Source organism: Heterodontus francisci, chromosome 32, assembly GCF_036365525.1.
Source record: "Heterodontus francisci isolate sHetFra1 chromosome 32, sHetFra1.hap1, whole genome shotgun sequence".
NCBI classification, from domain to species: Eukaryota; Metazoa; Chordata; class Chondrichthyes; order Heterodontiformes; family Heterodontidae; genus Heterodontus; species Heterodontus francisci.
Window position 1 is genome coordinate 21362899 of NC_090402.1, and position 288358 is coordinate 21651256.

The 288358-nt window shown below is 42.2% G+C and overlaps 1 protein-coding gene and 1 long non-coding RNA gene across 6 annotated transcripts; both read right to left on the reverse strand.

Annotated features, from left to right (window-relative positions):
* Positions 1-21572: 21572 nt before the first annotated feature.
* On the reverse strand, positions 21573-26333 carry LOC137347695 (uncharacterized). The gene is made up of 4 exons (XR_010968998.1): positions 26254-26333; positions 24260-24401; positions 22860-22991; positions 21573-22312 (listed from the first exon to the last, which is right to left on the reverse strand). It is a non-coding gene; the product is annotated as an uncharacterized lncRNA (long non-coding RNA).
* A 1020-nt stretch (positions 26334-27353) lies between these two features.
* LOC137347694 (multivesicular body subunit 12B-like) lies at positions 27354-238473 on the reverse strand. 5 transcript variants are annotated; one of them, XM_068012455.1, is made up of 12 exons: positions 238146-238473; positions 232691-232836; positions 219363-219485; positions 191199-191306; positions 186223-186319; positions 185490-185619; positions 176700-176834; positions 138526-138623; positions 101231-101286; positions 97814-97873; positions 49106-49220; positions 29704-29784 (listed from the first exon to the last, which is right to left on the reverse strand). In XM_068012455.1, exons 3-11 carry the CDS (start codon positions 219474-219476, stop codon positions 49119-49121), a joined length of 900 nt encoding a protein of 299 aa, XP_067868556.1. In that variant the 5' UTR covers positions 219477-219485; positions 232691-232836; positions 238146-238473; the 3' UTR covers positions 29704-29784; positions 49106-49118. The 5 variants fall into 5 exon arrangements, with proteins under 5 accessions (XP_067868554.1, XP_067868556.1, XP_067868555.1 ...); XM_068012454.1 differs by lacking the exon at positions 232691-232836; XM_068012452.1 differs by lacking the exons at positions 232691-232836; positions 238146-238473 and adding an exon at positions 237853-237950.
* Between the last annotated feature and the right edge of the window lie 49885 nt (positions 238474-288358).

A 288358-nucleotide genomic window follows, 5' to 3' on the forward strand; every position in this document is an offset into this window, starting at 1 on the left:
AGGATAAAAACACAAGAATGTCAACTATATTGATGAAATTTGGCAAACCAGTGCAGCGCAATGTTAAAGTCAAGTTCAATTCTGAGAAAACAAATTTTGGCAATGGTGACAATAAAAATCTAATTAAACAGATGTTTAACAACTATTGCAAGTACACCATGAACAAAACATGCTGTGATGCAACAGAATGCTCCTTCCACTTCATTAACCTTAGTCAGAGGACAGTGGCTGCTGAAACTCCCAAACTCAACTACCCTACTCCAGAGTGGCATCAGATTAACATCTGTTTTCATCAGTTTAAGCAACTAGAACAGCAGGTAAGCTTAAAAAATGGAACGAGGACTCACTCAACAACAACGACAGCAAAGAGACAACCACCAAATTATCTCAGCTTCGACCAAAGTGACTCCCTCGCCGCTTAATGTTCTGAATGGCTCATTTATTATGTAAAAACATTCTTAGGAGTTAACTACAAAGGAAAATCAATACTACATTTCAGCACCCACAAAGAGACACACCCTTGAATTTGACAGTCGAGCCCTCAAAGAATATTTGTAGAGGAGAAAGTTGAAAGGCTTCAAAAATGCTGATGGGTATGTAACCAGATTACGATCCCGTACATCATCAGTGTGTGTGAAATAGATGCATGATTGGGCACCTAATTAATTTATCATATAGACTTCATGAACAAATATTATTTATAGCAATTTGGCACATTGGTGTTTTAAATAAGTATAAACATAAAATGTGGTTTTGCAAACTAAATATAAAATCAATATATAAAGGGAGGTTGGTGGATTGATATGACATGATACATAATAATGTCATTACATATGCACCTCCATTTTCAATCAGAAACTCATTTGGGGCATGGGATTGTCAAGGCAATGCTTGCTCTGTAACACAGAAAGTATATAAATGTGTTTAAATTTAGCAATAGCTGTAGGAGTTTGAATCAGTGGTATAATCTTGCATGGGAATATATTGAGGAATGAAAAACCATAGCACACGAGAGAGTGAACATACAGCCAGTGGTGTAATAGTGATAAGATTCATTTTTCAACTAAGAAGGAAGCAGAGTTCAGATCAGGTGAACAATACTTTGGCTACATGTATTTTGCCCTATTATTGGTCATCCTTAGATTAATTAATGTCTACTTCCAGTACAGTAATTAAGAGATACCCACTCAGTCTGTTGGTGATTAATCTCTATAATTAGTGTCGAGTGAATAGATATAGCTGCTTGACCTCAAATCATTAACAAATCTGATAAACAAATATTGTGCTTAATTGCTTGAGCCAAAATATGTTGTAGATAGTTGTTTCTATACAGTTAAACCTTTTTGGATTTGACAAATTAGATTTAAGTGGGGAATGTTGCTGCTGATCTAGTTGATGGATCAGTGCTGGAGTATGGAACACCTCTCTACCTTTTCGAACCAGTGTCAGCATCAGCCACTTCCAGCAGGGATAGAAATTCATCTAGGGCAGTGTCACAGAATGGGTGGTATCATATTGGCCGCTCTTTATATGCAGCATCTGATATTCAATCCAGTCAGTGCATAATGTGCGGCCGATGCAACAGCACCCATTTTACGCCACCGCTTGAGATGAATTTCTACCCCATAGAATCCAATGTATACAGGCTAAAGTTCACTCTAAACTGCTTTGGTTATGTCCTTTCACCCCAATTTCATGATGTTCTCATCAAGATTTCTCCCACAGCCATTGGAATAACTGGTCATTCATCCTGTTGCTGCTTATTGGACCTTGCTGTATGCAAAATAGTGACCATATTTGCTGACACAACACAGTCACTCCACTTCAAAGCATTCAGTTGCATGTGGAACTGTAAGAAGTATCCAAAGAACATGAAAAGATGCTATAAAACTGCAAGAATTTCTATTAACTGCAAGGAGGTCTGGCTGAGCTGGGTTTAAACATTTTACTCCACACTCTGCATCCACTCCCCCCCCCCCCAGACAAAAGACATAGTGTATTCCCTTGCTGCAGAACTCAATCTAATAATTTACCTCATGAGGGATGATGAACTGAACATTACTTCAAATGGGGAGGCAAACATTTTACCTCTTCCTTTTACTCTTGTTTCACAGGCAGTAATTTTCACAGCTGTGCAAACTTTGTAAAGTCACACTTAATTACTAATCAGTCTCACACATACTTGTTAGTAAAACACAAATAGGCTGAAATCATTTGTTGAAAAACAAAATGCTATTTTAGTTCGTGCTGTAGTTAAAATAATTAGTATGTAAAATGTCATTTAGGTCAATTAATAACATCATTTTTAAATTGGGCTTATAGGAGCAGTTGCATAAACAATTCCAACAATTGACTCTGAATGTATTGACTCTAATTGCTGTATCTGCAAATTTAATCTGTAGCTTTGTTCCAATTTTACATTTCTGCTATTAACAGAAAACTTGTTGCTCAGACGAAGTCCACACAAACAGAAACAGGTTTGGTGAAAAACATTTTAAAAAAGAGTTTGGAGAGACAATAGTGGGAGCTTGGATAGATTAAAGAAAGATTTAGCTGTATACAGAGACAATAAAAATAATGATGTGGTTTGTTGAAAGCCAAAGAACTTTCAAATTATGCCAAACCACAGCAGTAAGCTAGCTGTTCAGGATTTAAGTTTTTAAATAGGCCTATCCCTTTTCAAGGTCTAATTTCCCCAACAATTTCAAGTCTGCTTCATAAATTTTTATTTAACGTTAGCAGACTGTTAAGTGGATTTTTGCAACACAGAATATTAGGAAAAAATGGTGAATGAATACACAGATGGGCATTTTTAGAAGGATTTATATTAGTGAAGTCAATGGTTGAAATAAAACGTTAGCCATGGGATTCCTCACGCCTCAGTGAGTAGCTGAGCCATAGGCTGGGAAGATCTGACGTTTGAATCCCCATTCAGTACTGAGTTATTTGATCTCAGCCTGGAACTGTAGTTGGGCTCAACACCCTGAGTTAGAGAGGAGCTAAGAAAACAAATGAGAGTTCCCAGTCCCTATCGCTATCTCGTGATCCTTGCTAATTTGGACATTGAGAAAAAATGGGAATGGACCTGGCTGTAAATCTCCCATGAACAAATAGTTGCCAACATTTGCAGGCAAGGCTTGTACATGCCGAGTGGTGACATGAGAAAGAAACTGGAGAGTGATCGTCACCTGTATAACTGTGTCCTAAGAAGAATCTTATACCTTCCAGACAGAAAGGCAGGGGAGAAACTTTGCAATGGAGAAGCAAATAAAATAGAAAAAAGAAACTGGACACAGATGTAAAGGAAAATATATCAGGAGTAGAAAGAAATACAGTAAGATGTGTTCTAGGCAGCTGCATTTAAAAGTTAATTGAATTGCAAACAGTATAAAAATTGCAATGGGCTATATCAATACATTATCACCGAGTGCCAATGGAGGATAATATATGAAACATACAAAAAGCATCAGACACTGAAATCACTAAAACACTATTAGCTATTACAGACAAACAAGCACTTTCATAGTCTGAAATGGCAATCCTGTTTAAAGCAATCAGGACTTGTAACTTTCACATATAAGCAGTCAGTATGACAGGCTTTGGACAAGTAGAATCTGATTTGCTGAAATTTCTGTCCATTTATTTGACCTAATAGCCTGAAGTGGTTTCATCAAAACATGTTCCCAATACTTATTCAATTCCCTCCTCTAAAAATATAACCACACAAAGTGTTAGATGCTACTGTACCTAAATATAAATATACTCTGTACAGTAAGGAAACCATTTGAAATTTTAGGTTTTAAAGTATTAGAGGAAAAATATCTATGAGTAAGTTTATATTAGTGACATACATTTACTAGTTACTGAGATTTATGTGTGGCACTGCATAGCCCCTCATTCTTTTCTTCAAGGTTTACAGCCACCAAAGGAGCTAATAATGAACTGTAAGATGTGTGTTATCATGCCTTATGCCAAAGCATATCCTGTGGAGATAAAACACACAATTTATTATGTTGACCTTAGTCTTTTAACAGTTTTTCTTTCTTTTTTTTGATGCAATAAATCATCCCGAGGAAGGTAGTTCCAAAACAAAATAGCTTGTCTTTTTCATTCAGGCATTTACTTTAAAAAATCAAACGCACTTTGGTATGTGCAGTGGCACCAATATGTTTAATTCTTCGCAGAGTTGGATTCCTTGTTCATCTAGGTTCATACAAGTCCTTAAAATATTTAGTGTTTTGTGTAATAAGAACATGACAGCAAGGCCATCTTTTCCAACAATTCAACGCTGAGCTCATGTGATACTAAATTCTTTGTGCAATTAAAAACATGTTTTCTTCAATTTTTGTGTGCAAAATCTACTGTTTAGGTTAAAAGAGACTGACTATTATTGGTTTTATTACACAGGTTGGGAGATTCCATATTGCACTGATTGTACCATTTGTAATGAGTCTACAAGAAATTGCTGCTGCAATCCTAAGGAAATGAAAATCTTGCAAAGTATCATGTATGCATAGTAAGTGTTTGCACAGCTACAGTTATTATTAACAATGCAAGATGTAGGGCTTTGATTGAGAAAACATGGCCTGATATAAAAATGTTAATATGAAGTAACAAGGGACGATTCTGGGTTGTAAATGATGATGGCTAACAAGGAAAGCATGTTTGCACATCAAAGTGATCCAGAGAAGACAGTCATACTGTAATTAAAGGAAAAGTGAGTAAGATGTGAAGAAATCACTGCTGAACTGAGCACTTGTTATTTAACATGGTGGAGACAGATGGGGTGAATTAGTTCAGTTTGACGTTGCCTGGTTAATGTCACTGAGAGAAAACCAGAGCCCTGCTATAAACTCTAATGAATGCATTAATAGATGCTTTCTGCCTCTCAAAGGAAAGGAATAATTTAAACAAAGTTATTAACACAGTCCACCTGGGCTTGTTGCTAGGTTTGTAGTAATGGTTCCAGATAAGCAATGTTTTCTTAACTCTTTCTGTGCAATTGTGCTGTCAACTTAGAAAAGAAAAGAAATGGAATCTTGCATGCTTTAGTAAAGCTAAAGCATAATTTGAAGAATAAAAAGAGATTACTCTATACATGCGTGTGTTTGTATCTATATATAATGAAGTCTGTTCTGGTTACTAGACCTTATGAAGATTGAATGCAAAACTTAATGATGGTGAAAAGAGGCCCAAATCAGTGGACTCACATATTTAAAAGCATCTGACCTTGGAATGTCGAGGGTTAATTGAAACCTAGTTTATTTTGGTCAGTGGAGAGGATAGAAAGCGTTTCTGGCACCAAGTCTGTATTCAATATGTTAATTTTTTTTACCCTGGGACCACTTCAACTTTAATAAACATCTTTAAAAATATCCATCCCTTGAGAGGTACCATTAATTTCCCTAAAAAGCCCTCACACATGTAATTTTTTATTGCATGCAGGTGCTTCAAGAAAGGCAAGCACTTGTAATAAATGTCCCATAAACAGTAAGTAGCACCTGAGAGGGTGTATCAGGTCAGTGCACCTGTCTTCAGATGGATCCCATGCACTTGTCCAGGATAACAAGAATCAAGCCGCTTTTGTCCAGCCCACCCTTAACTCCAAAAATGTTTGTGTCTCTTGATTCTGTTCCAACTCTTCAGATCTGTGCACATTTTAGCACAGTAAGAACACAGCATCATTCCAATAGGCAACACCTAATTACCTGATTAAATTACCAGCAAGCAGTTTCACATGCCAGGCAGTTTGCAAACCATTATTTGGAGAGCATGACTAGTGAAAGCTTTGAAACTATTTATTATTCAATTCTTAAATTTCCGACATGGCAGTGTTCCGAACAGTCCTATAGAGTAAAACCAAGGCATGGAACAGAATGTCAAACAGTATGCTTTTGAACAAGATTTTTTTCCTTGTCAAGCCACTCAATCTGTCCCGATCACATACTAACCAAGTAATTCTAGGAAATGCTCTGATATTCCTCAACATACTCTCAAACTTAGTACTGGATTTGCAATTCCACAGTGGTTACCATCAAAAAAGGAATTGAATTATGTTGCATATTATCTGACATATAGTAGCTCATCTGTCCATAATCTCATATGTTAACATGCACTAGTTTGGGCAACGTTAGTGTATTGAGGAAGAAAAAGGACGATGGTTAGAAAGAGCACAGACCCAGCCAGTGGTGAGTGGTAAAATGAGCAGATGTGTGCTGACTCAGACCACTTGTTGTTGCTAGTTTTCAGAATCATTCACAGCAAAATCTTTTCCTTGACTACAATCCTCATAAATGTCAGACAATCTGTTTATATTAAACTGTTCGGACTTATTCTGTTTTCTTGTCCCACTTACCCTGGAATTCACACAGAGATCACCAGTGGGGCCCATGCTCCAGTTTGTAATGTCCAGTGTGCACCACTTCCTGCAGCGTTATATATAGACAGGAGGAAGTGACAGATCTGCAATGTCATAACATCCAATTTTGCGTGGTGTGCTTTACTTGTGGTTAAATGGGCAAGGAAGCAACCAGCAGAAACATGAAAGACAATTTAATTGACATGCAAGTGACATGGTGCTTTCCATTTCATTTTCCTGAAACAATGCTGGGTGGAGGCCTGGGTTAAAGAATATCCCCTAGATACTGGGCAGTAGGCATTATTAGGGTAGCCAGAAACTTTCATTTTGAAGGGCAATAGCTGGTGGGACAGCAGGTAGGCCCAAGTTAAAAACTCTTTGGTACTACAGGACTGCACTCTTTGGTGAAAGTGGTTTTGCTGCTGACAGAAACATTAGCCGACAGAGCAATATTGCCTTTGGGGGCTGCAGCAATGTGCAACTCATTGCCCTTCCATTTCAATATGCACAAAAGCCATGGCATTAGACACGCCTGGACATTTAAATTCGTTAAACCTGGAAATGCAGTCAGTTTTTGGTAGACTCCAAGTTGGGCACATGCAAAACATTTGTCACTCAGCTTACATGAGACTAACTGAGGAAAGAGAAAGAAATCAGCCCCATTGTGTACCAATGATAGGCAATGCACTTGCAGCTCACAAACGCTCAGAGTGTCGGCCCAGATTATGCACTCAGGCACCTGGATGTAGCTTGAATCCACGACGGTCTGACTCAGGGGCAAACATGCTTCACTGAGCCAAGTTTAATTCCAATACTAATAGATCTTGGTGCTGAGGTTCAAGATTTAACCAGCATTGAGGGATCAGTGCTAAAAATGAACCTTTTTCAAACCTCCACACCCTTGAGATTCAAGCAGGAGAGACCAATGGAGAATGAAGAAATAGAGGCACAAATAGAAATGCAGTTTCCTGAACCTTTATGGGCTGGATAACTAAAGTTTTTTGGATTACATATGGTGTGGGAGCTGTAGTCTGGGCAGCTCACAGCCAGAAAAAGCCCTTTGTAATTGTTCAGGCATCAAATAAACATGCTGTCTGGAAGATTTTAAATCAGAAATATTACCTGAAAGAACTGTTTTAAATTTTTTCAAAACTTGATATTTTGAATTATCTGTCTCATCAAAGAATACAAGAAGTTAGGTGTTTAGTTTTTAAACATTACCATGACATTTGGCACCGTGAAAACCACCACATGGGACAGTAGGTAAAGTCTCAACCAGCACTTATCATAATTTTATCATTTACCATGAATTTTTATTTCCTTGGCTGATGCAGAGACCTATCTAGTGCCCTCATAATTCCAAACGTTCCATGTGGTCTCCCCACATGGCAGCTCCAATGCAGTCAGAAGCACTGGAGTCATACCTAGCACAAAGGAAGATGGTTGTGGTTGTAGGAGGTCAATCATCTCAGTCCCAGGTCATCACTGTAGGAGTTCCTCAGGGTAAAGTCCTAGGCCCAACCATCTTCAGCTGCTTCATCAATGACCTTCCCACAATCATAAGAGCAGAAGTTGGGATGGTCACTGATGATTGCACAATGTTCAGCACCATTCGCAACTCCTCAGATACTGAAGCAGTCCGTGTCCATATGCAACAAAACCTGGACAACATCCAGGCTTGGACTGATAAGTGGCAAGTTACATTCTCACCACACAAGTACCAGGCAATGACCATCTCCAACAAGAGAGAATCCAATCATCTCCCCTTCATATTCAATGGCATTATCACCACTGAATTCCCCACTATCAACATCCTGGGGGTCACCAATGACCAGAAACTGAACTGGACCATATAAATACTGTGGCTACAAGAGCGGGTCAGAGGCTGGGAATTCTGCAGCGAGTAACTCACCTCCTAACTCCTCAAATCCTGTCCACCATCTACAAGGCACAAGTCAGGAGTCTGATGGAATACTCTCCACTTGCCTGGATGGGTGCAGCTCCAACAACACTCAAGAAGCTCGACACCATCCAGGACAAATCAGCCTGCTTGGTTGGCACCCCATCCACAAACATTCACTCCCTCCAATACCGACGCACAGTGGCAGCAGTGTGTACCATCTACAAGATGCACTGCAGCAACTCACCAAGGGTCCTTCAACAGCACCTTCCAAATGCACGACCTCTACCACCTAGAAGGGCAGAGCAGCAGGTGCATGGGAACACCACCACCTGCACATTCCCCTCTGAGTCACACACCATCCTGACTTGGAACTATATCACCGTTCCTTCACTGTTACTGGGTCAAAATCCTGGAACTCCCTTCCTAACACACTGTGGGTGTACCTACACCCCGAGGACTGCAGTGGTTCAAGAAGGCAGCTCACCACCACCTTCTGAAGGGCAATTAGGGATGGGCAATAAATACTGGCCTAGCTAGCGATGCCCATGTCCTATGGAAAAGAATAAAAGAAGTAGCAGAGAAGAAGCACAAAGGTGAAGCAGGTAAGAAAGAGGGAAAAGAGCAAGTGAAGGGTGAAAGGGGAGAGAGTAAAATGTGTAAAGGAGGAAAGATAAAAGTGGAAGAGAGGAAGAGATGAAAATGAGGGAGAAAAGAGAAGCAGCGAGGAGAGAGAGAGACAAAAGTGAAGTGGCAAGGCAATAAAGTGGAGAACAGCAAGAGAAGGGAGAGGGGGCAACCGAAATAGAGGAGGAATGTGAGAGATGAACAGAGTGCAGTGGAGGAAAGATTTGTTCTGCAGGTTCACCAGGGTCAACATTCCTACTGCAGAGAAACATGAGAGGCTGAGTTTTTTTGGTTGGGCAGATGGTGGAAAAAATGAGCACCACTGAATCAAATAATTTTATTCAAATTAATTATCAAGAATAACAAGTGACTGAGTGAAGGCATGTAGTGGGTATCCAGTGTCATGCTCATAACATTGTTGCTGGTTGCAGCCCTAACAATTGACCAGGATCACAAATTAAGAAACAATCAACATCAGGAAGGAATGCATGGGCGGGAAGTAAAAATAATTTTAAATCAGAATTAAAATCTTTATAATAATCATCGACCTGAAACTCTAACTTTGTTTCTCTCTCCACAGATAGTGCCTGACTTGCTGAGGGTTTCCAGAATTTTCGGTTTTTATTTCTTTTAATAATCACCATTTTTCTTTAACATAATAGCGTTATCTATTCTAAAAAATCATCAAAGCCATTTTCAACATTTCTATCAATCAGCTCATTTCATATATTTTATTTTAGAATATGGTGAGATTTGTTTTCTTTTCAATAATTAATTTACTATTATGCCTTGTTGCAGGTCCAGGATGGATAATCAATTGTCTACACATAATTTATTTTCTGTTGGTTACAATTCTGAAGAGTTATCACAGGAACATTAAAAACACTGTAGCATTTACCCCTCTGGTTATTCTGCTATAATGTCATAAGTCAAAAAAGCTGCATAATCTGCTTGGTTTGTTACAAGATGATGCTAAAAGCTCATCATTCTAAACTTCATCCAAATCATTAGTACCACCTTTAAAAAAATGCTGGACTGCAGTATTATAAGGAATGCACAACCTCAGCATCAGAGGAAGGGGAAATTATATCATATTCTCTTCTCTGCTTTGTTCTACAACATCATATGACTCATAAGGGAGTTTAGATGCAAAGGACAATATTTTAACTATGCGTGAACTGGGATTAAGAACATTTTACATAATCTTTCATCATTCTTGATATATGCTTTACTGCTATTATACATGTGGAATTAAAAATCTTTATATCCTGAACACAGAAACATTCGGAAAATGTGTAAATGACTGAGAATTATACGAAACAGAATTGGTTTTTATCCTGTCGGCACTTGCATTAGAATATTCCAGAGTTTTATAAATTTGACCTTGCTGATGAAAACCTGCCTCATATACAGGTCTAAAGTCTTCAAAGACTATTGTGAATCCTGATATGTTGATTAAATGTACTGGTGTGGTAATAGTAAGAAACACATTGGGCTGTATCTGGATGTTGCATTTTACCACCTGATCACTAACCCCCAATTGGATATGTTCACATCCTTCATCTAAATGTTGAAGAGTCCAAAGCCAAATATACTGGGAAGCGTAGATGTGAAGGGCATTGTTATTTCACTATTAAGGAACAACTCTTTAAACTAGCAATTGTGCAGGATCTGCAAGAGTCTGCATTGGAATAAGAATGGCCTTTTTGGACATAAACAATACTCTAAAGAGAGATGTGACATTAATGGGAGGTCCAATGAAAGCACCAAGAAATGCCAGACAGCGATGATCGCCATAAGCTGCAATTATTAAAGCATGGCTGCATGACTCACATATCAAGATACAATAAATCAATTGGAAATGGTTAGAAACAAGCATCATTTACCTTGGTTAAATAGGTTCCGTTTTTTTTTATTTCAAGCTATTCACGTAGAGAAACTAGTTTGTTATAAATACATCAATTGGTTTGAGTCCTCGAGTGTCTTGTGAATTACGTTCAACCCACTTGACGATACCAACTCAAATTTATATACTTCTTTTAATGTGCAAAAAGTTCCATGCTACAGAGGAAAACAAAAATGATGGGACACCAAGTCTTGGTGGGAGAGCTACAAAAGGTGTCTGAAAGCTTGGTTGAAGAGATGAGATTCAAGAATCTTCTTAAAGTCAGCAAGAGAAGTAGAGAGGTAAAGAAGTTTCGGAATACAGTTCCAACGTGTATAAGATAACTAAACGCTCCACCACCAATGATGGGGGAATGGGATGAGGGAGAGGATGCAAAGAAGGACATGAGGCTGGAAGAGGTTGGAAATGTAGGATCGGGTGAGATCATAGTGTGATTTGAAGGTGAGGATTTTATATTCAAAGCATTGGGAGACAGTGAAGAGCAAGGATGAGAGTGAAGGGTGAATGGGACTTAGTACAAGACGGCACATGTGTGGTGGAGTTTTGGATGAGTTGGAATTTATGTAAGATGGAGCCAGGAAACTGGCAAGGAGAGTTTTGGAAAAATGTATAGCTAATGAAAGCATGAATGAGAGCTTTAGCAGTGTTAAGTGTGAGGTAGTGAAGAAGGCAGCTAATATTGAGAAGGTAGAAGTAAACATTTACGAATGAGAGCTTGAGCTTGGTGGGTGAGAGGTAATGATAGAGATGAAATTGTAACTGTGTAAGTAAAGAGTCCTGGTGATAGACAACATATGGAGTTTGAAACTCAGCTCTGGGTCGAACACGATGCGGAGGTTCACACAGCTGGATTTACTCTGATAAAATGGCTGGAGTGAGTGATAAAGTCAGCAGTTTATCATGGGGGAATGACTTATTTCCTCTACAAATTAATATCAGACTATCGGCAGCACAAGGGTGATGGTGAAGTTGGAGGAATGTGCTGGAATGGTAGAACTGCGCATCATCAGCATTTAATTTAATACTATGGATGAAGTCACAAGAGACAACATGTAGATGTGCATAATCAAGGACAAATCCTCAGGGATTTCTGAGGGTGACTGTGCAGGGGTGGGAAGAGGAGAATCCTAATGATGTACTGGCTAAACAAAAGAGGAGAAATGTTGCAGAAGGATAACATGGATGGTGATGTGGATGATGTGGAACAGTCAATGAGAACAAGGAAAGATCACGTACTGAGCTTGCATTCATAAAAGATGTAATTTGTGGCTTTTGCCTTAGTGCTCAGTACTGCGAGAAGCCAAATAGAAGGGATTTTAATATCAGAATTGTAGGAGCTGCAGGATTGGATCTGGAAAGCAATGACACAATCAAAGACTTTGGAAAGTGTGGAAAATGGGACAGCAGTTGGAGAGGACAGACAGGTCAAGGATGCACCTTTAGAAGAGGGGGCTTTGGTGCAATTTTGCAAGGAAGAGGGATGGTACTTGAACAGAGTGCCATTAACAATGATTGGCAATGAGGACCAGGAAGGTTAATTGAAAGGCTGGGAGTCGGGTGGGGATTACTTCGAAGAGGCAAGAGCTGGTTCTCAGTTATGTTTGCAGACTCTCTTTCTTCTTCAAGTTTTTGATCTCACTTACATTTTATTTCTGTTGATTTTTCTAACTAATCCTACCATATAATTATGGTCGGTTCCAGTTTCACTCAGTTCTGTGAATGTGGCAGCAATTAAGTAAATGTGCCATTAAACCTCTCTGCCAGCTCATTCAGCTGTGAATGGTGCAGTGCATATCAGAGTTGTTTTATTTGGCACTGTTGCCAGAAGTAATTAACTAGCAGGCGCATAAACCTATCCCTCTGGTTGAACAAAATCTTTTCAAGGAACCTAATTCAAATGAACATTTCCAATGACACATCAGGCATACATCTGCAACCACTGACATGAGAGCTACTGAACCTGGATATCTATATATATTGTTACAGTCAAGTGAGGAGGGGATCACAGTCACCTCTCTTGCCCTGCCTCTTATTTGAATGTAACAGTGTTTATTTCCTTTTAAACAGTGGTTGTGCTTACCGCCTCTGAGTATTTTACCTTCTTCCTTTACTGTGATCATAAAACAACCAATTGAATAGATTTTCTTAAGGTTAAACAAGAAAGAGGTAAATTTATTATACTTAAAAATCTAACCGCGATTTAAAATTTTTAAAAAAGCTACACATTCACGCACATATTCACACGGGAATCACACACATACAAATAGATTACACAGGGGAAAATAGATTTGGTGGTTGGATTAGAGTCCAGAATAAATGGAACTTAAATACACAGTCTGTGAAGTGGATGATCAGGTGGTCTTCCGGCTGAAGGATTATTCTTGAAGTCCTCGGCTGGTCAAAGTGTACTTTGTGGTTGGCCCGCTTGGCTCAAGGCTTTCTTGGAGGCACACTTGTTGTTGGTTCCCTTCTCCTGGTCTCTGTCTGTAGCAATCCGTAGGCTTGGAGGGATCCACAGTCGCAGACGGTTTTCAAACTTGTATTCTCTGGGGAGAAAGAGAGGCACGCAGCCTTTTCCTGCGGCACAGTCTGAGTTACTGCTTGTCTCTTTGTCCAAGGGGGGAAAAAACAGCTTCCCCCGTGATGGACAGACAGTCACATGGCTGCTTCAGGTTTTCTGGAACCTTCTAATGAAATTCAAGGTTAGGAATTGGCTCCTCAGGCCCCAGGATGCCAATTTACACTTGGAGGGGGTTTGTTCTTTCAAAGTCAATGTGTTAGGATTGCCTTGACTGCCCTGCTAATGATGCCATTTTAGGTAATTCAATCACTTAAAGCAAGCCATTGTCCTGGGACCATGCTGCTCAAACCTCTGGCTCGGGTGGATCTTATGAATATGAAAAGGTGTTTCAGATGCAAATTGCTGTGGCCATCTTGGCTGCCAGTTTTTTAAAAAAAGTTAATTGCAGAGGTTTTCCCATTAAATATTTAATGTAAGTTTTCCACCAATGAATTTTTAAAAATCTTCATTTGGCATATCATGTTTTCTTGTCAATACAGTCTACCATGGTTAATATGTCCCACTTCCCCAATTGACTCTTGACAGACATGGGGCCTACAATATTCCTGCCAATCCTCTTGAAAGGATCATTAATAATGGATAGGGTTACAAGGCTGAGATTGGTCACATGTCCTACAAAGTTCAGTGATGATAATACACCAGAAAAGCACTGCTACAATATGTCCTTTTTGTATTTTACCCCCTTGATGTTCTGGAAGAGGGATATCACAGGTAACCTTTAATCATTTTTTTGGGTGCATTTCAACACAATGAGAAGGGATCTAGCCAGGATAGAATGGAACCAAAGGCTGTCAGAAAGAGGTGTATCAGAACAATGGGTTATCTTTATGGAAGAGATGTTTCAGATACAGGCCAGGAACATTCCAACAAGGGCGAAAGAAAGGGGAGTCAGGTTGATGAGGGAGATAGAGATGATGATGAAACAAAAAAAGAGGGTGTATGATGCATGTCAGGTGAACTCATTAAGTGACTTCCAGCTTTAGAGTTTCGAGGGGAGGTGGCAAGGAAAATAAGACTGGCAAAGAGAGCACATGAGAATAGAATGGCAATCAACATAAAAGGGAATCCAAAGATCTTCTCCTGGCATGTAAACAGTAAGTGGTGGAGTGGGGCCTGTTAGGGACAAAGAGGGTAGTATATACTTAGAGGCACAGGGCAAGGCTAATATACTTAATAGTACTCTGTATCGGTGTTCACTAAGGAAATGGAGGCTGACAAAAATATCAGTAGAAGCAGAGAGTAGAGGCAGTGGAAGGATAAAAATTGAGAGGGGGAGGTACTAAAAAGGGTGGCTATGCTTAGGGTAGACAAATTACCTTGTCTGGATGGCTTGCATCCCAGGTTGTGAAAGGAAGTGAGGATGGAGATAGCGGAAGGGCTTGCCATAATCTTCAATCGTCCCTGGATACGGAGGAGGTGCCAGAGGATTGGAGAGTGGCAAATGTGACACCCTTTTTCAAGAAAGGGTGTAAGGGCAGTTCCAGCAACTAGAGGCCAGTTAGTTTAACATCAGTGATGGGTAAGATTTTAGAAACAATTATCAGGGAAAATATCACCAGACATTTAGAGAGGTTTGAGTTAATTAAGAATAGCCAGCATGGATCTGTAAAAGGCAGATCATGCTTGACTAATCTAATTGAAATTTTTGATGAAGCAACAGAGAAGGTTGATGAAGGGAATGCGGTGGATGTTGTTTATTTGGATTTTAAGAAAGCATTTCATAAGGTACCACATAAAAGGCTAGTTAACAAAATTGAGGCTCATGGAATAGGAGGGTCAGTGTCCAATTGGATAAAAATATTTGGCTTAAGGACAGAAAACAGTGAGGCATAGTAAATGGTTGCTTTTCAGACTGGAGGATGGTAGACAGTGGTGTTCCCCAAAGTTTAGTGCAGCTTTTTTTTTCTATATATAAATGACTTCGATCTTGGAATGCAGAGTAGAATGTCAAAATTTGCTTATAACACCAAACTTGGAGGTACAGCAAACAGTGAGGATGATATGAACCGCCTACTACAGGTCATAGATAGGCTAGCAGAAAAGAGGTGGCAGATGGAATTTAATACTGACAAGTGTGAAGTGATGCATTTTAGCAGAAGGAATAGGGAAAGGCAATATATACTTAATGGCATAATTCTAAAGAGTGTGCAGGAACAGAGGGACCTGGGGGTGCATGTGCATAGATCTTTGAAGGTGGTAGGACATATTGAGAGAGTGGTTAGTAAAGCATATGGGATCTTGGGCTTCATAAATAGAGTAATTGAGTACAAAAGCAGAGAAGTTATACTGAACCTTTATAAAGCTCTGGTAAGGCCCCAGCTAGAATATTGCATCCAGGTCTGGGTACCACACTTTAGGAAGGATGTGAGGGTCCTTGAGAGGGTACAGAGGAGATTTACCAGAATGGTTCCAGGGATGGAAGATTTTACTAACAAGGTTAGGTTGGAAAAGCTGGGTTTGCTCTCCTTAGAGCAAAGGATATTGAAGGGAGTTTCAAAGAAGTGTACAAGATTATGACAGGCTTAGATAAGTTAGATAAGGAAAATAAAAGGTATAAGGGCCAGGGGACACAGATTGAAAGTTGTGGGCAAAAGATGGAGGGGGAATATGAGGAAGCACATTTTTACACAGCGGGTGGTAATGACTTGAAACTCGCTGCCCACAAGGGTGGTGGAAGTGGAAATGATCAATGATTTCAAGAGGAAGTTGGATGGCCACCTGAGAGAAATAGACTTGTAGGGATATGGGGATCAAGCCAGGGAGTGGGATTGAATGCATAGCTCCATGGAGAGCCAGCATGAACTTGATGGGCTGAATGGCCTCCTTCTGTACTGTAAATGAGTCTATGTGCATTACTACTATCAATTAAAACTTTTTTAGTTCCTGTCCCTTAACTGGCATTAGTTTATAGTTATGGATTCAGGGCTTGTCCTCATAACTATCCCACATTATTGGTTCTGGCAGTGAGCTCATGAGACCTGGAATGGCCTCAATCTATGTGCCCTCTAACATAAGGCCTGTCCACCAAACCTCTGCCTGTTCACTGTGGTATTGATGACCCAGATTCCCCTGATTGATTGATTGATTGCCTGTTGTTAAATATCACAAGGACACTCCAGTACCCTGGCAAATGATCTTCTTTATGATTTGTCATCAGTGTATCATTTTTAAAAAATTCATTCATGGGATGTGGGCATCGCTGGCGAGGCCAGCATTTATTGCCCATCCCTAATTGCCATTGAGAAGGTGGTGGTGAGCTGCCTTCTTGAACCGTTGCAATCCATGTGGGGTAGGTACACCCACAGAGCTTTTAGGGAGTTCCAGGATTTTGACCCAGCGACAGTGAAGGAACAGCGATATTGTTCCAAGTCAGGATGGTGTGTGACTTGGAGGGGAACTTGCAGGTGGTGGTATTCTCATGCATTTGCTGCCCTTTTCAGGACCTTGGGTTTCATAAATAGAGGCTCTTCAGCCCAAGAGTTGGCCATTGCAGCTAGTGCTGTGGTAGATGAGAGGTATTACAACCTCTTTGGCCTGGCTAAGCTCCACAGTCCTCTTCTGACTTTTAAGTAACCACTCAAATTTTCTTCACCCAAGCCCCCTGCCCACCTGGATTAGAATAGGCAAGATCTACCCATCAGATTGTTTCCCAAACAGAACCTTGAGTTGCCTGAGCAATGACACTTCTATTTCTTTCACCTTTGATCAGGAGGTATTATAATTGTAGTTTGGCCAGTGGTACATCCACTGAACTGCTGTAAACGTGGGCCACCTTAGTTTCCAAATATTGGTCACTGTACACAAACTAGGGTCGTACTGGTGTTAGTTTGCATCCTGTATTTTTGGCAGTGGGCCACCTATTCGCTAAGACTGAAAATAGGATTGCTGTCAGAATTTTTGCACTGGCTGTCCATGCACACTCAGAAGTGGGAGGAATCTGATCATTCATTCGGTCATTGAGTCTCCAACTCCTGTGAAATCACAAAGTGATTAGCTTGGACTCCTAATTGCCTCAGGGTCTTGCACTCTGATCAAGCGACTGTTTCCTTCCATTATCCACCACTTCCAGAAATTGATTCTTTAACATTAATTGGCATAGATGTCTAGCTTCAATTTCCAAATAGCTCCATGACTAAATCTCTAAGTACTTTATTAACCTTTCTACAACTGGTTAACTTTTTGTCTGTATTCGTGACCTGTTAGTTGTGAGAAGTAAGAATAACAAGTTTTACAGTGTCCATTGGATCCACACACAAAAAATATCCAATGAGTACTTAACTACTCAGTGGCAGTACAAGTCTGTCAGCACAAACTTATTTGTTTGTTGAATCAGTAATTCAAAATCTCTTATGAAACCATCTCGGTTATCCCCTTCTTTAAAATTTGGTATCAGATAGGGCTTACGAGCTAGTCCTCACTTACCAGACTTGCTGTCAGCGTGCAGTTGTCTAGCAGTTCAAGAGCATGTTGGTGCTGTTTCTCTGCTCCCTCTGCCTTGAGTCTTCAACAATGTTCCTTCTCATCAGCCTCAAACTTGCAACCAGGTCAAAAGGAAATTCAAATAAGTGTCTCTTAAGTTCAAAAAGAGCTACCAATTAAATATATGTTCAAACAAAAACCCACGCGATACTTGTATTTTAATTGAATTGGATACCTAACCAGATACAACATCTGGGGCAATGGTGTATCAAAGCAAGCTGGTTTATTTTTTTGAGAGTGAATCTGGCTTTAACCCCATATGTACCATGATAGAAAGAAAGAATGGAATCCCATGATAAACTCTAGAAAAAATGCTTGACTCTTGTCCCAATTACATAAACAATAAATGTGAGAATTTTACTATTGAATCCATTCTTATGGTTCATACTGTGAATAGAATCTTCAATAGTATTACTCTTAGTAACACACTTCTCATCTTCTGTCAGGTTCAGATATTTTAGCTATTTGATTCAACAGCTCCACAGACTGAACAACGTTTTACTACAACCGACTATCACAAATCAAAAGAAACACCAGTATATTTTAGTGCCAGTCATTTTCTGTTGAAGATATAAGATGACAAAGCACAGGTAGTATTTCAAGGAAGGCTGGTGCATGAGACGTATTCACCAGGTGAGAGGTATGACAAATGCAAAGAGTTTTGAATATTTCCAGCTCCTCTCACTTCATATGAATTACTCAGGGAATGCTGATGTAATTTGGCACAGACTTAAGTTTTAGGTTTTGAATTTGAGGTGGGGTTAAATTTAAAACAAAACATGAATATTGTCTGGCCATAGCAACAGTTTTCACTGTCAAGTTTGGCATTTTTTTTTTAACCTTTTAGGGTCTTAATGTCATGTTCATAAACATTGAATAGGAGAAGGATTCAGACCAGGGTTGTATGAAAAAACATATGTGTGCTACATTTAATGACAGCCTATGTTTCTACAGAGTTTACAATGCAATACATAGCATAACAGTCAGACTGCAACCCGAGCCATTTAAACCAAGTATGCAAAACACTTAAGAAACATACAAATACTGATAAATCCTTTTCATGCAAGTGGTAAGATATTGGACGAGCTGCTACTCTGAAAGGAAAGGACGTTTAAGTGTTTGTCTGTAAAATTTGTTAGAAATGTGCGAAGACTATCTTTTGGACAGATTGACTCATGAACAACACAACTGCCTCACTGAAGAAAAGAATAATAATGCATAGTCAATATTTCTAGTCTCTGACTATGTAACCTCCTAATATTCATTAAAATTCACAGCCTAGATATTATCTTGCAATCTAAGTAACTTTGGATAAATTGCTTCTGGGAGTCCAAAACATAATCTGAGGATCCTGGTCTTGTAAATAATGTGTAAAAAGAAGAGAAAACGTCACAGCTTAATGGAGCACACTGCTAAAAGCAAGGTGTGTAGTTTTCACATGATGCTAATGGCTCAACATGACCCAGATACACCAAATGTCATTAGCTGGAAAGACGTATGGGAATGGTTGGCTTAATTTCCTGATAATATTTGAACTGTAAATATTTTTCATCCTATCAAAACCATCCTTAGTTTGGTAGTGAATAAACAAGATGGCTTCAAAATAGTTTAATAGAAAATATATTTTTCTTTTCCAATCACAATTAAATGTGTCTAGTCCTGAGCTTAATTTCAAAACAAAACAAAAAAACATAATTTGGTAATCTCTTGAAAAACTTGTAATATAGTGTAATTAAGAAATCTGAGCAGCAGGGCAAGTTCCTGAAGAAAGGCTTTTATGAAACATCTCTCCCAAACTCTGGGAAGTCAAGCTTATACTTGCCCAATACTTTATCTCACAGGTCAACCTTTAAGAAATATTTAATAATCTTATAAATATTATCTTAGCACACGTTACATGCCAGAAAACATGTCTGCGTTTTACAAGCTGCAAAGTACAGCCAGTACCCAAACAACTTACAACAGCTTTAACATGTGGTCAGACATAGATTGGAACAAATCATGCTTGAAGGATGAAATTTCACAATGCAGCAAAAACTACCATAAAAATGTTAGCAGAAGTAATTGACAGAAGTTATTGGAAATTCAAAAAACTTCATTTGTTTAATCTTTTTCATTTGGACACTTGGAGCAACTCTGATGAGTATTTACACCACAGGATTAGATAGATTTCAGACTGATGAATACATTTGTGACATTCTTTCAACCAGGATTATTCTCTAATTGCCTGGCTTTAAATCCATAAATACCATGACAGAAAGGAAGAATCCCATGATATACAAGTACCTCAGATGTGAAGACAATTAATGTATTTTATCATGTCATTCCATGACTCTGTGTACATTTATAGAATAAGTTAAACTCTGTTTAACACCGCTAGCTGTTAGGGTTGCCAACTTTGAATGTATTTGTGGAGGTTTTGTCAGGTGACCTCCTCCCTCCAACCTGCCCAACCAGTCAAATATCCTATTTCCCCATATTCCAATTTTTTTTAACTAATAAAGAAAAGTGTTCAAAGATAAATGGGAAAAAACACAAAATCGTAACCTCCTATGATCTTTCTCCAGGGTTGCTCGCAGCAGTGTCCAGGAGATTAATCTTTAATTCCCGGGGACTCCAGAATAATCCAGGAGGGTTGGCAACTCTGTGAACAGGCCTGACAGGGAAGTTAAATAATTTCAGTCCAGAATGGCAGCACTTTTGTGATGGCAAGTTAGGAAAGTAGAAATTCTGAAATACAAAACAGAAAATACTGGAAATACTCAGCTCTGGCTTTTGTCGAAGTAGAAATTCTGACCAGCTCCATCATTACCTAGTGATGCTTCTTTGCGGCCTGGACTCATTTCTAACAGCAGGACTTGCTCGGGGAAGGAAGAGCTTCTAAGCTGGCAGGCGAACACTTGTGGAAGGAGGTGAAAGCCAAACTGACGATGTGTTAAAGCACATTCCATGCCCATTATAATCTTTATTAAAGTTAATTAAGGCACTTTAATCACCAGACCTTTACCATTCTACACCATCCCTATGGCATGAACAAATACCTCACCATGACTCTAACCATATGATGCACAACTCACTCCAGCTCCAGGTCTCAAGAACTCTAATACAGTAGATGCTGGAAATCTGAAATAAAAACAGAAAATGCTGGGCATACTCAGCAGGTCTGGCAGCATCTTTGGAGAGAGAAACAATATTAATGCTTCAGCTCAGAGCCTTCAAACGTTATTGACTTGAAATGTTAACTGTTTCTCTCTCCAGAGATGCTGCCTGACCTGCTGAGTATTCCCAGTATTTTCTGTTTTTACCTCAAGAACTCCCCTCGCTCAGAACGACTTAGTTTTGTGCCCTCCACCTGTATACTTTTACACTACAGCACTGCCACCGCATTGAGAACAAAAGACAGGTACCATTCCCATCTGCATTGCTTCCCCAGAGTAACTTCGACCCCATCTCACTGTAACCAACAGTCCAGGTTTTACAATAATGATGAAAGGTCACTGACCTGAAACGTTAACTCTGCTTCTCTCTCCACAGAGCTGCCAGACCTGCTGAGTATTTCCAGCACTTTGTTTTTTATTTACAATAACTGGGATTGTCCAGTTCTAACTTTTATCTCACAAGTGGCCTTTGGAAGTTCAAACGGGTGAGAGAATAAGTAACTCTGAAAATGATTGGTTTCCTCGCCCTGGTGTTAAATGAAACCAATAAACGAGCACAGCAGTCGAGGCTTGATGGTGAAATTGTAGGTTTTATAAAAAGGCACATTTTGACCAATTTAGTAGGTTGTGCGTAATATTTGTGAAAGATTACAATTAGTAAAAATAGCTCAAAGTTATTTTGAAAGGGAGTGTTTGCTCGGTTCAGTTGTTGGGCCATTGGAGTCTCGATGCTACAACTGGTGATATTTTAAGAGCTTTACTGTAAACAGCATGTTGTTAAATGTCAATACATACTCTACTTCAGCATTCCTCCAGGTAACCAATCTGGTGACAGCTGGTACATTGCGACAATGAGTGTCCTGATCGTGTAGTTCAGTCGAGATGTTAAGTATAAAAGTTCTAGTCAAAAGTGTTGCCAGTTGCCATTGAAATAACAACAAATCACATGGGTGTTCCAAAATACTCATTCCATGTTCTTATTCAATAAATATACATTCCATGAAACTTGGAAACATAAACTCATCACGGTGGCTGTTTCGCAGTCAAATAAATGTCCTCCTTACAGTGCATTTCTATCAACTGCTTAGAAACTCAAAGTAACTCTAGGCGGACATCTGAATAAATGAAGTTTTCTTAGCAACTGATTTCTTTATTATTAATAAGTCTTGTGTTCGCTGGCAAAAGGTACATTTAAACCAAAGCATATCAACTGGAGAGAAACAGATGGTTCTGTTCAAAAACTATCAGAATTGATGGCCTTCTATATAGCCTTATAAATATTGGAAGCAGATGAGATCATTACCTATTAAATTTAATAAAGAAAACCTGTGTCATTTTAAACATGCATTAAAATACACCGTCAAAAGTTGTAGTTTGGATGTTTAAAAGTTTTAAAAGATTCACTCAGGTAAAAAAAAAGTCAAGACATAACTAACAAGGTTTTATAAACTGCAGGGTGTGGTTCATTTGTTTTGACTGCAGAGACTAAGACAATTTGTTTGACTACGTTTCATAAAACATAACTAATTCTGAAATGAAAGACTCGGCATCATCCATTGTGGCCCAAGGAAAAATTCTATCATAAAATAAAGCATATGATACACGCAGAAAAATGAAAGCATCTGAAAAGACATTTGAAAAGCCCTACCGCAGCTGGGTAATACTTGTGGTTTCTGTATCTGATACAACTTAGTACAAATACAACTGTTAAACACCAACACAGTCATTAACTACCAACTTAAATAATCTTTCTGGATAATTAAAGGATTATTTGGAAACGTGTTTTTTACGATGGGAATATTTGACAGTGGTCTCAAGGGGATATTTATACGTGCATGTTCAACACGTACCTCTACAACATCAAACGATTGTTCCCGAATAACTCTCGTATGTTGGTTAACAAATCTCACTACAGACTGCCAATTGGTGTTTGCAGGAAAAATCCTCAGTGAGTTGTGTCGACAGAAGTGGAATACAAAATGCTGAAATCAGAAGCTTGTCTCAAAATTAATTTATTCTAAAAGTTAAAAAGGAACACTTAACAGCTACAATTAACAGCCTAGACACACGAGTACCTTTCGGGTTAAAATGACCCATAAACTAGCACCAGCTAAAAAGCAACATACAGCAGATGCTGCAAATCTGAAACAAAAGCAGGAGAATGCTGGACACGCTCAGCAGGTCAGTCAGCATCTGTGGAGAGAACATATAAAGTGTTTTACCCGAGGGTCGGCACGGATAAACTACCACAACAAAAACAAGAAATGCTGGGATCACTCCGCAGGTCTGGCAGCATCTGTGGAAAGAGAAGCAGAGTTAACGTTTCGGGTCAGTGACCCTTCTTCGGAACTGACCCGAAACGTTAACTCGGCTTCTCTTTCCACAGATGCTGCCAGACCTGCTGAGTGATTCCAGCATTTCTTGTTTTTGTTTCAGATTTCCAGCATCCGCAGTATTTTGCTTTTATTTTACTAAATTACCCCTGCTCTCTTCGCGAATGCTGGCTGATTGCTGTGTTTTTCCAGCATTTCCTGGTTTTACTTTTCTAAACTAGTAGCGTTTACGTTAAAGTGACCTCTGCGCTTTCAGTGCTGATTCCTTTTCGACCATTTCTGTATCCCTAGTATAATAGTTCACGGTCACTGCCCGCAATAAAATCACAAACTAGCGCGCACTAAACCACGGGATCGAAATGTCAATTTCTTCCAAACGCTTTTGACACGTAATAGAGTCACAGCCCTGTCTCTGGGACAAGTAAAACCCGGAATCTTGTGTGTTTGTGTAGTACCTTTTGGAGCTAAGCTTGAATACTGTCTCGTACAGTTAAATGTTTGAGAAAGGGCTTCTGTAAAAAAAGATACTGGAGCAGTTTAACATTTGGGAGACAAAAAGGAGCAAATTTAATTCTGATTAAGCTGAAGGAGGGGACTTAAAAAAGAATTCCAATATTGTTACAAATAAAACAAGATATAGGTCCTGCGACCACGAGATTATATTGCACAAACACATTGTGGCCAGCTGATTGAATTGACAAATTTAAATTATTCAGAGTTTGGGCCAGACATGTCTGAGTATTGGCTGCTCGGCCGCTTCGGAGCTTAAAGATAGTGCGGCCCGTGTTTCTAAGAAATAAACAGAGGGAAAATAATGATTAATGGAAAGCTTGAGAATGTTTTACAATGTTGGGCTGCAGATGAATCTTCTCCGCCAGATGGGATGTGGCTGCCACAACTTCAGCCAGATAACTCACCACAGCGGCCGTCATCCCTGTCTTCAACATCTTACACCAAGTGGTCTGGTTGTACATCAGTCCTTATATTTGAGAGCATCCAGTTACCTGGAGTCTCCGCTGGAGCTAGGTGTCAGTATAACCCGTGAAAGTTAACTCCGACCTTCAGATTGGACAGAAAAAGGGGAACGAACATCTTTTAAAAGAGAAACGGGTTAAAATATTTACATTAAATTAGATACAAAACAAATCAAACATAAGAGACTGGGAAAGTACAGGCAATATGGCAACCAACAGTGTTCCAATTCCCTTTTACAATTATTGTAAGCGTTTATCTTTATAATTTGGTTAGTATTACAGAAACTTCATTCCCACCATTTGAGTGACTATAAGTAATATATTAATAGTAATATTACTGTCACAACCTGTGAACTAAACATAACTTCAGAAAAAGTCAGTCTGAGAGCCGCTGTCCTGCAGTCAAGGGTTAAAAACAAAAAAGACAGCTGGAATGTACAAACTAAAAGTGAGATTTAGCTTAAGAAATGATTGTGATTGCCAGCACAAGTACATACCGTCATAATCCAATTACCTGCAAATCACTTTGCAAAATAATACACGCTGGCTATTCAGGGTTCGTTTCCTGTATGAAAAACCCGCTATAATTACACATCAGAACCTGCAAATTATCTTAGGCAGGGCGTTCATGCCATGTGACGATTAGCTGGTTGTACCTTCGTAACCAAAGACATGTTCATTCATGGGGTTCAGCCAGCTTGACTGATGTTTCCACAAACTGAGAAAAAAAATCTTGCATTATATAAAATGATGCACGATGAAGGAATGGATTACAGGCGTCCACTTATTTGACCAACACATGTGTAATTACATATAGTTTTTGAATTTTGATAATTTGTGCTCAAATTATTGGCGATTTATTTGCGAACAGTGAACCAGAAAGCAACAGGGCGGCACAGTGGTTAGCACCGCAGCCTCACAGCTCCAGGAACCCGGGTTCGATTCCGGGTACTGCCTGTGTGGAGTTTGCAAGTTCTCCCTGTGTCTGCGTGGGTTTTCTCCGGGTGCTCCGGTTTCCTCCCACAATCCAAAAGACTTGCATGTTGATAGGTAAATTGGCCATTGTAAATTGTCACTAGTATAGGTAGGTGGTGGGGAAATATAGGGACAGGTGGGGATGTTTGGTAGGAATATGAGATTAGTGTAGGATTAGTATAAATGGGTGGTTGATGTTCGGCACAGACTCGGTGGGCCGAAGGGCCTGTTTCAGTGCTGTATCTCTAATCTAAATCTAATCTAAACTATTAAAGTCATGTAACCTATTGTGAGTGAAAATTGTGGGCTTGAGCTCGGTGGGGTCGTGTAGTATCCAATGGGTCCCAGAGTTTCTTTGTGATAGAATACACAGATGATTCCAATTCTGAAGAAGGGTCTCTGACCTGAAACATTAACTCTGCTTCTCTCTGCATAGAGGCTGCCAGACCTGCTATTTCCAGAAGTGTGTTCCAGAAATTAGGGATATATGTAAAATATGCTTAAAACTAAAACATCCAAGGAAAAAGCACTTGCACCCTGAAATGTCCCACAGCCCATAGTGAAGGAAATATAGGATTTATAATGTATGGACAGCCAATGTCTCCTCAAAACACATTAACCAGTATACCAAAAATGAATGAATCCATCAACGCAGCCGTTTCTATAATTATAATCTCAAAGATCAGTGACAGAGTATGAGCGTACTTTGTGCTGACGAAGCCAACCACTTCCCTGAGTACATTCATGAGGCTGGATCACACTTCTGTATTAGTTAAATGCTCAATTATATAAACTTAGAAAGTTATAGACAGCAGAATCGCAAAGGCAGTTTCTGGACATATGCCACCTTTGATGTAAATCTTGGGTGATTTTTAGAAAGCAGTGGAAGCACTCCCCATTCTGATAGCCTTTGAAACCCTTTTCCTCTTTCAAAAGAAAAATAAAACATATATCACACTCACCAAACTGCAATCAAGAAGTCCTAGCGATCATCATGGCCTAGAATTTGCTGTGGCAGGGCATCTAACAGGCAGACTTGACCCTGCACCCTTCAGCTGAAAAAAAATGTTTGCCTACAAGGTTGCTGAAAGTGCAAACTGATAACGGTACAGTAAGGGTAATAGGGTATTTGCAACCTTAGTGAATAGGAAAACTCAGATTTTCTCCTTAACCAGAGATTTAAGGATTGGGAAATTAACACAGGAATGACCGATAAGAAGGGTGAATTAAAGGGAGTGAATTCAATGTCAAATCAGGTATAGAAAGAGAGATAGAGGGAAAGAAAGAAAGATAGGATTGAGAAATGTGACAAAGGAAAAGTAAGAAATATTTAATTTCAAATCTGACATTTTTAAAACCACCCTGAAAACTTCAAAACTTGAAGAAATGAGATTCAACATTTGTAATAGTCAATTTAAGAGCAACAATTTTCCTTTTTTCTGAAGATACAATATGAGGCGAAAGAAACTGAAGTTAGTTGCTTATATAGTACATGACTATGCAAATATGGCAGAGCTCTGGCCCAGCCTCTTGCAAGGCACAGACATGCCTGCAATTTCTCAGGCTGACTAGCCATCTTTTCTGTGATACGTGAAGTATAACAGGTAAAGAAAAATTCTTGAAAAATATCATCCTGATGCTTTAGTCACAGTGTAGTCAGACTACATTCTTACCTCCAAGTCAGGAGGTCGAGAGTTCAAGCCCCACATTAGGACTTGAGAACAAAATAGACTGAGGAGTGCTGCATTGTTGGAGGTGCCATGCTTCAGATGAGACAATTTCTGCCTCTTCAGATGGTTGCAAAAGAGCTGAGAATACTCCTGGTGCCTTGGTCAACATTCTTCAGTCAACTAACACAACCCAATTAGCTGACCATTTCTTGTACTTAGTGGGAAAATGTGTACAAATTGTGTGTAGCATACAAAACCGTAATTCAGAAGGAATTCTTGGCTGTGAAGAGCCTTGGGATGTTGAAGATGCGAAAGGTGCTGCATGAATGCAACTTTTTTCTTTCTAATATGCCATCATGAGAGTGTTCATATAAGCCAGTTAAAAGATATTTTATTTAACAAGTCACATTATTAATACAGACTCAATAAATCAAATTGTAAACCTCCCTTTGTAAATACAGGAAGCAAGTCTACAATAAATACAGAAAGATTTTATTTCTAAATATTTTAAGAGCAGTGATTTAAATCTCTAACAATTAAAAATAAAACTGAACTATTACAACTGTAGGCTGGGGAAAAGATAAACATTTTAAATTTTTTTTAAAAAAGGTAACATTTGGATGGAAGTTCTGCAGCTTGCAGGTACAATGTCACCATGTTTTAATTATTCAGAACAAATTGTAAGTGAATGAGATGGGGATAGTTAGTTATACTGTCAATGCTCTTAGCTCTGTTCTGCATAAAAGGTTCATCATTTAATAGCAGGGTGTCTTTGCATCATATTTAAGTTCACAGAGCTCCACTAGACATTTAAACGCAGCCAATATTAGTACAGAAATGAAAAATGCCTAGTATCCTTTACAGAAATGATGACAGGATGCTTTACATTATTTCTACAGAGCAGACACAGAAAATATAATCAGGCTTTCTTGGACTAAAGGGTTAAGCACACAACTCATGCAAGATTGAAAATCAGATGTTCAAAGACTTTGAAGCACTTTGTTCATTTCAAATAGCACCAACGAGTCAGAACACTTGTTTTACACCACAGGTTATGAGGTACTACGCCAAAAAGACAAATGACAAACGTGCAATTCTAAACACTGGCATTATTAATCTGAACACCCAAGCCCTACTTGACATTAGGCAGCATTTGTTTTGCACAGGAAATGAAGGAACATTTTAAAAGGAAAATTTATATACATAATTGCTATACATGTTGTTGTTTTTGTTGACCAGCTGCCATTCATTAAAACACTAAATTCTTGTATCTGCTGCAAATACAGTACTGAATGTTGATTTCTCCCAGTGTGGATCACAAAGCTTAAAAGGAGGCTGCAGCAGTTGGGTTTATTGAGGTAAGGCTGGTAAATTAATGGCAGTGTTTAAAGAAAAGCATCTACTTAACAAGAACTTACAGTGTTACACAATGAAAAGTGTTTCATAGCATTAATTTAGAATCACAAACACGTTAAAAACAATACAAAAGAGTTCCAGAAAGCAAAAAGGAGTCCACATTAAAAAAGAGTCCAAACATTAAAAATGCAGTGCAAAGCAAATCAGTGCATTTTGACAATCCTACACTTTTACTCAGATTACAACCATAGAATCATACCTTATGCAACTGTAGAAAAACTGCAGGCAAATATTGCATTAGGACAGCACAGATGCCCTTTGTTAATAAAGGAACCAATAAGAAAGGCAAGTTTTAACTTTTGTTCACTCACTGCGATTTAACTAATACAGTTTTCTCATAAACAGCTTTAAATTATAAGCAAGAAAATTTATAGGCTGGAAGGCTTTGCTGTAGAAAATCTGAGAATCCCAACAGAAACCCTTCATGGTTAGATTCAATTAAGCAAAATTGGAAAGAGTAAAAAAAATGGACAGAATACCAAAACCCCCCTGAAGTTTTATCTAATTCAAATTTCTGATACCAAACTTGGTATATTCCAAAAGAAAAACTGATAGCTGTGATTTTACTAGGAGAGAAATAACAAAGCAACCCTGATTAGAAGGCCAATCCAAATAAAACTATGTGAAAGAATGTCTCTGCAGAAATGTAGCTCAGCAAGTCTCAAGATTGACCACGATGGTCGCTAGTTCCCTATCCTCTGATCAGAATAAAAAATGTTATTTTGACTTTGCTAAGTTTTGTCTTAAATATTAATCTCTCCTTGGGACTACAGAGGTTTGACTTATTAGAAGTAGGAAATAAAAATAAATCAGCTATATCATGACATTTCAAAACTTAATTTTATTTCCTTAACTTAAAAATACATCTAATCTCTTAAAATGTCTGAAAACAAATGGCATAATGTTCAGTGAAATGGTGCATAGTTTGTGAAAATAACTATTACCAGTAGCATTTCTGAAGTGTGCAAAACTGTTTTGACGAAAAAGGAGAAACAGAAATAAGCTATGGCTCAAAAAAGCAAAACATCCAGCCTTTGTTTAATAATTGTTAAATGATTAACCGTATTCAAGGCCAGAAGATTTGCAATTAAAGGTCACATTAAACACCGTATTTACAAAACTCCATGTACAAAAGGATTTTACCCTATGTTAAGTTGTAGGTAGACTGCTGGTTATTAGAAATACTGTCCTTCCATTAGTATGAGAATACCATTTCAGGAGAAGATAAAGGAAGCAAAATCTCCAAACACTACTTCTGATGGTGCCTGTTCCAGTAGTTATCTGTCCCTTAATTTACAAGAGCTCCATTAAGATCCATCTTCAGGACAATGGTGATTGTTGACATTTAGTGGGACTTGGTGGAAGACGAGCAGCAGCACTCTGTTCTGTTCTAAAGCTGTAATCATACTAGAAAAAAACAAAACTAATCAAAACTTTTACATCCATAAAATCGAAGGAAAAGATGAGGAAAATCATGAAATATTGATTACAAAATGATAAAAGATAGTAAATTTGGGTTAGCAGGTTAATTATAATTCAAAATATTACAGAATTTCAGATTTGCAGTTACATTGATAAAGGGTTTGTATTATGAGGAAGACTATGGGTACTAGGAATGCTTCCACTGAACTTGGTGCAGCTTTGAGGTGATCTTATTGGTTTATTATAACTCTAAATTGACAAGATAAATGTAGGCAATGTTCAATAGTAACACATGCCGTAGGGCAAGGTGACATGGATTCAAGCTTAAGACAGTAAAAGTTAAAGCTTAACTGTGAAGACATTGTATCTTTTCATGCAGAGGGTGGTGAATAGTATGTATAAAAAACACAGGGAGACAATGCAAGCAGACATAGTAAATTGCAAGACACATATGCTGTTTATATTTTGGCAGACAAGGCTATTGACAGCTAAAATGGAGTAAGAAGTCTGTAACCTTTGGGAAATAGGACTGTGTGGAGCAGAATGGATAACATGCCCAAGGACACCATGAGATCTCGGACATTGGTGAAGGGGAATAGTCAGTGAAATACATCTAGGAGCTTGCTTGACTACCTGAAGGAGTTGGGGAGGAATCTCTTGACTTTAAAGAAACTGGCCAGGTTCCTCCCCTGCACCCCACCTCCTCCATAGAGTTAACATTACCCGAAATAGGGGAGGGGTGGTTCACAATATTTTCAGCAACAAACAGATAGAGTGAGCACTGGTGAGCTTGATGATCTTTTCTTGTTCTTTTTATATGTTAAAGAAAAGCATTGGTTTGAAATGAGGTGAAAAAAATTGTGTAATGGAACGTACAAATACCTAAAGATCTTTAAACAGGCCAAGAATAGTTCAACCCACAGTTGCAACAAACATTTAAGAAAAACCAAAGAGAGACATGTGCAATACAACTTTGCAATCAGTAATTTACAGGTGAGGTGAGAAATGACTACCCTTGACATCAAGGTAGCATTTGACTGAGTGTGGCAACAAGGAGCCCTCTCGGTCGCTGTCTCTGCCTCCTCCCTCGCTCGCTCTCTCTCTCTCTCTCTGCCTCCTCCCTCGCTCGCTCTCTCTCTCTCTCTCTGCCTCCTCCCTCGCTCGCTCTCTCTCTCTCTCTCTGCCTCCTCCCTCGCTCGCTCTCTCTCTCTCTCTCCTCCCTCGCTCGCTCTCTCTCTCTCTCTCTCTCTCTCTCCTCCCTCGCTCGCTCTCTCTCTCTCTCTCTCTCTCCTCCCTCGCTCGCTCTCTCTCTCTCTCTGCCTCCTCCCTCGCTCGCTCTCTCTCTCTCTCTCTCTGCTCCTCCCTCGCTCGCTCTCTCTCTCTCTCTCTGCCTCCTCCCTCGCTCGCTCTCTCTCTCTCTCTCTGCCTCCTCCCTCCTCGCTCGCTCTCTCTCTCTCTCTCTCTCTGCCTCCTCCCTCGCTCGCTCTCTCTCTCTCTCTCTCTCTCTCTCCTCCCTCGCTCGCTCTCTCTCTCTCTCTCTCTCTCTCCTCCCTCGCTCGCTCTCTCTCTCTCTCTCTCTCTCTGCCTCCTCCCTCGCTCGCTCGCTCTCTCTCTCTCTCTCTCGCCTCCTCCCTCGCTCGCTCTCTCTCTCTCTCTCCTCTCCCGCTCGCTCTCTCTCTCTCTCTCTGCCTCCTCCCTCGCTCGCTCTCTCTCTCTCTCTCTGCCTCCTCCCTCCTCGCTCGCTCTCTCTCTCTCTCTCTCTCTGCTCCTCCCTCGCTCGCTCTCTCTCTCTCTCTCTCTCTCTCCTCCCTCGCTCGCTCTCTCTCTCTCTCTCCTCTGCTCTCCTCCCTCGCTCGCTCTCGTCTCTCTCTCTCTCTCTGCCTCCTCCCTCGCTCGCTCGCTCTCTCTCTCTCTCTCTCTGCCTCCTCCCTCCTCGCTCGCTCCTCTCTCTCTCTCTCTCTGCCTCCTCCCTCGCTCGCTCTCTCTCTCTCTCTCTGCCTCCTCCCTCGCTCGCTCTCTCTCTCTCTCTCTGCCTCCTCCCTCCTCGCTCGCTCTCTCTCTCTCTCTGCCTCCTCCCTCGCTCGCTCTCTCTCTCTCTCTGCCTCCTCCCTCGCTCGCTCTCTCTCCTCTCTCTCCTCGCTCGCTCTCTCTCTCTCCCTCCTCCCCTCGCTCTCTCTCTCTCTCTCGCTCCTCCTCCCTCGCTCGCTCTCTCTCTCTCTCTCTCTGCCTCCTCCCTCGCTCGCTCTCTCTCTCTCTCTCTCCTCCTCCCTCCCTCGCTCGCTCTCTCTCTCTCTCTCCGCCTCCTCCCTCCCTCGCTCGCTCTCTCTCTCTCTCTCGCCTCCTCCCTCGCTCGCTCTCTCTCTCTCTCTCTCTCTGCCTCCTCCCTCGCTCGCTCTCTCTCTCTCTCTCCGCCTCCTCCCTCGCTCTCTCTCTCTCTCGCCTCCTCCCGCTCTCTCTCTCTCTCGCCTCCTCCCTCCTCGCTCTCTCTCTCTCTCTCGCCTCCTCCCTCGCCTCGCTCTCTCTCTCTCTCGCTCCTCCCTCGCTCGCTCTCTCTCTCTCTCTCCTCTCGCTCTCTCTCTCTCTCCGCCTCCTCCCTCCCTCCTCTCTCTCTCTCTCGCCTCCTCCCTCCCTCTCTCTCTCTCTCCCGCCTCCTCCCTCCTCTCTCTCTCTCTCCGCCTCCTCCCTCCCTCTCTCTCTCTCTCCGCCTCCTCCCTCGCTCTCTCTCTCTCTCTCCGCCTCCTCCCTCCCTCTCTCTCTCTCTCTCCGCCTCCTCCCTCCCTCTCTCTCTCTCTCCGCCTCCTCCTCCCTCTCTCTCTCTCTCCGCCTCCTCCCTCCGCTCTCTCTCTCTCTCCGCCTCCTCCCTCCCTCTCTCTCTCTCTCCGCCTCCTCCCTCCCTCTCTCTCTCTCTCCGCCTCCTCCCTCCCTCTCTCTCTCTCTCCGCCTCCTCCCTCCACTCTCTCTCTCTCCTCCGCCTCCTCCCTCCCTCTCTCTCTCTCTCTCCGCCTCCTCCCTCCCTCTCTCTCTCTCTCCGCCTCCTCCCTCCCTCTCTCTCTCTCTCCGCCTCCTCCCTCCCTCTCTCTCTCTCTCCGCCTCCTCCCTCGCCTCTCTCTCTCTCTCCGCCTCCTCCCTCGCTCTCTCTCTCTCTCCGCCTCCTCCCTCGCCTCTCTCTCTCTCTCCGCCTCCTCCCTCGCTCTCTCTCTCTCTCCGCCTCCTCCCTCGCTCTCTCTCTCTCTCCGCCTCCTCCCTCGCTCTCTCTCTCTCTCCGCCTCCTCCCTCGCTCTCTCTCTCTCTCCGCCTCCTCCCTCGCTCTCTCTCTCTCTCCGCCTCCTCCTCGCTCTCTCTCTCTCTCCGCCTCCTCCCTCGCTCTCTCTCTCTCTCCCGCTCCTCCCTCGCTCTCTCTCTCTCTCCGCCTCCTCCCTCGCTCTCTCTCTCTCCGCCTCCTCCCTCGCTCTCTCTCTCTCTCCGCCTCCTCCTCGCTCTCTCTCTCTCTCCGCCTCCTCCCTCGCTCTCTCTCTCTCTCCGCCTCCTCCCTCGCTCTCTCTCTCTCTCCGCCTCCTCCCTCGCTCTCTCTCTCTCTCCGCCTCCTCCCTCGCTCTCTCTCTCTCTCCGCCTCCTCCCTCGCTCTCTCTCTCTCTCCGCCTCCTCCCTCGCTCTCTCTCTCTCTCCGCCTCCTCCCTCGCTCTCTCTCTCTCTCCGCCTCCTCCCTCGCTCTCTCTCTCTCTCCGCCTCCTCCCTCGCTCTCTCTCTCTCTCCGCCTCCTCCCTCGCTCTCTCTCTCTCTCTCCGCCTCCTCCCTCCGCTCTCTCTCTCTCTTCCGCCTCCTCCCTCGCTCTCCTCTCTCTCTCCGCCTCCTCCCTCGCTCTCTCTCTCTCTCCGCCTCCTCCCTCGCTCTCTCTCTCTCTCCGCCTCCTCCCTCGCTCTCTCTCTCTCTCTCCGCCTCCTCCCTCGCTCTCTCTCTCTCTCCGCCTCCTCCCTCGCTCTCTCTCTCTCTCTCCCCGCCTCCTCCCTCGCTCTCTCTCTCTCTCTCCGCCTCCTCCCTCGCTCTCTCTCTCTCTCTCCGCCTCCTCCCTCGCTCTCTCTCTCTCTCTCCGCCTCCTCCCTCGCTCTCTCTCTCTCTCTCCGCCTCCTCCCTCGCTCTCTCTCTCTCTCTCCGCCTCCTCCCTCGCTCTCTCTCTCTCTCCGCCTCCTCCCTCGCTCTCTCTCTCTCTCTCCCGCCCTCCTCCTCGCTCTCTCTCTCTCTCTCTCCGCTCTCCTCCCTCGCTCTCTCTCTCTCTCTCCGCCTCCTCCCTCGCTCTCTCTCTCTCTCTCCGCCTCCTCCCTCGCTCTCTCTCTCTCTCTCCGCCTCCTCCCTCGCTCTCTCTCTCTCTCTCCGCCTCCTCCCTCGCTCTCTCTCTCTCTCTCCGCCTCCTCCCTCGCTCTCTCTCTCTCTCTCCGCCTCCTCCTCGCTCTCTCTCTCTCTCTCCGCCTCCTCCCTCGCTCTCTCTCTCTCTCTCCGCCTCCTCCCTCGCTCTCTCTCTCTCTCTCCGCCTCCTCCCTCGCTCTCTCTCTCTCTCTCCGCCTCCTCCCTCGCTCTCTCTCTCTCTCTCCGCCTCCTCCCTCGCTCTCTCTCTCTCTCTCCGCCTCCTCCCTCGCTCTCTCTCTCTCTCTCCGCCTCCTCCCTCGCTCTCTCTCTCTCTCTCCGCCTCCTCCCTCGCTCTCTCTCTCTCTCTCCGCCTCCTCCCTCGCTCTCTCTCTCTCTCTCCGCCTCCTCCCTCGCTCTCTCTCTCTCTCTCCGCCTCCTCCCTCGCTCTCTCTCTCTCTCTCCGCCTCCTCCCTCGCTCTCTCTCTCTCTCTCCGCCTCCTCCCTCGCTCTCTCTCTCTCTCTCCGCCTCCTCCCTCGCTCTCTCTCTCTCTCTCCGCCTCCTCCCTCGCTCTCTCTCTCTCTCTCTCCGCCTCCTCCCTCGCTCTCTCTCTCTCTCTCCGCCTCCTCCCTCGCTCTCTCTCTCTCTCTCCGCCTCCTCCCTCGCTCTCTCTCTCTCTCTCCGCCTCCTCCCTCGCTCTCTCTCTCTCTCTCCGCCTCCTCCCTCGCTCTCTCTCTCTCTCTCCGCCTCCTCCCTCGCTCTCTCTCTCTCTCTCCGCCTCCTCCCTCGCTCTCTCTCTCTCTCTCCGCCTCCTCCCTCGCTCTCTCTCTCTCTCTCCGCCTCCTCCCTCGCTCTCTCTCTCTCTCTCCGCCTCCTCCCTCGCTCTCTCTCTCTCTCTCCGCCTCCTCCCTCGCTCTCTCTCTCTCTCTCCGCCTCCTCCCTCGCTCTCTCTCTCTCTCTCCGCCTCCTCCCTCGCTCTCTCTCTCTCTCTCCGCCTCCTCCCTCGCTCTCTCTCTCTCTCTCCGCCTCCTCCCTCGCTCTCTCTCTCTCTCCTCCGCCTCCTCCCTCGCTCTCTCTCTCTCTCTCCGCCTCCTCCCGCTCTCTCTCTCTCTCTCCGCCTCCTCCCTCGCTCTCTCTCTCTCTCTCCGCCTCCTCCCTCGCTCTCTCTCTCTCTCTCCGCCTCCTCCCTCGCTCTCTCTCTCTCTCTCCGCCTCCTCCCTCGCTCTCTCTCTCTCTCTCCGCCTCCTCCCTCGCTCTCTCTCTCTCTCTCCGCCTCCTCCCTCGCTCTCTCTCTCTCTCTCCGCCTCCTCCCTCGCTCTCTCTCTCTCTCTCCGCCTCCTCCCTCGCTCTCTCTCTCTCTCTCCGCCTCCTCCCTCGCTCTCTCTCTCTCTCTCTCTCCGCCTCCTCCCTCGCTCTCTCTCTCTCTCTCCGCCTCCTCCCTCGCTCTCTCTCTCTCTCTCTCGCCTCCTCCCTCGCTCTCTCTCTCTCTCTCCGCTCCTCCTCGCTCTCTCTCTCTCTCCGCCTCCTCCCTCGCTCTCTCTCTCTCTCTCCGCCTCCTCCCTCGCTCTCTCTCTCTCTCTCCGCCTCCTCCCTCGCTCTCTCTCTCTCTCTCTGCCTCCTCCCTCGCTCTCTCTCTCTCTCTGCCTCCTCCCTCGCTCTCTCTCTCTCTCTCTGCCTCCTCCCTCGCTCTCTCTCTCTCTCTCTCTCCTCCCTCGCTCTCTCTCTCTCTCTGCCTCCTCCCTCGCTCTCTCTCTCTCTCTGCTGCCTCCTCCCCTCGCTCTCTCTCTCTCTCTCTGCCTCCTCCCTCGCTCTCTCTCTCTCTCTGCCTCCTCCCTCGCTCTCTCTCTCTCTCTCTGCCTCCTCCCTCGCTCTCTCTCTCTCTCTGCCTCCTCCCTCGCTCTCTCTCTCTCTCTCTGCCTCCTCCCTCGCTCTCTCTCTCTCTCTCTGCCTCCTCCTCGCTCTCTCTCTCTCTCTGCCTCCTCCCTCGCTCTCTCTCTCTCTCTCTGCCTCCTCCCTCGCTCTCTCTCTCTCTCTCTGCCTCCTCCCTCGCTCTCTCTCTCTCTCTCTGCCTCCTCCCTCGCTCTCTCTCTCTCTCTGCCTCCTCCCTCGCTCTCTCTCTCTCTGCCTCCTCGCTCTCTCTCTCTCTCTGCCTCCTCCCTCGCTCTCTCTCTCTGCCTCCTCGCTCGTCTCTCTCTCTCTGCCTCCTCCTCGCTCTCTCTCTCTCTCTCTCTCTCTCTGCCTCCTCCTCGCTCTCTCTCTCTGCCTCCCTCCCTCGCTCTCTTCTCTGCTCCTCCCTCGCTCTCTCTCTCTCTCTCTGCCTCCTCCCTCGCTCTCTCTCTCTCTGCCTCCTCGCCTCTCTCTCTCTCTGCCTCCTCCTCGCTCTCTCTCTCTGCCTCCTCCTCGCCTCTCTCTCTCTCTGCCTCCTCCCTCCTCTCTCTCTCTCTGCCTCCTCCCTCCTCTCTCTCTCTCTCTGCCTCCTCCCTCGCTCGCTCTCTCTGCCTCCTCCCTCGCTCGCTCTCTCTCTCTGCCTCCTCCCTCGCTCGCTCTCTCTCTGCCTCCTCCCTCGCTCGCTCTCTCTCTCTGCCTCCTCCCTCGCTCGCTCTCTCTCTCTCTCTCTCTCTGCTCCTCCCTCGCTCGCTCTCTCTCTCTCTCTCTCTGCCTCCTCCCTCGCTCGCTCGCTCTCTCTCTCGCTCTGCCTCCTCCCTCGCTCGCTCTCTCTCCTCTCTCTCTCTCACTGCTCCTCCCTCGCTCCTCTCTCTCTCTCTCTCTCTCTCTCTGCCTCTCCTCGCTCGCTCTCCTCTCTCTCTCTCTCTCTCTGCCTCCTCCTCGCTCGCTCTCTCTCTCTCTCTCTCTGCCTCCTCCCTCGCTCGCTCTCTCTCTCTCTCTCTCTCTGCCTCCTCCCTCGCTCGCTCTCTCTCTCTCTCTCTCTCCTGCCTCCTCCCTCGCTCGCTCTCTCTCTCTCTCTCTCTCTGCCTCCTCCCTCGCTCGCTCTCTCTCTCTCTCTCTCTCTCTGCCTCCTCCCTCGCTCGCTCTCTCTCTCTCTCTCTCTGCCTCCTCCCTCGCTCGCTTCCTCTCTCTCTCTGCCTCCTCCCTCGCTCGCTCTCTCTCTCTCTGCCTCCTCCCTCGCTCGCTCTCTCTCTCTCTGCCTCCTCCCTCGCACGCTCTCTCTCTCTCTGCCTCCTCCCTCGCTCGCTCTCTCTCTCTCTGCCTCCTCCCTCGCTCTCTCTCTCTCTCTCTGCCTCCTCCCTCGCCTCGCTCTCTCTCTCTCTGCCTCCTCCCTCGCTCGCTCTCTCTCTCTCTGCTCCTCCCTCGCTCGCTCCTCTCTCTCTCTCTGCCTCCTCCCTCGCTCGCTCTCTCTCTCTGCCTCCCTCCCTCGCTCGCTCTCTCTCTCTCTGCCTCCTCCCTCGCTCTCTCTCTCTCTCTGCCTCCTCCCTCGCTCGCTCTCTCTCTCTCTCTCTGCCTCCTCCCTCGCTCGCTCGCTCTCTCTCTCTCTCTCTGCCTCCTCCCTCGCTCGCTCTCTCTCTCTCTCTCTCTCTCTGCCTCCTCCCTCGCTCTGCTCTCTCTCTCTCTCTCTCTCTCTGCCTCCTCCCTCGCTCGCTCTCTCTCTCTCTCTCTCTGCTCCTCCCTCGCTCTCTCTCTCTCTCTGCCTCCTCCCTCGCTCTCTCTCTCTCTCTCTCTGCCTCCTCGCTCGCTCTCTCTCTCTCTCTCTCTCTGCCTCCTCGCTCGCTCTCTCTCTCTCTCTCTCTGCCTCCTCACTCGCTCTCTCTCTCTCTCTCTCTCTGCCTCCTCCTCGCGCTCTCTCTCTCTCTCTCTGCCTCCTCCTCGCTCTCTCTCTCTCTCTCTGCCTCCTCCCTCGCTCTCTCTCTCCTCTCTCTGCCTCCTCCCTCGCTCTCTCTCTCTCTCTCTCTCTCTGCCTCCTCCCCTCGCTCTCTCTCTCTCTCTCTGCCTCCTCCCTCGCTCGCTCTCTCTCTCTCTCTCTGCCTCCTCCCTCGCTCGCTCTCTCTCTCTCTGCCTCCTCCCTCGCTCGCTCTCTCTCGCTCTCTCTCTGCCTCCTCCCTCGCTCGCTCTCTCTCTCTCTCTCTCTGCCTCCTCCCTCGCTCGCTCTCTCTCTCTCTCTCTGCCTCCTCCCTCGCTCGCTCTCTCTCTCTCTCTCTGCCTCCTCCCTCGCTCTCGCTCTCTCTCTCTGCCTCCTCCCTCGCTCGCTCTCTCTCTCTCTCTCTCTGCCTCCTCCCTCGCTCGCTCTCTCTCTCTCTCTCTGCCTCCTCCCTCGCTCGCTCTCTCTCTCTCTCTCTGCCTCCTCCCTCGCTCGCTCTCTCTCTCTCTCTCTCTGCCTCCTCCCTCGCTCGCTCTCTCTCTCTCTCTCTGCCTCCTCCCTCGCTCGCTCTCTCTCTCTGCTCCTCCCTCGCTCGCTCTCTCTCTCTCTCTCTCTCTCTCTCTGCTCCCCTCGCTCGCTCTCTCTCACTCTCTCTCTGCCTCCTCCCTCGCTCGCTCGCTCTCTCTCTGCCTCCCTCCCTCGCTCGCTCTCTCTCTCTCTCTCTGCCTCCTCCTCGCTCGCTCTCTCTCTCTCTCTGCCTCCTCCCTCGCTCGCTCTCTCTCTCTCTCTGCCTCCTCCCTCGCTCGCTCTCTCTCTCTCTGCCTCCTCCCTCCCTCCCTCGCTCTCTCTCTCTCTCTCTCTCTCTCTCCCTCCTCCCTCGCTCTCTCTCTCTCTGCCTCCTCCCTCGCTCTCTCTCTGCCTCCTCCCTCGCTCGCTCTCCTCTCTGCCACCTCCCTCGCTCGCTCTCTCTCTGCCTCCTCTCTCGCTCGCTCTCTCTCTGCCTCCTCTCTCGCTCTCGCTCTCTCTCTGCCTCCTCTCTCGCTCGCTCTCTCGCTCTCTCTCTGCCTCCTCCTCGCTCGCTCTCTCTCTGCCTCCTCCCTCGCTCGCTCTCTCTCTGCCTCCTCCCTCGCTCGCTCTCTCTCTGCTGCCTCCTCCTCCCTCGCTCTCTCTGCTGCCTCCTCCTCCTCGCTCTCTGCTGCCTCCTCCTCCCTCGCTCTCTGCTGCCTCCTCCTCCCTCGCTCGCACTCTCTCTCTCTCTCTCTCTGCCTCCTCCCTCGCTCGCTCGCTCTCTCTCTCTCTCTCTGCTCCTCCCTCGCTCGCTCTCTCTCTGCCTCCTCCCTCGCTCGCTCTCTCTCTCTGCCTCCTCCCTCGCTCGCTCTCTCTCTGCCTCCTCCCTCGCTCGCTCTCTCTCTGCCTCCTCGCTCGCTCTCTCTCCTCTCTCTCTCTCTCTCTGCCTCTCGCTCGCTCTCTCTCTCTCTCTCTCTGCCTCCCTCGCTCGCTCTCTCTCTCTCTCTCTCTCTGCCTCCTCCCTCGCTCTCTCTCTCTCTCTCTCTCTGCCTCCTCCCTCGCTCTCTCTCTCTCTCTCTCTGCCTCCTCCCTCGCTCTCTCTCTCTCTCTGCTCCTCCCTCGCTCTCTCTCTCTCTCTCTCTCTCTCTCTGCCTCCTCCCTCGCTCTCTCTCTCTCTCTCTCTCTCTGCCTCCTCCCTCGCTCTCTCTCTCTCTCTCTCTGCCTCCTCCCTCGCTCGCTCGCTCTCTCTCTCTCTGCCTCCTCCCTCGCTCGCTCGCTCTCTCTCTCTCTGCCTCCTCCTCGCTCGCTCTCTCTCTCTCTGTGCCTCCTCCCTCGCTCGCTCTCTCTCTCTCTGCCTCCTCCCTCGCCTCGCTCTCTCGCTCTCTCTCTCTCTGTGCCTCCTCCCTCGCTCGCTCTCTCTCTCTCTCTCTGCTGCCTCCTCCTCCTCGCTCGCTCTCTCTCTGCTGCCTCCTCCTCCCTCGCTCGCTCTCTCTCTCTCTCTCTCTGCTGCCTCCTCCTCCCTCGCTCGCTCTCTCTCGCTCTCTCTCTCGCCTCCTCCCTCGCTCGCTCTCTCGCTCTCTCTCTCTCTGCTGCCTCCTCCTCCCTCGCTCGCTCTCTCTCTCTCTCTCTCTGCCTCCTCTCTCGCTCGCTCGCTCTCTCTCTGCTGCCTCCTCCTCCTCGCTCGCTCTCTCTCTCTCTCTCTCTGCTGCCTCCTCCTCCCTCGCTCGCTCTCTCTCGCTCTCTCTCTCTGCCTCCTCCCTCGCTCGCTCTCTCGCTCTCTCTCTCTCTGCTGCCTCCTCCTCCCTCGCTCGCTCTCTCTCTCTCTCTCTGCTGCCTCCTCCTCCCTCGCTCGCTCTCTCTCGCTCTCTCTCTCTGCCTCCTCCCTCGCTCGCTCTCTCGCTCTCTCTCTCTCTGCTGCCTCCTCCTCCCTCGCTCGCTCTCTCTCTCTCTCTCTCTCTGCCTCCTCTCCTCGCTCGCTCGCTCTCTCTCTGCTGCCTCCTCCTCCCTCGCTCGCTCTCTCTCTCTCTCTCTCTGCTGCCTCCTCCTCCCTCGCTCGCTCTCTCTCGCTCTCTCTCTCTGCCCTCCTCCCTCGCTCGCTCTCTCGCTCTCTCTCTCTCTGCTGCCTCCTCCTCCCTCGCTCGCTCTCTCTCTCTCTCTCTCTGCTGCCTCCTCCTCGCTCGCTCTCTCTGCTCTCTCTCTCGCTCTCTCGCTCTCTCTGCTCCTCCCTCGCTCGCTCTCTCGCTCTCTCTCTCTCTGCTGCCTCCTCCTCCCTCGCTCGCTCTCTCTCTCTCACCTCTCTCGCTCGCTCGCTCTCTCTCTGCTGCCTCCTCCTCCCTCGCTCGCTCTCTCTCTCTCTCTCTCTGCTGCCTCCTCCTCCCTCGCTCGCTCTCTCTCGCTCTCTCTCTCTGCCTCCTCCCTCGCTCGCTCTCTCGCTCTCTCTCTCTCTGCTGCCTCCTCCTCCCTCGCTCGCTCTCTCTCTCTCTCTCTCTGCTGCCTCCTCCTCCCTCGCTCGCTCTCTCTCGCTCTCTCTCTCTGCCTCCTCCCTCGCTCGCTCTCTCGCTCTCTCTCTCTCTGCTGCCTCCTCCTCCCTCGCTCGCTCTCTCTCTCTCTCTCTCTGCCTCCTCTCTCGCTCGCTCGCTCTCTCTCTGCTGCCTCCTCCTCCCTCGCTCGCTCTCTCTCTCTCTCTCTCTGCTGCCTCCTCCTCCCTCGCTCGCTCTCTCTCTCTCTCTCTCTGCCTCCTCTCTCGCTCGCTCGCTCTCTCTCTGCCTCCTCGCTCGCTCGCTCGCTCTCTCTCTGCCTCCTCGCTCGCTCTCTCTCTGCCTCCTCTCTCGCTCGCTCGCTCTCTGCCTCCTCTCTCGCTCGCTCGCTCTCTGCCTCCTCTCTCGCTCGCTCGCTCTCTGCCTCCTCTCTCGCTCGCTCTCTCTCTGCCTCCTCTCTCGCTCGCTCTCTCTCTGCCTCCTCTCTCGCTCGCTCTCTCTCTGCCTCCTCTCTCGCTCGCTCTCTCTCTGCCTCCTCTCTCGCTCGCTCTCTCTCTGCCTCCTCTCTCGCTCGCTCTCTCTCTGCCTCCTCTCTCGCTCGCTCTCTCTCTGCCTCCTCTCTCGCTCGCTCTCTCTCTGCCTCCTCTCTCGCTCGCTCTCTCTCTGCCTCCTCTCTCGCTCGCTCGCTCTCTGCCTCCTCTCTCGCTCGCTCGCTCTCTGCCTCCTCTCTCGCTCGCTCGCTCTCTGCCTCCTCTCTCGCTCGCTCGCTCTCTGCCTCCTCTCTCGCTCGCTCGCTCTCTCTCTGCCTCCTCTCTCGCTCGCTCTCTCTCTGCCTCCTCTCTCGCTCGCTCTCTCTCTCTCTGCCTCCTCTCTCGCTCGCTCTCTCTCTCTCTGCCTCCTCTCTCGCTCGCTCTCTCTCTCTCTGCCTCCTCTCTCGCTCGCTCTCTCTCTCTCTGCCTCCTCTCTCGCTCGCTCTCTCTCTCTCTGCCTCCTCTCTCGCTCGCTCTCTCTCTCTCTGCCTCCTCTCTCGCTCGCTCTCTCTCTCTCTGCCTCCTCTCTCGCTCGCTCGCTCTCTCTCTGCCTCCTCTCTCGCTCGCTCGCTCTCTCTCTGCCTCCTCTCTCGCTCGCTCGCTCTCTCTCTGCCTCCTCTCTCGCTCGCTCTCTCTCTGCCTCCTCTCTCGCTCGCTCTCTCTCTGCCTCCTCTCTCGCTCGCTCTCTCTCTGCCTCCTCTCTCGCTCGCTCTCTCTCTGCCTCCTCTCTCGCTCGCTCTCTCTCTGCCTCCTCTCTCGCTCGCTCTCTCTCTGCCTCCTCTCTCGCTCGCTCTCTCTCTGCCTCCTCTCTCGCTCGCTCTCTCTCTGCCTCCTCTCTCGCTCGCTCTCTCTCTGCCTCCTCTCTCGCTCGCTCTCTCTCTGCCTCCTCTCTCGCTCGCTCTCTCTCTGCCTCCTCTCTCGCTCGCTCTCTCTCTGCCTCCTCTCTCGCTCGCTCTCTCTCTGCCTCCTCTCTCGCTCGCTCTCTCTCTGCCTCCTCTCTCGCTCGCTCTCTCTCTGCCTCCTCTCTCGCTCGCTCTCTCTCTGCCTCCTCTCTCGCTCGCTCTCTCTCTGCCTCCTCTCTCGCTCGCTCTCTCTCTGCCTCCTCTCTCGCTCGCTCTCTCTCTGCCTCCTCTCTCGCTCGCTCTCTCTCTGCCTCCTCTCTCGCTCGCTCTCTCTCTGCCTCCTCTCTCGCTCGCTCTCTCTCTGCCTCCTCTCTCGCTCGCTCTCTCTCTGCCTCCTCTCTCGCTCGCTCTCTCTCTGCCTCCTCTCTCGCTCGCTCTCTCTCTGCCTCCTCTCTCGCTCGCTCTCTCTCTGCCTCCTCTCTCGCTCGCTCTCTCTCTGCCTCCTCTCTCGCTCGCTCTCTCTCTGCCTCCTCTCTCGCTCGCTCTCTCTCTGCCTCCTCTCTCGCTCGCTCTCTCTCTGCCTCCTCTCTCGCTCGCTCTCTCTCTGCCTCCTCTCTCGCTCGCTCGCTCTCTCTCTGCCTCCTCTCTCGCTCGCTCGCTCTCTCTCTGCCTCCTCTCTCGCTCGCTCGCTCTCTCTCTGCCTCCTCTCTCGCTCGCTCGCTCTCTCTCTGCCTCCTCTCTCGCTCGCTCGCTCTCTCTCTGCCTCCTCTCTCGCTCGCTCGCTCTCTCTCTGCCTCCTCTCTCGCTCGCTCGCTCTCTCTCTGCCTCCTCTCTCGCTCGCTCGCTCTCTCTCTGCCTCCTCTCTCGCTCGCTCGCTCTCTCTCTGCCTCCTCTCTCGCTCGCTCGCTCTCTCTCTGCCTCCTCTCTCGCTCGCTCGCTCTCTCTCTGCCTCCTCTCTCGCTCGCTCGCTCTCTCTCTGCCTCCTCTCTCGCTCGCTCGCTCTCTCTCTGCCTCCTCTCTCGCTCGCTCGCTCTCTCTCTGCCTCCTCTCTCGCTCGCTCGCTCTCTCTCTGCCTCCTCTCTCGCTCGCTCGCTCTCTCTCTGCCTCCTCTCTCGCTCGCTCTCTCTCTGCCTCCTCTCTCGCTCGCTCTCTCTCTGCCTCCTCTCTCGCTCGCTCTCTCTCTGCCTCCTCTCTCGCTCGCTCTCTCTCTGCCTCCTCTCTCGCTCGCTCTCTCTCTGCCTCCTCTCTCGCTCGCTCTCTCTCTGCCTCCTCTCTCGCTCGCTCTCTCTCTGCCTCCTCTCTCGCTCGCTCTCTCTCTGCCTCCTCTCTCGCTCGCTCTCTCTCTGCCTCCTCTCTCGCTCGCTCTCTCTCTGCCTCCTCTCTCGCTCGCTCTCTCTCTGCCTCCTCTCTCGCTCGCTCTCTCTCTGCCTCCTCTCTCGCTCGCTCTCTCTCTGCCTCCTCTCTCGCTCGCTCTCTGCCTCCTCTCTCGCTCGCTCTCTGCCTCCTCTCTCGCTCGCTCTCTCTCTGCCTCCTCTCTCGCTCGCTCTCTCTCTGCTCTCTCGCCCGCTCTCTCGCTCGCTCTCTCTCTGCCTCCTCTCTCGCTCGCTCTCTCTCTGCCTCCTCTCTCGCTCGCTCTCTCTCTGCCTCCTCTCTCGCTCGCTCTCTCTCTGCCTCCTCTCTCGCTCGCTCTCTCTCTGCCTCCTCTCTCGCTCGCTCTCTCTCTGCCTCCTCTCTCGCTCGCTCTCTCTCTGCCTCCTCTCTCGCTCGCTCTCTCTCTGCCTCCTCTCTCGCTCGCTCTCTCTCTGCCTCCTCTCTCGCTCGCTCTCTCTCTGCCTCCTCTCTCGCTCGCTCTCTCTCTGCCTCCTCTCTCGCTCGCTCTCTCTCTGCCTCCTCTCTCGCTCGCTCTCTCTCTGCCTCCTCTCTCGCTCGCTCTCTCTCTGCCTCCTCTCTCGCTCGCTCTCTCTCTGCCTCCTCTCTCGCTCGCTCTCTCTCTGCCTCCTCTCTCGCTCGCTCTCTCTCTGCCTCCTCTCTCGCTCGCTCTCTCTCTGCCTCCTCTCTCGCTCGCTCTCTCTCTGCCTCCTCTCTCGCTCGCTCTCTCTCTGCCTCCTCTCTCGCTCGCTCTCTCTCTGCCTCCTCTCTCGCTCGCTCTCTCTCTGCCTCCTCTCTCGCTCGCTCTCTCTCTGCCTCCTCTCTCGCTCGCTCTCTCTCTGCCTCCTCTCTCGCTCGCTCTCTCTCTGCCTCCTCTCTCGCTCGCTCTCTCTCTGCCTCCTCTCTCGCTCGCTCTCTCTCTGCCTCCTCTCTCGCTCGCTCTCTCTCTGCCTCCTCTCTCGCTCGCTCTCTCTCTGCCTCCTCTCTCGCTCGCTCTCTCTCTGCCTCCTCTCTCGCTCGCTCTCTCTCTGCCTCCTCTCTCGCTCGCTCTCTCTCTGCCTCCTCTCTCGCTCGCTCTCTCTCTGCCTCCTCTCTCGCTCGCTCTCTCTCTGCCTCCTCTCTCGCTCGCTCTCTCTCTGCCTCCTCTCTCGCTCGCTCTCTCTCTGCCTCCTCTCTCGCTCGCTCTCTCTCTGCCTCCTCTCTCGCTCGCTCTCTCTCTGCCTCCTCTCTCGCTCGCTCTCTCTCTGCCTCCTCTCTCGCTCGCTCTCTCTCTGCCTCCTCTCTCGCTCGCTCTCTCTCTGCCTCCTCTCTCGCTCGCTCTCTCTCTGCCTCCTCTCTCGCTCGCTCTCTCTCTGCCTCCTCTCTCGCTCGCTCTCTCTCTGCCTCCTCTCTCGCTCGCTCTCTCTCTGCCTCCTCTCTCGCTCGCTCTCTCTCTGCCTCCTCTCTCGCTCGCTCTCTCTCTGCCTCCTCTCTCGCTCGCTCTCTCTCTGCCTCCTCCCTCGCTCGCTCTCTCTCTGCCTCCTCTCTCGCTCTCTCTCTGCCTCCTCTCTCGCTCACTGCCTCCTCTTTCTCTCACTGCCTCCTCACACACTCTTTCCTTCTCTCTCCCTCTGCCACCTTGCCCTCTCCCCTGCCAGTTGCAGACAGCAGGAACGTTCACCAGATGGTTGATCAGTTTAAAAAAAATTCTCACGTCAGTTTCGCAGCTGACAGATCGTGACATCGGTAACAGCAGTTTCTGAACTCCAGACAGATTCGGGGTTTTTCAGCAGGCTTTTAAAAAACCCTGAATCTGTTCCAAGGTCAGAAACTGCTGTTGCCGATGTCAAGATATGTCAGTTGTGAAACTGACTTGCGATCTTTTTTAAAAGCCAATCTGACATTGCAGAATATCTCATCTCTAGTCATGGACCCCCGGCGAAGATGAGGAATGGCTGTTTAGAGCCGCAGGCAGATGGAAACCTTTGGCGGGCCGATTGCTGGCACACGGGCCGTATGTTGGACAACCCTGACCTAGAAGGATAAGGGCAGCAGAAGCATGGGAACACCACCACCTGCAAGTTTCCCTACGCGTCACACCCCATCCTGACTTGGAACTATAACTGGTGGTACGGTGCCAGGTTTCATGGCGGACGGCTCCACATAGATTCTCCAAACCACCACCACCCCACCAACACCATCGAGGCCACCTCTGACAAGAGAACAAAATTCAGTCCTATGACTCTCACCAGTGGTGATGGCAGAAGTGGTGGGTGGCGGTGGGAGAAGGGGCACTAGAGAAAACAGAATATGATGTTATATGATAAAGGTTTCAACACAAGTACTTCACACGAGAGCTGAATGTGAATCCGGTTCAGACTAGCAGGAGCAATATATCTCCCCTCAAATCTTGTGGTCGCAGCTGAAATGACTATAGGCAATACACAATTTCTAGTGGGTCTAAGTACACAAAAGAAAACTGGCCAAATTTATTGCCAAAGTGGCAGCCTCAATTGGCTGTTTTGGGAAATGAAAGTGTCACATTGATGCAGTGAGGTGCTTTATTGAGGTTGAGTTAACATACATTTCAAGAACAATGTAGAGAGAACTTGATCTGGTATGCAATCTGCACTGTGTGAGAGATCTCGGACTGCTTTTTGCAACCACTGTGTGTACAAAAAGAGGAAATATTCTAATTCTCAGCCCTTGCACTCTAGATGTTGTGTATAAAATACATAAAACTCCATATATTCAAAAAAAAAGCTAACTGGCCTGTAATCAAAGACTGTATGAGTTATATGGCAGAGTCTATATTTCAATGAAGTTGACAGAAATTAATATACATAACGAAGTTTATACCAATGTGACTGTTACACCCTCCTACCTGTTTCCTCACTATAAAGGTAATGTAAGTGCAGGTTTGAAGGGAGCCATAGGAAGAAACACATGCTTGGGGGTACAGACAACTCATACAAACCAGATGTCATTATCACCTCACAACTGAGTTACTGCACTGCCTTATAACTCCTCGCTGCCTCGACCATTATTTCATATTCACTATTCTGTTGAAGTTCAGTTTTGTACTCTTCCAGTACAAGTTGACTTAGAAAAAGACACAATTCGGTTAGGTTTACCTTAGCGATGGGCAGGGACAGGCATATACAGCAGGGCAAGAATTATAGCTGGGGGAAAGGAAATTATGATGCGATTCGGCAAGATTTGGGATGCGTAGGATGGGGAAGGAAACTGCAGGGGATGGGCATAATCGAAATGTGGAGCTTATTCAAGGAGCAGCTACTGCGTGTCCTTGATAAGTATGTACCTGTCAGGCAGGGAGGAAGTTGTCGAGCGAGGGAGCCGTGGTTTACTAAAGAAGTTGAAGAGCTTGTCAAGAGGAAGAAGAAGGCTTATGTTAGGATGAGACGTGAAGGCTCAGTTAGGGCGCTTGAGAGTTACAAGCTAGCCAGGAAGGATCTAAAGGGAGAGATAAGAAGAGCGAGAGGACACGAGAAGTCATTGGCGGATAGGATCAAAGAAAACCCTAAGGCTTTCTATAGATATATCAGGAATAAAAGAATGACTAGAGATAGGTTAGGGCCAATCAAGGATAGTAGTGGGAAGTTGTGTGTGGAATCGGAGGAGATAGGGGAAGTGTTAAATGAATATTTTTCGTCAGTATTTACAGTGGAGAAAGAAAATGTTGTCGAGGAGAATACTGAGATACAGACTACTAGGCTAGATGGGATTGAGGTTCACAAGGAGGAGGTGTTAGCAATTTTGGAAAGTGTGAAAATAGATAAGTCCCCTGGGCCAGATGGGATTTATCCTAGGATTCTCTGGGAAGCCAGGGAGGAGATTGCAGAGCCTTTGTCCTTGATTTTTATGTCGTCATTGTCGACAGGAATAGTGCCGGAAGACTGGAGGATAGCAAATGTTGTCCCCTTGTTCAAGAAGGGGAGTAGAGACAGCCCTGGTAATTATAGACCTGTGAGCCTTACTTCGGTTGTGGGTAAAATGTTGGAAAAGGTTATGAGAGATAGGATTTATAATCATCTTTAAAAGAATAAGTTCATTAGAGATAGTCAGCACGATTTTGTGAAGGGTAGGTCGTGCCTCACAAACCTTATTGAGTTTTTTGACAAGGTGACCAAACAGGTGGATGAGGGCAAAGCCGTGGATGTGGTCTATATGGATTTCAGTAAGGCGTTTGATAAAGTTCCCCACGGTAGGCTATTGCAGAAAATACAGAAGTATGGGATTGAAGGTGAATTAGTGCTTTGGATCAGAAATTGGCTAGCTGAAGGAAGACAGAGGGTGGTGGTTGATGGTAAATGTTCATCCTGGAGTATAGTTTCTAGTGGTGTACCGCAAGGATCTGTTTTGGGGCCACTGCTGTTTGTCATTTTTATAAATGACCTGGATGAGGGTGTAGAAGGGTGGGTTAGTAAATTTGCGGATGACACGAAGGTCGGTGGAGTTGTGGATAGTGCCGAAGGATGTTGTAGGTTACAGAGGGACATAGATAGGCTGCAGAGCAGAGCTGAGAGATGGCAAATGGAGTTTAATGCGGAAAAGTGTGAGGTGATTCACTTCGGAAGGAGTAACAGGATTGCAGAATACTGGGCTAATGGGAAGATTCTTGGTAGTGTAGATGAGCAGAGAGATCTTGGTGTCCAGGTACATGAATCCCTGAAAGTTGCCACCCAGGTTTATAGAGCTGTTAAGAAGGCATATGGTGTGTTAGCTTTTATTAGTAGGGGGATCGAGTTTTGGAGCCACGAGGTCATGCTGCAGCTGTACAGAACTCTGGTGCGGCCGCACCTGGAGTATTGCGTGCAGTTCTGGTCACCGCATTATAGGAAGGATGTGGAAGCTTTGGAAAAGGTGCAGAGGAGATTTACTAGGATGTTGCCTGGTATGGAGGGAAGGTCTTACGAGGAAAGGCTGAGGGACTTGAGGTTGTTTTCGTTAGAGAGAAATAGAAAAGGTGACTTAATAGAGACATATAAGATAATCAGAGGGTTGGACAGGGTGGATAGTGAGAGCCTTTTTCCTCGGATGGTGATGGCAAACACGAGGGGACATAGCTTTAAGTTGAGGGGTGATAGATATAGGACAGATGTCAGAGGTAGTTTCTTTACACAGAGAGTAGTAGGGGCGTGGAACGCCCTGCCTGCAACAGTAGTAGACTCGCCAACTTTAAGGGCATTTAAGTGGTCATTGGATAGACATATGGATGAAAATGGAATAGTGTAGGTCAGATGGTTTCACAGGTCGGCGCAACATCGAGGGCTGAAGGGCCTGTACTGCGCTGTAATGTTCTATGTTCTATAAGATGAAAGGCCTCCTGTGGCTCGGAAGCAGAAAAATAGATGAGGGGTAAGAACCAAAGAAACTCTTTATATGATTATATTCAATTGTTTTAATCAATTTCCTGTTTTTAAACCTACCTGGCTCATCATCTTAAAGCAACACCACAAACAAAACCAGTTGCTGCAGAACACAATAGGAAATATTCTGTGTTGGAAGTTGAAAATATTTTGGTAGCTGAGTAAAAGGTGCCATCTGGTGGTACAAACATGAAGTGCAAGGCCATTTTCAATTCTGTAATAAATGCTCATTTTCAAGAACTAAATTCAAGCAAAAAGTTGACATTTTCTGTCAGTCACGAAACTACATCATCAACATCATTCTAAAACCATTCTAAGGCTTTATGGGAAACTATTATACATTCATTACACTTTAATGTGTCGACTGAAAACCAGTTTACATAGGAACAGTAGGCCATTCAGCCCATTGAGCCTGTTCCACCATTCAACTCGATCATGGCTGATCATCTACCTCACGCCACTTTCCCCATATCCTTCATGTCATTAGTATCCAGATAGCTATTGATTTCTACCTTGAACATGCTCAACCTTCTGGGGTACAGAATTCCAAAGATTCAGATTCCTCATCTCAGTCTTAAATGGCCTACCCCTTATTCTGAGACTGTGACCCAAGTCTGTAGTTCCCCGCTTTTTCTCTCCCTCCTTTTTTAAATAGTGGAGTTACATTTGCTACTTTCCAGTCTGCAGGAACCTTTCCAGAGTCTACAGAATTTTGAATGATAACCACCAATGTATCCACTATCTCTAAGCCACCTCCTTCAACATTGTGGAATGTAGCTCATCTAATCCAGGGGATTTATCAACCTTCAATCCATTTAATTTTTTGATTACTACCTCTTTATTAATACTAATTTGTTTCAATTCCTCATTTTCACAAGTCCCTTGGTTCCCCAGTCTTTCTGGGAAATTTTCTGTATCTTCCTTTGTGCAGACACAAAGTAATTGTTTAGTTTCTCCACCATTTCCCAATTCGCCATTATAAATTCTCCTGTCTCTGCCTGTAATGAACCCACATTTTTCCTTGCTAATCTTTTCCATGTCACATACCTAAAGAAGATTTTACAGTCCACCTTTATGTTTCTTGCTAGCTTGCATTCGTATTATCTTTTCCGTTTATCAGTTTCTTGGTCATCCTTGCTGGATTCTAAATTGCTCTCAAACTTCAGACTTACCACTTTTTCTGGCAACCTTATAAGCCACTTCCTTTGATCTAATGCAATCTTTAACTTCTTTTGTTAACCACGGTTAATTCATCTTTCCTTTTGGGTTTTTGAGTCTCAGAGGAATGTATATTTGCTCATGCATTTGCTGCCCTTGTCCTTCTAGTTGGTGGAGGTTGCAGGTTTGGAAGGTGCTGTCTAAGGAGCCTTGGTACGTTGCTGCAGTGCATCTTGTAGATGGTACACACTGCTGCCACTGTGTGTCGGTGGTGGAGGGAGTGAATGTTTGTGGATGGGGTGCCAATCAAGCTACTTTGTCCTGGATGGTGTCGAGCTTCTTGAGTGTTGGTGGAGTTGTACCCAACCAGGCAAGTGGACAGTATTCCATCACACTCCGGAATTGTGCCTTGTAGATGGTGGACAGGCTTTGGGGAGTCAAGAGATGCATTACTCGCCGCAGGATACCGAGCCTCTGACCTGCTCTTGTAGCCACGGTATTTATATGGCTACTCCAGTACAGTTTCTGGTTAATGGTAACCCCTAGGATGTCGATAGTGGGGGATTCAGCGATGGCAATGCCATTGAATGACAAGGGAAGATGGTTAAATTCTCTCTTGTTGGAAATAGTCATTGCCTGGCACTTGTGTGCGCGAATGTTACTTGCCACTTATCAGTCCAAGCCTGGATGTTGTCCAGGTCTTGCTGCATTTATACACGGACTGCTTCAGTATCTGAGTCATCGCGAATGGTGCTGAACATTGTGCAATCATCAGTGAACATCCCCACTTCTGACCTAATGATTGAAGGAAGGTCATTGATGAAACAGCTGAAGATGGTTGGGCCTAAGACACTACCCTGAGGAACTCCTGCAGTGATGTCCTGGAGCTCAGAAGATTGACCTCCTACAACTACAACCATCTTCCTTTGTGCTAGGTATGACTCCAACCAGCAGAGAGTCTTCCCCCGGATTCCCATTGACTTCATTTTTGCTCGGGCTCCTTGATGCCATACTCGATCAAATACTGCCTTGATGTCAACAGCAGTCACTCTCACCTCACCTCTCGAGTTCAGCTCTTTTATCCATGTTTGAACAAAGGCTATAATGAGGTCAGCAGCTGAGTGGCCCCGGCAGAACCCAAACTGAGCGTCACTGAGCAGGTTATTGCTAAGCACGTGCCGCTTGATGGCACTGTTGATGACACCTTCCATCACTTTACTGATGATTGAGAGTAGACTGATGGGACAATAATTGGCCGGGTTGGACCTGTCCTGCTTTTTGTGTACAAGACATATCTGGGCAATTTTCCACATTGCTGGGTAGATACCAGTGTTGTAGTTGCACTGGAACAGCTTGGCTAGGGGCGTGGAAAGTTCTGGAGCACAGGTCTTCAGTACTATTGCCGGAATATTGTCAGGGCCCACAGCCTTTGCAGTATCCAGTGTCTTCAGTCGTTTCTTGATATCACGCGGAGTGAATCGAACTGGCTGAGGTCTGGCATCTGTGATGCTGGGGGCTTCAGGAGGCGGCAGAGATGCATCATCAACTCAGCACTTCTGGCTGAAGATTGTTGCAAATGCTTCAGCCTTATCTTTCTCACCTATGTGCTGGGCTCCCCCATCATTGAGGATGGGGATATTTGTGGAACCACCTCCTCCAGTTAGTTGTTTAATTGTCCACCACCATTCATGGCTGGATGAGGCAGGACTACAGAGCTTAGATCTGATCTGTTGGCTATGGGATTGCTTAGCTCTGTCTATCGCATGCTGCTTACGCAGTTTGGCATGCAGGTAGTCCTCTGTTGTAGCTTCACCAGGTCGACACCTCATTTTGAGGTATGCCTGGTGCTGCTCTTGGCATGCCCTCCAGCACTCTTCACTGAACCAGGGTTGGTCTCCTGGCTTGATGGTAATGGTAGAGCGGGGAACATGCCGGGCCATGAGGTCACAGATTGTGGTTGAGTACAATTTTGCTGCTGCTGATGGCCCACAGCGCCTCATGGATGCCCAGTTTTGCATTGCTAGATCTGTTTGAAATCTATCCCATTTAGCATGGTGGTAGTGCCACACAACACGATGGACGGTATCCTCAATGTGAAGGCGGGACATCGGCTCCACAAGGACTGTGCAGTGGTCACTCCTACCAATACTGTCATGGACAGATGCATCTGCGGCAGGCAGATTGGTGAGGACGAGGTCAAGTATGTTTTTCCCTCTTGTTGGTTCCCTCACCACCTGCCGCATACCCAGACTAGCAGCTATGTCCTTCAGGACTCGGCCAGCTCGGTCAGTAGTGGTGCTACCAAGTCATTCTTGGTGGTTCTTGGTACATTCTGCGCCCGTGCCACCCTCAGCGCTTCCTCCAAATCGTGTTCAATATATTATTAGATGTGCATCCATCACCTTTTCAGGTAATGCACTCCGAATTCAAACCACTCGTTCCGTAAAACAGATTCAACTCATGTCACCTCTGGTTCTTTTGCCAATCACTTTAAATCTGTGCCCTCTGGTTAGCAATCCTTTGTCCATTGGAAACAGTTTCTCTTTATTTCCTCCATCTAAACCCTTCATAAACCTCCATCAAATCTTCTCTGCTCTAAGGAAAACAACCTGAGTTTCTCCAGTCTATCCATGTAACTATAATCCCTCATTCCTGTAAATATTCTGTATATCTCTCTGTACCCTCTCCAAAGCCTTCACGCTCTACCTAAATGGAAGTACCCAGTACTGGACATAGTACGCCAGCTTGAGCTGAACTCATGTTTTATATAGGTTTACCATAATTTCCCAGCCTTTGTACTCTACGCCTCTATTTATTAAGCACAGGATCCCATATGTTTTGGAACCAATTTGCTGGCCAGTTCTGCCATCTTCAAAGATTTGTCCATAAACACTCGCAGGTATCTCTGCTCTTGCCACCCCCCCACCCCCCCCACTTTAAATTTGTACCACTTAGCTTGTATTGTCTCTCATTCTTTCTGCCAAAATGTAGGACCTCCCATTTTCCTACACTGAATTTTAATTTGCCACGTGTCTGCCCATGCCAACAGACTATGTACACTTGAAATCCATTACCATCTTTCTCATTGTTTGCTACACTAAAAAGTTTTGCGTCACCTGCACATTTCAAAATTGTGCCCTGTATCCCCAAGTCCAAATCATTAATGCATATCAAAAACAACAGTGGCCCTACTTCTGAACCTTTGGAAACATCACTATAACCCTCCTCCAGTCCAAAAACCATCCATTCACCACAACCGTTTTCTATCCCATAGTTAATTTTGTATCAGTGCTGCTCCTGTCCCTTTTATTTCATGGGCTTTAATTTTACTAACAATTTTATTACATGGTACTTTACCAAACGTATTTTTAAAGTCTATATACACATAACATCAACTGCATTGCCTTCATCCAACCTCTCCTACTTCATCAAAAAACTAAATCAAGTTAATCAAACAGGATTTTCCCTTAACTAATCCATGCTGGCTCTACTTTATTAGTCAGCAGCATTCTCGCCTCCGAGTCACAAGGTTGTGGGTTCAAGTCCCATTCCAGGACTTGAGCACAAAAATGAAGGCTGACACATCAGTGCAGTACTGAGGGAAGGCTAGACTGTCAGAGGTGCTGTCTTTCAGAAAAGATGTTAATCTGCTTGCTTGGATGGATATAAAAGATCCCATGGCATTATTTCGAAAAGAGCAGGGAGGTTATCCCCGGTGTCCTGGCCAACATTTATCCTTCAAATCAACATTACAAAAACAGATTATCTGATCATTATCATATTGCTTTGTGGGAGCTTGCTGTGTGCATACTGGCTGCCGCATTTCCTGAATCACAACAGTGACTACACATCAAAAAAGTACTTTATCGGCTGTAAAGTGCTTTGAGACGTCCAGTGGTCATAAAAGGCGTTCTATAAATGCAAGTTTTTTTTTTAAGTCCATGCTTGTCTAAGTGGCTGTTAATTTTCTCCCCAATTATTGTTTCTAAATGCTTCCCCCATCACTTACATGAAACTGACTGCCAGTTGTATCCTTCTCCCCTTTGTTGATCATTTGCATTCCTTTCCACCAGCCACATATATGAGGATTGGAAAATTGTAGCCAGCGACTCCAGCAGAACCTGGGCAGCACAGTGGCGCAGTGGTTAGCACCGCAGCCTCACAGCTCCAGCGACCCGGGTTCAATTCTGGGTACTGCCTGTGTGGAGTTTGCAAGTTTTCCCTGTGACTGCGTGGGTTTTCTCCGGGTGCTCCGGTTTCCTCCCACAGCCAAGGACTTGCAGGTTGATAGGTAAATTGGCCATTGTAAATTGCCCCTAGTATAGGTAGGTGGTAGGGGAATCGTGGGGATGTGGTAGGAATATGGGATTCATGTAGGATTAGTATAAATGGGTGGTTGATGGTCGGCACAGACTCGGTGGGCCGAAGGGCCTGTTTCAGTGCTGTATCTCTAAATAAAAAATAAAATAAAACTGTGCAATTTCCACCCTTACTTCCCTCACCAACCGAGGATCCATCCCATCCGAACTGAGACACTAATTCACTTTAAGCGCTGCCAACCTTTCTGTCCCTTCTACCTAAAATGTTCCGGATTCTTAAGAGTCTGAAAAATCCTTTTTTTTAAGAAAACCTTCCCTACATTGTTACCGGCACACTATTTATAATTCTATTAAATAACATTCTTCCATTCCATATCTACTGGAATGTATTCATCTTTTAAGAAATGTCATAAAAATCAAGCACATTCTTAACAAAAAAGTCTATAAATCCAATTGTTACCATTTAAAAAAAAAACTAGTTTTTTTGTAACTCATCTCCAAAATAAATGAATCGCAATGTCCTGCAAATATTGATTAATCACTTTGTATTCTAGCATTAAATCAATTTCATCTTTGTTAAAATACTTAAATCTCTCACAAAAATACAGGACCTTTTGAATTTCTTTTAAATAAAAAGAGATTTCAAAGATTAACTAATGAATGGATGGTAGCTCCCTATTGCAGTCATCATTTCTGAAGTTAATGTGTAAACATGAAATGAGCTATCAGGTGCCTAATTTCAACCCCCTAAAGCCCCAACTGGTTTGGATATGAACAACGAATTCTCCAATATAAAAAATTTGGTTAAACAAGCTGGTTTCCTGAAGTTTTTAAACTAATTAAGTAGCACAGCATACTTTTGAATGATCAATTCAGTCATTGTAATGTAACAACGAGCCATTTTAACCTACCACAGAACTTACAGCATAGGAAAATATCATTTGGTACATTGTGCCCTCACAAGCCCTCCTTCAACTGTTGTTTTTCCCCAAAAATGTAGTACGTTGCATTTCTCTGCACTGAACTGCATCAGCAATCCACTTACCCAGTCTGCTAAAAATGCTTTCTGTCTTGAGGCAGTCTCCTGTATTCCTCCTCTCAGTTTTCCCATGCCCCCAATTTGATGAGCAAAATTCATCTTGTACCCATGTCAAAGTCATTTATAGAAATGGAACAAATGCCAGCACAGATCCTTAGGGCGCATCACTACCCATATCCCCAATTCCTGCTGTCTGTCCCACAGGCATATCTCTATCCATGAAGCTACATTTCTTATTTGAATATAAATCAACATAGTAACTGTAGCAAAAGAGTACATATTACACAATAAAAATATTTGTGGTGCTTGAACAAGAAATTTTTTTACATTAGTCTGAAAAATAAAAATAAATTGTTCCTCAATTTAATGAATAAACTCACCAACGGAACAAGAAAGCTAAAACTGTAGATATGCACAGGTTTACAGAGATGCAGGTTATCAGTTTACTGAAGTTACAGTGCTCCATCTAGGTAATTTTCATTAAACATCTCAACAGTGCTGACTGAATAGCATTTATGTTTGCATTAAATTATTGTATACATGAAATAGTTCAGTATTTTAGACCCAACATTTCTACTTTTGTTCCCATTTTCTCCCTTCCCCTGAAGTTGGATTGTGATAAGGAGCAAGAAGCCTTGCTGATTGTGGTCTTGGACTTTACTGGGCTGCATGATTCAGCCATGCACAGGATAAACCCATTGGGCCACTGGGGAATTATTTTCAACATTAGCAACATGAGTCAATAATGATTATTTTGCAAGATTCTACCTATTTAATTTTTCAATGTGTGACACTCTTTCTGGCATATTTTTCAACATTTGATATCAAATTAATTTATTGTGGAATGGTTTGATATATATTTAAAACTAGCAAAGACCGCAAAACATTTCCGGGCAAATTAGTGTACTTAACCAATTCCATCATCCCATCCCTTCCCTCCCCTGCCATTACAACTCTCCCCCCATGTCATCCCCATCCCATGCCATTCTACTCCCCTCCCCTCCATATCCTTCACATGCCACACCCCCTCCATCCCACTCCTCTCATGCCGTCCCTAACCCATTCCATCCTTCTGATGCCACCCCTCCCATGCCATCCACATCACACCCCAAGCCATTCCATCCTTCCCATGCCACCCCTCCAATGCTAGCAGAGACTGATAAAACATTTGCAGTTAAATTAGTATCTTTATTGCAACAGTATTTCTTTACATGCATGGTTTATAGTTATTCTTTCACCAGAGACTTTAACAGAATGAAAACCTCTCTCTGGAAGAAATCGACAAAGCTGTTCATGTGTAAAAAGAGGCCTTGGAACACAAATAGAAATTCTGTCAAAAGTCTGGCTCTGTGACTTGTTTATTGTCATTGAATATGAAAGTCTAATTGGGAACTGTTTCTTCCTGATTGAAAAGGCAGGTTTACCTCTGATGGGCCCAATATTATTCGAGGAATAAACACACTATTTCCTTGAAATCTGCTGTTATAATTTCAGCATCTATCATCGAAGAAAACATCGAAGCTTCTTAACTACTAATCTTGTTCCAATACAAAGTCCATGTTTAGGATTCAAGTTCCATAGCAACATTATAAATGCACCTTCCTCGAGTCCAAGCTTATGCAGTGTCATGTCAATTGGAGTTAGACTGTGTAGAAACTCTGAAGGTGTCTAAAGGCCACAATGATGTTTGCTTTTAATTCACCTGACAGCTTTTATAAAACCTTTTCAATCAAATCAAGTGAATCTTCATTTTTAGTGCAAAGAATAGCTTTGGAATAATCAGTGGTATCAGATACATCAATGCTCTCACCAAATAGGAAATCAGCACAATGTGACTCCTCGGAAAAACAATTCTCCATTATTTCAATCGAATCCCCCAATTTCCCATCCCCTGAAACTTACTGGAAATGTGCCTTCAAAAGTTCATTGTTGTTCCAAAAAACAACTGGCCACCCTGTGGTTCATGAAAAGGATGGCTAAATGTGCACCACCTCCTCCTCCCCAACCCCCACCCCCATTGTAAACAGAAGGCCTTACACCTTACTCCAGGCGCCTTGTATCAGATAAATCAACAAATTGTTATACGCAGTATACTCTACCAGAATGTTACAATGAAGTTTTAAAATATCTAATTAACCAACTGTCATCGCACAGATGTACCAGACACCGCCCACCAACAGATGTACCCCTAAACAGGTCAATCAAAACACTTCAGACAGACAAAAACTGATTATTATTATAGATATTGAAATAGTCACATTGATTTGATTTTTGCACCAACAGAAGGTTATCACTCAGTGAGTACAACAGGTCTGTATGTATAAAGATGCAATAGCTGAATAAGATAATGTAAATAATAATGGCCTGTACTTACATCACAGAATTATTGAAACATAAATGATAGAATTTTTAATTCCAAAATGCATTGATGCACAAAACAACCTGTTTCTCTATAGTGCTCAACTGCATGCAGTAAGGCGCTTTTTCCCACCTTAAAGTGCAATTAGACATGAGTCAACAATACTCTCTCACATTCAACTCCCACCATCCCAGTTCACAAAGGCACTCTACCCTCTCTGGACCCAGTCGACAAGGTAACTAGAGCCTATTCATTCTCATCTTTCACTGCTACCTATGCACTTCCCTCCCCCAATCCATCCCTCACCTCGCTGTGCATTCTTATCCCTCCTCGTCATGCATTTGGCCCCTCTCTTTACCACACATTCTCTCCACTCCATTTAGCATCTATTTTCTCTTGCCTATTCTGACCCTAATCCAGTGATCGATGCACAGGACAGAACCTGCTCCTTTACTTTGTACTTCTGTTGCTAATGGTCCAGATTTCTGCCCCAGAAGATTTAGGAGCTCATGTTTGTCAGGTGTCTTGCTGGTTTACAGAACAATGAGGAGGCCTTCCACAAATTCAAGTAAATTGTGGAAGATGTTCAGGACAAGAATTGATTCATCAACTTTCTTGGCATGAACGTGTGATAAGATATACTCCATGGTCAAAAGTGGCCAACTACGATTGATGCCCAAATTGATGTCAAGCCCATTGATGGATATCTGCTATGTATCTTTGTTGCACGGTCAGCATGAGATACAATAACTAAATTCAAATAATCACTTACACTCAACATCTGCAAGTCTGCACAATCTGCAAGAAGAAAATGGAGATCATGTACTGTGAGTACAAGCCAATGACCTCAGCCAGTCAACAAGCCGATCCAAGATAGTGTTGTTAAGGCCATTTAAAAGGCGTGCCAGTCTATCTTTTCCCTGCAGAACATCTATGCTCAGAGGACAAGATGCTGAAGACACCCAAGTTTAAATTGAGCAAACTGATGGAGCTGCAAGGTCTTGGGGGAAGTGGTTCGAGCAAAGCATCTGATGGAGATTGGTACTGAAGTAGACAGAACTGAAGGGAATGTGCAAAATAAAAACTTGAATAAAACATCACTTCTGAAATACATCCAGATTAGCAAGAGCTATTTGTTTTATAGCTTGAGAGGGAACTTAACTGGACAGAATAAGAGCACTGTGCTTTTAAATACTGCTATTAATGATTATGATTTGGTATGATGACCCAAGATCTTACCTAATTTGCGCAAAACAGCTGGTCAGGCACTGTTTTCCATCAGCCAATGCAAAAATACATTGTGGGCAATCTGTGCATACACTGAAACATAGCTCATGCAGAGAAGAGATAATCCGTAACATTTTGTGCAATGATTAAACTCTCCTAGGAAATGTGGGCTCTAAAAAGGGACAGGTTGCAGTAAATGCAGATGCTTGGCATCTGTACTGATAGCTAAATAATAACTTTCCTGCTTCTCTTTGGGGAGCATTTTCACACCAAATAATTCTGTGGCTTAAACATTTAAGAAGAGATGAAGTTCGCTGGCCTTGTGAGCCAAGGAAAGAGCAATATTAACTTCTAGGGCAGTAATGGAAGGTCTCATCAACCAAAGACCCTTGTGGTATAAAAGTGAAAATATATGAGTTGCTATGCAAAACTTTACATTTTGTTGCTTAGCTCTTCTGTGGAAGTGTCTATTACCTATGAAAGTCAACACATAATTCAGTCTCATCCTCCACAGCCAAGCTGTCAGCCATGTGTTCGTATTGTTTATGTATATGTTACAACAACCATATTCCATTTTGTCTTTGCTGTTTTGAAAAGAAATCCCAGATAACTTACCAGAACAATTATTTAATTTCCATAAAGTATAAAACATTCTAAAGGAAAGCAAGAGAGCCTGCATCAAACCTTTATGGAAGAGGTGACCAAAAGTTTGATTGATGTATTTCAAGACATTTTTGAAAGGTGGGAGATAGAGGGGTTTTGGGAGACAGTACCGAAGAGGAAGGCTAAGGTGGCTGAAGGCTGTACCACTGAAGGTGCAGTGCAGGGAGATAGGACGCAGAGTTAGTATGGAGGATACGGGAGGTAGAGCATAGCTACTCGACCCAAACCCGACAACATATATCGGGTTCGGGTCGGGTCACTCTTCCAGGTCTGGCATTTGGGCTCTGGTCAGGCTGGGTCGGACACAGCGACAGCCAGGACGTCAAGGCAGGAAATACTCCGCACTAGTCTGCAGTGAGCGATTCCATCCAAGGTAGAGCACAACCTCTTCAATAAAGTTGATTATATTCCAGTGGTCGGGTCGGTCGGGCACGGGGAAAAAAATTAAAGGACTTGGGCCGGGTCGTGCTCGGGCCGGATGTGGTTCTGTCAGGCTCGGGTCGGGTTTTATTTGCAGGCCTTTAACGGCAGGGGATGGAGGGATGAAGAATATGGCAGAGGTAGGGTGGGATGGAAGCAATCTGTAAATGAGGACCTTAAATTTGTTTGGGAAGGCCACATTGAATAACATCTCGCCTGACAGGGAGGCTTGGAGGAAGGAGTCACCACAAGAAACCAGGAGCCAGATTTTAACTCGTTCAAAACACATTCAGAGAGTTAAATTGAGCCCCAAGTTTCTGTCAACATCTGACAGTCAACTGATTTATTTATTTAGAGATACAGCACTGAAACAGGCCCTTCGGCCCACCGAGTCTGTGCAGACCAACAACCACCCATTTATACTAATCCTACATTAATCCCATATTCACTACCAATCCCCACCATTCTCCTACCACCTACCTACACTAGGGACAATTTACAGCCAATTTACCTATCAACCTGCAAGTCTTTGGCTGTGGGAGGAAACTGGAGCACCCGTCGGAAACCCACGCGGTCACAGGGAGAGCTTGCAAACTCCGCATAGGCAGTACCCAGAACTGAACCCGGGTCGCTGGAGCTGTGAGGCTGCGGTGCTAACCACTGCGCCGTCCACAACGAGATCGTGGTTAGCAAGGGCCTTGATTACAAGGCAGAAAATGCAATGGACAATGATACAGAGTGGGTCAGTGGTTAATGAGCCATTAAGTGAGACAGAGGCTTTGGGATAAAAGCAAAATACTGCGGATGCTGGAAATCTGAAACAAAAACAAGAAATGCTGGATTCACTCAGCAGGTCTGGCAGCATCTGTGGAAAGAGAAGCAGAGTTAACGTTTCGGGTCAGTGACCCTTCTTCGGAACTGACAAATATTAGGAAAGTCACAGATTATAAACAAGTGAGGTGGGGGTTGGGCAAGAGATAACAAAGGAGAAGGTGCAGATTGGACCAGGCCACATAGCTGACCAAAAGGTCACAGAGCAAAGGCAAACAATATGTTAATGGTGTTTTGAAAGACAAAGCATTAGTACAGATTAGGTGTGAATATACTGAATATAGAACATCAGCAAGTGCAAACCTGAAGAAAAACAACCTGAAAAAAACAGTGGGTAAGCAAACTGAACAAACTAAGATGAAATGAAATAAATGCCAAAAAATGTAAAAAGGAATGCAAAAAAAAAAGGAAGAAAAAATAACTAAAAATGACTAAAAATGAAAGTAAAGTGGGGGGCTGTCATGCTCTGAAATTATTGAACTCAATGTTCAGTCCGGCAGGCTGTAGTGTGCCTAATCGGTAGATGAGATGCTGTTCCTCGAGCTTGCGTTGATGTTCACTGGAACACTGCAGCAATCCCAGGACAGAGATGTGAGCATGAGAGCAGGGGGGAGTGTTGAAATGGCAAGCAACCGGAAGCTCAGGGTCCTGCTTGCGGACTGAGCGGAGATGTTCCGCAAAGCGGTCACCCAGTCTGCGCTTGGTCTCCCCAATGTAGAGGAGACCACACTGTGAGCAGCGAATACAGTATACTACATTGAAAGAAGCACAAGTAAATCGCTGCTTCACCTGAAAGGAGTGTTTGGGGCCTGGGATAGTGAGGAGAGAGGAGGTAAATGGGCAGGTATTACATCTCCTGCGATTGCAAGGGAAGGTGCCCTGGGACGGGGACGAGGTGGTGGGGGTAATGGAGGAGTGGACCAGGGTGTCGCGGAGGGAACGATCCCTTCGGAATGCTGACAGGGGAAGGGAGGGGAAGATGCGACTGGTAGTGGCATCACGCTGGAGGTGGCGAAAATGGCGGAGGATGATCCTTTGGATATGGAGGCTGGTGGGATGAAAAGTGAGGACAAGGGGAACCCTGTCACGGTTCTGGGAGGGAGGGGAAGGGGTGAGGGTAGAGGTGCGGGGAATGGGTCGGACACGGTTGAGGGCCCTGTCAACCACAGTGGGGGGAAATCCTCGGTTGAGGAAAAAGGAGGTCATATCAGAAGCACCGTCATGGAAGGTAGCATCATCAGAGCAGATGCGTCGGAGACGGAGAAACTGGGAGAATGGAATGGAGTCCTTACAGGAGGTAGGGTGTGAAGAAGTGTAGTCGAGGTAGCTGTGGGAGTCAGTGGGCTTATAATGGATATTGGTAGACAACCTATCCCCAGAGATGGAGACAGAGAAGTCGAGGAAGGGAAGGGAAGTGTCAGAGATGGACCATGTAAAGGTGAGAGAAGGGTGGAAATTGGAAGCAAAGTTGATAAAGTTTTCGAGTTCGGTGCGGGAGCAGGAAACGGCACCGATACAGTCATCAATGTACCGGAAAAAGAGTTGGGGGAGGGGGCCTGAGTAGGACTGGAACAAAGAATGCTCGACATATCCCACAAAAAGACAGGCATAACTAGGACCCATGCGGGTACCCATAGCGACACCTTTTACTTGAAGGAAGTGCGTGGAGTTGAAGGAGAAGTTGTTCAATGTGAGAACAAGTTCAGCCAGGCGGAGGAGGGTGGTGGTGGATGGGGACTGGTTGGGCCTCTGTTCCAGGAAGAAGCGGAGAGCCCTCAAACCATCCTGGTGGGGGATGGAGGTGTAGAGCGATTGGACGTCCATAGTGAAGAGGAGGCGGTTGGGACCAGGAAACTGGAAATTGTCAAAATGACGTAGGGCGTCAGAAGAGTCACGGATGTAGGTGGGAAGAGACTGCACCAGCGGAGAAAAGATAGAGTCTAGATAGGAAGAAATAAGTTCAGTTGGGCAGGAGCAGGCTGACACAATGGGTCTGCCGGGACAGTCCCGTTTGTGGATTTTGGGAAGGAGATAGAAGCGGGCTGTCCGGGGTTGCGGGACTATGAGGTTGGAAGCTGTAGAGGGAAGATCTCCAGAGGAGATGAGGTCAGTGACAGTCCTTTGGACGGTGGCTTGATGTTCGGTGGTGGGGTCATGGTCCAGAGGGAGGTAGGAAGAGGTGTCTGTGAGTTGGCGTTGAGCTTCTGCAAGGTAGAGGTCGGTACGCCATACAACAACAGCACCACCCTTGTCTGCAGGTTTGATGACCATGTCGGGGTTAGACCTGAGAGAACGGAGTGCCTCAAGTTCAGAGGGGGACAGGTTAGAGTGAGTGAGGGGGGCAGAGAAATTGAGACGACCAATGTCTCGCCGACAGTTTTCAATGAAGAGATCAAGAGCGGGTAAGAGGCCAGGGTGAGGGGTCCAGGTAGAGGGAGAATGCTGGTGGCGGGTGAATGGGTCTGCTGGTCGGGGGGAGGACTCCTGGTCAAAGAAGTGAGCCCGGAGGCGGAGGCGACGGAAGAAGAGCTCAACGTCATGCCGAGCGCGAAATTCATTGAGGTGGGGGCGTAAGGGGATAAAACTGAGTCCTTTGCTGAGTACAGAACGCTCAGCATCAGAGAGGGGGAGGTCAGAGGGTATAGTGAATACACGGCAAGGGGTCAGATCAGAAGGGGTGGGGTCAGAGGGAAGTGAAGCGGAAGGAGGATCTGGAGGGGCATTAGTCCCCATCAGCTGCTGGAGCTTGCGTTCCTTAACACCTGAAAGGAAGAAAAAAAGTTTTTTGTTAATGCGTCGGATGAGACGTAAGATGAGATGAAACTGCGAAGTAGAACAGATTTGAGATAAGGTGAGACGGTGCTGCTGGAGAGAGAGGTCCAGTGTGTGCATATGGCGGCGCATAGCACTGAGTGTAGATCTCAGGATGCGGCGAGAGTAGCAGTCCGAGGAACGTTGTATTTCTCGGAGATACCTGTGATCCTGGGTGGTTTCAAAGCATGATGGGTGAAACTGCAGTTGGAATCCACGTGGAATCAGTCGGAGCCGGAGACAGTCACTGAGGAAGGAGATGTGGCTGTGAAAACGAGTTTTGGTAGATACCTTATCAAACACCAGGAGGGAAATAGAAAGCAATGAAGGTGAACAAGGTAAAAGAGACAAACGAAAATCCCGTCGGAGAGAAGAGCAGAACTTCTTCAAGGTAGGCATTCCTGGAAGAGAAGTGGCAGTGAATTAAACACTAAAATAAAAGCAAAATACTGCGGATGCTGGAAATCTGAAACAAAAACAAGAAATGCTGGATTCACTCAGCAGGTCTGGCAGCATCTGTGGAAAGAGAAGCAGAGTTAACGTTTCGGGTCAGTGACCCTTCTTCGGAACTGACAAATATTAGAAAAGTCACAGATTATAAACAAGTGAGGTGGGGGTTGGGCAAGAGATAACAAAGGAGAAGGTGCAGATTGGACCAGGCCACATAGCTGACCAAGGCGTTGGGAGGTGAGTTACAGAATGGAGAGGGTGTTAGAGAGGTTGAGACCTGAGAATGAGCTGGGTGAGATGGTTGCCTTCAACAAGGAATGTTGCAGTTGGGTTTGCTGCAGGAAACCAAGGACATTTTGAGAAGAGACTTCAGTCTGGGGCAGTAGCAGGAAAATGGTTGGCTGGCAGATAGAACCCGCAGGGGACTGAAAGGGACATTCTAAAAGAAAGGGATAAAGACAGGTAGAGGAGGAACAGGGCCAGGGTGAAAGAAGGGGCTTGGATCTAGGAGGTACATGCAGGTGAATGCAACGGAAGACCTTTGTAATCTTAGAAGAGGCAGGCGAGTTAAGCCTAGTACTGAATTCAGCAGAGGCACTGCTGGTGAATGAAGGTAACCAGTCAAGGATCAACAAGACAGTAAAAAGTCAAGCGTTCAGGGGACAAGCTGCTTGCAATGGAAGCTGAAGTGAATTGGAGTCTGAGAGAGGCCAGATGTTCAATTCTGTGAAGAGATAGATGAAGCCCAGGGTCTGTGACAAGGGCAGGGATGCCCAGGTGGCCTAGTAGCAAAGCAAAATCTCGGGCAGCACAACAGAGTCACTATGGTAAAGAGCAGCCGATAAGGTCGGAGTGCATTCCTGGTGGCGGAATCATTATCTAGGTGAAAAACAGAGTAGCAGGGTGAGGGAATGGGTAGTGGTTTACAGGAGGTAGCTTTAATATATGCATATAAGTGAGAATATACCACTAATTGGAAGCAATCTCAAAGGCAGCCTACCAGATGACTGTTGAGACAGCAGAAGAATGTTCCGGTAAGGTACTATTCTGAGAATGGTGCCAAAGAAGAGGGAGGAAGTTTTACTCCTTTTTGGTCAATCACAGCCCCAGGACATGGCTGCAAGAGTTCCTCATGGCAGTGTCCTAGGCCCAACCATTTTCAGTTGCTTCATTAATGACCTTCCTTCCATCATAAGGTCAGAAATAGGGATGTTCGTTGATGATTACAGTGTTCAGTTCCTTTTGCAACTACTCAGATAATGAAGCACTCCGTGCCTGCATGCAGCAACATTCAGGATTGGGCTGATAATGGCAACTAACATTTGTGCTACACAAGTGCCAGGCAGTGACCATCTCTAACCCTCCCTCCTTGACATTCATCAACATTACCAGGAGCATAATGGAATACTCTCCACTTGTCTGGATGAGCGCAGGGGCGGCACAGTGGCGCAGTGGTTAGCACCGCAGCCTCACAGCTCCAGCGACCCGGGTTCAATTCTGGGTACTGCCTGTGTGGAGTTTGCAAGTTTTCCGTGTCTGCGTGTGTTTCCTCCGGGTGCTCCGGTTTCCTCCCACATGCCAAAGACCTGCAGGTTGATAGGTTAATTGGCCATTAGAAATTGCCCTTAGTATAGGTAGGTGGTAGGGAAATATAGGGACAGGTGGGGATGTGGTAGGAATATGGGATTAGTGTAGGATTAGTATAAATGGGTGGTTGATGGTCGGCACAGACTCGGTGGGCCGAAGGGCCTGTTTCAGTGCTGTATCTCTGAACTAAAAAACATAAACAAGCCCCAAAAACACTCAAGCAGCTCAATATCATCCAGGACAATGCAGCCTGCTTGTTTGGCACCCCATCCTTAAACAATGACTCCCTCCACTTCAGGCACACCATCGCTTCAGTGTGTATCATCTACAAGATGCACTACAGCAACTCACCAAGGCTTCTTCCAAAGCCACAACCTCTACCCCCGAGAAGAACAAGAGGTGGGAACACCACCACCTCCAATATCTCTCCAAGTTACACACCATCCTGACTTGGAAATATATCGCTGTTCCTTCACTGTTGCTGAGTAAAAATCCTGCAACTCCCTCTAACAGCAGAGCGGGTGTACCTACGCTACAAGGACTGCAGCGGTTCATGAAGGCTGCTCACCACCACCTTCTCAAGGAAAATTAGGGATGGGCAATAAATGCTGGTCTTGCCAGCAATGCTCACATCCCATGAATGAACTTAAAAAATCTGCAAGAGAACTAATAAGCTTTGATATCTGGAGCCAGAATTACAATACTGCCAAGACGCTGCCTTAAGTAGCAATTCATTTATATGGTAGGCAGACTGAAGTCAAGCCAAGCTACTTTGGGTTCATCTGTCTCACCTGTAAGCGCCTCCTGCATTTGATGAAAGCATCAATAACAATAATCCGACAGTTAAGTAGCTGATTAGGTGCACTTACTAATATTGTGCTTGAAAGACCACTGTGCCAGCACATTGAGCTATTATAGACCTCATATATTCAATATTTTCCTTGCACTTGGTGGCAGGGTTTAAAAGGTGGCAATGTTGTACAAATAAACATATCCCTTTGTTATGGCATCTCAGACTCAAATGCTGGTTGCGATCCTATGAATCTAACTGTGCATTGTATTATTCAGGCTCTTCCAATTGTTTAGATAGCGTAAGTGACATGAAATCCCTAATGACCGAGTCATGTAGGTGCTCAAACTGGGAAAGGGCCTTCCCCTGCCACCAATTAGGTGAATGACAGGTATTACAATTGATACTCAAGCAGAAAGAGACACCATGACATCAAAGAATCTAACTATCCCCCAAACTGTAGTATTAAACATTGACCAAAAATAGCAATTTCCTCATTAAATTTTATTCCAAAATATTTTTACATGACATAGCCCTGTGTCAGCATTAGCAGCATACTTTTCAGATGTGGGATGTTAGCCCCGATTTGATTCTTAATCAATCCTCGCTTGAGCTCTCCCAAATTGAAGAGTGCATGGCTTCTGAGAGAGAGGAGATTGGATTTATTATCCCTGATTTTAACCCTGCCCACTGACTAGAGGATTAAAAAGGTGGCTGGGCACTACAAGCTACACTCCCACCATTTTAACCCCTGGGTTTTTGCCGGATAAATGTCTGGGTCCCATGATGCAATTTACATCACGACTCTTTTTAATCGTGAAATAATTGCATTGCGCGCAATCTCAGAGAATGCTGGCAACGAGCAGGATTGGGGTCATAAGAGGCCCAGGCATGTTCATTTTTTTTTTAAAGAAGGTATCCTGCTCAGTCAGGATAACTCATCCTGATCCCTCAAGGATCTTGCGTCTACTCTGCCAGGGGCTTTTCTCCCTCTCACAAAAGTGACAATCAAGATCTTCTTCTCCCTTATTTTTCCAAGAATAATTTCCTTGGTGGCAGCCTGGGGCCAGATGCTTTCCTGCTCTCATTTCATCCTGGCTGGCTTGGAGTAGGAGTCAGCGCAGGGCATTTAATGAGACCCTAGGAGTAAAAAAGTCCCTGGACCTCATGCTGCTACCACTATGGACACTTTTCTCCTGCTCTGGCTGTTGCATGCTGGGGGACTTATGCGTTCAAGTGCCTTTTCGGCTTCCAGAGCTTGTGCTCCTTGCTTTAATACTGTTATACAGAAATCCATTAGAAGGTGAGAGAGGAAAAAAATAGATGCCAAGTCCAAGAGGAGATTAGGAGGGGTGAAAGAGTATGGCTTTAGCAAGTGTCTTAGAAGAGTGGTGGAAAGGCTGATGGGTTTAGGAAGATCTTCTGTGCTGTAACCATTCTATTGAGATTCACTGAAATATTTTGTGGCGGGATAGAAGAAATGTGATTCCCAAAGGTTGCCATATTTTAATAAGTATTGTTTAAAGGCAATAGGTGGCTGGAGATAGTACAGATCCAAGAGAACTCAGCACTGATATCACACTAATGCCTAAATGATGATGTGGTTGGCACTGAGTAACAGGAACTGGTGTTTTGAGGCAGATTAAAGTAGTGCAGCAATAATCTTCTGCAGCTGATTTTGGGTAGCAAATCATTTTTAATATGCTCTGCTCATAGCCCAAATTTGGCATAGTACCAGTGTCAAAATTAGAAAATGAATCCAAGCTCTCCCCATGTTGGGATTGTTTTTCCAACATGACTCCACTGAATAGTGTACCCAGACAAAAATTAAACTGGGGTTGATATTTAAGTGCACTTTTATATTGTGAATAGAATATCTGATGCCAAATTAAAATTTCCAGCTGAGCATTCCAAACCAGCTTTTAATATAATCACTTGCAGTTTATTTAGTTTGGTGATTTTTTTTCCATCATCTGCCTTCCCACATCCTGGATTTTACTTGAAGCTGCTTTACAAGTTGCTGCCAAGGATTTGCATCATCTATTTTGACCTATTTATGGCTTTGTAAAAATAAACAGATAAATAAAAATATTAGGAGATTTTTTTTTCAGTTAGACATAGGTACAGCAAAAATATGCAACTCAGAAGATTAGAGGCAAATTGAGTCTTTCTTGAAGTCTTTGAAGATGGATTGAACATGACCTCCTCAGATACCCTATGCAAGACTTTTCTTTGGTCTATCCGCTTCAGTGCATTTGCTGTCAACATCATTGCTTCGGGATAAACAAGGTTTGCAAAAGATCTGCCTCAGATTTCAAATTATTAAATATTATACCATATTTCACCACCTTTAGAGAATTTATGATATTTTCCACTGTAAAATTCTGGGCAAGGTCCAGCAATTCTTTTTCCAACAACTGAACATCACAAAGTTCATTTGGGAGAATTTTCACTGACCTCCTTCAAGCTACCGTAGGTGGCCATACCTTCAGCCTTACATGCTGCTGAGTCCATGCCGGTTAAAACTTAACCTCTTTTTCAAAGCATTCTTCAAATTATTCTGACTTTGAAGTGTGCTATCCATATCTTTCAATCTTTGGATTGATCACCACTTTCTCTCTCTTGGCTCGAACCCACATCTCCCATCGAGATTGATAGTGACTGAACCTCGCGAACCCGTCTCAGCCACTTGGACATTCACTTTGAAATTATGTTAGAAATGAAACTTGAAGCTCGAGTTGTAAATAAAATGTATAGTGGGAGTCGTTCTTTCAAAGACGAGTATTCTTTATAAAATCAAGGCCAGTTTTGAAAAAAATTAAAAATGAATTGTACATAAAAATAGAACAATCTTCATTATTCAAATTAAAGATCTCCTTCACACAAAAGTAACTACAAATGCAAGGATGTTTGTATTTACCTGTATAAAAATATGAGCTTGAATGTTCCAAGCCAGTATACCATTGAATAGAATCATAGCATCATAGAAAGTCTACGGTACAGAAAGAGGCCACTTGGCCCATCGTGTCGGCACTGGCCGTAAAACGAACCACCCAGCCTAATCCCACCATCCAGCATTTGGTCTGTAGTCCTGCAGGTTACAGCACTTGAGCTGCATATCCAGACATCTTTTAAATGAGTTGAGGGATTCTGCCTCTACTACCCTTTCGGGCAGTGAGTTCCAGACACCCATCATCCTCTGGATGAAAAAAAACTTTTCTTCTCTCCTCTAATCTTTCTACCAATCACTTCAAATCTATGCCCCCTAGTCACTGACCTCTCTGCTAAGGTATATAGGCCCTTCACATCCACTCTATCCAGGCCCCAAACAATTTGGTACATTTCAAGCAAATCTCCCCTCAGCCATCTCTGTTCCAAGGAGAACAATCCCGGCCGATCCAATCTTTCCTCAGAGCTTCATTTTTCCAGTCCTGGCAACATCCTCGTAAATCTCCTCTGTACTCTGGTGCAATTACATCCTTTCTGTAATGAGATGACCAGAACTGCACATAGTACTCAAGTTGTGGCTTAACTAATGATTTATACAGTTACAGCTTAACCTCCCTGCTCTTATATTTTATACCTCAGCTAATAAAGGAAATGATTCCATATGCCTTCTTAACCACTTTATCGACCTGTCCTGCTACCTTCAGGGATCTGTGGACATTCATTCCAAGGTCCCTCACTTCCTCTACACTTCTCAGTATTCTCCCATTAATCGTGTATTCCTTTGCCTTGTTTGACCGCACCAAATTCATCACCTCACACTTCTCTGGGTTGAATTCCATTTGCCACTCTTCTGCCCACCTGATCAGTCCATTGATATCTTCCTGCAGCCTACAGCTACCCTCCTTGCGAGCAACCATACGGCCAATTTTTGTGTCGTCTGCAAACCTGTTGATCATGTCCCTGGCATTTAGATCCAAATTCTTAATATATACCACAAAAAGCAGGGGACCCAGTACTGAGCCCTGCGGAATGCCACTGGAAACAGCCCTCCGGTCACAAAAACATTCAACAATTACCCTTTGTTTCCTACCACTGAGCCAATTTTGCATCCACCTTGCTATATTTCCCTGGATCCCATGGGATTTTATTTATTTATTTTTTAAACCAGTCATGTGGGACCTTGTAAAAAGCCTTGCTAAAATCCATGTAGACCACATCAACTGCACTACCCTCATCTATCTTCCCTGTTACTTCTTCAAAAAATTTGATCGTTAGTCAGACAAGATCTTCCCTGAACAAATCCATATTGACTATCCTTGATTAATCTGTGCCCTTCTTAGTGACAGTTTATCCTGTCTCTCAGAAGTGATTCCAATAATTTGCCCACTACTGAGGTTAGACTGACTGGCCTGTAATTATTCGGTCTACCCCTTGCTCCTTTTTTAAACAGAGGTACAATGTTAGCAGTCCTCCAATCCTCCGGCACCACACCTGTATCCTGTGAGGACTGGAAAATGATGGTCAGACCTTCCACTATTTCCTCTCTTGCTTCTTTTAACAGCCTGGGGTACATTTCATCCGGCCTTGGTGATTTATCAACTTTCAACGATGCTAATCCCATTAATACGTCCTCTCACCCTATGCTGATCACTTCCAATACTTCACACCCCTCTTCCTTTACTACAATATCTGCATCGTCCCCCCTCTTTTGTGAAGACAGACGCAAAGTATTCATTAAGAACAATACCAACATCTTCAGCTCCTACACATAGGTTACCTTTTTAGTCTTTTATGGGCCCTACTCTTTCCTTAGTTATCCTCTTACTCTTAATGTATTGATAAAACATCTTTGGGTTCACCTTGATTTTGCTTGCCAATATTCTTTCAGGCCCTCTCTTTGCTTTCCTAATTTCCTTTTCGATTTCATCCCTCTACTTTCTATACTCCTCCCGGCTTTCTGTAGTCTTGATATCATAATGCATGACTTCCTTTCATGTTGTGTATACAGCTGATTTATGGCAGATTCTCAGAACCTTTTATTAATGCTTAAAACTGAAACCTAAAAACTAAAAACCAGGATTGGTGGGAATGCCTCACAACCAATGTTAAAATTTAGCATGAGATTATAACCTAGCTGATATTCATATCCACACTTTTCAATTTCAGCTGTCAAACAGGCCTGAAAAGTGGGAGAAACAGCGTGGGATATATGTAGACAATCTTCAGAGAATAAGGATGACTCTACTTTCTAAGATCCCTTCACACATCACAGCCACCAATACTAAAGCAGCTCTTAGTCAAGTAATAGAACAGTCCAATCTGGCTTTAAGTGAATATTTAGGAGCAGATGTCAGTAAAGATAGATTGTTCTGCCAAACCATAGGTTTCTGAAAGACAAAGTACTAAATACTTAATAAATGTTCACGTTGTAGCTTTACAGGTGCCTTTGAAGCAAGCCCAAGAGGTATCCATTGCAAAGAAAATTCCATCAAGAAAACTACTGTAACTACTAACAATGAAGAATGGATTCCACAAGCTATCTTGTCAGTTTCCACTTGGCAACAGACTACACAAGAGTATAAATTCTTAAGGAAAAACTATTTGGACCCTCAACACACATCAGTGTAACCACTGCTCCAATCTGACTCACAAGCGACAGCAGAAACTCCAAAGATATGGTGAGGGGATAGGTTTTCCTCTGTGCAATGAAATTATGAACTTATTCTTTATGAATTGCTGAAAACAGAAACATTTTGTTGGAGCATTCCAACTTGCACTCATTAGGTCAATTCGAATGAAGACCGATGTCAGGGGAAACAACAAATTTATACGGTATGAGAAGAGTGCACTAGTTGGTCGGCAAGTGGACTGTGATTGGTAGAGGGGTTGCCATGGAGAATGCACCAGTTTATGGTGACTGACAGTTAACTGCCAAGCTTTGTTTGAAATTTAAACCAGACAGCTTGACTCTGATTGGTAAACGATTGCCCTGAGGAATGAACCAGTGAATGGCTGTCACTTATTTTGTTTAGCTGAAACAGGCGCAATGTGTGTACATGTTCTTTCTGTCTACAAAGAACAGGGCCCTGTGTATTAACATATGTAGCTTCCAGGACACATTAATGCACCACACTGCGAACTCGACTGACAATCTTAAATTGGTTGTCAGCATAATTCATAGCACAATGAGGATTATTTAGCAAATGTTCTCCAATCGCGGAATCACATCTAATGTTGGACACTCTTGTTTTGAGTTTTGCAAGCACAGGCTTGTTGGGTACGGCCTGTACCTTGCGGACAATGGAGGGACATGCTGTTTGATACAAAATGCCAGTCTTTGGAATGTATGGCCTATGTATACCTAGCATCACACTGGCATTGAAATTCATATACCACGTTACTCATTTGTGAGATAGGCAGAACGTCTTTTTGGCTTGACGGCAGCATCCTGTTAGCGGTGAACACCAAACGTGTAGCTACTGCATAGTAGCAGCGTGAAGCAGCTATCTCAAATTTTTGGGATTCATTACCCTTCCAGGGCCCAAGGCCTTTATTTTCAGCTCTGAAAAGTGCCCAGTCTACCTCAGATTACCCTAGAAGGATAATGTATGCATCATGGAACTGTTTTTTCCCCCCCTGCTTAAAAACAGTGTGCCTTTAAGCCTGAGAGTGTTGCTCTCTCCCTTTGAGAACAGTGTGCTAGCAGCAAGCCTGTTTCCTAGGCAACAGCAGGAGAGATGTGCTGTATTGTATCAATTTAACTGTGCAAAGACTGGCTAAAACCAATCTGATCTGGAGACTAGCGAAGTGTGCTGACTGAAAGGAAGGATCCCTCTCAGCAGAAAAATCTACATTTATCTTCAGGCTGTGTATTGCCTAAGGAGAGAAAAATCTTGGAAAAGAGCATTTGCATTGTTGGGATAGTAAATTCCTTTTTACTTCCAAACTCTAAGAAGTCTCTGCTTCAGGAGTGACTCTCTGTCGTCTGTTTGTGTTTGCTGGAATTCTAAGTAGAGTTTCTACTGAAAGACTACCAATTTTAGAATCCAAACAAAGCTTTTGCTCTCATCCTTATTGAAAGAACGGTGTTGCCTGTCTCAACCAAAGTGCTTTGAACACTCAACCCTTAAAGACTGTTCGTCGAATTCACCTGGCATCTTATTGTTCTACTCTGGGACACCTCACCAACCGGGAATGTAAATCACCAGGACTTACAACTCAGCTACTTATTTATTCCTAAGAAACATCCTTTGTTTTTTTAAAACCGGTGAACCGTTGGTTTTTGAATGTATGTGTGTGTGCATTAAGGTCATAAGAAATTATAAGATCTTTAGACATAAATTTATCTCAATAGTTTTAAGATTTGGTTTATTAATAAATAATTAATTGTTGTTTAAAAGATACCTGGTTTGGTATATTCTATTCTGGTGGCTAATAAAGTGTTTAATTTCGCTAATTTCTGGTAGGTGGTGCCAGGGAACTGCAATTATTTTTCTTCTCGCAAACAGTGCACCTTTAAGACAGGGACAGAAGTTTTGGATTTCTGGGGCACAGTGTTACCCTAGGGAACAGCAGGGGAGAGAGGTCTTTTTTATTCGTTCCTGGGATGTGTGCTTCACTGGCTAGGCCAGCATTTATTGCCCATCCCTAGTTGCCCTGGAGGTGGTGGTGAACGTGAACTGCTGCAGTCCATGTGAGGTAGGTACACCCACAGTGCTGTTAGGAAGGGAGTTCCAGGATTTTGACCCAGTGATAGTGTAGGAATGGCAATATTGTTCCAAGTCAGGATGGTGTGTGGCTTGGATGGGAACTTGCAGGTGGTGGTGTTCCCAAGCATCTGTTGCCCTTGTCCTTCTAGTTGGTAGAGGTCGCGGGTTTAGAAGGTGCTGTCGAAGGAGCCGTGGTGCATTGCTGCAGTGCATCTTGTAGATGGTACACACTGCTGCCACTGTGCATCGGTGGTGGAGAGAGTGAATGTTTGTAGATGGGATGCCAGTCAAGCGGGCTGCTTTGCCCTGGATGGTGTCGAGCTTCTTGAGTGTCGCTGGAGCTGCACCCATCCAGGCAAGTGGAGAGTATTGCATCACACTCCTGACTTGTGCCTTGTAGATGGTGGACAGGCTTTGGGGAGTGAGGAGGTGAGTTACTCGCCGCAGGATTCCTAGCCTCTGACTTGCTCTTGTAGCCACGGTATTTATATGGCAACTCCAGTACAGTTTCTGGTCAATGGTAACCACTAGGATGTCGATAGTGGGGGATTCAGTGATTGCAATGCCATTGAATGTCATGGGGAGATGGTCAAATTCTCTCTTGTTGGAGATAGTCATTGCCTGGCACTTGTGTGGCACAAATGTTACTTGCCACTTATCAGCCCAAGCCTGGATATCGTCCCAGTTTTGCTGCATTTCTACACAGACTGCTTCAGTACCTGAGGAGTCACGAATGGTGCTGAACATTGTGCAATCATCAGCGAACATCCCCACTTCTGACCTTATGATTGAAGGAAGGTCATTGATGAAGCAGCTGAAGATGGTTGGACTTAGAACACTACCCTGAGGAACTCCTGCAGTGATGTCCTGGAGCTCAGATGATTGACCTCCAACAACAACAACCATCTTCCTTTGCACTAGGCACGACTCCAACCAATGGAGAGTTTCCCCCGATTCCAGTTCTGCTAAGGCTCCTTGATGCCATACTCGGTCAAATGCTGCCTTGATGTCAAAGGCAGTCACTCACCTTACCACTGGAGTTCAGCCCTTTTGTCCATGTTTGAACCAAAGCTGTAATGAGGTCTGGCACTGAATGGCTCTGGAGGAACCCAAACTGAGTGTCACTAAGCAGGTTATTGCTAAGCACGTGTCGCTTGTGATATTTGTGGAGCCACCTCCTCCAGTTAGTTGTTTAATTGTCTACCACCATTTACAACTGGTCACATAGTATAATGTTTCCACTTAACTGTGTAAAACGGGCAAAAACCAGTCTGAACCAGTTTGTTTGGAGAGACATTCCAGCGAGGCGTGCAACTGAAGAACTGTCCATTTGCCCTCAGAAAAATTTCTACATGGAGCTACAGGCCATGAAGTATTTGCTTCAAGATTGAATCTCTCTTGACTGATTCTATTTTGAGGAATTAGCCAGTGTTTGATGCTTGCTACAGCTGAAGTGTTCTGAATGCCAAATCCACGTGGAGACTTTGAGTAGCCTTTGATTATTTTCACATTAGAATACCTCATCCATCAGGAACGTAACCCACAAAGACTTACTTCTTTATTTATTCTTACGAAACAGCTAATTTTTAAAAACACCACTTTTAAAAACCGGTTAACTACTGTTATTTTTAACTGTATGTGTGTGAACGGGATGTCAGGTTAAAATAAGTTATAAGGTTTATAGACATAGATTTATCTGAATAGTGTTTAAGATTTAGTTTTAATGAACAGTTAATATGTTGTTTGGTCTGTTTTATTCCGGGGGTTACTAGATTGTTTAATTTGGCTGTTTTCTGGTTGGGTGGGAAAACTTTAATAATATGCTGCGACCTGTGGATTGACGGGGCTAAACTGACAGTGCATTGCTCCTGCCTTGGTCGTAACATATCCCAAAAATTTGAGCAACAGGTGGAGCTAGCTGTTTCGCGCTGCTACTATGCAGTAGCAACACGTGTGCCGTCAAGCCAAAAAAGACATTCTACCTATCACACAAATGAGTAACGTGGCATATGAAGTTCAATGCCAGCGTGATGCTAGGTATATAAGCTGTACGTCCCAAAGACTGGCAGAATGTATCAAACAGCATGTCCTTTCCGCTGTTTGCAACGGGCCAGGTACAGGCCGCACCCAACCAGCTCGTGCTTGCAAAACTCAAAACAGAGTGTCCAAAATTAGATGAGATTCCGCAATTGGACCACATTTGCTAAATAATCTTCAGCATGCTAAGAATTATACTGACAACCAATTTTAAGATGGTCAGGCGGGCTCGCAGTGTGTACTGGAAGCTACATCTATTAATACATAGGGCCCTGTTCTTCGTAGACAGAAAGAACATGTACACACATTGTGCCCATTTCAGCTAAACAAAATAAATGACAGCCATTCACTGGTTCATTCCTCAAGGCAATGTCTTGTCAATCAGAGTCAAGCTGCCTGGTTTAAATTTCAAACAAAGCTTGACAGTTAACTGTCAGTCACCATAAACTGGTGCATTCTCCATGGCAACGTCTCTACCAATCACAGTCCATTTGTCAACCAACTAGCACTCACATCTCATACAGTATAAATTTGTTGCTTTCCCTAACATTGGTCTTCTTTTGAATTGTCCTGATGAGCGCAAGACGAAAAGCTCCGACAAAATGTGTCTGTTTTCAGCAATACTCAAGTTCTGTACAGCCAAACGACTATCTTTATGAATTCATTACACAAAGAGAACAGAGGAAACCTTTCCCCACAGCAGCAGTCTCTATTACGTGGAATATTATACAGCCAGGTGATGAGACTTACTTATTTTCTTGCACCATCTAGAGTCCCCATGGTTAGGCAACGCCTTCACCTCTATTTGTTCACAAGACATATTGAATAAAATATAAAAATAAATATTAAATCAAACACATTTACTTTGTTTGAGAATGAGGAGGGAGTTGAAGCAAAACTCCATTATCTCACATAAGGATTGAAATGTTAATAGGTTAAGTAGATTGCTAATTGGAAGACAAAGAATCACAAGCCAACAATAGATCTATGAACAGCACATCTAACAATTCTACTTCGAATTTTTTGAGAATGGATGATGGTAATGTGGTACATATCACATATGTAGATTATCAGAAGACAAATAATAAAGCGTCTCTCAAAATACTTGTGGTTAAAGTGCTCTTAGGACAATGTGCAATGTATATCGGTCAAATAATAGAAAACAAAGGCAAGTGATCAATAATGTTAGCTCCAATTGGACAGGCGTGACCAACTGAATACAAGCGCTCAGTTCTGTTGGTTGTTCATTTGTAAATTACTTTGATGAAAAAATTAAAAATGGAATAGTATCATCTGCAAATTCAGATAATCAATCAGTGTAGGGATGCATGAAATTGAGCAAGTTCTACTAAGACTTAACTGGGAATGAGTACAAAGAATGCTATGTAATAGGTGCGTAATGACACTAAAAATGGGAAAGTCCAAAAAGGAAGATCAAGTTGTTAACTAGAATGAAACAGAAAAACATTTACAAAAGAAAATTACTGCAGATGCGGGAAATACTCAGTAGGTCTGGCAGCATCTGTGGAGAGAGAAACACAGTTAACATTTCACGTCAACGACCATTCATTAGAACAGGAAAAAGTTAGAAAGGTAATAGGTTTTAAGCAGGTGAAATGGGGGAGGGTGGGAAAAGAACAAAAGGGAAGGTCTGTGATAGGGTGGAAGACAAAAGAGTTGGTGGTGCAGGACCAAAGGGAGTGATAATGGGACAAGTGAAGAAACAAAGAAACAAAAGAAGATGTGTCTAGAGGAGCAGTGAACTGCAGAATATTAACAGCTGTCATCCAAAAGTAAAAACAAGAGAAAAACAACAGTAAGTGCAAAATATGCAAAGAAAACAAAATGGGGGCGATTACAGTCTAAAATTGTTAAACACAATGTTGAGCCCGGAAGGAAAGATGAGGTGCTGTCCTCAAGCTTTTTGTTCAGCTTCACTGGAACATTGCAGTCGGCAGAGGACAGAGAGGTCAGCATGAGAGCAGTGTGGAGAATTAAAAGGACAGGTACCAGTAGCTCGGGGTCACGCTTGCAGACTGAGCAAAGGTATTCCCCAATCTGCGTTTGGTCTTCCCAATGTAGAGCAGACTGCGTTGAGCAGCCAGTGCAGTATACTAAATACAAAGCAGTACATGTAAATTGTGCTTCATCGGGAAGGATTGTTTGGGGCCCTGGACAGTCAGAGGAGAGGCAGGTGCTGCATCTCCTGCACTTGCACAGAAAGATGTCGTGGGAAGGGGAGTGGGCATTGGGGGTGATTGAGGTGCGGACCAGCGTACTGCGGAGAAACTGACCCTTTGGAATGCTGATAAACTTTTAGATATATTAGTAGACCTAACTTTGAAAGTAACTATTTCAGTGTACAGCAGCAGTTGCAAAGGTGAATATAATATTCAATACATAAATAGATGCCTTGAACATAAACTCGGAGTCCTAGTGACATTTTATAAAGTACTAGTGACACGGGCAACACCGTGTCCAGTCGTGCTCACCATACCAAAGAAAAGATGTATAAGTAATGGAAAGAATTTGGACAAGCATCAGAGAGATGACTCTAGATTGGAGATCAGTTTTGAAAAGATAAGGATGTAAAACCTCAATCATCAAAAAAAAATACAAGCTTTAAAGAAATCATAAAGCAATTACTAAAGGTGGATGTTGTCATATTTTGTGCAAAGGAGAGCTGAGAAAACCATCAGATAAAATAAAAAAGCATTTGATGGAGTGTTTGTAATCAAGGACTTTCAAAGAGTTACTTCCTAATTCTAGTTCTGAAAATACAAAGTTTCAGAAACAATAATTATTTCTATTCAAAACTTGGAAACAACAATGATTACTTTTAAGGGCAGTTCTGAATCACATTATCAATTGAAAAAGAAATGTCACCAATGGCTCATGGAGCTCACTGGAACGGTTGCTGGTAATGGCAACAACCATTCCCCATTAGGCTGCCTTGCCATCTCCCCCAACCAAGTTATTCAGAGGTATGTGTCCTAGCAGACACTTTTGTGTCCTAGTTGTTCGAACAAGGAATCTTTTAGAAGAATTGGCATTTATATAGAACTGTTCACAATCTCAAGATGCCCCAAATTGTTTCACGGCCAATTAATTATCGTTTTTTGAACTGCAGTCACTATTCGAATGTAAAGATAACTAATTTATAAACAAGATCCTGAAAAAAAGCAATGAGTAAACGGCGGAGGGATAAATGTTGGCCAAGCCACTGGGAGAACTCCCTGCTCATCATCATATAGTACCATGGAATTTTTTATGTCTGCCTGAGAGTGGCCTTGGTTTAATGTTCAATCTGAAAGATAGTACCCGCAATACTGCAACAGAAGGGGCTTGAAGCACCTGTCCCGCAGATAATTTCAAAGTTGCATAGTATCAAAGATGTGCCAGATATTGACGACAGCGTGGACCTAGGTGTGAATTTGCTTCTTCTCAGCCATAAGCGATGCCATGTAGCTCACCAAGACAAATGCTCTACTAATAGTACTGGTCCCTGCAATCAACTGTGACAACTTCCTCTTGTGTTGGATGAATCCTATGATCTGTAGTGCTTAGGTTTCTTTTTATTTTAACCACATCTAATTCCAAAGGTTTGTTCCCAAGATGATGTGCTGAGTGAAGCAATCGTTTTATGGGATCATTTTTTAGTGCTCCAATCTTTCTGAATGTGTCATTCTCAAGAGAAGCGTCAGACTTTTCAAACTTGTGCCTCAATGAAAATACTGTTCGTGACCATCAGTTGTTAGTAAAGCCAAGCCCTTAGTGCTAGATCCACTGAGGGCACACATTGAGCAAGCTTCAGTTCAAACAATGCTTGGAGACAAATGAAGAAAATGCTTTGAAATTAAGAAAAACATTGAAATCTTTTTTGAACAGCTCCACAAAAGGATGTTGCTGGAAAAAAAAATCTCGTGAGGCTCGAATGTAGAACCAACCAATCTGCTGCACAGAATAAGAGCACTCTCAGTTTGGGAGCAACAGTATGACACTGCTGCTGAAAATAGAGAAATAACCAATTCATACTTCTTCTAAGTGGGAGCTGGAAGGACAAGATCACAGAACTGTAGGAAACAAACATTCTTCAATAGGACACCCTTTAAGATTTTCTCCCAGTGGATCTACACCAAGGTATGGGGAGGTGAAAATGGTAAAACAAGGTTCACATTATTGAGTTAAAGGTATCATCCAGCAGTGCTCTTGGCAGCAGAATTATTAACATGCTGCATCTCAACTGCCAAGAGGTACTAACCCAACAGCAAAGTTAGATTTAAAATTGCTCCCTTTATTTGCACGCCCTTTTTGTCACTGTGCCATTTCCACTATTTTGAATCTGCAGCGAGGCAAGATTTTGTAATTAAGGGGGCCTTTATCACCTTTCCCAGTTGGGCAATCAACTGACAAAGCAGGTCGCTTGTCCGCTATAGTCAATGAAATGAAAATCAGGTGGGCTTAATAAATAATTAAATTCCCACTCCACCAGTTTACTACGCAAGTGGTGAAGGTGAGAATGACCCACCCCAAGTGTTTTTGCGCTCCCTGATGACACATATTGTCTCTCTCCGGTTTCAATCTGTAATGGATCTTGGCTACTGTGTTTGTACCTGATATCAATTATCCTTGGTCAAGAAGAATTGAGGGATCATTGGTTTGAAAAGAATAAAAGCAAAATACTGCAGATGTTGGAAATCTGAAATAAAAACAAAGTGCTGTAAATACTCAACAGGTCAGGCAGCATCTGTGGAGAGAGAAGCAGAGTTAACGTTTCAGGTCAGTGACCTTTCATCAGGAGTTCTGAAGGTCACAGACCTGAAATGTTAACTCTGCTTCTCTCTCCAGAGATGCTGCCTGACTTGCTGAGTATTTACAGCACTTTCTGTTTTTATTTTAGTTTAAAAAGAATCCCTGTTTTCACATAAGATAGTTAATTATCTTTTGAGCCTGTCAAGTTACAGTTGCTGTGTACAGTTGCTTGGAGCAATGACTAGGAAAAGAAGGCATCTACTCTTAATTTTAATTTTTTTCCCCTTTTTAATTTAGAGTTTAGTTTCAAGCAGAAAATGAGAAGAATGCATATCGAAACATCTTTTAACAAGTTTTTAAAATCGCTTTTTGTGGAAAAAAAAGTAAGGTTAATGGTGGGTATTATTCTATAATTAATTTTCTTGTTCTAAACTTGATGACTCACTGCAGTATATTATGAATTAATGTCTGCTCTGTACACCAAGTCAGAACAAATTAATGTGTCTACAATATACAGAATATTTTACCAACAATGCTATTACTCTGTTTTTCTCTCATTAGAAAGAACACTTTATGCTTTCAGTGCTGGTGAATGAGTTTTTTTAAATTAGTGAAAGTAAACTGGTTATACGATTCTTAAGTATCTTACTTGCACTGCTGCAGTATGAGAACAAAACACTAGGTGCTGCTGAAAGACCATGCTTCTAAATTATAACATTAAAAACTGTACTTTCTGAACCTGTAAGTTGTAAAGCCTGAACCACCACTTTCTCAAGAGTAAATTAACAGTAACATTAACAGCACATGGCAAACACAGGGCATGCTCATTACTTCAGAAAGCAGATAATTGCTTACAAAAATACAAACAAAAGTATAATTATCATGATGGATTGCACAAAGCAGAGGCCCCATCACAAAACCCATGCATCAATGTCCACTGGTTAAAAAATAATGAAGAAACATTAGCGTATATGCACAGAATGAAAGCAAAGATGATCAAAAATTCTTAATTTCCCTGCTTTTTTATGGTTGACAAGCATGTCTTCATCAATTTACCACCTACTTCATGATGTCACAGCTAACAGCCTCAGCCTCAAGCTACGCAAGAAACAGGACTCATTTTTCAAAATACAAATACATAGAGATGTCAGCTAAAAATGTTTACTAATTAACACTTAAAAAGACACAAATTAGATATGCGTGACTACGAGCAATTATAATCAAGAAGTGCTTCTGTAGTCATTTGGGAATCAAAAGGACATAATTGCTAGAACAAGCATTCAAAATTCTTGCCACTTAGCAAATATGTTTATTAATGTGGACCAGTCATATCAAGCACTGATACCGTGCAATCAGTATCTTGAGAATGTAGTACTATGTATCAGCAATTACCGAAGAGTAAACATTCAACATTTATCCTAAAAATTTATTTGGGAAATTTAGCATTTCCCCCTTTCCTCTACATATAAGCTTTAAACAGCATGGTGAAGTAACATACATTTTGTATTAAAAGAATGCCATTGATGCATTAGACTAGCTTAAACCATCATCTGAGAATTTTTAATTCAAAATGTTGAGTTAATATGACAATGAGAATATGAACAGACACTCACATTTACAGATAGTCAAGGATACTGGCTATAGGGATTTCTATTGCAAAAAGCAGAAAGTAGCAGATGGAAAGGTTTTGGTTTCTGAGAGTACATGCTTTTTTGGAGCTATTAAATTATAAATGTGATGCTATTAGGTATGTTTTTGAAATTAACTAATTGATAATTTTAATAAGTTAAAAACTTTAAATTCCTTAAATATTAAACTCGGTTCTTTGTTTAACAAGGCTTTTTAACAATGCACTATTCACTCTGTTGCTTTATAAATAAGGCAATCTCTGTATAGTAAAGTACGTTTTACCAATTTCATATTTATACTGTCAAATTTTTTTTTTATTTAAAGACGACTTTTTTCCAAATTGTAATCAACATATCCCACATAATCTAAACTACTTCCTTCTTTACTGGAATTTTAAAATATTAATGATCACCCATGGTATTCTGTGCCACTCAAGCAACCATACCATGCCGTCTGTAAATGCAGAGATTAACATTTAACAAACTACTTAGCCGTACAGGAACTGCAATGCTGCAGAGCTGAAACCTGTTCCTAAATTTACAAACAATGCTAACTCCAGGATTAATTTGCTTCCGTTGCATAAAACATTCAACATTTTTACCATGATTTGATTTATGGGGAAAATATCACCTTAACATTCTTTTTCCAGGAAAAATGCACTTGGAAATGGTAATGGTGACAGAGTGGGGAGGAGGAGAAACTATGCTTAATTGTGACAGTTTCCATTGGTATAAAGCATCAAATTCTGAGATAATCTGAACTGCTATTGAGAAAAACAAACAACAAAAGCAATTATGGTTGCATTTTAAGATCTGCTTTCACAAGGCACATATTACAAGACAACATTTGGTTTTGCCTTCCCTTCAACATCCTTCCATTAAATAATTAGAATATGAAGCAATGACTGTTTCATCACATTCTGCATTCAGAGTTCATTTATCTTCTCTGCCCGCCAGTTCACTAAATACAGCACATTAATGCGCCTCAGATTTGCTTAATCATTTACAGCACATTTATAATTAATACCCTCCTTGATTTTATTGTAGCTTTATTCATCTTAGTTCCTGCATTATTTGTAGTGTCTGTGTTATCTTTCACCCCAGGGTCTAACCCACAGCCCACACAGGGGAGTGGTATTTCTCAAGCTTGGTCCTATGCCAGTTTATTCTGTTATCTGCTAATACAGAAATAGGTCTCAATCTGATTTAGCTGAAAAGCTTGCAAACAAAGCCCAATGGGAATGCAGAATACTGAAATGGCTCCTCCAATTCCAACTCCAAAAAAGATGTTAGTCTCAGAGGAGCCTTGCCTGCAGACATGTGAATGTTCATGGCGTCTATGTGAGAAGAACAGCTTTAATGGAACAGTCCATAAACAAATAAACATTTTTTGAGAATATTCCATGAATGCCCAAATCCAAAATGTTTTATTTTTATTCAAAAAAGATTTTCTGAAAGTAGTTTACAAAATAAAAAAAATCTTTAACATGTAGTAATTGAGAACTGTTTCCTGTAATATTGACTTGAAAAGGACTGTCATGACTGTTTTAACATGAAACAACTGTTTGTTCAATTTGAATTTAGGCTCTACATATCACATTTATTATAACACTGAAGTGCAAAAACAAAATAAAATACAAAATAATTTTTGGCAATGGTGCAAGGATTTTGAACGGGTCATACTGTAGTGTTCAACAGATCAGCGACATTCATACTCGAAGTTCCATAATGAGGACCAATAATTTGGCCATTAAAAAAACTGGCAGTTACTAACAGGAAATCAATTTATGTAGAGTAGCATAATAGTTTAGTTGAAGTACTGATAAAGGAAATGGAGAGATTACAGATTTAACAGCAAGGACAGGCATGGCACCACAGCAGAGGGATGACAAAAATGGTCTATGAAAATTCTGAACAAGGGGTGAAATGCATTGACAAACCCGAAGAAGCCCAGCAATTTCTGATTCTTGCCCAAATAAAAGACAACAATCACATTAGTGAGAAGCACATTCAATGTACTTACTACCGCCCTGTTAAAGTCTTCATAGCCCTGTATTTGGAAAAACATTTATGCCCATGGCAAGTGATTTGGTGTACTGCAGTATCTCTCAAAACTTTACACTTGCATTTTCTGCCTAGTGTCAGATATTTAATCTCAATTACAAGAAACCACTTATCCCACCTATATCCTGCTCAAACTTTTTGTGGAGGGGCTCTTCCATAGCTACAGCTAAGAAGTTTCATTTGATTACAAAATAAGACCATGGAGAATGGACATGTTTGGCAAATGATCTTTCACTTAAAAAGGGTAGGGTTTTGCAAGTAGGCAGGTCTAATGCTAAACATACATATACCTTACAGGAAACAGAACTGAAGCCAGTGATGGAAGAAAAACAGTATTATGGCACATCACTTTCTAAAAGGTTCTTGAACAATGCCACGAAGCTATACATACGTACATAGAGCATGAGTAAGCTAGTCTGCCCCTCGAGCCTGCTCCACCATTCTATAAGAGCATGACTGATCTGTCTGTGGACTCAACTCCACTTTCCTGCTTACCCCCGATACCCTTTGACTCCATTGTTTGTCAAGAATTTGCCTACCTCTGCCTTAAAAACATTCAATGACCCTGCCTCCACCACTCTCTGGGAAAGAGTGTTCCACAGACTTACAACCCTCAGAGAACAAATTTCTCCTCATCTCTGGCTTAAATGGAGACCTTTTATTTTTAAACTGTGCCTCCTAGTTTTAGTCTCTCCCACAAGGGGCAACATCCTTTCAACATCCACCCTGTCAAATCCCCTCAGGATATGTTTCAATTAGATCACCTCTCATCCTTCTAAACGCCAATGAATACAAACCCAACCTGTCCAACCTTTCCTCATAAGATAACCCTCTCATCCCAGGAATTAGTCGAGTGAACCTTCTTCGAACTGCTTCCAATGCAATTATATCCTTTCTTGAGTAAGGAGAACAAAACTGTACACAATAGGCTAGATGTGGTCTCACCAATGCCCTGTACAACAGTAGCAAAACATCTCTACTTTTATATTGCATTCTCCTTGCAATAAAACAATATTACCTTTGCCTTCTTAATCACCTGCTGTACCTCCATACTAACTTTTTGTGTTTTGTGTACTAGGACACCCAGATCCCTCTGCATCTCAAGAATTCCGCAAACTCCATTTAAATAATATGTTGCTTTTCTACTTTTCCTGCCAAAGTGGAAAAGTTCACACTTTCCCACATTATACTTCATCCGCCAGATCTTTTCCCATTCACTTAACCTATCTATATCCCTTTGCAGACTCCTTATGTCCTCTTCACAACTTACTCTCCGCCCTATCTTTGTGTCATCAGCAAATTTAGCAACAAAAGTGAATACGGGTTTAGGTTCTATTCACTGGAAAATGCACTAAAAAACAAAGCCTACCATTTTGTCCTTGTACAACAGCTTGGTTAGGCCTCAGTTGGAATACTAGGCTCAATTTTATCTGCTCACATGGTGGGGATAATTGTGGTTTTGGAAAGGCTGTAGACATGGAAAGATTTAGTCTAAGTTTATGGAATGATACAGCACATAAGGTTGTCATTTGGGCCATCGCCACTGTGCCGGCTGTTTGGTAGAGCTTTCCAATTAATCCAACTTCCCTGCTCTTTTCCCATAGCCCTATAAATGTTTTCCCTTTTGTATTTGTCCAAGTCTCTCTTGAATCTGTTTCCACCGCCCTTTCTGTCAGTGCATTCCAGATCACAACAACTCAGTGCAAAAAAAGGTTTATCATGTCACTCTGGTTCTCTTGACAATCACCTTAAATCTGTGTCCTCTGATGACCAACCCTTTTGCCACTGGAAACAGTTTCTCCTTATTTACTCCAGCAAAACCCTTCAAGATTTTAAACCTCTATCAAGTCTCCTATTAGCCTTCTTTGCTCGAAGGAGAACAACCCAAATTTCTCCAGTCTCTCCACATAACTTAAGTCCTCTTAGGTACCATTCTAGTAAAACTCTTCTGCACCCTCTTCAAGGCTTGATATCCTCCCACAAGTATGGTGCCCAGAACTGAACGCAATACTCCAGCTGAGGCCTAACTCACGTTTTATAAACATTTTGTATACCTTGCTAGCCTTTATACTCTATTAATAAAACCAAGGATCCAATGTGCTTTTTATAAAATATAAACAGTCTTCCTAAATTTGAGTACATACACCTTCCGGGTGTCTCTGTTCCTGCACCCCCTCTCAAACTACCATTTAATTTACATGGTCTCTTCTCATTCTTCCGAGCAAAATTCATCACTTCACACTTCTCTGCATTAAACGTCATCTGCTATGTGGTTGTCCATTTTGCAGTCCTCCTGAAGTCTATTACAATCCTCGTTGTTTACAACATTTGAGTTTCATGTCATCTGCAATTTTGAAATTATGCCCTATATATCCAAGTCCAGGTCGTTCATTAGTTGGATCATTGGTGTCATCTTCTTCCCAGAAGGTTGACTGCCACGGATCTCTACCTGTCTGTCTGTCCTTACACATTCTGCATAGGTCAACTGCATCCAGTCCATTATTCGTACATACGAATTAGGAGCAGGAGTCGGCCACTTGGCCGCTCGAGCCTGCTCAGCTATATTATGGCTGAGCTGATTGTAACCTCAACTTCACATTCCCGCCTACCTCCAATAAGCATTCACCCCCTTACATTTCAAGAAGCTATCTACCCCTTCCTTAAAAATATTCAAAGACTCTGCTTCCACTGCCCTTTGAGGAAGAGAGTTCCAAAGACTCATGAACCTCAGAGAAAAAAATTTTCATCTCTGTCTTAAATGGGCGACCCCTTATTTTTAAACAGTGACCCCTAGTTCTTGATTCTCCCACAAGAGAAAACATCCTTTCCACATCCACCCCGTCAAGAACCTTCATAATTTTAGATGTTTCCATCAAGTCACCTCTTACTCTTCTAAACTCCAGCGGATACAAGCCTATCCTGTCCAACCTTTCCTCATAAGACAACCTGTCCATTCCAGGTATTAGTCTTGTAAACCTTCTCTGAACTGCTTCTAATGCATTTACATCCTTCCTTAAATAAGGAGACCAATACTGTACAGAGTACTCCAGATGTGGTCTCATCAATGCCCTGTATAACCTCCCTACTTTTGTGTTCAATTCCCCTCGCAATAAATGATAACATTCTATTAGCTTTCCTAATTACTTGCTGCACCTGCATACTAACCTTTTACGATTCATGCACTAGGATACCCAGATCCCTCTGCATCTCAGAGCTCTGCAATCTCTCACTATTTAGATCATATGCTTCTGTTACGACCAGGTGGGAAAGAGATCTAGGGTTCCCCTTCAACTGGTCTTACTGTAACAGGGTTTAATTTTAAACACACCATGTTTTTAGCTCCACTTGGTGAATCCTTGTTCACTGCTTTCCAATTATAAGGCAAAGAAACCAGCACAAACAGGTTTTCTTAGGCTTAAAGAAAAGTTGAAATTCATTAAACAAACTCTAATTCGGTTAACGCCTACGGATACATGTCACGCCCCACAGTAGCATGCATATGCAATACACACATGCAAATAGAGACAGAAAAGAGCAGAAGAAAAATAAAGTGGAAAGTTTGAGGCAATATCTGAAGAGTTGTTGTTACGGTTCTTCGAGCTCACTGCACAGTCCTTGATTGTAAGTAGATCTTGTTTTTCGTTAGGGCCCAGTATGCTTCTTAAACCTTGTTTGCTGTAGGAGACTTTTCTCTCTTGGGGTTCATGTGTCTTCAATGGATTCAGAGGCTTGTGAGAAAGAGATGGGAGCAGACAGGAGAGATCTTCTCAGTTCAGGAGCAAACAGACTTTCTCAGTTCAATTCCAAAAAACGCAGGTTGCCAAGCAGGTTAGTCATGTGACTAACTGGTCTGACCACATCTTGGATTGTATCACTTCAGCAGTCTCTGGGATGCTCCTCTTACACATAATACCTGGTGATCAAGATCCATTGTGGGTTGACTGGGTCAGGGAATGGGCCTTTGTCCCTCTAATCACCGTCTGTTAATATGCAAATGTCTTTTCCACCCACGGCTGATCTGTTTAACAAGCCCTTTCCTCACTCGAGTAACAGTTTAAAACCAATGTTAGTGACAAAATTAATGCTCCTCATTCTTGGCAGGAGGGGGCCTAGCGTGACACCTTTTTATTCTTCATGCCAAAATGGGCAATTTCACATTTTCGCACATTATACTCCATTTGTCAGATCTTTGCCCACTCAATTAACATGTCACCCATTTTCTTCTATCCCTCTCCTAAGTTTTCCATCGATCTTTCCTTCCAATAATTGTCTCTGTCTACCTTCTGCTCTAATGACGTGACCGAAGTATTGTATCTTTCTCTCTGTAATGTTATGCACTAATTTCCTCTTTTCTCCAGCCACTTCCAGCACTTCCTCATTTGTCTTTCTGTCTGTGAAGGATTACACAGAACATTCTCCGATATGTCCACATTTCGAATGCATTCAGCTTATCAATAGTCTCTTTGTTTGCTGTCCATGTCTCCGAGGCATATAACATAGATGACAAAATGTAGTCCCTCAGCATTCTTTTCCTAAGATTCAGGGTCAGTTTCTTTGATGTTAACAAATTCTTTATTATGACAAAGCTGGTCTTGGCTATCTCAATTCTCCTTCAGATCTCACAATCAGATCTCCCAACATCTGTGATAACCTGCCCAAGGTATGAAAACCATTTTACTTTTTCCAGAACTTGTCTATTTACTTCAATTTTCACTTCTGGGGTTAGGTCTCTGCTTATCACCCTGGTCTTGTTTTTCTTCACATTCATTCTTAATCCATATCCCACACTCCTTGCATCACTTTGATCACAATTTTTTGTAGTGCCTCTTCAGACTCTGCAATCAGTGCAGTGTCATCTGCATATCTCAAGTTGTTAATTTTCAACCCACCAATATTGCAACCCTGGTAAATGTTCCATGTTTCTGAAGATAGCATCAGTGTACAGGTTGAACAGGTCTGGGGACATAACATCTTTTGATTGGAAAACTGTCTGACAAGCCACTATCAAGTCTCATCACTGCTGATTGCTTCCAATTTCTGTCAATTTCTAGTTTGTTTAAGCACTCCATTATTTTTTGATGGTAGGCGCTATCAAATCCCTTCTCATAGTCTGTAAAGCATACATACATAGGTTTTTGAACTTCCAGATATCTTTCAATCACTACTCTTAAGTTAAAGATGCCCTCTCTTGTTCCTTTCTTTGGTCTGAATCCTGACTGCGATCTATCTCTGCTTCTATAGACTGGTCATTTCTTTCCAAAATGAGAATCAAAATAATTTTCATCACATGGCTCCTGGGGCTTATTGTCCTGCTCTGAACACTCCTGGACTTTTGGTTTCTTTGGGAGCTTAATGAACATTGTCTGCATAAGATCCACAGGCATGAATCCTGTTCTGTAAATTTTGTTGCAGAGGTCTGTCAGTTTCCTAATGCCAACATCATTCAGGGCTTTCAGGCATTCTGTTGGTATCTCATCGATTCCAGGTGCTTTCTTTGCTTTCATCGCTGCACTGACTTCTGCCTCCCTGGTGCTTCTCCTCCCTCTGGTGGTACCAATTCACTTGTGTCTTCATCATTATACAGCTCATTGATGTACTCCACCCATCGATTCCCTACCCTTTCTTTTTCGAAGACAAGTTCACCTTCCTTGCTCCTTATACAGCCATTATTTGGGGCTATTTTAGAGTCATACAGAGATACAGCACTGAAACAGGCCCTTCGGCCCACCAAATCTGTGCAGACCAACAACCACCCATTTATACTAATCCTACATTAATACCATATTCCATACCATTCTCCTACCACCTACCTACACTAGGGACAATTTACAATGGCCAATTTACCCATCAACCTGCAAGCCTTTGGCTGTGGGAGGAAACCGAAGCACCCGGCGGAAACCCATGTGGTCACAGGGAGAACTTGCAAACTCCACACAGACAGTACCCAGAACTGAACCTGGGTCGCTGGAGCTGTGAGGCTGTGGTGCTAACCACTGCGCCACCCACTTCTTGTCTGTCAGTGCTTTAACTTTCTCATGCAATGCTCTCATATTATACCTTTTCTCCAGTTCTTCTATTTCCTTGCAATGATCTTCATACTACTTTTCCTTGGCCTACTTTATCTGCCACTCTATTTTGTCGTATTTTTCTTTATTGTTTTTATTGCCTTCTTTCTTTCATCATATCTAGTATTTCATCAGTCTTGATGCTTCCTCCTCTCTTTCTTAAAGGCCGTCTCAGTTACTGCATATTTCATGCTCTGTTTCAACTTTTCCCAATGCCTTTCTATTTGTTTCCTTCTCACTAAGACCTTGCACAGTCCCTTCCTGAAGTAAAGCTCCATACTTGATAGTAACCACCACAGCATACTTCTTCATCATATCTTCCTCTTAGGTTGTCCAAGTTGGCTTGATCTTTCATGGGATTTCAGCTCATTAACGCATACTAAAAAGAGCAGTGCTCCTAATACCGACAACTAGGGAATACCACTGAAATGCTTCCCTCCAGTCTGAAAAACAATCATTCACCACTACTCTCCGCTTTCTGTCCCTTAGCCAATTTTGCATCCATGCTACCACTGTCCTTATAATCCCATGGGCTTTAAGTTTGCTAACAAGTCTATTAAGTGGCGCAGGGGCGGCACAGTGGCTAGCACCGCAGCCTCACAGCTCCAGCGACCCGGGTTCAATTCTGGGTACTGCCTGTGTGCAGTTTGCAAGTTCTCCCTGTGTCTGCGTGGGTTTCCTCCGGGTGCTCCGGTTTCCTCCCACAGCCAAAAGACTTGCAGGTTGATAGGTAAATTGGCCATTATAAATTGCCCCTAGTAGAGGTAGGTGGTAGGGGAATATAGGGACAGGTGAGGATGTGGTAGGAATATGGGATTAGTACAGGATTAGTATAAATAGGTGATTAATGGTCGGCACAGACTCGGTGGGCCGAAGGGCCTGTTTCAGTGCTGTATCTCTAAATCTAAAAAAAATAAATCTAAATCTAAGTGGCACTTTGTTAAATGCCATTTGCAAGTACATATATACATTAACCCTCTCCTTTACTTCATCAAATAACTCAAATCAAGTTAGTCAAACACGATTTGCCTTTAACAAATCCATGCTGACTTTCATTTATTCCTCTGTTAATATTGACTTTTATAGCAGAGTAAATCAGTGGAATTCTGAACTCTTCTCCAGATACTTTTCAGTACAAGCTATGCAAGAACAGAATTAGGTTGGATGATAGGCGGTTCTTCATCCAGTGAACAATGATTCGCTGTATCACTTCAAGAGAGATGGACCTGTTTCTGGCTGGGGCAGGGATCACCGCATACAAGAGGCAGGTATCCTGTAATGCAAGTCAGGGTCAGTGTGATCTCCAGGACCAGCTTTAACCCCCAAAAGGGGTCATAGAGGAATTTTCCAGACATTTTCCCTGAACTGATCTGGGTTATCATCTGTTTTTTCACCTCTCCAGGTGATTATATTCCTCTGTGTGGGTAGGGAGCATCTGTATCGTGATGCTAAATGGATCACCACTATATGAGACAGGTTAAATGCACCAGTAGGTCTTTTCCGGTCTGTCGTGTTCGTATGTATAAGGAACAGTACTGGACCTATCTTTGTTCATCTATCCAAAAATAGCCCAAGGTTCTCTCAATGAAATATCCAGTTGCTTCTTAAATGATTCCATAGTTTTTGGCTCCACTATTCTATGCTGGAGTCCATTTCATGTGTCCCCAGTCTGAAATTTGCCTCTCACTAGTTTGTATCTCCATTATACATTTGCAATTTAATTTTAAGTATACGATCATCTCTCTGACATCTCCTTTCACAACTGAAAATTTCAGGTTTACTAGTCTTTTCCCTTAACTCAGGTCTCTAACACTAGGGATCAGTCTCAAGACACTTATCTGCACTCCCAGTTTCATGTTCAACAGAGTGCGTCATGTTCTTAGTCTCATTGGAGACTCTCTGATGGAAACAAAATACCCTCAACCAAGTTTGGAAGAAGAATTTGGAGACAATGAAAAAAAGTTGGAAAGATATGATCAAGTGCATTTTAGTGAATACTATTCACCACCACTTAAGATCAATTCACAGAAATGTATCTGGAGAAGAGTTCAGGATTCCACTGATTTACTCCCTCTTTCCAACAGTAATTATGGTTACAGAAGATACCAAAACTGGCAATTTAGATCTACTCTGCAGTAATGAAAAACAGCAAGTTTAATTTTAAAACACAATATTGATAGTTAAAGAAGAAAAAAATATCAATTTCGGATCACAACAATTATAAAACACACTAGGATCTCAGGGTTTCAATTTTGTTAAAAAAAGGTACTGTGTTACTCAGACCCATTTTGGTAATGTACAATTGAACATAAGTAGAAGAACAGGAGTAGGCCATTCGGCCCCTCAAGCCTGCCCCGCCACTCAAAGATCATGGCTGATCTGCCCCAGACCTCAACTCCTCTTTTATGCCAGTTCCTCATAGCCCTCAACTCCCCGATATTTCAAAAATCTACCTACCTCCTCGTTAAATACTTTCAGTGATCTAGCCTCCACAACTCTCTGGGGTAGAGAATTCCAGACATTCACTACCCTCAGAGAAGAAATTCCTTCGCACCTCAGTTTTAAATGAGTGTTCCCTTATTCTGTAACTATGTCCTCTAGTTCGAGATTCCCCCACTAGTGGAAACATCTTCTCAACATCTACCCTGTCAAGCCCCCTCAGAATCTTGTACGTTTCAATAAGATCACCCCTCATTCTTCTAAACTCTAATGAATAAAGGCCTAACCTGTTTAGCTGTTCTTGATAAGTCAACCCCTTCATCCCAGGTATCAGCCTAGTGAATCTCTTTTGAACTGCCTCCAATGCCAGTATATCATTTCTTAAATATGGGGACCAAAACTGTACACAGTACTCCAGGTGCAGCCTCACCAACACCCAGTTGTAATAAGACTTCCCTTTTTTTTAAAAACTCCAACCCCCTTGCAATAAATGCCAAAATTCCATTTGCCTCAAGAACTTGCTCCACCTGCATGCTAACTTTTTGTGTTTCATTTTTTTTTCATTTTTTTGCTCATTGCCCAATCAACAATGTGCATCACCTTTATTATGTGATTCACTTCAAGCAAACATTATGAATTTTAGTAGTACTGTCTTTGAAACCAGTTTATGTTTATACAAGTAACTTTTGCTTTTTTCCTTCTGAAGGTTGGGGAAGCAAAAGAAAATTCAAAATTTTTGAAACTCCCTACTCTGATCAATCAAAACCTTGCAGGAGAGAACTTAAATTCTGTGAATGTGGACACAGACAGGAGGAGCTTCTGAAACTAATTTGTGCAAATTCTACTTCAATGTGAGTCAATTCTTGAAGGATCTCTGATAACCACCTCCCCTCAAGAGCCAGAGTTTAAAAAGAATCATCCTAAAATCATAAGACCAGGATTATCAAACTTTCTGCTAGAAGCCCCCAGCTGGAATGGGAAAACCAGGAGTCGTAGAAATAAATATTGGCGCTACATCAGATATGGCACTAAAAAAAAAAGGGTCAATTGTTTAAAAGATGACAGATCAGTAAACTGTTTGAGAAACCCATCCATCTATTCCCACATCTATTTTCTTCTGATCTGCGTTAACAGACTGAATGACAGGTAGTTTTATGATCAAAGGTAAATCAAAGACATAATAAAAGCCAAGTGCAAAAAAGTCTTTTGACAATCCACCAAAGGCTTCCAAAACATTTTGAAGGAAATATTCTTTCCTTGTTCTATCATGGAAATGTACATCTTCCCACTGAAAAACAGGAGTGCGAGTAGCAGCACCCTGCCTGGGGCATTACACATTTGTTTATGCCTTCGCCTCACTGAAAAATGTACATGGGGAGATGATTAAATAACTTACAATCAAAGTTAGATCTCAGAAGCCAACATCCCAAACCACATAAGGAACTTGACTTCTGCAGGGGTTTGTTTTCCATAACAGCCTATGCTGAATTTTATTTTCCTGGTGCAAAATGCAGATGAAATTGCCAATATAGCTAAGCAAAAAGGAAAGAAAAGAAAGAAATTGAATTTAAATAGCGCCTTTCAGAACCACAGCCAATGAAGTGCTTTTAAAGTGTAGTGACTGCTGCAATGTAGAGCAAACTGACGGCTAATTTACACAAAGCTTTCACATACAGTAATGAGATAAATGATCAGATAATCTGTGGTGTTGGTTGAGGGATAGATATTAGAATACCGAGAGAACTCATCTGGCTGTCTTTGAATTGTGCCACAGGATCTTTTATGCCCATCTCTAAGGCAGATAGAACCTCAATCTAACCCCTCATCTGAAAGATATCACCTCCCAACAGTGCAGCACTCCCTCAGTACTGCACTGCAGTGTTAGCCTATATTACATGCTAAAGTCTCCGGAATGGATCTGATGCAAGAGTGCTACCACTGAGCTAAGTGTGACCTAAATCAGCAACACCTGACAGCAGACAGTGCACTTCTGTTAAAAAATGCAATTCAGCAGAGTTGTTTTAAGGCAAAGGAATCTCAGGTGTGATTTTGCAGATATTGCATTAACATTCTGTACATTTTATGACACACTGGAACAGATTTTATTTCATTCAATAAATGTGACTATGCTGAAGGCTGAATTGTTTATAGAGCTACCTGTCAATCATGAATGACATTCATAATTAAGACATAATGGCACTGCACACCAGGGGAGTTGGAGCCTCTTTCAGGTAGTTGCAACAATAGGCATTCAATTTTACTTGAAGAAACTGGCACCTCCCAACCTAAAATCATTGACCGTTAAAGTCTAATGCCTTTTGTTTTATTTATTTTCTTCTTAATCACCTTAGATTCGATTTCAATGCAAAGTGCATTAATTTAGTTTTTAAAAACTGTCTACTAAAAGAATGACTATAGAGTCGTTTAGTTAACTTTTTAATCCATTTATCCTTCCCCGTCTGTCCATAATTAACAAGTGCATTCCTATTTTACTAGTCCCATTATCTTGTCCTCTTCAACTTGGAAAAGTGAGGCACTGTCAGTGATCTACTCCTTCACATTTGGCATCAACATCATAACTTAACAGATCAAAATATATGATTCTTTCCTCCAACACCCAACCCCTCCCAAAAAGAAAATCTTGACTTGCTTCTACAAAGAGACAGAAGTGTTTACGCTATTATGAGATACTCCAGCCAAAACCTCAACTCGGCCACTGTTGCAATGTAAGGAAATATCACAGCCAATTAACAGAATACAAAGTTTGACAAACAATATTGAGATACATACTAGATTATCTGTTTTTTGATGTTAACTGATGATAGGTATTGGCCAAAATACTGGAAGAGCTCCCATGCTGCTCTTCAAATTGTTATGGATTTTTTTTAATGTACATCTGAGAGGGCAGAAGCAACTTCGGATTAATGTCTCAACTGAAAGCTGGCATCTTTGACAGTACAGCAATTCTTCAGTACTGCAATGAACTAGCCTAGATTATGTACTAGAGTCTCTGAGGTGGGACTTAAACCCACAACTTTGAGTCTGATGCAAGAATGCTACCACTGAGCCACTCCAGATGAAGAAAAAGGAAGGAAGGCAAAAAGGAAGCTCATATCCCTGGAGATCGATATGATTCAAATGTCTAAGCTCTTGTAGGAAAATTTCAGCAGCTGTTTGTTCCAAATGATATAACATTATATTCAGTTTTTAAAATATAATTATATGGGCATCTGATGTTTAAGAATGAATGCCTCTGCGTTAATAACACCTGTCAAATGAACCATGGTGTGCTTCAGATACATGGTGTACTTTAGGTTCACAGCTGTGGAGATATGGTATAGGATGACCTGTCCTTTCCCTATGTTAATACTTCTGAACTAGTTTTCAATTTTGGGGTCGAGTGCACCAAAGCACCTGCACAGCAGATCTATGCTAGAGGTCAAAGAGGGTTGCATGAGTCCCAGTAACCTAAACACTTGCCCTTCAAGGCTTGGCCAGTGTGTCCTGCATCTCTACTTAAAGTCTGATTCTTTTCCTGACCTGGAGTTGAAAATATGCTCGTTTAGAACATCTAGATCTCAAGGTCAGTTTGTGTTTGGAAAAAAAGGTTTGATGTGCGTTAGTAAGTAAGACTGTCTTCCAATGAAAAAGAAGTCAGGATAAGTCCTTTTGTCCAGTTTGCAGCAGGCTTCACAATTCTGGAAACTCTAACATCAGTAAACACCACCAACAAACTGTACATATCAGTCACTGTGAACGACCCATAGCCTGAAGGTAAGGCTTTGCAAATCAATAATGGGAATCCAAAAACAAAGAGCTCATCAGTTAAAATATGACACTAATGATTTTTACATTACAGATGCTCTGGAAAAATACAACTCCACAAGACTTATCACATTAAAGGACAAAAGTACTAAATAGGGAAATGTGTGAATGGACAACAGTAAAGAATGCGACTGTCAATTGGAAAGAAAAAAGGGAGATGGTTCGGAAGAAGGTCTGCATACATCAGATTGGGTGAACACCTTAACAAAGCGGTTTAATCCCTACTGGTTGATTTCATATTTTACTGTATGCGAAGATTATTTTTAAAAAATGAAAAAGCAAATTATTTGTTAAATATCTATGTAATTTTTGTATTGAAACCCAATACCAAGATCTATCTAAATATAAATTAGAAATAATGTGGTCTGATGTACATGTATCGTTTAATTATTTGTTTTCTTTCTTTTGGGCCTCCTTATCTCGAGAGACAATGGATACGCGCCTGGAGGTGGTCAGTGGTTTGTGAAGCAGCGCCTGGAGTGGCTATAAAGGCCAATTCTGGAGTGACAGGCTCTTCCATTTGTTTTACAATTTAAAAAAAACATATACACCTGAATGCTGAATCACATCATGGTCTTACGCTTTAATTTGTCACGAAGAGAACATTATATTTATCCTTTCAGATGATTTACAAAGAAATACTTACTTCGCTTTCTATTTCGGCCAATGATTTGATTGTAATGCCCATTAGATCAACTGGTTGCACCTGAAATCAAATTCAAAAATCAAAACTGAGGTGCTAATAAAAAACAAATCCAATTCAACTCTCAAGAGCGCAAAATTATAGCTAACCTTAATTTTGATAAACCACCACTATCAAACAAGGGTTATTTGACAGACTAAAACCTATGATTACAACTAATCATTTTATGCATGGATGCATATCTTTCAGATTCTTTCGTGACAATAAGCCTCATATATAGCACTTTTGTTTTCAAAATGTCTTATTTATTTTATTCATCCTTAAATGCTAATATAAAACTTTACTGTACAAATAAATTAGACGAGATACTTTTCTACTTGGGTTCTATGTTCTGCTCAATATCATCTAGATTTGCATTTATTTAGCACCTCAAATACAGAAAAACATCCCAAAGTGCTTCACAGAGGGGAAAAAAAAAAGGGCACAAGCATTTGTGGGAGTTTGGAGAACGAAACATAAACTAGGTTAAACAGGTAGGTTCTGAGAAAATTTAAAAGGCAAAGAGAGATAGAGAAGCAGTTTAGCAAGGGAGTACAACAGCATAGGGTTGAAAGAGCTCAATCCAAAGCTGTCGGGCTTTTTAATTGACGGGGAAGGAGAAGTGCACATATGGCCAGAATCAGAGGACTGGAAGACATGGGAAAAAATGCAAGGTTGGAGAAGATGGCAGAGATATTTGGGGTGAGGGCTTGCAGGGATTTGTAGATGAGGGTTAAGATTTTAAATTCACTGCGTTGGGAGATAGGAGGCCAGTAAAGAGAGGGACAAGGGGTAAGTAGAGCCAAGTGCAAGGCTAGCTGTGGGCAGCAGAAATTTAGATGAGTTAGAGTACGATAGTTGGAAATTCAGAGGCTGGCGAGCAAGGTGGCAAAGAAATTTGAGCCTCCAGATGACAAAAGTGCAGATAAGGCTTTTGGCAGCAGTGGCATAAGAGCACAAGAAATAGAAGCAGGAGGAGACTATATGGCTCCTCGAGCCTGCACTGCCCTTCAATACAATTATGGCTGATCTCCTGAGTCAACTCCACTTCCCCACCCATGCTGTGGGGATACTGGCTGAAAACATTGCAACAGTGCAGATAAATAGTATTGATGGGTAGGATGTTTTTTTCCATTCATGGAATGTTAGCATCGCTGGCAAGGCCAACCTTTGTCGCCCATCCCTAATTGCCCGAGATGGTGGTGGTGCTGAGCCGCCTTCTTGAACCGCTGCAGTCCATGTGGTGTAGGTATATCCACAATGCTGTTTGGGAGGGAGTTCCAGGATTTTGGCCAGGATGCTAAGATTGGTCAATGTCTGGTTAGCTTGCATGAGCAACTAGGCAGGGAGGGAGGGAGGGAGGAGCTGGAGTCAGCAACAAGGAAGCTGAACACATTGGCTTTGGTCTTTGTGACATTTAATTGGAGGAAATTCAGTCTCGTGCATAACTTTTTCTCAAACAGGCACTCGAAGATGATTGTGGCATTAAGGGAAGTAGTGGAGAGAGGTGTTACCAGCAAAAATATGGAAGGAGAACCAATGCCTAGGCATGCTATCACTCGAAGTAACACATAAGTGACAAAGAAATGGGCCAAGAATGGATCTTTGGAGAACTACGTGAGGGCAGTCCCGTGGAAAGGACCGTAAGCACTTTCAATAGATCTCCAAGGACAGTTTGGAAGCTTTCATTATGGTACTGCAAAGCAATTACATTAATTGTGCCTAAATTTGAATTGACAAGTAACCTGCTGAAGCTCCAGAATAATATGTTGACTTACTAAGAGATTTTTAGTTTTTATTGACATCATACTGCTTAGTGAGAAAGAAATTTAACATGAATCATTTCAGGTACCTACAAACCCCCTCCACCAAGTTAGAGCACTTACTTTTTACTGATAATACATTTTCTCCAATAGAAATTCAATGCACATAAATTTTCTGTCTCATTACAAATACTCTTATCTGTGTACTGAATATAAAACAGTGCGTACAGTGATCAAACCAAACTCCAAGAAACAACAACGGGGCTATTATTTATATTTTTTTACAATCCTCGTTAAAATTATGCAAAAAAAAATCAAGTGAATTTTCTGGATGTACTACAATTATATTAAAAAAGGTTGAAATGTGAAGAAATGCACCTTAGCGTGCAGACTGTGCGCGCTGGAAAATGCCTGCACACTCTGCCTAAACTCTATCCACATTGAGAAAGACCACAGCAATCATGTAGGCTTTTCTCATCTAGCACCAGATCATCTCATTACTTTTGTTTTTAAGATGTTCCCTTTACATAGTTAGTAAAATAAGTTATTGCTCAATGTAAACCACTTCAGTAGTAGATATTCTAAACAAACAATTTTATGGTCTAAAATGTTTGCATTCTGAATATTTCAAACCCACTAAACACATTAATATAAAATTATTATTTTCAGTGCTCCTGTCCAAAGCTTTGCACATCGCCTGCGATTTTCAATCAATCCATTTCCACTGTACATCAGGAGGACTGGTTGACATTTAGGCACCATTAGACAGAACTTTATGACAGCAAAATATTTGAGGTTGGATAATATTTAGTGAATGAATACAAAGGCATTGAATGCTTTCCAGATATCATCTCTTAGAACAATGTCCAACAAATTGTAATACAAGCACAGTACATACATCTCTAAAACACTTTCCATCGCTATGGATCCTAGAATTAAAACTGACCCATAATTTAAACTGCAATGTCCCCTGTCTTATGCTACCAACCATGTTAACTCATTCTATTGTCTGAATCTTCCCCACTTTTAATATCACTCCTCACTTGGGGTTGATTTTGCTAAATATTTTTAAGCAATATTTGTTACTCTAGGACCCAGCAGAGATACAGCTGCTGCTTAATTAAGATGTAGCGCACCCTCTGAATACTCCTAACAAGATTTGGTGAACAGTAAGGAAAAAGGCACTGGACAGCTGCCAGTGTATGGACGTGGCCAAGTTCATCCACTCAGCTAAGCTAAGTTACTCAAAGTCACAAACATATCTGAAAAATGCTTAGAGCAGTTAAAGTAGTCAAACATAATTTTTATTGAAAATTAAAACTTTACGCTTTGTGGCCTTTCCAATGATTCAGTGTATAAGTGAAAACAATGGAAGGCAACTTCTTGCTCTTAAGTGAGCTCAAAAATGGTTTTCTCACTGAATAAAAATCACCTTTTCTCAACAACTAAAGAGTCATACCTTCTTGTTTATCCTCAACATACTTTGAAAGTGTTACATATTACAGCATATATTTGTAATGGGTCTCTAATAAATGGAGAAAATTAAAAATTAAGTTTGTAAGTTGTCACACAGCTTTGAAAGAGGAAGACTGTTTTAGTCACAGTGAGAGTCACTTACAGTTTCAACTGCACTGGAGAATTTTTCTGAAATCGTGAAAGGCACACCATCCATTGCTGAAATAGACACAAAAAGGTAGTTAATTCTTAAGGATGCTTGATTAGGGTCCTGTATTAGAGATTTACTGGACACGGATCTGTTCAACAGACAAAAGTATTCATTCTTGTAAAGGCAAGATTCCTCTCTCATGGTCAACCGTGAATGAACTTATTTCAATACAACATCTCTACTTTAAATTTATTGAGCTATCAAATAACTCATCAAAAGATATAACCTATGGCAGCTTCCACTACACCTAAAAGGGGATAGTTTGTTATATAGCAGGTGATTACATTTTTACTAATTCAAATCTTAATTCAGAAGACTGGATTAAAAATGTTTTAAACACCAAGAACGTCTATGTATGTTGGAATGATGCATTAAAAAAAAATGGGAAAATCAAAAAAGTCCGTTCAATTCAATTAATTGAGCTCAGATGCAGGCCATTTGTAGAGAAACAGTCTGGAGATGCAGCTTAGGCAGTAGCATGATACACATTTTGTTGAAGTGCAGGACCGCCAATGGTGGAGTGATGAAAATCATGGGGCAGCGCAGTGGTTAGCACCGCAGCCTCACAGCTCCAGCGACCAGGGTTCAGTTCTGGGTACTGCCTGTGTGGAGTTTGCAAGTTCTCCCTGTGTCTGCGTGGGTTTCCGCCGGGTGCTCCAGTTTCCTCCCACCTCCAAAGACTTGCAGGTTGTTAGGTAAATTGGCCATTGTAAATTGTCCCTAGTGTAGGTAGGTAGTAGGAGAATGGTGGGGATGTGGTAGAGAATATGGGATTAATGTAGGATTAGTATAAATGGGTGGTTGTTGGTCGGCACAGACTCGGTGGGCCGAAGGGCCTGTTTCAGTGCTGTATCTCTAAATAAAATAAAATAAAATAAAGCTGCTGGCCTAACTTTGACAAAAGTGCAAAACGAAATACCAGATTTCAAGAGATTTATAACTTGTCACGTCACTCCAAAGCAGAAAGGAACTTTGATTGTTGGTCAGAATTATAAATTCTATACTAAGGTTTTTTCAAAAAAAAAAAATTACAATTTTTCAAATATTGTTGCGTATGCTTGCATTTTTTCCTAGGAAATCTTCATGAAAGAAAACATGATTTGTCAAAACATTTAACAACTGTAAGTTAATAAGGTTAAATGACAAGGAAGACTACTTAAAGTGCAGTGACCTTGATAGGCAGACAAGAGTCATCATTCCCAAGTAATGCAAGTTCTATCAAAAAATTAATGATGTTAGTGTAGAACACTGTATTAGGAGACCACCTGCATATGAAGCTTGTCCCTCAAGCACTCATTAGCCCGGAATTTAATAAGAGTTATTGGGAAATGGCCAAACTTTTAGATGGTTAGCATGAAACCTGGCACTGATGATTTATGAGTTTATTGAGTTTCTCCCAAAAAAGATTTTTATGGCATGCATTACTAAAATATCCCAGAATTTTAAAGTGAGGAATAAGGCTGGACCTCTGTAGCTACCTAACACATCTCAATTCTGATATCAGGCTTCTACTTACAGAAAAAACATTTTGTACAAACATGCAAACATACATGCTCAATCTCGCAAGACAGCCAACTTGAAGTAACGCTCAATTGGCAATAGCTCCATTAAACAATGAGACACTTAAAATTTCAAAACCTTTTCTCCCAGATCCATACTTTTGCACTGACTCTGTTCAATAATTTGAGCTTTTCATACTCATGTTAAATATTTTTCTTAGATGCCTCATTTTACAATCTTTACAAAACAATTATGCACTGTTACATTATGCTATTTCTACATCTACCAATGTTAACATTAAAACTAGCAACTTTGTCCAAACTGGAAAAATGTTTCAATCTTTCAGTTAAAAAGATAAGAAACTATGCAACAGAAAATAATGACTTTACTGAAACTCCTGGTCAGTTGGTCGCCATAATATTTGACTCACTTAATCTTAACTAGAGCAAATTCATACTGCCAAGTGCACACCTTACTTATAGATTGCTTGATCTAGACAGGGCAGGCACAAAAGCAGGGTTAACCAACCAATAAGTGCTTACATAAAAGAATTTTTGCAGAAAGGATATCTACACATTGAAAGGATACAAACACTCCATCTCCTAGTATATAAGTATTATGTTTCCAAAACATTCTACCAAGGTGAGAGTGACTGCCTTGACATCAAGGTAACATTTGACACAGTGCAGCATCAAGGAGCCTCAGCAAATTTGAAGTCAATGGGAATTAGGGGGGGGTGGGGGGGAACCCTCCGCTGGTTAGAGTCAAACCTAGCACAAAGGAAGATGGTTGTGGTTGTTGCAGACCAATCATCTCAGCCCCAGGACATCGCTGCAGGAGTTGCGCAAGGTAGTGTCCTAGGCCCAACCATCTTCAGTTGCTTCATCAATAACCATCCCTCCAACAAAAAGGTCAGAAGTAGGGATAATAAAAGCAAAATACTGCGGATGCTGGAAATCTGAAATAACAGAAAGTGCTGGAAAAACTCAGCAGGTCTGGCAGCATCTGTGGAGAGAGAAGCAGAGTTAACGTTTCAGGTTTGAAACGTTAACTCTGCTTCTCTCTCCACAGATGCTGCCAGACCTGCTGAGTTTTTCCAGCACTTTCTGTTTTTACTTCAGAAGTAGGAATCTTCACTGATGATTGTACAGCGTTCGGTACCATTCGCGACTCCTCAGATACGAAAGCAGCCTGTGCTCGTTTGCAGCAAAACATGGACAACATTTGGGCTTGGCTTGCTAAGTGGCAAGTAACACAAGTGCCAGGAAATGACCATCTCCAACAAGAGATAATCTAATGATCTCCCCATGACATTCATCATTACTACCACTGAATCCTCTGCCATCAATATGCTGCAGGTTACCACTGAGCAGAAATTTAACTGGACCAGTCATACAAATACTGTGGCTACAAATGCAGATCAGAGACTGGGAATTCTGCAATGAGGAACTCACCTCCTGACTCCCCAAAGCCTGTCCACCATCTACAAGGCACAAGTCAGGAGTGTGATGGAATACTCTCCACTTGCCTGGATGGCTGCAGCTCCAACACCACTCAAGAAGCTCGACACTATCCAAGACTGAACAGCCCACTTGATTGGGTGCCAATCAATCAACCACCTTAAACATTCATTCCCTCCACCATTGGAGCAGAGTGGCAGCATTGTGTCCCATCTACAAGATGCACTGCAGGAACTCTCCAAGGCTCTTTCACAGCACCTTTCAAACCTGTGACTTCTACCGCCTGGAACAACAAGGCAAGCAGACACGTGGGAACACCACCACCTGCAAGTTCCCTTTCAAGTTCTCCTTCAAATCACACACCATCCTGACTTGGAACTAAATCGCTGTTCCTTCACTGTCACTGCGTCAAAGTCCTGGAACTCCCTCCCTAACAGCACTGTGGGTGTGCCTACACAACTGGACTGCAGTGGTACAAGAAGGCAACTCACCATCATCAGCTCAAGGACAATTAGGGATGGGCAACAAATGCCAGCCTCAATAGAGACAGCTTAAAAAAACAAATATAATTTTCATTTAAACTTGCTAATTCTGTTCAAGACCTCATGGAAGAGAAAAGTAAAAGTGCAAACCAGTAATCAGGGCTAAAATGTGAAACAGGTGAATTGGGAACATCACATAGTTCAAAGCAGGTTTATAGCCAGCGAAGTTTACACAATCTACAAAAAATACAAATTGGGAACAAAGTGAGTTTAAATATTTTCTTAGTAAACTATAATGTACAGTTGAATTAAGTACCATTAGCACCAAATGCTACTTAAATTTAGGATTAAAATTTCATTAAAATACACTGCTAGATAATATACTGATTTACCAATTTTACTGAAATGCAAGTACAGGCAAAAGATGGTCACAACTAAGATACAATGTAAGAGTTTACACCCAAATTAAGGGAAAGTGATTAAAATAGTAGTTACCCAAATTTATTTTCTATACAGTACACTAACTTTAAGATCCACCTTATCCCATAAAGAACAATGACATTAAATGTTGAACTCAAAATGTGAAAAGCCGGTGAACCTGTAAATAGGGCAGAACACTGCAGTGGTAAACTAAAAGTTTTTAACTTTTGGGACTTATCCAACATAATTCTGCTTGCACTTGTAATTACTTTAGTAAAGCACTAATACATGGTGCATTACAGTTAGTTCATTCACCTAGCACAAAGGATGAAAATAAGGACATGCCACAGGCTCGCCACTTTAATTAGCATTCTACCAAACAAATGAGCTTCAACACAGCTGTAATTAAACAGGGCTGTAATTAAGTATATGCCCTTTATCATAATGATCATGGTTAAAAATGGCAAGTAGCATGAAACTGTATTATTAATCCTGTAACCTCACACTGAAGTGAGCGTACATAGAAATCAGCATGTCAAGGCTGTCAAATTTTAACACTGTCTTTGTTGATTAAAAAAAACCCATACGTTTAGGGATAGTTCACTGCATTTTGATCAACAAATTCAGCAACTTGAACCTTTCAAAAATGATGTACAATATTCAAGTCTTAAAGAAAACCTTTAATAGTCTTTTTAATGATAGTATGGCAGAATTCCCAAAGGTGCTATGGAAGAAAACTGTTTTTTTTAACCAGTTCAGAAGTGCAGGAAAAAAATGAACACAATATTTTTATCTGAAGCATCTTTCATTCAGATAGCTGGCCTTTCTGTGGGACAGCAGCACAACTATTAGTGTAAAACATTATAGAGGCAGTGGCAGAATGTTGGTATGTGACCAACAGTCTCCGCACGGCAAATTAGTCTGTTGAGTGGAAGCCAGGCGTTTTTCCCAGTGGGATATTGGGTGAAGTTTGGGAGAATACATGAACATCACCCACACCCGCTGCCGTCATACATTTATGAGTACTGTAGTCAATTATATGGCACCATTTAACATGGTGTGAAATGTACTTAAACAACCTGTCCAGTTTCAGAAGCCCCTGTAAAGGGGGTACGGCACAGATTCAGCAGGGTATGATACCAGGGTTTACAAGGTTAAATTGCAATGACAGGTTGCATAAACTTATATAACTTATATAACTTGTATTACATTGAGTTTAGAAAGTGGAGTGTTTATCTAAATCAAGATACTTACAATGACAAAAGAAGTTGATAGGGTAGGTACGGTTATACTGATGGAAAAATCCAGGACAAGGCAGCACAACCTTAAAATCAGAGCTAGGTCATTCAGTAGTGAAATCAAGATGTATTAGTGCTTTACTAAACATTTGTCATTGTTTTATATGGGATAAGGTGGATCTTAAAGTTAGTGTACTGTAGAGAAAATAAATCCAGCTATCATTTTGATCACTTTCCCTTAATTTGGGTGTAAACTCTCACATTGCATCTTCAATACGACCATCTTTTGCCTGTACTTGCATTTCGGTAAACCAGTATATTATCTAGCAATGTATTTTAATGCAATTTTATTCCTAAATTTAAGAAGCATTTTTTTTAAAATACAGGGACCATGGAAATGGAAAGTTCTCTCCAGGGGCGGCACAGTGGCGCAGTGGTTAGCACCACAGCCTCACAGCTCCAGCGACCCGGGTTCAATTCTGGGTACTGCCTGTGTGGAGTTTGCAAGTTCTCCCTGTGTCTGCGTGGGTTTTCTCCAGGTGCTCCGGTTTCCTCCCACATGCCAAAGACTTGCAGGTTGGTAGGTTAATTGGCCATTATAAATTGCCCCTAGTATAGGTAGGTGGTAGGGAAATATAGGGACAGGTGGGGATGTGGTAGGAATATGGGATTAGTGTAGGATTAGTATAAATGGGTGGTTGATGGTCGGCACAGACTCGGTGGGCCGAAGGGCCTATTTCAGTGCTGTATCTCTAAACTAAACTAAAAGACTATGAATGCAGGGTCAACTGAAAATCTTCAAAACTGAGTGATAGGTTTTTATTAGATAAGCGTGACAAGGGACATGTAGAGAAGGCAGGTTAAGGGAGCTGAAGTACAGATCAGCCATGATTTGATTAAATGGTGAAATAAATACAAGGGACTGAATGGCCTACTCACATTAAAAAGTATAAAAGAAAGTGAATCAGTAGGAAATGCCTGTAATTCATACTACTCTAATTTCAATAAATTAAAGATAAACATAAAATAGAATTATATACATGATAGAAAATATCAGGATTTCAAAGCAACTACTCTGGTGCTGTGTAAATATTACTTAGCAAAGTATCAATTCAGTGTGACAATCCCTCCATAAAGGAACAGCAGTCGTTTAGAGCAGTGGCGGTGGGGGGGGGGGGGGGGGGGGGGGCGCAGAAGGAGAGGAAGAATGTTTGTTTTGGAAGATGAAAAGTGATGGGACTAATACACAATATTAAATCTGGAAACATGAGGTACTAAACTTTGATTAGTTCCCATCATAACTTTTTTCAACTATGCAAAATATAGGAAAAGCATTAGGAGCACAACATTTTCATTTGGTTATACACACTTGTGGCATTGGACATTAAGATCACATTAACAGTCATAAAGTACGTTCACAGCTCAAAAGTTTTATATCCATAACTTTGTTTATTTTTCTGCCTTACATTACACAATTGCAGCCTAACACAGATGTTTCAATTGTGAGGGAGCCCAAAACTATGGGCCAAAAGTGTAAGATAGTGACTAATAAATCCAATAAGGAATTCAGGAGAAACTTTTTACCAAGAGTGGTTAGAATATGGAACTTGCTACCACATGGAGTGGTTGAGGTGACCATCATAGATGCACCTAAGAGAAAACTAGATAAGTGAATGAGCGATAAAGGAATAGAACGATATGCTGATCGGACTAGATGAAGTAGGAGTGATGAGGCTCGTCTGCAGCATAAACACCAGTCTAGAACAGTTGGGCCGAATGACCTCTTTTTTATTCTGCAAATTTTATTTAATTGTATATAACATTTAATAATCAATTGAAGGCAGGAGAGTTTAGTGAAATAAAAATTAAACTTTTACCTTTAAGTACCAAAAATACATTTTAACTTAAAAATAAGAAATTATTTTCCCTAATTGTGCTAGACAGGAATTCAACATCATTGCTAATAATAAAATAAGTGCTTTAATTGTTAGTTATCTTTTGCCTTTTTAAGAATTTAGGCAAACTTGTTTGTCCAACCACTCAATATAAATGCAGCCAGAAAAATGTAACCCTGCCTTACTGAGCGATTAATGTTTTTCAAGGCAGTCTTAATTTCAGATGGTGTAAAGCTCTGATGCACTTCTATAAACTTGATAACTGAATATTGTAAACAATGAAAAGCAATGTGTTTTCCATTATTTAATTTAAAAATGATGCAGTGCAAAATTATAGCCATGAATGATGGAAGCAAAGAACAGACTCAGCAAAGCTACTTTTGGATCATTGCTTTATTAATGGTAATGTCAGTAACATGAAAAATGCTAACATTGTCATGTTTAGCTACTAGGTGTAGATGAATTGCTTCTTCAGTACTCAGAGGGTTACAATTCCACACAGCACTGAACACTTCTATTGTTGTACAGAGAGAGAAATTCTAACCGTCTACTGAAGGAATTCAAGTGCAATGCGTCACAAATTCCTGCACTCAGTCTCTTGTGCAATGATGTGCAAAATACAGAATTGTCATCCAAAAGTTAGGACCTATTAGCTTTTTGAGCTTTGGGCAAAATTCTGGTACACAGTTGCACTTTCATTGATTTTCTTTCTTGAAGGTTGTAGATCTGTATATTTACAACATTTCACTAAAATATATACAGACAGCCTGATGATCAGTACTGTTTATAAAAACAATGCTGTGCTTTGAAGTTTTTAAAATTTGACCTTTTCTTCTACCTAAATATTAAGGCACTGGTATATTGCAAGGACACTGGGCCTGAAATTAAATTGTGGGATACTAATGTATGAATGTTTGATCTGTTAGTTTGAAATTCCCCTCTGCACTATTTTAATGGAGGTGTAATCAGCTGAACATAGATGGGTTAATGCCCCTGTTAAAATAGCAGAGAAAATTATTTCAGACAAATGCATGCAACACTCATATGCTGGCTTCCTGCAGCGTAATTCCAGGGTCAAAGTTTTAAGTAACCACTTACTGCACAATTTCTGACATAAAATTTGAACCCAGCATTCTCACTAATCTGTCTCATTCTTTACTTTACCTTTAATGAACATATACTTGATTGGTTTATCAAGTAAAAGGGCCTTTCCTGTAACAGAGTTCAGTGATATAATGGCTTACTACATCACCGCTTTATTATACAATTGTTAATTTTGAAAGTCAACTATAGTATGATATTGTAAGATGGAATAGCTTCTAAATGGAGGAATACATTATGCAATGTTTCAAGTCAAATTGATATTCAGCATATAAACTACCTATTAATATTTTTTAGCCTAACTGTATAATAAAAAAGTGGAAACTGCTATTACAACTGAATGAAGGATACAAGTGTTTAATAATCTGTATGGAAGATACAAGCTCTATGATTCAAACAGAAAAATTCACCACAGGTCATCCAGTGCAACAGATATTCCAGTCTCCAACAACTGAACTGCAAATTAGAACAAAATGAAGGAATGGTTGCTCCCACAATTTTTTTTTAATAAATTCAAAATTCAAACTTGTGGGTGATGAACATTAGTTCACAAATCATATAAAATTCCTGCTGAGTACGACTTTGGATTAATATCCCTACATTTTGATTACAGCGCAGTGCTTCTGATATTAATCCTATTACAATCAGCAGCAATTTAATTAAACTTTTTTTTTTAAAAAGGCATTATTTAATAATCCAGAAAACTACTGAGCTTATTGATTGGAGTTTTCTAAACCCAAAAGAATGTTAACTGGCAGTTTACTTAGCATCAACAACCCTGCTTGTTTAATAGCTCCAGGAGTCCCAAATTGAAATTAGTTTATGTACTGCATCCTGCCACTTTGCATATAAAAATTAAACCCCTTGAAATTACAAGGGCTAATTAGTTAAAACCAGACCAAAGAACTGGTTGATGTTTTTCTCACTGCTACCCTATGGACTTGAAGCACAATGCTGCTTGTAGAAGTTTTCAAGGCCCAGGAGGGGAGCTGCTACTCCCCAACCCAATAGATTGCTATGACATGACAAATAAGCTCTGGCCTGACAGCAGCTCCAAGACATATTGTAGTTTATTTTGTCGTTTGGGCTTGCCATCTGTGCCATTCCAACTGAGGCCGTCTTTACACACTGTTCCAAGTGCCTTACGGAAGTCCGTGGTCCCTGAATAGCTCCACAGCCAAAGCTGGTCATTAGTCAAATTGTCTAATGAGAAGGAATAAAAATTGCCCCCTATCCTGACAAAAAATTTTGGTGTTGCTGAAGCTTCTGACCCGTGGTATGAGAACTAGTGATAGGAAGCTTCTATTTTCAGATTAGTTTAATGACTCTTCTGCTCCTTACGATAATAATATGGTGCTGTGGACATGTATCTTTTGTACAAGGATGATGATGCACACTAACCAGCACAATATCATGTAATGAATTCAAGAAACACTGAAGAAAAAATATAATTATGTAGCACTTCAGCCCTGTACTTGAAAGTTGAAAAGGTAAGTGCAGCCCCCATGAGCAAAATGAGTATTAACAAAGTTCTATGCAAATTAAATCTTAGCATGACTTGCTTAAATACTGCCTTTCTGAAGATAATTTTAGCGTCTCTAAATGCACATCCTCAAAATTTGATCATTATTTTTCGGTTACTGAAAACTGTAGTTGCTGGGTGGCAAATCAGCTATAGTCTTGCCAGTTCCTGAGAACATTTAGTCATGCACTTAAATCAGCATTTATGTTCAAAATTTTCAGATGGCAATTGAACATAATCTTTCTGTTGATAAAATGCAGTGTTTTATGAACCTATGATTTTAAATATATTGGGAGAGAAGCACTTACTCTGGAGTGTATTGTACAGGCAATGATCTGAGCAGTCGTTCAGACTAAAGGAGACTCTGCAGCAAAAAAAAGTCTATGATCTTTCATGCAGAAGTTGGTCTGCAACAGGGCCTCCAATCACAACTGCAAAGACCAATTAACTGTCTCGCCAATTCATACATTGGGCTGAATTTTACTAGCCCTCTGGCGTCTGGGGTCATGGCGGTGGGGCCCGGAAAATTCTTCCGGGAGAGGCCCGTCACGACCCCCGATGCCGAGAAGGCCCCGCTGCATTTTACTGGCGGCGGCAAGGACTTGGTGCGGCCCCCCACCACTCGGCGGCAGGGCCTACATTTTAATATTAAAATTAATTTCAAAACATGCAAATTAACTTATCTTGTCCCAGTGGTCATCCCATGCCGATATTCCAGCCACTGGCCGGAACTCCCGCGCCTTGAGAACTCCATGGGGTGGGGAAGAGTGAAATTATCAGGGCGGGGAGTGGGGAAAACACTTTGTATTGGCTGAGGGGATGGCGGGAAGGAGTTAAAGGCAAAGGTAACAAGGTCGGAGGCGGGGGGGAATTCGGGTTGGGAATAAAGTTTACTTCGGTTCAATAGGCCCAAAGGCGAACATTGGTGGGGGGGGGGGGGGGGGGGGCTCCAGCTTTTATTACATTTTTTTTTATAAAAGAACAGTGTCAAATAATATGCCTTTTAAAAAATCAGATTTCTTTGAAAGGCCTCAAGCCCTTTAAAAATGGTGCCTGCGCGGTGGCGCGAATGCTGTTGCCGGGGATGGAGCGACCGCCCCCTCTATGTCACTGGGGGGGGGTGGTGGCTGCTCTGCCCCCTCCATTTAGATCAGCCCCCGCAGGAAATATCACGGGGGCTCAGCGACGGCCGCTCAATGCGGGTCGACCGACGAGATCAGAGTACGCCACCGCGATTTGTGGCGCGCTAAAGTTCAGGCCATTGCGTTCAAAATAAACATATTGGCTCGGATTTTGCAGTAGCACCATTCATTGCAATTACACTTGCCCACAGACGTTCTATGGGCATTTGCACTGGAACTTACTGTGATTACAAAACCATTTTGGCACAACACCTTCTACAGGTGATGAGGCCTGCATGATTCAGGCAAGCAACTGCATAGCGCCTTTTCTAAGCAGACTGAAGAATCCTTAACTGTGGCGCACAAAATCGGAACTAGGAAATGGAAGTACGAAAAATTAATTCAATGCCAAATCATGGGCGGAAAGCAAATTAAAGAGAATAAGAGAGACGGATAAAAGTGAAAGAAGGAAAAAGTAAAAAAAGTTTCTTCAAATTTTTAAAAATAAAAAATCTCCAACAATAATTAAAATCTGAATAAATGAGGCTCCACACTTGTAAAAGTTAATTTCAGTGCAGTTTGTTTAGCAGTATTTAATATGCCATTAAAAATTTGCTTATACTGGATTAGACAAGCCCTAACTTTTCCTGGTGAGTTTAGTAGGTATCTATCACATAAGTACAGCAATTTCACACCGTTCCATATGTTTCACGGTCGAGTGCCTCGGCAGAATAGTATAGAGAAGCCTCTCGAAGAGCAAGGCATCTCAGACAGCAACTTCCTAATTTCCGTATTTAGCTGTGCATGCGCACTCGCCAGAAGTTGCTGTCTGATTTGCATTTTAATAAAATGAGTGCCAATAGCCTCGTTATTTTTACTGCAAAATCCATTAAATTAGAATAGTACAGTTTGTGTTAGGGTCCTTTCTTTTTAGCCGAAAGTATAACCACAATGCAACTTCCTTTCCCCTGTAATATTTTCTTTAAGCTTTCTAAATTGTATCTTACATTTTTCTCCTTATTATCTTTAGCAATTAAATGACTAAGTATTAGGGGAAAAAATTATGTTTCGAAGTCTTGCAAGAATATCAGTTCAATACCATAATGCACTAATTGCATATAACTGTCTATTCAATTTTCCATTTAATATCAGAGAGCAGCCCAACCAACCATGTTAAGCTATATATTGTGAGAAAAGATTTTTTTTTTGGAAGCATGTTACTGTTACTTCACTGATGGCAGCTATCTCATAAAAAACTGTACAATCCAATTAAGACATGCCTGTAATACAAAAATAAAAAAAAGCACCCAAATGACTAGAAGCACAATTTCACAAAAGAGCAACTCCAGGCAGAAATATTTTGGTACTGGACCAAATGTCATCAGTTCATCCAAATTACCTATGGTCAATCATTGGAAATAAACCCAACACTAATGGCAAACAGTAAAGACATGTGGTGGCTTAAATATATACAAACATTTACAACATCCACAAAAATATTTCAAAAGTTAACAGATTTCATAAATGCTTTATCAAAAAACATTGCAGGGAATAAGTTTGCGTTTCTTAACTCTAATTCACATCTTAATGTTAATACTTGAAAAGCTTTGGTACCTAACATTACGTAAATCAGTGGAGATCGACAATACTTAGAACAGTTTTCCAGCTTCATTGTGAAGTAAAACCCTGCCATAATTCCACAAAGTATGCTGACCTCACTTTTAATCCAGTTTTATTTCAAAATTTTATCAGTTTGAGTGAATAAGTATGACCTTTTTGTCAAAATTCCAATTAAACTTCACTGGCTTCTTCAAGGATATTGCACAATAATTACTATCTCCATTTGACTATAATTCTTTAAAAAAAAGAGTTTTCCAGTCTTTCAGCTAAGTGATGACTGCCTGATTCAGATAATTCTTTCTTCAATACCATTTATGAGTTTTCACTTCCAGATCATTACAATAAATTAATTGATTTAAAATTTGCCCTTTTTTTGCAAAATTATTCTACCACTTTCTTCTTTCAAATTCTGTGACCTTCAAAACTCAGCTGGTCACTAGCATAGTTTACAAACATCTCCAAAGTCGCATATATCAATCATCTTTTTACTTCTGCCTCCTCAATCTTCAGAGTTGAGTCACCAACACCTCAAGGATTTTGTTTTTTAAAAAAACAGTTCTTTTATTTTACTGTTTCCATTCCCCCACAATGATTCCATTCAATGCTGCTCTTTGAAAGTTGTTCTTTATCCTTCCTCAAAGCATTTGTGAAAAGAGTAGGCAACACTACCCTTATAGGATTTTGTTTCAAGTGTGGTGAGTCCAATGTCATAAAACTATTAAGCTTCTTTCCAATGCATTGCTTTATTTTCACAATTGAAAAATGCCTGCCTGTTACTCCTATCCCTCTGTTTCCAGACTCTCAAAAAAACACCAAGTTAGTCTTTATCATATCAATCGGGGAGCACATGACACCTAAAATTTGTTTTAACCTGCAGTGCACACAGTGCATCAACACATAGCCACAAAGTCTAAAGCAAAGATGCTAGTTTCTGTGGGCTAGTTCACAAATCCTGTGTGCCTGATCAGGCCTCAGTTTATATTTATTCCCACACAGCAAGTCTGTTTTATCCAGCTGTCACTTAAAATATATTACTAATGAAACTTTCCGTTTACCTGCTCAAGCAACAGTTGAAGCTTACAATCCAAAAAAAGACAAGAAAAAAAAACAATGAAACCAAAAGGCACAGTGAGCATAATGCAAACGACTGCAAACTAAAGCGAACCAGATCAAGTTGGGAAAGAAAATTAAATAACCACCGAATTAAAACGTTGCTAATCTTAAACTTGGAGGTATAGTAACCAAAGATGTATTATACTCACTGCATGTCAGCAGACATCTGTTCGCCTTCTCACAAGGCATTGAAGAACAAAACTCCCAAAATAGGTTTAAATTACCATCTTTAGGCAACTTTACCATCAAAATTGCTACTTGCAGGGCAAATCAACCTGCAAATCTGCATCAAATCTGTGTCAGCCCTTTACTCCAGAAAGTCAAAACTAACTCATTTAAGGATACTTTTATTCAAATATTGGAGCGGATTTTCCTGTGTGCCCAGAGCCTGAAAAACAAGTGCAACTTAAGGAGAAAAAAAAAGAGTGCTAATTCTTTGCTCCCCTTTTGCTTCTGAAAAACACTGCACATGAATTCCCTCTATGGCTTTTCCAATACTTGCACTTGAAGGTGCAGCAATAGAAATTTCATGCAAATAAATGTCAGAGACCTCCACACTAAAATTTCCTCCAACAGCATCGGGTGCAGTACAGTAGCATGCTGGTCTCAGGGGGAAAAAAACTGGCGCTACTGTTTAGGTGCTATCTGTCTTAACAGACAGGCTGGTATTGCCAAGAAAGATGTTTATTGCTGGGGAGGGGGGGTAATTTTGGAGGAAAGAATTGTTTTGCTGTGTCAGTACTTTACATTTAAGTGATGACATCTGTATTCAATACTGTGTCACCCACAATTTTGAGATATGGCTTACTTGGATGCAGACAAGGGGAAACATCCACAAGCCATCTTAGCATCAGGAGAAATTTGCCTGACCCGCTCCAGAGCCATGGTTACCTAGTTCCCCAACACAAAGCAAGAATTTCTGCCACCCCTGACCGTACATTCTACATTAACTCTCTTCTCCTTCATCATCATGCTTTATACCAACCCTGGTTTTCCCAGCTTCTCCAACCTACTGCTTGACACAATGCCACCCTCTTAGTAGCTCACTCTAAGTCTGTATGCAGGGTGTCCAGTCTGCTGCTACAATCACAGCCATGGCACAGCAGCATAAAAGCATTCACAGGGGACAGCATCCTTTAAATAAACATGGACACCACTGACATTCAAATCACAGCTTCCAGCAGGCATAAATAGATTTAAAAGCTTTCCATTAGTCATCAGCAGCTGTCCACATGAAACTCCTGCTCCCAGTACCTGTCAAATTCTAAGTTCTTCAGGCTTTCTCATGAGGCTTCCATATGTCCTGCCCCTTTAAAGATGCTGCTGCGTTTCAGCCACAGGCATTACCTGGAATTCTCTTGCGGCGCTCCAATGAAGTATCTCAAGCGTGCCCAGTGCACACCTGTGATATTTCAATCCAGCCCAACAGGAAGATGAGGCACTAAGGTACGACATACATGCAGTGATCTGTGCCTAAATTGCTCCTGGACAACACTGGGAGAGGAATATTGATCCTCGTCTCATTCTACTAAAGAAAAGTAGTCTCTGAAAGGCTGTCATGGCACTGGTCCATCACTATAAAGACAACAGATGTGACCTCATACAAAATGTACACCTCATGACAGATGTGAGTTACGAAACAGCCAACACTGCATTTGCGTCCTAGTCAGATTGAACTGCAATGCTATTTTGCAACTGCATTAGCAAATCTCATTTAAAATTGAACCAAGAATATTCCATTGTGAAACTATATTCCAGTTTTAACATGAAGCTTTATATCACAAAGGAATTTTACTGGAAAATAATAGGGCTTGCCCATTCAACTGACATTAACAGGTAGTTTTATTAAAAAGTGTTTAGTAGAATATTCACTGTCGTATATATGTGCCAAAAGTAACAAAGTTAAACGTTCTTGCTGTAACACTGCTGTTTTACTATTCTTTGCATTAAATGCTCGATGAATCCTAGTAAATTCTTACAGAGATAAAGTGGATAAAAAATTGATGAAGCAGAAAAAAATGTTAATGTAAGATTTAATTCCAGAAACTGGGAAGCCATATTTGTTCACGTTATTAAGTTCTCAGTGTTCAAGACACCAATGAATAAAAACTGGCATCTCACATGGTGACTAATGAGATCTACCAGTGAAATAACATAAGGGCTGACAGCCAGCTAGGCCAACTTGGCAGGTTCCAACCTCGGCATTGACGCATTCATCATCCACTAAACCAATCCACCATTTCTGCAATGCCATTTGTCATTAATTATGCTAATCAGCAGACCATTACTCTCTGATGACACTGTAGCAGTTATTAGCTAGTTATGGCTTTCAAATGCGCAACTTATTGAGTATGCAAGAGATGTGCATACATTAGCCTACAGGGAAGAAGTGTCCAATTATAAAGAGAAGAAATTCTCTATTATCTTGCTCTAACAAACCAATTTAGCAATTATAGAAGCCTATGAACTCATATGGGTTTAAGAACTAGAGCTTAGCATATGAAACAAGGGAACTTTGTTCATTATTATACTCATTCTGATGAAAGGAAATGAAGTGACAAAGCCAAACTCTGCGATTTTGTTAATTACAGGCTTATAACAAGAGGCACAATTATCAAGCAGCAGTGTTCCAATTCTCAAGAGCCCAAATTTCTTTCTACAAGTCTCGCCAAACTGTGTTTTCATTTCTTTCATTGTATTTTTTAAAAGCACTGGTAGAATAATAATTTTTAAAAATTGTCCTCAAGTTTGCTGGAAAAGGGAGAGCACCTTAATGGCGTTGTCCACAGCAGAGTAAGGAATTTAATATTAAATATATCAAACACATTACCTTTAAATTACTCACAATCCTAAATATAAGAACACAAGGAACATCAGATTGATTTTAGTTATATAATGCGTGTAATGTATATGAGGAAGGGGCAGGAGTATCAAAATATCAAGAACATTCTCACACGAGAAAATGCTTTAAAACTGATATCATATGGTTTACAAGAATTTAAACTAATTGTGAAGAGCTGTGGACAAGCATTCAACAAATAACAGAGTACAAACAAAAAAAAAATTCATTTTGTTTTTAAAGTCCAAGATCAACGTACACATCTTACACATTATATATCGATAAACACATTATTTATAGCATTCATTTTTAGTCCATAAAATTCAGCCATTTTCCATTGGTTCTATAGGTTCTCCGCCTATATGACATCACAACATCATGACAGAAACTATTCTGAATTGAAAACGGGGATATCTTTAACTCAGATCAGATTTTGATATTCAGTTATGTGACCAAACTTGTATAAACGTCCTGACTACCTTTATTTTTACACACAAATAAATCCTTTAGGGATATGAAGCACATCTGCAGAAAATATTAAAAGCAAAGTTCTTCCCTTTAAAAAAATATTCAAAATGCCAACAGAAATAGGTCCTCCCTACCACTGTCCTATACCAAAATATTTCAGATCACATGGAGGCCATCAGACAACCAACCGATTTCAGCTATACATTGTCAGCATTTATGATGATCAGTATTCTCATCTAGATGGCTGCCAGAGCTTCCAGTCTTCCAATAATTTGCCTAAATGCCCAAGTACATTAATATCCTTAACTTTCATGTGATTGATAATAAATGTGTATTTTTCACTTTAAGCACATTTCCACAAAATATAATTGTGCTCGTCTCCAATCTTGACGCTATGCAATGGAAAGGTACTTAACATTTACAAGAAGCAATAATTGCACCTATGAAAAAAAGACTACATTGAGCTACATTGTCTCCATTTTAAAATCCAAATAAAAAATCTTTCACAGGTAGTATACCAAAACAATGCAAAAGCAGCATTTTATGAATGTCATTGCACATATTTTAAATCAAATTCATATTCTAACAGTTGTAATTGCGAATCCTATTGAGCTTGCCCTTGTGATATTCCACTATTGTACACAACACTAATTAAAGTTAAAATCTAACTATGTGTATGTTGGGCCATAAATATGCAAAGTACTGTTCAACAAGCTCATTTTTTTGTAAAGATCTTAGACATTAAACAAAAAAGATTCCTTGTTCATTTTGCTTAATATATCCACTAGCTGACAACTCATATCTTTGAACAATTCTAATTGTCCATCATTCCAACGTTTATGAAATTTACAATATAGTATCTGTTCTGTTTAGTAAAAGGTAAGCGAAAGTAGGAAAACAATTAAGCCCTTACTTAATTTAACAGAAGTCCATTTCTAAAGTCTGGTATTAAGGGAAGAATGCCCCTAAGCAAGCTTGCACCATCCACACAAGAAAATCATCACACTTTGAGAGTTCAATATGGATTAAGTAATCATTAATACTGCTGGAGTAAATGGGCCTATTAAAAATATCTTCAAAAAAAATTAAATGTCTGCACATAAATCTCTTTAAACTATATTTAATGGGTCTATTTAATCTGCATATTAAACACTAGATCAACAAGCCCCTAATGAGGCCTTTGCAAGAGGTTTCAGAGAAAAGTACCTTTTAATTCAGCATTTTTGGGCTGAATTTTCCTGGCTCTGTGGTTTATCTTCGGTAACATATTAGGGGCATTTATAAATTTGTGAAGTGTCCACAATAACACTACTTCAATTTCAAGACACCAGCTTGTGGTTCAATTCACCATTTTTAATACACTTGGTACAACTCACTAATAAAATGCCCTGATCCATGTAGCATTGCCTTTGTAAATGTGAATCATGGCTACTGCAGTTCATATTGGGAGATGAAAATTTGTGAACCATTAGATCAATACAAATAAAAGTTTAAAATTTAGATCATTTTGAATTAGTTATAATTGCTTCTTACTTTGCTGTAACATTAATACAATAGCACAATACATTCAAAGAAGCATCATAGGTTAGTAATGTTTAATGAGTAATTAGGGCATTCAATTGTTTAGCAACACTGAATGGATAAATCACAACAATGAACATCAGCACACAGGCCTTATTATAAACTAGCAACAGACTCACTTAGTTGACTATTCAAATTGAAAGCATAATTAAATGTAAGAATTTGAAAAAAATGTAGAGCTTATGGAGTATATTTCCAAGTTGGAAGCAAAATGGGTACAATATTGGCGACGTGCCACAGAGCATGCCCAAGGCCACAGTTGGAAGGTCCAAACAATTTTCCGGTTCAGACCTCATTTACATTTCACTGGTAAGCTGCAGGTATCAACAGAAAGTTACACAATGAAAATCATCAAACACTGCTAATTTTACAGAACATAAAATTGCCAAAGAACTAGCGTGTCTTTATTGATTGGGGGTGGGGTGGGGTGGAGGGGGTGGTGCAGGGGAAAGGGCATGATTGGGCAAGGCTTGAAAAGTTCAAACCAATTAGATTTTGTTGCTCACCTATTGAGATTCACAGCAGTAACCAATATTTGCTCTCTGCTGCATCCAAATGCAATCTATGGCAATTACCATATCCGCCACTAAACTGAGCGGATATCAGCTGGTGCCTACTTCAATGCTGAATACTTTTAAATACTCAGCACCATGTTTGTGTTGTTCTGACTAAATAATAGCAAAACATTCCTGATCATCATAAAAATGTTCTTTAAAACTGTTTGATTGAAACACACTAATCCTAAAGGTTCCTGCAACATTAACAACACGCTGCCTGATGTGCCCTTACACGTAGTAACAGTTTACAAATTTGGAGGATAGAAACCAAGATGCAAAATTCAAGTAGGTTATCAATGTCACCTCAACGCAGAGATGGGTGTTGAACTTGGAACACTTTGGCCCACATTCTGTCATACATGTAAACAGATAGGGGTTTATTTGGGTAGGAGGGTGGGAAATGCTGAGTTGATGTTTATGTTTTGGTCAAATTTTGATTTGTCCAGCAGCAGGTGTCATGACCGAGAGCAATAAAAAAGCTCCCACAACAACTTATGTAATTTAAACTGCAGCAATCATTCGGTTTTATTTCACTGCACATTACAGGGTAACATCATACCTGCAATTATATTATAAACTTAACTGTTGAAATAATAACTTAATGCTACTCCAACATACTTAATGAACTCGGAACCTACAGTATGATGTCTCAACCCAACAAGTCACAGTTTAGTGCTCTCTCTGAATAACAGTATTAGATGATGTGGAGAGACCTGGAAGTTAAATGTTCCAATTTAATCATCAGTATCTATTACACTAAATTAAATGTCTTAGACAATCAGTGCTACTAAAAATGGCTAGCTGACACAGCCACCACAACTGATGGACCAATCAAAACTGTAGAATTAATGACAACTGTCAATGAAAATTCTCAGCTCTCTGAATAAACCATAGCATACCTACTCGCTGAAGTCAGTATTACAAGGCACAAGACAAATGTCTGGATAGAAAATCAACTTTTTCAATATTTGCCACAGTACTGATTGTATTGCCCAATTTTCCTTTTTCACTTTGTATAGAATCCCAAATTACCATTTTGACATAAAAAAACTCAATAGAAATTATATAGATATTTAAAAAATCATGGAGCAGCACAAGTCAAAACTCAGAGTTGTGAATTTCCCACACACCAAACTTCTGATTTCAAGGGAAGGCCTGAGAAAAGATGCTTTCTCAGGGGAGGGGAAGGGTGGTTGGTGGTGGGAGGTTATTACAACATTTAAATCCTGGACAAGAGTCATTCCATTCCAGTTCACTCTTACTCACCTGCCAGTATAATTCCACCTTCCAAACCCAAGCCACAACTACAGATTATTTAGAAAACCTTAACGGAGAGGAAAGAGGCACTGGCAGAGCACTGGAACAGGGTATTCTGACCACTCCCTTGACAGGTAAATGATGTGTTGCAAAAAAAGTCCTAATAAAGCAGTGCTTTAAATTGCTGAGTTCACTCACTTATGGTTTAATATGTCAATCTATTCTCCAAAAAGTTAATAGAAATAATCCATTCCCTAATTATCAACTATTTGTGTTCATTAACATCTCCTAGCTGGTTAAAACAATTCAGGAAGAGGAACACATTATTGTACATGTTTGAACACTTTTAAATTAAAACAAAAACAATGAGTGAGAAAACAGGCTACAGCAGTGTCGAAAACAAAACTGATTTTAGATAATTTAATGAACCAGTGAGGGAAGGAACTTGGGTGAAAATTAATTTTGAGGTTACAACAAATGATGTACCTCTGTAGGAGAGATAAAAGATTGCACAGGAAAATTAATTTTATTTGAATTCTATCATAACCAAACAAAAAAAAATCAGCATGAAAAGTAATTTTGCATAATCAGAATGCACCATCTGGAACAATTAGCTGAATTCCTTCAATTCTGCAGAACTATGAAAATCAGTCATATCTTCTTATTAAAGATCTGGAATTATACATGTAATAAATCCTCAAAAAAATGAAGCATGCCATTGCCTGTCAAGGCTATTTTTACTTCAACTACTGAAGAAAGCCTGATAAGCCTGAAAAGAACAGATTAATATATGCAAATCACATCCTGCATTTAAAAGCCCACAACTGTCTACACTTTCTGTCCCTTATTGCTGCCTTTATGTTTTATTCATATAACAGCTCACCTGTCACTTCATAAGCTATAATATTATGGGGGTATTATTAAACAGCATAAAAGCAGTGCCTTAATTGGAAAGCTTCATTGCATTTTCCAATTATTTGGAGTAAATTAAAAGCAGATGCACATACTTTAATAAGGACTCTAATATTGGTTCCAGGAAATCAAAATTCATTGTCATCTTGCTGCTCTGATATTTTCCGAACTACCCTCAATTTTACTGGTTTAAAAGGAAAACCTGTCTACACAGTCTGTTAATTGTCAGTCATGTAACAGCTATTAAAATAATTGGATCTCATAGTAGGCTCCATCCACATTAAAAGCCAAGATATGAATGCTTTTTCAAGTTTTTTTTTAATATAACAGTAAAAATACTCAAATAAAGTTTAAAATGATGGTTCTCAGTTAAATTGCAATATTGTAAAATCCTTCAGTTATTCAATTATTTCTCACCTAATCTAAAATTGCTTGCTACAACACATGGAACAGTACATTTCCACTCCAAAACCCTTTACTCAAATTGGGAAAATGTAATTCATATATGAAGCACATTTTGCTACACCTAGATTGTTATGTTGTACAAAGTTGGTTTTGGAACAACAGAAAAGCAAAGTATCACACAAGCAGAGTGCAATTTTACAAGTTATGAACACTGTAAATTAGTTCTTTGATTCCAAGAAGGAAATAATGCAGCTAAATTTTAACACAAGTAACTAAGTGAAAACAATTTGATGATTAGCGTTTTGAGCTACTGAACCTACTTAAAATCTCAAGATGAAACAAACCAGTACTTAAATCTGCATCTTTGTTTTTTTCTTGCATAATAAAGCGATCTCTGAATAGTGCGATCTCTGAATAGTACTCCCTCTGACAAGTTAAAAAAAAAATCAGTAATTCAGCTATCCAGCAATGAGACTTAATGGAAACAAACATTCAGAAACAAACATTTCAGAGCATGATCAAATGACATCCAAATCTAATGCTGAAATTTCAGATTCAGTACAAATAGTGGGTAAAAGGAGTTAACATTTCCTAATATTTTGTGTTACAAAGCCTTAATATTTCTAATCTGAAACCAGTTTTGCCCCACCTTTAGCAACTCCTATCCTTCAAATAAAAATATGTACATTCTTATAATTTTCTCAAGTTGCAAAACTTAATTTGTAGAATATCACAAGATGTATGCGTCTATTATTGATCGATATACATATTCTACTTGAAGGAATGCAATTCTGTCCACAGCCTTGGTGACAGTGGATCCACTAATAAACTGTACTGTGTGCCATGAGGTTGCATTGTCATAATAGGAAACAGTTTGAGGTCCTCACAAGAGTGAAGGGCTCATCTAGGGAAAAAGAGAGGGCAAGAAATCAGAGAGTATCGAACTTTATTGATGATTTTGAGTAACACAGGCTGCAGGATGGTAGCCAATTTCAGAGGCAGAAGATGCTCACAGCACAAGGAAAGACAAGTGAAAAAGTGCACTGCAGGGTAAAGAGAGACTGAAATTTCAAATGCCTGTATAAAATGTTAAGGTAGAACAAGCATGATTTATCCTCATTTGTATGTGGACACAGTGTGGCCTGTGGTTTAATATCAGTAAGCATTCCTCCACCTTGGAAAGCTAGTTGTCGGGAATTCAGATAGAGCACAGAAGAAAGGCACCAGCACATGCCTTATCAAAAGGATTGATCAGTACAAAGCTGGCCTGCAACTAGATAGTTGAGATTCTATGTCCACATGGGTGTAACTGGATTCAATCAAAAAATGCGCTTTCCTAAGTTTGAGATCTATAAGGTTTTCAAATCTCAATCTGTTTAATCCATAAACAAACAACCCTGACCAAAAAATGCATACTACCGAATCAATTTTTATTACACCTTATACACGAACATCTGGCTAAAAGCAACTTTTTTTTGTCCATCAGACCCTTCTGTAACAGTATTCTAATGTAATCAATTCAAGGGCACTGCTGCTTTGAAATGGGAAAAATATGCAAGTCATGTTAGAGAGAATATTCACAGCCAGTGGTCTGCTGCATTATCAGTCTCATAACCTCCCAAAGTCACAAAGTTTTTTTTAAACCATCACTAGTGCATCTCCCTCGTCAGTTTCTGCAATTCTGAGATGTTTTAATCCACAGCTTGAAGTGTGAACAACACAAGAATAAAGAACACTAATCTCACCCCACCAACCTAAAGCTGCCTTTTAGTTTTTCCTGCAGTGTGGGAAGCTATATTCTATCTTTTCACAATGAAAGGATACTACTTCAGTTTAAATATTGCACAGGAACACTTATTTCTCCATTACTTCACTAGTAGTGTCCTCCATCTCTAGTACTGAACAATAAAGGTCAGATATAAAGTGAACAAGCTTTTATTTGCATTTCATTAGAGATATCCTGGTGTTAAAAATATTTAAATGAAAGTAGACAATATACACACACCTAAATATTCTACATCACAATTGCACGATTTAGAATTTCAGCAGGTGTATTTGAACTTGTAAAACATAGCTAAGAGCTAAATCCAACTCCTTTGACAAAACAGAAGATAAAAAAAGGTAAACGTTCGCAACTGTGTGTCAAATATTACTACTTGAATTTTTCTCACTGGATTATTTTGTTCCAAACGAGGGCACATTGGATGGAAGTGAAGCCTAAAAAGATTTTTTTTTAAATGCCCATCACTTCTGCAATACCATACATGGTCTTTTCAAAAGGTATATCCATTTGCCAGTTGTAGACTGCAACTTGACAAAACTACTGCCAATGCTAACATTGGACCTCAAAGTCTGTTCATTCAAAAATGGAAAGGCACTTCTCACATGTATACAAATTTCCAGTAGAAACAAAATTAAAGAAAAATTTCAAGAGGATAATCATTTCCTACTTAACCATTTGACTATTGTAGCAGTACTTCTGGAACAATAAATATAGTCATGTTATCAGTGCTCGTTAATTCTATGAAAGTTGTCTAATTAGCACCTATCTGCTGTTCCCATCAATTTCTTCTCCAGCACCCTGTCTTCCCTCTCCCAATTCCCTGAAAAACTCTTCTTTCTGCCTTTCTCAAAAGGTACAGCCTTTTTTAAAAAAAATTTGAGATGGAGGTCAACGTGACCAATCTGTCTAACCACCATACGCCCACTGACATCCACAACTACCTTGAGTACACTTCCTCGCACCCCACTTCCGAGAAGGGCTCTATTTCCAGCTCCCAGTTTCTCCATCTCACTCATGTTTTCCGATGATGCAACCTTCCATATCAGAGCTTCTGACACGTTTTCTTTTTTCCTCAACTGAGGATTTCCCTCCACCATGAATGACAAACAAAGAACAGTACAGCACAGGAACAGGCCATTCGGCCCTCCTAGCCTGCGCCGATCTTGATGCCTGCCTAAACTAACACCTTCTGCACTTCCGGGGCCCATATCCCTCTATTCCCTTCCTATTCATATATTTGTCAAGATGTCTCTTAAACGTCGCTATCGTATCTGCTTCCACCACCTCCCCTGGCAGCAAGTTCCAGGCACTCACCACCCTCTGTGTAAAAAAAACTTGCCTCGCACATCCCCTCTAAACTTTGCCCCTCGCACCTTAAACCTATGTCCCCTTGTAACTGACTCTTCCACCCTGGGAAAAAGCTTCTGACTATCCACTCTGTCCATGCCACTCATAACTTTGTAAACCTCTATCATGTCGCCCCTCCACCTCCGTCGTTCCAGTGAAAACAATCCGAGTTTTTGCAACCTCTCCTCATAACTAATGCCCTCCAGACCAGGCAACATCCAGGTAAACCTCCTCTGTACCCTCTCCAAAGCCTCCATGTCCTTCTGGTAGTGTGGCGACCAGAATTGCACGCAATATTCTAAGTGTGGCCTAACTAAGGTTAAGTACAGCTGCAACATGACTTGCCAATTTTTATACTCTATGCCCTGACCGATGAAGGCAAGCATGCCGTATGCCTTCTTGACTACCTTATCCACCTGCGTTGCCACTTTCAGTGACCTGTGGACCTGTACGTCCAGATCTCTCTGCCTGTCAATACTCCTAAGGGTTCTGCCATTTACTGTATACCTCCCACCTGCAATAGACCTTCCAAAATGCATTACCTCACATTTGTCCGGATTAAACTCCATCTGCCATTTCTCCGCCCAAGTCTCCAACCGATCTATATCCTGCTGTATCCTCTGACAATCCTCATCATTATCCGCAACTCCACCAAACTTTGTGTCGTCCGCAAACTTACTAATCAGACCAGCTACATTTTCCAACAAATCATTTATATACAAACAGCAAAGGTCCCAGCACTGATCCCTGCAGAACACCACTAGTCACAACCCTCCATTCAGAAAAACACCCATCCACTGTTACGCTCTGTCTTCTGTGACTGAGCCAGTTCTGTATCCATCTTGCCAGCTCACCTCTGATCCCGTGTGACTTCACTTTTTGCACCAGTCTGCCATGCGGGACCTTGTCAAAGGCTTTACTAAAGTCCATATAGACAACATCCACCGCCCTTCCTTCATCAATCATCTTCGTCACTTCCTCAAAAAACTCAATCAAATTGGTAAGACTCGACCTCACCTTCACAAAACCATGCTGTCTCTCGCTAATAAGTTAGTTTGTTTCCAAATGGGAGTAAATCCTGTCCCGAAGAATCCTCTCTAATAGTTTCCCTACCACTGACGTAAGGCTCACCGGCCTATAATTTCCTGGATTATCCTTGCCACCCTTCTTAAACAAAGGAACAACATTGGCTATTCTCCAGTCCTCTGGGACCTCACCTGTAGCCAATGAGGATGCAAAGATTTCTGTCAAAGCCCCAACAATTTTATCCCTTGCCTCCCTCAGTATTCTAGGGTAGATCCCATCAGGCCCTGGGGACTTATCTACCTTAATGCTTTGCAAGACACCCAACACCTCCTCCTTTTTGATAATGAGATGACTGAGACTATCTGCACTCCCTTCCCTAGGCTCATCATCCAACAAGTCCTTCTCCTTGGTGAATACTGATGCAAAGTACTCATTTAGCACCTCACCCATTTCCTCTGGCTCCACGCATAGATTCCCATCTCTGTCCTTGAGTGGGCCAACCCTTTCCCTGGTTACCCTCTTGCTCTTTATATATGTATAAAAAGCCTTGGGATTTTCCTTAATCCTGTTTGTCAATGACTTTTCATGACCCCTTTTAGCCCTCCTAACTCCTTGCTTACGTTCCTTCCTACTGTCTTTATATTCCTCAAGTGCTTCATCTGTTCCTAGCCTTCCAGCCCTTACAAATGCTTCCTTTTTCTTTTTGACTAGGCTCACAATATCCCGTGTTATCCAAGCTTCCCAAACTTGTCTTTCTTCCTCACAGGAACATGCTGGTCGTGGATTCTAATCAGCTGACGTTTGAAAGACTCCCACATGTCAGATGTTGATTTACCCTCAAACAATCACCCCCGATCTAAATTCTTCAGTTCCTGCCTAATATTGTTATAATTAGCCTTCCTCCAATTTAGCACCTTCACCCGAGGACTACTCTTATCCTTATCCACAAGTACCTTAAAGTTTATGGAATTATGGTCACTGCTCCCGAAATGCTCTCCCACTGAAACTTCGACCACCTGTCCGGGCTCATTCCCCAATACCCGGTCCAGAATGGCCCCATCCCTAGTTGGACTATCTACACAGGGACCTTAATCATGCCCATTCCATTTTCTGTACTTCTACTCTCACCCCTCCCCCTCCATCTCAGACCCACGATAGGGATTGCCTTGTATTCACCTTCCACATCAACAGCCTCCAACATTCAACGGATCATCCTCTGCTATTTCTGCGACCTGCAGCATGATGCCACCCTGCTTCCGTCCAGCATTCCAAAGGGACTGTTCCCTCCCCAACACCTTGGTCCACTCCTCAAATCACCTCAACACCCCCTTCCCTTCCCACTGCAGCACCCCATGCAAGCACAGAACATGGAACACTGGGCGTTCAACTTCCTCCCCACTGATCAAGGTTCCAAATGCTTTCAGGTAAAACAGCGATCGACATGAATTTCTTTCAATTTAGTATATTATTTTTCCTGCTCACAATGTAGTCGCTTCTGCATAGGGCCGGGGGAGGGAACAAACGCAGATTGGGTGACTGTGTTGCAGAACCCCTCCATTTAGTTTGCAAGCATTGCCCTGAGCCAGTCATGTCATTTCAATTCTCCGCCCCACTCCCACTCAGAACCGTCAGTCCTTGGAATAGTGTAAGACACCAATGAAGCTAAACGTAAACTTGAGGAACAGCATCTCATTTTTTGATTGGCACTTTTACAGACTCAAGATTGAGTTCAGCAATTTCACATCATAATCTCTATCTCCATTTTTTTCTGGACGGCAGCTGTTGGCAATGATTCTGCTTTTCCCATTCATACTTCTTCTAAACCCATTTTTCTTCCTTTAAATCACCCATTACCACCCCCTTTACCTTGCACATCATCCCTTTGCTCATTTAATCTCTCCTACCTTGCACGCCATCACAGACCTTCCCCCTTTTGTTCTTTTCCCTCTTCCTCCTTCCCCTGCCTCCGTACTTGCTTAAAGCCTGTTACATCTCTAACTTTTTCCAGTTCTGATGAAAGGCCATCGACCTGAAACATTAACTCTATTTCTCTCTGCACAGGCACTGCCTGACCTGCTGCGTATTTCCAGCATTTTCTGTTCTTATTTCAGATTCCCAGCATCCACAGTACTTTGCTCTCTAACTAATCCTACCTTTTAGGGCTCACTGATTACAAAAATATTTAATGAGGCCAAAAATACCTACATCGTGGAGGCAGAAAGGCTTTTTTGGGAAAACAATGGAAAACATTTTCCCATGGGAAGACATAAGAGTTGCACAGTTCAGTAACAAATGCTCCCTGAAGAGAGAGAGAGATATATATAAGTATATTATTTACCACTGAGACTGTGCTAGGGATCCAAAAATAGTGGACATACATTTCCTAGACATTTATACATTCTATGCAAAAGTCTGTCCAAGTCACCCAGATGAATCCTATTCAGAGCAAATTTCAGCTGTAATTTTCTCAAAATTACATTACCAATTTGCCCTTGATACTAGCATTAACTGACTTAATTCAGGCATTCTTTACTTAAGAACAACTGCCAATAGTTCCCAAATCTGGTAGTGTTGGTTAGATTTATTAGCAGGTGGAGTCACGGCACACAGTAAATGCTGATTTGAGGTAGGGTTACCAATTCATTTCATAGCTGCGGCATAATTGAAGTTTTAATGCAACGAGTAGCTCCTTAATTGAAGGGTCAGCATACGGTTACTAATTAAAAACTGCAGATTTTTTGTGATCAGTGTTTTGAGTAGTGTACATTTTCAACAGCTTCTACAGCACAAATAATTAGTCACTTTATTGCTCCATAAATTATATTTTTTCAAAGGACGAAATGACACAAACATATATTGGTTTCAACTGCTTTTTACAACCAATAACTAACAGCTGTCTCCTACTCCATCAATACAGGACATTAAAGCATTAATGCTTAAGGAATTTATTAAGAAATGCATTCTGAACTGTAAAATCTCCCAAAATGATACACATAAACTTCTGTACTGCTGAGTTGAGCTCAATTTGTTAAAGACACAGTTCTAAAAAAAAAGTAATTATACAAATCTACCAGTTAAACAGTAGGACACCAAGGGGTTTCTATATGAAAACTGCTGAAATTGTGCAGTTTGTGTATAAAACTATCTGACCTAAAGACCCATTGGTAAGAAGCACATTAAGAGAATTTACAGTGTACTACAGACAGCATCTGCACATCGGTATCAGCTTATCTATTTAATTATCTAAATGTTACTGATCACATGACTAGTGAAAAAAATTACGGCCTAAACTTCCAACTTGTGGCAGTGATCTGGGCTGAAGATGACTTTTCTCTGCAATGTTCTCAACTTCTTTGGGAGAGAGGTATGCCTTTCACTTAGAATCTTGGCTCAGTAGAGATCATTTTAGTATCTCTGGACATTGAATGTGTGTCTCCATTACCATGCCACTTATACTAGTTTTCCAACTTATTATGCCATCAAATTTTTTCTCTAAATTAAAAAAGAACTTACATTTTTATTACATTCACGAAATAGAAACTTTTTATAAAAATAAAGCAGAGAACATGGAAAAGTCCTGGGGAAAATTGATGTACAGAGAGATTTGGGTGTTCAGGTCCATTGTTCCCTGAAGATGGCAACACAGGTCAATAGAGTGGTCAAGAAGGCATACGGCATGCTTTCCTTCATCGGACGGGGTATTGAGTACAAGAGTTGGCAGGTCATGTTACAGTTGTATAGGACTTTGGTTCGGCCACATTTGGAATACTGCGTGCAGTTCTGGTCGCCACATTACCAAAAGGATGTGGATGCTTTGGAGGGGGTGCAGAGGAGATTCACCAGGATGTTGCCTGGTATGGAGGGCGCTAGCTATGAAGAGAGGTCGAGTAGATTAGGATTATTTTCATTAGAAAGACGGAGGTTGAGGGGGGACCTGATTGAGGTGTACAAAATCATGAGAGGTATAGACAGAGTGGATAGCAAGAAGCTTTTTCCCAGAGTGGGGGATTCAATTACAAGGGGACACGAGTTCAAAGTGAAAGGGGAAAAGTTTAGGGGGCATATGCGTGGAAATTTCTTTATGCAGAGGGTGGTGGGTGCATGGGACGCATTGCCAGCGGAGGTGGTAGACGCGGGCACGATAGCGTCTTTTAAGATGTATCTAGACAGATACATGAATGGGCAGGAAGTAAAGAGATACAGACCCTTAGAAAATAGGCGACAGGTTTAGATAGAGGATTTGGATCGGCGTAGGCTTGGAGGGCCGAAGGGCCTGTTCCTGTGCTGTAATTTTCTTTGTTCTAACAGCACACTGACTGGTCAGGCGAGTGTGCTTTGCAAGGCAGAACTACAGTTGAACGAAAGGCTTTGTTAGTCTGAGGTACTTTCTGTATAAAGGCCTGCGGCACAGTGGCGCAGTGGTTAGCACCGCAGCCTCACAGCTCCAGCGACCCGGGTTCAGTTCTGGGTACTGCCTGTGCGGAGTTTGCAAGTTCTCCCTGTGACTGCATGGGTTTCCTCCGGGTGCTCCGGTTCCCACCCACATGGCAAAGACTTGTGAGTTGATAGGTAAATTGGCCATTGTAAAAAATCATCCCTAGTGTTGGTAGGTGGTCGGAGAATTGAGGGAAGGTGGGGATGTGAGAAGGAAAAATGGGATTAGCGTAGGATTAGTATAAATGGGTGGTTGATGGTCGGCGCGGACTCAGTGGGCCGAAGGGCCTGTTTTGGTGCTGTATCTCTCTGTGACTCTCTCTCTATAAACTAAACCACTGACAAATTGAGGTTAAGGCTGGTGAAGGCCTACCCATTTAGTGCCATGCCTTTGTTCAGGCTGTCACAAACCAAATGACATTCTGCATAATTAATTTGAAATCTGATTCGTTGTTTCTCAAAACCTTTGTGGAATGGATCCAAGCCGCTCTTCCCTTTACCTAAGAATACATAGTGGTAACTTTGCAAAAAAAACAGCCTCTCATTTCTTTTCCTCTCTCTGCCAGTCCTCCATTTTATGTTTGTTGCTCTCCTCCACTTGATTTGTTGTCCTGTCCTCATTCTCTACTTCTGTTTATTCATTTCTCTTTCACTTTCTCCCCTGCCTCACATTTTACTTTCCTTACCTCATTCACTCCAAAAATGTTACTTTCACTCAACTTCTTGCAGCATTGCAACTGCTATCCATGGAACAGCATGAAGAGGAGGGAGTCGGATGGCAAGGTTTTTCACATCAATTGGGGAGCCAGACTTCAATAAGAAGCAAGGCTTTCATTCATATGAGGAACCACGATATAGTGGAGAGAGAGAATTTAATACACAGTCTGGAACAGGGCTTCAATACAGTGCAGGGAACAGGGCTTTCCAAAAGGAGCACAGAGGAACAGAAAATTAACAGATCATCTCTTAAATGCTAGCTGGGTCTGTCAAGATTAATGGTTAGAGCAGTGAAGGTTGTATTCACTTGATGTATATCTAATTCAGGCTGCAGACAAATGAAGATGACATGCATGTGCCAGGTACCTCACAAGTTTAGTCCACCTGCTAAACAGTTGTGATGGGACAGCTGAAAAGTTTTAATTTATGATGCTTCAAAAAGCTGGAAAGTCATGTCCCCCTTCCTAAAAGAGGGAAAATTAGACTAATTACCTTCCTGATAAAGTCAAGTGCATACCTGGTACTAAAAGGATACAGACAAAAAAAATTCTAGCAGAAAATGTTTAATTATAAAATACAAAAATTAAAAAGAGTCAACAGGAATTTGAAAACATATTGGTCCTTTCTCTCATGAGAGAACCCATGCCTTCCATTAAGTATAGAATCCTAGGCAAAGCTTGAATCAAGACATGACATAGATACAAGGTCTCAATATTTTCCACTATGGCTGCCTATAAGCAAATAATGCACAAACAGGAAAAATGTCAAAATTCTCATATTTTGTTAATACACGACACAAGCTACAACATCTGCAACAACCCAGAACCAAATGAATTTGACACATTCTATTCGAAATCCTGTTCCTGGTTTTGCTGTTGCGAGTGACTGAAGGCTTAATCAAGGGAGCAGGCAATTCATCAATCCCAACAACTCTGCTTCCTGATGCCTGACAGCACCCACATGTTTTTTTCAAGAGTAAACCTGCCTACCTGTCAACACCACCACAGCAACAAACAGAAAACGTATGATTAATGGTAAATGTGTTAATTTATAAGTTTTGGCTATCAACAATTACCCCATTAAAAGCAAAAAGGACCATGCCACTTCACGGGTTTAAAAATACAATGCTGATTATTGGGTCAACTTTTCAACACAATGTTTTTCTATTTCTCTTTTTTAAAAATTCATCAGTGATTTTTGGGGTGCAAACATTAATGCTTCAAGTAGAACTGTTACAGCTATGCTGCAATTCTTGATCGCATGTGGTAACCTGGAATAAAACTTGATTTAAAAAAGGTCACAATGACCAAAGCACATAACAAACTGAACATAATGGCTTTAAAAGTCCAAAGATCAAGTCAAAACAGAGCTGTAGTTTTTTTTTTTTTTACACCTCCACTTTTTAGCCACTCAGCTAGTTATACACTAAACAGTTCACCCTTACACCAGCTAACAATCTACAAATATGCCTTGTAATTCAGAGCTCATACATAGAACACAGAACAAAATACAGCACAGAAGGAGGCCAATCAGCCCATCGCGTCCGTACCATCCGAATAAGCTATCCACCCAAACAAATCCCACCTTCCAGCAGCTGGTCCATAGCCCCGCAGGTTACAGCACCTTAGGTGCATGTCCAGGTACCTTTTAAAAGAATTGAGGATGTCTGCCTCCACCACCGATCCTGGCAGTGAATTCCAGACACCCACCACTCTCTGGGTGAAAAAGTTTCTCCTCATGTCCCTTCTAATCCTTCTACCAATCACTTTAAATCTGTGCGCCCTGGTAACCGACCTCCCCACCTGGTCCTTTCTGTCTACTCTATGTAGGCCCCTCATAATTTTGTACACCTCAATCAATTCACCCCTCAGCGTGCTCAATTCCAGGGAAAACAACCCCAACCTATCCAATCTTTCCTCATACCTGCAACCCTCAGGCCCTGGAAACATTCTTGTAAATCTGCTCTGCACTCTCTCCAGAGCAATTATGTCCTTCCTGTAAATGTGGCGACCAGAACTGTATGCAATACTCCATCTGCGGCCTAACCAGCACTCTATACAGCTCCAGCATCATATCCCTGCTTTTGCACTCTAAACCTCGGCCAATAAAGGAAAGCAATCCATATACCTTCTTCACTACACTCTATCCACCTGTCCTGCCACCTTCAGGGACCTGTGGACATGCACTCCAAGGTCTCTCACTTCTTCTACACCTCTCAATATCCTCCCGTTTATTGTGTATTCCCTTGCTTTATTTGCCCTCCCCAAATGCATCATCTCACACTTCTCAGGACTGAATTCCATTTTTCCGCCCACTCAACCAAACCATTGATATCATTCTGGAGTCCACAACTTTCCTCCTCAATATTAACTACATGACCAATTTTTGTGTCATCAGCAAATTTCCCAATCATGCTTCCCACATTTAAGTCCAAATCACTAATATCTACCACAAACAGCAAGGGGCCAAACACTGAGCCCTGTCGAACACCACTGGAAACCGCTTTCCATTCACAAAAACATCCGTCGACTACTACCCTTTGTTTCCTGTCACTGAGACAATTCTGGATCCAACCTGCCACATTCCCCTGTATCCCACGGGCTTTCATTTTACTGACCAGTCTTCCATGCGGGACCTTGTCAAATGCCTTACTAAAATCCATGTAAACCACATTCCCTGCACTACCCTCATCAATCCTTCTTGTTACTTCCTCAAAAAACTCAGTCAAGTTAGTAAGACATGACCTTCCCTTAACAAATCCATGCTGACTATCCCTGATTAATCCATACTTTTCTAAGTGACAGTTTATCCTGTCCCTCAGAATAGATTCTAACAATTTACCCACCACCGAGGTCAGACTGACTGGCCTATAATTACCTGGCTTATCACTTGCATCCTTTTTAAACAATGGTACAATGTTTGCAGACCTCCAATCATCTGGTACCTCGCCTGTATTTGGTGAGGATTTGAAGATGATCCTCATCATATTCCCTATTTTCTCCCTGGCTTCCTTGAACAACCTGGGATGGAAAACATCCGGTCCTGGCGATTTATCCACTGTCAGGGATGTCAGACCCTCTAGCACTTCCTCTCTCATTATGCTTATCTTATCTAATATTTCACACTCCTCCTCTTCTACTACAATGTCTGCATCAACCCTCTCCTCTGTGAAGAGAGACAAAAAACTCATTAAGAACCCTGCCCACATCTTCTGCACCCACGTCCAAGTTCCCCTGTACATCTCTGATCGGCCCTCCCCCTTCCTTAGTTATCCTCTTACTCTTAATGTACTGATAAAACATCTTTGGGTTTTCCTTGATTTTACCTGCCAATAATTTTTCATGTCCTCTCTTTGCTTTTCTGATTTCCTTTCTTACTTTACCCCTGCACTTTCTATACTCCTCTAGGCTTTCTAAAGTTTTAAGATTTTTGTGATCGTCATAAGCTTTTTTTTTTGCTTTAACTTATCCTGCAAGCTTCTAGATAACCAGCTCTATATTTGGCAGTACCACCCTTTATCGTTGTGGGGACATGCCTACACTGTGTGCCTGTAGTATCTTGCTCTTGAATACGTCCCACTGGTTTGCCACTGATTTTCCTTCAAGTAACTGTATCCAGTTTACATTCGCCAGGTCACCTCTCAGTTTTGTAAAATTTGCCTTCCCTCAATTTAGAACCTTTGCTCCCGTTTTATCTTTGTTCATTTCCATGATTATGCTAAAACTAACTGTATTATGGTCACTATCTCCAAAATGGTCACCCACTGTTGCTTCATTACCGAAGACTAAATCTAGAATTGTGCCCCCTCTCATTGGGCTGGTTACATACTGGCTAAAAATGTTCTCTTGAATGCAGTTCAAGAATTTTGTCCCCTCTGTGCCCTGCACATGTTTGCATCCCAGTCAATGTTGGGGTAGTTGAAATCCCTAACCATCACCGCCCGAAAGTTATTGCACTCGGAAATTTGCCTACATATTTGTCCCTCTATCTCCCTCTCACTATCTGGGGTCTATAGTACACTCCTAGTAATGTGGCTGCCCCCTTTTTATTTCTGAGCTGCACCCATAAGGCCTTGTTTGATGACTCATTTAGCATATCATCCCTCCTCAAAGCTGTTATTGATTCCTTGACTAATAATGCTACAGCACCACCCCCCCCCCACCCCCTTTTTTTATCTCCCTCTTTATCACATCTGAATACTCGAAATCCAGGGATGTTGAGATGCCATTCTTGCCCCTCCTTAAGCCAAGTTTCCATTATAGCAACGATATTGTGTTGCCATGTGTCTTTCTGTGATCTCAACTCCTCTGCTTTATTTACTATACTCCTTGCATTTAAATATATACCCTTTAACACTGCCAAATTCCTGTGTTGCACACATTTTAACCTTTTCTTCTTCTGTCTTTTGGAGTCACTTGCCAATTTTGCTCATTTTCTGCATCTTGTTCCCTGCTCTGAAATTGTCCTATCTAAGACTACGCTCAGGTTCCCATTCCCCTGCCAATCTAGTTTAAACCATCCCCAACAGCACTAGCAAAAGTTCCTGCAAGGATATTTGTCCCAGTCCTGTTCAGGGTGTAGACCATCTGGCTTATACAGGTTGCACCTACCCCAGAACTGGTCCCAATGCCCCAGAAATCTGAAGCCCTTCCCCCTGTACCAGCTCTCCAGCCACGCATTCATTTGGTGTATTTTCCTATTACTAAACCCACTAGCACGTGGCCTTGGGAGTAATCCGGAGATTATAACCCTCGTTGTCCTGCTTGCTAATCTCTTTCCCAACTCCCTAAACTCAGCCTGCAGGACTCTAACCCTCTTTCTTGCTATATCGTTGGTACCAATGTGGACCAAGACCTCCACTTGTGCACCCTCGCCCTCCAGAATGCTCTGTGGCCACTCGGTGATATCCATGACCCTTGCACCAGGGAGGCAACATACCATCCTGGAATCACGCCTGCGACCACTAAAAGCCTATCTGTTCCTCTAACCATAGAATCCCCTACCACTATTGCTCTCTTGCCCTTTTTCCTCCCTCCCAGCTGAGTTCTGGTCATGACCCTCACTACACTCTACAGAGGAACCCTCCTTCCCATCGGTACTCAGAACTGAATACCAGTTAGAAAGTGGGATGCCCACAGGGGACTCCTGCACTACCTGCCCTGACCTTCTTGTCCGTCTGGCAGCTATCCAGTCCCTCTCTGCCTGTGCTCGCTTAGGCACCGGGTTGACTACCTCCTGTAATGTGCTATCCACGTCGTCCTCCACCTCACGGATGCGCTAGTGACTCCAGCCACCGCTCGAGTTCCGAAACCCAGAGCTCAAGCTTCTGCAGCCGGAGACACTTTCACACTTTCTGCAGATAGGTTCGTCAAGGTCACACGGTACATCCATGACCTCCCACATACCACAAGAGGCACATTCCACTTGGCTGAACTGCCCTGCCATTACTTAGCTTCACAATGAAATTTAGCTAGTGTAATAACTTACCAGCTATTTGCAATCAGCTTTATCCCCTGTATCACTGAGGCTGAAAAGGCAGAAAAGAGAGAGACCAAAGAGCACCACCCCGCCACCCCCACCACCCCTGTGCATTCAGCACTATTCCAGCTAGTAATCACTATTAAATTACAGGTAGCTATCCTAGGGCTTTTTTTTTTTTTAAAGACCTTTTTTTTTAACTCTGTTCTTTCTAAGCTCTCTACAGGCAACAGCTGCCATCCACCGACCAATCAGCCCACAGAATTTCAGTGATGTCACTTAGTTTTTTCCCCCCCACTTATCAAAAACAGAGCAGTTCACTTGGAAACCTTTCAAAAAAAAAAAATGAAGCAATTCCTTAGAGCTTCTTTTTAGCTTCATTATTGTTCCACTAACTTATGAAAAACATTTTTATAGAACTAGATTTAGAAAATAGTTTTTTGCCTCATGGCTGAAAATTTCAAATTAGTGATACTGTGAGCAATGGATTATCAGTAAGAAATATTCTGAAAATAAGGAAGAGGAACTGTAAACAATACAATACCATCTTCTTGCCAACAGTCTCCTTAATTTTCAGGTAGACAAATATTCCCGAGCAAATGTGAGTAGATAATACAAAAAAAACTCCACTGAAGCATTTTTGTAAGTCAATAGGGTGAGCTGTTGAAAAGAAAGCAGCTGGATCTTATTTGCATTGCTTTAATATCTTCAGGTAACTTCATGGTACCTGGCAACTTTAGCCACCTAATTATCTTGCGAGATTATTTCTTGCTCAGTGGAACTGATCAAACTGTATTAAAAACAGTACTTTCACAAATAAGGTATGCTCACTCGGAGAGTCCGTGCAGACAGGATGGGCCAAATGGCCTCCTTCTGGGTTGTAACAATTCTGTGATTCTGTGTCATATAACAGTACGTAACCAGAAAGAGAAACATTTTGGTGTTGGATTTCCACATACTGGAACACTCACCCGATATGGCGTATAGGTTGGAGGTCTGGTGTTCAAAGTCAGGTCTGGTGCCGTGCATCTTACCTCGGAAACTAGCAGGAAGTGTCAGGGATATGTGCCTGGAGCAAGACAAAACCATATTTTCAATCAAAACAGGAGACAATTTCAAACTAGAGTCTTTCTGGTCATTTTTTGTTTTTAAATATACATAAAAATACTTATTTCTTGGTAACTACTCAAGGTCCAAAAACGTATTTATTGAAATTGGTCTTGAAATTAGTCATTTTATATGATCATAATGATTATTGACTAAAGAAGTTGAAACAATCTATCTTTTCAGAAAAAGCAAATAAAGAGCCACGGTGCCGGCTTTGACCACACTCGATTTTGAATCAAAAGGCTATGGGTCAAGTGCCACTCCAGAGACTTGAACACATAATGTAGGCCAACATTTTAGTATAGTACAAAGGGATTGCTATACTGTCACAGCTGCCATTTTTCAGCAAAGTCGATAAACCAAATTCATACATGCCATCACAAATGTATGTAAATAATTCTGTGACACCAACTAAAGGGAGTTCGCCCAGTGTCCTGGCCAGCATTTAGCCCTCATTCGTCACCACTAAACCAGATTATTTGGTCTTTTATTTTATTGTTGCTTATGTGACCTTGTCATATGCAAATTGGCTGCCATGTTTCCCTGTCATTACAACAATGACATCACTTCAAAAACACTTCATTGGCTGTGAAACACTATGGGGTGCACTGAGGTCATGAAAGGCACTATTTAAACACAAGCTTGTTAATTTTTGCTCAAACCACAAAAGCTAAAAAGGAACAAATCAGTAAGATCAAGTATGTACCGAATGTCAGTTTTAAGTCAAAGATTACTGTACATATCTCAAATGAAAATATTTTTGTTATTGAACATGGTGACATTAGGTCTCAACAAGTACCACATTACATATTCGTACAACAAAAACATAATCCAGGAAATTAAAGATGTTCTATGCAACGCATGATGAAGGATTCAGTATAGTCAATTCCTTACTTCGCTCAGAACACAAACATTTCACAGACTCGAGTTAAATCCAGCTGCAGAAGGTGGTCTGCAATATATTTAATTTGGTGTTTTCTTTCTATCGGAGACCCAAATTTAAAAAAAGTGGTCCAACCCAACAGGTAATGTTGAGTTGAAAGCCAGCTTCCAAATGTTCTAAAAGCACAGTACTGTATTTCTTTTTATAGGTTGAACTGCCCGATATGACATTATGTAACTTTTAAAAAGTCTTTTTCAGCCTTCAAATATGCAACAGCTAATGAACGATGAAACTCATATCTTTGTACTTCAAAAACTGAGATTCAAGAATCAATCTAAACCAAACTTAGTTCGCGAAAATTTGCGCTGAAAATATACATTTTTACTGCTGGCACTATCTTTCTACAAGAATTCTGAAAAAACACATGGGCCACCTTTATTTTTAAAGAGAATCTATACATTTTTGTTAAAACATTCACAAAAATTATACCTTAATTTATCTTAAAAATCATAGGTTTTTGCAAACCAGCAGTTAATTCTTGTGGAAAAATTCCTCCAATCTCCCCAATGAGGTGCATACTATATTTTCTCAGGTATGTCTTGGGTTCCCCTCATCCTGTTAATTCATAGACTAAGACGGAGCACATGTTGGTTGTGAATTTTAAAAAGCTGGCATCAATCTCACGAGAGCAATTGCTAGTTTTAATGAACATTTCCTTTCCATTAATAGCTTTGTGAAAGGCTTATCCCAGTTTTTAAATAGCAAATTGCTGAAACCAAAAGCATACTTTGACATGGTTGATAAATGTGGTGACTTTAAACATGTCCCCTTCTTGGAAACTACAAACCAATAGCATTTCAAAATGAAAATCCAATTGATAAACCTTTCTGAAAAGAAAGTTCTCTTTTTTTTAAATGCACAAAATGGAACTCCTTGTTTACTACCATTTAAAATGAGCCTCAGCTCAGTGGTGTCACTCTCACCTCTGAAGTCAAAAGGTTGTGGGTTCAAACCCTGCTCCAGAGACTCAACCACATAATCCTGTTCGAGACTTCCATGCAGCACTGTTGGAGGTGCCATCTTTTGAATGAGATGTTAAACCAAGACCCAGTTTGCTGTTTTAGTTTGATGTAAAAGATTCCATGGCACTTCTCAACAAGCAGAGGAGTTCCCCTGGTGTCCTGGCCAATATTTATCCCTCAATCAATGGCAATAAAACAGATTATCTGGTTATTTATTTCATTACAGTTTTTAGGACCTGCAGTGCAAAATTTGGTTCTCATGTTTCCATGCAGCACTGACCACACGTTAAAAATACTAATTAGCTGTAAAACATTTGGGGACATCCTGAGGTTGTGAAAAGTGCTATATAAAAGAAAATTCATTCTTGCTCGTGTCAAAGATTCTTTGGAATACATAATATTATTCAACACTTGAGAGGGCAGATTTGTAGAGGTGTCACAAAATGTATTTAAACTTTTTTTTTGAAAAAAGAACTATTTCATTTATGTAGAAATTACCTGAAAAGCACTGATCCACGAATAAATTAGTGTTGCTATGTTAACAGAAAAATCACATCTACACCTCCTGTGTGGTAATTCTTCACCTCAAGTTGGTCCGTTACCAGTTACAGATCCATAACGATCAATACTTCACTCTAACATTGTATAGTTTAAAGCGCTCTCCCAAGAAACAATTCACATTTGGAAAAAAAAAACAAAATCTATAACTATCGTGCTCAGCGTTTTTCCACATTTTAAGTAAACTTGGTACCAAGATCTCTCACATGCTCCTGAAATAACTGCGTCTGCATGAGAATATTGCACCCTATTATACTAGGTACATCACTACATGTGTCACCAAAATGTTCCAGTAGATTAGACCACTGTACACAACATTGCCCTCATTATACATGGCTAAATGGTTAGAACCAAATATGCTGTTTTCATGACTGATGATGTCTCAAAGCAGTTCACTGACAATGAACTACTTTAAAGTAGTGTGACAAATAGAACAAAAGCGGGATAGCCATTGTGTGTGCAGAACAATACTACAAACACCAATAAACAAACGATCACCTCATCTGTTTTTGGTGATATTGGTTGAGGCAGCAACAATGGCGAGAAGGCCAACCACAATGCCAATATTTCAAACAGCACAAGATCTTTAATGTTCATTGGAACTACCAGAGTAGGTACACGAGGAGTCAGTTTAAATGTTTCATCCAAAGACAACGCCACCAACAATGTCTCACTCCTTCAGTACAGCAGTGGAGTGTCAGTTTAGATTATGAAGTCAAACTGCCACTTTTAGGCTCAAACCCAAGCCTCCTGGTCCAGACTCAAGAACATCAATGAAGCCAACCAGTGCTACAAAGGCTGACTTCTAAAAATGTTTGGTTGGTTAATTACTAGTAAGCACAAGTCCATCATTTTGTAGTGATCAATATTGGCAGAATATAATAAACCTGGAGATAGGATTAGAATTTGTTTCTAGTTTCTTAAAATTGCTTTGAGTACAATAATTAATAGCACACTAGCCTCCAAATGAAATCTCATGTATTATTTTTCACATGAAAGAGAACTTTATTTGCTTCTAAAACTTTATTAATGCGACGTTGTTTGTATCCTAAGGTCAGTACTACAAACTGAAATACGGTAAAGAAAGAAACTGTTACTTTGCATTGTGGGCGGCACAGTGGCGCAGTGGTTAGCACCGCAGCCTCACAGCTCCAGGGACCCGGGTTCGATTCCGGGTACTGCCTGTGTGGAGTTTGCAAGTTCTCCCTGTGTCTGCGTGGGTTTTCTCCGGGTGCTCCGGTTTCCTCCCACAAGCCAAAAGACTTGCTGGTTGATAGGTAAATTGGCCATTATAAATTGTCACTAGTATAGGTAGGTGGTAGGGAAATATAGGGACAGGTGGGGATGTTTGGTAGGAATATGGGATTAGTGTAGGATTAGTATAAATGGGTGGTTGATGGTCGGCACAGACTCGGTGGGCCGAAGGGCCTGTTTCAGTGCTGTATCTCTAATCTAATCTAATTGAATTATATATTCAATAGGAAGTAATTTAAATCTACAGAAAAACTGTAACTTCGACACTAAAATTTGTGGATTAGTGTAGTAAATTATATTATGCAAGAACATCAAACTGGCAGTAATTTGCAGCACTTTCAAATCAGTGACAAATATATTAACAGACCAGTAGCTGGGAATTACAAGGCAGCAACACAAATCTCGAAGGAGTTACAAGTCCTGACACAAAAACAAAGTTTAACAGTCAATTCTTTCATTAACCATTATCCAAATTCAGTCAGAGGCCTATCAATGAAGTGTGTAGGAAATGTAGACAGCAAAATTACCTCAGAAAGAGTAAGTTTTTCTGGCTCAAGTTCTGACCAGTTTCCACAACATTTCACAGGTAATCAGCTCAGTCTTTGGCCTCTACTAATATCGTTCTAAATATGGCCATTGATGGTTACTAATAAAGGGAAGTCACCGTCCATTTTCACTTTCCTCGCTGCAAGAAAGCAGTGGCGTTCTGCTCAGCTTGTCTGGTTTCTCCGTCTACCCCCAATTCTGGGAGTTCGAATGTCTATGATGAACTAAGCTACAGTATTTCAATGGTGTACTACATTCGGTTACTTATCTGCAAATATTCTGGTCCATAAAATACCTACTTTTAAATGCATGTGCTTCTTTGCTAAATACTCAAATAAAAATCAACTCTTGCTCAACTGGAAAGAGTTAAATCACAATCCATAACCTACAGATCAGGTCTGGAAACAATTGCCAAAAGAGGCCAGGTTTACATCTTCACCTGCAGTTGCACTGCATTATTGGCATCAGACTGGTAGTGGTAGACTGCATAATGGCACATCCAGCTTCCTCCTATGGCTACTTTCTAGAATTACGAAAACCCATGTGCCGAATTTGCTTGGTCATAACGTGAAGCCTAAAAATTAACGTTATAATTTATTCAAAAGGTCCAATGGACCAGCTGAGTATTTAACTCTCAGCTTCACACCAAACTACTCCAGTTGTACACCAGTTAGCGTGAAACCTGACCAGTATGTGATGACCTCCTAGACGTAATCTCAACACAGCTTGGTTTTACTGGACAGAGTGTGCTGGAAATATTCAGCAGGTCTGTCAGCATCATTGGAGAGAGAAACAGAGTTAACGTTTCAGGTCAGTGACCTTTCATCAGAACTAGTCACAGACCTGAAACGTTAACATCTGTGGAGAGAGGAACAGAGTTGCCAGACCTGCTGAGTATTTCCAGCACTTCGCTTTTATTTCAGATTTCCAGCATCTGCAGTATTTGGCTTTTATTTTGGTTTTACTGGATTTGGAAATTAGATCTGGACCTGAACTCCGGAATTATAGTGCTACTTTGCACTGCTGTATCTCCAGAACCAGATGCAAAATTGCTATTATAACTGCAGCCTTACATTTAATACACACACACACACACACACACACACACACACACACTTGAAGTAATCTGTAACATAGGCATGCAACACTAATTCAACTACTACAGCCTTTATGTGCCAAGTGAGGATTTTAAAGCAGGATGTAAAAAAAAATTAAAAATTGCCTGCCGCAACAAAAATGAACATTACCATTAAAAATTCCCAGAGTTCTTCGAATACACATCTTCTAAATACCTGCACTTGTGCAACATATGGCAAATCAATTACCAGTCTAAATTCTAAAACAAAAACATGGCAAGTATTGCATAGAAATAATCAACAGCAACGGTTTGCCTCAGATTAGAGCAGCCACTAGAGTTTTGAATACAATTAATCATCATTCCCAGGTTATAGGAAGCCATATTGACACTTATTCATAATTTGAATATTTAATTACAGTGAACTTCCTCATCAAATTATCACAAACTGGGAGAAAAGCCTGAAAGATTTGAATAATTATAGGGTTTAACCCCTCAACTGCTATGCCTGCGAGGGTTTAATTAGCATATTACATAATGGGCTGAAGGGAAAATAGCAAAGTGGTTAGCTCTCTAACTACGAACAATGTGCAGATAGAGCAGTAAGATGCTTCTGATTAGAGCAGCTTAAAAGTAGAATACTGCATGTTCAGTCAACTCAAGAAACCAATTAGGAGGGAAACTTCAGACCATCTTCACACAATCTACTAATAAATCTGAAACTCACTAAGCCGATAAATCATTATCCCTATTTTTGGATTTTATATGTATTGGATATTGAGTCACAAGCAATTTTACAAAATATTTTCACAGCTCTAATTTCTTTTTAAAATGATAGCTATGATTGCGTCTCAGGACCATCTGTCTGCACGCTCCACATACAAATTAATGTTAGTGTTACATTAAGATAGGACATACATTCATGGATCATGAGGTTATGAATCGGACACTGACATAATTCCTCTTAATGGTAGGCTCAGTATTTCAAATTAATCCTTCGCACTGCACTTTGGCCTGCAAGTTTAAAGACTGTTAAACTGAACTGGAAGCAACCCTATCACACAGACTGATTGCAGGACCAGTCTGAATATAAAATCAGTGGTCTGGACAAACATAAAGCACTTCCTGGATAAACTATACTCATAACCCACTACCTACAACTCTTGAAAAATTAAGATGAAAAATTAAAGATAAAAAATAGACATGAAAATTTCTACCATGAAATTTGCTACCGAATTAACTTAAAAGGTTCAAATAATTGAACTAAATCAATAAAAAATCACATGCCCTATATGCCAGAACAAAAATAAGTCTATAGAAAAAGATCATTACAGTACAATAATTACAATGTAACAACTTGTTTTAACCAAGTCAATTTTCAATTTTATATACCAATATTAGGGATAGAAAAGCTAACTGGACATTAGATCTATCACGCCATTAACTTTTTAAGTCAGTTGCTACTTAATAGTTAAAGTTTAAATATCAGGCACTAAGGTTATTCTACTGGAAAAAAGGCCATTTTAGACAGGTGCAACTGAAACTAAAATGTTCATATTTTTGCTGCTAATGCCGATTTCATGGTCTACCATGTGTTAGCAATGAAGCTTTGCTCTTTGTGACTGTAAGTGGTTCAAAATTATGATTAGCCATTAATGTTTGAAGAGGTCAACAGCCTCTAGGACTGTGAACTCAACCATATCACAAAACAAAATAGCAGTTTGTATTTTTTTTTAAATAGCCTGTTAGCTGCCAAACTTAGTTAAACTCAAGTATACGTCATGCCAGAAATGAAATCCCACTGGATTGTAACAGTCACTGATAACTGCTGCTTTACATTTGTTGCCACCAACACAAGATGTATTTATGTAGGTCTCAGAGCACTGAATTCCCTTTGCACCATTCAAGATATGCACACACTTACCAACATTTAACAGCTTCAAAAACCAGAAACGTGACCACTCAGAAATCCCATTTCCTTCCAACAAAACTGAACATTGCAGAAACTGTGCAAAAGGCAATCAAAATATTTCAAGTGCACAGAGACATGGAAATTCTAGTGTAAATTAAAAGCTTTTAACTAGTTCTTCCAGAATATTTTATTGCATATCTTTCCTACAGTTAAGGATTTGAACATTTACATTTTGTTTTATACATGACAATGAAATGACAAATGCATGTGGAGAGAAAAAATTAAATTTGCTTACAAACTATTAAACACTCAACATAGCGATCTCACTAGACTGTAAAGAAGGCACACTTTCTTAGCAATAACAGATCAGATTGCTCTAAAGCTCTTTTTCTCAAAAAGTTGGAAGCTTTAATTTATTGAGGTGAACAAAATTGTTCTGAGCACAGTCATTTGTAACAGCAACTTGGAATCAGAGAAGGGAGAATATGTTTGGGTTGCATGGTGTAATGGCGAGCACTCAGGATGCTGAATCCAGCAATGAGTTCAAATCCCAGTGGATCCTGTTTGCTGTCAATCCATATCATGCTTTTCAAAAGGAAACTGGATAGGCACTTGAAGGAAATAAACTTATAGGGACACGGGTAGAGAGCCAGGGAATGGGACTGATTGGATTGCTCCACATGGAGTCGAAGGGCCGAAAGGTGTCCTTCTGTGTAGTTACGATTCTTTGACTCTAGGGCACTCTCCAAATCTCTAGATTTCTATTTCTAATGCCCTAATCTTGCAATCAAACAAGTCATTCATTTCATGACTGCCCATTGCTGCAACTTTGTGATGGACCATTTTTAATGCATATTTATTCCTGTTACTTTGGTCTGTCCACTCTTATGATCCCTAATCTGAGGTACCATCCAGGGTCATGTGATGAGATTAAGCAGAGCTAGATCTTGTGCAGTGTTGATCATCAGTGAGAATTTGCATCAAGTAACCTAACCTAACCATCATGGCTAGAGATGTGAAACACAATTTAGGACATGGCAAAGAACAGAAAAAAATCAACCAGGATTTTAGCTCCTGATTACGATCCAATGATCTGGTGGAAATGCGTTTTAGTATTTCCGACTTAACCGCTATATATTAAAGGATTCCACTTCTGCAGCAAATAATCCTTACCATGCTACATTATAAGAAAACTGCACTGTCATTTAGTAAAATATATGTAGGAAAACTGCTGCCAAAAGATGCATACTCTAAAGCCATCATCTCATTTTAAGGTTATTCTAAACTTGCTCTTCAAAGGAAATTCACTTAAAATAAATAATATGCAAAGAAATAGTAACTTTTCAATTCTCAGCATTGTAGTTAGTGTTGATACACAGAAGCAAACTTCCAAAGTGGATCGCTTCTACATTAGGATAACAGACTAATTTCATGAGTTTGTCTGAAAGAGCCAGGAGAATTACAAACTCCTCTGAATGGCCATTTTTGATCAAATGCATGTTAAACACTACTTGTGTATATGGCATCTGTCTATATTTGTATTTCTGTAGAAATCTGATAGTAAACTCAATCAGTACTTTCAGCTGCACCTATTGGATGGACAAGAGCTGCTGTCAAAATTGTACCTGCTCTTCAATGCATAATGTTGCTGCTTAATAAAGGCTATGTCAATCTTTGGCTTCACCAACTCAAGTATTGCTCAAGAAGAATTTAAATCAAAACTTAAGACATAACACATATAATATGCATCTGCTGATATTAAAAAAAATCAACTCATCAAATCATACAGCACAAAGAGGCCAGTCAGCCCATTGTGCCCGAGCTGGCTCTCTGAAGGAGCTCTCCAATTACTCCCATTCCCTGTTCTTTCCCTGTAGCCCTGCAAATGCTAAAAATCTGAAATAAAAGCTGAACTGCAAGAAATACACAGAAGAACCATCAGCCATATTGATGTTCTAAGTTTAGACTCTCCCAAACAAATCTGCAGAAAGTTTACACCTGAAGCATTAGCTCACCTTTCTCTTCATAAATGCCAATGAACCTGTGTATTTCATAGAGACAGATACAGCACTGAAACAGGCCCTTCGGCCCACCGAGTCTGTGCCAACCATCAACCATACATTTATAATAATCCTACATTAATCCCATATTCCCTACCACATCCCCACAATTCTCCACCACCTACCTACACTAGGGGCAATTTACAATGGCCAATTTACCTATCAACCTGCAAGTCTTTGGCTCTGGGTGGAAACCCACGCAGACACAGGGAGAACTTGCAAACTCCACACAGGCAGTACCCAGAACCGAACCCGGGTCGCTGGAGCTGTGAGGCTGCGGTGCTAACCACTGCGTCTTTTTTTGTTTCACTTTCCATTTATAACTTTGCCATTTTTTTTTTCTTTATATAGGTTAATTTTAGATTTTTACAACAACTTGCAAGTAAGTTTTTTTTTCTTGTTTATCCACAAAATATTACCATAAGTGTTTCTTAAGAAGAATCTATACTGTTACAAGATCTCTGGAGCCGTAATTAGAGAGAACTAATTGAAGCCATGTTTTGACACTCTTACCAAATTCACGGATGCAATGTGACACATTCTCAACACTGTTACTCCATAACCATGGAGACAGTGAAAGCATTAAACTAATAAACCTCATTTGCATTCCCATCATGCAATTATGACTGAGCTAAATACTATCTCAAGCACTGCCATTTCACACAAAGTTTCTAATCTAAAGAAGATATGAACAATGAAATTTATCTGACTCAGGAAATTCAGATAACTGGTATAAATCTAGGTTTCGCAAATGAACAAAAAATACCGTGCACTGATTTCCATAATCTTTTCACATTTAAAATCATACTTGCATTTAAATAAAAAGGAGACAAGAACCAGTGACACTAGAAAATTAAATACTATAGTGTTAATGCATTCTGAAAAAAACAAAGCAGGCTAGATCTGTCAATTGGATATTCAGGTTAAACTTAACTATGTTAATATTCGATGAGCTGCATACATGATTTCATCAGTACCTTGCCAGTACTGAGAACAAGGTAACTTATCCTGCACTAGCGGGACCCTATTTCAATCTACAAATTTGTATAAAAACGAGATCTGGTTGCATCAATAGCAGATCACTTCAATTTTGAAAGTTCTAGGCTTCAACTTGAAGAATAAAACAGATTTAGCAGCCAGTGAATCCAACTTCCAGAAATCAAAAGCAAAGTCCAGGAATTACTGGATTAAAAAAGGTAAATAAATACTTAATTTTTTAAGAAAACAAAAGTACTGAATTATAAATTTAACATTTTTTAAAAAAAAAAGAATGAGCTAGAGAAGAATGGAAGGGTCAAACAAAAAGGTTTCCGTTTTAAAATGGTTCTGAAGCAGTTTAATTTAGCTATAGCATTGGAATAATAGCAAATCTTCAAGAAATTTCATTCTTTGCAGGCATATAGCTTAATGCGTAGTGGGTGTCAGCTTTGGCTCAGTGATAGCATTACCACTTGAGTTAAAAGTTTGTGGGTTCAAGACTGGAATACAATCTAGCTGGCCTTTTTCTACAGTGCACTGTCAGATGCCATCTTTCGGATCAGATGTTAGACTGAGGCTTCAGCTGCCCTCTTAGGTGGATGTAAAACACAGTGACTGTGACTATATTTCAAAGCAATTCATGGTCTGCAAGGCGCTTTAGGACTTCCTAAGGTTGTGAAAGACGCTATGCAAATGTCAGTCTTCCTCTTTATCTAGCCGATGTGGCCATTATTCATGTGTAAACCTATACGGCAAGTGTCTGCGGGTCAGCTGTTTTCTTCATAATGTTCACAAATGGACACTTCCAGCAGGGGTTTCTGGATAGAAATCAGAAGCAGGAATTCTGGTCAATTTCATCTTCTCCGAAACTCTGAAGCCAATTATAGAGCCCCTACCACCACCCCAGTTGATATCAGCTAACTCAATACAGATCAGGGATCAAACCTGGGAACTTCCATATCTGTACTGTTCAGGTCCTCAATGGAAAACTTTAGAGAGCTAAAAGGTGATGGACAGGTGCAAAAAGCAATCAAAAAGGCCAAGGAGGCTGGAATACAAAGGGAAGAAAGTTATGCTTCAGTTGTACAGAGCCCTGGCTAGACTCCATCTGGAGTACTGCATTCAGTTATAGTCAGAGTTATACAGCACAGAAACAGGCCCTTTGGCCCATCGTGTCTGTGCTGGCCATCAAGCACCCAACTATTCTAATCCCATATTCCTGCACTTAGCCCGCAGCCTTGTATGCTATGGCATTTCAAGTGCTCATCTAAATATTTATTAAATGTTAAGGGTTCCTGCCTCCACCACCTCTTCAGACAGTGTATTCCAGATTCCAACCACCCACTGAGTGAAACATTTTTTCCTCAAACCTCCTACCCCTTACCCTAAATCTATGACCCCTGGTGTTTGACCCCTCTGCTAAGGGAAAAAGTTTCTTCCTATCTTACCTATCAATGCCCCTCATAATCTTGTACACCTCAATCTTGTCCCCCCTCATCCTTCTCTGTTCCAAGGAAAACAACCCTAGCCTTTTCAGTCTCTCTTCATAGCTGAAATGCTCCAGCCCAGGCAACATCCTGGTCAATCTCCTCTGCACCCTCTCCAGTGCAATCACATCCTTCCTATAGTGTGGTGACCAGAACTGTACAGAGTACTCTAGCTGTGGCCAAGTTAGCATTTTTACAGCTCCTTCATAACCTCCCTGCTCTTATATTCTATGCCTCGGCTACGAAAGGCAAATATCCCACATGCCTTCCTAACCAACTTATCGACCTGTGCTGCAGCCTTCAGTGATCTATGGACAAGTACACCAAGGTCCCTCTGTACTTCCTAGGGTCCTACCATCCATTGTATATTCCATTGCCTTGTTAGTCCTCCCAAAATGCATTACCTTACACTTTTCAGGATTAAATTCCATTTGTCACTGCTCCGCCCATCTTACCAGCCCATCTATATCTCCCTGTAATCTAAGGATTTCCTCCTCACTATTTACAACACCACCAATTCTCGTGTCATCTGCGAACTTAGTGATCATACGTCCTATACTCACGTCTAAATCATTAATGTACACTACAAACAGCAAGGGTCCCAGCACCGATCCCTGTGGTACATCACTGGTCACAGGCTTCCAATCGCAAAAACAGCCCTCGACCATTACCCTCTGCCTCCTGCCACTAAGCCAATTTTGGATCCAATTTGCCAAATTGCTCTGGATCCCATGGGCTCTTACCGTCTTAACCAATCTCACATGCGGGACCTTATCAAAAACCTTACTGAAATCCATGTATACTACATCTATTGCTTTACCCTCATCTACACATCTAGTCACCTCCTCGAAAAGTTCAATCATGTTAGTTAAACACTATTTCCCCCTGACAAAGCCATGCTGACAATCCTTGATTAATCCCTGCCTCTACAAGTGGAGATTAATCCTGCCCCTCAGAATTTTTTCCAATATCTTCCCAACCACTGATGTTAGACTCACCAGCCTGTAATTACCTAGTTTATCCCTGCTTCCTTTCTTGAATAATGGTACCACATTCGCTGTCCTCCAGTCCTCTGGTACCTCTCCTGTGGCCAGAGAGGATTTGAAAATTTGTGTCAAAGCCCCTGCTATCTCCTCCCTTGCCTCACATAACAGCCTGGGATACATCTCATCTGGGCCTGGGGATTTATCCACTTTTAAGCCCACTAAAACCACTAATACTTCCTCCCTTTCAAAGCTAATATGTCCAAATACATCACCATCCCCCTCCCTGATCTCTACACCTACATCGTCCTTCTCCATAGCGAACACCGATGAAAAGTAATCATTTAGAACCTCACCTATGTCCTGCAGCTGCACACAAAGGTTGCCACGTTGGTCCCTAATGGGCCCTACTCTTTCCCTGGTTATCTTCTTACCCGTAATATACTTAAAAAAGCACCTTAGGATTTTCGTTTATCTTGCCAGCCAGTGTTTTTTCATGTCCCCTCTTCGTTCTCCTAATTACTTTTTTTAAGTGCCACCCTACACTTTCTATACTCCTCTAGTGCCTCCGCTGTTTTCAGCGGTTGGGATCTGCTGTAAGACTCCTTTTTTCCCCCCAATCCAAACCTCTATATCCCTCGACATCCAGGGTTCCCTGGGCCTGTTAGTCCTACCCTTCACCTTAACGGGTACATGTTGGCTCTGAACTCTCACTATTTCCTCTTTGAATGACTCCCACTCATGTGATGTAGACTTTCCTACAAGTAGCTGCTCCCAGTCCAGTTTGGCCAGATTCTGTTTTATCATACTGAAATCGGCCTTCCTCCAATTCAGTACCTTTATTTCTGGTCCATCTTTGTCCTTTTCCATAACTATTTTAAATCTTACAGAGTAGTGGTCACTATCCCCGAAATACTTCCCCACTGACACTTCTACCACTTAACCGGCTTCGTTCCCTAGGATTAGGTCCAGTACTGCCCCTTCTCTTGTAGGACTTTCTACATACTGGCTGAAAGAGCTCACCTGTATGCATTTTAAGAATTCCGCCCCCTTTAAGCCTTTTGCACTAAGACTACCCCAGTTAATATTGGGGAAGTTGAAATCCCCTACTATTATTACACTATTATTTTTACACGTCTCTGAGATTTGCCTACATATCTGCTCCTCTATCTCTTCCTGACTTTTTGGAGGCTTGTAGTACACACCCTGCCAATAGATTACCCCCTTTTTGTTTTTAAGTTCTACCCAAATGGCCTAATTTGAGGAACCTTCTGGTGTACTTGTCCATAGATCACTGAAGGCAGCAGCACAGGTAGATAAGTTGGTTAGGAAGACATGTGGGATACTTGCCTTTATTAGCCGAGGCATAGAATATAACAGCAGGGAGATTACGATGGAGCTATATAAAACGCTAGTTTGGCCACAGCCGGAGTACAGTGTACAGTTCTGGGCACCACACCATAGGAAGGATGTGATTGCACTGGAGAGGGTGCAGAGGAGATTGACCAGGATGTTGCCTGGGCTGGAGCATTTCAGCTATGAAGAGAGACTGAAAAGGCTAGGGTTGTTTTCCTTAGAACAGAGAAGGATGAGGGGGGACATGATTGAGGTATACAAAATTATGAGGGGCATTGATAGGTTAGATAGGAAGAGACTGTTTCCCTTAGCAGAGGGGTCAATAATCAGGGGGCATAGATTTAAGGCATGGGGCAGGAGGTTTAGAGGGCATTTGAGGAAAAAAATTTCACCCAGCAGGTGGTTGGAATCTGGAATACACTGCCTGAAGTGGTGGCAGAGGCAGGAACCCTCACAACATTTAAGAAATATTTAGATGAGCACTTGAAACGCCATAGCATACAAGGCTAGAGGCCAAGTGCTGGAAAATGGGACTAGAATAGTTGGGTGCTTGATGGCCAGCACAGACACAATGGGCCGAAGGGGCCTATTTCTGTGCTGTATGACTCTATGATATCATCGTCCTTACTGCAGTAATTGACTCCTTGATCAACAGTGCAATGCCACCTCCTCTTATCCCCTCCCCTGACGCGCCTGAAGATTCGATACCCTGGAATATTGAGCTGCTAGTCCTGTCCCTCCCTCAACCATGTCTCTGTGATAGCAATATCATAATCCCATGTGCTAATCAACGCTCTCAATTAGACTCCTTGCATTGAAATAGATGCAATCCAACCTTGCATTTTTCACTTGTGCCTTACCAGGTCTATATTTGCACTGCCTTCCAGACAGACTCACTTTCTGTTCTATATTACCCCTTACTGTATCTCCACTCAGTATCCTGTCCCCCTGCCAAATTAGTTTAAACCCCCCACAACAGCACTAGCAAAGTAGTGCAGTGGTTAGCACCGCAGCCTCACAGCTCCAGCGACCAGGGTTCAATTCTGGGTACTGCCTGTACCGGAGTTTGCAAGTTCTCCCTGTGACTGTGTGGGTTTTCACCGGGTGCTCCGGTTTCCTCCCACAGCCAAAGACTTGCAGATTGATAGATAAATTGGCCATTATAAATTGCCCCTAGTATAGGTAGGTGGTAGGGGAATTGTGGGGAAGTGGTAGGAATAAGGGATTAATGTAGGATTAGTATAAATGGGTGGTTGATGGTCGGCACAGACTCAGTGGGCCGAAGGGCCTGTTTCAGTGCTGTATCTCTAAAAAAAAAACCCTCCCAGCAAGGATGCTTGTCCCATTCCGGTTCAGGTGCAACCCGTCCAACTTGCACAGGTTCCACCTTTGCCAGAAACATACCCAGTGATCCAGGAAACTAAAGCCCTCCCTCCAGCGCCATCTCCTCAGCCTCGCATTCATTCTTTTCCACATCCTCCTATTTCTAAACTCACTAGCACATGGCACTGGGAGTAATCCAGAGGTTACAACCTTCGAGGTCCTGCTTTTTAACCTGCTACCCAGCACCCGAAATTCTTGTTGCAGGACCTAATCCCTTTTTCTACCTATGTCATTGGTACCAATATGTACCACAACCTCTGGCTGCTCACCCTCCCCCTTCAGAATGCTCTTCCACTCCTTTTTCTCCCTTGCTGTGCAGCAGAGCCATCCTTGGTGCCATGGACCTGGCTGTTGCTGCTTTCCCCTGAGAGGCCATCCCCGCACCCCCCCAACAGTAGCCAAAGCAGTATATCTGTTTGAGAGGGGGATGGCCACAGGGGACTCCTGCACTACCTGCCTGTGCCTACTACTCCGCCTGGTGGTCACCCATCCCTTTTCTGCCCTGTGCTGCCATTACCTGCGGTGTGACCACCTCTCTAAATGTGCTATCCACGACATCCTCAGCATCACGGATGCTCCACAGTGAAACCACCCGCAGCTCTAGCTCCGTAATACGGGTAGTCAGTAGCTGCAGATGGATACACTTCCTGCACACATGGTTGTCAGGGACATTGGAAGTATCCCTGATTTCCCACATAGCGCAGGAGGAGCATACCACAGGTGCGAGCTCTCCTGCCATGACTTCCCTTTAAATTAATTAGTTACTCCCTTTAAAAAATACTCAATACACTAGGGGCCTTGTTCTACTCCAAACACTACCCAGTGCAATCTAAAGTCCTTAATAAATTACACTAATTCTGGGAACCTCACTTCAACAAGAATATATATTGGAGGTGGTGTAGCAGATTCACCAGAATGATAAAAAGTTAACTTTTGATGGCAGTTTGCATAAACTTGGCTTGTACTCTCGAGTATAGAAAGCTGAGGGATTATCTAATTGAGGCATTCAATATGTTAGAAGAATTCAATAGGGTAGAAAGAAGGAGTAACTGTTTTCTCTGGCAGGGAATCTGAACAAGGCAGTTTAATCTTAAAATTAGAGCCAGACCCTACAGGAGTGAAATCAATAACACTTCTTCAAAGGATAACAGAAATCTGGAACTATTTCCTCCAAAAGGCTGCGGATGGTGTATCAATTGAAAATTTCAAGACGGAGATTGATAGGATTTGTTAGGATGGTTATCAAAGGATATGGATCAAAGGCAGGTAACTGCAGTAGGGGTACAGATCAGCCTTGATTTAACTGAATGGTGGAACAGGTTTAAGGGGCTCAATGGCCTACCCCTGTTCCTATGTGCAATTAAGTATCCAAACCAAATCCCAGATCTCAAGGAAAAAGCACAACATTCCAGGAAATATAAAAATACAGTATTATTTGCACAAGACCAAACTCAAACAGAACCATGTGTATAGCTATAAAAGTTCAACACATAAGTGCCTGACCACTGCCAGGAACATTAAAATGATCTTCAGCAGAAACACCACACATCAAACTGAAATCATTCAACTCTCAATATGAATACAAAAAAAACTACCTTTAATCAATGCTATTACAATTTTCATCAAACAGCTCCTTGTAGGTTATTCAACATAATTTACCTTCTAACTCGATTTTGTAGCATTCAACCAACAGCCCATAGATGATTTTGCTTGTTAAACCTCTACTGCAACTGCAATGTATAAATAAGCCAGGGTCAATGGCTCCGGTGAGCACATACCTCACTAAAACAGGTGATGTCCACCAGTATTTGCCACGTAAAGAACAGTGAAGAGGCTTCATTTATTGTCCATCCCTAATTGCACTGATAGTGGAGATGGGCCTTCTTCTTGAACTGCTGGTTTAGATAACTGAGTGGCTTGCTAGCCCACTTCAGAGGGCATTAAGAGATAAGCATTAAGTACGTCAGGTGGTAGATTCCTGTCCATTAGTTGTGTTTATTAACATTTTGACAGCTTTTATGGTCATTTTTCTGGAGTTTTCCCACAAATTATCAGATTGATTCAATTCAATTTCACAGCTTACCACAGTGGGATTTAAAGCTCACAACCTCTCGCTTGTTCATTCAATACCATAAGCAAGACTATCGTATCAAACAATTATCAGTCTTACTGCTGCAGTGGCCATTTTTCCTAGCTTCTAATGGGGCTAAACATCTTCTCCAGCCATTAGCTGCAAACTAAAAACAACCATATAGGTCTTGTTAAAAGTGTTGTACGTCATGTGGAATCTGTTCAATGTCATAAATGGGGTGGTTCCTACAGCACTCAGACATAGTTTTTCGGCCGAAACGTCGGGGGCGAACCCGCCTCCGCTGGGCCTGGGGAGCCAGGCCAGGATTTTCCGCTCCCCAGGCCCTTAATTGGTCTTGGATGGGACTTCCTGCCTCAAGGGCATGGAAGTCCCGCCTAATGGAGCTGCCAGCCAATCAGCGGGCCGGCAGCTCTTAGTCACAGAAGCATCACCGGGAGCGGTGGCCACTGCTGGGACTACACCCAGCCATCACAAGCAAGGTGAAAGACGGCCCCCGAAGACAGGTACGTTTTTAGGGCCTTGACGGGGACAATCGGATGGACCCCGGTGAGGCAAGGTGGTGGGGGGGGAACAGTTAGGAGGCCGGGGGCTGGTGAGTGTTGTGTGTTGAGGGCAGTTGGGGCTTTGGGGACCCACCTCCACGGAGCACAAGGTGCCTGGTCAGGAGGGAACGCCCCCAGCCTGCAAGAAGGCCGCCTGGTAAAACCTGGAGGCTTTTGCCGTCTGGCCGCTAAGGGCAAAATACCCGCGGCAGCGGGAATAGGCCTTTAAGTGCCAGTTAATTGGCTACTTAAGGGCCTGGATTGGCCTAGGGCTGGCAGACTGTTACTCACCACTGCCGCCACTCGTAAAATTGCAGCAGCTTGCGAATGCCACCATCCCCCATCTCCCCTGACTCCATTTTACGCGCCCCGCCACCAGCCCGCTCATTTGAGGGCTGTAAGATTCCGGCCTACGTATCAGAGCAATGGCAATATAAACATGCCATAAAATATGGACAACTCAGCAGTCTGCCAACATTTACAAAACTTTTTTTGTGTCACAATTCCACCTCACTTAATTACTAGAACAATTACTGACAATTTCTAAGCAGGCCATACATATCATTTGCAATCATCTTTGAAGGAAAATATATTCTCCTGGATTGTCAATAGCCCAGAGTGAGAATAAAGCTATCCACACACAAACAGCATTTGAGTTTTCTGCTTTCAACCTGCTGTATAGAGGCAATCTTGCAATAGGCATGTTGTATACAATCTCCTGTTCAGTGGCATCATGAAGTTCCTCTCCAGCGACATCATCAAAAAGAACAAGAAGCTGTAGGCAGCATTCATGTCACTGGAGACAACTTCATGTAGTCACTGACAAGGAGATTTTATACTGTAAGTTTATTCCCAGACTGCCACTGACCCACAGTTTGAAAGCATAAAACACAAGGGCAGAGCTAAGACACACTAGTAAGTGGCAATCAGAACAATGCAGGAATTCAGCAAAATGCATTTTCTCTTTAGCCCTGCACTACTGGAAGCTTTCAAAATATAACTTAAAAGCTTTATTTGATCCAGGATATTTTGAGTATCTAAATGAAAGCCACTTATCTAAAGCCGATAGTGCATTTTTCTACCGCTAGTAGTGGCAAAAAGAATCCACCTAAATGGCTGAAGAGCAGCAGCAATCTCCACAGAGACTGATTTGTGGATGTTCTGAAATAAAACATTTTCAATACCATGTATAAGAGACAAAAAGTACTTCTGAAATACTTCTGCTTTATTACACGGAACATATTACTGAAACACTTGCATTTAACTTTCAGACTTTAAAGATTACGAAACTATCACTGAATGCTGAATATGAACAGCCTTTTATCTTTGGAGGACTGCACATTGGGAGCACCATTAATATACCTCTTTTGAATAGTATTTTGAATAATAATTTTAAAGCAACTCACCAGAGCACTCTACAGATAGACCAACTGTGCCAAAATCAGTCAAACCCAGACACCATCCACAGAGGAGGGCATCGTCTAGCCTATAGCATACCCGTAAGAATGAATGTGGCAAAAATAGACAACAGTGCAACCCTAAACAGGAAGCGACTGGTTTCTTTTTGCACCTGTGTTTTAAATCAAATTTGCAGTTTAGTAAAAGACTTAAGTGTGATTTTGCAGGCTTTATTTACTCTTTAAAACATTCACCAAAACAATTTAAGACAGAATACAGAGTAGGTCAACAAAATCATGCTGTGTAACCAATAATGATGTAACAGTCAAGATTTTTCTTCTAACCAAAGTTGCATATAAAATTGATGAGTTTTAGTTATTTGCATTTATACAAGTTCGGTCAAGCAATGCTTACATCAGATTTGCACACAGGTGGATTTGAACAGTCACTGTCTGGAGGTACTGATGGATGCTTTAAGGACTAATAGAATTTCTACATAAAAGTTTTTAAGTAATGAGATCAGATTACAGTTTTATAGCCAAAAGCAGCAAAATTAAAATTTTTTTGCATGTTGCCTCACATTCTCAGATATTATGGACTACATCTATTAAAGGATGAAGTAATGTAAGCGGAAAAAACTTGCATTTATGTAGCAATTTTACATCAACATTTCCCAAAGCATTTCACAGCCAATTAATTACTTTTGAAGTGTAGTCACTGCATTGTCGGCAAATGTATATATAGCAAGCTCCCACAACAATGAGATGAATGACCAGCATTGGCTGACGGAGCAATGTAGGACATTGTATTGTAGAATCTTTTGCATCCACCTGAACAAGCAGACAAAGCTTCACCTTAAACATCTCATCCAAAAGACAACTCTTCCAATAATGCAGCACTCCCTCGATATAGTACTGAAGCATTAATCTAGCTATTGTGCTCAAGACCTGCAGTAGGGCTTGAATTCTCAATTTTCTGTTTCAGAGATGGGAGCTGCTACCAATGAATTAAGTGGACATTTAACAAAGGATTAATGAACATGTAACTTTTATATTGTAAGGCAGGTGTTTGAGAAACAGGACACATCTATAATTAGGACAAATATTGCAAAACCTCTGGGTGCTAACAGTATAGAGAAATTGATCAGAACAAACTAAAGATTTCCAATCACTGAAAGCAATTCTATTTATTTAGTTTAACCAATGGAAGGGAACGTTGTGTTTATACTCATTCTTAAAGGGGACAGAAATCAACACAACAATGTAACGTGGGAGAGGCTTGCACAGATAGGAGAACGTTTGGTGTTCTGTAAAACATAGGGACATGAAGGAAAGTAGTAACTTTATATAAAAAAAGTACTAATACAGAAATGTTAGTGAGAATGTATCAAATAAGGTCAAAGCAAAATTTGCAAGTTTAAACAAATTTCATTATACATACAAAACAGAAAAGTTATTGTATGAAAGAGCTTCAATGAGTCAAATTATCCATTCAAAATCCTCACTATTCTTACATTTTGAGGATAAACTTGCACTAAATTGGAAGTGGTAATATAAATAGTGAATCCCCAATAGCCATGAAACAAATCACACCTGTGCAAGTCACTCTATACTTGTTTAGGAGGGAGAGCTAGGAAGGCATGGGATCTCAGAAGATTCCAGACAACATGATCGATCAATGTCTCCACACAATGACAATGCATATGTGTAAAATAGCGACAAATGTTTAAGTGTGTTTATTTAATCAACATAGCATTTGCTCTCTTCACAGAGAATGTCTTTTTCGAGCCAAACTTGAAGATTTCTCACCAAAATATCAAACCTCACTGTCTCCATTGAAGCAGATACCTTTGCAAATGCATGTATTACGGAAAAAGCAGCAAATGATCTTAAGAATGAGGAACAGCTGAGTCACCAAGCACTGGTGAGGAAGGGATAGCACCAGTAGTGTTGAGGACAGTCTAGCTAGTATGGACAGAGGCACAGAAACCCGACTGACCCCGAGATGGGGCTATAGAATTTAAGTTTGCTTTCCAATGGAAGCTGGCAAAGCATGAATATCAAATAGTCACATTCCTCCTTGATAGTTTTTCTACTTGCTCGAGGCATGGGAAAAGTTGGCAAGACCATATTTATTGCCCAAATTTCGATGTCCCAAGGGGCCTTCTGTAGTGCCTGTGCTGGTAATACTCCTATGACTGGGCTAGGTAGGGAATTTTACTATGTTTACACAGCATTGATAATGGAACGCTGGTCTACGACCAAGTCAGGATCGCATGCAACTTCAAAAGAAACATGGAAGAGATGCAAATCCTCTGATCTTGCTGTGGAGCTATGTTGTTGAAATAAGCTTGTAACTACATCAGAGTGTGGTCTGGGTGCTGCGGCAGGAGGAATCCATCATCCAGATGTACACTGCCAGGTCCCACGTTACAAAGCAAATCAGAACCTTCAGAAGATGAAAAGGGAAAAAACTGGCAGAAATAGAAGTAAAAAAAACTTTTTTAAAAAAAGGACTTGAAAAAAAATCACAAGATGGAAAGAATCATAAGGTGGCCATTGTTTACAAGTTCCAAAACACAAAAAAAAACTTTTTGCTATTCCCCTTTTGACCATCAATATTCAGTCAGTTAAATTTACTCAACAGCAAAACTTTAGTCACCTCAGCTGTCAAGTGCCCTGTTCAATATTTATACCTCAATCAACATCACTAAAACAGATTATCTGGTCATCATTATACTGCTGTTTGTGGAAGCTTGCTGTGCACAAATTAGCTGTTACATTCTCACAGCGACACTTCAAAAATACTTCACTGGCTATAAAGCGCTTTGGGATGTACTGAGGTCATAAAAGGCACTAGAAAATGCAAGTTCTTCCTTTTAAATATTCTAATCAAGAAACCAAGCATTTGGTAATCCCACCGAATGTTAACTGTATATTAACTGGGTTTGATTATATGCAGTTGGTGGGCTTTAACTGGGGATTCACTTCTGCTACTTTAAATAGTAACAGAGACTGAAACTGTCATTCTTGGATTAGGAGGTGCATCTATGTAGATAAATGTTAATAAAAATGTGCAAACAAAAATAAACTGCTGTTAAAAATGCTCTGGCTGCCAAAGCACTGGCTCTTGTAAAGACAGTGGATATGGGATTCTATTTGATAAACAGTTTAAGTGAGATTGTGTACAATGGACATACTGAAGGTAGTATATTCACTGAATGTTATGTAGATAATCGTTCATTGTGGGATAATGTACACTACAAAAAGCGAGTGAGAAAAGGCTATGGATTGGTCTTGCAAGCTTGAAACAAATGCTGGAGAGAAAGGATATTTCTAAAATTAAATTGCAAGTCATCAACTGTCGGATTGATTTACAAAAGGGAATGCACGTACAAAGAAATTGTTACGCGTCCCAGAGGTCATCGAGTTATACAGCATAGAAACAGGCCCTTCGGCCCACCGTGTCTGTGCCGGCCATCAAGCAGCTAACTATTCTAATCCCATTTTCCAGGTGGAATGTTTCACAATGTGATGCTTTGCACATAATATGGGGGTCTTTGATTTAATTTGTTTTGAAATTTTGGTTGTACATATAATCTCTAATTTGTATTGAGAGGGGTGGGGGAATCTATTAATTGTGTTTAATTATATGCAGGTGGGAGACATTAACTGGGGATTCACTTGTGCTTTTTTTTTATTAATTCATGGGATGTGGGCATCGCTGGCTAGGACAGCATTTATTACCCATCCCTAATTGGGAATGGTGGTGGTGAACTGTCTTCTTGAACCTCTGCAGTCCATGTGGGGTAGGCACACCCACAGTGCTGTTAGGAAGGGTGTTCCAGGATTTTGATCCAGCAACAGTGAAGGAACTGCGATAGAGTTATATAAATAGGAACAGAGACTGAAACTGTGGTTGTTGGGTTAGGAGGTACATGTTCGTAATGTGCATCTCCGAAAATAAAAGCTTATAACAGTGTGTAATGATTGGCTTCGGTTCTATCCTTCGCCACCTGGCTTTCTGGAGTATAACACTGGATACAGAATTAAAAATGTTAACACTGTTTACATAAACAGCTCAAAACAAGAACTAAAGAAATGTCTGTTGCACACTTACCTGGGATTTCATCAACAGCTGCTAATCCCATTTTAAAGCAATAAAATGTGTCTGTTGACTTTCTCTGTCGGACTGAGTTCCTGTTACAGGATACAAGATCATCACAATAGGAAGTTCCAGCTAGTGATCTATCCCACTCAGTAGCGAAGGTTGAGATCTGGGCCAAGTCAGACTGGGTGTTCTTTTTATACATAAAAAAACTTTGGCCAAGTAAATAGATTTCAAAACTGTAAGAAGCTCCCAGACTAGTGCAGTGATAAAAATAAAAAAAACACTTCCAAGCATGATGCTGTCTAAAAATGCTTAATTTTTTTTAATATAATGAAATGTCTTGATTAATTTAGTTTGCAACTGTCAAACTTATCCAGACAACTGGATTTCTACTTCTCTATATTTGGTTGGCTAGTTAAGGGCGGCACAGTGGCGCAGTGGTTAGCACTGCAGCCTCACAGCTGCAGGGACCCGGGTTCGATTCTGGGTACTGCCTGTGTGGAGTTTGCAAGTTCTCCCTGTGTCTGCGTGGGTTTTCTCCGGGTGCTCCGGTTTCCTCCCACAAGCCAAAAGACTTGCAGGTTGGTAGGTAAATTGGCCATTATAAATTGTCATTAGTATAGGTAGGTGGTAGGGAAATATAGGGACAGGTGGGGATGTTTGGTAGGAATATAGGATTAGTATAAATGGGTGGTTGATGGTCGGCACAGACTCGGTGGGCCGAAGGGCCTGTTTCAGTGCTGTATCTCTAATCTAATCTAAAGATCTACATATCTAATTAGAAGAAACATTACAGAAACCTGCTGCTTGGTTACTGTACACTGGTCATGAAGTTCAAAAGCTGAATCTCAAAGTATAGGAATTAAAACAAATATGAACTGAACATGTTTGTTTGTACCTATCCTGAATTTTATTTGAAGAAAAATAATGTTTTATGAAAATTCTTTTGTAGTCCAGAAAGAGTAACCTTTCTAAATTCTTTAATATTTGATCAGAAAACAGCATAGATGAATTACAAAATGATTATGCTCAAAAAGAAAAGTCCCTAAGTTCTTTGAAGTTTGTGCGTTGGGGGAATGAGGGAAGGGGAAGAGGAACGCATCAGGCATGCTACAACTGGAATTTCAGATCTATAGCTTTTAGAATACTAAGGGGGTGATCTCTTGCACTAGATACATACAGATAGTACAAAATACTATTGATGGAGATGGTGAAATTTTGCAGTTTCTAATTTTTTTTTCAACATTAATGCACCACAGCCACAAACCTTTATCAGTTATTGCCTTTTTCACTGCACGTTGTTTGAAGGATAAAAAGACAACTTTGATTAGTGATGACAAATTTGTGCGATAAACAAGCTTTGACTGCCTTAACTATTTGCATTCCCCAAACATCGCCAGTCAGTGGCGTTAGATACAGAAACCTGTCAAGTCCTGTTTTGCTTCATAGTCGTACATTATTACTGATATAATCAAGGAATCTTACCACCACATTAACTATCATTTTGAAATGTAAAAGAATTGTCAAAAATGGCAGAATTCAGAACAAAGAAGCTGCAGGCATCCGCAATCAGAATTTGGATTCGAAGCCAAGAAAGGCCCGTCATCTAAAAACGACAAAACTGTTAGTAAATACCATCTTTGTTTAGAAATAGAAGCAAGGCCAAGTCTTTGCAAACCCATTAACTTTTCTTTATTGTTGTATGTACTCCACCTCCATTTGAGAATCAATATGTGCATGAATTTATGCCAGAAATCAAAATTACAAAAGCTAAAATAACATGTTCAGTCCAACATCTTCAAAAACAGAGTTTTGCAAAATGAAAAATAAATTGCATTTTATAACCACGTTTCTTCCACCGACAGAAAAGTTTTCAACAAGCTAACTATTTGGAGCCACAACACATTTTGTGCTCCAATATATTGCCATGGATTGGAGGAATGCAGGCTGAGGTATCCGCAAGTTAATTCAATGGAACTTACGAACATACAAATTAGGAGCAGAAGGAGGCCATTCAGCACCTCCAGTCTGCTCCACCATTCAATAAGATCATGGCTGATCTGTTTGTGTCTCGAATTTCACACTCCCATCTACCCCCGATAACCTATGATTCCCTTGCCCAAGAACCTCAGCTGAATCAGAAGTTAATTGATATTATCAATGATCCTCTGAGCAGTCAACTCAACAGGAACACTGGTCTGGGAGCAGATTACCTATCTGTCCCTTCAGATTAAAGGCCTGCTACCCGACCCGAACCCGACAGGACCCGACGACATGTGTCGGGTTTGGGTCGGGTCGGGCCGCTCTTCTGGGTCCGGCTTTCGGGCTCGGGTCGGGCCGGGCCGGGTCGGACACACACAGTACTCCACAGACTGAGTCTGCGCACTGAGTGTCTCTATGACATCATCGCGCTCATGCTGCAGCAGTGCAGCTTCCTTCCATTTCATCCATCCAAAAGTGGTAAGTACAGTGAGCACACTATGGTTGGGCTCGGGTCCGGTGTGGTTCGGTTGGGTTCGGGTCGGGTTTTCTTATCCAGACCCGAGCAGGCCTTTACCTCGGATTATGAGCTTTGTTTAGTAGGGCAAAAATTCTCAATTTTCCATCAAATAAAAAAATGCTACAATTGATGAATATGCAACAATTTGTTTGCTTAGATATTCAATTCTGGAAAAAAAAATTTTGCTTGACTTTTCCAAGTAGAAGAAGCAGACTGATCACTTTAAAAGCAGAGATAGATGGTGCGGTGATGCATTTGGTTGATGCTTGACAGCACTGAGACAAAGTAACAAGATGTGGGTTCATACCCCACGCAAGGTCTCAATGTTAAGCAGATCATCAATTGATGTGTTCAAACCCATCTCCAATTGGCACGGGGAGCGGGGGAAATATAACAGGTCTGGACATGCAGATTTCCAACAAGCCAACTCAGCAGTAACACTCCAAGAAGCTGAGCGGAAAGTGCATGACATAATAGTTACTGTGGGCTTAATATCTCCACTCAAAGTGGAATTCACATTGTAGATATGGCTAGAAATTGCACTGAAAGGCCAACCAGGTCAAAAGACAATGCAGCTGGTATGTCGCTGTCGTGACATTATTTGGCTTTGATATGTTAACACCTTCATAATTGCAAACCTATTGCTGTTAAACTCACCAAAAGCACATGTTGAAAATCAAACAAAAACAGAAACTGCCGGAGTCATTGAAAAGGTCAGTCAACAAGTGTGAAGAGAACAATCAGGTAGTGTTTCAGGTATAGATCCTTCCTTAGTTTTGGCAAAGGGTTTACACCTCAAATCCTACTCATCTGTTCTCTCAGAGAAGTTGAATGACCTGGTGGCATTTGCAACACTTTCTATCCTACTTCCTGATAACATTTGCATAGTCATCAATCTATTGTCAGTTGACTATTGTCAGTTTGTCACCTTGACTAGCCAGAGACAGACTTGAGGGGAGGAGGTCCTAATGCTTTCAGGTCCACCTGGCAGACAGCTGACTAGCTAGAAGCTACATCACTATTCTAAGCTCCTTGTGATAGAGAGGAATACCTAATTTTTTTTGTGGGGGTTATCTGAAACCTCAAGTATAAGTTTAGATTTCCAGATTACTATGAACAGCACTAGTGAAATAATACCCCTTTATTAATTTTTTTTGCACATCATAGGGGAATCAGGTGGAAAGTTTCCATAACAAAGTGAAATCTGTTATATGGACTTTGTACTACAAATAAACCTTTCCTTTTAAAATGCCTAATTCATAGATTATACATTGTCAATACTGTTTATTCTTCGTCTAGGAAGACTAGGAAAGCACAACAGGACTTGTAATGATTTCAGTAAGGTATTAGAGCAAATACCCTCAATGCAGCCCAGCCTCTACCAGTCATGGATGAGCTGGACATACAGCCAACCAAATCGGAACTCAGTGATGCCATTGATTCCCTAGCCAGCGGAAAAGCCCCTGGGAAGGACAGCATTACCCCTGAAATAATCAAGAGTGCCAAGCCTGCTATACTCTCAGCACTACATGAACTGCTATGCCTGTGCTGGGACGAGGGAGCAGTACCCCAGGACATGCGCGATGCCAACATCATCACCCTCTATAAAAACAAAGGTGACCGCGGTGACTGCAACAACTACCGTGGAATCTCCCTGCTCAGCATAGTGGGGGAAAGTCTTTGCTCGAGTCGCTCTGAACAGGCTCCAGAAGCTGGCCGAGCGCATCTACCCTGAGGCACAGTGTGGCTTTCATGCAGAGAGATCGACTATTGACATGCTGTTCTCCCTTCGTCAGATACAGGAGAAATGCCGTGAACAACAGATGCCCCTCTACATTGCTTTCATGGATCTCACCAAAGCCTTTGACCTCGTCAGCAGACGTGGTCTCTTCAGACTACTAGAAAAGATCGGATGTCCACCAAAGCTACTAAGTATCATCACCTCATTCCATGACAATATGAAAGGCACAATTCAACATGGTGGCTCCTCATTAGAGCCCTTTCCTATCCTGAGTGGTGTGAAACAGGGCTGTGTTCTCGCACCCACACTTTTTGGGATTTTCTTCTCCCTGCTGCTTTCACATGCGTTCAAATCCTCTGAAGAAGGAATTTTCCTCCACACAAGATCAGGGGGCAGGTTGTTCAACCTTGCCCGTCTAAGAGCGAAGTCCAAAGTACGGAAAGTCCTCATCAGAGAACTCCTCTTTGCTGACGATGCTGCTTTAACATCTCACACTGAAGAATGCCTGCAGAGTCTCATCGACAGGTTTGCGTCTGCCTGCAATGAATTTGGCCTAACCATCAGCCTCAAGAAAACGAACATCATGGGGCAGGATGTCAGAAATGCTCCATCCATCAATATTGGCGACCACGCTCTGGAAGTGGTTCAAGAGTTCACCTACCTAGGCTCAACTATCACCAGTAACCTGTCTCTAGATGCAGAAATCAACAAGCGCATGGGTAAGGCTTCCACTGCTATGTCCAGACTGGCCAAGAGAGTGTGGGAAAATGGCGCACTGACACGGAACACAAAAGTCCGAGTGTATCAGGCCTGTGTCCTCAGTACCTTGCTCTACGGCAGCGAGGCCTGGACAACGTATGCCAGCCAAGAGCGACGTCTCAATTCATTCCATCTTCGCTGCCTTCGGAGAATACTTGGCATCAGGTGGCAGGACTATATCTCCAACACAGAAGTCCTTGAAGCGGCCAACACCCCCAGCTTATACACACTACTGAGTCAGCGGCGCTTGAGATGGCTTGGCCATGTGAGCCGCATGGAAGATGGCAGGATCCCCAAAGACACATTGTACAGCGAGCTCGCCACTGGTATCAGACCCACCGGCCGTCCATGTCTCCGTTATAAAGACGTCTGCAAACGCGACATGAAATCGTGTGACATTGATCACAAGTCGTGGGAGTCAGTTGCCAGCATTCGCCAGAGCTGGCGGGCAGCCATAAAGACAGGGCTAAATTGTGGCGAGTCGAAGAGACTTAGTAGTTGGCAGGAAAAAAGACAGAGGCGCAAGGGGAGAGCCAACTGTGCAACAGCCCCAACAAACAAATTTCTCTGCAGCACCTGTGGAAGAGCCTGTCACTCCAGAATTGGCCTTTATAGCCACTCCAGGCGCTGCTTCACAAACCACTGACCACCTCCAGGCGCGTATCCATTGTCTCTCGAGATAAGGAGGCCCAAAAGAAAGAATTAGAGCAAAGAGGGTTTCCGTTTGGCTCTTGGTAATGCTATGTTCCTAGATATTGTGTAAATAAAGTCACACTCACGTAGGGAGCAAGTGGCCACTTACAGTCCTTGGCATGGAGTACAGGAGACATTGATTAAAGCGTTAAAAAAAAATGTAACACTCAACTCTCACATTATGGATCTAGCAATTTCAATGCAGTAAAAAATGGAATTACTGGTTTCATTTACTGAAAGATCAAATTCTGTCTTTGATCAAAAGATTACATTTGACTCATTTTCTTTATTTAATTAGCAACATTATTCTTTTGATTGAAAAATAACTGGTTTGTTCCATTCTGAAGATTTGCAAGTTTGACACAGACATGCAAATTGTTCATAGATCTTCAGGACTGTATTTATGACACCTGTCACCTGTTTCATGTTGTTAATTAGACACACGTATAATATATGTCTGGGAATCTCTACCTCAAGTAGTTAACAGAAATACTGATTATAGAGTTTGAAAAAGCATGAGAGTTCTTTCAAAAGTGGCTACTTAAACTTAACAGTTCTAAGAGAAACCAGGTCTGCTCAAGAGCAAACAAGCAGGAGGTTGAAAAAATGTTGAATTCATCATATAGGAACATAGGATCGGCAAGTAGGCCATTCAGTCCCATGTGCCTATTCTGCCATTCAATTAGATCATGGCTGATCTGTATCTCAACTCCATCTACCCGCCTTGTTTCCTTAACCCTTAATATACCTAACAAAAATCTATCAATCCCAGTTTTGAAATTTTAGTTGATCTAGCCACAGGTTTTTTGGAGGAGAGTGTTCCAGTTTTCCACTTACCCCTTGTGTGAAGCAGTGCTTCCTGGCATCATCCCAGCAAGGTCTAGCTCTAATGTTAAGGATATGCTCCCCGTGTTTTGGTCTCCCCAGAGGAAACAGTTTCTCTCTATCTACCCTACCAACTCCTTTAATCATCTTAAGCATCACAATTGGATCACCCCTCAATTTCCTATCCTCAAAGGAATACAAGCCTGATCTATGCAAAGTATCGTCTTTTAACCCACTTTAATTCTGGAGAATCTGCGCTGCACCCCCTCCAAAACCAAACCTTCTCGTTCTGAACTCTTTTATTTATTTTTATTATTTAGAGATACAGCACTGAAACAGGCCCTTCGGCCCACCGAGTCTGTGCCGACCATCAACCACCCATTGACACTAATCCTACACTAACCCCATATTCCTACCACATCCCCACCTGTCCCTATATTCCCCTACCACCTACCTATACTCGGGGCAATTTATAATAGCCAATTTACCTATCAACCTGCAAGTCTTTGGCATGTGGGAGGAAACCGGAGCACCCGGAGGAAACCCACGCAGACACAGGGAGAACTTGCAAACTCCACACAGGCAGTACCCAGAATTGAACCCGGGTCGCTGGAGCTGTGAGGCTGCGGTGCTAACCACTGCGCCACTGTGCCACTATTATTCTTTGTTTCTCAAAATTATTCCAAAAATCTGTTACCGTTACATTTAGGGTACACTATGCTACAGGGCATGAATTACAAAAAGCTTACTGTGGCAATTTAGATTCAAAAGTAAATCAGGGGTTATGAAGTGTAGCTGACTCATTACAGACTCTTAATTGTATGCATCATGTCTACTGTACTTTTAATATACGCTGATAATTGAGCTTGAAATTACTGTTTATTTGTTACCATATTTGTTGCTATAGTCTGAAATTCTGCTCATTGTGCAAAATTTGTCATTTTGAGAACATCATTGAGAACAATGGGGGGAGGGGGGCATATCCTTAACATTAGAGCTAGGCCTTCCAGGAATGATGCCAGATTACATCAAATATATTTGCAGATCACTGCATTTGGGGTCAGTTTATCCTTGGGTATGGGACCCTGCGAGGCAAAATAAATCAACAGGTGCTATTTCCACATTGTAGGGGACAGGAATATGGTTATCGGAACAGCTGCTCGACTACAGCATAAAAAAATTGCTTCACAATCCGATGGGAGTGAAAAATCCTGAGTATTAATTCTTCATTGCTTAGCAGTAGAAGCCATCTCATACTTTAACGGAAACTAAATTTCGAGTCATAAGTATGTCTACATAAAGACTATCTCACAATTTCAAAAACATTCATTTCACTTCAGCTAAAGACTTGACATCTCAATCAATTTTGCAAAACTATTACATTTAGCTGTGCTTCATATACGTCGGACTGGAATTACTTTTTGAATCATCAATTAAGAATGCAGCCATTTCAAGTCTAACTGTTGCCATAACTTGCTGATTTTACCAAATCCAGTCAGTCAAGAAGAAAATGTGGCTTCAATATTCAATGACAGTAAATCCTATTGGAGTGAACAGTGCAGTGCTTAATCACTTTTTGGAGTTATCAAGATCACCAGAGACATCTAAGAACATCAAAAGGATACCAGCATGAACTTATCAAATCTTCTCATGACTCGAGATCACAATATAAAGCAGTTTGTGAAGATAATTGATCAGTATCTAAAAGTATCTGTTAGCATCAAACAATTGCTGATACAGCTTCAGGTGTTGGATTTCTGCCACTAGAGGTCCTCAATGGGCTACACAGAAGGCAAAGCTTAAATTAAGCAGCAGAAAATTGATTGTGCAACGTTATGATTCACTTCTGCAGGTCCCACTGGTTTTTAATACAGAAATTTTCTACAGATTGGTAAATATTGGAATAATTGAATTTGTTTTACATGAGAACATACAAAATTAACAAATAGGAAAAGACCAGCTGGTTCCTCTAACCTGCCCCTTGCAGTCCTACTGCAACTGTGCATCATGTTCCCCAAAGCTTCCCATCAACCAGCAGCCACAATCTCCTAGGAGAGGCAAAACCCCTAAGCTAATTCAGGGGGAGAAAAAGCTGTGAACTTCCTCACTGACCCCTCAGTTTAAAAAAAAGAATTCCAAAGACCACAGTAGCCATAAGGTACATCAGCTAACATCTCACCTTCCTTATGTACACAACCAGGAACCTGTCCAGCTCCTTTCTGAAAGCCTGGAGCAAATCCACACTCACTGCACGAGCTACAACTAAGGTTAATGACCCTCTGCGAAAAGAAATACCTCTTGACATTTAACATATTCATATGTCCTCAGGTTCTCCCCAGGCTATCTAATTCATGATTTTAAAGAACTCAATTTCCCCAGGGTCTATGCTTTGCTCGAGTAAAAAGACCCAGGTCCCTAAATTTGTGGTAACTAAGGGCATTTCAACTGGGTATCAATCTAGCCGTCTTCCTCTGAAGATGTTGCAAGGCCTCCAAATTATCCACCATCTGAGGGGACCAAATTCTAGATGAAGGCAAAGGTCTTGTAAAAGGACAATACTGTGTTTTTTGTTTTATATTGGATCATTCTGTCAATAGATTCTAAATGTCTATTTGGTTTGCTCTAAGCCTTGTGGCACTGGTGGTGAACATGTAAACATTTACGTACTGTAACAAGTAGGCCTCTTTCTTGCTCAACAGACTTTTGTTTGTGACCCTACATAGTATGTACATGCAACATACCTGAAATTTACCATCACACAGTATCAAGCAATGAACACATTTTGGAAAGTACAATGATGAGCCGAACAAGTCCTGGAACCTTTAAATGCCAAAGTTTAAAACAAAGATGTTTGTAAACCACATATGGACTCCACATGGAATGGTGTGAGCACCAGGCAATCTGGAACCCACTCCTGAAAGTCCACATAACTTGGGCACCTCCCAAATAGTGACCAACACCCAAGAATATCACAGTGGATGCACAGACTATTAACCCTCATCTATAACTCGACAAAGCACAACGCCTCAGACTTACACGACTTCTCGCCAAACCTGTGATAGCCCCTGATCCAGCCAAACCTCGGGGATAGTTGTCAAATTATTCTGACCCTTGTGTACCGTTAGAATATTTGCACAATGTACTGAGACACCCTTTGGATCCATGTAGCCCTCCGCAAGTACTTTGTGTCAAATTGTATCATGACTTCATAAACTGTATGGATGTAATTTATTTTCTAAAAGGAAAATTAATTTAAAGATCCTGAAATGAAATAGTGCTGATCTAGTAGACTGTTAGGTTGTCAGTATCAGATTTAAGGCATCGTTAAACTGATATCTAAACTTATTTTTACAACCCAAGAGAAAATGGAAACAAAATATTTCAGCATTAAAATGCTACTAACTGCTTTAGGAAATAAACAACCTGAAAGGAAATTTGAAAACTCGGTTGTAGACTTTTCCAGCAATGTTGAAATACAGTCTATGCAGACAAACAAAAGAGCCTTGCATACTTTCAAAGGCAAAGGATCAATATTTTCTCCTTTATCACCTTCAGTTTAATAACCCAGTTTACAATGTCAATCCCAAGTGACTACACACACAGCAAAAAATCATTTACTAATTCCTTTTTTCATTTAGTAGACAGACCACAAACCTCTGGTCCCGGTAGTATATTTACAGACATTTCTGCTCTAGTCAATGACAGGGTTTTTGCAAGACTGAAAGCCAAGTAGAATTTCACATGGAACTTAAAAATTATCAGTGGTTTCTTTAATCCTTTGGGGTACAAAACATTTTTAGTTAAGAGCAGCAAAAACTGATCTGTAGCTCATTAAATCTTTAATGTGACCTGACTTGTGAACACAGATGGACCTCAAAAATGTTTTCTTCCACACCATAAAGCTTAAAAGAGTAATTTATTGCCTGAACTCAGCCACTTCAATAACATTATTCTGGGTTTTTACAAATCACGGTGCTGAAACAACAAAAATAAGCTTTGATGATAATTTGTATTCCAAAGCAAAAATGTAATATCACAATTTTATAAATCAGTTCATGAACCAAGGCGTGCAAGTTGAAGGACACAAAATATCAGCCTACTCCAAATCAAACTTTTGCAAGCCTAGAAGTTTCTTAATTTCAGTTCTAAATTATTTACCAAAATATGCAAATTTTAAAAAACTCAGACTGTGATACAATCATTTGTTTGCTATATTAGAATGCCTCGGAGCACACACTACTGCCAATATACAAACTATCATACCTTGTGAAGAAAATATAAAAGGAAACAAATACAGCTTATACAGAGAGAGATGCCAGTAATGTTAATTGTTTCATTCATTGCTAGTCATCAGCTCACCTCAAATCTCTGATTACAGTGGTACTGAAGTGAAAAATTAAACAACTTAAAAACTGTGAGGCAGACTTTTTCCAAATAAAAAAGGAAAACCACTAGCTCGAAATTTACAATTTGGAACTCTTTCTTTTCCATTTGTGGTCTCAAATAGCTCTAACTGGCCTCCAACACAAGGCAGTAAATGGAAACACCAAGTAGAATACGTGCAGTCAGGTTATATCAACTTACCTGCCAGTTTCCAGCAAGTTAACAGCTACCAATTCACCATTTACTGGCCTTGGAAGCTGAAATCCAGTAAGCATGGTTGGCCCAAGACTAGTATACTGCAGCTCTTAACACCCAACAACTACAGTGTTAGAGGTAATAACACTGCAGTAACAGTTCAGGATTTCGCCCATTTACATTAAGGTTTCTGTACAACATTTACAATGCTACTGTGGTAAATTCAATATCAAAACCATAGTGAATCAGCAGCTGTTAAATAAGTTAGTATCCCTGGGGTGAATAATTTCTTAGGTATACACCTTAAATTAAGTATAGCAAAGCTACAGTTGCTGGAGCTTAGGGGACATGGTCTCATTAGGGACACAGAAGCAAGTCAAGATAAAAGGTGAGAATTTTAAACATTGAGGCACTGATGGGATTGGGAGCCAATGTATGTCAGCAAGGATGGGCTTTAGATGAGTCAGATATGATATGGACAGCAGAGCTTTTGGATAAGCTGAAATTTACAGAGCTGGCTGGCTAGGAAAGCATTGGAATAATTGAGTCTGGTGGTACCAAGGTATGGATGGGGGGTGTCAACAGCAAACAGACTGAGGCAGGGATGGAGACAGGTGATGTTACAGAGGTGGTTATTCTGATGGAGAGGATATGGGATTGTAAGCTCAGCTCAGTGTTGAATACAATGTCAAGGTTGTGAACAATCTGGTTCAACCTAAGAGTAGGAGGCTGGGGAGGGCTCGGAATTTGTTGTGGCGGCTGAATACAATGGCTTTGATCTTCACAATATTAAACTAGAGGAAAAAGCAGCCCATCCAAGACTGGATGTTGAACAAGCAGTCTTACAACACCGGAATAGTGAAGGCGTCAGGACAAATGGTGCAGTGGTCGTCCTTACATGTGGATGCTAACCTCATGATTGACGTCGCCAAGGGGGTAGCATGTAGTTAGGCAAGAGGAGGTTGGCCAAGGATAGATTCTCTGGGGACTCAGTGGAATTGAACACACTGCCAGAGTTGCTCTGGCTGCAACTGAATTGCTAAGAGTCGAGCCAAGCGAGGGCAGTCTCACTGAAAAAAAAAAGAAGAGGTGCTGTTGATGGATGGTGTGATTGACCATCTCAAAGGCTGCAGAGGGGTCAAAGAGGATAACTTACCATGGTAACAATTAGAGAATATTACATGAGACTCTTATTTGGGACATTTCAGTGCTGTGGTCGGGACGGAAATCTTATTGGAGAGATTAAAACAGAGTTGCAGATTTGGGAGGCAACAACAGTTTCAGAAACTTTGCAGTTGAAAAGGGAGGTTCCAGATGAGGTGAAAGTCTGACAGGACGAAGGAGTCAGGATGAACTTTTTGAGGAGGGGCCGATGATAGCAGTTTTGAAAGGAAGGTGGTCAGTAGCTGAAAAAAAAGGAACCAAGTGCAAGATCAGCTCATATGTGGGCTTGGAAGGGAACTTGGGTGGTCAACAGTTTAGTGGGAATTGGGTCAAGGGAGCAGGAGTTGGTCTCAGATGAGATAAGCTCACAAATGGCATGAACTGAGATATGAGAGAAACTACAGAAAGGCACAAGTTCAGGGGGAAGGTTGCAGAGGCACCTGATCAGATGGTCTCAAACTTAATGACAAAAAAAACTCAATGAGCTCCTTGCACTTGTTAATTCGAAGAGCATGTGGGGGGAGCAAAAGTTTAATATGACAATTGGTAATGGAAAAAGATGGGAATTGCTTCGCAGTATGATCCTGGAGTCATGAACAGTGGGCAGAAGAGAATGAAGCTTGATTGCAATTGTTGCATAATAAAACTGAGCAACCAAATCACTTATCCTCCCTACCCGCGCCCAAAAGCTACCAACCCCAAACTGACAACTGGCAGAAACAATTCAATTGAATTATTCAAAATAAATTTGTCAACTTGTTTTGAGCTGCCATTTTGAAGGATTTTAATGTGGATGAAAACATACCCATGGAAGTAACATTAATAATGACTTACATTTATAGAATATATGTTTAATGTAGAAAACACACCACTGCACTTTTAAAAAAGCTTAAAAATAAAAAAATCCATAAAAAGCTGACCTTTGAAAGTGCTAGCCTAGGGCTCAATTGGGACTGCTTGGATGGTGCTTAAAATTTGGTATTTGTTGCCTGTTTTTTCTCTTTGATACCTTAGCTCCTCCTGATTTGCAATGATCCATGTCAAACACAGAAAGCTGCCCCTCTCCATTGTGGCTTCAGAATACAAATTAGGACTGCCTCCCTTTAGAGTCTGATGTACACCACCACGTTTCGAAGATACGGCCTCCAAACTGTCATAATTTTATGTCTGCAAGTCCCCGCACCCCATCACCTCGCCCCTCGTCTAGTAATGATAAAGGACTAAAAGCACTTCCAGCCAGGAAAGTTATTTGCAGAAGTGATGGTAACTGGATTTTGTTTCATACAAAAACATAACGATATTATCCATGAACGTCTGAACTGTAACTGAGTTAGTTGATGGGCCCACAGCATCACTAATGAAAGCTTAAAAAGCTTTTATGTGCCCCTCAGCTGAGTAACACCTTATCATATGATCCACCATATTGTACATACAATATATCGCTCGAGCATGCATCCTGGCATGAAAAAAATCAACACGTGCTTCAGAAATTTAATCCATTTACTTCTTGGTCTCAGAGAAATCGAATATCACTTAAGTGCTTCAATGCTCGCATTCAGCACTCATACACTCTCCAATCAGCAATCTCCCCACTTTGCAACACTATCATCTCCAATTCACTGTGAGCAACACTGCAAGATATCCCCTAAGAAAGTTATTTAGCAAACAACATCTCTCACTATGACAGTGAACTGAAAGCACCAACAAGTGACAATTCAGGTCACAAGTGACAAGTGACCTGAGGTTCACTCTCAGATTGACTGCTGCAAGGAAGTGCTGAGTGGCTGTCCTTCAAAATGTTTTCAATGGAAACCATATTATATGTCACTTCTCTCAGCAGTTAAAGAGCAGAAAAAGGTCAAGAATAGAAACTAAAACAGAGCAGGTGAGAGTACATGAGTTGGTTCCTGGCAGTCTTTGCCTCTGCCCCCCACTTCACGGTAATTTGTGTGTGAAGTCCAGCATCATGCACACAGACAGGAATTCCATATTTAGGGAGGAAAAAAAACCAAAACCTACATTGCCAGTTTACCACTGGAAGAGGGGGGAAAAAAATTAGGATTCACAACAGGAAATTCTTCCCACAAAAGCGTGCTCAATACGTGGAGTGGACCTCCCATCATTTTTGTAAAGCAGTACCTGGGGAGGTTAGGAGCAGGACTCAATGAAGACGAAGATGTCAGGGCTGTAGATGTTGCTGTTGTTGGTGTTGAGACCTCCTGTGTTCTAGGAACCCTTCCCATTCTGTACCATATTCCCATGTTGTTCAATTCCCTAAAAATTACACAAACATGTTACAATTTTTTAGAAATACATTTGTTTGCTAAAAATATTTAATATTACTATCTTTACTGGAACCAAGGATATTTCACAGTCCAGAGAATGCAAGATCAAAGAGTCAAGATGGGCTAAATCTCATAACTCCCACTAAAGTTATGTAGAATTTTTATGTTCTCAGCCAGGGTTCTAATTAGAGTATTCATAAAGGGTCACACTTGAAACATTAACATTTCTCTTTTAGATGCCAATTCACTTGCTGCACATTTCCATCATTTTCTGTTTTCAAGCTAAGTTCAATAAAAAGACTTGCATTTATAAAACTTTTCACAACCAGATGTCTCAAAGCACTTTAGAGCCAATGAAGTACTTTTTATGTGTAGTCACTGTTGTAATGTAGGAAACACAGCCAATTTGCACACAGCAAGGTCCCACAAACACTAGATAATCTGCTTCAGTGATGTTGATTGAGGGATAAATGTTAACTTGGATACTGGGAAGAATTCCCCTGCTGTTCTTTGAAATAGTTTCATGGGATTTTTTTTTTACATCCATCTGGGAGGGCAAACAATTTAACATCTCACCCAAAAGATGGTATCTCCAACAGTGCAGCACTGCCTCATACAACACTGGAGCATCAGCGTAGATTTTGTGCTGGTCTCTGGAGAGGGTCTTGAATCCACAACCTTCTGAATCAGAAGAAGTGCGAATGCTACCAACTGAGCCACAGCAGACAATACCCTGTGATGTCACAGTGCAGCAGGAAAACCTGATGTTGACCCATGGATAACTTCCCATTCAAACCCAAAACCCAGATTTGTGGACTATCCTGCCCCATCAGTTCAAGAAACTAGAATTCTTACAACACTGATGCTGAAAAAGTGATGGAACATAAAAATACGACATATCAATTGTAGTCAACATACAAATTGCTCTTCAAAGTGTGCTTTAAGATTCAATTATCAGTTTACACTAACAATTTAGTATTAATGACCAATAACCTCAGAAGGCTTCTATTAATCTTGCAAGATTTTAACAGCCATTGAGAATAAAGTAATCAAAGATTATTTTGTTTTTATTTCAGCTGCTTTAATTATGTATTTAATAGGTAGTCATCGTCCTTTTCCGCAATGTAGTCTTACAAAATATAGGCTAAAGAAAAACACTTGCAACTAAGCTTTTGTTTCAATTCCACGAGGACCTTAAGCTAGTTGATTCAGTGCTAATGTTCACTTCTCAATAAACAGAAAAAATTGTGATGTTTATAATCGTACAACAAAAACAAGTAATTACGGTCTTTCACAATGTGCCCCTTGCATCGTCTCCTCAGAAATCCTCTTGGTGCTTCGTAACCCGACTTTCTATCATCAAGGAAACATTTTCACAACTCTTAAAACATTGGTATTTTACTTTTTATTATGTTGCTCTTCTCTTCAATTTTTTAGCGCTGTACCCACTTGCAGCTTCCCCAACATCTCTTCCCCTATCCTACACTCATCAGCCACTGTTGTGGCTAATTGATTCACAAAAACAAACCTTACCGAAGTAAAGTTTGCACAGCGAAAGCTATATTTAGCCAAAGTGTGACTGATTTAATTTGTGTTACAATGGAGAAGGGGAAAAATGGATTCCCAAAAAAAGAGAAAAATTAATGGCAACAATAATTTGTGTCAGAATCTATTTGCATATTCACAGACAGCCCTCAGGGTCCTTTTTTTCTAAAATCCAGTTGATTATGGGAGCCTGAGAGGAAGCAACTGCCCTGAGGGATGGTTAAAGTTCGAGCCCTTTCTCAAATTGTCCATCCCAGCCAGTGAAAATGGAAAGCCAAATCAGGTGGCCGAGATGTTTGAGACTGCTCTAGAAATGTGGGAACCACCATTTTCCCGGGACAAATAAATAATGTACAAAGTGAAACACCCTCTTTAACTCTTTCAGAGGTGTAGGGTGAGGTCTCTTGGATCAAATCAGTCCAGGTAGTCATCATGAACCTTCATTAGAAATAACATTTTAAAATAGAGGATAACTTGTTACTTTATCATGGCAAATAGGTAGTGCCTCAGTCACCTCTAGTGGGCACTAGAAGGGCGAGAGAAATTTACAGATTGATTACATTGGCCCATTTTGCAGGACTCAGTATAGTGACCAGTACGCCTTGGTGATAATTGACTGTTTTTCCAAATGAAGTTAAGTAGCAAACATCAGAAGTTAAAAGTTGGTTGTAGGAAAAAGGGATAAATTAGTCTATGATGGAATAGAGAAAAAAGGAAAAGATTCTGTCCCTTTTCCACTGTTAAAAGCTGCAAGATCTCAACGTATAGTCGCATTAAGAAGTCTGAGAATATTTTGCTGGCATTGTCTGTAGCTCCTTTTTTCCTTTTTGTGTAAGTATGTTAGAAAACTTTTCTCAGTTAAACAAAACCTAACTTTTTCTTCAGTTTTATTACACAATCATTTGGAAAGGCACCTGAAGAAAGAGAAGGAAAAAAATCACTTAATTTACTGGGGTTTTGTAAGCATTATTTCATTTGTTCTGACTTGAGTTTAGTTAATAAATTATTGGTCTGAATTAAATTGGAATTATTGAGATTAACCAACCTATTACATTGTGAAAACCAAACACTTACAGTAGTCACAGTGTAATTCTAGTTATTGTAAATTATGTGAGGGTCTCTAGTTATGGACAGGAGATGAACATAAATAATTGGCATTTTTGAATTTATGATCAATGCCAAGGACTCAGTGATCAAGGTGATTCTGAACGTTTAGCCATCTTGGTGGTACTGGAATGCGTGGAAAAGGGGGAATGCTACTGTTATGCAGCAGTATCAAAATCATCTGAAAACATCCTGTAGTTGCATTGTACTACAGAATTGTTTCACAGAATTTTTAAAGTTAATAGCGGTGGTGCTAAAATGTCTGCTGTTTTTAAACTGATTTTCAATTCATAGGGATGGATAACAATTTGGTCACATTTTTATACTTTCATGGCTCATGTTTTGAAAGTTGGAAGTAAAGGGGCTGGAATTTATTTTCTGAATGTAATTGTATTAGGAAATTTTGCGCACATTTTAAAAGGCACAAAGACTGCTGGGGGGGGGTGGGGGGGGGGGAATGAGAATAGAAGGTAAAATGGTGGGTTTTTTTTGAATGGGAAAGTTATCTTAAATTTACGTGAATTAGCACAATTGTGTCTGACAATGGTTCACTCCACCTTGTTGTAAACCTGCAGAGGTGCTCCATTTTCCACTGATGTTTTTTTAAAATTCATTAAGCAACAGCTTTTGTATTACTGAATGTAAATTTATATATTTGTCATTCTTAAGTTTAATTTAAGTGGATATTTCCCCAATGTGACAAAAGGAAATTATGATTTGAAAAATGAACTCATTAGGCTCTTAAGCAGAGCCCCCCAATCTATTCTCTATCTTATAAACAGAGAACCATGTTTCCCATGGAGATTGGCACAGCAAGAGATCCATTGGGTTTAAGAATTTAAGATATCAAATGTCACAGCACAGTGATGATTTGGATTAAAGGCCTTGCAAAAATTTAGCCACAACTCATTCAGGGTCATTTGTTATTTTCTGAGACAAGTGCTTGAGAAGGGGAAATATGGAAGTTACCTCCAAACTATCTGCAAACGCTTTCATCTCTAATGTAAAATCACCAAGATTGGGCATCACTGGTTTCTGAAATTGGAACTGATATGAGGAGGGAAAATTTACCTGAAGCTCAAGGGGATAATCAAATTTTCATCATAAGAAACTGGTGGCAAGCAATCTAGGTGGTTCTGCCAATTGCTGTGTATCAAGAATGGGGGGGAAATAACGTTGAACATTGAAAAAAAACCTCTACACGATTTGGGATCATTTTGAAATGAAGAAATGGACTCAGGCACAATATATCAGGTTATTTTGGGAAATAAAATGTCCTCTAAAAATAGAGAACAAATAAAATGTGTTAATAACTGGGACCAAGAGGGAACATTTAATCTCTGTTTTTCTATCTTTAATATTGTATTAGACAGTTAAGTTCCTCCAGGGTTCATGAATGATAGAATGGTAATAAATGGTAATTATTGCATAAAATTGAATGAGAGGAAGTGATGCAGTATATGATAGAAATAGGAAAATTACACAGCCAAATGGGAATTTTTCTAAAATCATTTTTTTATTTGAATTTAAATAAAATCACCTGGGCACAATTCACTGAATTCAACATACAGTCCAGTGAAAGTCAGCAAAATGTAGGAGAGAATAATATTATCCTTGCCTATGAACTTAAAACTGGACACTAATCGAGATATCAGGACCATATAGGGGCAGATAGGCAAAGATCGCCAGATATCTCCCCCCGCCCATCCCACCCATGATCTGATAAAATCACCTGAAACTCCAAGAATGGCTTGCATCAGATTTCTCATCTGACACGATATTGGGATACTAGTATGTGTGTACAAATGTGATTTATTACGCATGAAACAAGCAGCGTGCAGAAATACATGGTGAATTTGCACTGAAGAACAGGTCTCAACAACTTCGAAACAGTTAAAAACACTGGTACCTGTCAGAAAAAGTAAACAGCTACACAGAATTTGGATTGGGACAATTGATCATTAAGAGAAAAATAACACTTACAAAAAAATATCTACAAGATGGATATGGGTAAAGGGAGAGCTAAAGAATCTTTTAAGTCCATGATTTATTGATGGCGTGGTAAACTGTAGCTTTCTGTACAATATATCATGATCCCATTCTGAAGATTTTCCTGCATTGTTTAACTTTATTAATGGAAGTTTGTCAATTTTGTCATGAAAAATATGTAACCTAATATTGAGAAATGATTGATCGTATGTTAGAAAATTGCCTCGCCCGCAATTCACAAAATCACTATGATTAATCCAACCTGACCTATACAGATAGCAACATACAGAGCATTGTAGAGTTCAAACAGCAGACCATCATGACAGTGTCACTCACAGCCCAAAGAATGGCTGGAAAATATTAAAAAAAAAGAGGGGGAGTTGAAATGCTGAGGTTGGGAATCATTGGGGTGTGACCGGACTAAGCCAAGTGGATTCTGAAACCATATGGGAAAACGGTGAGATTGGAGAGGCAGTTAGAAGGTATAATGGAGGAGGAGGGAAATAAGGTCGGCAAAGGGAGGGACGACAGGTCCTACTTTCAATAAATGACTTGGCAGCCAACCAAAAGCAGATCCAGGATAGGGTCAATGAATTCATCAAAGAAGGGAAAGTTGCTTCCCGCGATGCCTCCTAAGGGATTACCCGTAGTATGTTTGGAGCTTTTGTGCTTTCCCAGGTCCAACAGGGGTTGGATGATATTGAATTAAGGAGAGTGTCTGCTGTTGTAACTGATGGAACATTTAAAGAAATGGAATATGCAAGGAATGATAAGTAGAGTTTGTGGAATTTGTGAGTCAAGATGATTAGGAAGGGTCTACCCAGCACTTGATTATTGTTATGCACAGGCAAGAGGCTTGTTGACTAATAGTTTGGTAATGCCATTATTAACTCACCACAGGGCAAGCGAGTTTAGGCAGTAGAATCAATGGAGTTTTAGAAGTTGGTACTCAAAGAATACGAGCAATATCCAAGAAGGATAGTACAGGTGGGGGTAATATGGATAACCCCCAATATGTCATGTTGTACATTAACTGGGATACATGGATGTGCCACTGTGATGTAACGGAAGCAAGTATTCTAGCTTGTGAAATTAATTGGTATCAGGGTACCCTGAACTGCATAATCTCTATTCAGAAATGGTATAAAGATCAGACAAAGCCGAGCTACGCAGGGAAAGGGAGATATTGCATTACAACCACTGCTCATAATTTTGAGTGTGGACCTGTCACTTGTCCAGTGAGAGCCCCTTCTTTTTATATAATCCTAATGAGGTCATTAAGATCAGACAAGTAGTCCTGATTCCAGTTCAGAGGCACATTCAAATGAGAATGCAGGTGAGTGTGTGATTACAGACTGAGACCCAAAGGGCACTCGCACAGTATGGATATCCCATTTTTTCTTTGCATTTGAAACTCAACAAAATTACTAAACAAACAGGAACTTCTGTGCAGCATCCATATCAATTGCAACAGGCCAATGAGGCATTGGAGAAGGTAATAGAATATGATCGGGGTAGATGGAAATGTGGAGTAATCAGTTCATCCATGAACTTATTGAATGACGGCGCAGGCTTGAAGGGCTGAGTGGCCTACTCCTGCTCCTAATTCGCATGTTCCTATATTGGAAAAAGTAGTTGGCTCTGCATTATGAATAATATTTCCACCTACTCGTGAGTTAAGATTGCTTCACATGTTATGGTAAGTCTATTAAAATAGTGTTAATCATTACAATGTTTTATTTCAAAAGCATTGCTTAAGAAGACTTGGTCAACGTGCCCTTAATTGAGAATTAGCGGCCTTCCTGCAAAATGATAAGAAATATGATTGAGTGTGAGCGGTTGGAGCTAGCTCCTCTCCCTCAAGGTGGCAACTGTAAGAATATGGGCTTTTAAGGGACTAGGCATTGCACGAGTTAATTGACCCTGGACTTTTTTCTGAAAAGCAGAAGAGCATTAAAAAAAACTCCTCTCTGCAAGATTGCTGGACTTCATATTATGCTAGAACTCATTTCATGGGTTATCATAACTTGCTAATACAAATACCAAGGCTTATGTCAATCATTAAGTTTACTTGCACTGCAATGCTCATCAGCACTGCTGGTTAAAGAACTAACTACTACATTGCTTATTCAGTACTACTCCAATAGTAATAAGGATGGATATTTAATGGAAGGATGACCTCCTCTTGACACCTGTGCTGCTGTATTAGTCAAGTCCCATGAAGAATAGATTTACTGAAGCACAGAGATATACAAGTTAATATATTGCTAAAATGTTTCAAACTATTGAAACCCCCTTTTACACCAGGCTTTCAATTAACAGGAAAGCCAGACTATTACTTTCTGTGCAAGGAGAAAATCTAGGAGCACAGCCATTCTGGGACAGTATAAACAGTGGATTGTCATTTATTTTCCCCTTAATGGTCCCCTAATCCCTATAAAACCACATTGTGACTAACAAAACCTGACTTACATCACCATATTCATCAGATTCTTAGACTGTAATTCAAAACTACCTCTTGCCATAATACAAAAGCAACGAACGAAAGGATGAAAAATAAAACAAAACATTGAAGGTTTTGAAATTCAGTTTATGCAAGTCAGAAAGAGAACACAAAAGATGTGTAAAATGTAAATTTTAAAAAGTTAACTTGAAAGGTAAACAAAGCAATGAGCAATGGAGCTGAAAATGAAATTTAAAGAAAGAAAATGCTGGAAATACTCAGCAGGCCTGGCAGCATCTGTGGAGAGCGAAACAAAGTTAATGTTTCATGACTGTCACCTGTCATCAGAACCCTTTCTGATGAAACTTTCTGATTAAATTTCACAGATCTCTAGGGAGGGGCAGAAAGGCCCATAAAATACCGAGGGAAGGCAGGGCTGGAGTGCCCGTCACCTTCCCAATATCATTCAATTTTATCAGGGGCAGGAAAGGTTCAGGATGGCCATCACACCCAGATGCCAATTGAGTCCCTTAAGTGGCCAATTAATGGTCACTTAAGGGCCTCCCCACCGTCACTGTTATTTTGCAGCAGTGGGGGGCCCTCTGCCACGAGAAGGCCGCCCAATAACAGCCGGCCTTCCTGCGGGCTGGGGGCGCCCTCCTGCTTGAACAATCTGTGGCCCACGGAGGTCCCTCGGTGGCAAATGCCCCCCCCACTACATCAATACCCCTCCTTCTTTCCCCACCCTCAAAAACCACTCCGCCCACCCCCCGACCCCTTGCTGAGGCCTACCTGACTGGCCCCTGCAATCTGAGGTTCCATAGCTGCTCTTGGTGCGGGGCTCCTGCAGTACCAACAGTGGCCCACCACTTCCTTTGGAACTGCTGAGCTGTTGACCCTCTGATTAGCTAGCAGCTCTTGGGGTGGGATCTTTTCCCTTAAAGGGGTCGGCATCCCCGACGGCAGGCAGTTAATTACCTGCCGCCGTTGAATTCGGCAGGGGGTCCATCACCAGAATAAAATCCAGACTGTTAATTCTGTTTCTCTCTCCACAGATGCTGCCAGACCTGAATATTTCCAGCACTTTCTGTTTTTATTTCAGATTCCCAGCATCCACTGTATTTTGCTTTGGTTCATTTTCAGCTCCAATATATCCATCATCTAAAGGCGAGGCTAAAGTGTGGCGAGTCGAAGAGACTTAGCAGTTGGCAGGAAAAAAGACAGAAGCGCAAGGGGAGAGCCAACTGTGTAACAGCCCCGACAAACAAATTTTTCTGCAGCACCTGTGGAAGAGCCTGTCACTCTAGAATTGGCCTTTATAGCCACTCCAGGCGCTGCTCCACACACCACTGACCACCTCCAGGTGCTTACCCATTGTCTCTCGAGATAAGGAGGCCAAAGAATATCTATCATGCATCCACACACACTACAATCTTCATAAATGCAACCTGCCACATTTTACAGCACTGAAATGGACAAAATTAAACAGCAAAATGATTTTAATAAGATCACACTTACACTTTTTTTTTTAAACAGTATGAATATCACATTAAGGTCACTTACCCGATGAAGGTATACTGAGGTGGAGCTTGTTTAGATTTGCCAAGGATTTTTACATCACAAATGGCAGCTTCAGTTGAGTCACGAGGAATGAATTTGATGCACATCCTTCTCTTCCTGAAAGCTTGTTCTTCTATTTAAAAGATAATTTTAATGGTGCAAATAGGTGCCTATTATCTAAATTACTTTTAAGCATGATTCATTCCATGGCTTGAAAATAGAAAAAGACAGTTGCTTCATGCCAACCCAGATATGTGTATACATAATTGTATACTTCTATAATAAATAACAAACACTCAATAATTATTTTGTTATGTGATACAGGTTATGAAATAGGGAAACCTAATGCACCAATTGTGGAAAAGAGTAACTATTCCTCACATCCCCCTAGACTTTTATACTTCTAGTATCCTTGCCAAAGTTACCTAGACTATATAGCAAGTAGAACTGACTTCTTTTTTTTTTAATACATACAGTTCCTTTCAAATAATGTGTATTTTTGTGAGACTTAATTTGTACTTTGATCTGCTCTGAGCAAGACAGTATACTGGAGTCAGAGAGGACTGGTTTAATTCCAATTATGGAAGAACATAATTTACAACTACTGTTGTGCTTTAACAACCATGAAATAAGAGATAAACTTTTCCTAATTCAAAACGTTAAAGCTACATGCCTTTATCTGATAAAATCCAATACTACTTAACCATGTCTGCAGCATGCAAAACCCATAACTTACGTGTGTCCACTGTTTCCTGAATAGGAATAAAGCCCACCGGTAAGGTGTCCTTCAAATCGATCAGCTTCATATCCACAAGCACATTCCCCAAATGGCTCTTTAAAAGCCACACGAAAAGGAGAAAAAAAATAAGATGTCACACGTGCTCCAATGTTCTGGATAGCCTATGTCATAACATTCCATTACTTCTCTGACACAGAAACAAATAAACCTCCATCTGCCAAGCAAACACTAGAAAATCAATTGGATGTTCCATAAAGTTTCGCAGACAAAACCAATGAGAAAATAGCATAGTTCCTGTCATAAACAAATGTGCAGTAATAAGCCTGTCACTTGGGTTAGTAGCAATTCACACTTCCTACAACTGGGAAAGAACATGAACATTTACACAAATATGGTTCAACTGAAAAATCCTTCCATCTCCTCTATAATTTTCCTTCTTAGATTCACACTACTGTTACTTCTCTTTTAGACTTGCCTTTATAAATCAACTTCTTCACTCAAAGATGCAGTGCAGAGGCAGCAATGGACATTACCAGTATACATGTGGGTGAATCCTATCCCAGTGTTGACCAAAAGCTTGGTCAAAAAGAAATGGGGGTGGGAGTTGCAGCACAATGTAGGGCTGGAGGAGATAGGAAGGGGTCTGGCCATCAAGGGATTTTTACAAGAGGGTGAGAATTTTAAATTAGAGACGTCGGGGACTCAGAGCTAATGTGGGTGAGCAAGGGCAGAGGTGATGGGCAAGCAACACTTGGACACAGGCAGCAGAATTTTGCATGAGCTGAAATTGCAGAGGATGGAAGATCAGCAGGACAGCACTGGAATAGTCAAGTCTCAAAGTGACGAAGGCACTGATGAACGTTTCACCAGCAAATAGGCCAAGATCAAGAAGGAAGCGAAGCATAAACATGTAGCTATAGAATAATTAGTCAAACATTGGTTGTGTGTAAATTCTTGGGGATTGGGAGGCGGGGGCAGAATGCAATTTCAACCCTATCTGCTAGATGGAAACCGGATGGGTGGGCAGTTAAAATATCCCAGATTATTTATCCACCAGAAAGCCACCATTTCAGATTTTAACAAACGCTTCAAGACAGCCAGCTAGGCGTCCGCACAAGTAGTCAATTTGATAATTCACATATGCTAAACAGGGTCCGATGACACAATTATGCCCAGTGATTTTAATTTTCAGCCTGAGTGGGGAACCATGAAGAGGATTTGGAAATTGAAACTGAAAGTTTTTTTTTTTAAACTTTTCCTTCTGGGGCCAGTCCTCCTTCGGATCCCACCCCCCCACTGGGAACCACAAGAGTACCACCAGACGGCCAAGACCCAACCAACTTTCAGCAGGAAAACAGCTGATTTCCGAGGGACATTAATAAGGCACAGTGGTTAAAATTGTTGTTGCCTCATACTGCAGTGCGCGAGTTAGAACCAGTCGAGGCCTGCCGGCAATCCAGTGATTATTAAAATGGTCCCCTTAGAATTGATAATTTGAGATAAATTTAGTGAGCATTTGGAAACGTACAGGTTAAATCAAGGACAGCTGCAATCTAGCTGCCAAAATGTTAAACCACATCTTTATCAGTTTTTCCATTCTCCAATGATCTCCATACATAACTTATTCAGAATACTGTGGGCTAAATCCTCACCATCATTACTCTCTGTCCCTGCCAAGCTTCACCAGCTTTATGTACTTTAGGGCACTGTCCTTACTTTCAAACACCCTCCAAGACCATGTGTCACGATATGTCAGCAAACTCCTGAAGCTGCACACACCTGCTGGTTTATTTCTAGCATCCGCCCCAACATTGGCAGTCTTTCTTCCTAAATCCCTACACACCTAGCCATCTCCTTGCCTGCTTTTAAAAGCCGCATTATAAACAGTTCCTTCAATCATGCTTTTGTTCCAGCAACTTAGTTTTTTTTCCCTCTCCTGGCCAAGGTCCAGCTCCTTTCTTCCATCCTGAAACCATTCTTTTTGTAACCAAGGTGTGCTACAGAAATGCAACTGACTGTTATTACACAAATAATAAAGAATGATTTAGTCTTGTGTTATTCTTCTGTGCTATTTCAGGCTTTGTGGCATATTTGAACATCTGGGTATTTGCTTATCTAGTCTGAACAGAGCATTAACTACACTTTTGTTATAAAACCAGCAAAACAAAACCATTTGTGTACTTCTGACTAAAATAAAAAGCTCATCAATAATATGTAAGCCAATTTAACTGCACAATGACTATATTTTTAAGTGGTGCCAGAGTGGTATGCTGTTGAAGAGGACCTGATGTTAGAAACACTTGAATGATCATAAATGGCTACTAGTAAGACGTGCTGAAGTCTATTTCTGGAAAAAGGCCTAAGCTATCAAAAGGTTAAATAAAAAGTTATAGCACTAACAATCATTAAACTGTTGATATATCCATTCAGGTACCCAGTCTCGAATTCTTGCTGATCATCCAGTTTGTTCAAGATGTCATTTAAACAGATTTGTAGCCTCATTATATCTTCAAGGAAAATGAGCTCTAAACTCACTGAATCAAAAAAGAAATCTCACTGCACGTCAACTATGCTGGTGACTGTTGTGGGAACAGTACCCTAAATTACATAAAGGCATAATCATACTTTAACCTTCAAACACGAATTCCTAATACAAGCTTATTGCAAAAGACTATCTGGTTGAGCAGTTTAAAAGAAGTTAGCAAAAGATACAACTGACTGAATGAGTTTGTGATCCTGAATAGGATGTCCTTCTTCAACAACAGTTTGAATCTAGGTAGCACCTTTAAAAACAAGTCCCAAACTGCTTCAGAGGCACAGAGATTATGGGTGTGATCAAAACACTGGACAAAGTGGTGGGTTGTATAGGAAGAGAAGGAGGTGAAGAGATAGAGTTTTGTGAAAAAAAGCAAATTTGAGAGCGTGAGGCTGAAGTAGCTGGAGGAGAAGGAATGCACAAGAGGCCACAGTCAGAACCATGAATAGTTTTTGGGTCAGGGGGTGGTGGTAGAAGAGGTGGGGAGGGGTCCTGCATGGCTGGAGGAGGCTACAGTGAAAGGGACAGGTGAGACCAAGAATAGATTTAAACAGAGGAGAAGAATTTTAAATTGGGAGGATTGGGGAAATCCATGAGCCATAGGAGGTCAGCCAGAACAGGGGTAATGGGTGAGCCGGACTTGGTGAGGGATAGGATATGGGAAGCAGAGGGTTCAATGAGGTGGAGTTTAGAGAGGATGCAGAATGAGCAGCCAACTAAGAGAACACTGGAATAGTTAAATCTGAAGGTCACAAAGTTATAGTTGAGAGTTTCAGCAGCCAATGAGCAGACGTAGTGGCAGAGACCAGCAATGTTTGAGAAGTGAAAGTGACACAAGTTTGTGTTGGAGGGGATACAGGGTTGGAAGCTCTGCTTCAAATTGAATAGAATGCCAAGGTGTCAATCACCCACGTCTTCATAGTCACTTACACAGTAAAATGTTAACAATGAAACTGAGCATACAACAAACGGAAATTTGGTAGAACTCAATTCTCTAAATGCAAATAAATGCCTCACAATACATTATAATTCATTTACATTTTAGGTATTTAAAACTTGATTTTAATTGTTTTTTTTAAAAAAAAAAGGTCATTATTCTTCAGTGCAATACAGTGAGACATGTGAAAGGGATTACTGCTTAGGACCAAGTACACTGCATACCAAAATTTTCATGTTAATATGAACTGTGTAACAACAGTTTGTTCTCAAACCTCTCCAAGACTTACACGCTCAGGAAGCACCAATAAAAATTAATGATAATTACTCTTTCAAATAAAAGGAGAATGGTCCATATGGGATTTTTTTTTTTGCAGTTGTAGCTTGTCAGGCAAAAGCTTGTTTTATTCTCATCCTTGCCTTTCTCAGAAGTTAGCTTTTAAAAGAAAAGTGCAGAAAACAATGGATGCAGTTGTATATTGAAATGAAAGGGCAGATTTTGACATTACCTCCAGCTTTGTTAGCTTTTAACTCTCCAAAAAGAATCGCGTTATTGTCCTACATATGGTTTCAAATTAAGCCAGCCATTAGGGCAACATACTGCAATGGCTCCAACATGCCTTGCCTCTAGGTAGTACAATGCAGGCTTACTCCCACATTCCTCCATACTGCAAGATCCCAATCTCATTCATGGCAAGGAGCCAGGCACCTCCCCACAGCAGACAGGAATAGTATAAACCGAAAAAAAAAAATCAAAAGGGCTAGTCGATAGCATCTTCCACTAGAGAAGCAGTAGCAAAAAGCCTGACAGCAGACTCACTGCCCAGCCTTTCAGATGAGATGGTAAATGATTCAAAGTGAGGAAGGCTTTCTACCTAGATTTGCTGCTTTTTATATACTTTTAGGTTACCACAGTATTAGATGTGTGTTAAATGGAGCTTTACTACCCCTCTCCAATTATTTTTAAAACTCCCCTTCAGGCACTCCCCAACAAATGGGGCAATGACTGTTTTTAGGCCTCTACCTATAGTGCCTCGTTATCTGGCACTAGTAGGTGCACAAAAGTCACTGAAGAAATCCTCTGATCTTCCTCTACTTTGCACCCATGCTGTGAATATTAAGGTATCATTGCTGTATCGAACCAAAAACACAAAGGCTGTTACTCTTCATTTCAACATACTAGTGATGATATAAATAAATTCTCCAACAATAATTTTACCAACTAAAAATTTGAAGCTACACCAATAAACGCAGATGAACTGTAACATGCAAAGCAAATTCAGTTTAACAGTGATTTCACATTTTGACTCTCATTCTAATAAATTGAACTTAAAATATTACAAGGAATACTACCATCTTATTGAAACCACCACATTTGCAATAAGTGCTCCTAAATTGGTTACTGAAATGTACTCTAATACATTTATACAGGCTTCCATTTTTCATAACCAAAACTGATTACTATAAATACACAAGCACGAGGTCATTGATTTGAACTTACATTCTCCTTAGAAAATGATCTCGTAAAACAGAGATATCTAGTGACCTTGGATTTGAATAAGCCGTCCTTCCAGAGGTCAGCATCCAAACCATCTGCCGTTTGCGAAATCTGTGAAAACAAGACAGCATGTGCAAATGTGAGGTGGAATAAAGCTAATTCATGTACTGTGAGTTTTGCTACTTTCCCTAATTAACACCGACTGTATGATCACAGCATCTCATTAGATCATTCCACCAAATACTGTACAAAAATACTTCTAAAAATACAGTCTCCAAGGATACAGCTGATTAAAGATACATTGCAAATGGTTTTGATAAAGAATCTGCAAGTTTTCAAGCACTTTGTGGGCAAGCAGGATGGATATATTTGGCAATGGTGGAAAAAAATCATACACTTTAAATTCAAGCCACGCCAGTGATTGCTCTTATTGTGTTATGTTGACAACTTATGAAACAACGTAACAGAGAGATGTGCTAAAAATGGTTTTGCCTCTGACTATTGTTAGTCACCAGCCTCTAAAGCACAGTTTACATAATTGGTAGTGGTAGTTTCAATTTACACACATTAAACTGTTCATTTTGAAATGGAGCAGCTGTAAAATGGGGACAATCTGAATTTACAGTAACAGCACAATTAACATTGCCCATGACTAAAATGAAGCTGCAATACAGACATTTTTTTCTATTCTGGAAAAAAGAAGTGCTTCATTCAGTTTAAAACCTAGAGTTAGTTAATAGTCATTAGTTAGTATACACTGCAGAAATTATTTGTACTTATAGAAAAATAGAAAATTTACAGCCCATTCAGTCCATCCTGTCTGTGCCAGCTGAAAAAGAGCTGTCCAGCCTAATCCCACTTTTCAGCTCTTGGTCCGTAGCCCTGTACATTGCAATACTCCCAGTGCATATCCAAATAGTTATTAAGAGTGAGGAGGCTTTCTGCCTTTACCACCCTTTCAGGTAGTGAGTTCCAGAACCACACCACCATCTGGATGACAAAGTTTCCCAACTCCTCTCTAATCCGTCTGTGTGTTGGCATCCTTTGAAAGATGGTGAACATGCAGCAAACAAGCCATTTAGGTGACCTCTCTCTCTTGGTGTACCTTTTCTGATGGCAATGAAGGATAATCCTCAAGAGGTGCAAGTGCTGCACATGAAGCTACCAAGTGACCTGGTGAGGAGTTGTTGTCGACATTGGCGCCTGTTGCCAAGCTGCTGTAGCAAATGGTCATCGTGGTAGTGCACGCCAGTCCACAGGATGTGCCACCATTTCGCTCTTTCGCCAGCTGACTCCCAAGTCTGATAGTCAACTTTTAGGACCTTCGTATCATGCTTGCAAGCATTGGGTGCCCCACTGGCCGTCTGGCCCTGGTTACCTCGGGATACAGAAAATCCTTGTGTATGCAACCGTCGTCCATCGTGCGAACGTGTCCGATCCACCGAAGCCGCCTCTGTTTGATTACTGCCAACACACTTGGGAGCTCTGCCATTGAGAGGACTGCAACATTTGTTATTTTGTCCTGCCAGGATATATCCATAATGCACCGCAGACAGCAAAGATGGAAATTATTGAGCTTTTCCAGGTAGCTCTACGTCGCCCATGTTTCACAGCCATACAGCAAGGTGCTGAGAACACAGGCCTTATAACCATCAGCTTGGTCCTAAGAGTGAGCTTGGTGTTATCTCATGCACATTTCACGAGTTGGGCAAAGGTGGTCGCTGCTTTCCCTATGAGTGCATTGAGCTCTGCATCAAAGGACAGATTGTCTGTCACCGTGGACCCAAGGTAGCAGAATTTGCTAACCACTTACAATAGGGTGTTATTCAGTGTGATCAAGGGCAGAGATGCAATACCTTGTCCCATGACCACGGTTTTCTTGAAGCTTATAGTCAAGGAGAACAAGTTACAGGCATGGGAGAGACAATCCATGAGTCTTTGCAGCTGAGTTTCCGTGTGAGCGACTAGCACAGCATCATCAGGGTAGAAGAATTCTCAGATCAGGACGTGATGTGTTTTTGTCTTCACTTTCAGCCTTGATAGATTGTAGAGCTTGCTGTCTGACCTAGTGTACAAGTAGATTCCTTCCATATCTACAGGGAAGGCAAAGGTCAGGAGCATGAAGATGATGCTAGTGTGGGGTCTACTACACAACCCTGTTTCGCTCCATTCTTCACTCTGAAACTATCAGGTGGAGCCATCAAACTGTACAGTGTAGTGCATGTTGTCATGGAAGGAGCAGATACGAACATACGAATTAGGAGAAGTAGGCCATTCAGCCCCTCGATCCTGCACCACCATTCAATAAGATCATGGCTGATCGGTTTGTGTTTTGACTTCCACGCTCCCATCTACCCCCGATAACCTTCGATTCCCTTGCCTAACAAGAATCTATCTATCTCCATCTTAAAAATATTCAATGACACTGCCTCCACCACCTTCTGAGGCAGAGAGTTCCGAAGTCACACAAACATCAGAGAAAAAATTTCTCCTCATCTCTATCCTAAAAGGGCGACCTCTAATTTTAAAACAGTGGCCCCTAGTTCTGGACTCACCCACAAGAGGAAACATCCTCTCCATATCCACCTTGTCACAACCGTTCAGGATGTTATAAACTTCAATCAAGTCTCCCTTCACTCTTCAAAACTCCAGTAAAAAACAAGCCCAGTCTGTCCAACCTTTCCTCGTAAGACAACCCGCTCATTCCAGTATCAATCTGGTAAACCTCCTCTGAACTACCTCCAAAGCATTTACATCCTTCCTTAAATAAGGAGACCAAAACTGCGCAGAATATTTGAGATGTGGTCTCATCCATGCCCTGTATAAGTGAAGCATAATATCCTTACTTTTACTTTCAATTCCTCTCGTAATAAAGGATAGCATTCCATTAGCTTTCTTTATTACCTGCTACACCTGCATACTAACTTTATTTGACTCCTGCACTAGAACACCTAGATCCCTCTGCTCTTTGGAATTCTGTAGTCGTTCTCCGTTTAAGTAACACTCTACTTTTTTATTCTTCCTGCCAAAGTGAACAACTTCACATTTTCCCCACATTGTAGTCCATCTGCCAGATGTTTACCTACTCACTCAACCTATCTATATCTGCGACCTCATGTCCTCTTCACAACATACTTTCCTACCAATCTTTGTGTCATCTGTAAATTTAACAACCATGCCATTGCTCCCCTCATCTAAGTCACTGACATAAATTGTAAAAAGTTGAGGTCCCAGCACAGACCCCCTGCAGGACTCCACTCATCACATCCTGCCAATCAGAAAAGGACTCATTTATGCATACTCTCTGTTTTCTGCCAGCCAGCCAATCTTCTGTCCATGCTAATATGTTACCCCTGACACCATGAGCTCCTACTTTGCGCAATAACCTTTTATGTGGCACCTTGTCAAATGCCTTCTGGAAATCCAAGTACAGTAGGTCAACGGGCTCCCCTTTATCCACAGCACTTGTCACTCCTTCAAAGAACTCCAGCAAATTGGTTAAACATGATTTCCCTTTCACAAAACTATCCTGACTATTCCTGATTACCTTGAGTTTTTCTAAGTGCCCAGCAACAACCTCCTTAATGATCGATTCAAAGACCTTCCTCACAGCAGATGTCAAGCTAACTGTCCTATATTTAACTGTTTTCTGTCTCCCCCCGGCTTCCTGAATAGAGGGGTGATAGTTGCTACTTTCCAGTCTGATGGAACCTTTCTAGAGTCTAGTGAATTTTGAAAAATTAACACCAACGCATACTACCTCATTAGCCACCTCTTTTAAGACCCTAGGGTGAAGTCCATCAGGACCTGGGGACTTGTCAGCCCGCAGATCCATCAGTTTGGTCAGTACCCCTTCCCTGGTGATTGTAATTTCACCAAGTTCCTCTCTTCCTTCCACCTCCTGATTTACAGCTATTGCCAGAATGTTTTTTGGATCCTCCATAATGCAGACAGAAGCAAAATATTAGTTCATTGCATCCACCATTTCCTTATTATCTACTATTAGCTCTCCATTCTCACTCTCGAGAGGACCAACACTTTACTTACCCTTTTCCTTTTTAAATACTTGTAGAAACTCTTGCTATCCATTTTTACATTTGTAGCTAGCTTCCTCTCATGCTCTAATTTTTTTTCTCCTGATTAACCTTTTCGTCATTCTCTGCCGTTCTTTATATTCTGACCAATCATCTGAACTGCCACTCACGTTTGCGCAATTATATGCCTTTTCCTTATGTTTGATACTTCCCTTAACTTCTTTAGTTAACCACGGATGGTGGGTCCTCCCCTTAGAATTTTTCTTTATAGTAGGAATATACTTATTCTGAGTATTCTGAAATAACCCCTTAAATGTCTGCCACTGCTTCTCTATTGATCTATCTCCAAGCCTAGTAACCCAATTCACCTCTGCTAGCTTAGCTTTCATGCCCATAGTTGCCCTTATTTAAGTTTAAAATACTAGTCTTAGATCCACTCTTCTCTCTTTCAAACTGGATGTAAAATTCAATCATTGTGGTCGCTGCTACCCAGAGGTGCCTTTACTCTGCGGTCATAAATTAATCCTGTCACATTAATACCAAGACTAATATAACCTGCCCTCTGGTTGGTTCCAGAACATGCTGCTCTAAGAAACTATCTCAAAAGCATCCTATTAACTCCTCTTCCAGGCTACTAATGCCAATCTGATTTTTCCAGTTTATATGTAGATTAAAATCACCCATGATTATTGCCATCCCTTTATCACAAGCACCCAATATTTCTTCTTGTATACTTCGTCCTACACTGTGATTACTGTTCAGGGGCCTGTAGACCACTCCCATTAGTGACTTCTTTCCCCTACTATTCCTTAACTCCACCCAAACCGATTCGACATCCTGATCTTCCGAACCAAGGTCATCTCTATCTATTGCACCAATGCCATCCTTGATTAACAGTGCTACCCCTCCACCTTTACCCAGCTTCCTATTCTTCTTGAATGTCACATACCCCTCAATATTCAGGACCCAATCCTGGTCATTCTACAGCCACCTCTCCGCAATGGCTATCAGATCACATTTACTTACATCAATGTGCGCATCTACTTTGTTCTGAATGCTACATGCACTCAGATACAAAACGATAACAAAAAGACTAAACTAAAGGCTCTGTAACAGCTAGTCTCCACTGTTGGTGTGTTCTTAGATTTTTTTTCTCTGTCCCTTCCTGCCATTCTCTGACCTTCATTCCCTTATTACTATTCTGCTCTCCTGCCTTGACTCAACCCCTCGATTTGCTACATCTACTCAAGCTTGATCCCTCACCCACTTATTTAGTTCAAAGCTCTCTTTACTTCCCTAGTTATACGGTTTGCTAGAAGACTGGTCCCAGCACAGTTCAGGTGCAGACCGTCCCAATGGTACAGCCCCCGCTTTCCCCAGTACTGGTACCAGTGCCCCACGAACTGAAACCCACTTCTCCCACATCAGTCTTTGAGCCACGTATTCATTTCACTAATCTTATGTGCCCTCTGCCAATTGGCACATGGCTCAGCTTATAATCGAGAGATTATTACGCTTAAGGTTCTGCTCTTCAATTTGGTGCCTAGCTCCTCATATGGTCTAAGCAGAAACTCTTTCCTTGTCCTACCTATGTCGTTGGTACCTACATGGACCACGACAACTGGATCCTCCCCCTCCCACCCCAAGTTCCTGTCCAGCCCTGAGCAGATGTCCCGAACCCTGGCACCAGGTAGGCAACACAGCCTTCTGGACTCTCGCTCTCGGCTGCACAGAAGTGTCGATCCCCCTCACTTTACTATCCCCTACTACCACTACATTCCTTTTTGCTCTCCCCCACTTGAATGGCTTCCTGTACCACAGTGCCATGGCCAGTCTGTTCATCCACCTTGCAGGCCTCGCTTTCGTCCACACCGGCTGAGAGCACCTCAAACTTGTTTGACAACTGCAAAGCCTGAGGCTCCTACACTACAGTCTGCTCAGTCCCTTTACCTGCCTCACTCACGGTCACATCCTCCAGTCCCTCACTGCTGACCAAAACAGATGACCCTGTTCTACGAGGTGTGATGTTGTGCAGTGTTGTGCAGTGTTTGCAGTTCGGCTTCCAGATCAATAATCCTGATCTGGAATTCCTCTAGCTGCTTACACTGTCTGCAGATGTGTTTGTCCTGGATCGCCTTGGCATCCAAAAGCTCCAACATACCACAGCTGCAACACAACACCTGTTACTTATGCTATTAGTTAATTTACTTGAATTACCTTCTTAATTAACAGAGTAATTCCTATGTATAGTAGAAATTTACTGTGCTTATTAAATGCTAATACCTACAACTAAAGTTATACTTTTCTTAATTACGCAGATGTGTTTTAGGTATTTATTTTAATTACTTGATTCTTTATTTTTTTATTTTAAAGTGTTAGTTCTTTTTTCTAGATCTACCCTAACTCTGGTGTCCTAAGCTAGCTATTAACACACTGTCCCTTGCATGAAGCACTTACCGGCCAATCAACTTACTAGTTTCCTGTGTTTTTTCACGGAGTTCTCCAAAAACTGAAAGAGCTCCACTCCCAGCTCCCAACTGCCTCCGCTCCACACCAGGTAGGCAAGGCCGTGCTCTGATCCCCAGGCTGTATTTATGGCACACCCAGCTCCCGCCTGCCTCTGCTCAACTCCAGGTAGGTAAGCAGAGACTGAGGAGCTTCGGTGGACAGCCAATTTTTCCCAAAATCTTGTCGAGCCCTCGCTTTGCCGACAGTGTCAACTGCCTTACTACGATCTACATAAGTCAGTTAAAGGGGTACACTCTGTTCCCTATACTTCTCTTGTAGCTGCTGTATGGAAATCATGTCCACAGTAGATATGCCGGCACAGAAACCACACTGTGCTTCCAGGTACATTCGGTCTGCATGTAAATGGTGTGTTAAGCACAACCCTAGTAAAGGCCTTCCCTGTGGCCCAAAGCGATGAGATGCCCCTGTATTTGTCGCCTTTGTTTTTGTTTTGATTTTGGGGTCATGCATCTCCTGTGGAACAGAGCTTACTTTCCAGCAGAGAAGGAGCTGGTCATAAAGATGTGGCAATAGATGGGACTTCCGTGCTTAAGCAGTTTGGCTGGGATTCCATCCTTGCCAGGTGCGCATCTGTTCGCTAGGCGGTCTATGGCCTTCTAGAGCTCCAGTGATGAGGTTTCATCATCTAACTCATCCATGACAGGAAGTTGCAGGAGATCGTTTGATAAGGTTCCCCACGGTAGGCTATTGCAGAAAATACGGAAGTATGGGGTTGAAGGTGATTTAGAGCTTTGGATCAGAAATTGGCTAGCTGAAAGAAGACAGAGGGTGGTGGTTGATGGCAAATGTTCATCCTGGAGTTTAGTTACTGGTGGTGTACCGCAAGGATCTGTTTTGGGGCCACTGCTGTTTGTCATTTTTATAAATGACCTGGATGAGGGTGTAGAAGGGTGGGTTAGTAAATTTGCGGATGACACGAAGGTCGGTGGAGTTGTGGACAGTGCCGAAGGATGTTGTAGGGTACAGAGGGACATAGATAGGCTGCAGAGCTGGGCTGAGAGATGGCAAATGGAGTTTAATGTGGAAAAGTGTGAGGTGATTCACTTTGGAAGGAGTAACAGGAATGCAGAGTACTGGGCTAATGGGAAGATTCTTGGTAGTGTAGATGAGCAGAGAGATCTTGGTGTCCAGGTACATAAATCCATGAAAGTTGCTACCCAGGTTAATAGGGCTGTTAAGAAGGCATATGGTGTGTTAGCTTTTATTAGTAGGGGGATCGAGTTTCGGAGCCACGAGGTCATGCTGCAACTGTACAAAACTCTGATGAGGCCGCACCTGGAGTATTGCGTGCAGTTCTGGTCACCGCATTATAGGAAGGATGTGGAAGCTTTGGAAAGGGTGCAGAGGAGATTTACTGGGATGTGGCCTGGTATGGAGGGAAGGTCTTACGAGGAAAGGCTGAGGGACTTGAGGTTGTTTTCGTTGGAGAGGAGGAGGAGAGGTGACTTAATAGAGACATACAAGATAATCAGAGGGTTAGATAGGGTGGATAGTGAGAGTCTTTTTCCTCGGATGGTGATGGCAAACACGAGGGGACATAGCTTTAAGTTGAGGGGTGACAGATATAGGACAGATGTTAGAGGTAGTTTCTTTACACAGAGAGTAGTAGGGGCGTGGAACGCCCTGCCTGCAACAGTAATAGACTTGCCAACTTTAAGGGCATTTAAGTGGTCATTGGATAGACATATGGATGAAAATGGAATAGTGTAGGTCAGATGGTTTCACAGGTCGGCGCAACATCGAGGGCCGAAGGGCCTGTACTACGCTGTAATGTTCTAATTCTAATTGTCGAGTGCAGACTGGGAGATGTCCAACTCACTGGTGTACAGTTCACAGTAGTGTTCAGCCCAGCAGAGAATGTGTTTACTTCTGTCAGTGAGTACTTCACCAACTGCTGACTTCAGGGGAGCAACTTTGGTGATGGCAGGGCCAAATGCCGTCTTGAACCCTTCGTACATTGCTTTTGTCACATGCAGTTTGGATTTCTTGACATTAGTTGATCCTTTGCATGGCTGTCCGCTACTTTCAGGTCACGCAGTGTCTTAGCTGTGGGGTTTATGTTGTGCATCATGCAGGCTTTGTTTTTTGCATCAATGACAGATATCATCTCAGCTGAGCAGGTCTCAAACCAGTCCTTGTTGCAGGTTCCACCTTTACCAAACGATGCTTCTGCTGCTTCATAGATGATCAAGCTTAGTGACTCCCAAGTTTCATCAATGCTGGCATCGGTGCTTCCTGTTCAGGCTTTGGTGGATAGCAAGCGTTCTAGCGACAATGCGAAGTGCTGGTATTTGGCATCATTGCTTATGCAAGGGATGTCGACATGTGATGGACCGCCACATTTGAAGCTGCAGAACTTTCGGAAGTGAACCTTCACTCTGCTGCTAAGAGTGGTCAGTGTCACAATTTGTGCTGTGATAAGTGCAGGCGTGAAGAATACTGGGCAGATTAGACTAGGTCTCGTTGATGGCAAATGTCCTTGGGTGGCCTTGATACCTTGTGGCTATGTATGCCCTGGGAAGAAGGTGTTGTTGATGCAGAGTTCATTTAAGGTACAAAGCTCAAGAAGGCGTTGTCAGTTATCACTGACCTTGCTCATCCCGTGACAACCAAGGCACGTTGGCCATGCATCACTGTCTGCCCCAACACGTGCACTGAAGTCACCCAGGATGAATAGCCTCTCGCCATTTGGGATGTTCTGCAGAACATGACTTAGGGAGTCAGAGAAATGCTCTTTATCGGAGATGCTGATGTTCAGAATTGGTGCACAGACGCATATGATGTTGACTGTGTCTCCATCAGATGATAGCCATAGGGAGTTGAGGTGCTCCGAGGTTGCTACTGGCGGCTCAATTGACTGCGCGAGTCAGCTGCTCACTGCAAAGCCTACACCATGCTCACAGCGATCTTCAGCACTCTTTCCATAACAGTAGAAGGTGTACTTAGCCTCTCAAATAGAGCCTGCGTCGGCTAATCTGGTTTCTTGTAGAGCGGCAATGTCGATACCAAGCTTGTGCAACTCACAGTCAATCTGACATGTCTTACGTACACTTGCTGTGGAGTGTGTGTCATTCATTCCAGGGCACACAGTCCTCACATTCCAGCTTCCAACTGAAACGTTACTTTTCTTTGTTTGCTGCGTAGCTTAGGCATGGTTTTAGGACTTGCCTAGCATCGGCACCCACCTCTCGACCTCGTAGGCTAGTGTTCAGAGGAAAGACAAAAGCCTATATGTCTGGAGCCTATTTGGTTGCAGGTGTTGCCAAAAGGTGCTAACTTGAAGAAAACACCAACAGCGTAATGGGACTCCACTCCAGATTTTGTTGAGTTGACTCCCTTAGCCATTAGTTCTTGATGTTGTTGTTAAGGTTGAAGGCACTGACCAGCAGGGCCCAGATCACCACAAACTTAGGTGTGATCTTATCCTCCAGCTGTTCGAAGGGAGCAGCTCCAGGTCACTACTTTCGTCCCCCAAACCCTCCAGCCAGATCCATGCACTTTCCCCCACTCTCTTATCCTTCACTGCTGCTGGTGTCGTCAACCGGGTCCATGCCACAGCCAACCATCCTTCCCTAACGTCATACTAAGATTTTTTTTTGAGTGCCGTCGATGGGATCTGAACCCACACACCTGCCTCGCTGGTCTGCCTCTCCCTGCTCTTTTATCCTCCCTGCTGCTCCTGCTCTTTTATCCTCCCCGCTGGTCTGCCTGTCGCCGCTGTTCCTGCTCCTTTTGTCCTACCCTTCTACCAATTACTTAAAAGCTATGCCCTCTGGTTACTGACCCAACAGAAACAGGTCCTTCCCATCCACTCTATCCAATCCCCTCATAATTTTTATACAGCTTAATTAAATCTCCCCTCAGCCTCCTGTGGCGGTTTCTGAACCCGAGACACCACACTTGTAGTGTCTCCCACCCGCCCTCCTCCTCTAACCAAAAAAAAGGACTCGGTAAGGCTTTTTCTATTTCTCTGGTTTTATCGTGATTGGTAAAAACTTTTCGTTTCTTTTTCATTTAACTAAGTTAAGCTTAAGATTAAAAATGGCAGGAGATCTCAGACCCGTGTCATGCTCCTCTTGCTCAATGTGGGAGCTCAGGGACATGGCTGATGTCCCTGACTCCTTCACGTGCAGGATGTGTGTCCAACTGCAGCTCTTGTTAGACCGCATGACGGCTCTCGAGCTGCGGATGGACTCACTTTGGAGCATGCGCGATGCTGAGGAGGTCGTGGATAGCACGTTTAGTGAATTGGTCACACCGCAGATTAGGATTGCTGAGGGAGAAAGGGAATGGGTGACCAAAAGGCAGAGAAAGAGCAGGAAGGCAGCGCAGGAGTCCCCTGCGGTCATCTCCCTCCAAAACAAGTATACCGTTTTGGATACTGTTGAGGGAGATGGCTCACCAGGGGAAGGCAGCAGTAGCCAGGTTCATGGCACCGTGGCTGGCTCTGCTGTTCAGAAGGGCGGGAAAAAGAGTGGAAGGGCTATAGTCGTAGGGGATTCGATTGTAAGGGGAGTAGATAGGCGGTTCTGTGGTCGAAAACGAGGCTCCCGAATGGTATCAAAAACAAGAAATGCTGGAATCACTCAGCAGGTCTGGCAGCATCTGTGGAAAGAGAAGCAGAGTTAACATTTCGGGTCAGCGACCCTTCTTCGGAACTCCCGAATGGTATGTTGCCTCCCAGGTGCACGGGTCAGGGATGTCTCAGATCGGCTGAAGAACATTCCAAAGGGGGAGGGTGAACAGCCAGTTGTCGTTGTGCACATAGGCACCAATGATATAGGTAAAAAACGGGATGAGGTCCTACAAGCAGAATTTAGGGAGTTAGGAGCCAAGTTAAAAAGTAGGACCTCAGAGGTAGTAATCTCAGGATTGCTACCAGTGCCACGTGATAGTCAGAGTAAAAATGAAAGAATAGTCAGGATGAATGCGTGGCTTGAGAGATGGTGCAGGAAGGAGGGGTTCAGATTTTTGGGACATTGGGACCGGTTCTGGGGGAGGTGGGACTATTACAAATTGGACGGTCTACACCTGGGCCGGACTGGAACCAATGTCCTTGGGGGTGCTTTTGCTAACGCTGTTGGGGAGGGTTTAAACTAATGTGGCAGGGGGATGGGAACCAATTGAGGAGGTCAGTTGACAGTAAGGAGGTAGTAACAAAAGCCTGTAAGGAACTAGAGAATGAAGTCAGTGTGACTAAGGGGAAGAGCAGGCAGGGAGCAGATGATGAATGTAAAGGGACTGGTAGTCTGAGGTGCATTTGTTTTAATGCAAGAAGTGTAGTAGGTAAGGCAGATGAACTTAGGGCTTGGATTAGTACCTGGGAGTATGATGTTATTGCTATTACTGAGACGGTTGAGGGAAGGGCATGATTGGCAACTAAATATCCCAGGATATTGATGCTTCAGGCGGGATAGAGAGGGAGGTAAAAGGGGTGGAGGAGTTGCATTACTGGTCAAAGAGGATATCACAGCTGTGCTGAAGGAGGGCACTATGGAGGACTCGAGCAGTGAGGCAATATGGACAGAACTCAGAAATAGGAAGGGTGCAGTAACAATGTTGGGGCTGTACTACAGGCCTCCCAACAGCGAGCGTGAGATAGAGGTACAAATATGTAAACAGATTATGGAAAGATGTAGGAGCAACAGGGTGGTGGTGATAGGAGATTTTAATTTTCCCAACATTGACTGGGATTCACTTAGTGTTAGAGGTCTAGATGGAGCAGAATTTGTAAGGAGCATCCAGGAGGGTTTTCTAGAGCAGTATGTAAATAGTCCAACTCGGGAAGGGGCCATACTGGACCTGGTGTTGGGGAATGAGCCCGGCCAGGTGTTTGAAGTTTCAGTAGGGGACTACTTTGGGAATAGTGATCACAATTCCGTAAGCTTTAAAATACTCATGGACAAAGACGAGAGTGGTCCTAAAGGAAGAGTGCTAAATTGGGGGAAGGCCAACTATACCAAAATTCGGCAGGAGCTGGGGAATGTAGATTGGGAGCAGCTGTTTGAAGGTAAATCCACATGTGATATGTGGGAGGCTTTTAAAGAGAGGTTGATTAGCGTGCAGGAGAGACATGTTCCTGTGAAAATGAGGGATAGAAATGGCAAGATTAGGGAACCATGGATGACAGGTGAAATTGTGAGACTAGCTAAGAGGAAAAAGGAAGCATACATAAGGTCTAGGCGGCTGATGAAAGACGAAGCTTTGAAAGAATAGCGGGAATGTAGGACCAATCTGAAACGAGGAATTAAGAGGGCTAAAAGGGGTCATGAAATATCTTTAGCAAACAGGGTTAAAGAAAATCCCAAAGCCTTTTATTCATATATAAGGAGAAAGAGGGTAACTAGAGAAAGGATTGGCCCACTAAAGGACAAAGGAGGAATGTTATGCTTGGACTCAGAGAAAATGGGTGAGATTCTAAACGAGTACTTTGCATCGGTATTCACCGAGGAGAGGGACATGACGGATGTTGAGGTTAGGAACAGATGTTTGATTACTCTAGGTCAAGTCGGCATAAGGAGGGAGGAAGTGTTGGGTATTCTAAAAGGCATTAAGGTGGACAAGTCCCCAGGTCCGGATGGGATCTATCCCAGGTTACTGAGGGAAGCGAGAGAGGAAATAGCTGGGGCCTTAACAGATATCTTTGCAGCATCCTTAAACACGGGTGAGGTCCCGGAGGACTGGAGAATTGATAATGTTGTCCCCTTGTTTAAGAAAGGTAGCAGGGATAATCCAGGTAATTATAGACCGGTGAGCCTGACGTCAGTGGTAGGGAAGCTGCTGGAGAAGATACTGAGGGATAGGATCTATTCCCATTTGGAAAAAAATGGGCTTATCAGTGATAGGCAACATGGTTTTGTGCAGGGAAGGTCATGTCTTACCAACTTAATAGAGTTCTTTGAGGAAGTGACAAAGTTGATTGATGAGGGAAGGGCTGTCGATGTCATATACATGGACTTCAGTAAGGCGTTTGATAAGGTTCCCCATGGCAGGCTGATGGAGAAAGTGAAGGCGCATGGGGTCCAAGGTGTACTAGCTAGATGGATAAAGAACTGGCTGGGCAACAGGAGACAGAGAGTAGCAGTGGAAGGGAGTTTCTCAAAATGGAGACGTGTGACCAGTGGTGTTCCACAGGGATCCGTGCTGGGACCACTGTTGTTTGTGATATACATAAATGATTTGGAGGAAAGTATAGGTGGACTGATTAGCAAGTTTGCAGACGACACCAAGATTGGTGGAGTAGCAGATAGTGAAGGGGACTGTCAGAGAATACAGCAGAATATAGATAGATTGGAGAGTTGGGCAGAGAAATGGCAGATGGAGTTCAATCAGGGCAAATGCGAGGTGATGCATTTTGGAAGATCCAATTCAAGAGTGAACTATACAGTAAATGGAAAAGTCCTGGGGAAAATTGATGTCCAGAGAGATTTGGGTGTTCAGGTCCATTGTTCCCTGAAGGTGGCAACGCAGGTAAATAGAGTGGTCAAGAACGCATACGGCATGCTTTCCTTCATCGGACGGGGTATTGAGTACAAGAGTTGGCAGGTCATGTTACAGTTGTATAGGACTTTGGTTCGGCCACATTTGGAATACTGCGTGCAGTTCTGGTCGCCACATTACCAAAAGGATGTGGATGCTTTGGAGAGGGTGCAGAGGAGGTTCACCAGGATGTTGCCTGGTATGGAGGGCGCTAGCTATGAAGAGAGGTTGAGTAGATTAGGATTATTTTCATTAGAAAGACGGAGGTTGAGGGGGGACCTGATTGAGGTGTACAAAATCATGAGGGGTATAGACAGGGTGGATAGCAAGAGGCTTTTTCCCCAGAGTGGGGGATTCAATTACTAGAGGACACGAGTTCAAAGTGAAAGGGGAAAAGTTTAGGGGGGATATGCGTGGAACGTTCTTTACGCAGAGGGTGGTGGGTGCCTGGAACGTGTTGCCAGCGGAGGTGGTAGATGCGGGCACGATGGCGTCTTTTAAGATGTATCTAGACAGATACATGAATGGGCAGGAAGAAAAGAGATACAGACCCTTAGAAAATAGGCGACATGTTTAGATAGAGGATCTGGATCGGCGCAGGCTTGGAGGGCCGAAGGGCCTGTTCCTGTGCTGTAATTTTCTTTGTTCTTCATAAAGAAAACAACTCCAGTTTATCCAATCTTTCACCATGGCTCATCTCTATAATTAAAAGTAATGATGCACTATGCAGCTCAATTGTCCAACAAACTTGTTTCAGGTATTCTCAACTACCTCAACTGCAGATTCACTTCACTAACAGTTACAGTAAAGTACCACAATAAGTGGAGTTTTGACACTTGCAATACGAACAGTACATCTTACAAAAAGTATTCCTCAACACAGTGATTCTGTCAAGCAAACTGTGAAGAGAGACTGATTATCTATTGGGAAAGCATTCTAACTGCGCTTGCGTACTATCCCACACCACTCTCAAAACAGCTTTCTTTCACACATCCTCAAGGGTTCTCAAGCTGTGGTGCATGTACCCCCAAGGGTACATGGGAGAAATTGTCTAATGGTGGATTTAAGGTCTAATGCAAACATTTAACGTTTTTAAAATAATTGATTTTTCCGTGTGTGTGGGCGCGTGCGTGTGTATAAGGAAAAGATAATTAGATAGTTCCTATTGGATGTTTGTTCTGTCTGTTGTATTTTCTCCAAATGCAAGTGCATACAGCTTAGCCCAGGGACAGGCTACCGGCTGTGTCCCAAGGGAACAGGTCTCTTGTGCTATTTGGTTGCCAGCGACCCCTAGTCTGCTCTTTGAGTTTCCCAGCAGAGGTCTCCACGGAGGACTCATCCTCTTCCAAACTACTTGGAGCCAGCAAGGTCACCCGGAACAATGCACCGTCCAGGAGGAGGTGATGATCACCTGTGCTTACTTGGCCTTTTGCCTGGAGAAGGAAGACAACCTGTCAACAGCCAGCGGCTTCCTGAGAGAGCGGTACTGCCAGCTGGAGATGGACTTGCGGGCTATGGAGGAGCAGGTGGTCAACCGCACCAGCCCGCTGACCTCAGGCCATCGATCACGAGCTCCAGGAGACCCCCCACGTGTCTCCAGGCTGGCTCCACCAGGTAAGGAGAAGCACATCTATCACCCCTGCAGGGTGTCTCTACACCTCGATAGGAACCTTATCCCTCAGGGATCCTGCCATCGCTGATCAGTGCAAAGGAGTTATGCAGAGCCGACAACACTGGTCAGTTCCCGGTACCATAAGGTGTGGGGCGGGAGACTTTGCTGAAAACTTAACTAATTTAGGGAAGGAACTCACAGGGCTTCCAAACTTCTTTATAAAAAAAACCTAATTTGCGATATCAGAGAATCAGAAAAATGACAGCAATTAACATTCCATTAACAAAATATATCATTTGTTTCATATAAATGTGTGCATGATGATACCAACAGTTAAAGGGGTGCTGTCCTGATAAAAAAAAGTTCTGTTGATGTGTGTGCAAATCCAACACAGTAACTTGAATAGCAAATTCAAACAAAAGCTTGCATTCATATAGCACCTTTCATGGAAAGAAAAATGTCCCAAGGGGTTTCACAAATAGAAGCTGGCTGGGAAAGGGATGCAAACTATGGAGGGAGAGATTAGTAGGGGGAGGAGATTAGTAAGGGGATGACCAAAAAAATGGGTTTGGAGAAGACTTATAAAGGAGCAGAGAATGGTGGACATGCAGAGGAGGTGGTTAGGGGCAGGGTGGAGCCAATGCCACCAAAAGATTCACCACTGATCAGATAAAGGGAACTGTATTTAAAAAAACAGAATCAGAGGACTACAGGGTGCCACAGTAGGCAGTATAAGACTCGGAGGACATTATATAGATAAGGTGCAACAAGACCATGGAGGAATTTGATTAAGAATGAGTAGTTTAAATTTAATAGGTTGTGGGACAGGGTAGATCAATGATGGGCGAATAGAATTTAGTGCAGAACAGGATACATGTTGCTGTGTTTTAGACAAGTGTGAGCCTATGGAGGATAACAGGGCATGGGAATAACAAATCGAGTCGAGAGAATGGATAAGGATTCCAGTGGCAGAGGGACGGCAATGTTGCACAGGTGGAAACAGGTGGCGCTGGTGAGGACATGGGGTTTAAAACTCAGCTCTATCAAACAGAATGCTAAGGATTCACAGTCATTTCGGACTGAGTTAGTGGCTTGGAAGGGGAATGAAATCAGTCCTTGAGAAATATGGATTAATAAAGGGACAGCCAGCATGGATTTGTTAAAGGCAAATTGAATCTCAGTAATCTGATTGAGTTCTTCGAAGTAACAGAAAGGGCTGATGAAGGTAGTGTAGTAGATGGTGTATTTAAGGACTTTCAAAATGCCTTTGATAAAGTAACACAACAGACAGAAAAATAGAACCACTAGGGATTAAAGGGACGATGGGAACTTGGGTAGGAAATCTGGTAAGGAGGAGAGGTCAAGAGTTGTGTTGAATGGATGTTTTACTGAGTGGATAGAAGGATGCCATGGCTTGGCATTAGAACCATTGTTTATTATACTAGCAGAGACCTGCAAAACATTTGCAGTTAAATTACCTTCCCATGCCATCCCCATCCTATTCCTTTCATCCCTCCCATGCCATCCACATTCCGCTTTTGCCAACGCCATTACTTCAGACAATCCCATCTCATCCTTCCCGGAAACAATCTCTCCAGTCAAACCAAAGCACACAGTGGTTATGAAATCTCATACAAACGTTTTGTCACCGGAATTTCAAAATAGCCTGACAATGGGCATGTAGAGGTTTATTCACTTGAATAGTGAAAGCCAGCAGTGCAATTATAGATTTTATGCTTCCAAATTCGGGTTAAACCTCGAGAAACTATGGTGAAGGAGAAACTATGGTGAACTATAGGTGGTTATAAGACTCTCACTGATTATATAAGTCATGGGAATAATTTAAAGTGGTGTAACACTCAAAACAGTATTGAAGCATTTTGGGTTCCGTGCACTACAAGCAAGATTGCATTAATCCCAGTGGTTTAAAATGGTCTAGAGATAATACACGCTCAGATACCAATTATATCCCAGTCTGCATAATAGAATATGAGGTATCTCATGTCAGACCCTTATCTTCCATTGTTTTTGTCATTGCCCCAGTCACCACCAGCCGTTGGCAGCCACACATGTGCCATACGCTCCAGTCCTCCGCGTGCTAGGCTCTGCCCACCAAATCAAGTCAACAGCCAATCAAAACAGACCACATCGACAAAAAACAAGTATTGTTATTATAGATATAAAGAAGATCTGGACTTCGGTATGGCCTCCTTCTGTGCTGCAAGATTCTATGACTCTAAAGGGAGTGGATTTTTATGGCAGCCACTTTCATCTTTCTGTCCCCACAGATGGCATACAGTGACAGCAGACAGAGCCAATGAACTAGTAATCCAGAGGCCCAGGCTAATGCCCTGGGGACACTGATTCAAAGCCCACCATGGCAGCTGGTGGAACTTAAATTCAATATAATAAAATATGGAATCGAAAGCTAGAATTTAGTGCAGAACTCAGCAATGGTGCCACAAAACAATCCGAATGTCGTGCAAACCCATCACTAATGTCCTTTCAGGAAGGAAATCTGTTGTCCTTACCTGGTCCGGCCTACATGTGACTCTAGACCCACAGCAATGTGGCTGACTCTTCCTGCCCTCTGAAATGGCCTAGCTAGCCACTCAGTTCAAGGGCAATTAGGGATGGACAACAAATGCTGACCTGCCAGCGACGCCCACATCCCATGAAAGAACAAAAAAAAAGTCAGACCATTGGCAACAATTTGAAAAACTGTGACTGAAAGAAGTTAAAAGGAGGGATAGTTTGGGGTGGGGTGGTTGGCAGGTGCAGAGAGTGAACAAAAGTGCACAGAAATTCGTTGTTATGTTTCAGCGGCCAAACTTATGCTTCAACTATCACCTATCATTCCAAACATTAAGCACCTAACTGTTACATAAATGGCGAGTAGTACTATTATTAAGACTGTTTTACTTGGCCATGTGAGCCGCATGGAAGATGGCAGGATCCCCAAAGACACATTGTACAGCGAGCTCGCCACTGGTATCAGACCCACCGGCCGTCCATGTCTCCGTTATAAAGACGTCTGCAAACGCGACATGAAATCGTGTGACATTGATCACAAGTCGTGGGAGTCAGTTGCCAGCATTCGCCAGAGCTGGCGGGCAGCCATAAAGACAGGGCTAAATTGTGGCGAGTCGAAGAGACTTAGTAGTTGGCAGGAAAAAAGACAGAGGCGCAAGGGGAGAGCCAACTGTGCAACAGCCCCAACAAACAAATTTCTCTGCAGCACCTGTGGAAGAGCCTGTTACTCCAGAATTGGCCTTTATAGCCACTCCAGGCGCTGCTTCACAAACCACTGACCACCTCCAGGCGCGTATCCATTGTCTCTCGAGATAAGGAGGCCCAAAGAAAGAATTTAGTTGTATATGTTTATTATAATTTGTACATTTTGTACAATGCTTGAGCATTAAAAGGATTAAAATAGTAAACCTGTATGCTGGCAGTGGTATGCGGGAAGCTGGTACATCTGGGAGAACGCAGTAAAGTTTGGAAACCTCTTGTTACGGCCAGGCGGTAAGGGGTGTGGGTGGTCCCCACTGTTCACCACTCACTGACCAGAGCAACTGTTTTTTGTTACGAGGGATTAAACCCTTTGTGTTTTAATTATCAAATAAACAGACAGCGACATGTTTTCTTGCAGGTTTAAAACAAGAGATTAACTATTTATTGAGTAATATTCATTCCCGAAATTGTCACAACTGCAGCCATACACGCATTGGGAGGATAGAAGGGAAAGGGAGGAAAAGAGCAAGTGGCTTGAAGTGAGGTAGGTATTTGGGTCTACGGTAAACCTGTTGAATCTTCTCAGAAGTCAATTCCTCTGTTAAAGTTGCACACCTGAGTTGTTTGTAGATTTTTTCTGATGGTTGAGACTTCATTCTGGAGATGATCACTTTCAGTTCTATGCGGCACAAGTTGAAGTGTAGAATTCACAGCAGGGCTCCTTCTTTGGTTTTGCTGGATCTCTCAGCTGGACAGGCTTTTGTGATGTTTTTCTGAGGCTCTCTGCCCCAGCCCTCCCTCTCCAGAGATATACTTTTTATGTTATACGTCTCCCACATGTTGCCTCTGTTGGGAGACACAGAGTCCACTCCCTGTGGTGACCAACAATGGACTAGGATGTGGCTATTTCACATCTTCTTTGTTTCAGAAGAACCAATTCAATTCAAAAAAGTCTCCTGATAGGTTCAGGATGGGTGCAATTGACGCTTCTTAGCTTGGAATGTATCCTTTTGTGCTTAACAGACAGCAAGACAGTTTGAATATACAGGGCCAGGTCGTTTGACCTTCAGCGGCCATTTTGCAGCACACTGTCCACTTTTTAAAAGGAAAAGTCAATTTTTAAATAACGCTTCAGTTTGGGTTCTGTATTATCAGTCGCTGCACTTCACATGAGCGTGACACCCTGCTCTACCAGCTAAGACTGCTAATACCTACAGCGTGTGTACTTACAGCACCTAACAGGTCTTTTTCACAGATCAGCCAACAAAATACTATACATAGGGTGGAACTATCAATGCAACACTGTGACACTCACAGTAATGGAATTCACCACCTGTTGGTGCACAGAGACATGAATCAAGCACCGAACACACAATGCAAACCTAACACTGCTTTGAAACAAGGTCACAGATATAATTTTCATGCACTGACATACAAAATTGCAGCAATGGCACTTTTTAAGTGATCTCAAATACTGCACTGCTCATTGTTTTTTTCATTTTGAAAGTGGTTTACCTTTGCTATGAGCCTCAATAGAGACAGTGTGTATTGATTAGCAATAGAGTTGCATATGCTGCAATTCTGCCATTAAAAAAGTAAAAAAAAACAAATGTCAACATGCTTATTTAGGGAGAACATGATGCTTTAACACTGCAATACTTCTGATCACTTCAAATAGTTCAATTTCTACCATCATCAGTGACAGACCGGGAACCGCCATTACTTCATTTGACATCATGCAGCTTAAAAATATTTCTCCAGCACAATCCACATTTAGAACAAAATCTGTAATAGTTCCTTGCTCTTCACAGCTCAAGTGGACAGTCCACTCCAGATAATAAAGTCAATTTTGCACTAAAAAATCCAATAATTTGAAAAGAGCAGCATAAGTAAAACAGCTAAACAGAAATTAAAAAAAAAAATTGATTTCAGACATATTGGATTAAGTGACTGAGTAGACTCCTGTACAATCTTTTCAGAAAAAACAAACACACCCACCATTGCGCTTCATTCTAATTCCAGAAGCAAAAGAAAACCTTACCCTTCAAATGCCAATCCATATAATAAGACTGAATCCCACCTAACCATTTCCCCATCCCCCACCCCCAGGACAAAGCTGTATAAAACTTGAGGGAGAAAAGCCTACTGCTCCAGTTTTGTGGAGCTGCTCACACTTGGCACCACTCCTACATTTTCAATCACATTCAGCAGAAATTGTGATTTCTAGAGTCCCCCACAACCCCCCACCCCGAGGATCCGTGTTTTTTTTCCCCACTTCATCTACATACTGTCCTCCATAAAATCAATCACAATGCAAAGGGTCAGCTGCCACCTGTATGCCAATGACACCAAAATGCACCTTTCCACTACCTCTTCTTACCTAGCAACTGCTTCCGTCATGCCAGACTACTTGTCGGTCATCCAGTTTTGAAGAATCACAACTTTTCCAACCCAACAAAAATCAAGAAGACCGAAGCCATCATCTTCAGGGTCCACCACAAATTCTATTCCCTGGTCATGCATTGCTTCCTCCTCCCCAGTTGCTGCCTCAGCCTCTACAAACAGTTTACAACCTTGCTGTCCTGTTAAACCGAGTTTTAGACTCCATATCCTCTCTAGCACAAAAACTGCCAGTTCTTTTCTCCGCAGCACTGCTTGCCTCCACCACCACCTTCTTTCCACCAATGATGAAACTGTCATTTAAGTCTTTACCAACTCCACACTTGATTACTCCCTTCTCCTTTTAAAAATCCCTCAAAACCTATTTCTTTGGCCAAGTCTCGAGTCATCCCTCCTAATTTCTCCCCAAGTTCAAACTTCAGATATTTTCCCTATGCCCATTGTGAACCGACTTGGCATGCCTGTTGTACCAAAAGATATATTTTAAAAAGTATGCTATTGATGGTCAACATACAAACTAACATTCCACATTTGTTTGTTTCCAGCACGAAAGCAGAAATTTCAAATTACAATGCTTTACTTGGTGTGCAGAGTACAGCCAGGCCTGGAAGAGTCAAGCAGTCTGAGCATACTGTTTGGCAGCAGCAGTGGGCACAACCATAAGCCATAGATTAATCTTGATACTGTAAAAGGGAGCGATCCAGTGCAAGTTTTCACTTGACAACAAACCACTATATTTTTATTATTAAAAAATATATAAACAATATACTGCTTCCTTAAAACAAGACTCAAACACAATTATGGGAATTACCAACTACCATTGTTGGAGTGACAACCACAATGCCATCTGATTTCCAAAGCTACTAATGAAAAAACATCTCATTGTGGAACCAGTTATAAAAATTTTAAAGTGAAAAACACATGGAAGCGCTTGCATCTTCAAAGTAGGGTCGGAAGTAACTATTTGGAAATCATTTTAAACAGATTGATACTAAGATCAGTGAACTGCAGGTTTATTTTCTGAACTGATAGGCAAAATGGTCCCCTTCCTTTTTACCAATTTTATCTTTTATCAATGCCAGAACCACACTTGTAGAAACAGCAATGGAATTTCATACAACACATGGAGAAATGTTGCAAATTCTGTTGATTTTTGTATAAACTCATGAACCCAAACATTCACAACAGCTCTGCAGCTCACTTAAAAAATTGCAACATGTGCCTACATATTTAATACTTTGTCACTAAGAGGATTTACTTAGAGCAGTTGATTATGGAGGAAGACACCAGGAGCTTATGTGACACAATTGGAAAATATTAAAGTGCTTGCTAAGCTTGTAGTAATCCCCATCATAGTCATTCATCTGAAGCAAAATGATATCTATACTGTAATACAAACAGAACAGACAACAGAAAACAGCATCCAGGAGTAAGATCTTGTTTGCTCAATCATAAATTTGGTCCTTGCTTGCATTTAAATGATCCAAGAACTCCATCTTCCAATGGTTTGCTTTTATGCAGTTCATACAGTGATCACAAAAAACAAAAACTGAATTTCTGGCAAATTCCTAAACCTTGTTTATGTGAAGTTTCAATTAAAATAAACTGATTTCTTATAGACAGGGCAATCCAAAAAGAATTCAGTTGGAACACTAAATATTCCAGATGAGCCTCAAGCTAGAATCCACACTGGCTTGGAGCTAACTCGAAGTGCATCGGTTTCACTTCAAAATTTCATGCAACTAAAAAAATAACTGCTGCTTATTCATAGAATGATATAACACAGGAAGCCATTGGGACATTGTGCCTGTGCTGTCTCTTTGAAAAAGCAATCCAATTAGTCCCATTCCTCTGCTCTTTCCCCATAACCCACCAACTTTTCCCTTTTCAATTATTTATCCAATTCTCTTTTGAAAGTTATTATTGAATCTGCTTCCACAGCTCCTTCAGGCAGTGAATTCCATATCGTAACAAGTCACTGTGCAATTTTCTTTCCCTCATGTTGCCTCCGGTTCTTGTGGCAATATCATAAAAATTTTGTCCTCTGGTTACTGACACTTCTACGACTGGAAAGGTTCTCATTTATTCGAGCAAAACCCTTCAAGATTTTGAACACCTCTATCAAATCTCCCCTTTACCTTCTCTGCTCCAAGGACAGCAAGTCCAGTTTCTCTAGTCTCTCCACATAACTGAAGTCTTTCATCCCGGCACCTTCTCCAAGGCCTTGATGCCCTAATGTGAGATGCCCAGAATTGGATACTATACTCCAGCTAGGGCCTAACCAGGGTTTTATAAAGATTTAGCATATTTCCTTGCTTTTGTACTCTATGCCTCTACTTATAAAGCCAAGGATTCCATATGCCTTTTCAGAAGCCTGCTCAACTTGTCCTGCCACCTTCAAAGACCAACAAAGACCCCAGGAGTCTCTGCTCTTCCACCCCCTTAAAAATTGTACTACTGTGTTTTATATTGCCTTTCCTCATTCTACCTATCAAAATGAATAATTTTACTCTTCTCTGCATAGAATTTCATCTGCCATGTGTTTGCCCATTTCATCAGTCTGTCTGCCCCCTGAAGTTGGCTATTATTCTCCTATTTACAACATTTCCAAGTTTCATATCATCTTCAAACTTTAAATTTATGCCCTGTATACCTAAGTCTAGTTCATTAATATATACCAAAACAACGCAACTCCTGACAACGCAACCCAGCGCCAACATCATCAGAGCATTCCCAGCTTCGCACATGTGCAGAACAGACTCTTGCTGTCAGTATGGTGCTGCGCATGTGCAGCCTTCGGCAGCACCCAGCTTGCCAGGACTAATTCGCGCATGCGTGCGAAATCATCCCATTCTGCAAAATCTGCTTACCACTCGCTCCCCACTTCACCCCGCCTCACCTACCTGTGTGCCAGTCGCTCCCCGCTTCACCCCCCTCACCTACCTGTGTGCCACTTGCTCCCCGCTTCACCCCCCCTCACCTACCTGTGTGCCACTCGCTCCCCGCTTCACCCCTCTCATCACCCCCACATCCCCCCCGACCCGTCAGCCAGTCACTCCCCGTTTCACCACCCCCCCGCACACCGCACCCCATCCCCAACGACCTGCTCCCCGCCTCACCACTACTTCCTCCTCTGTTTCCCGCTCCCTCCCACAATCGCTGTCTCTCTTCCCCACACAGAGGAAGCGGGGGCAAAGAGACTGGAAGCGGGAGGGTGCGGGGAGCGGAAGCAGGAGGGTGCGGCAAGGCAATTGGGGGAGAAGATGCCGAAACAGTGTTTTGTACAGGTTTATCATAACTTCCTTGCTTTTGTACTCTATTCCCCTATTTAGAAAGCCCAGGATCCCACATGCTTTATTAAACACTTTCTCACAACCTGCCCTGCAACCTTCAATGATTTGTGCACATATACCCTCAGATCTCTCTGCTCCTGCACAACCTTTAGAATTGTACTATATATTTTATATTGCCTCTCCTCCCTCTTCCGACCAAAATGAATCAAATTACACTTTACAGCATTAAGTTTCATCTGCCACTTGTCCGCCCATTCCATAGCCTGTCTATGTCCTCTTGAAGTTTATCACTATCCTCCTCACAGCTCGCAATATTTCCAAGTTTTGTGCCATCTGCAAACTTTGAAATTGTGCCCTATACATCCAAGTAAAGGTCATTAATATACATCAAGAAAAGCAGGGGTCCTCACAGTGATCCCTGGGGAACTCCACTATACACAGTCATCCAGTACGAAAAACAACCATTCACAACTACTCGCTGTTTCCTGTCACTCAGCCAATTTCGTATCCATGGGGCCACTGCCCCTCTTGTTTCATGGGCTTAAGGAAGGATTGGTCAACAAGAAACTCATGGAGGGGGGGGGGGGGGGATGGAGGTAGGAGTTCTTCAAACTTACATTACATAACTGTATATTCCAAAAAGTATGTCATGACGTCGAGTGTTCTCTTATGCAACATAGAAGAAAATTGCAAAAATTAATAGTTCAAATCTGTAATGAAATTTCCGGGCAGAGGTCGGTACAAACTCAGTGGGCCGAAGGGCCTGTTTCAGTGCTGCATCTCTAAATAAATAAACAAACGTTGACAAAAGGCGAATAGCAGTTATATAATCTATGATATTTTCAATGCCTGATCATAATCCACAGAAGAATGCACACATTAAGAATCAGATTACGAGACCATAATTTAAAAGAAGGGTTTTCACATATCAAACTGGGAAGTGAATCTAAAGCAGCTTATAAACATCACCTGGAGCACTGAAGCAAATGATAGCCTTGTGACTTACTCCAGAGATATCCATGATTGTATATATAAACACACATGCACTGTTTATGGACTTTAAAGCATTATGTCTTTTTTAAATGAAAATTCCAGGGATTTACTATTTCTTGGCTTCTCATAGAGTCATACAGCACCGAAACAGGCCCTTTGGCCCAACAAGTCTGCGCCGACCCGCAACCAACCATTTATACTAATCCTATATTAATCCCATTTTTCCCTCTCACATCCCCACCTTCCCTCAATTCTACTACCTACCTACACTCGGTACCTATCAACCCGCAAGTCTTTGGCATGTGGGAGGAAACCGGAGCACCCAGAGGAAACCCACGTGGTCACAGGGAGAACTTGCAAACTCCACACAGGCAATACCCAGAACGGAACCCGGCTCACTGGAGCTGTGAGGCTGCGGTGCTAACCACTGCGCCGCCCACTGAGTATCTGAAGTCATACCAACTACGGTTCACAGAAGAGATTCATTTTCCTCCTGAAGATGTTACTGGAGGTCCAACAGAAAATATTTTCATTGTAGACCAAAGAAACTTCATAAAAGTTAGAAATACTAAGACAAATGCTTATTCTGTCATTTGTTAGGTTTAAGAGAAAGCTTGAAAAAAAATAATCAAAATAACTGAAATGGCATGAGACTGAAGAAAAAACTGTCTATCTAATGATCTTTCAGCAAACAGTGGATTCTATGATACAGTGCAATTTTTGCACACGACACAATATGAATACTGGATGAAGCACCGGATATTGCAAAGGATATGGGCCCTGACAATATTCCGGCAATAGTACTGAAGACCTGTGCTCCAGAATTTGCCGCGCCCCTAGCCAAGCTGTTCCATTACAGCTACAACACTGGCATTTACCCAGCAATGTGGAAAATTGCCCAGGTATATCCTGTACACAAAAAGCAGGATAAGTCCAACCCAGCCAATTACCACCCCATCAGCCTACTCTCAATCATCAGTAAAGTGATGGAAGGTGTCATCAACAGTGCCATCAAGCAGCACTTGCTTAGCAATAACCTGCTCAGTGACGCTCAGTTTGGGTTCCGCCAGGGCCACTCAGCTCCTGACCTCATTACAGCCTTGGTTCAAACATGGACAAAAGAGCTGAACTCAAGCGGTGAGGTGAGAGTGGCTGCCCTTGACATCAAGGCAGCATTTGACAGAGTATGGCATCAAGGAGCCCTAGAAAAACTGAGGTCAATGGGAATTGGGGAAAACTCTCTGCTGTTTGGAGTCATACCTAGCGCAAAGGAAGATGGTTGTGGTTATTGGAGGTCAATCATCTGAGCTCCAGGACATCACTGCAGGAGTTCCTCAGGGTAGTGTCCTCGGCCAAACCATCTTCAGCTGCTTCATCAATGACCTTCCTTCAATCATTAGGTCAGAAGTGGGGATGTTCGCTGATGACTGCATAATGTTCAGCACCATTCGTGACCCCTCAGATACTGAAGCAGTCAGTGTAGAAATGCAGCAAGACTTGGACAATATCCAGGCTTGGGCTGATAAGTGGCAAGTAACATTCGCGCCACACAAGTGCCGGGCAATGACCATCTCCAACAAGACAGAATCTAACAATCTCCCCTTGACATTCAATGGCATTACCATCGCTACATCACCCACTATCAACATCCTAGGGGCTACCATTGACCAGAAACTGAACTGGAGTAGCCATATAAATACCGTGGCTACAAGAGCAGGTCAGAAGCTAGGAATCCTGCGGCAAGTAACTCACCTCCCGACTCCCCAAAGCCTGTCCACAATCTGCAAGGCAGACGTCAGGAGTGTGATGGAATACTCTCCACTTGCCTGGATGGGTGCAGCTCCAACAACACTCAAGAAGCTCGACACCATCCAGGACAAAGCAGTCCACTTGATTGGCACCCCACCTACAAACATTCACTCCCTCCACCACCGACGCACAGTGGCAGCAGTGTGTACCATCTACAACATGCACTGCAGCAACGCAACAAGGCTCCTTAGACAGCATCTTCCAAACCCACAACCTCTACCAACTAGGCAGCACAGTGGCGCAGTGGTTAGCACAGCAGCCTCACAGCTCCAGCGACCCGGGTTCAATTCTGGGTACTGCCTGTGTGGAGTTTGCAAGTTCTCCCTGTGTTTGCGTGGGTTTCCTCCGGGTGCTCCGGTTTCCTCCCACATGCCAAAGACTTGCAGGTTGATAGGTAAATTGGCCATTATAAATTGCCCCTAGTATAGGTAGGTGGTAGGGAAATATAGGGACAGGTGGGGATGTGGTAGGAATATGGAATTAGTGTAGGATTAGTGTCAATGGGTGGTTGATGGTCGGCACAGACTCGGTGGGCCGAAGGGCCTGTTTCAGTGCTGTATCTCTAAACTAAACTAAGAAGGACAAGGGCAGCAAATGCATGGAAACACCACCACTGCAAGTCCCCCTCCAAGTCACACACCATCCTGACTTGGAACTATGTCTTTCAAAGGCTTTTCTTTGGGTGGTGGTGGGGGTGTTGGGTAGCCGATTCATGTAAATGTATTCTACTTAAAAATACTATCAGGTCCCAAAAAGCACCTCAGAATACAGAAATCGTACTCACTACTTCATAACTGGTAGGTGCTCGATATCGAGATGCAACCACTCCAACACCAGTAATTGGATCCATAGACAAATCCGGCAAGGCTTCAGACAGATCCCACAATTCGGGCATCATTGAGCGAGACTGAAAAGAGGAAAGAAAAACATACAACCTTTCTTGAATTTGAACTACCAAAAGCACACAATACAGAATATATACTACCAATCATAGAATACTACAGGCACCTAATCTCTTGGCTGTAAGGAAAATCTTAAGACAATAACGCATGAATCTAAACACAGAAACATGTCATCGTCAGTAGAACAGCACAGAAGTGGAAAGTTTTTCATGCTGTAAGCTACTGTAATAATTTTAAGTGCTGCTTTTGGACAATTCAGCAATGCAGCTTTGATCTAGAAGATCACAATATTTGGAAAAAAGAGATTTCCTTGAATAACTCAGTTGTGTAAACATTGAGTACAATTGCACTGGTCTGGAAGTCTCAAGTCACTAGTTCATTCATTAGAGCAGTAGGCTGCTATACAATGTACTGCAAGACAAAGACAAAATACTGCATTGCAAGTTGTCACTTAGACTCCTTTTTATGATTTTTGATTCAGTATAAAATAGAGCGGAGGAGATGTGATCTCACACCAAGAGAATTTTATGCTCTCCCCCACGGCGGATTTAGAGGTGGGGAGAGCATATAAATCGGGTGGGATGGTGGCAGGGTGCTCTCAGAACACTTGATACAGCGAAAGGCTGCTATGATTTGAAGGATCATGGTTTGCGGAGGAGAAAAGATCAACAGGGTCACCAGAAATTGCCTTATTAACAGAAGTCCAGTTCAATGTGTGCTCAGAAGAAGTGAGAAAAGAGGACATTGGCTTTGTTAAGGACTGGGAGATCCAACCCATTGCAACTGGGAGGAGTTTGGGACTTTTAACTGCAAAGCTACCGACTCAAATGAGAACACTGTGTAACGTATAAATATGGTGTGGGGTTTCAAGTGTTTTAATAAGTTAATGGGAAATACCTTTCTCTGTAATTTAGTGTATTAGCGACCTACTAAGTACTGTCGTGAAAACCCTATATGTCAAATGGGAAATATTAATTTCATCGGTTGGAACCTTGCCTGAGACTTTTACTGGAAATTACTACAAATAACTTTTTTTTTTAAAAAGAGTAACCTGGCAGCCAAGATGGCCACTGAAATTTACATTTGAAACACCAAAAGGATCAGACTGAAGACAACATGACTGATTCAACCTAGCCAGAACAATGGCACGGACCTCTGATTAAATTACCTGAAATGGCTTTATCAACACAGACATCAGGAGCCATCAACACCCATTGACTTTGAAAGAGTCAACCCCCACCAAGTGTGACTGGACAGCTTGAGGGGTAAAGCCTTGAATATCTGAGAAGCTACCAGAAGGACCTCATTAAAAACAAAGAGGTTTTGGAATGTCATGTGACTGCTTATGCAGCTCTGGAGAGACAAAGCTTGGTCACTCAGAAGGAGAACAGTAACTGAGAAGCCATCCACAGAGCAGCTCTTTTTCTCTCTCGCTCTCCAGTAAAGATCCAGAGAAGCCCCATCTCCAACCAGTAAAGCCTCCAGCCTACAGACCACCACTACCAACAACTAGGGTACAATGACTGAACCCCCTCTTCTGCCTTCCGGAACCTGAGAAGCAAGCCCACAATTGTGCATGTGGCCCAGTGAGAACTTCAGGACTACACTTGCAACTGAGGACTCGGACTGATATTAGCATTTAAATTCCGTTTATTCCGGACTCTACTCCAACCACTTAACTCTGTTTTCCCTCTGTAATTTGTGCATGTGTGTGCGCGAGAGAGAGAGACTCTCGTATGAATGAGTGCATGAAAGCGTAGCATATTTTTAGCAATTTTAACCGGTTTAGAGCGTTAAGAATAATAAACTTATATCTTTCTTGTTTAAACTCAAGAAAATCTGTCTGATTGGTTCTTTGGCAATTATATTCGAGGAACAGGAGCAAGCACTCACTGAAGTGGTAAGTTCAATCGCTGTGCTAAAAAAGGATAAACCCTGTTGTAGTCAAACCAGAGAAGGGGAGCCTGAGACCCCCTCCTCACCTGGCCGTTAACAGTTCATATCTCTTATCTTATAGAGAACGGTCTCAGCTGAGGTTGTGACTACTGGCAGACCTACTTCATGTGCTTGTGTCCAATACAGAGCTAAAACTACCCTGAATTTTAGACAAGGATCTTGCCCTTTTCACTCCTTCCATATTTCTATGCTAATTGTATTCTACTTGAAAGCATAAACAGATTTCAGAGTCAGAAGATTTCAAAAACAAAAACACAATCAAAAATGAAAAAAGGATGAAATAGGAAGGGGAGAAGAGTGCAAAGCTTGGCGAAGTTGTAGAGTGCATATTTACTTTGTACCACAGTTTGGTTGCACACTGCCTGTAGTTGACTCAAAAAAGTATTTACATTCTCCTGAGGTGCATCATAAAAACAGATATCACTTAGCAAAAAAGGGAGTACATTACAACATGACATTCAGCCATAACATATTATTGGCATTTCAGTTTTAATAAAAAGGAATCAATATAGTCATAACAGATTTGTCAGACAATTCAATAACAATGAAACTTAAGACAAAGACTGGGATTCTTCTGCTAACAGAAAGGTGGTGCTTAGCAGTGGAGTAGTAAAGTGCACCAGTTGCATACAGGAATGTAAACTGTATAAAGTCTAAAATAATTCCTTTCAACGTGAAAAATTTTAAAATATTGCCGGATATAAAACTTTGTTGAAGACCAGAGCTGTTTTAATTGCAGTTTTGTCACCACAGCCGTAGAACCTACATCAACCTAGTTTGATAGCTCAATACATTAATATTGAAGAGCAGGAAAGTCACTTAATATACATTTCCTATTTTTATCTTGATGAGTAAAGCTTCTAACATTAGTAACTGGAAGTACGTTGCTTCCGATCAAGTTAAAAAAAAATGGTTCTGATTTTCATATCTCGACAGAGAAGAAACTAACCACCCCCAGAAATTACTTTTGCTCCAGTCTGCCAAAACAATTACAGAATAATTCTCTTGCCTGCTGTCGACCAGAAGAATTATTGAAAAATAATGCCCTGGGCAAACCTCTGGTCGGGGGGCGGGGGAGGCAAAGAGCAAATCTCCCTTCTATGCAAACATAAATGTACACAGTAGGCTAACATTAAATGCAAGTTCAGTGTTAGCCATGGCTCTATTGGCAGCACTCTCACCAGAGTCACAAGGTTCCATGTTCAAGTCCTACTCCAAGGCTTGAGCACAAAAAAAAGTCAAGGCTGACACTCCAGTGCAGTACTAAGTGAGTGCTGTACTGTTGGAGGGGGCCATCTTACGGATGTGACGTTAAACTGAGGTCCCATCTGCCTGCTCAGGTGTCACTGTTTTGAAGCACAGCAGAGCAGTTATCCCTGGTTTCCTGGCCAATTTATCCCTCAAATCAACATCACAAAAACAGATGGTATGGTCATTATCATACTGCTGTTTGTGGGAGTTTCCAGTGCGCAAATTAGTTGCTGTGTTTCCTATATTACAACAGTGACTAGACGTCATAAGTACTTCATTGGCTGTAAAGCACTTTGAGATGTCTGGTGGTCATGTAAAGGGCTATATAGATGCAAAGTCTGTCTTTCTTTTTGAAACATTCAATTGTAAGTACAGTTAAACTGCGCCAAATTTCCATATTCCCCCATTCCTTTTTTCATCAAAGCAGCAGGAAAAAGTTACTTTAATGGTGAGCTTTTAAAGCAATGTGTATCCCCTACAAATTTTTTTAAAAATAAGAGGAACCCTGGATTAAAGGTGACTAATATGCTAATTGAAGTTACTCGCCCCAAAGTCTAAATGAGCAATTTGCTAGTTTGCCAAGTACTTGAAAGCTCTCATTGATGTGGTGGAAAGCCCTTTGATCTCTGTCAGTCTATGAGAGGGATGGTGTTTTTGATACGGTTCGAGGTTTTTTTAAAAAAATCACAACACAAGACATCAGAAAGGCAGTCAGTCTTTTGTAAAAGACAGGGTACTGCATAGAGTGGTTCTATAACAAGACTGTAGGACAGGATTCAGGATTATTCTGTTTAAATTAAGTAAAACAGCCCATCAAATAGGGTGATGTCACATGTTCACTATATCATTACACAAATACTAACTGAACTTCTGTGCTGATTGAACGACACAATTCTGATCATATCCATTGCTCCCTCTATTTCAGCTTACTGCGAAATAAAGCAGTTTACAATCCCAATCAAATTCACCTCCTTGTGCAAAGCTAACTTGGTCCACCTTCATAAAGACACAAGAGATATATGTGCGAAATACAAGTATCCAGATACCTAAAGGACACTCTTGTTACATCCCTGGGTTATGCTATTGTGCAACTGCAGAAAGAGCGGGATGAGTCAACTCCAAAAAGCACTCAGACTGCTTAAAAGGAGAATGATGCCACTGAACCCGAGAAGTATCTAAAACAGATCTAAATTCTGAACAGGGCATTACAATTCCTCCACAATCCATGGCAATTTAATGAACTGCTGAGGTATCACAGTGAGAAACAGAGTTGTTTTAGAAACAGAACTACGGTTGGGTTGGGGGGGGGGGGGGAAGAAAAGAGGGGGAAGGGGAGGAGAAAGCGAACTCACAGGTACCATGGAAGAGACTGAAGCAGAAAGTAGTAATACCAGTGCTTATTTATATTCCTACCTTTAGAACATAGCACTGTTATTCGTTAAAAACAAAATTGAAATGAGGAAGTTTGAGTAAGTTGTTGACTTTAATAACTCTTTTCTTACCTTCCAATGTTTATCCAGTTCTATTCAATTTTGATTAGAAATATGATGGCAAGTTTGGTCACAGTTATCCAGATAGGCAACTTAATTGACAGAGGAATGCAGTTAGAGAAAGTCTGACTTGAGTGTGTAGAGAGGTTAAGACACAACACTGAAAGCAAAACAATCATAAACCGGAAGAGGAACTAAAACCAAATTACCTTTGGACAAACTCCGAAATAAAATCAGTTCAATGAAAGGAGTATTTTTATCTCAGATTAAATGTTTCAAATGTCAGAAAATGAGTGTCATTTCAACCTCAGCTCTGCAGTTAGAGGCAGTAAATGTGGCTCAGTTAAGATTCAGTTATATCATTTTTGACCGATACCATTAAAAGACAGTTTTCAGTCCCTCAACATAATCCATTACTGCTTATAGAAACATGTTGAGACCAGAACTGCTCCAAGCCATTCTTAGAGGGCCACCTTTGTGAAATACCCGAAACCTCCCACACAATTTTAAGTCATAACAAGGAAACTCCCTGAACCACATACAAGTCTAAAATTTATTCTGTCATAATTAAATGGCAATAATGAAATAGTAACTTCACTGCCTACATTATCAAAATGTATGCTACTACATCAGATAGTTGTCCATATGGATGACTTTTATTCATCTTCTACAATTAATCTGTTATGTGAACAACTACTTGCAGTAAAACGGGCTCTTCCGATATGTGGCAGAGAATGCTACACAATTCTTCAATTATTTCACAAACAAGTCAACGCTGGCAGTTTAACATTAGGCCTACTGTATCCATGGCATAAGACAGAACCCACTGTACAAGAGATATTCAGAATCATGACATCGCCCTGATGTTTTCTGAACATGTCCTTCAGACAGTTCAGCACTGTACTAGTTCTTCAGTATAAAACATTAAAGGGGAGGCGTTGGCGTAGTGACTGGACTAATAACCCAGAAACCCAGTGTATTGCTCTGGGGACATGGGTTCAAATCCCAACACGGCAGAAAGTGGAATTTGAATTCAATTAATAAAAATCTGGAAGTAAAAGCTATCAAGCGGCACTTGCTTAGCAATAACCTGCTCACTGACACTCAGTTTGGGGTCCGCCAGCGTCACTCAGCTCCTGACCTCATTATAGCCTTGGTTCAAACATGGACAAAAGAGCTGAACTCCAGGGGTGACGTGAGAGTGACTGCCCTTGACATCAAGGCAGCATTTGACTGAGTATGGCATCAAGGAGACCCTCGCAAAACTGGAGTAAATATGGGAATCAGGGGGAAAAATCTCCGCTGGTTGGACTCGTACCTAGCACAAAGGAAGATGGTTGCGGTTGTTGGAGGTCAAACATCGCAGCTCCAGGACATCCAGGAGTTCCTCAGGGTAGTGTCCTAGGCCCAACCATCTTCAGCTGCTTCATCAATGACCTTCCTTCAATCATAAGGTCAGAAATGGGGATGTTTGCTGATGATTGCACAAGATTCAACACCATTCGCGACTCCTCAGATACTGAAGCAGCCCTTGTCCATATACAGCAAGACCTGGACAACATCCAGGCTTGGGCTGTTAAGCGGCAAGTAACATTTGTGCCACACAACTGCCAGGCAATGACCATCTCCAACAAGAGAGAATCTGACCATCTCCCCTTGATGTTCAATGGCATTACGATTGCTGAATCCCACACTATCAACACCCTGTGGGTTTCCATTGACCACAAACTGAACTGGAATAGCCATATAAATACCGCGGCTACAAGAGCAGGTCAGAAGCTAGGAATCCTGTGGGGAGTAACTCACCTCTTGCCTGTCCATCATCTACAAGGCACAAGTCAGGAGTATGATGGAATGTTCTCCACTTGCCTGGATGGGTGCAGCTCCAACAACATTCAGGAAGCTTGACACCATCCAGGGCAAAGCAGCCTGCTTGATTGGCATCCCCTCCACCACTGATGCACAGCGGCAGGAGTATACACCATCTACAAGATGCACTGCAGCAACGCACCAAGGCTCCTTAGACAGCACCTTCCAAACCCGCGACCTCCACCACCTAGAAGGACAAGGGCAGCAGATGCATGGGAACACCACCACCTCAAGGTCCCCTCCAAGCCACACACCATCCTCACTTGGAACTATATCACCGTTCCTTCACTGTCGCTAGGTCAAAATCCCGGAACACCCATCCTAACAGCACTGTAGGCGTATCTACCCCACATGGACTGCAGCAGTTCAAGAAGTCAGCTCACCACCACCTTCTCAAGGGCAATTAGGGATGGGCAATAAATGCTGGCCCAGCCAGCCACACCCACATCCCAGGAACAACTATAAAAAAAATCTGTAAAATATCTGTACTGAAGGTACAAGCCTGGGAAATTATATTTGTTTGTTAAATCACAAATATAAGCCTTAGCTTTCCAGCATTTATGCTGATATATTGTAAGCAATTTTTAAAAAGCTTGATATGGTATAACAGTAGATGTATGTTTGATTTCTCATTTTACAATGTACTTGGATTTTAAATCTTCCAAATCAGCCTGTTAAGTCATATTATTGTATACATGCTGAACATAGCCTTTGGAAGCTGAAAAAAATCAACTGATTAATTATGGTTTACTTTCTAAATCTTCATGATACTCATCAGACAAAATAAAAAGCTAAGTTAGCCATTTATGGCTACGCAAGCAGCTTTCGTACAACTTTGCATGTGCTGGCAATTTATTCAGAAGGCTGCAAGACTTCACAAGTATCTTCCATGCAGGTAGTTACTGGGACAAAAGTACATTTCCCTTGTTTATTGGGACATGTCACAAAACAGATGAGGCAAGAAGTTTTTGTAACACATTAAATTATACAGGATATATAGGAAACATTTCTTTTCTCCCGTATGATTTTTAATTCCTTTCCAATTTTATACATTTTTACTTTATTCTCTAATCTTTTAACTTTCTTTTTACTCCATCATCATCTTGCCATTTTTCATTGGCACTCTAACAAGTATTCCTTTGAATGATTCATCTTTTCCCCCTTTAGCTGCACTCAAGCTTGAGGGGGGGGGGGGGGGGGAAAGTGGCTCAGAAGCTTCGTTACATAATTTTTAAAAAAATCAAGACTGGCCAGCATCTTGCCGGAAAACAACAGAATCTGATCATGGTGTAAAAGAAAGGCCAGTGTGGTGGGTGGGAGGAGGGGAGGGGAGGGGGTGGTGGCAGTTTCCTCAAGGCCTGTGGATTCCGACCAGGATGAGTGGGAAATATTGAAATTTCAGTGGAGCACGGGGAAAAAAAATTGACAGTGAATGGCAAACTGTGCTGTAGCCTGTCTTAAAGCATGACAAAAGCACTATAACATGCACAAAGCAGCGTTCAAGGCAGATGATACACCATTGTGATTACCATCAAACACAAGTCACATTCCTTTGATGAAAAAAAAACATCTGGGGTGGCCCAGTAGCATTTGTTGGGTATCTAAAAAGACTGTTTATTTTTGCCTCAAGCAGAAGCTTTATATCTACATTACAGATTCATTGTTAAAAGTAAAAGGTAAGCACTCTTTTTACAAGTGATTTGTCTATATATATGATCCTGAAGACAAGTTTTATCTGCATCATACTCATCTTAAAAAAAAAAGTACTTTTGTGTTTGCAGTGCACTATATTCAATGACTTTCTGCATTTCAAAAAAGTCATTTATTGATCTCAGGTCACAAAATATTTTGTCCATTTTCTAATAACACCCCTTGGTTAATCATTTACTAAACACGATTAATTTATTTTTCCTCAGGTGACCACCAAGTAACTATAAAAACAACATAAAAGTAAATGTTCAGATGCAGCAAGACATTTGCACATGTTTTTCATATGAATTACGACGTTTTTCCAATTGCTATATTTGAAGTCAGCATTCCAAAACTAAAATGCCTCATTTTTGGGGACTCCAGAAGTAATAGTAGTCTATAAAAATAATCATAGAAACACACCACAGAAGGACGCCATTCAGCTCATCGTGCCTCTGCTGGCTCTTCGGATGCCCAGTCATGCCTTTTATCCTTAACCCTGTAAAGTTATTCATCCTCAACGACCTGTCCAACTCTCCTTTAGAATTATTTATGGAATCAGCTTCAACCAGCTTTTCAGGTAGACCATTCTAGATCCTGACAACCCAGTGAAAACATTTCTCCTCATCTCCCGTCTAGATTTGTTGCCAATGATTTTTAATCTATGACCTCTAGTTATTGACCCAGTTGCCAGAAGGAGTAATTTCTATCAAAACCTCTCACCATCTTGAAAACTTCCACTGGATCACCTCTTAACCTTCTCTCGTCCAACGAAATCCCTCCTAAAATTTTCCAATCTCTCCTCATAACAGAAGTTCCTCATCCCTGCTAGCATCCTGGTAAACTTCCTCAGTACCCTTCCTAAGGTTTTTACATTTTGCCTGAAGTGTGATGCCCAGAATTGTCCACAATGCTCCAGTTGAGCCCTAACCAGCAATTTATAAAATTCTAGCATCGTCCCTTTGCTTTTATATTCTACTCCTCCATTTATAAACCCAAGTAATCCATATGTTTTGTTAACCACTTTAATTTGCCCTGCCACCTTTAAGGAAGTGTGCATCTGGACATCAAGGTCTCTCTGTTCGTCTACACTTTTCAAAATCATGTGCTTTATAATATACTGGTCTTTCCATATTAGAGTCATACAGCATAGAAACAGGCCCTTCGGCCCAATGCGTCCAGGCCGACCATAATGCCTATCCATACTAATCCCACCTGCCTGCATTAATTCCATATCCCTCTTTGCCTTGCTCATTCAAGTACCTGTCCAGATGCCTCTTAAATGTCGCTACAGTTCCTGCCTCCACCACCTCCTCGGGCAGCTCATTCCAGATACCCACTATTCTTTGTGTGAAAAATTTACCCCTTTGATCCCCTTTAAACCTCCTCCCTCTCACCTTAAACCTATGCCCTCTAGTTTTAGTCACTCCAACCATTAGAAACAGACTCTGGCTATCTACCCTATCTATGCCTCTCATCATTTTATATACCCCAGCCCTCCCAAAAGTGCATCACTTCACACTTCTCCATATTGAGCTCCATCCGCCATGCTTTTGCCCATTTCAGCATCCTGTCTATGTTATCCTGAAGCCTATAACTATCCTCATCAGTATCGACTACTTTCCCAAGTTTCATATCAACAGCACACTTTATAATGCTGCTTCCTACACCCGAGTCAAGGTCGTTTATAAAAATTGAAAAGAGTAATGGACTCAAAATTGATCCTTGGGAAACACTACTGCAAACCAACTCCCAGTCTGAAAAACATCCATCTACCACCACCCTTTGCTTTTTGTAACTGAGCCAATTTTGTATCCATATCACCATCTTCCCCTTAATTCTATGGGCTTCCATCTTCTGTACAGTACACAGTTCACTACAGATAAAGACAGCCAAGCACCTGACACTCCAACCCAGGTTAACTATCTGGTGAACATGACTGACATACCATCTGTCACAATAGCAATAAAGTCAGTCAGTCCCCCAACCACTGGAACAGCTGCAATGAACCTTTAGAAAAGGAGGCAATGTACGTACTGATCAATCTACCAATTCCACAGAAAGACAACTGAAAATAAACTAAGACAGCCATTTATGACCACCTGCCACAAAAGAAAATACAAGAGCTATGAAATTTTCTAAAATTAAGTTGAATTACAAATTAAGGCAAACACTGTAAAAACTCAACCAAGAGTATCGAATTCACGTGTAACACTTTTCAAATCTGTTTTCAATGGAACTGTAGAAAGGCACATGGTGCAGTAAATCTAGCAAAATCAATTTAAGCATTATTCCTCAACCTGAAATCACAAATTCTTACCATCAATGGGCACTTGCACTGGTGTTTTAACTGAAGATTTGATTGTGGGCTACATATTTTTCCTGACCATTACATACACTAGATAATAGTCCTCTCCGAAGTAACCACTCAGCTTAGAAGAACTTCACTACAATTAAAAATAGTGAGGATAGAAGCCAGAAATCCTCCTCTTAATCACTGTCTAGTGACCCATTAGGAAACATATATACACATGGATTTAAGTCAAGGATAGGATCCGAGTCAACCCCTTGGGGGAAGGGGGGAGGGGTACAAGCAACTAGATTCCACTTTTGATCCCTGCATGTGTTGAGTTATCTCATTTCAACAAGGGATGCCAAAAATGGCTTCAGTTCTCCTGGGGAAATAGCTGGAAAAAAAACAAGAAAAGTCAGTGCTTTCCACTCCCAATTTGTATCCAACATCCTGTGCTGCAAATGCGTGCATGTGCAGATATATTGTGTGAAGCTAGGTTTGCATTTGGCCTCAACTACACCATATTCAAATAGTCCACTAAAACTCACCATTCACGTTCACATTTGAATTCAGACACACCAATTAAATTTATAAAAGTAGGCTCTGAAATGCCAAAATGTTGAATCAAGCACTCTCAACTAATTTGGGTTAGATCTATCCTCTTGAACTTTTGCTGATAAAAACTGCTCAGTTCTAAGCTATTACGCTTGGCACTTGAACCAATTTGAGCTTCTGAATGCCACTCCGATTGTAACAGAACAGGTTAGCCTGGTGCCTGCAGAATCATAGCAACTCTGGCAAAGGTGTTCAGTGCCTTAACTGGAAAGAAAAATTTGGAGCTGTAGGTTAGCCAATTGGAGACTAATTTGGAGACTCATCTTTTGTGCCATACACAGATTGAGAAAGCCAAGAGAAACTGACAGGAGAAACACATTTGAATTGAAATAAGCAAAAAACGAAAAGAAAATGTGAGAGAAGTACAATAAAAGTTAAAATATAATACAAAAGAAAGAACAGGAAAAATGAAAGGATAGGCAGTTTTTTTTTTTTTTAAAGTGTTTTATTTAAAATTGTCAAAATATAATTTAGATTAGAGATACAGCACTGAAACAGGCCCTTCGGCCCACCGAGTCTGTGCCGAACATCAACCACCCATTTATACTAATCCTACACTAATCCCATATTCCTACCAAACATCCCCACCTGTCCCTATATTTCCCTACCACCTACCTACACTAATGACAATTTATAATGGCCAATTTACCTATCAACCTGCAAGTCTTTTGGCTTGTGGGAGGAAACCGGAGCACCCGGAGAAAACCCACGCAGACACAGGGAGAACTTGCAAACTCCACACAGGCAGTACCTGGAATCGAACCCGGGTCCCTGGTGCTAACCACTGCGCCACCCAGTTAAAGTAATAGTTAACCCCGACATTTTAAACAGCTTTATTTATGTGGGTCTGTTTCATCATCATGGTGCACGAGCTAGATTTTTTTTTAAATGGCTCATCCAAACACTGTGAAGCTACTGGCAGCATAGACATTAAAACTATTGTTCATTCTACTGAAAGTGTGAAAAAGAATGGAATTTGCCCCTTGGCCTCTGGCAACAAATTTACACAATCCACTTCAGTCTACTGAAAATACCACATCCTGACTAAATACACATGTATGACAATCATCCTCCTTAAAATGTGTCTGTTGAATCCATTTCCTGAATGTATTTACTGAATATCTATTAGCGAACGGCTGCAGGTTGTAGAGCAGCGTGATATCACTTTTTCCACAAATTACTTACAGCCACCCAGAACTGCCCCATGTCTAGATTTCATCTTCCTCCGCAGTTAAGTTTTGTTAAAATCAACTAAAATACTACATATAACCACTGCAACAGAAGAACACAGAGGTCAACAAGTGAAATCTTGTGTAAAGTTATCTCAGAAACAACAAAACTAAAGTCTCAAACATCTATTTGTAAAGATCCAACCCTAACTGCCACTGTACCAAATCATCATGTGCAAATATGAAACTCCTCCAATGCTGCATATAAATGTAACTTATAAATTGAGGGGTTGGGCATGGGGGGGAGGGGGGGAGAAAACATAGTTTAACAAATATTAGAATATAGAAATGGAATAATTTCATAGATCCCGTTTAAGTAAGTTGCAATTTCTTACACCTGGCCAGAAGGAGTCTGAGTGATAGTTCACAGCCAAAAATAGAAAACCACAGAAATAATATGAGCAACTCTTAAATTGTTGACGTGCATGAGCCATAATATTGCCACTGGGGTTCTGAAATGACCTTGCAAAAATGGCTGAGCATTCTACATCATCATCCCAATGCAGAGTAGAGGCCTGCTTTAGGTCAGGAAAAAGAACCTGACCCGAACCCAACCGAACCACAGCGGGCTCTAGCCCAACCCGGCCCAAATCCCTCCGATTTGGCACCGAGCCCGACCCAACCCAAACCCGCCACTACTCGGGCCAACCCGACCATACATTTACTTACCTTCCTGACATCGAACCTGCAAGAAGCTGCAGCGCGTGCGCGAGACGTCATAGTGACGTCACTCGCTCACTGCGCAGACTCAGTTTCGTCCTGGACTCCCAGCTCAGGTAAGTTTTTTTATTTTTAATACTTACCAGCAGAGCACTTACCGTGTGTGTCCGACCCGACCCAACTCGACCTGGGCTCGGCCCCGACCTGAGCCCGAAAGCCGGCCCCGGAAGATGAGCCCAACCCGACACATGTCGTCAGGTCCCATTGGGTTTGGGTCGGGTAACAGGCCTCTAATACAGAGGTCCTACAATACAGAAGTATGGTTACATTTGTTTTCATCTTAAGATCAATCTGTTCTATGAAAGTATCAAGTTTTTGAAAAATGCTTTACATTCAGACTTTTGAAGTGATCTATTCACTGAAATGAGAATCTAGACTGTTTGGTACAAGTCTTGGTATGGGGGGGGGGGGAAGGGAAAAGGGAACAGGGAAAGGTAGAACATAATTCGCTACCTCTGAATAATATATAAGCAAATTAATCCCCTCAGTAAATTGCCTTCAGATTGGAAATGCAGCAAATGTAATAAATATAAATGGCCATTCTAACTTTCAATGCTGTACATACAGAAATAAAAGGTTTCCAAAAATCCAGAACTGCTAAATAATCGACATAATCACAAATAAGAGACAAACGTAACAAGATTTCATTTTTATATGGAATTATATTGCCTCACCTGCACACAAATAAAAACTCTTCTATAAACAAAGACTGTCAACTGCGAAACGGTTGTACAAAAAAATTGTTCAATATTTGACAAGATTTTTGTGGCTACTCATTTTTTAAACCTAAAAGCAATATTCATGCTGCAACAATACTTATCATCTTCCTAAACTCTTCACATGATATAACAGACAGCAGTGTTCTGTTACACCTTAGGAAGCAACCTAGATATGTAACAGAGCACTGCTCACTCTAAACTGGTCATTTCCAAATTCCAAACCTGCACATATACAGCAGTGCGACATGAGCACTGATCAGCAGCAAGAATGATATGGATACAAAACTTTTAAGAGTGGATTTCAGAGCATACTGATTCTAGAAACCAAATCATAATCATAAAAACACCATTAGTAAAAATCCCACCATGGCAAGTTATGGAAATGAATTCAATAAATCTGGTCATTTGCGGAACATCTGAGAAACAAAATGACCATGAAAGCATTTTGTTAAAAAAAAACAACTGGTTCAAATTACTCCTAATGCACTTTGACCTAGCAAATTACTCAATTGCAAAAACAATCACCCTACCACCTTTTCAGGGCAATAACAGACAGGTAATAAATGTGGGATCACCGACAGCCGAGAATATTTTTTATTTTTAAAAAGTGTCCCTAACAATTTTTCACCTCCGAGGATGCTAAAGGCAATCATTATGGGCCCGGTTCAGATTGGGAAATGATTATGGATAAACCTAGGGATACATGGTTTACATGCCTTAATATTTGAGCACATGTATAATTACCCAGTGAATCATTGGGGGACGGTGGGAAAGGTGAAACAAAACTTTCACTTTTCCTTTTTAAATTAACTTTATTTTTCTTATTTTATCCATGAACTGGCACATCCAATAGCATCCACTGCAGAAAGCGTGCACAAATACTCAACAAAAAGAATGAACCATCTGTGGCTAACTAAGGAAGTTAAGGATGGCACCAAATTGAAAGAAAAGGCATACAATGTTGCTAAGATTAGTGATAAACCAGAAGATTGGGAATAAAAAGTTAGAAACCAGCAAAAGATGACTTAAGAGAAAATAGATTATGAGAGTAAATATAGAAATAATAGCAAATATAATAAGAGAAATATACAGACCATAAGAGCTTCTGCAAGTACATAAAGAGAGTAGCTAAAGTAAACATTGAGGAATTAATAATGGGAAACAGGAAATGGCAGAGACGTTGAACAAATATTTTGTATCTGTCTTCATAGTAGAAGACACAAAAAAATCCCAATAATAGTATAAAATCAGGGGGCAAAAGGGAGGAACATAAAACAATTATCACTATACAAAAAGTACTCAGCAAACTTATGGGAATAAAGGCTGACAAGTCCCCCAGACTTAATGGGCTATGTCCTAGGGTCTTAAAAGAAGTGGCTGCAGAGAGTGGATGCATTGGTTGTAATCTTCAAAAATTCCCTAGATTCTGGAAAGATCCCAGCGGATTGGAAAACCACAAATATAACACCCTTATTCAAGAAGGGAGACAGAAAGCAGGAAACTATAAGCCAGTTAGCCTAACGTGTCATTGGGAAATGTTGGAATCCATTATTAAGGAAGTAGTAGCAGGATATTTAGAAAATCATAATAAAACCATGTTGGCTCTGTTTGATTGTATGAAAAGGAAATTGTGTTTGACAAATTTATTAAAGTTCTTTGAGGATGTATTGAGAAGGGTGGATAAAGGGGGAACTAGTATAGTCTATTTGGATTTCCAAAAGGCATTCGATAAGGTACACAAGATAAGAGCTCATGGTGTTGGGGGTAATATATTAGCATGGATAGAGGATTGGCTAACTAACAGAAAAGAGAGTCGGGATAAATGGCTCATTTTCAGGTTGGCAAACTAACTACTGGGGTGCTACAGGGATCAGTGCTGGTGCCTCATCTATTTACAATCTCTATTAATGAATTGAACGAAGGGACCAACTACATTGTAGCCAGATTTTTTGACAATACAAAGATAGATAGGAAAGCAAATTATGAGGACACGAAGAGTCTGCAAAGGAATATAGATAGGTTCAGAGAGTGGGCAAAGACTTGGCAGATGGGAGTATAATGTGGGAAGACATGAGGTTATCCACTTGAGAAGGAAGAATAGAAAAGCACAATATTATTTCACTGGAGAGAAACTATAGAATGCTGTGGTACAGAGGGATCTGGGTCCTTGTGCATGAAACATAAAAAAGGTAGCATGTAGGTATGGCAAGTAATTAGGAGGGCAAAGGGAATGTTGACTTTTATTGCAAGGGGGATGGAGTATGAAAGGAGAAAAGTCTTGCTACAATTGTAGAGAGTGTTGATGAGACCATACCAAGAGCACTGCATACAGTTCTGGTCTCCTTATTTAAGGAGGAATATACTTGCATTGGAGGCAGTTCAGAGAAGGTTCACTGGGTTGATTCCTGGAATGAAGGGTTTGTCTTATGAGGAAAGGTTGAGCAGATTGGGCCTATACCCATTGGAGTTTAGAAGAATGAGAGGTGATTTTATTAAAACATATAAGATTCTGAGGAGTTTAACAGGGTAGAGGCTGAGGAGGTTTCCCCTTGTGGGGAATCTAGAACTAGAACAAGGGGTTGCCATTTAAGATGAAGGAATTTCTTCTCTCAAAGAGTCATGAATCTTTGAAATTCTCTACTCCAGAGAGCTGAGGAGGCTGAGTTACTGACCATATTCAAGGCTGATACAGATTTTTGAACTATAGGGGAGTCAAGGGTTATCGGGAAGAGGCATCAACATAGAGTTGAGGCCACGATCAGATTAGCCACAATCATATTCAATGCCAGAGCAGGCTCGAGGGGCTGAATAATCTACTCCTGCTCCTATTTCTTGTTGTGTTCTTATGTACCACACAGAACAGCAAGTGATCAGATGTACACCTAGGTACTATACTTCATGTTCTATTCAAAAAATGTTTCAGTTCCCAACATTTAGCACAATTAAGCAAAATGGCAATTTAGAATGGCATTATTTAAATTTCCAACCTGTGCTGAGTGAGATGATCACAGTTGGAATATTATAATTGCCCCTTGCTTCTCAGTCTAGAGATGTAAAAAATCTGTCAGGTTTCCCACCTCAAACACCAATGACCTACACTGACAAGTTCACGTTTGACATCAAGTGACAAAAGGATCAGACTAGGCTGTGATGCCCTTTACAATTAAATAGCCCCACAATAATCAAGATCTACACACACTCACGAAAAGCAAGTATCTGTGAAATGTATCAGATGGTTGCTAGCACCACTCGAATCCTCAGGATAAGGAGGGAAAATTATGCCGTTGTTGCATTTTAAAACAGGAGTTCTTTCCAACACATTAAATGAAAATGGGTACTGACTTAAATACTTTATGAAACATAACCTTGATCTGAAAGAGCTTTGTAAGGAATGCATAATACTTCAGAGATTGAAAGGTTTTCAGACTTAGGAAACTGAAAATCTAAATTTGGATGACAAACCAGCAAGACAAAGTTCACTATACAAGAAATTTCTAATAGACTTCAAAGTTGCCTGTAAAAATAATTTAAATTGGATATCTCCCACTCCTGACAACACTCTCAAAAATGTACACTGTAGAATGATATTCATGCAAGGCACCATTCATGCCATAACCAGTGTTGCACAGCACAGTACCTGTACAATAAGAGCAAAATACCGTGGATGCTGGAACTCCGAAATGAGAACAGAAAGTGCTGGAAATACTCAGCAGGTCTGGTAGCATCTGTGTAGATAAAAACAGAGTTAAAGTTTCAGGTCTGTGACCCTTCTTCAGAACCGTTCTGATGAAGTGTCACAGACCTGAAACGTTAACTCTGTTTCTGTATGACCTGTATGATCAAAAGCAGCAACTTTGACAATTTTCCATATACTTCATGCAATGAAGTGCATGATCCCTGTCTTTGACACAAAAACCATATTGTAGATCTCTGAAATATTAAGTGTGCCCCAAGAAACTTTCCCTAAAGCAAATCCAACATTTCACAGTAATAAGCTTTCTTTTGGAAAAAAAACCGTTAGTGCACTATGCAGGATTTAACTTAATTCCGAGACTTCAGCAAGCTAATAAAATGATGCCATAAACGCTGTGCAAGTATGGGATGTCAATTCACAAATTGTTGCAATAAAGCTGGGCCTTCACAACCAGTGAAATAAATCGAATGTATTCCTATATTTAACAGCAATAAAACTGCAGATCAGGGGCTGGTCGGGTTCAATAAATGCAATAGTAAAGATACACGTTGGCAAATATTGGGATACTACATTAAAATGCTTCTTATTGTCAATAAGAAGCACAATGGAGAGAGAAATGAAATATTGAATGTAGAGCTAGCTGTGGACAGGAGGGCTAATAAATTGATTAAACATTAAAGGCCTGAAGGCCTCACTATCCTGCATTAATCCAAAACCCACTACATTACAAATATATATATATATATTTCATAAATCTCTTGAAAATGCTTTAACTTCACAATGAAATTTCAGCCCGCTGTTGCCCAGTGGAACTTTTTTTTAAATAAACAAAATAAATAAACTTAACTGTTAATTGCGGCACCTCGTCCCTGCGTCTGACACAAAAGCAGCTTTTCATGGCCACCCACCCCCTCCCCAATAAATAATTAATAAAACACAAAGGCACGAGTCAGTGGAGGGGCAGATTCCACCCCCCACCCCTCCTCGGGCCTCAGGCCTCGGGCTTGCGTGAAGCCGTGAGGCGGCGACAAGCAGCGCTGAAGCGGGCTTGAGGGGGCGAGCCGGCCGCCGGCAGAGCGGAACGCAGCAGAAACGAAACCAAAGACAACAAAATCAAAAATGAGGAGGATAAATCCTTACCAAATAAAAAACAAACCAACAGTCGCGACAAAGACTAGCACTGGCTAAAGGATGTACAGGAAAAGAGTGGGGGGGGGGGGACCCAGGTTATCTCCCTGTCTCTCTCTCTCTCTCTCTCCCTCTTCAGTGAAAGCAGCGGCCCCAGCTTGACTTTAACATCCGAATTAAAGGAGCGGAGGCTGATCCCGAACCTCCAGCCTGCCTGCGATGTCCCCCTCCCTGAGCAGCACAAGCCCAGCTGTCAATCACCCACACACCCACAGGAGGGATCCTGCCCAGGAACGAGAGGCTCAGGCTGACCCACATTAAAACTCCTCTCTTTCAGCTGGCTCAGTCGGTAGCACTCTCACCTCTTGAGGTCAGAAGGTTTTTTGGGTTCAAGTCCCACTCCAGAGACGTGAGCACAAGATTCTAGGCTGACACCGCAGCGCGGTGCCGCACTGTCAGAGGTGCCGTCTTTCCAATGGGGCGTTAATCCCGAGGCCCCGTCTGCCCTCTCGGGTGGACGTAAAAAATGCCACGGCATTTGAAAGAAGAGCAGGTGTCTTCTCCCCAACGTCCTGGCCAATATTTATGCCTCAATCAACATCACAAAAATAATTGTCTGGCCATTGTTGTTTGTGCAAGCTTGCTGTGTGCAAATTGGCTGCCATGTTTCCTACATTACAATAGTAGCTACACTTCAAAAGTACCTCATTGGTTGTAAAGCGCTTTGCGGCATCCGGTGGTCCTGAAAGGCACTATATGAAATGCAAGTCTTTTTTTCGCTTTTTCTTTGTGTTGCATGCTGCCTCTGTCAGCCGACATAAAACCATTCACTGCACTCGGCCAATAATTTTCTTGTGCATGAACTGTAACAAAATATCTAAGCATTGAATTTTATTTATTATATTGCTGACTTAACCACATGAAGTTATGTTTCTGTCAAGCTAAATGACATTTTCAAAGTGGATGAGACTTGGCAGGTGCACACAGGCATTTATTGGGTTTAACAGTTGAATTTAAGGATCAGTCCTAAAAATAAAGGAATATCCAAGTATTTATGAGCTTGCAATGGGTCTCAATCTTTTTGATCAGATATATAAATCTCACTGGCAACAATCTCCTTATGTTGACAGGTCTGCCTTGTTCATTCGTCGAACAACTGATTAAAGGAAGCCATTAAAGCTAAATACAAAATCTCAAATCAACTAGATCTCCATTTTCTCCCTGATTACAGCTTCGAGTTGAGAAATGCATGTAAAATGTGAGTATTTATGGAGAGTTGGCCATGCCAAGGAAATGTTAGGTGTGAAAGCTGTGATGAAATAAAAGTGAGATAGATCAGAAACAAAGTTAAGCACATGAAGCTGCACTTAGATAAAAACAAGTCAGTCAGAATGTGAAACAGTTCGGCTCAATTTTAACTCCAGGTCAGTTTTGGGTGGGTGAGTAGTGATTAGAAACTCACAAACTTGCAGGAAAAGAGTGGGTTTGCAATCTGTTCCCCCATTTAAGATTAATGTTCACAGTCTGCAACAGCATCCCATTGAGGCTCCAATATGCAGAACAGGTCTTGAAACTAAAAAAGCGATAGGGATGGGGAAAGGAACAGGAGCATTAGAGAGCAATGGGGAACAGAACTACTCCTGAATACTGAAAGATAGAAGTGGAGTTGAAGCACTAGCAGTAGGTCTAAGTGGCTGACAGCAGAGCCAGAACTGCAGCATTCTCTCTCCTAACTGCCAACTTCAGTCTAAACCCTCAGTGCTGATTCAAAATCAGAGAAAGCTCAGAAGGATAGTATTTAGAGAGAGGAGATCTAAAAATCAGTCTTGGGAGCCACTACTGAAGTTGGGAGGGAAAGTTGCTGGAGCGGCAGAGTGCATTCCCAGCAGCTGTTGCTCCATTTATAACTTGTTAAAAGTAAAAATTAACGCTTATGTTTCAAGGTTGTATTATTCGGATTAAAACTTTATATTGCGTATATGTGATAACGCCTGTCTGGGAATAAATTAGAAGATAATCTTATCAGGAGCTTCCAATTAGTCTTAAACCACAAGAACAAAGCTTAGTTTACAACAATTTTCCAAACCTGACAATGAAATTACAGCTTTAAATTTACTTCCAGGTATCCTTTATTTGTATAATATAATCTGCCTGGAACATAATATACTATGAAGTTTGTGAAGGCAGTTTTATGTATGTTTTGTATGTGCTGTAAGACAACATGTGTAAAGAGACACTGAGAGCCAAGACCTCTTGCCCAACATCAAATTAAGGATGGGTCAGAACTTTCTCCAATTGAACACAGGGAAGACAGAACTTTGACTTATTAATTTTTGCCAGATGTATCTTTGCATCTGACAGCATCCCCCACGAAAGCTGCTTGCTCAGGGTGACTCAGATGATTTGTAAACTTACTGTCCTGTTCAACTATATTTCAAACCACGTGTCATATCCATCACTAAAACCACTTCCACCTGCACAACATTTTTTTTATTTAGCTCTGCCTTTACTTCAACCCCATTGCAATTGATACCCTCAGCACATATTCATTGCCTCCAGACTCTGCACTCCACGCTGGCCTCTCAAGCTACATGCAACACAAATTCCAATCTAACCAAAATTGTGCCATATGCACCCTGTCCCACACCAAGTTCTGCTTGCCCATCACATCAATGATGTCCCAGGTGTGACTTTTAGCTTTCCAACCCTGGCCTCCTGTGCATGTCCTACTCCTTCCATGCCACCAACAATGGCAAAGCCTTTAACCAAATCAGACCTACGCTTGGGAGCTTGCTGCCCTTCCTACTACTTCTTGCTCAACCTTTCGAAGTTTGTTCAAATTCTTTCCTTTTCACCATGCTTTCTGTCATCTTTTTAACTGCTCAGTGTTCACTTCTCCTCTGTGAAGCCCTTTGTGATGTTTACTACATTATTTAAATGAAAATTATCATTGTAGCTGATATACAATGATATCCAAACTGAAGGTCATTGTGACATAAAACCTGCACATTGGATGAAATAACAATCAGTATATAATACATTTAGATACATAAATATAGTCACACACTCAAAAGAAACATCAAATATTTAACAAAAAAGTCCTAGAATTGTTCACACTTTTAGCTTCATGATGTACATTGCAAAGAACTCAGTAATGACCACCAACAAATATTGTACCAAGGTAAGCAAACCCACTAGGCCAGATTTGCTTTTAGTACATTAAAACATATTTACCTCAAATTATGTGAGTGCCCTTGAACAAGAAATCTTACAGCCCTATATTTTTCTCCTTTGGTGACACAGTATGCTGAATAAACCCATATATGTGTTCATTTATTTTAACTTGTTCAAAAAAGGTCAATTTCAAGCCAATGTGAACTCAATATGCGAGTAAATCAATATTTTCTTCTGTTTTCATTTAAGATTTTCATAAAAGCATGTAAACATCAAAAACAGAAGAAAATAGCCTTTGCAATCAAATGTTCTTCAGGACACTGATTTGAGGTGCCGATGAGTTCCCTTCAGTCTTTTCAAGGAAAATTATTACTATATCAATATCATTATTCCTAGATACCATGGTGAACTGTGAGCATTGTGTACTGCATTTGGGGAAACAATAGAAGTAATGTCTTGATCGCTGGAGAAAAAGCAATCAGCACACCTGGTGCTATTTTTACATTGATGACATCATGTGCAGCAAGCACAATCATTCATTGGCATGAGATACAGCATCATGTTACTGTTTTACAAAGACGGGAATAAAGGGCTGGAAAAACACTTTTCAATAACGGGAGTGCCTCTTTAAAGCATTTGTATTCTTTATTTTAAAAATGGATTTAGTATTCATCCATTGTTAAGAATATTAGAAAAGTTAAGAACAAGGACAGGCCATCCAGACCATTTAAGCTTTCTCTAATATTTTGCCTTGCAAACATTTATTTATTGGGAAGCTCCCTGCAAGTGTCAACCACCTGTGCGAACTTCTCAAAAATTATGCCAACTATGAATGAACTTGCATTTATATAGAGCTTTTTCATATCCTCAGTGCATTTTAAAGTGTTGATGTGTGCACAACAAGGTCCTATAAACAGCACTGAATTAATCTGTTTCGATGATGTTGATTGAAGGATGAATGTTGGCCAGGATATCAGGAGAACTTCACTGCACCTCTTCTAATTGTGCCATGAGATCTGTTATGTCCATCTGAACAGGCAGATGAGGCCTTGGTTTAACATCTCATCCAATTACAACTGTAGAAACATGTTTGCATTAATACACAGCAACAAAAAACAACACGCTGGTATGCCAATAAAGTCAGAAATTGTAAAATTTGATGACGAAGATTTGACATCATTGGCGATGCACAGATCCTCTTGCATCCCATCATGGAATTCTTAGGGACAGGGGATTCCAGTTTGAAAACCTATGCTCTGGCACATTCACAGCTTACTGATAACACTGTTTTTATTTTTAAAACTGTGAACAGTACAAGAATCACCTTCTACTCCACCCATTCCTGCAAGGTTATAGATTTAAAAAAAGGTTCTTTTCCCCAGTAGGATAGTGGATATGTGAAATAAATTTCCGAAGAAGATAATTGATTCAGGGTTAATTGTCTACCCTATTTCTACTCCCCTACTCTTTCCCTATGTTGTTTCATATTTTTAAACACTTATCCAATTTCCTTTTAAATGTTATTGTAGCCTTTGCCTCAATTACTCCTTATGATAACATATTCCCAATTCCAAAAACACATGATGTGAAGAAGAAATTCTAATTTTGCCCTTCATTCTTCTAATGATGATTCTAATTCTGTACCCTGTTGCTAGTCAGCAGAAGCATCTTTCACTAGCACTCATCTCAGAAACTTGCATTATTTTGAAAAAGTCAAATAATGATGGTCTACTTACCTTGTACAGAGTGAAGAATATTAAAAGGCAAAGCTACCATTTTCTTTTGTTTGGTTTCCTGACAGAGTACTGGACCCAATGCCTGTGAAGACATGAAAGGCAAAAAAGATTTTATTGGGAGTACCAGGTTTTCCAACGTGTGTGAAAAAGGAAAGCGGAGCAGAAGCTCAACCAAAACCCAACAACAATAGTACAACTATGCTGTCAAATATACAGAACAGGTACATGAATACACTAGTGACATACATTTTTATTTTGCAGATAGCTGATGATGGCATTTTAATGATTTGCCCAAGAACACAGTCGAGTGAAGGTACATCATTCCTTTATACCTAAAACCTAGTGAGCTATTTCATTCAGTTGCTGAATGTTAAAGTTAATTGCAGTCTGATCATCCATAAGAATAATCAATAACTTCCTGAGTTTAATTGCTTCCCCTGGGTCCTATTCAGGTTGCACAATTGTTTATATGATGCCCATGTGTTTATACTTTTGAGACTATAAACTGGAAGATTCCTATCCCAGTTGTAAAGCCTAGTGCTACTAGCCTAACATGTGTGAGCTGACTCGTAGAGTAACAGAGTATTGTTGGAAATCTTAAAGCTGAAATCGTCCTGAATCTGGCTTGGCAGTTATAAAATCCTCTTTGAGGATGAAATGGATGAAATTACACCTACTGCACATTAAATTTTCTCCCCCTTCCTTTTTGAACACATTCGAGTACTTTGTGCGCTCTCAACTAAATTGAATGTGTTACAAATAGCACTCAAATAAACAGTCACTGAGAGCTCATCTCAGTTATGGTGATAACAGGTTGAGGATCCACTTCACTATGTTCGCTTCAGTACCTTTACAAACAGTATCGTTAATCTGTAAAAATCTAATAATCAGCTGGAATTGCATAAACGATGAAAGTTGAACCAATCCAGCAATGAAATTTGCCAGTACTTTACAAAAATGAAGGAGAGCAGTAATTGTGAAAAGTTAATTTCACAATAGAGGCAATACAACTAACAGTTGATGGAGTCCGGCACAAGCAATTGAAAGGTCAACTCACTAACAAATACAGGGCACAGCTAGTGTTTGAGACAATTGTGCAGATGGTGAATCCAGTTCCATTCACATGGTAGAATATTATTGTTTGCCTTGCAGTAAAAACATAATAGATGAGCATCATCAGAAACTATTTACCCACTTTGAGGAAATTCCATTGAAAACTATAGACTGAGAATCCATAGAGGGTTTGTGTGAAATACTGGCTGTAAGAGATGAAAATAGTTCAGTTGCTTTGTACAATCATACATGCTTACCATAACTGTACAAATAAATATGATATTCAGCAGATGTAAAACATTGAAAAATAGCATGTACTGTCCCTGAGACAACGTGCATAACTATGTACATGGCATACACCATTCTGTCATTCCCTAGGAAACCAGAAGAAGTCAATCTCAAGACACATCAAGTCTCAGCATTGCCATCTACATCACCAGTAAAACATAAAGTTGACAGCAGCTCATATTCAGGAGGAAACACTCATCATGGATGCCAAAGAGGCAGAAGGAGTTCCTGGATAAAAGTCTAGCTGTTCCTGAGCAGAATACTACAATGGCCATTGACTCTGCTGAGTTGCTTTGGCATTTCAACCTCATGGGACCAAGAATGAAGCAGAAGATACATCATAAGTATTACCGGATAAACCATTCAAGATATAAGTGGAATCTAGGCAATATCATAAGTTTTGCAGACATGCAATCAGCTAGCAGAGTTGCATCATCCCTTATGAATGGTCCGATTAACAGTGCCAAAATGTTGTAGTCTGCAGTCCAAAAGGTGATAAATTTGATTCTCAGGGGGTGCTCTGGGGAGACTTTCACTGATCTGTTAGAAATGCCACAGTAGCTGCTTAGTTAATACTCTTAACTGGGGAAGCACAGCAGCCAATTTTCCCACAATATTTTCCCACAAGCACGTTTTCATGTTTTTAGGTGAGGGTTGAGGGATAAATAAAGACCAGGAAACCAGGAGAACCTTGAATAGTGCCACAGGATCTTTTATGTCCAGCTGAGCAGGCAGACAGTGCCAAAAAGTGTCACCTATAAGAGTAGATATCTCAGTGCAACACCAAAGTCTCAGTGTAGATTATGTGCTCAATCTCTAGAGTGGGCTTTAAGAGTGATGTCCCTTTAAGAACTCAGTATGCTAATGAGCTAAGTACCAGGATGTAGTCATGTGACTAGAAGCCATCGTTTCTCTGCACTGCAACACGCTTGACAAAGGTTCTGTATATAGTTTGCTCTGCATTGTGTGCATTAGTTCAACTGTAAATAAATCTTCCAGAGATCTTAAAGGAACTGAGATCCATGTACCTCATTGTGTTGCTTAAGGTAACATGAAGAGACTCATGATATGGTGGCAACGGTAGTGAAAAGACAATGTATAAGCTTGAAGACCATAAGTAAAACAGTACAGAAAACAGAAGAGAAAATTTGAAGCAACACGTGAAAGAACTTGAAAACAAGTTCCTGAAAAGAGTGAAAGAAAGCTACATACCTTAGAACGCTGAGAACGGCTCCAAAGAATGGAAGCGTGGCTGCAAAGCAAGCGATGGGGTGAGTCATTTTGCTGACAATCGAGCAATCCCAGTAAAAAAAGCCTTTGAAGAGTTTTTTAAAAACTAATTTGCTAAAGACTCCATGGAGTGAGAAAAAAAGGAAAACCCTCAAAAGTCCGTGAACTAAAAAAGGGTCCGATAGTGGAAAAAAAGCGCAAAAAAACCCCAAGTTTCAATTAAAGCAGTCAAGCTAAAAAAAAATCGTTAAACCAGTCAAGTGTGAAGAAGATAAATAAACTCTAGCAAAAAAAAGCAAAGGCAAAAACCCTTGAATTGCCTATCACAAACAGCTGTGTAAACAAACAAAGTGTTGAAAGAGAAAAACAGAGAACACTTCAAGCACCTGTTACACTCTGTCAAAGCAGCTAGCCTGGAAAAAAAATTCTTAATGGGGGAACAGCACAAAGTTAATAGAATAAGTTTTAAAACAGGTTTTAAGCCACAAATAGAAAACACAGTGCTGAAGGCACACACACAGCTGAACAAAGTTAAATATAGAGCAGAGAGCAAAAGAACAGCAGAAGGATGGATATCAAATTTCCCAGCATGAACTGGAAGGCCATTGCTATCCTATCCGACCTCAAACTTTTTAAACAAAGAATGCAGTTATGCGTTATAGATCAAACAGTTGCAGAGCCAGAGAAGCAGGCTGTGAAAATACTGATAGCAGTTAGGGTTTTGCGGAATCAATAACTCTGGCTTATCTGAAGAGGACCAGAAAGATCCCACAAAGATATGGAAAGTGCTAGAAGATCGGCTACTATTAAGAGTGAATTTTAGAATTCATCGCCTGGAATTGATGTCCTACAGGCAACAGCCACAGCAATCAATAGATCAATTTGTCAGTAGATGCCATAGTATAGGCAATTAATGCAATTTTTCAGAAACTGAGCTGTTGGAGCGAATAATGGTACTGGTGATTGGCTCAACACTATTGAAGCATTTCAAAAAGACCTCTTGGGGGAAAAAGAAAGGTCACAGCATTGAATCGCTGCTAGAAGATGGCAGGAAATACGAAGCCATTGTAGCTGGCATGTGCAAGCACAAGGTGCAGCCGACAATATCGGCACGGTAACCAGGTCACAAAAAGCAAGCAAGCTGTGCGGTAAGTGTGTTTTGTCCCACTCACCGCCAAGTTGTCCTGCATTTCAAAATCTGGGCAAGGTGTGCAGTGCAAAAGGACACTGGGCCTGCCTATGCTAGAAATCTGGCTCGAAAGACGCAGCCGGAAGTCAGAATAGGACACAAACAAAGAACAAGAACAAAGAACAAAGAACAGTACAGCACAGGAACAGGCCATTTGGCCCTCCAAGCCTGCGCAGATCTTGATGCCTGCCTAAACTAACACCTTCTGCACTTCCGGGGCCCATATCCCTCTATTCCCTTCCTATTCATGTATTTGTCAAGATGTCTCTTAAACGTCACTATTGTATCTGCTTCCACCACTCTCCTGGCAGCAAGTTCCAGGCACTCACCACCCTCTGTGTAAAAAGCTTGCCTTGCACATCCCCTCTAAACTTTGCCCCTTGCATCATAAACCTATGTCCCCTTGTAACTGACTCTTCCACCCTGGGAAAAAGCTTCTGACTATCCACTCTGTCCATGCCGCTCATAACTTTGTAAACCTCTATCATGTCGCCCCTCCACCTCAGTCTTTCCAGTGAAAACAATCCGAGTTTTTCCAACCTCTCCTCATAGCTAATGCCCTCCAGACCAGGCAACATCCTGGTAAACCTCCTCTGTACCCTCTCCAAAGCCTCCATGTCCTTCTGGTAGTGTGGCAACCAGAATTGCACGCAATATTCTAAGTGTGGCCTAACTAAGGTTCTGTTCAACTGCAACATGACTTGCCAATTTTTATACTCTATGCCCCGACCGATGAAGGCAAGCATGCCGTATGCCTTCTTGACTACCTTATCCACCTGCGTTGCCACTTTCAGTGACCTGTGGACCTGTACGCCCAGATCTCTCTGCCTGTCAATACTCCTAAGGGTTCTGCCACTTACTGTATACCTCCCACCTGCATTAGACCTTCCAAAATGCATTACCTCACATTTGTCCAGATTAAACTCCATCTGCCAATTCTCCGCCCAAGTCTCCAACCGATCTATATCCTGCTATATCCTCTGACAATCCTCAACACTATTCGCAACTCCACCAACCTTTGTGTCGTCCGCAAACTTACTAATCAGACCAGCTACATTTTCCTCCAAACCATTTATATATACTACAAACAGCAAAGGTCCCAGCACTGATCCCTGCAGAACACCACTAGTCACATCCCTCCATTCAGAAAAACACCCATCCACTGATACCCTCTGTCTTCTATGACTGAGCCAGTTCTGTATCCATCTTGCCAGCTCACCTCTGATCCCATGTGACTTCACCTTTTGTACCAGTCTGCCATGCGGGACTTTGTCAAAGGCTTTACTAAAGTCCATATAGATAACATCCACTGCCCTTCCTTTAGCAATCGTCTTCGTCACTTCCTCAAAAAACTCAATCAAATTGGTAAGACACGACCTCCCCTTCACAAAACCATGCTGTCTCTCGCTAATAAGTTCGTTTGTTTCCAAATGGGAGTAAATCCTGTCCCGAATAATCCTCTCTAATAGTTTCCCTACCACTGACGTAAGGCTCACCGGCCTATAATTTCCTGGATTATCCTTCCCACCCTTCTTAAACAAAGGAACAACATTGGCTATTCTCCAGTCCTCTGGGACCTCACCTGTAGCCAATGAGGATGCAAAGATTTCTGTCAAGGCCCCAGCAATTTCCTCCCTTGCCTCCCTCAGTATTCTAGGGTAGATCCCATCAGGCCCTGGGGACTTATCTACCTTAATGCTTTGCAAGACACCCAACACCTCCGCCTGAAGACAGGCGTATCAGCATGGCAACAGCAGCAAGGAGAGCACCAGAGACCTGCGTAAACACAAGCTGATACACAAAGTCCACAGTGAAATAGACCTGAGACAAGACTCAGAGTGGAGTGATTCGCAGCCAGAAGACGAGCAGGCTTTTTACATTGTGTACCTGACACATTGTATTGATGAAGTCAAACAACTGGAAGCTTTTGCTACTATTAATATCATGTGCCCAAAGAAAGTTGGCAAACACACACTCAAGACTAAGATTGATACGCGAGCTAGTGCAAATATCCTACCAATCCGAATCGTGAAGAGTACGTACTGGGGTCACTGGAAATTAATGATACAACCAACAACTGCAAATTTAACTGCATACGCTCGGTCACTTGCCGACTGGCAAGTCAGCATGGAAAGCACAAATATTTTACCTGGTGGACACAAGCGGACCAGCAGTGGCAGGCCTACCAGTGTGTAAGGACGTCAACATCATGACTATCCACGAGATCACCAAGGTACCCACTCCAGCAGAAGAAATCAAAGGTACCCGCACTGAGTCAGTCCAGGACTTACAACAAATGTACCCGGACAGGTTCAATGCCATAGGAGATTTCAAAGGCAATGCCATTCTGTACCTCAGACAGGATGCAATTCCCTCAATCGACTCTCTCAGAAAGTGCAGCGTGTATATACAAGAAAAGCTTAAATGCAAGTTGGATGACATGGAACACAATGGCATCATCTGTCATGGGTATCATCACACAGACTGGTGCAGCTCAATTACAAAGAACAAAGATAATTACAGCACAGGAACAGGCCCTTCGGTCCTCCAAGCCTGTGCCGATCCAGATCCTCTATCTAAACATGTCGCCTATTTTCTAAGGTTCTGTATCTCTTTTCTTCCTGCCCATTCATGTATCTGTCTAGATACATCTTAAAAGACGCCATCGTGCCCGCATCTACCACCTCTGCTGGCAACGCGTTCCAGGCACCCACCACCCTCTGCGTAAAGAACTTTCCAAGCATATCCCCCCTAAACTTTTCCCCTTTCACTTTGAACTCGTGTCCTCTAGTAATTGAATCCCCCACTCTGGGAAAAAGCCTCTTGCTATCCACCCTGTCTAGACCTCTCATGATTTTGTACACCTCAATCAGGTCCATACTAAAGAAGGATGGAGCAAATAGAGCATGTCGAGATCTGAGGTGTCTAAACCTCTCCCTAAAGAGATGCCCCCACAAGATTCCAACACTAGAGGAATTGAATACCAAGTTCACAGGAGTCAAATTCTTCTCCAAGTTGGATGCTAAACATGGATATTGGTCAGTACACCTAGCTAAGGAATCTCAGGAAGTCACCATGTTCAGAATACCATATGGAAAATATTGCTTCCAGAGACTACCCTTCAGCTTATCTGTCAGTCAAGATCTGTTTCAGTAGCATATGGATAGAATTATAGAAAATGTGCCTGGCTGCATATGCATTGGCGATAATATTGCGGTAACGGGCAAAACCAAAGAAGAGCATGATCTAAATCTTCACTCACTGATGGCAGTAGTTTGTCATGAAGGGCTCGTTTTTAACAGCAAGAAGTGCCAGGTGAATGTAAACCAGATCAATTTCTTTGGCTCCATCTATTCAGGTTGTGGAATCCATTCTGACCCAGGCAAAGTCGAAGATGTAAGGCATATGCCTACTCCACAAGACAAAGAAGATCTACAGAGATGTCTTGGATTTTTCAACTTCTTGGCACCATATATTCCAAATTTTTCTGACAAAGCATCATCACTGAGAGAGCTCATAAAGAAAGACGTACCATATGTATGGCAGGAGGACCATCAGCAATTGTTTGAGTCTCTCAAGCAAGCATTCTCAGCAGAAACCTGTACCCTGCAGTACTATGATCCAAGGAAGAAGACAATTCTAGAAGTCGACGCCTCACAGTAAGAGCTAACAGCGTGCATCCTATAGGATGGCAAACCAATTGCATTCGGATCCAAAGGTTTCTCCTCAGCACAATCCAATTAGTCAAACATAGAGCTTGAAACACTTGCTCTGGTGTTTGGGATCACAAGGTTCTACACCTACCTGGTCAGTAAGCAGTTCACTGTGGAAACCAACCACAAACCAGTGGAGATGAGTTGGCGCAAACCGTTGACAAGCACACTACCTCGAACACAACGACTTTTAGTGAAAGTACAGGGGTACGACTTCAACATCTGCTACAAACCAGGTACCAAAATGGTCACCTTGGATATACTGAGCAGATTGCCAAATCCGAACAAGAATAAAGAAGTCCTACTGGATCTACAAGTAGACAGCATGGACATCAAGGTGGAAGATGTGCTCAAAGTAGATTTACTGCATTTTGGTCAGCACAAATGTGACCAACTGCAATCAGAAACAACCAATGACCCACAACTGAAGGCACCGTGGAGAGTTATCATAGAAGGATGGCCTGATACGATAAAAGAAGTTCCAGGAACCCTTAGATGCTTTTGGCCTTATAGAGATGAACTCGGCATCTCAAGAGGCGTAACCTTCAAAGAAAAACAAGTGATTGTGCCAAAGCTCTCTGACAGGACATCTTGTCACAACTTCACCAAGGCCATATGGTTATGGAGCAAACAAGACAATTGGCACGAGACACTATTTATTGGCCAGGGATCAACGGTGACATCAAAAGGTTAGTGAAGATGTGGGAGGCATGCCAGAGTCAACAGCCACAATGCAAAGAACCTCTACACCCTCATGAGATTCCATCCATTCCTTTGTTCCAAAATTGCCATTGATCTATTTACCATGAATGGAGATGACTTTATCTGAGTCACCGATTATTTCTCCAAATTTCCAATTGACAGACAGGTAAAAGACACTTCAAGTGCAGTTGTTGCAGACATTTTGGGTGCCATATTCAGTCTGTTCAGTGCAACTGAAGAAATTATTTCTGACAATGGACCACATGATACGGGAAGACCTTTCAGGGATGTGTGTGCAAAATGGGGTGTGACATCCTCACCACGCTATCCTAGATCTAACGGTCTTGCTGAGCGAATGGTTCGCACAGTTAAATTGCTGATCCTGAAATGTAGGACAATGAAACAAAATTTGCGTGTTGCCATGTTACACCTCAGAGCTACACCTATGGATACGGGCTTACCGTCACCAGTAGAGATCATGTTTGGCAGACAAGTGAGAACGATTCTGCTAAGTCATCATCTGTCCAAATTCTCTGAGATGCAGGAGACACCACTCGAAAAACAAGGGAGAATGAAGATGGTGCATGACCAACATGCAAGGGTGGCACCACCTCAACTACACGTAGGACAACGTCAGGGTCATTACACCCCACAATGAGAACATAGTTACCCGCAGACGAATCCAAGGTATGCAGTGAGCCTAGGTCTTACAAGGTTACAACATCTAATGGAACAGTGTTGAGGAGGAACCGAAGCCAATTATGAGAAGTATGTAATACTCCAATTGCGCACAGCGGACACGATAGAACACACAGGGAAGTTTAAAAAGTCGAAAAGTAACGAGAGAGCAGAGGTGCAGGGTACTGAAGGGGCATACATTAATCAGAGTGTGACAGGAAGGGACAGAGAATACAAGCATAAGAGTACAGCAGAAATTAGAACCAGAATAGGTAAAAATGGTAAAAAGTCAAAGCTTAAGGCTCTTTATCTGAATGCACATAGCATTTGTAACAAGGTAGATGACGGCACAGATAGAAATAAATGAATATGATTTGATAGCTATCACAAAGACGTGGCTGCAGGATAACCAGGACTGGAATCTCGATGTTCAAGGATATTTGAGGTTCCGGAAGAATAGACAGAAAGGAAAAGCAGGTGGGGTAGCTTTATTATTAAAGGCAGGGATCAGTGCAGTTGTGAGTAATGATATAGGTGTAATAGAACATGATGTAGAATCAGTTTGGGTGGAAATAAGGAATAGCAAGGGAAAGAAATCATGGCTGGGAGTGGTCTATAAGCCCCTGAGGAGTTGCCTCTCTGTAGGACAAAATATTAATCAGGAAATAATGGAGGCATGTAAGAAGGGCACTGCAATGGGTGATTTTAATCTGCATATAGACTGGACAAATCAAATTGGCAAGGGTAGCATGGAAGACAAATTTGTAGAGTGCATCAGAGATTGTTTCTGAGAACGATACATTGCAGAACCTACCCGGGAACAGGCTATTTTAGATTTGGTAATGTGTAATGAGGTAAGATGAATAAGAGATCTCGTAGTTAAGGACCCTCTAGGGGGAAGCGATCATAACATGGTAGAATTTCAAATTCAGTTTGAGGGTGAGCAACTCGGGGCTCAAACTAGTGTCTTCAACTTAAACAAGGGCGATTTCAGAGGTATGAAGAAAGACTTGTCTAAAGCGGGCTGGGAAAATAGACTTCAGGGGAAGTCAGTAGATGAGCAGTGGCAGACTTTTAAGCAGATAGCTCATAACACTCATAAACATTTATTCTGGTCAGAAGGAAGGACTCGAAGAGAATGATGAACCACCCGTGGATAACAAAGGAAGTTAAGGAGAGTATCAAATCAAAAACAAAGGCGTACAAAGTGGCGAAAGCTAGTGGTAGGCTAGAGGATTGGGAATTTTTTAGAAACCAGCAGCGGATGACTAAAAACCTAACAAAGAGGGAGAAAATTGATTATGAGAGTAAATTGGCAAGAAATATAAAAACAAACAATAAGAGTTTCTACAGGTATATAAAAGGAAGAGAGTAGCTAAAGTAAGTGTGGGACCCTTAGAAGATGAGACTGGGGAATTAATAACAGGGAGCAGAGAAATGGCAGATAACTTAAACCAATATTTTGCACCAGTCTTCACAGTGGAGGACACTATAAACATCCCAACAATAATAGATGAACAAGGTGTAAATGCGAGGGAGGCACTTGTAACAATCTCTATCACCAGGGAAAAGGTGCTGGACAAACTGATGGGACTAAAGGCAGACAAGTTGCCAGGACCTGATGGCCTGCATCCAAGGGTTTTACAAGAAGTGGTTGCAGAGATAGTGGAGGCATTGGTCATAATATACCAAAATTCACTGGATTCCGGTAGGATACCAGCAGATTGGAAAACTGCTAATGTGACACGGCTATTCAAGAAAGGAGGGAGACAGAAAGCAGGAAACTATAGACCAGTTAGCTTAACATCTGTCGTTGGGAAAATGCTAGAGTCCATTATTAAGGAAGAAATAGCAGCACATTTAAAAAAACATAATGCAATCAAATAGAGTCAACATGGTTTTATAAAAGGAAAATCATGTTTGACATATTTATTAGACTTCTTTGAGGATATAAAAAGCAGAGTGGGTAAAGGGGAACCGGTAGATGTTGTGTATTTGGATTTTCAGAAGGCGTTCGATAAGGTGCCACATAAAATGTTACTGCACAAAATAGGAGCTCAGGGTATTGGGGGTAATGTGTTGGCGTGGATTGAGGATTGGTTAACACACAGAAGGCAGAGAGTCAGGATTAATGGGTCTTTTTCAGGTTGGAAAGCCCTAACTAGTGGGGTGCCACAAGGATCAGTCCTAGGGCCTCAACTATTTACTATCTATATTAATGACTTGGAGGAAGGGGCAGAGTGTAATATATCCAAATTTTCTGACGATACCAAAACAGGTGGGAAGGCATGTTGTGATGAGGACACAGAGAATTTGCAAAGGGATATAGATAGGTTACGTGAGTGGGCAAAAACTTGGCAGATGGTGTTCAATGTGGGAAAGTGTGAGGTCATCCACTTAGGTAGGAAGAATAAAAAGGCAGATTATTATTTAAATGGAGAAAGACTACAAAATACTGCTGTACAGAGGGATCTGGGTATTCTTGTACATGAAACACAAAAAGTTAGCATGCACGTGCAGTAAGTAATTAGGAAAGCAAATGGAATTTTGGCCTTTATTGCTAGGGGGTTAGAGTTTAAAAATGGGGAAGTCTTGTTACAACTGTACAGGGTGTTGGTGAGGCCACATCTGGAGTACTGCCTACAGTTTTGGTTCCCGTATTTAAGGAAGGATATACTAGCATTGGAGGCAGTTCAGAAAAGGTTCACAAGACTGATTCCTGGGATGAAGGGGTTGTCTTATCAAGAACGGCTAAACAGGTTCGGCCTTTTTTCATTGGAGTTTAGAAGAATGAGAGGTGATCTTATTGAAAAATATAAGATTTTAAGGGGGCTTGACAGGGTAGATGTTGAGCATATGTTTCCACTGGTGGGGGAATCTCGAACGAGGGGATATAGTTACAGAATAAAGGGGCACATATTTAAAACTGAGATGCGAAGGAATTTCTTCTCTCAGAGGGTGGTGAATATCTGGAATTCTCTACCTCAGAGAGTTGTGGAGGCTAGGTCACTAAATGTTTTTAAGGAGGAGGTAGTTAGATTTTTGAAATCTCGGGGAGTCGAGGGTTATGCGGAGCAGGCCCGAAAGAGGAGTTGAGGCCTGGGACAGATCAGCCATGATCTTATTGAATGGCAGGGCAGGCTTGAGGGGCTGAATGGCCTACTCCTGCTCCTATTTCTTATGTTCTTATATTCACTCTGATGATGAGATTATGACAGGACAACAACCAACACATTGACAACACCTATGCAAGCCAAAAAGAGCAAAGAGTGAAATCCACATCTCCAGAAGGTTATACTATAACAAGATCTGAGAACATAACATAAGAACGGACGTTAAATGAATACATTTAAATAGACTTACCTGCGATCTTGAGGGCCCACTGCGATCTTCAGTGCGGTGGCTGGCATTCCCGCACCTTCAAATCCCCTTCCAAGGAAACGCGGCACCACACTGGTAGGGAGGGGGGAGGAGGTAAGATTTTCAGTGCGGGGGGTGGGGGGGACGGGGTCAAATAAATGTACTGGTGTAGGATTGAGCTTTAAACTTTGTGCAGTTTGGGGGGGTGGGGGGGGAGGTCAAATAGTTACTGTAATTGTAATTGGGGGTGGTGGGAAAGGAGCGTTATAAATTTATTTATTTAATTTTGGGGGGTTACCCCCAAATTTAAATGTGCCGGCCGGGCTGGCTGCCCTTTAAAAATGACGTCAGCGCCTGCGCCCAGACAGCTGACGCCATTGCCGGCGACGGACAGCCCGCCCCCTCCACGGGATTGGGTGGGGGAGGGCGGGCCGCCTCGGCTATTTAAATGAGCCGCCATGCGGGAGATTGTGGTGGTTCTTTGGCATGCCGCCCATGCAGGCGGGCCGCCATTTTTTGAGCTCGTCACCGAAATCCAGCCCACAGTGAACTTTGACATCTAGCCTGAACCTGACATCAGGGCCCAGCTTGACATGGAAAGGAAGCTGAGTGGGCCTCCTTGGAGGAGGGAATCTCAATCTGGTGTTACTCAGACTCAACTGGGCTTTGACACCCATTTACACTCTAAATTTAGCAGACAAAGCAGTTCCAACTTTACATCAACACAATATTTGTGGAGTATGAATATACTCCCAATGTCATTGGTCCCTTCTTCAATATAGACACATATTTATGTTCAAAGAAGATGCCTCCTTAAGAGTATGAACCTGCTGCAGATACTGAGGCTACAACAAAAGAACTAGCAGAAAGATCAGGAACGTGGACAGGTGAGTTACGAAGGTCTCCCCCACAAATGGTACAAAATGATAATAGGACATAATGGGAAAGAATTAAAAAGAACAATTAATGTAGTACTTTTAAAAAAAAAATTCTGCTTGAAAGAGGATAATTGCAGTCACAGGCTTGTGTTAACTTTCTCATTGTGTCACATGCCCTACCTCACAGCTATTTACACAAATAAATGACTGCTATTTTGAACAGCTAGGTGGGAAATTCCCACAGCTTTATTAGTTTCTTCTACCAGTGAGCTTGCATATATCTGAATCTACACTCTTTAATTCAACACAAAAACAAACCAGATTAGAATCATTGGTTTGCATACAATGCCCTTCCATCTCTCGGCTCCCCCAAGTGTGTTTTAGTTGTGTAGAAGGTTGCCCTTGTAAAACGTACTTTTATTGAAATTATTTTTAAAAAATTTTTGATTCTGATTGAGGAGTTCTACATGAATGAGAAGTCTGGTACTCTGAGATTTTGCATCTTTGCAGTTCCCTGATACAACGACATGGTTGTCACAGTCAAAAAGAAAGACCTCCTTTTATAGAGTGCATTTCATATTATCAAAACATTCCAAAGAGCTTCACAGCCAATTAATTATTTTGAAATGGAGTCACTGTTATTGTGTAGGCAAACGTGGCAACCAAGCTGCTCACAGCAAGGATCCACCACAGCAGTGATATAACTGACAAGCACTGCACTCTGTTTAGGTGATATTGGTTGAGAGATAAATATTGGTCAGTAAACCAGGAGAACTCCCTTGCTCTTCTTTATCCAACTGAACAGATAAATATTTCAGTTTGACATTTCATGGAAAAGACAGTGTTTCCAACAATGCAGCTTTCCTCCAGTACTGATGTGTCATCTTAGATTATTTGCTTATGTTCCTCCGGCAGGGCTTGAACCCAAGATTTTCAAACTCAGGGGCAAGCATCCTCCAAATGGACCACGATGAAAAGTGGCAGTCTAATAGCAAAGTTATTTCAATTTCTACCAGACTAGCGCTAGTTCCCTCACCCACATAACAGCTTCTTTTCAATTCAAGCATCAGATTTGGATTTGGATGTTCGACAGTTTGAATCCTCTGATTTCAAACCCTAAATCAGAACCCATAGCTGAAGAATCACTCTGAGGTTTCAGATAGAACATAGAACATAGAACAGTACAGCACAGTACAGGCCCTTCGGCCCACGATGTTGTGCCGAACCTTTAACCTACTCTAAGATCAAACTAACTACCTACCCTTCATTCTACTATCATCCATGTACCTATCCTTAAATGCCCCTAACGTATCTGCTTCTACTACCACCGCTGGCAGTGCATTCCACGCACCCACCACTCTCTGTGTAAAGAACCTACCTCTGACATCTCCCCGAAACCTTCCTCCAATCACCTTAAAATTATGCCCCCTGGTGATAGCCCTTTCCACCCTGGGAAAAAGTCTCTGACTATCCACTCTATCTATACCTCTCATCATCTTGTACCCGTCTATCAAGACACCTCTCATCCTTCTTCGCTCCAATGAGAAAAGCCCTAGCTCCCACAATCTTTCTTCGTAGGACATGCCCTCCAGTCCAGGCAGCATCCTGGTAAATCTCCTCTGCACCCTCTCTAAAGCTTCCACATCCTTCCTATAATGAGGCGACCAGAATTGAACACAATATTCCAAGTGTGGTCGAACCAGGGCCTCATAGAGCTGCAGCATAACCTCGCGGCTCTTAAACTCAATCCCCCTGTTAATGAAAGCCAACACACCATACTCCTTCTTAACAACCCTATCAACTTGGGTGGCAACTTTGAGCGATCTATGGACATGGACCCCAAGATCCCTCTGTTCCTCCACACTACCAAGAATCCTGTCTTTAAGCCTGTATTCCGTATTCAAATTCGACCTTCCAAAATGAATCACTTCACACTTTTCCAGGTTGAACTCCATCTGCCACTTCTCAGCCCAGCTCTGCATCCTGTCAATGTCCCGTTGCAACCTACAACAGCCTTCCACACTATCCACAACTCCAGCAACCTTCGTGTCATCGGCAAACTTGCTAACCCAGCCTTCCATTTCCTCATCCAAGTCATTTATAAAAATCACAAAGAGCAGAGGTCCCAGAACAGATCCTTGTGGAACACCACTGGTCACCGAGCTCCATGCTGAATACTTTCCATCTACTACCACCCTCTGACTTCTATGGGCCAGCCAATTTTGTATCCAGACAGCCAACTTACCCTGAATCCCATGCCTCCTTACTTTCTGACTAAGCCTACCATGGGGAACCTTATCAAACGCCTTGCTAAAATTCATATACACCACATCCACTGCTCTTCCTTCATCAATGTGTTTTGTCAAAGAATTCAATATGGCTTGTGAGGCATGACCTGCCCCTCACAAAGCCATGCTGACTGTCCCTAATCAAACCATGCTTTTCCAAATAATCATAAATCCTGTCTCTCAGAATCCTCTCCAATAATTTGCCCACTACCGACGTAAGACTGACTGGTCTATAATTCCCAGGGTTATCCCTATTCCCTTTCTTGAACAAGGGAACAACATTTGCCACCCTCCAATCATCTGGTACTACTCTAGTGGACAGTGAAGACGCAAAGATCATCGCCAAAGGCGCAACAATCTCTTCCCTCGCTTCTCGTAATATCGTTGGGTATATCCCGTCTGGCCCCGGGGACTTATCTGTCCTCATATCATTCAAAATTTCCAGCACATCCTCCCTCTTAACCTCAACCTGTTCAAGCATATCAGCCTGTTCCACGCTGTCCTCACAAACAAACCAGGTACCTCTCACTAGTGAATACTGAAGCAAAGTATTCATTTAGGACCTCCCCTACCTCCTCCGACTCCAGGCACAAGTTCCCTCCACTATCCCTGATCGGCCCTACCCTCACTCTGGCCATCCTCTTGTTCCTCACATAAGTGTAGATCTCTATATATTTTCTAAATAAATTGCCTATAAAAAGATAGGGTTCATACAAAAAAGAATGAAAGGTTAAAAAGCTAAACTCAGATGAATGGAACTCTTTTACAATAATTTGCAACAACAGAGTGACATTGTAAGTTGCTTGTTACGGCCAAGTGAGGAGGGTGTCATAGTCGCCCCTCTTGCCCTGCCTCTTATTTGACTGCAGTAGGGTTTATTCCTTTTAAACAGTGGTTGTGCTTGCCACCTCTGTGAGTGTTTGACCTTTTAACTTTACTGTGATCATGAAAGAACAAATTGGAAAGGGTTTCTTGAGTTTAAACAAGAAAGAGGTAAGTTTATGATACTTAACACTCTAACCCTGATTTAAAAATAATGAAAAAAAAACTACACATTTATGCACACATTCACACGAGAATCACACACACACACAAATAGATTACAGAGGGGAAAATAGAGGTGGTTGGATTAAAGTCCAGAATAAATGGAACTTAAATACACAGTCTGTGAAGTGGATGATCCAGTAGGCTTCCGGCTGAAGCTGTATTCTTGAAGTCCTAAGCTGGTCAAACTGCACTTTATGATTGGCCTGCTTTGCTTCGGGTTTTCTTTAGGGCCGAATTGTAGTTGGCTCTCTACCCCTGGTCTCTGGCTGGAGCAGTCTGTAGGCCTGGAGGGTCCACAGTCACAGACGGTTTTCAAACTTGAGGTTTTCTGGGGAGAGAGAAAAGAGGGAGAGAGAAGGGGAAGCACACAGCCTTCTTTGCTGCTGTACATTCAGTTACTGCTTGTCTTCTGTGAGTGTAACAAAACTCTCAGTTTTTTCCGAGATGGACAGGCAATCACATGGTTCTCTCAATCCCCTTTATTTATGATGGGGTCCAAAGTCTAAAACCCAAAACCTCTCTTAGGTGGGGTTGTCAATGTTTACTCCCTGCAGGGACACCTCCACTTATGAATGCCTCAAGATAGCTTTGACTGTCCTGCTAATGAGGATGATCTGCATAATCTACTCAGTTAGCCAAAGCATTGTTCTGGCTAGGCTTCTTGTTAGACTTTAGTCTCCAGTTCAATCTACTGGTATTTCAGATGCAAATTGCAGTGGCCACCTTGGCTGCTAGTTTTTTTTAAAGTTAACTGTAGGATTTTTTTCCATTAAAAGTCTAATGTAACTTTCCAACCAATTAAATTAATATTTCTCATTTGGCATATGGGGTTTTCTTGACATTCTCTTTTTGATGAAACTGAAAGGGCACCAGTTTTCAGTACTGAAATTGAGTATATAAAGCAGTTGTTCACATTCATTTTAAAAAATGCCCTTGCAATCCTGAGATGATTTTATGACCTGGGGCTGTATTTGAATTTGCTTATCTAGGTTGAGGACCTAATCTAAAACTAATTGCTTACTGTAACATGTACAATCCTTGACAGCCTGGTGCACCAACATGATATGCCAGTAAATGGCTGGCGGGCAGCCATAAAGACGGGGCTAAAGTGTGGCGAGTCGAAGAGACTTAGTAGTTGGCAGGAAAAAAGACAGAGGTGCAAGGGGAGAGCCAACTGTGTAACAGCCCCGACAAACAAATTTCTCTGCAGCACCTGTGGAAGAGCCTGTCACTCTAGAATTGGCCTTTATAGCCACTCCAGGCGTTTCTTCACAAACCACTGACCACCTCCAGGCGCTTATCCATTGTCTCTCGAGATAAGGAGGCCAAAGAAGGTAGGAAATAGTTCCTCACCTGCAATTCTGCATGGGATGAATTCCTAACTTCTGCGGGTTTGATGTGGAGGTACTTTTCTGCAAGGAGGGATTATTGGGTGGCAATTTTCATGCGCCTTGTAGCTGCATTGGCAGGGTTCAACTGCCAGTCTTCTCAACTCAAGAAGGAGGTTTAAGTATTTTCCCAGAATTTGTGCATGGATGGAGGCCAAGGGAGTTGGCAAATTGTCCCAAACTCAGCAGCGTGAGGCCTGGGAGATTTTACTGCCCAGCCCTCATCTGTGTAGGCCCAGCCCTGATCCTTCCCAAAACCGGTGGTGAGCAGGAGGGGAATGGTGGATGCCAACATTCTGTTACTAGGGGCCGAAACAACAGTCCCTGGCACTCAGGTAAGAAGATACTTCTAGAGGTCTTTGTGATTGGGGACAGGGGCCATGCAGGATGCCAAGCCTGAAGCAGGATAGACCTAAATTTTCTCTGTGTGACCTAACAACAGCTTCCCCACTCACTCTGGTTCAAATAGCATTGGAGCCCAATCACACTATTTAAAGAAGGAGTCTACTCATTTCCTTCCCTTCTGCTCAGAAAAGCAGGTTAAAAGAGCAATCTGCAGGAAAAGACCTTGGTGGGTAAGGCCCCTCAGGCATTTTAATTGCCTGCCCAGTTTTGGCTTCCATCAGGGCAGGCAGAGTTCAAGTCGCCCCTTTCATATGAATTGAAATGAAGACCTGTTAAAAAATATAATTCAGCAACTCCGTCAGCGCAATGACAAAGGCTGAAGAGTCTATGGTTGGAGAAATATCACTTTTCATTGATCTGTGAGCAACGTTCTATTGCTTCTTATGGAACAAAACAATAAAAGAATCGCACATTGATTTTCATGAGAAGAGGGAGCTCATTTCTTTACAACAGCACCATTATCCCATTCATCCATTGACATGGTCATTGAATTGCTACACAGCAAGGAACTTTCCACAATACAACTGGCAAAACTAGTTTCCTCTTCACCAGACAAAGGCACGTCCTGTCAGCTGATTGTGCAGCAAGGTGACACTGATTTACAAGCTCCATAAATCTACAAATATTGATGCTATCGCTTCAATAAAAAGAACCTGTGACAGACAGACTCTACAGTATAGGATTGATTTAATGGTTTTTGTCAACCAATCATGTGAAACCTTCACTGTGGTCCATTGTTTTCAACCAACTTCACTGCCTCACACAAAGTGCTTCTAAATATCTGAGAAATTGCATTTAAGTACTATACAGCATATTGCTACCGCCACTAAATTTTTAAAAAGTAGCAAATACGGGGGAATATCCTAAGTATTAATGCATTGGTATACCAGCTATGTCAATGCACAATATGGTTTTCCCACCTACACCATTTGTAACCAGTTCTTCATCTGGCATTCTAACCATGCCATGCAGTTTTAGGACTTAATCTCTCCACCTCCACTTTGCACATGTGTCCTCACATGCTGTTCCCACACACTGCCATGCTGTGAGACAACTTCAGCCAACACCCTCTGTTAAATGCTCCCCATATGGAAACCCGTGGCTCAGTGATAGTACTCCTCCCTCTCAGTCAGAAGTGGGCTCAAGTCCCACTCCAGAGACTTGAGCACATAAATCTAGGCTGAGTACTGAGGGAGTCATTTTAGGTGCTGTCTTTCAGATGGGACATTAACTGAGGCCCCGTCTGCCCTCTCAGGTAAAAGATCCCATGGCAATATATTGAAGAAGAGCAGGACTCCCTGGTGTCCTGGCCAATATTTATCGCTCGGTCAACATCACTGAAACAAATTGTCTGGTTATTATCTGATTGCTGTTTGTGGGACCATGTGGTGTACATACTGGCTGAGTCTCTCCATACAAGTATAAGAATGACATTGGCAGAGTCTGCAGCAGTAATGTGACATGGAGAAGTTAAAAGATGAGGAAAATAACTTTTAATAATAGAAGATAGAATAGAAAAGATAAATAAATCATATTGATTTCAATTAAATCTGGCAGAGACTTTGATTTATTTGAGAACAATTAAAATAGTCTACAAAATGATTGACCAGACTAAACTCTTGCAACGTTCATTAAATCAGCTCAATACTTGGCTTTTCCTTATCTCTGGGATGTGAGTCAAGAACATAAAGCATTGTCATAATCGAGAGCCATTGTATCAAAAAGCACTTTTACAAATCTGAAATGTTCTCATACTGAATGATTTATAGGGTTCTTGAGATTGACAATGGTTACATAATCTTTATTTCCTTAAACTGAATGGATAAGTTCAGCAATTTACTAAATTAATGTTTCAGCAATTAATTAATTTGATGCTTCTCAGGGACTAATTTGATCATTCTTGTCACTTTTCATCCCTTTTAAATCATGTGTTGAAGTATATGTGTCCTTTGGGCCAATCAGTGCTTAGGATCTTTACCTTCCTAAACACTACCTGCCAAAGTAAGAGGTGTGGGGTGAGGAAGTGACAGAATTTGAACCTCATCCTATCAATTTATCTCAGTTTAATCTACTCACCCCTCAAGAATTAGTTTAGATCCTTTTGGGTAGAATTTTTTCATGGCATTTTGTGGTGTGAAAATATCATTTAACACAAAATAGAAACTATTCATCAGATTTAGGTACAATTTTAACTTCCCCTACCCTGGCATAAACAAAACAGTTAAACTGGAGTTGGGACTTACCTGAATTTCTTTCCTTTTCTGTCCTGATTTATTTTAATTCATTACATGGGATGTGGACATCTGACAAGGCCAGCATTTATTGCCCATTCCTAATTGCCCCTGAGAAGGTGGTGGTGAGCTGCCTTCTTGAACCACTGCAGTCCATCTGGTGTAGGTACACCCACAGTGCAGTTAGGAAGGGAGTTCCAGGATTTTGATCCAGTGACAGTGAAGGAATGGGGATGTATTTCCAAGTCAGGATGGTGTGTGGCTTGGAGGGGAACTTGAGGATGGTACTGTTCTATTGTCTGATTGGCCGGCAGCTCTGCGAGGCCGGGACTTCCAGCAACGGTGTCCTAAATCATACAGAAGGCCTGCCGCTGTCCAGTTAAGTGCCTGATTGGCTCTAAATTCGGCGGGCCTTCCATACAAGAGCTGACGTGGGATCTTGGTGTCAGTTTCCGCAGATGTCGAGATCCCCGCTGCCAGCACAAAATTCCACCCAATTACTTGTATTTGTTCAGTCAAACTTTGTTAGATTGGATTGAACAAATTCCACAAATTTGTTTGCAAACCATTATCTTTACATCTATAGGTTTAAATCCTAATCCTTCAAGGATATGTTAGTGTCACCAGCATTATCTGATTATTACCTGTACAGGTGACAAGGTAACTCCTGGGTGGTGAAGTTACAGATCACTTGTCAGCAGTTATTTGTCAAATTTCACTACTGTTCATGAAATATTGCATTTATAATATGCATTTTAATATAATGTTTGAGACCTCAAGAGTCGTGATTCTATCCTTCATTTATTTAAAGCCCAGAGCCTGGTAATTATTCCCTGGGATACCAGTATACAAACCCTAAACAATTTCATCAGGAATTGCTTTGTTCACTATTTTAGTCAAGATGTTAACCTGTTAAAACTAAATGTCAAGAATGTTAGCATTTATTTGACAGTATTCCCGAGTAACTTCAGGACCTGCATATCCAGGGATATATTTTTCACTATCCACTAAAGTTGATAAAAAAAAGTGGACATGAGCATAAAGCAGAGAATACCACTTTATACATAGCTGGACTATAGTTAGGGAACAGAGGAAAACATATCTTAAAGTCAGTAGCATGAAATTTGCCACTTAAGTTTTTTTTTTCTACTGTGGCCTAAGCAAAAGTGGGTTGAACAATCCAGTGCTATTTAATGAAGGTAAAGACATTTAAAATCAGATATTACCAATTTTTTGGGGTGATGAAGAAGTAAAAAGTGATTTTCTCCTGAATGAGAGGGGAAAAAAACACAACATATCTCCAATGTTTTCTTACCAAAAATGAATTTGAACATGCAATGTTCAATGTGAGATGAGGACATGTTGAAGACCCTTGAAAATAACCACAGTGATGTCATTAACAAAATGGATGCACTGTATAAAACGATCACAACATACAGCAAAATTAGATTTCAGCATCAACTACTTTACAATTCAGATGGACTTATAAATACTTGTGCCTCACGATATGGTGAAGACGTGCTATTTTAAACACACATTTTAGCAGTCAGCATTTTACAGTGCCAAGTCCATCCAAATACTATCAGTGTATTTTATTGCTAAAATAGCTTGATGGCATTTTATGATCATGGAACCTTATATTACATTACTTTTAGAAGTGTCACTGGAGCCCATAAAAGTGGAGTCTGTAAGCTGTGTAAATAATTGCCGGTTCTCATTTATTTAACTGTTCCTGGGTTGGTCTCTTTCTCGTTGTCTTGAAATTTAATGATATTCAAGATAAAAACTGATTTTCTCTGAGTTCATCTTATTTGGGCTTTAATTTTGTCTCTTGGCTTTTGTTGCTAAAACTAGAAACTGAATAAAGCCCCTCAAAAATCTAGGGTTTTAAATCATTAGTAAAAATGGATTTCAAAGCTCTTTAATTAAAGAGGATAGCAAAAGAAAAATCTTGCTAATTTACAGAACGTGAAATGATGGCCCAACTCTTGCTGGAGGGGGGCATCTCGCAGCCTGCGGTGTTAAGACTTTTTCTGCACCCTTCAGCTTGAATATGATTTGTGCTGTAACTTGCTGAAAGTGCGAGCTGATAATGGTGTCGCAAAGGCAACAGGATATCTGAGACCTTAGTGAATGACAGGACCAACAATGTGTCTCCTTATCCAATTAGATTTAAGGATTGAAAAAGAAACAGAGGAGTGACAGAGAAGGAGGTTGAATTAGAATTAAATCAGACACAGGAAGAGAAATAAAGAGGGGGAAGAAAGATTGGATTAAGAGAGACAGAAAAAAAGACCGAAAGGAAAAGTAAGAAAAAAAATTAAATTTTTGAAATCTCCAATTTATTGCATGTAGGAATGGGACTCAACAATATAAATTGTTCCCTTTCTGGGCTGGAGAGGTTGATTGGCATTGTATTAACTGTTATCATGCTATTAAAAAGTACTTAAGCTGTTAATTATGAGCCCAAGATTTCTGCGATGAGTTTAATGGGCAATTAAAGTGCAAATCCACTAAATTCCTCTGAATAACAGGGAGGCTAAGGGCAAGATGTCGTTTGTGCAAGGCAAACAGCAGAGCAGCGTAAATTGAGCTGCAAGTTCTGGAAATTCGTAACTCACAGCGTATCTCTTAATCCCCTGAACTTGCTAGTCAATGAGTGTATTATTTTTCTGGTGAGGTTTGACTCAATGTAGATTCAGGAAATATTTGCAACATATAGAATTGGGATACATTTTGATCTTCTGATTCATTGAAAGATTTTGGGCTGGATTTTAATTTTCCGACCCACTGGTAGCAGGGGAGCCCAGCAATGCGTGAGGAAACCAAAAGTAAGGGCAATGCATCAGTCAGTGGCTTTTTAATGCAGTCACTGCATTTACATCAGACTTCCAGGGTTCCCGACCAATTAGGCCGAGTGGTTGTGGTGACAACACGGATGAGTCGATTTCAGCTGAAATATTTAAAGGGACCTTGCTGGGATGAATCTTCAAGGATTTTCTAGGTGTTTCAATAGAGTAGGAAACTGCAGCACTGGATTTACAATGTTGCAAGGCAGTGCCACACTTCACTGATGCCTCCCTCGATTTCACCCTATGGGTTGTAAGGGCCAGCAGGGGGATTCTGTTCCCTCCAGTCATTTTCAAACAGACAGCTGCAGAGGAGGAGGGGCTGGAGATAGGCCAAGTTTCAGCATGCCTAGCCAACAGAGATGGAGAGATGGGGGTCTCCCAGCTACCTGGTGACAGAATTAAATATCACACAGCCACATGGCATACAACACTCACTCATGTTGCTGCAGTGTTCCAGTGAACATCAACACTAGCTCGAAGAACAGCACCTCATTTACCGATTAGGCACGCTACAGCCTGCCGGACTGAACATTGAGTTCAATCATTTCCGAGCATGACGGGCCCTCCTTTTTATTTTTAGTTATTTTTCTTTTTTATGTGTTTATTTTATTTTAGCTTGTTTAGTTTGTTTGTACTGTGCCTACCCACTGTTTTTTTCATGTTTGTGCTTGGGGCCAGGCTGCTCAGTTTTCCGTCCATTAACACCCTCTCTGTCTAATGCTTTGTCTTTCACCACACCATTAATATACCATTTGCCTTTGCTCCATGACCCCCTGGTCAGTTATTCTCTGTGACCTTGTCCTATCAACACCTTCTCTTTTGTTATCTCTTGCCCCACCCCCGCTTTACTTGCTTAAAACCTTTTACATTTCTGATATCTGCCAGTTCTGATGAAGGGTCACTGACCTGAAATGTTAACTCTGGTTCTCTCTCCACAGATGCTACCAAACCTGCTGAGTATTTCCAGCATTTCTTGTTTGTGTTTCAGATTTCCAGCATCTGGAGTATTTTGCTTTTACCCACTCATGTTGACTTGATGTCAGCAGCCAGTGGAATATGATCATGTTGACAATAATGACCTAACACCTTGACAGTTCTATTTCATGTCTTTCATCTCTCACAGCCCCATCAAGTGTTCTGCAGGAGGTAGTATGGAAGGAAGACGAAGACTCCTCAGAGGAGGTCACTCGGAGGATACACTGTCACAGGACTCATGCAGACCATCCACTAGTTCAGATACACACACCTTGATGGGACTGGCAGGTAGTTGGGTCCTCACATGGTGTCTCACATATCACAAGTAAGCAGGTGCCCATTGGAGGGCTTAGGGAGCTCCAACCTCTGCTTAACTGGATGCAGATGCTAAGCCTTGGGGGCCATCAATGAAGAGGTCAATACTGGAGCAGCAGCAGAAAATGCGTGAGGTGCTGACAGTCGTTCCAGCTGCACTGGGCACGCTTGGAGAGGGACTAGAGGTGTTTGTCTCTAGCATGAGGGTAATGATGCCACAGGCCTTCGTGATGATGTCTACATCCATGTACAGAGTGGCTACCTACATGGAAGATCAGATGCTGGGCATGCTGACCCTCACCAATGGCTTGTACAGTCAGAATGCCACCTTAAACAGGATTGCTGAAACTCTAGCCTTGGCTGCTCAGTGCCTCACTGATGTGCAACAAAGTGCTCTCCAGCTCATTGCTGGCAGGGAAGTGAAGATGGGCCATGGGAAGATGGAGAAAGGGAAGATGGAATTGGAAACTGCTCAAAGTACTTCCACTCATCCACATTTGCCCCCCACCCAACCCCCGGCTAGTATCCCATATGCTTCCTCCTGTCCCAATGGCCAAGTCTGGCCCTGCACAGGTTCATTTGGGGCAGTCTTAGGTGGGGCCTTCATGGGCTCCAAATCCAAGAGGATGTTGGCCAACAGCATCTTAGCAGTCAGAGCAGGGATATGAGCAGCCTGCCTCTAAAGGCCTGATACCTGACCCGAACCCGACGGGACCCGACAACGTGTCGGGTTCAAGTCGGGTCACTCTTCCAGGTCCGACTTTCAGGTTCGGGTCGGGTCAGGCTGGATCGGACACACACAGTACGCCACAGGCTCTGAGTCTGTGCAGTGAGCGAGTGAGCGTCTCTATGATGTCATCGCGCTCATGCTGCAGCAGTGCAGCTTCCTTCCATTCCATCCATCCAAAAGTGATAAGTACAGTGAGTGCACTATGGTCGGGTCGGGCGCGGGTCGGGTGCGTGATAAAATGGAAGGACTCGGGCCAGGTTGGGCTCGGGTCCGATGTGGTTCTGTCAGGTTTGGATCGTTTTTTTTTTTCCAGACCCGAGCAAGCCTTTACCTGCCTCTACCTCTGCTGAAGCCTCCAGGGATTGTTCCATGTAGGACTAGTAGAAAAAGGAAGAGTTCAGATTTGTAGTTGCACAAGGGTATAGACCTGGGTGTTTAACACTAATGTTAGATTGTTAAGTTTCAGTTCTCCCACAGGGGATTCTCACATACAGCTATATACACTGAAGTTAAAGGTGGAAGTTGGCAGGTTGCTGCTGGCTTCCCGACGTGCCATCAAAACGCCACCAGCTCCCAAACCCACTCACTTTTCCAGGTTAAAATTCCCTCTATGTTTCAATTCTCTTTGTTTTAGATGCTTACATATGAGACACAATTGATTATATGCTTGGTAGATAATTCTAAGTTGGAAGCTTTTGAAAAAAAATCCATATTTTATAGCAGTAGGTCTCACATTTTTGAATTAATTTGGTGAGGATATTGTGGCTTCAGTCCGGAAGAGTCGGGAGAAGACTTGGGATATGACCGAGCATGTATTTAGCTACACTAAGAATTGGTCCAAGTATATTCTAGCTGCAAATGTTACATATGTCATATAGGTACCACTAGAGTTAACTAAGGTTTACTGAGAACCCTTTGATTATCCTGGTGCTGTAATTCTGAATTGCAATTTTACTGCATATAGCATGGAGATGCCTTAGGATTTCCACCATTTCAGAGATTGTTAGTACGATTGAATAGGTTACTGCAGTAGCACACAGCCTAAGGGTTATGAATTATTCTGGTAGATTTAAGTCAAGGAAAGCACTGAAATCATTAAAAGATTTCATTCAAAAGGTTTCACCAGTGGCAAAACACAGGGTAACTTCGATATAGCCTTTCCACATCCCTAATGAGAGCAAAGTGAGCTGATGACTTGATGCATATTTCAGAAGATAACTGGACAAATATAGGCAAATCTCACCTATACAAGGGAATATGCTGCAGAAATATGTTAGCCATGGAAAACATAGACACTTAATTCAATTCTGAGTAAAAGATAATATCCTACTACCAGAGACCCGCAAAAACATTTGCAGTCAAATTAATATCTTTATTGCAACAGTATTTCTTTAAATACAGATTTCCGGTTATTCTTTCACCAAAGACTTTAACAGAATCGCAAGAACACAAGAAATAGGAGCAGTAGACCACCATATGGCCCGTTGAGCCTGCTCCACCATTCAAAGCGATCATGGCTGATCTTAGGATTCAACTCCACTTTCCCGCCCGCTTCTCACTCTGGAAAAACCTGCATAAAGCTGTTCATGTGTAAAAACAGGCCTAAGAATATAAATACAAATTTTGTCAAAAGTCTGGCCTTGTGACGTGTTTATTGTCATTGAATATGAAACTCTAATTGGGAACTGTTTTCTCCTGATTGAAAAGGCAGGTTTATATCTGATGGGCTCAAAATTTTTCGAGGAATAAACACTCCATTTCCTTGAAATCTGCCTGTGATAATTTCAGGATTTAGTATCCAAAAAAACAGCTTCCTAACTCTTAATTTTGTTTCATGATAAAGTCCTTGTTTAGGATTAAAGTTTCATAGCAACATTATAACTGCTGCTTCCTTGACTCTATGTTTGTGCGGTGCCATGTCCATTGGAGTTAGCCTGTGTAGAAACTCCGGAGGGTTTGGGTTGTTATCATCTCCTTCGTCTATAGAATCAGCACTGATGTATTCTTCCAGTTTACCTGAGAGCTTTTCTAAAACGTTTTCATTCAAATCTCGTGCATCTTCATTTTTAGCACAAAGAATAGCTTTTGAAATACAAGTTGCATTAAAGAATTGTCCCTGCCATTTTGCCACATTGAACCAATTCCATCATGGCATCCACCCCTCCCGTGTCACCCCTCTCTCCCAACCCAGGCGATTCCATCCTTCCCATGTCATGCTACTCATGCCATCCCATCCCATTCCTTCCATCCCTCACATCAATCCCATCCCATCCCACATGGAAACAATCTCTCCAGCCAGAGTAACTTTTATAAAAGCAAAATACTGCGGATGCTGGAAATCTGAAACAAAAACAAGAAATGCTGGAATCACTCAGCAGGTCTGGCAGCATCTGTGCTTCTCTGCTTCTCTTTCCACAGATGCTGCCAGACCTGCTGAGTGATTCCAGCATTTCTTGTTTTTGTTTCAGAGTAACTTTTATGTTGGGCTCCCCTTACCTTCCTCTGTTTCTGTTCTCTGCCAACCCCCACCTCGCTGCTGCCACCAACTATTGGCAGCCGCACGTGCATCATGTGCTCCAGTCCTTCACGCCTCTACGTGTCTGTGTGTGTGCCAGGCACCAGCCATCAAATAAACCCATAACAGACCCATAAACCCAACAAACCCATAACAGATTGGTTAGTCCTTAAACTAACCAATCAAAACAGTCCGGACAGACAAAAACCGAGTATTATTATTATAGATGTTCCAATGCTTTGCAACATTGTTCTCTTGTTCATACTTGATTTGAACTCTATTAAAATACTGCAAGTACAAATTGTAATTTAGTTTTATTTATGTAACGTTGCTGGAAGGAACTAAATTCTTCTAAGATTATTAGATTAGATTATTGTGGTGAAATATTGAAAATAAGCCTGGGCTCAGCTTCTTTTTCATTCATTCTCAGGATGCGGACAACATTTATTGTGGCCCTGAGATGACGATGGTGGGGCTTTCTTTTGAACTGATGCAGCCTGCGTGGTGATGGAAATCACACAGTGTTTGTAGATAGGAAGTTCCAAGATTTTTACCCAGTACTAATGAAGGAACAGCGGACGATATATGTCCAAGTCAAATGGTGTAGCTGATCATCAACCTGAAACATTAACTCGGTTCTCCCTCTCCAGATCTGACCAAACCTGCTGAGTATATCCAGCACTTTCTATTTTTATTTCAAATGTTGTGTGATTTGGAGGGGGAGCTTGGAAGTGATGATGTTCCCATGCACCTGCTGCCGGTGTCGTCCAACACCTCTCCATCGTCGTGCAGTTGGTTGGGACTGCACTCGCCTGGTTCCATTCTTATCTATTGAATTGTAGCCAGAGAATCAGCTGCAATGGCTTCTCTTCCCGCTCCCATCACCATTAACTCTGGTGTCCCCCAAGGATCTATCCTTGGCCCCCTCCCATTTCTTATCTACATGCTGCCCCTCAACGACCTCATCCAAAAACAGTGTCAGTTTTCACATGTACACTCTACCTCACCACAACTTGACTATCGCTAAATTATCAGACAGCTTGTCCAACATCCAGTACTGGATGAGCAGAAATTCCCTCCAAATATATATTGGGAAGACCAAAGCCAATGTCTCTGGTGCTCACTACAAACTCCATTCCCTATCTACTGACTCCATCCCTCTCCCTGGTAACTGTCTGAGGCTGAACCAAACTGTTCGCAACCTTGGTGTCATATTTCACCCAAGATAAACTTCCGGCTATATATAAGAACATAAGAAATAAGAGCAGGAGTAGGCCATTCTGCTCCTTGAGCCAGCTCCGCCATTCAGTAAGATCATGGCTGATCTGATTGTGGCCTTAACTCTGCTTTCCTGCTTGCTCCCCACTCTGCCATAACCCTCTACTCCCTTATAGATCAAAAATCTGTCCAACTCAGCCTTGAATATATTCAATAACCCAAACTCCACTGCTCTCTGGGGAAGAGAATTCAAAGATTAGCGACCCTCAGAAAGAAAAACAAATCCTCCTCATCTCTGTCTTAAAAGGGAGACTCCTTATTTTGAAACTATGCTGCCTAGTTCTAGATTCCTCAACAAGGGGAAACATCCTCTCAGCACTACCCTGTCATTCCCTCAGAATATTATATGTTTCAATAAGATCACCTCTCATTCTTCTAAACTCCAATGAGTATAGACCCAACCTGCTCAACCTTTCCTCATAAGACAACCCCTTCAACCCAGGAATCAGCCTTGTGAACTTTCTCTGAACTGCTTCTAATGCCTTCTAATATCCTTCCTTTAAGGAGACCAAAACTATATGCAGTACTCTAGTTATCTCATCAATGCCCTGTACAGCTGTAGCAAGACTTTCCTACTTTTATACTCCATCCCTTTTGCAATAAATGCCAACATTCCATTTGCCTTGCTAATTACTTGCTGTATATGCATGCTAACTTTTGTGTTTCATGTACAAGGACACCCAGATCCCTCTGTACTGCAGAACTCTGCAGTCTCCCTCCATTTAATTAATATTCTGCTTTTCTATTCTTGCTGCCAAAGTGGACAACCTCACATTTTCCCACATTATACTCCATCTGCCAAATTTTTGCCCACTCACTTAACCTATCTAAATCTCTTTGCAGACTCTCTGTGGCCTCCTCAAAACTTGCTTTCCTACTTACCTCTGTATCATCTGCAAATTTGGCTACAATACATTCGGTCCCTTCATCCAAGTTGTTAATATATGTTGTAAATAGGTGAGGCGCCAGCACTGATCCCTCTGGCACTTCACTAGTTACAGTTTGCCAACCTGAAAATGCTCCATTTATCCCGTCTCTCTGGGCTGGATTTTATAGACCCGCTGTGTCGGGGGTCCTGGCTGGGGGGAGGAAACCGGAAAATGCCTCCGGCAGAGTCCTGCCATGGGCCTCGACGCCGTGAGGCCCGGCCCAATATTGCTGGTGGCGGCGAGGCCTCGTGGCGGACCCTCTGACTTGTCGGTGACAGGGGCCAAATTTACATATTTAAATAAATGTAAATTAACAAATTAATTACTTACCTGCTCCCACTGTCCGTCCCGCTCTGATATTGGTGCCGGTGGCCAGCACTCGCGAACCTTCGGATTTCCGTCCAGACATCTGATGTGAGACACTGGTGGGGAGGGAGAAGCAGGTAGGTATTTCATTTTGGGGGGGGGTGGGGGGGGTGCGGGGGAGGGGGGAGCAGGGTCAAGCTAATCTGATTGGTGTAGGAGATAGTGGGAAGGGGTGAAGTTAAAACTTTATGAACTTTGGCGGAGGGGGCGCAGTTGGAGAGGTCAGGCACACAAGGAAGTATTTTTTGGGGGAAGAGGGCAAGAAATGAATTGTATGGTTATTGGAGGGGGGAGGGATGGGAGTGGCACGAGAAATATTTATTTATTTATTTTGAATACATTTTAAATGACTATCCCTTTAATGATTTAAACTAAATGGAAGGGCTCGAAGCCCTTTAGAAGTGGCGCCTGATGCCATTGCCGGAGACGGACTGCCCACCCCCTCCATGTCATCGGGGGGGCGGGAGCGGTTCACGCCAGCCATTTAAATGAGCTACCGCACTTAATATCATGATGGGTTCCGCTAGGTACAGCTCGGGTTGTGGGCCGCCATGCGGCAGCAATGTAAAATCCTGTTTCCTGTTAGCTACCCAATCCTCTATTGATGCCAAATATATTACCCCCAACACCATGAGCTCTTATCTCGTATGGTAACCTTTTATCTGGCATCTTATCGAATGCCTTTTGGAAATCCAAATACTCATCTACTGATTCCCCTTTATCCACCCTGCTTGTTAGATGCTCAAATAACTAAAACATTTATCAAACACCATTTTCCTTTCAAAAAACCATGTTGACTCTGCCTGATTGCATTATGATATTCTAAATGTCCTGCTACTACTTCCTCAATAATGGATTCTTGTATTTTTCCAATTATAGATGTCAGTACAATCACTAAGACTACCTATTTCCTCCTCCGTAACATTGGCCAACTCTGCCCCTGCCTCAGCTCATCTGCTGCTGAAACCCTCATCCATGCCTTTGTTACCTCTCAACTTGATTATGAGGCACTCCTCGCCAGCCTCCCACATTCTACCCTCTGTAAACTTGAGGTCATTCAAAACTATTTTGCTCACGTCCTTGCTCGCACCAAGTCCCACTCACCTATCCCCCTGTGCTGATCTACATTGGCTCCCAGTTAAGCAATGTCTCCATTTTAAAATCTTCATCCTTGTTTTCAAATCGTTCCTTGGCCTCACCCCTCCCTATCTCTGTAATCTCCTCCAGCCCCACAGCCCCTGGAGATATCTGTGCTCATCTAATTCTGGCCTCTTGAGCATCCCTGATTTTAATTGCTCCACTGCCATGCCTTCAGATGCCTTGGCCCTTAGCTCTGGAATTCCCTTCCTAAACTTCTTCACCTCTCTTTCCTCCTTTAAGACACTCCTTAAAACCTATCTCTTTGACCAAGCTTTTGGCTATTTGCTCTAATATTGCCTTATGTGTTAAACTTTGCTTTATAACACACCTATGAAGCGCCTTGGGATGCTTTATTACATTAAAGGTGCTATATAAATACAAGACGTTGTTGTTGTTCTCCTTCAGGGTGGTGAGGGTGCTGAAGTAGCCTTGGCACATTGCTGTAGTGCACCTAGTAGATAATTCACTCTGCAGCCATGATATGTCAGTAGAGGATGATGGTCCCCATAGGAAACAGCCTGCCAATATTCATCATAAAAAATCAGATATAAAGAATGGTCACTGAGGTGAGGTATGCCAGATGAGCAGTCCTTTCAGCAGAGGATTGGAAAACACTAAAAAAAAAATCTTGATTTAGTGACTGATTTATATTCAATCTGTAGATTTATTAATTTGCGGTATTAATTTTAGATTTAATCAGTTTACTGTTTAAATTTAGTAAATCTTTCATGTCAACATTTCACAATCCCAATTTATGGCTTGGTTATGCCAATAAATGAGTGCAATCAGGATGCAATGGAGTATAAATTTGGGTGGAGACTCAATTTCCATCTATAATGTACATGAGATGCACTTCTGTTCAGGTTACCAGGAAGTGTGAAAAACTACCAGAAATAAGATGTTAATGGAAGGGAAATTATGTTATTTATATGTCAGTGCTATTTTCTGCCTTTTACATTGGAAGTACACACAAATATTTGGAAATGGTGGGCAGGGAAAGACCAGCTGGCCCATCAAGCCTGCCCATGGTTGCACGGTTTCTTTACTCCACCCATATAAATTTTGCACCTTGGGGTAGCTGTGCCTTTGAATTTATTTTTAAAAGGAGAGCCTTCAAGTGTATGCTTTTGAATTAGTCTTTGGAACTCTTTTTGTATTTCCTTTTTTTTTTGCCAATTCAGAAGATGAAGATGTTTTCTGACATGGGTTTTGACCCATCCAACTTTTCTTTGAGACCTACAAATTGGGACAGTGGGATTCAATGGGAATCCCTCTGTATTTGAGCTATTTAGTGAAGGAGGTGAAGGAGGTGGAGGGGTGGGGGGATAGAGGGATGCCTGGAATATTAATTTGCACCAGAGGAGGACTCTGTCTTCTGACTCATTGTCTCCAAACCGCTGGTAAAGTCTAGGACAGACACAACTGTGAGTGACTGTCAAGGTCATTCCAGCTTGGCATAGGGACATCAGCAACGTGAGACAATCTGCAGTGCTTAAATGTATCAAGCAGGTGGCTGATGCAATGTTTTCCAGAGTAAGCAACTGTATTTGTTTCCCCGGTGAAAACCAGCAACAGCATAAAAAGGCAATGATTTTTCTTTCAAGTAGCAGGATTCCTAAAGCCCAGGACATTATTGATTGCACCCATGAGCACAACACGCTCTTCCACACAAAACCTGCACATTCATGAACTGCAATCAATCAATCAATGAGTAGCAGCAAAAAAATGTCAGCATAGCCCAACTCAGCAATGGAAATTCAGGAAAACAGTCCCGATTGAGGACCAGGATCTGACGGGGGACTAGGCTACTGCTGTTAAAATGATTTTCCAAAGATTTACAACTCTGTACATCATAAAAGTTAATAAAAGTATTTTATTCTGACCTGTTATATTTTGTATGAGCTGCTTCCTTTATTACTTACATTATTATATTTTCAGGTAGCTGAAAACTCAAGATGGTGGCTCAAACTGAGTTTCCGAAAATATTTGAACCATTTGATTGGTCTATCTCTGTAACTTGCCAGCTTGGGATTGGTATATTTGAAAATTAAACTGACCAGTTTTATTGTTCACGTTTCTCCTGCCTACTGACTCCTCAACAATTGAATTAAACTGTTTTTGATTTATTCATATTTAATCAAAATTTGATTGGTGACTTAAAAGGTCAGGATGCTTTTTAACTAATCGTTAAATTTTGCCCAATGGGCAAGGGGCATTTTGAGGTGGGACAGAGTGATGTCTGACATCCTGAATTATGACACTTTACAGGTGTAATGACACTTTCAGATGTGACATCTTTGATCGAATGGCATGCCAGACCCTGAATTTTACAGAGTAGTTTCCCGCCGGAAACACGCTCGAGTTAAAATCCATTCCAAAATGTCAGAAATACAGAGAGAACTAATCAAGGGTCTCTATTCAAAATATGAATCTATTTTTCCATTGTCAGATGCTTATGGACCTGCTGTTTAGTTCCAGCATTTTTCATGCTTTTAATTCATATTTGTAGCTTTTTTTTTTAAGACTTTATATAATTTGCAAAGTAAAATGTTGCATTCTACAAATGTCTTGTTCACATATTTTATCTGATTCACTCTTTAAAACTACAAGCAAGCCATTGATCTGTTCCATGAATTGACTTGCCCGAATCGGACATGGGATAGTAACAGCAACAGAACTGACTATATTGAGAGATAATTCTCTTAGCATTTCCAGCAGCCTGTTGTGCTTTTCTTATAATCAGTCTTTAGCTGTCTGCCCATGCTCCGCTTCTATGAATACTTACTCGGCACCTCCCTCACACACCCACCCCCTTGCTTTTTCTTATTTTTCTCATTACTGACTTAAAATCTAACATGCCAACTCGATAATTCTACAGAACAGAGCACTTTTACCTTGTGCTATATGATAATGTTTGTAGACGATAGGTGACAAAAATTAATAATGTTTCACTCCCCTGCACAAACATCCTTGCTGAGCAATAAATTTGCTCAAAGTTTTATTCTGCAAAGTCAGATTTTTGCAGAGATTTGTAAATTGAAAATCAAAATCAGATAGAAAATGTATATTTTCCAGTAGTTAATATTTATACACTTGGCACCTCATATTTGTTGGTCAATATCTTTTACTGATTAATATTCAGTATCTAATTCATTGTTGCATGATTTTGCTTGCAAGTTTGATCTACCAATCAGGCAATTTTTATTCTCTCTTCTTTTAATAAGTTAATAGCTTTTGACTTGTAACTGATTCAGCAAGGAGATGCTTCAGAATTCCTCAGTGAGTGCTTTAGACGTTCTGTGCTGATAATGACAGGCTCTCAAACAGAGCCGGATGAAATTTTATTCTGTTGCGGCAGGCGAGGATAGCAATCATTGGTATTTATAGGAATGGATCAAGTTCTCTGGTTACTACAATTAGTGAGTAATTGCTATGTCCATAGTTCAGAGCTTGGGCCCTTAATTAGCATTATGTTTCTGTACTGCCAGTAGACTAACAATTAGATGTGACCTCAAGATCTTCCAAAATAATTACAATTGGTTTTCAAGCATTGCTCTTTTAATAAGGATTACCTTTATTAGTCCTTTTTAACCTTTTTGGCCTATTTTCCCCAGTAAAGCACTTGCGGCTATGTGATTTAATTCGGGGGGGGGGGGGAGGTGGAGGTGCAGTCACACTGACACTAACCCTATGGATTGTAAATGCAACTTGAATCCATGTCTGGTTCCAACTTGACATTGTGATGAAGTGCAGTAAGGAGGTTGTCTCACTTTGCTTTAGAATCACTTTGGGCCTTGACAACCAATTTATACTTTGGGTTTAGCATTGGTACAAAGTGATTTTAGATTTGCACCAACCTGTGTATTGTGAATGCACCAAAGGCCACAGGTTAGTCCACAACCATTCCAATCTGGAACCAAGACTGGTCGACAGCAATCTGCTTGCAAAAACCTGAAAGGCATTGATTTTTACTTCTGCATAATGGAGGCTTTGTTGTAACCAGGTCCACCTAGTGGTAAGTCTGAGAACTAGCAAACTCATCAAAACTTCTTTCCTGCCTCGTAAAGAAGTATGCTGAGCTTTATTCATAATTGCATGTTGTACCCATACCCTCTTGACAATTTTTTTTGTGAATGTGCTTAGAGTTCCTACAAGCAGTCCATGCCCACATGCAACAAGACCTGGACAACATTCAGACTTAGGCTGCTATGTCGCATGTAACACTTACGCCACACAAGTGTCAGGCAACGACCATCTCCAACAAGGGAGAATTTAACCATCTCCCCTTGATATTCAATGGCATAACCTTTGCTGAATCCCCCACCATTAACATTCTGGGGGTTAGCATTGATCAGAAATTTAACTGGACCAGCCACACAAATGTGATGAAATACTCCCCACCTGCCTGGCTGAGTGCAACTTCAACAACTCTCAAGAAGCTCGACATAATCCAGGACAAAGCACCTGCTTAATCAGCACCCCATCCACCACCTTAAACATTCACTCCCTCCACCACTGGCACACAATGGGAAGCAGTGTGTACCATCTGTGGCACTCTGCCCTCTAAGTCATAAGGTTCTGGGTTCAAGTCCTACTCCAAGATTAGTCCGGTGTAGTGCTGAAGTGTCCTCAGTACCTTGCTCTACGGCAGCGAGGCCTGGACAACGTATGTCAGCCAAGAGCGACGTCTCAATTCATTCCATCTTCACTGCCTCCGGAGAATCCTTGGCATCAGGTGGCAGGACTGTATCTCCAACACAGAAGTCCTCGAGGCGGCCAACATCCCCAGCTAATACACCCTACTGAGTCAGCAGCACTTGAGATGGCTTGACCATGTGAGCCGCATGGAAGATGGCAGGATCCCCAAGGACGCATTGTACAGCAAGCTCGCCACTGGTATCAGACCCACCGGCCGTCCATGTCTCCGCTTTAAAGACGTCTGCAAACACGACATGAAGTCCTGTGACATTGATCACAAGTCGTGGGAGTCAGTTGCCAGCGATCGCCAGAGCTGGCGGGCAGCCATAAAGGCGGGGCTAAAGTGTGGCGAGTCGAAGAGACTTAGCAGTTGGCAGGAAAAAAGACAGAAGCTCAAGGGGAGAGCCAACTGCGAAACAGCCCTGACAAGCAATTTTATCTGCAGCACCTGTGGAAGAGTCTGTCACTCTAGAATTGGCCTTTATAGCTACTCCAGGCGCTGCTGCACAAACCACTGACCACCTGCAGGCGCGTATCCATTGTCTCCCGAGACAAGGAGTCCAAAGAAGAAGTGCTGAAAGAATGCTGCACTGTCAGAAGTGCTGTATTTTGGATGAGACGTTAAACACAGGCACCATCTACCCTCTCAGGTGAATATAAAAGATCCCATGGTACTATTTTGAAGGAGAGTAGGGGAGTTATCCCTGGTGTCCTGGCCAATATTTATTCTTCAAATCAACATCACAAAAACAGATTATCTGGTCAAATTTTCATATTGCTGTTTGTGGGAGTTTGTGGCTGCCACGTTTCCTGCATCACAACAGCGACTACACTTCAAAAGTACTTCATTGGCTGTAAAGTACTTTGAGACATCTGGCGGTCGTGAAAAGCGCTATATAAATTCTTTTGGGCCTCCTTATCTCGAGAGACAATGGATACGCGCCTGGAGGTGGTCAGTGGTTTGTGAAGCAGCGCCTGGAGTGGCTATAAAGGCCAATTCTGGAGTGACAGGCTCTTCCACAGGTGCTGCAGAGAAATTTGTTTGTTGGGGCTGTTGCACAGTTGGCTCTCCCCTTGCGCCTCTGTCTTTTTTCCTGCCAACTACTAAGTCTCTTCGACTCGCCACAATTTAGCCCTGTCTTTATGGCTGCCCGCCAGCTCTGGTGAATGCTGGCAACTGACTCCCACGACTTGTGATCAATGTCACACGATTTCATGTCGCGTTTGCAGACGTCTTTATAACGGAGACATGGACGGCCAGTGGGTCTGATACCAGTGGCGAGCTCGCTGTACAATGTGTCTTTGGGGATCCTGCCATCTTCCATGCGGCTCACATGGCCAAGCCATCTCAAGCGCCGCTGACTCAGTAGTGTGTATAAGCTGGGGATGTTGGCCGCTTCAAGGACTTCTGTGTTGGAGATATAGTCCTGCCACCTGATGCCAAGTATTCTCCGAAGGCAGCGAAGATGGAATGAATTGAGACGTCGCTCTTGGCTGGCATACGTTGTCCAGGCCTCGCTGCCGTAGAGCAAGGTACTGAGGACACAGGCCTGATACACTCGGACTTTTGTGTTCCGTGTCAGTGCGCCATTTTCCCACACTCTCTTGGCCAGTCTGAACATAGCAGTGGAAGCCTTACCCATGCGCTTGTTGATTTCTGCATCTAGAGACAGGTTACTGGTGATAGTTGAGCCTAGGTAGGTGAACTCTTGAACCACTTCCAGAGCGTGGTCGCCAATATTGATGGATGGAGCATTTCTGACATCCTGCCCCATGATGTTCGTTTTCTTGAGGCTGATGGTTAGGCCAAATTCATTGCAGGCAGACGCAAACCTGTCGATGAGACTCTGCAGGCATTCTTCAGTGTGAGATGTTAAAGCAGCATCGTCAGCAAAGAGGAGTTCTCTGATGAGGACTTTCCGTACTTTGGACTTCGCTCTTAGACGGGCAAGGTTGAACAACCTGCCCCCTGATCTTGTGTGGAGGAAAATTCCTTCTTCAGAGGATTTGAACGCATGTGAAAGCAGCAGGGAGAAGAAAATCCCAAAAAGTGTGGGTGCGAGAACACAGCCCTGTTTCACACCACTCAGGATAGGAAAGGGCTCTGATGAGGAGCCACCATGTTGAATTGTGCCTTTCATATTGTCATGGAATGAGGTACTTAGTAGCTTTGGTGGACATCCGATCTTTTCTAGTAGTCTGAAGAGACCACGTCTGCTGACGAGGTCAAAGGCTTTGGTGAGATCAATGAAAGCAATGTAGAGGGGCAACTGTTGTTCACGGCATTTCTCCTGTATCTGACGAAGGGAGAACAGCATGTCAATAGTCGATCTCTCTGCACGAAAGCCACACTGTGCCTCAGGGTAGACGCGCTCGGCCAGCTTCTGGAGCCTGTTCAGAGCGACTCGAGCAAAGACTTTCCCCACTATGCTGAGCAGGGAGATTCCACGGTAGTTGTTGCAGTCACCGCGGTCACCTTTGTTTTTATAGAGGGTGATGATGGTCGTGAAAAGCGCTATATAAATACAAGTCTTTTTTTCCTACAAGATGCACTGCAGCAACTCACCAAGGCTTCTCCAACAGCACCTTCCGAACCCACGACCTCTACCACCTAGAACAGGGTTGTCCAACCTTTTCGGGCGGAGGGCCGCATTACGATTTTTGCTTGGCCCTGGGGGGCCGGTGAGCACATTTCGAAAGATAAAGGCATTAAAAAGTTATTTTACTAATAAAAACAACAATAAATGTGCATTTTTTGTGAAGAAGCTTTAAATGAGAAGACCAATTTATTGACTTACTTTCTCATCTCTATATTGAAAACTGATTTAGTGACATTCCTGACATTGTTTTTGCTTGCATAAGTAGTCAATCTCTGCCCACACACTTGATGTAGCGATGCAGAGTATACTGGATAGATATCCATCTGTCAGGAGTGATCTTGATCTCTCTCTCTGTCTCTCCCTGTGTTCCGCCCTCTCTGAGTCATTCTTGCTCTCTGTGCTCCCTCCCATCCCCCCTCTCTCTCTCTGTCCCCCTCTCTCTCTTTGTTTTCCCCTCTCTCTCTCTCTCTCTGGTCCTTTCTCTCTCTCTTTGTTTCCCCCTCTCTCTCTTTGTTTCCCCCTCTCTCTCTTTGTTTCCCCCTCTCTCTCTTTGTTTTCCCCTCTCTCCCGCCTCTCTCTCTGTTCCCGCCTTTCTCTCTGCTCCCCCCTCTCTCTGTTTCCCCCTCTTTCTATCTCTCTCTCTTTGTTCCCTCCCTCGCTCCCTCTCTCTGACAGTTGCACTGAGTGGGAGCACTCAGGACATCAGCTTTGTGCTTGGTCAGTTTGTTTAAAAACATTACGCTGAGTTTCACAGCTGACAGCTGCTGAAGCAGGAACACGCTTCCCAACATTGGAGAGATTCAGGGTTTTCTGGTGGGCTTTTAAAAAAAAGTCAGAAAACCCTGAATCTGTCAAAGTTGGGAAGCGCATTTCTGCTTCAGTAGCTGTCAGCTCTGAAACTCAGCGTGATGTTTTTAAAAAAGCCAGTCTGCAAGAAGATGACAATGGGAAATTTCCCATCTCCAGTCACGGAACTCTGGTGAGAATGAGGAACAGCCCCGGGTACAGTTTACACCCACGGGCTGGATGGAAAACTTTGACCGATCCTGGCCCATATGTTGGACAACCCTGACCTAGAAGAACAAGGGCAGCGGGCGCATGGGAACACCACCACCTCCAAGGTCCTCTCCAAGCCACACACCATCCTGACCTGGAACTATATCCTTCACTGTTGCTGGGTCAAAATCCTGGAACTCCCTCCCTAATAGCACTGTTGGCGTACCTACACCACATGGACTGCAGCAATTCAAGAAGACAACTCACCACCACCTACTCAAGGGCAATTATGGGTGGGAAATAAATGTTGGCTTTCCCAGCGATGCCCACACCCCATGAACGAGTAAAAAAAAAAAAATCATGTGACTCAGCTGGTTCCTTTTTGCTGTCGATTAGTTGTGGTGGCCGGCTAATAGTGAGCCAATCACATTCATTATTGCCCATTATCATAGGCTGGGTGCTGGTGTGCAGGAATGTGCACTCAAAGGCTGCCGAACTCAGCCAACATCAAGATTGTTTCCCTCAGCAGCGGAACTGGAGTGGCAGCTTGCTTGAAATTCATTTTAAAATGTGTAGAATCGCAGTGTTAGTAATTTTACTGGAAACTACACCAGTCGAAGATCATTGCTCTTTTCTCTTAGGAATAATTAAATATGTTAATTTTATACAGGACTACTCCTTCCAACACAATCCACTGTTTGAAAAGTAGAAGGGAAAACCACTAACTGAATTGCCGTTATTCATTGAGATGTTTAAAATCATCACTTATCACAAACCTTAGGTAGAGTTTTCACAATTGGGATGATGATGGATATCTTATAATCATGCTGTAAGGAAGAGCTTAAATGGAAAATTCCCCTGTGTTCTAATGCTGCTCCTTAATTGCATGGGAATGGTAGTATAGTGGCTAGTGGCTCTGTTATTAGACTAGTAATCTGTAGCTGTGAGTTCAAATCCCATCCAAGGGCAGTTTTTTTATTTTAGAGATACAGCACTGAAACAGGCCCTTCGGCCCACCGAGTCTGTGCCGACCAAGAACCACCCATTTATACTAACCCTACAGTAATCCCATATTCCCTACCACCTACCTACACTAGGGGCAATTTATAATGGCCAATTTACCTATCAACCTGCAAGTCTTTGGCGGTGGGGAATTAAATTCAGTTAAGTCAATAAATCTGGAATTTAAAAAAAAACTTACACCAGTCATGGTGTCTGTGAAGCCATGGGATTGTAATAATAAAACAACTGCTTCATTAATGCCCTTTAGGGAAGGAAATCTGCTGTCCTTACCTGGATGGTCTATATGTGACTCTAGACCAACAACTGTCCTCTGAAATGGTTTAACAAGCTAATACCTTCTCAGGGCAATTAGGGTATAAAAACAGACACTTCAGTGTGTATAATCTTTTGGATAGAAACAGAAGGCCTAAAATAGGTCTATGGCATTGTAGAGTCCTTGCACAGGATGAGATATGATTTGCTAAGCACAGATGGTGTTGGGCACTGGGATAATCTATAATTGAACTAAGGTCTTGTTCACTTTAAGCTCCAGGCTTTAATTTATGCTCAATATATAAATTTACATTGCTTTATCATTGGTGGCCGTGCCTTCAACTGCCTAGGCCCTAAGCTCTGGAATTCCCTCCCTAAACTTCGCTGCCTCTCTCTCCTCCTTTAAGATGCTCTTTACCTTTTTGACCAACCTATCTTAATATCTCCAAATGTGGCTCACTATCAAATTTTATTTGATAAGGGTTTTGTGAAGCACTTTGGGATGTTTTACTACATTAAAGGGACTATATAAATTTAAGTTCTTGCTGCTATATAGGCAGATAGAAAGAAGCTGTTCTGTTTACACTGATGGTTCTGTGTACATGCTTATTTGCGACTGTGATGTAAAGCATACACCTGCATACAAAAGAAAAAAGAAATGTTGTTCATTAATATATTACAGGAGTGGCAACAAAATGCTGCTTCCCCAGACATGCAGGTCATCACCATAGTTTTCGTACTGATAATCGCGCATCCTTACACCTTGGGTAGAACAAAGAACAGACCAAATAGTGAAAATGTAGCAAGTACAGCAGGCACCAATGTAAGTTAGGAAGTAAAAGAGATGCAGCCACAATGCAGGAGTCCACTTACAAATTTTGGAATCCGTTCTAGTCTGAAAATTACAAGACAGATGAATTTCTTTGTGTCCAACTCAATTCAGAAAGTACAATCTTAAAAGTTTACACTTGCAACCTAATTTATGTAGGTAATTTTTCAGACCTGATCTCTGATTGCCAATGGAAATGAAATAGGTGAGAGGTTACAAACTGGACTGATAGAAACTGAAGTCTAGTTCTGTTTGAGCTTTTAGGGCGGCACAGTGGCGCAGTGGTTAGCACCGCAGCCTCACAACTCCAGGTACCCGGGTTCGTTTCCGGGTACTGTCTGTGTGGAGTTTGCAAGTTCTCCCTGTGTCTGCGTGGGTTTTCTCCGGGTGCTCCGGTTTCCTCCCACAAGCCAAAAGACTTGCAGGTTGATAGGTAAATTGGCCATTATAAATTGTCACTAGTACAGGTAGGTGGTAGGGAAAAATAGGGACAGGTGGGGATGTTTGGTAGGAATATGGGATTAGTGCAGGATTAGTATAAATGGGTGGTTGATGTTCGGCACAGACTCCGTGGGCCGAAGGGCCTGTTTCAGTGCTGTATCTCTAATCTAATCTAATCTTTCTATGGGACTGGATAACCTGTTTTCTAGTTCTTTACATTCAGGCTAGTCTGGTTGATGACAGTTGTAATTTTATAATGCACTAGCAGATCACCTGCAGAGTTGCTCATGGTGAATTGGAAGATATGAGGGCCAATTTTAGTTCCCTCCGCCCAGCATTCTGTGGCAGCCCGAAAATGACGTTAGGTCACTTACCCTCCCGATTATGTTGGCACTCTAGATGCTGCCATCTTGGGTAGGGTCCTGAGATGGGCAGAGTACTTGCCTGTTTCAAGTGGGAGGCCATACATAAGACCCCGTTGCAATTGGGCAGGATCGCTTCTCCTGGGCCATAGTTAATTTCGGGCTGCTGCCAGCCTGTCTGAGACCTCAACTCGGATTACCAGCAATTTGCAGATCAAATTCTACAGCTCTATTTTTCTGTGGAAATAGTAAATCGATCTCCTTGGTTATTATTACATGCTCTGTCAAAAGAGTGATTGTTGCGGACAACGCATGTTTAGTGGTAAGCAAATAACAAAATAATTGAAGGATTCTTCATCGCTACAGTATCATGTTGATCCACATTAAGCAACGTAAGCATGTGAACTTTTACACTGCCATCTCTGTTAAATTAAACCTGGTCTGCATGGTATGATAATTATCTTTTTGTGAACCTTGGCTAATTTTAAACTGTCATTTTACAGACATTCTTCAATAAAAACGTTACCTGACATAGACTATTAGTACAACAGATTTTATACACCACATAGAAACAAAACGATTGCCTACTAACAGCTGGGGAAACTAATAAAAAAACTCCTACTGCCATATGGTTGCATTAGATGTTCTTGACAAACCAGAATGAGCAAGGCACAATCTACTCCATATTTACCAGCATTATTATGTTGATGGTGCTCTATGACACCTTCAGTTTGAATAAGTGCAAGCAATCCTCAGGATTGGGACTAGTTGCAAAAATAAAAGTTGCATCATCAATCCATAACCAAATGCTTTATATGGGTTTTCTTTAGTAGTTGTAATGCGATAAAGTAATAACTGATATGTCTTATATGCCACATAAATGTAGGAAATCAATGAAAATGTCTAGCCTACATTAATAACTGCACTCTACGCTGTGATTTTAAATAGGGTTTCCAATCTTGCAGGGTCACATTAAGTCTTAAGGAGGACAGGGCTTAGAGTAAAGGAGCTTGTTGTGTGTAATATGCTGCATTCAGGAACAGAGTTGCAGCAAGGGGTCAGTCATAGGTCAGAAATTTCCTGTACTACAGCCAGGAACATAGTTAGTACAGACTTTACCTCAAGGCCACTCTATGAAGTTCTGAAGGGTTGTAGAATGGAAATACAAACAAACTCTGCTTTTCCAAACTAGAAGCACCAGAAAGGGTACAGAGGAGATTTACAAGGATGTTGCCAGGACTGGAAAATTGCAGCTATGAGGAAAGATTGGCTAGGCTGGCATTGTTCTCCTTGGAATAGAGGAGGCTTGAGGGGAGATTTGATTGAGATGTACAAAATTGTGAGGGTCCCGGATACAGTGTTTGGGAAGGACCGATTTATCTTAGCAGGGGGGTCAGTGACTAGGGGGCATAGATTTAAAGTGATTGGTAGAAGGGTTAGAAGGGAGATGAGGAAAATCTTTTTCACCCAAAGGGTGGTGGGGGTCTGGAATTCACTGCCTAGAAGTGTAGTAGAGGCAGAAAACCGCATCTCATTTAAAAAGTTCCTGGATGTGCACCTCAAGTGCCATAACCTGCAGGGCTATGGACCAAATGCTGGAAAGTGGGATTAGGCTGGGTGGCTCTTTTCTTTTTCGGCCGGCGGAGACACGATGGGCCAAGTGGCCTCTTTCTGTGCCATAAACCTTCTATGATTCCAAGCAGATCTCTGCTGTTGTGCAGATTTACCTGTTGAACCTGCCTAATCCTAACTTTGACAAGCAAATTACTCTTTAATACTGGCTTTGCTTTTTAAAATAATCAACATATTCAATGGAAACCTGTTTGGCTTTCAGAGTCAAACTTGTTTAGAGAATGCAAACTAAATGTAGTCACCTTGGGCCTTCATTCTGCATCCTGGTGCAAAGATTGAGAAGAATTCACAAGTAAATGTTGAAATATAATAATTGTTACGACCAGGTGAGAAAGGGGTTTCGGGTTCCCTCTCAGCCTTCACCTGATCTTACCATAACAGAGTTTAATTTTAAACACACTTTTTTTTTTAGCTCCCCCTTGTTCAATAACTTCCAATTATAAGGCAAAGAAACTAGCCAAACAGGTTTTCTTAGGTTTAAAAAAAAATGTTGAACTTTATTTAAATTTAAATTCTAATTCGGTGTAGGAGACCGTTCTCTCTTGGGGTTCATGTGTCTTCAGTGGATTTGGAGTTCTGTGAGAAAGGGAAGAGCCAGACAGGAGAGGTCTTCTTTAGTCCAGGAGCATTATGCAGTCTCTCTGTTCAAAACTCTTTGTACAATTCAGAAAAACCAGGTTGCCAAGCAGGTTAGTCACCTGACCAGCTGGTCTGACCACGTCTGTTTGTGGAATCGGCCATCCCAGCAGTCATCCTGAAATATGAGCTCCCTCATCTTCAATGTTTGGTGCTCAAAGTTCATTGTGGTTAAATTGGATAAGGGAAGTAACCCCTCTGTCTCCCCAAGCACTGTCTGTTAATATGCAAATGTCTTTCCAGCCAAGAGCCTGGTGATTTTATTTTTAAACAGGTCCTTTCTTCACTTCAGCAAC

Excerpts from the sequence above, each read along its gene's own strand:
- LOC137347694 (XM_068012452.1), bottom strand. The coding sequence starts at position 237,903 with ATGAAAAGCTGCTTTTGTGTCAGACGCAGGGACGAGGTGCCGCAATTA. Across the intron at positions 176,835-185,489 it reads CCTCAGTATACCTTCATCGG|GGAATTGAACAACATGGGAA; the intron begins GTAAGTGACCTT and ends TGTAATTTTTAG. Across the intron at positions 138,624-176,699 it reads CCTGCTCCTAACCTCCCCAG|GCACATATCCCTGACACTTC; the intron begins GTACTGCTTTAC and ends GTCTTGCTCCAG.